The sequence below is a fragment of the Macaca fascicularis genome, chromosome 2 (assembly GCF_037993035.2).
Source record: "Macaca fascicularis isolate 582-1 chromosome 2, T2T-MFA8v1.1".
NCBI classification, from domain to species: Eukaryota; Metazoa; Chordata; class Mammalia; order Primates; family Cercopithecidae; genus Macaca; species Macaca fascicularis.
Window position 1 is genome coordinate 162,788,061 of NC_088376.1, and position 234,251 is coordinate 163,022,311.

The window sequence follows — 234,251 nt, forward strand, 5'->3', positions numbered from 1 at the left end:
GGCTGCTTCATGGTGTGACATAGGAAGTAAAATGTTGCTGTATGAATAGGAAGGAGGGTCTTCCTGTCAATGAGAATTAATGTTTTTCTAATGATTTAACTTTTTTACTGAAGAAATAATATGTATACGTGGTAAAAATCCAAATTGTATCAAGGAAAATACAGTGAATAAAACCATCCTCTTAGAGGGTATGTCCATTTATAAATTTGCCTATGATTGCCTATACAGTCAAAGAGGTTGCACCAGTATGCATGCCTGCCGAAAGTACATAAACTGAGCATATCTATTTCCCTACATTTTTGCAAACATTACACCTTCAAGTTTTTTGGCCTCTGATAGAGGAAAAATGGTAACTCCTTGTTTTATTTTTTATATTCATTATTCCTTTTGTAAGATTAAATCTCTTCCCATGAAAAATTGGTTCTTGTCCTTTTCTTTCATTTCCTTCGCTTGTTTTTCTAATGGTTGCTGGTCTTTTTCTTATTGGTTTGTCATAGTTCTCCATAAGTATATCGTTAGCCGTTTGTCGTGAATGTGACAAATACTTTCTCTCAGTTTGTTTTTCTTCTTTTGACTTTATGAGATGCTTTGCCTTGTAGAAAACTTCACTCTTTATATAACCCAATTTATACATCTTTTCCTTTCTGTCTTTAAGACAAAAGAACTTTAAAATCTGTGTCATTGCTGAAGCTTAAGGACAGAAAATGGCCAGCGTAAAACTCTGATGCCCTCAAAAAGAATGCAGAAATATCCACTTGGGAAGGACAGAACATTGCCAGTCTTGGAATATATAAGCTAAATCTAAGGTTGTAATTAAGGGAGTAAGAACAATATAGAAGGGGATCCAAACTGGGCCTCAACTGTCCTTTGATGCATTCTGTTCTATGATTGGTTAAGGGTGATTTTCAACTCTTTTGTAAGGAAAAAGTAGAGATGGAGATCAATATCATTTATTGTTCATTAACCAAATATTTGTTGTGTCTATACTATGTTCCAGGCATTTTCTAAGTGTTCTAAGTGTTTGGACTTACCTGTGACCAGTGAAAAGAGATAATGATCTCTGACTTTGTGGAGCTTAAATTCTAGCAGGGAGAGCTAGATAATAGATGTAATAAATAAGTAAAGCTTATGATATGTTAGAAGGTGATAAGGACCATGTATAGCAAGAGGAGGGGGGCTAGAAGAGTGAAGGGTAAGGGAGTGTCTCAGTTTGTCTCAGTTTCCCATTTTAAATATAGTGGTCAGGACAGGCCTCGTTGAGAAAGTGAAAAAGACTAAGCCAAGGGAATTCGATGTGTGATATCTGAACAAGAGCATTCCAGACAAGAGAGAGCCAGTGCAAGAGTGTCAGCTTGGCAGGCTGAAGTGAATGAGGGAGAGAGTAGCAGAATACAAGGGCAAAGAAGTGACAAGGCAGGGTAAGGGACTGAGGGGTGAGAAAGGTATATCTTGTGGTCCTAATAGGCCATGTAAGGAATCTGGCTTTTACTCTGAGTGAGATAGGAACCTTTATAAATTGTTATTTGAAAACAAGTAGGATAAACTACAGGTGATCTTGTTTTTGCATGTGTGCCCAATTATTCTCAAAAACTCATTTGATTGGGAGTTCGAGACCAGCCTGGCCAACATGGCGAAACCCTGTTTCTACTAAAAATACAAAAATTAGCTGGGCGTGGTGGCACACACCCATAATCCCAGCCACTTGTGAGGCTGAGGCAGGAGAATTGCTTGAGCAATCTACAGTGAGCTGAGATCGCACCACTGCACTCCAGCCTGGACAACAGAGCATGACTCTCTCAAAATAAACAAATACCTCATTAGATACCTTTATGAAAACCTGAACTATGCCATCACTTGTGCATTGGTGTACATAGCTACCCATCAAGTAGGTCCTTTCAAGATTCTGGTACAGAACGAGCAAAACCAGGAGTTGCTTACTATAATCCATGTTGTGGAAGAGCTTTAACATTTGAAACCCTTCTACTGTGCCTTCTAGAACTTGCTATTAATCACCAACAAATCCCTTCTACTCTTAGCTTCTGTTAACATTTCCCTCACCTTGTTTTCTAACTGAAACTTGGCTCCCCTCTGAGGACACTTCCTCCATAGCCCTTTCAAATGGCGTGGTTTTCTTTACAACATCTTTCATAAACTGGATCCTTTTTGCTCCTTCCTCTACAAATCTTCAGTTTAAAACATCAAGTCATTAGACTTTGCTATCCACTACACTTTCATCACAGTTTTCTGTTGTTCCTCTCCCCACCTCTACCATTCCTTGATTTTAGCTGCTGACTTTGTAAAACTCTGCATCACTGCTTCTGTCATAACTCTTGATGTCACTATCTCATAAATGATCTATCCCATGACCTCCTTTGGACCTTGACCTCCTCTCCCCCAAGGATTTTTTTTTTTTCCTCTATTTTATTTTAGCCACTTTCTTCTTGGTTAGAACTTAGATCATATCACTGGCAATAATCTCAATTTCAAGCATCCTACTCTTCAACAACTACCTTCTGTCCTTTCAACTCACTTTCTCTGATACCTCAACTCTAACAATTCTTTGGTTGCCATCAGGTCCTAAAATCCAATGATCCTATCACTTTTTCACTTTGCTTCTCCCATTTTGCATCCTTCATCCTCCCCATCCCAGCTTAGATTCCATGGTTGATCATTATAATCACTTTCTAGCATGCAGGTCTTCCTTTGTCATGCTTGCACAGCAAAACTTCAACATTCAATTAACCCAACTCTCCTCCCATTCTGTGTTTGTACTCAAGCAGCTAAATTAGGCTGCATAAAATACAACCACACAGAGTTTTCTCACTTTATTTTTTAATTTGTTTTATTTTATTTTTTTTTATTTATTTATTTATTTTTTTTTTTGAGACAGAGTTTTGCTCTGGTTGCCCAGGCTGGAGTGCAATGGCACAATCTTGGCTCACTGCAACCTCCACCACCCGGGTTCAAGAGATTCTTCTGCCTCAGCCTCCTGAGTAGCTGGGATTACAGGCATGTGCCACCACTCCCAGCTAATTTTGTATTTTTAGTAGAGACAGGGTCTCTCCATGTTGGTCAGGCTGGTCTCAAACTCCCAACCTCAGGTGATCCTCCCGCCTTGGCCTCCCAAAATGTTGGGTTTACAAGTGTGAGCCACCGTGCCTAGGCTTTCTCACTTTAAATTCATGGTCTTGAACCTCAAAAGTGCCTTTAGCACTACCCAGGATGCCTGGTATATTTCTTTAGTTATTATCTCCTACTCTCCTAGCTGACTGTTTTCATTCTTTTTCCTTAATACTGCCATATCCAGCCTCACACTCAGCTGATGAATTGCCTCTGGTTTCACTAAGAAAACTAGAAGCAATCAGAATTTCCAGAAGCTTTCCCTACCACAGTATCCACCTTTCTTCATCTATGCCCATATACTTTATATTACCTCCTTGTACATAATCTTACCTAAAGCAAACCTTGTACTTGTGCATTAGACCCTATCCCTCTGCCTCCTGAAAGGCATTGCTCAGCAATTCTCCCCCTTCTTTTGTAGCATCAAACTTACCCTCTCCATCTGTCCCTTATCACACTATTTCTCCCATTTTTTATATTATTATACTTTAAGTTCCAGGGTACATGTGCACAACGTGCAGGTTTGTTACATATGTATACATGTGCCATGTTGGTGTGCTGAACCCGTTAACTCATGATTTACATTAGGTATATCTCCTAATTCTATCCCTCCCCACTCCCCCCACCCCACAACAGGCCCTGGTGTGAGATGTTCCCCATCCTGTGTCCAAGTGTTCTCATTGTTCAATTCCCACCTATGAGTGAGAACATGTGGTGCTTGGTTTTCTGTTCTTGTAATAGTTTGCTCAGAATGATGGTTTCCAGCTTCATCCATGTCCCTAAAAAGGACATGAACTCATCCTTTTTTTATGGCTGCATAGTATTCCATGGTATATATGTGCCACATTTTCTTAATCCAGTCTACCATTGATGGACATTTGGGTTAGTTCCAAGTCTTTGCTATTGTGAATAGTGCCACAATAAACATACATGTGCATGTGTCTTTATAGCAGCATGATTTATAATCCTTTGGGTATATACCCAGTAATGGGATAGCTGGGTCAAATGGTATTTCTAGTTCTAGATCCTTGAGGAATCGCCACATTGTCTTCCACAATGGTTGAACTAGTTTACAGTCCCACCAACAGTGTAAAAGTGTTCCTATTTCTCCACATCCTCTCCAGCACCTGTTGTTTCCTGACTTTGTAATGATCACCATTCTAACTGGTGTGAGATGGTATCTCATTGTGGTTTTGATTTGAATTTCTCTGATGGCCAGTGATGATGAGCATTTTTTCATGTGTCTGTTGGCTGCATAAATGTCTTCTTTTGAGAACTGTCCATATCCTTTGCCCAGTTTTTGATGGGGTTGTTTGTTTTTTTCTTGTAAATTTGTATAAGTTCTTTGTAGATTCTGGGTATTAGCCCTTCGTCAGATGGGTAGATTGCAAAAATTTTCTCCCATTCTGTAGGTTGCCTGTTCACTCTGATGGTAGTTTCTTTTGCTGTGCAGAAGCTCTTTAGTTTAATGAGATCCCATTTGTCAATTTTGGCTTTTGTTGCCACTGCTTTTGGTGTTTTAGACATGAAGTCCTTGCCCATGCCTATGTCCTGAATGGTATTGCCTAGGTTTTCTTCTAGGGTTTTTATGGTTTTAGGTCTAACATTTAAGTCTTTAATCCATCTTGAATTAATTTTTGTATAAGGTGTAAGGAAGGGATCCAGTTTCAGCTTTCTACATACAGCTAGCCAGTTTTCCCAGCACCATTTATTAAATAGAGAATCCTTTCCCCATTTCTTGTTTTTGTCAGTCTGTCAAAGATCAGATGGTTGTAGATGTGTGGTATTATTTCTGAGGGCTCTGTTCTGTTCCATTGGTCTACATCTCTCTTTTGGTACCAGTACCATGCTGTTTTGGTTACTGTAGCCTTGTAGTATAGTTTGAAGTCAGGTAGCATGATGCCTCCAGCTTTGTTCTTTTGGCTTAGGATTGTCTTGGCAATGCGGGCTCTTTTTTGGTTCCATATGAACTTTAAAGTAGTTTTTTCCAATTCTGTGAAGAAACCCATTGGTAGCTTGATGGGGATGGCATTGAATCTATAAATTACCTTGGGCAGTATGGCCATTTTCACTATAGTGATTCTTCCTATCCATGAGCATGGAATGTTCTTCCAGTTATTTGTGTCCTTTTATTTCGTTGAGCAGTGGTTTGTAGTTCTCCTTCAAGAGGTCCTTCACATCCCTTGTAAGTTGGATTCCTAGATATTTTGTTCTCTTTGAAGCAATTGTGAATGGGAGTTCACTCATGATTTGGCTCTCTGTTTGTCTGTTATTGGTGTATAAGAATGCTTGTGATTTTTGCACATTGATTTTGTATCCTGAGACTTTGTTAAAGTTGCTTATCAGCTTAAGGAGATTTTGGGCTGAGATGATGCGGTTTTCTAAATATACAATCAGGTCATCTGCAAACAGGGACAATTTGACTTCCTCTTTTCCTAATTGAATACCCTTTCTTTCTTTCTCCTGCCTGATTGCCCTGGCCAGAACTTCCAACACTATGATGAATAGGAGTGGTGAGAGAGGGCATCCCTGTCTTGTGCCAGTTTTCAAAGGGAATACTTCCAGTTTTTGCCCATTCAGTATGATATTGGCTGTGAGTTTGTCATAAATAGCTCTTATTATTTTGAGATATATCCCATCAATACCTAATTTATTGAGCGTTTTCAGCACGAAGGGCTGTTGAATTTTGTCAAAGGCTTTTTCTGCGTCTGTTGAGATAATCATGTGGTTTTTGTCTTTGGTTCTGTTTATATGCTGGATTACGTTTATTGATTTGTGTATGTTGAACCAACGTTGCATCCCAGGGATGAAGCCCACTTGATCATGGTGGATAAGCTTTTTGATGTGCTGCTGGATTCGGTTTGCCAGTATTTTATTGAGGATTTTTGCATTGATGTTCATCAGGGATATTGGTCTAAAATTCTCTTTTTTTGTTGTGTCTCTGCTAGGCTTTGGTATCAGAATGATGCTGGCCTCATAAAATGAGTTAGGGAGGATTCCCTCTTTTTCTATTGATTGGAATAGTTTCAGAAGGAATGGTACCAGCTCCTCTTTGTACCTCTGGTAGAATTCGGCTGTGAATCCGTCTCGTCCTGGACTTTTTTTGGTTGGTAGGCCATTAATTATTACCTCAATTTCAGAGCCTATTATTAGTCTATTCAGGGTTTCAACTTCTTCCTGGTTTAGTCTTGGGAGGATGTATGTGTCCACGAATTTATCCATTTCTTCTACGTTTTCTAGTTTATTTGCATATAGATGTTTATAGTATTCTCTGATGGTAGTTTGTATTTCTGTGGGATTGGTGGTGATATCCCCTTTATCATTTTTTATTGTGTCTATTTGATTCTTCTCTCTTGTCTTCTTTTTTTTTTTTTTTTTTTTTTTTTTGAGACGGAGTCTCGCTCTGTCGCCCAGGCTGGAGTGCAGTGGCCGGATCTCAGCTCACTGCAACTCCGCCTCCTGGGTTTACGCCATTCTCCTGCCTCAGCCTCCCGAGTAGCTGGGACTACAGGTGCCCGCCACCTCCCACCCATCTCGGCCTCCCAAAGTGCTGGGATTACAGGCTTGAGCCACTGCGCCCGGCCCTCTCTTTTCTTCTTTATTAGTCTTGCTAGCGATCTATCAGTTTTGTTGATCTTTCAAAAAACCAACTCCTGGATTCATTGATTTTTTTGAAGGGTTTTTGCGTCTCTATCTCTTTCAGTTCTGCTCTGATCTTAGTTATTTCTTGCCTTCTGCTAGCTTTTGAATGTGTTTGCTCTTGCTTCTCTAGTTCTTTTACTTGTGATGTTAGAGTGTCAATTTTATACCTTTCCTGCTTTCTCTTGTGGGCATTCAGTGCTATAAATTTCCCTCTACACACTGCTTTAAATGTGTCCCAGAGATTCTGGTGTGTTGTGTCTTTGTTCTCATTGGTTTCAAAGAACATCTTTATTTCTGCCTTCATTTCGTTATGTATCCAGTATTCATTCAGGAGCAGGTTGTTCAGTTTCCATGTAGTTGAGCGGTTTTGAGTGAGTTTCTTAATCCTGAGTTCCAGTTTGATTGCACTGCGGTCTGAGAGACAATTTGTTATAATTTCTGTTCTTTTACATTTGCTGAGGAGTGCTTTACTTCCAACTATGTGGTCAATTTTGGAATAAGTGCGATGTGGTGCTGAGAAGAATGTATATTCTATTGATTTGGGGTGGAGAGTTCTGTAGATGTCTATTGGGTCTGCTTGGTGCAGAGCTGAATTCAATTCCTGGATATCCTTGTTAACTTTCTGTCTTGTTGATCTGTCTAATGTTGACAGTGTGGTTTTAAAGTCTCCCATATTATTGTGTGGGAGTCTAAGTCTCTTTATAGGTCTCTAAGGACTTGCTTTATGAATTTGGGTGCTCCTGTATTGGGTGCGTATATATTTAGGACAGTTAGCTCTTCTTGTTGAATTGATCCCTTTACCATTATGTAATGGCCTTCTTTGTGTCTTCTGATCTTTTTTGGTTTAAAGTCTGTTTTATCAGAGACTAGGATTGCAACCCCTGCTCTTTTTGTTTTCCATTTGCTTGGTAGATCTTCCTCCATCCCTTTATTTTGAGCCTCTGTGTGTCTCTGCACGTGAGATGGGCCTCCTGAATACAGCACACTGACGGGTCTTGACTCTTTATCCAATTTGCCAGTTTGTGTCTTTTAATTGGAACACTTAGCCCATTTACATTTAAGGTTAATATTGTTATATGTGAATTTGATCCTGTCATTATGATGTCAGCTGGTTATTTTGCTCATTAGTTGATGCAGTTTCTTCCTAGCATCGATGGTCTTTACAATTTGGCATGTTTTTGCAGTGGCTGGTACTGGTTGTTCCTTTCCATGTTTAGTTTCTCCTTCAGGAGCTCTTGTAAGGCAGGCCTGGTGGTGACAGAATCTCTCAGCATTTGCTTGTCTGTGAAGGATTTTATTTCTCCTTCACTTACGAAGCTTAGTTTGGCTGGATATGAAATTCTGGGTTGAAAATTCTTTTCTTTAAAAGAGAAGGAAAAATGACACACTATAACTTTTCCAGTTAATACACATTTCTGTGTGGCCCCTCTTGGAAGCAAACTGTCGTCAGTGTTAGCATTCCATTAATCTGTTCTCAGTGCCCAAAAGTTGCCTATATTCCTTCATTCAAATGATCTATTTTCAGTCTTCATCTTACTTGACCCATCAGTAGTCTTCAACACAGTCAAACACTCCTTCCTTTCTGAAATGCTTTCTTCATTTGCTTTCAGGTCATGACACTTCTCCTAGTTTTTCTTCTACTTTATGGTCAACTCCTCAATCTTCTTCACTGGTTTCTCTTTGTGTCTCTGACTATAAATGTTGAAGGGTTCCAGGGCTCAGTTCCTGAACCTCTACTCTTCTTCATCTATGTCTACTCTCTTGATAAGCCCATCTAGTCTCATAATTTGAAAAACCACCTATAGGTTGACATCTCCCAGGTTTATGTTTCAAGCTTAGACCTCTCTCCTAAACTCCAGTTTTATATCTAATTACCCACTCAGCATTTCCTCTCAAATGTTTCAAATGGGCATCTCTAATGTAATATGTCCCAAACCAAGTTCCAGGACTTCTTAATCAGAATAAATGGTGGTTCTATTCTTCCAGTGGCTCAGGGCAAAAGCTTTAGTCATCACTTGACTTCTCTCCCTTATACCCATCATCTAATTTGTCAGCAAATCATATTTGCTCTACCTTCAAAAATGTACACATAATCCAGTCTCTTCTCACTAATTCCACTACTAACACATTGAACCAAGACACTATCCTCTCAAACACACCCATTAAGATCCTTATAAAATATAAGTCACATCATTTCACTCCTCTGTTTAAAACCCTCCAATGGCTTTCTTCCATCTCTTCCCACAGTATGAGCAAAAGCCAAAACCCTTACAATGGCCTTTATGATGCCACGCAATCTAGCCTCCTGTTATCTTTCTGATCTGAACTCCTACACTGTCTCATGAACTCTCTTCATTGCAGCCACTGGCCTCCTGACTGTTCCTCAAATCCACCAGCCCTTGCCCAAAATCCACCAGCCATTGCCCACCTCAAGGCCCAGCTCCCTCACCTCCTTCAAATCTTTGTTAAAATTTAACCTCAATGAGCTTTCTCTGGACAGTCTATTTAAAATTACAACTCTCAGGCTAGGTGCAGTAGCTCATGCCTCTAATCCCAGCACTTTGGGAGGTCAATGTGGTGGATCACTTGAGGTCAGGAGTTCAAGACCAGCCCGTCCAACATGGTGAAACCGTGTCTCTACTGAAAATACAAAAATTAGCCAGGCATGGTAGCAGATACCTGTAATCCCAGCAACTCAGGAGGCTGAGGCACAAGAATCATTTAAATCCAGGAGGTGGACGTTGCAGTAAGCCAAGATCATGGCACCACACTCCAGCCTGGGTGACAGAGCAAGACTCTGTCTCAAAAATAAAATAAAATAAAATAAAATAAAATAAAATAAAAATTACAACCCTCCCTACCCCACTCCCCTCTTTCTATTCTGCCTTCTCTGCTTTATTTTCCTCTGTATGACTATTCATCATCTGATATATGAAATATGTTTTACTTTATAATATACATGCAGAAAAGTACATTTAAGTGTCCAGCCCAATTAATTTTCACAAACTGAATACAACCATGTAACCAGCATCCAGATCAAGAAACAGATTATTACCATCATCCCAGGAGTCTCTTCGTGCTATCTGCCAGTTTCTGTCCTCCTCCCATACTCCAAGGGTAACCACCATCCTGACTTCTAACAGCATAGATTAATTTTTTCTGTTTTTGTATTTCATGTAAATGGATGCATACAGTGACATACTGTATATTTTAATTATCTTTTGATTGGCTGCCTATTTCTCCCCACTACTAGGATGTAAGCTTCTTGAGGGCAGAAATTTGTTTTGTTCGCTGCTGCATCTCCAGTGCCTAAGAGAGTATCTAGCACAGTTTGAGTATCATAAAACAAGTATTTGATGAGTGAATGAATGAAATATTGAATAAATGGAAATGTGACAGAGACGGAGTTAAGACACAACCTGCCAAATAAATAGAAAGACATTACATGTTCATGGGTCAAAAGACTTAATATTGTTAGGATGACTAATATAGTTTGGATGTTTGTCCTCTCCAAATCTCACGCTGAACTGTAACCCCCAATGTTGAAGGTGGGGCCTAATGGGAGGTGTTGGATCATGGAGGCAGATGTCTCATGAATGACTTGGTGCCCTCATGGCTATAATGAATGAGTTCTTGTTCTATTCATTAATGTGAGAGCTGGTTTTTAAAAAGAGCATGGCACCCCTCCCTCTCTCTCATTCCTTCTCTCACCATGTGACATGCCTGCTCCCCCTTTGCCTTCTGCCACAAATAAAAGCTTCCTGAGGCCTCACCAGAGCTGAGCAAATGCTGGTGCCATGCTTGTACAGTCTGCAAAATCTTGAGCCAAATAAACCTCTTTTCTTTATAAGTAATCCACCCTCAGGTATTCCTTTATAACAATGCAAAACAGACTAACCCAATGACAGTACTATCTAAATTGGTCTGCAGATTCAGCATGATACCTATTAAAATCCCAGCTTGCTTTTGACCAGAAGTTGAAAAAGCTGACCATAAAATTCATATGAAAATGCAAAAGATACAGAATATTCAGAAAATTTTTGAGAAATAACAAAGTTGAAGAATTCACACTTCCAATTTTCAAAAATGAGATGAAATTTGAAGTTAATAACAGAATGAAATTTAGGAAATACACAGATATGTGGAAGTTAAATAATACACTCCTAAGTAACCAATGGGCTGAAGAAGAAATCTCAAAAGAAATTAGAAAATATTTTGCAATGATTGAAAATGAAAACACAACATACCAAAACTTATGGATATAACTAAACTAGTGCTCAGGGGGAAATTTACAGCTGGAAATGGCTATATTAAAAAAGAAGAAAGATCTCAAAGCAATAACCTAATCTTTCAAATGAAATTACTAGAAAAAGAAAATAAAACTAAACCGAAGGCAAGTAGAAGGAAGGAAATAACGAAGGCTAGAATGGAAATAAATGAAATGGAGAATAGAAAAATAGGAAAAATAAAACCAAAAGTTAAAGAATTAAAAGAAAAATTAACACCAATCCTGCACAACCTTTTCCAAAAAACAGAAGATAAGGGACATATTTCAACTCACCCTATGAAACCAATATTATCCTCATACCAAAACCAGACCAAGACATCACAAGAAAAGAAAACTACAGACCAATATCTCTTACAAATGAATACAGATGCAAAAAGCTTCAACAAAATACTACCAAACTGAATCTACCAACATAGAAAAAGGCTTACATACCATGACCAAGTAGGGCTTATCCCAGGAATACAAAGTTGGCTCAATATACAAAAATTAATTAGTGCAATATATCATATTAATAGAATAAAGGATAAAGCCCACACGATCATCTCAACAGACGCAGAAAATGCATTGGCAAAATCCTAAATTTATTCATGATAAAAACACTCAGAAAACAAGCAACAGAAGAGAACTTTCTCAACCCGATATTATCTATTTACAGTAACAACAACCTACAGCTAACATCATACTTAATGATGAAAGATGGAATTCTTTCTCCCAGAGATCTACTCTTACTTTTTCTATTCAGCATTGTACTGGAGGTTCTAGCCAGGGCAATTAGAAAGAAAATTAAATACAAGTAATCAAGATTGCAAAGGAAGAAGTAAAACTATTTCTATTCATAGATAACATGGTCATCTATATAGAAAATATGAAGGGATCCACAAAAATCTACTGTATTTCTTTATATTAGCATTAAACATTCTAAAATGAAATTAAGAAAACAATTACATTTCCAAAGCATGAAAAAGAATAAAATATTTAGGAATAAATTTAACAAAAGAATTATAAGACTTATACATCGAAAACTGCCAAACATCACTGAAGATAACTTAAAAAGACCTAAACAAATGGAAAAACATCTGTGTTCATAGATGGAAGACTTAAAATCATTAAAATGCCAATACTCCCAAAAGGAATCTACAGATTCCATACATTCCTTATTGAAACCCCAGGTGCCTTTTTGGCAGAAATTGACAAGTTCATCCTAAAATTCATATGAAAATGCCAAAATATGAATAGTCAAAGCAATCTTCAAAAAGAAGAACAAAGTTAAAAGAACACACTCCTCTGTGACAAAACTTACTAAAAAGCTATAGTAGTCAAGACAGTGTGGTACTGGCATAAGTACAGATACATAGATCAATGGAATACAATTGAAAGCCCAGAAATAAACCTTTACATTTATAGTAATTTGATTTTCAATAAGGCCATCAAGACAATTCCATGGAGGAAAGAATAGCCTTTTGAACAAATGGTCCTGGGATGTTGGACACCTATCTCATGCCACATAAAAAATTAATTTAAAGGGATCATATGCCTGAAGGTAGGAACTAACATTATAAAACTCTTGGAAGAAAACATACAAGTAAATTTTTGTGACCTTAGATTAGGCAATAATTTTTTAGATATAACACCAAAGGCACAAGTGACAAAAAAAAGATAAATTGGACTTCATCAAAATCAGAAAATTTACTGCTTCAAATGACATCATCAGGAAGTGAAAAGACAACTCAGAAGGGGAGAAAATTTCTGCAAGTCAAATATTTGATAAGGGAGTGGTATTCAAAATATATCAACTCTTAAACCTCAATAATAAAAAGATAAATAATCAATTTTTAATGGACAAAGAATTTGAATAGACATTTCTCAAAAGAAGATGTTACTGGGAGATCCAGGATTGCAACAGTAATCATATTAAAAGATGCACAAGATTAGCCACCAGAGAGATACAAATCAAAACCTCAAATGTCACTCACTAGAATGACTAGAATAAAAAAGATCACGAGTGCTGGCAAGGATGTTGACAAATCAGTAACCTCACACATTGCTGGTAGGAATGTAAAATTGTGCAGCCGCTTTGGAAAATAGTCTGGTGGTTCCTCAAAGGGTTAAAAAATAGTTACCATATGACCGAGCAATTCCACTTCTAGGTATATACCCAAGATAAATGAAATTTAACATAGATTTCCACATAAAAACGTATATGTGAATGTTCGCAGCAACATCATTCATCAGAGCCAAAAAGTGAAATCAACCCAAATCTTCATCAACTGATGAATAGATAAATAAAATGTGGTAATAGCCATACAATGGAATAAACTATTATCCAGAAATAAAAAGAAATGAAGTGCTGACATATGCTACAACATGGATGAACCTTTAAAACATTACGCCAAGTAAAAGAAGCCAGTTTAAAAAGACCACATATTGTATAATTTCAGTTATATGAAAGATGTAAAATAGGCAAATCAGAAAGTAGGTTAGTGGTTGCCTAGGACTGGGAGATATGGGGAATGACTGTGAATGAGCATGGGGTTTATTTTTAGGGCAATTAAAATGTTCTAAATGATATAGTGGTGATGATTTCACAATTTTATAAATATACAAAAACAATTAAATTGTACACTTCAAATGGGTGAATTTTATGGCATGTAAACCATTTTTCATAAAGACATTTTTTAAATATTTAAACATATAGCTTTTTTGGACTAAAAATAATGTATGTTCATTATAGAATGTTGCATAAAACACAAGTACAAAAGCGAAAACAAAAAATGCCTACAATCCTATCATGCAGAGGTTACCAGTAATTACTGTTCATATTATGATAATAATAATAATACATCCTATCATTTACATCTCCATATAGTTAAACAACTTGGGCTCATGCTACACATACAAGCTACTATTTTGCTTTTTAAAATTTTAACATGATAGTGTGGGTATTTTCCCAAGTCACTAAAAATTTAAATAAATACTCTTAATGGTTGTAAATATTTACGGCTAGTTACTGGGAGATCCAGGATTGCAATAGTGTTTTGAATGCTTTGATTAATTGCCAGGCCCATACAGACTAGACCTGAAAGGTAACTGCCCAACCTTTGCATGAAGTCAGACTCCCTTAATACTTCTTGTATAGAGGCTGTATTACCTTGGCCAATTATTCACCTCTCTGGACTTCTGTCTCCTCACCCCTACATGCTGTGATTGGTAGATGATGGCTAAAGTCCCTGCCAGAGCTAACCCTCCAAAGAAGTCTTAGTAAGGGTCTCTAAGTCAGAGATACAGGTAAGTAGACGGAATTAGCTCACCGTGCAAGTTTATTCATCACCATCCCTTCCTTCTTGATGGAGAGGCAGGTGAGGTCACACGTGGCAGAATAAATCAATGACCTCTGCCTGAAGCTACGGATACTTTAACATGAGGAACTTAGGGCCCAGGAGTCAACCACACAGTGGAATGTGCCCAAGCTTTTTTTAATAATTAGACAAGAGTTCAAGTCCTGGGTTCTAAGACTGCCAGCTGTGTAGCCTTTGGTAAATACTTTAACCTTCTCTCAGCCTTGGTTGCCTTCTCTGCTAAATAGTGTAATATTAGTATCTAACTCAGAGGTCATTGTGAGGTTAAATACCTTATGCAAAAGTACCTGGGTCCCCCCTAGCATATGGTATGTGTTCAGCAAGTACCTGTTCTTTTTTTAACATGCTTTTTTGTTGTTGTTGTTGTTCAAATTCCTGACTTGAAAAAGTTTAGATGGTTTAGAAGTAACAGAATAGCTACACGAAAATGTATCCATCAAATTTTCTCTGGAGGACTCTATTAAGATTCCCCAGAATGTAGACAGCCTTTGATATGGCAACTTAAAGACAGGCCAGGATTTATGAGTGGGAGCAGTGACTCCATTTCTTGCCTCCTTGCTTATTACACAAGGACTCCCTTTCTCTGAACTTATATGACTTAGATCTATTCATGCAGTCTATAGTCTTAGATCTGTAAGTGCAGTGTGGTATATGTATAAGAAAAATGAAGTGCATGAACTTTAGATTCAGAAAGAATGGGTTTGAATCCTGATACTTGTGCTTGTTATCTATGTCCTTAGCCAAATTATTTAATTTGTCGGTTTTCTCATATAGAAGTGGGACAGTAATAACAATTAAAATGCAGGTAAAGATTAAAATGACATGTGTAAAGTGCCAGGCACACAGTGAGAGGCTAATAAATGGGCACTATGACTACTCAGCCTGCCGTGTCATAAAGCTGATGCTCTGTGCAGAGGAAAAGAAGCCTCATCAATAGTAAGAGTCACATCTATCAGGAGAAAGCTGTCAGTCCCTGAAGCATGTTCTTTTTTCAAACCCAAAGAGACTCCACTTCACCATCTTATCTTGCCCAAGGCTCCAAGCATATGTTCCTGATGCTTCTTTAAATCCCCAAAGTGCCAAGGCATGCCTGATATATTTGACATTCAGTAAATATTAATGAATGGTGACTTTTTTTGTGGTGAAATGCACCCCACTTTCACTGTTCCTTTCAGATTTGCACTTACTTGGGTACTTGTGGATGATTCTGAAGAGCTGGTTGTTTACATCTGTCTCTGTTATGTGAAGACATATTTCTCATTTAACTTGACAAGGTATTTCAGGATGGGGAACACCCTGCAGAAGCCATTCATCTGCTCCTCCAGGATTTCCACGATGCTGTGGTTGCTCAGGTCCCTCCCTGCCCGGTCCAGCCATGTCACAATGGGCATGAGGTACTAGTCCTTTTGAGATGCATGTGGCTACATCCTCATCATCAATCCTGTCAAACTGCACCTGGGGCATTTCAGAGTCTGATTGGAAAAAATAACAAAACAATTAGTTCCTCTTTTATTTCAGCCCCAAGAGGCTCAGGCTAGCAGAAAACATGCTCTCGCTTTTTACATTAACCCCTTAAGTAGGCAACATACCTTGAGGTTCACTGTAGTTAAAATTTTGATCCAAGCATAGTAAGAGAAGAACAGGACACATGTATGCTCCTGCCTTTCAGTTCTTATCTATCACTGCTGTCTTTATTTTTTGGAAACTTCCCCTCTTTGAGTGGATTCATTCCAGTTTCTCCACTGAACTCCAGATACCCTGCTGAGAAACACAGAAGATAACGAATTATTCTTACCACCACCACCTTCTCATGTCTTCCAACTCTTATCCTGGAGGAATTCTGCCATGCCTTCCCCAGTCCCCGAAAGTCTCTGGTGGGGAAAAAGCTCTTCATGCAATCCTGTGAAGGGTATGGACCCCTGGATCACTACAGAGATCCACTGATCCAGTCCAACCTACATTTTAATAGTGAGAAAAAGTGAAGCCTAGAAATGCTAAATGAGTTGCCCAAAGTCATCCAAAATTAGAATATGGGCCTCCTGACTCCCAAGGCAGGGCTCTTCTCACTAAACCACATGTCATATCTCAGTGTTTCCATGTAAGACTGTTACGTTATATCATATTTTGATTTTTCACTGTTACAACTTGTTTGTAGAGTTTTTGATAGACCAGTGCTTGTTGTTGTTGTGGTTGTTGTTTTTGTTAATGTTTTGTTTGTTTGTGTGAATGAATGATGTACATAGGTATAGATACGGCATCTTTTGCTCAGGGCAATATTTTTAGCTAAGATGAATTGACATGATAGGAATAAGAAGAGTTTATAATAATTTGAGTAAAAGGGGAAAAGTGAGGGAACTAGATAAGTTGTTGCTGTTATAACTTATGAATAGAAACAGAGCTTGAAATCAAGTTCATTCAATAAATTTCCTTACCTTCTACCATTAGCTTAATCGTACTTTCACCTCTTCCATCTGGTGTGATGGCTGAGCACTTGTAGATAGCTTCATCCATGAAATCCACATTTATTAGGAAAAGTGATAGAGTCCCCTCAGAAATTTCAGCCTGATCCACAGATACTCTTCCCTCATACAAGGAGTTTTGATCTTCCAGTTGCTCTGTGTTATTGTGAAACTGGTAAACCACTTTGAGAAAACTTAAAAAAAAATCATAGTACTTGAAAAAGAGGTAATTTTCTTTATCATCCTCTACCTCATATTCCTCTTTGATGTCTTCTCTTTCCCAAGAAAACTCAAGATTTTCGGTGCCCTTCACAAAGGAGAAACGACAGGAGAGGGTAACATCAGTGAATGGATGGGCCTGCAGCTCCTCTGTAGACACTGAGAATGTCAAAGAAATGAAGTTAGTAAAGACCAATGAGCACTGCATCTGGTGAGATTTAGTAAGCGATAAAAGAAATCACTCTAGCTATTTCATGCAGAGGGGATTTAGTACAGAGAACTAGACATTTACAAAATCATTGGAAGGCTGAAGAAATGAGCCCAAAGAAGGGCATGGAAGGTGAGACGTGTAATACGTGTGTCTGTCCTCCCTCACATTATGCTAGACTCAATACTGCAGTAGTCTTCTGGAAGAACAGTTGCCTCTGCCTTAACAAGAAGCTGGTGATGCAGGCAGTCATCACCACAGGTGTTGCCTCCATAGCCAATCTGCACCTGCTAGATTGCACTGCAAAGAAAGGATGCCTCATGCACTATCACCTTTCTCCCCACTTCAATCAGTTGCCATTTAATTCTTGAGAAAATGTATCTGATTGGCACACTCTAAGTCATTCCCGGAACCCTAACTGCAAAGGAATCTTGGAAATACGTTTTACTCTCCAGTTTCAGCAATCCAGGAATGCACATCAGAAAGGCAGAAAAAGATGTTCAGTAAGTAAGTGTATTCTACCTGCCACAAATACCTGGGTAGAGCTATCAATAGCAGGACCTGAGGGCTACAGGGAATATAGCCATGCACTATGTATGTTCATAGAATAATGACATGGAATAGAATGCTGGTGTGTTATATTTGCAAGAAAGCTTACAAATTCTCTGATTCAATGTTTTTGAACTATTTTCCCCAAGCCCACCTCATAGGTTTCCACTGATGACCAGGTGAAGACCAAATCAGTGAGATCTCCACTGCCTTAACACTTCAATCAGAACAATCCCTCTCTAATTTACTTTATGAATTAGGCTTCCAAATCGAATTCTTCTGTAAAATGTCTCTGCTACTAAAAGACAAAACTGATTCCCAGGAAGCAAAATTGCTTAAGGTCACAAAGTAAGATACTAGTACCACTTCAGAAAGAAATAAGACCTCTCAGAGTTTAAAAAGGACCATTAGGGTCATGGTTACCAAACCTTTGAACATAAAAGACTAATCAAATTTTCAGCTTGAGTAAGAGAGAATAATGAGACTTAAACATTGTGAAAATAAGGACTCCAATAAGAAGGCAATTTTTTTCCTCCTAGAGACACTATGCAGGTAACAAACAAGCAGTGGAAAGACAGAAGAGTTGGTCAGTGTGAGCCTAAATAAGAATACTGTTTGATATTTCATCTCACCTCATTATATCAAATGATATAATGATATAATTTCATCAAGGTGAGATGAAATAGAAGACAAAATAGGTTATGCATCAAGAGCAAATTCAAATGGTAAGTTAGTAGACAAGGAAGCTTCCAAGCCATCAGCCCAGCAAAGAGTAGCCCAAGAGACATGTAGTAGGGAACATTCCAGGTGAATGATAGATATAATCTGCTCATTCCAGTAGTGACAACCACGTGGCTGTTGATGGAGGTGCCCAGATATTTGGTCAAACATTATTCTGAATGTGTCTGTGAGGGTGTTTCTGGATAAGATTAACATTTGAATGGACAGACTGAGTAAAGCAGATTGTCTTCCCTAATGTAGGTGCCCTCATCTAATCAGTTGAAGTCCTATATAGAACAAAAAAGCCAACCCTCCTTCAAGTAAGAGGGAACTCCTGCTTTTACTGCTTGACCAGTCTTTTCCTGCCTTCAGATTCAGACTAGAACTGTACCATAGGCTGTTCTGCACCTCCAGCTCGCTGCCTGCAGATCTTGGGACTTCTCAACCTCCACAGCAGAGCTGCATGATCCAATTCCTTAAAAAAAAATCAGACTTTCTCTCTCTCTTTCTCTCTCTCTCTCTCTCCCTGCCTCCCCAACCCCCCCCCCACCCCTTTCTCCAGTTTGTTCTGTTTCTCTGGAGAACTCTGACTATATCAGGTAACATTTATCAAGTATTTACAATGTTCTAAACATATTCTAGGAGCTTTTCTGGCATTAATTCATTTAATCTGATACTAACACTGAGGCAGGTAGTGTTATTATCCCCAATATACTACTGAAAAAACCAAGGCACAGTGGGTGAAGTAAGTTACTCAAAGATACACAGATAGTGAGTAGTAGAGCTATCATTCAATACCAGGCAGTCTGACTCCAAAGCTCTCCAATTGAAATGTGCTCTTTCGTCTCCTAATAGTAGGGACTGGTTCGAAGTTTGATGAATGGATCAGTGACGAATTAAATGAATGAATGACTACAAGACAGGATGGAAAGAAGGTAAAGAGAAACAACCTGCATAACCTTTAGAAGGATTGATTTGCAAGTAAAAACACGAAGTGCTTTCTTGCTCAAATTATTTTTCTGAAGTGGTAATCACCAAAAAGCAATGTTTAATTATAGTTTTTGAGGGATTTTTTTTTTTTGGTAAAATCCTGGTCTGACCAATTGTAAATCCAAGTTCTAGTTCTAAGTATCCCTTTACTAATCATTTGGCATCAGGAAAGGCACTTAATCTCTCTGAGTTATAGTTTCCTTGTGTATAATTAGAATGATAACACCTGCCCCAGGTGTTAATGAAATACCATGGGATCTTAGGGACTGTTTTTATATGACATGGCTCAGTCATTTTCCAGAGGGACAGGAGTACAGTAGATGAGTGGACACTTTAGTAAGCTGTTCCCCCACCCCAATGTCTCTCACAAGAATATGTAGTTTACCCGTGAGTGGTCCTTGATTCTAGCTTCTCCGGTTATACTCAGGAGTTCTTGCTACAGCTGTACCCTTTCTGGCCCAGGGGAAGAGGTCTCAAACTCAGGAATTCAAAGGCTCTGGCCAATGCATCATGAAACACAACTTCCTGCTGATGTGACTGGTATAAAAGACAATTTCTAACTGATATGTCTGCAGATGGCCCTGCTCGAATCTGAGTAACTCCTTTGTCAATTTCAATCTATGTTATTTCTAGCTTCCCAAGGCTTAAGAGGCCAAGGCAAAAGCTCAGGAAAAGGCTAATAATGTGGGGGAACACTTAGAAAAATGTAGAAAGATACTGTCTAAAGCACCTGCCATGGTACCTAGCACATAGTATTAAGTTCTTAATATTACTACAAAATGTGAGATTAGAACCAATAGATCGTTCCCTTTCTTGCCTACATACATACCTATTCCTTTATTTGGTTGAATTTTTCGTAACTATGAGTGGATTACCACCTTACTTTGCTTACTGCTCTCCCCTACCCACACACACACACACACACACACACACACACATCCAGGCACCCCTGCCCTTCTCCCCACCACATACACACACTCACACACACAGAATAATCAAACATCATGAGAAAAGAGCCAGCAAATGTAACCTGGGTTGACCAGGCCTTGTACTAACTCCTGAATTGAACTCTGGGGCCTGAGGATGCCTTCAAGTTGCTGCCACCTTTAAGGGACTGACAGAACTGCTGCAGGTCTCTGGAAGATGGCATAAGCCTGAAGACTGTAAATGTGTTTGATCACTTTACGGAGGAGTTATACAGCCAGGTTTGGAATACACGGTATTTTTTTAAAAAAACTTTTGTTTATGGACTTTTGGTTAGTTGAATCATATTAACATTTCCAACATCTGTATATTGTTTGTCACCAAGAGATTTGAAGATTTGAGTACAAAAAGAGTTACATAAACCCTTTGTTGGCTGCCCATCCAGATTTTTCAGGACAGACCTGATTTCAAGTATTTTGGATACTACACTTTATATAAATTGGCACTTGTCAGAGTCACTTGAAAGTGGGCGTCTAGTATTGTTTGGTTTGGTTTGGTTGGGAGGTTCGTACTATAGATATGAATGAGATTCAGATACAGCTTCAAATGGACAAACCAAATTGGGGGGTGGGATGGAAGTTTTTCTCACTAAAAAAAGAAAGCAGAGTAAACAATAATGATTTACAATATGCGTCTGTTATTTTCTCCCATCTGCTCTTAACCATTTCCTGTGAAGTAAATATAGATTTTTTAAATAAATATAATTTTTCCTATAAAAAATAAATTTATTTTCATTTAACAAATGAAAAGAATGAGGTTCAGAGAGATTATGTCGTTTATCTTCAAACAACTGTTTTCCTCACTATCCCCAAAGCTATTTCATAAAAGCCCACAAAGTTTTTTGAAAAATGACTCACCTGCACTGTGAAGAAGTATGTTAGCAGTCACCAAAAAGAAGGACATTCTGTAAGGAACAAAATGAAAGGCAGAAAATTTGCTTCAGCCAAGAAAGTGTGGGGCAGCATAACCATGGAGCCACCTGCTGCTGGGACCCAGGATGGCCCTCACAGACACCCCTTTAGATTCCACGCCCACCAGTGCAACTTTAGTAGACAGGCTTCCAGCACCTCAGTACCCCATGTGGGAATGTCTACTGAGTCAAGTTCACACAGGCTAATTCTGTGCAGGTTTGTTTGTTTTGCTGCATGAACCAGGAACTCTCTTTCTATAATATGAAAATCTGCCTCTCTAAGTGAGTCACAGTTGAAGTCATTTGGATCTGAAGTCAGCCCTGAAGATGTATGAGCGACAAAAGACAGTTTCCCATGCTTCCCAAGCCATGCTTACTGGCCTTTCTGGATGTTGCTGGTGCAAGTCCAAAGTGGAAGACATTTAACTAGCAGATTTTACAAGTGTATCTTAGAAATCCTGTTGCAATGCTTCCCAAATGGAGAAAAATAACCAAGAGACAGTACTAAATGAGTCTGCCCAGCCAGGGCCGCAGTTTAATAGGAATGGCATTAACAAGCTTAGGATAGCTTTGGAAGGGGTGTAATAAAGGAATTAGGAACATTCAGCCCTTTCGAGAAACTCTGACATAAATGCACATCTACATACAGGTAAAGTCACTGATTCTCACAGACAGAATCCAGCCTCCCTCTCTGACCTTATCTCTCACTATTCCCCTGTACTTTACGTTCCACCTACCATCCCAAAGTTATGGCGCTGTCCAAATCCTCCGTGCCTGGCATATCCCTTATCACCACTGCCCTCATCCACTCCCCAACTACTCACTTATTCAAAACTCTCTCTAAGGCTGGGCTCGGTGGCTCATGCTTGTAATCCCAGCATTTTGGAAGGCCAAAGCAGGCAGATCACTTGAGGCCAGGAATCTGAGACCAGTCTGGCCAACATAGCGAAACCCCATCTCTAATAAAAATACAAAAAATTAGCTGGGCCGTGGTGGTGCACGCCTGTAATCCCAGCTACTCAGGAGGCTGAAGCATGAAAATCGCTTGAACCCAGTAGGCAGAGGTTGCAGTAAGCTGAGATCGCACCACTGCACTCCAGCGTGGGTGACACAGCGAGACCTGTCTCAACAAAACAAAACAAAACAAAAAGCAACTCTGCCCAAGTAGCACTTCTCAAAGCCTTCCCGGACCCATATGCAGTTCATCATTTCTTCTTCTTTATTTTGAACATACTTTTATTGCTGCGTGATTCATACTGCATGGCAATTATTTCTTTACTTGTTCTTTGGCCCCTCACTATTTCCAAGAAAACAAAGATAACATAATTGTACTTGCTCAGCATATGTTAGTTTCTCCTCTTCTTCCTGTTATCTATTTAGGATAAAAAAAAAAAATTCTACCACAGTCCTTCAAGTCTATCTATGATACATCATCATCATCATAGCAACTTTACATCAAATGTTTACAAATGCCAAATTTAATCTATAAAATGAGCCTATAAAGTAGGTACTATTATTATCTTCATTTTATAAGTGAGAAACTAAGGCAGAGGGAAAATAAATAATTCATCCAGGTTACACAGAGACAAGACTCTCACTCTGTAAGTTAGCTGAGGCCTGTACATTCCACCTAAACTCTGACCTGACAAACCTCTGCTATGTCACCCGCACACCATGGGAAGCCACATCACCCAGGGCATCCACCAAAACAGGACGCTCATGGGCTGATGAAGCAGATGACTTGCAGAATATTTAGGAACTCTTTCTAGAGCCTATTAGACACTGAAAAATATGTGCTCTGTGGGTTGAACAGTAACAGATACAGAAATCTGAAATACAGAAGAAAAGGAGGACAAAGGAGTAGCCATTCCAGCCAATGACCAAATAAAGCATTTCTGGGTTCAGTGGAACAAGTGGTAAGATTATTTGCCAAGTCTATATACTCTATAAATCTGATTAGTGATTGACATCATCTTCTGATTTAGAAAATATCTCTTCATGGTACGTAGTAAAATATTTTAAAGACATATCTAAAATAATATAAATTTTAAAAGATACTATGGCAGATAGCACCTACTAGAGCTATAGGTTTTGTTGTTGTTGTTGTTGTTTTTTGAGACAGAGTCTTGCTCTGTTGCCCAGGCTGGAGTGCAGCGGCACAATTGTGGCTCACTGCAACCTCCATATCCAGGATTCAAGCGATTCTCCTGCCTTGGCCTCCCCAGTAGCTGGGATTACAGGTGTATGCCACCACGCCCAGCTAATTTTTGTAATTTTTAGTAGAGATGGGGTTTCATCATGTTGTCCAGGCTGGTCTTGAACTCCTGGCTCAAGTGATCTGCCCACCTCAGCCTCCCAAAGTGCTGGGATTATAGGCATGAACCACTACACCCAGCCTATCATTAATGGAGACAGAGACTATAGTCAAATGTCATGGGAAAAAAATTGTAGAAATATAATGTCTTTTCAATTCAGTAAAACTTTATTACTATTTCTAAGATATAGAAGCTTTTCGGCCAGGCGCAGTGACTCAAGCCTATCATCCCAACACTTCAGGAGGCCGAGGTGGGTGGAACACCTGAGGTCAGGAGTTCGAGACCAGCCTGGTCAACATGGCGGAACTGCGTCTCTAGTAAACATACAAAAAATTAGCCAGGCATGGTGGCGCATGCCTGTAATCCCAGCTACTCAGGAGGCTGAGAGAGGAGAATCACTTGAACCCAGGAGGCAGAGGTTGCAGTGAGCCAAGATCGTGCCATTGCACTTCTGCCTGGGCAACAAGAGCAAAACTCTGTCTCAAAAAAAGAAATCAAACAAGCGAAAAAATCCCAGCACTTTGGGAGGCCGAGGCAGGTGGATCACGAGGTCAAGAGATCGAGACCATCCTGGCCAACATGGTAAAACCCCATCTCTACTAAAAATACAAAAATCAGCTGGGAGTGGTGGCACGTGCCTGTAGTCCCAGCTACTTGGGAAGCTGAGGCAACAGAATCACTTGAACCAGGGAGGCGGAGGTTGCAGTGAGCTGAGATCGTGCCACTGCACTCCAAGCCTGGTGACAGAGGGAGATTAAAAAAAAAAAAAAAGTTTTTCATCATTATGAGACATAAATCCTAAAGCCTTTCTAATTCCCCCACCCCAGTCAGTTATAATCTTTGCTCCTCACCACTTGCACTACATTTTCTATTGTTGCATAACACTCTCACTTAGTAAAGCTTATTTTTAATTATCCTAATAGTAGCACAGTTTCCCTGTAAATAATTTTTTGAAAAAATAGAAAAGAATAAAGAACATTAAAATCACTTTTAATTCATCACCCAGACAGCCACTACTACCATTTTAGAGTATTTCAGTTTTTTGTATGTGTAGTTTTTCAGAAAACTCAATTTGTATATACAGTTTAGTGACTAGTTTAATTTTCCTCATGACACTATTTTGTGAGTATTTCTCCTTCATTAAATATTCTTATAGCCTGGTCTTCTTTGTCTTGCAGTTATTTATATGCCTATCTAATCAGCCCTGCTAGACTGTAAGTTTCCTAAGCGCATGGCTAGGTTCTCTTTGTCTTTCATATATCCATCATGGTGTTCTACAAGTTGTAGGCACCCAGTAAGTATTTGTTGAATTAACTGAATCGAATTGAATTTGGTGTAAGATTCTTACAAAGTTTCACTTTATAACAGGAACAAGAGGCCGGGCACAGTGGCTCACACCTGTAATCCCAGCACTTTGGGAGGCCGAGGCAGATGGATCTCCTGAGGTCAGGAGTTTGAGACCAGCCTGGCCAACATGGTGAAACCCCATCTCTACTAAAAATACAAAAAATTAGCCAGGCATGCATGGTGATGGGCACTTGTAATATCAACTACTCAGGAGGCTGAGGCAGGAGAATTGCTTGAACCCGGGAGGTGGAGGTTGCAGTGAGCCGAGATTGCACCATTGCACTCCAGCCGGGGCAACAAGAATGAAACTCCATCTAAAAAAACCAAACAAACAAATAAGACAAAATAAAACAAAACAAAAACCAGGAAGAAGAAGAAAGAAAAACAACAAAGACAGAAAAAAAAATCATATACTACTAAAGACAAGCATAAACTATCCCAAAACAGAAAATTCTAGCAGTGCACACAGATTTTGCATTGTACCCTTTTCACCTCTGGTTTGTAGAAGAACAATGAGAACTCTAATGAACCAGCTCTAGGTGTCAACAAAGTGTCAAGGGAATGTAGATACCTCAACACTTCAGTCACATTATCCATCATTTGACTCTGCAGTTTACAAACACAGTCAACAATTTCTCCCAAATAAATAGTCTCTTTATCAAAAGAGCTTACCTGTATTACAGCTGGTTCCTCTGATCAACCAGGTGAGAAGCAAGTGAGGTGGAGTCAGCATGTCTTTGAAGGGACACCTGTTGCTATCCCCAGGGAACGTGCTTGGTGATACTGTTATTACCAAACGTTGCTACAAAAGCTCAGCAAAGAGTTCCATGAGACTTAATATTTCAATGGCTGTATTTGTTAGCTAAAAAAAAAAGTGTTTGCAAGCTATTATGGTAGAAGAGTGGATCAAAAGGAACTCCATAATTTTTCAATGTTGGGGAATTATTCTGCAACCTATTTGTTCCAAGTAACATCTTTGAAGAATAATTAAATAACATGAGAATAATGCTTACTATTCAACTGTTGGTAAAAAAATAAAAATATAAAACTTAATATACATATACATATATGTATGATTTCAACTTTGTGGGAAGAAATATGTTCATATAGGAAAAGAAAGAAATACGCCAAAATGTAAACCATAGTTGTTTCTGGATGATGAGATTGTGTGTGATTTCAGTTGTTTTCCTTTCATATCTCTGAATTTTCTAAAGTGACCTTTTACATTTACATTACAATAAATACTTTATAATTGAAAAAATTAAGAAATGAAGAGACCACATACAATGTGGTACAGTGAGTGACAGTACAGGAAGGAGAGAGTGAGATTTGTTCTTTACTCTCCACCCCTTAGGCATAAGCATGGTTTGTATCTCCTGTTTGAAGCCTTTTCCATTACCCTTGAGGCTCAAGTTCAGTAGTGGCCAATTCTTTGTTAGGGAACCGTTCTCTCTCCAACCCCACAGCACATGGGTTACATCTGGGTCTGAGCTGGGTTGACCTAGTCCTGACATTCAGCACAGTCCAGGTAAACGATAGAGAAGGGTTTGAAGGAACACTTCCTTTGGTAAATATACTTATTACAACAGGGTAAATAAGAAGAAGACAAGAATAGGAGGCCTGTTGCTGGGAATGGGTGCAAAAGGGAGCTTTTCCCTAAGTTCCTCGCCCCATCAGACTATGAATGAAGCAGTTAGCTCCTGGTTTTGCGTCTCCAGAACCTCTCAGTTTCTCTCATCAGTGGCTGAGTGAAGGAAACACCTATGCAGTTTCAAAATAAAGCTATATCCATTAACACAACCTGTTGAGGAATTTTTGTTTCGGTTTTGTTTTTGTTTAGCCCCAACAGCATCTACTACAATTTTTTTTAACATAGTAGGCTCTCAAGACAACTGGAATGTAATGGAATGAAATAATTATGACCAGTTTGTGTCACTTCTCAAATTCATGCTATGGGGGCTGAGGCTTGACTTACATTTGACTTTCACCTGAAGCAGAGGAGGAATATCTTGATGCCAGCACAGTATTGAGAAACCATGAGGAATACTTTGTACTCAGATATAAGACTATTTCTACAGGTGCCACAATCCACAGACTCTCCCAAGACTGCAAGGCTAATAAGGAAACACGAGCTAATAAGGAAATGGGATCTGGAGCTTCCAGTGAGGGCAGAATCAGAGGTGATCTCCTACCTAGTACTCATACCTCTTTCTCCAAGGTCTAGACAAACCTATCATTTCAAAGTCTACTACTCTTCCTCTGTACTGTATCTTGACAACACACCTTAGATTTTGAGGGGCAAAGTTAAAATTTTAAATATTTTCTCCCATAATTATCTAAAGCATATCAATATTTGTCTATTCTAACCACCAGCACTAAGCATGCCAGCCAAATCAGACCCCGTACCATTTCCCAAATATATGCTGTAATTTTTTTCCTTCTTTTTGCTATGCTTTCTAAGAAATATTTTTCTTCATTCCTTCAATTTTGTATATCTCATCCCAGCTCCATCCAAATCCCATTGTCTTCTGAAGGCTACCCTAACTGTGGTAGCCTAAATGGTCTTTTTCCTCTGAACTTTGATAGCTTTTGGTTATGTTTCTGTATGAGTTACCAAATGCTACTTTATATTTTAGTTACTTTGGGTTCATGTTTTTAAAAATAACTTTATTGATATATACTTCATATATTTTCCTATCATTCAATTTACTGACTTAAAGTGTATAGTTCAATGGCTTTTTAGTATATTCATAGTTGTACAACCATCATCACAATGAATTTTAGAACAATTTCATCCTGCCAAAAAGAAACCCTGTACTCATTAGCAACCACTACCCATTCTCCCTTCCCTCTAGCTCTTGGCAACCACAAATCTACTTTCTATCTCTACAGATTTGCCTATTTTGGAGGATTTCATAGCAATAGAATCATACAGTAGGTGTTCTTTTATGACTGGTTTCTTTCACTTATGTGTCAGAATAACGTTTCCAAGATTCATCCATGTCGTAACATGTATCAGCACTTCATTTCTTTTTGTTGCTGAATAATGTTCTATTGTATGTAAATACCACATTTTATTTATCCTTTGTCAGTTGGTAGAGATTTGGTTTGATTCTACTTTTTGGTTATGATGAAAAATGCTTTTAAGAACAGTCATGTGTAAGTTTTTGTGAGGACGTATGTTTTCATTTCTCTTGGGTGTATACCTGGGAGTAGAACTGCTGGGTCATATGTTAACTATTTTTTTTAACCTTTTGAAGAACAGCCAGACTATTTTCCAAAGTGGCTGCACCACTTTTTCATCACCAGTATTGGTCTATAAGGGTTCCAATTTCTCTACATCTGCACCATCACTTATTAGTTGTCTTTTATATTTTAGCCATCTTAGTGGGTATGTCACAGTAGCTCACTGTGATTTTAATTTGTATTTCCCTGGATGGCTAATGATGTTGATCATCTTTTCATGTGCTTATCAGTGATTTTTATATCTTTTTTGGAGAAATGCCTACTCAGATCTTTTGCCCTTTTTAACTTAGGATTTTTTATAGGTTCATGTTTAATCTCTGTTACCATACAGTAAATCTCTTGAAGGCAGTGATTGTATGTGAACAAAATCATGAACATTCTACTATGTTGTTATCCAGCACACCATAAATACGTGATTTGGCAAGTTAATTTTCCCACATCTCAGTTTTCTTGTCTGAAGAATGATGATAATAATATGTACCTTATAGAAGGGATGTGAGGATTAAATAAAAATAATGACTACAGAGCCCCTAGGACAGTGCCTGGCACTTATAAAATAACCAATAAACATTACCTATTATTCTTACTAGTTTTTATGCCTTGCAATATATAGTACAGTTTCTTACATACAGTAGGGACTCAGTGTCTATATGTGAATGAATTAACTAGGGATTAAAATTATTTTAGCTCATTTATAGTTGTAGTTATGACTAGCTATCTATGAAAAGGTCAAACAAGCCAATATGGAATCAACATAGGCTGAGCAAGTGGGTAAAATTTAAAAGATAATCGCTCCAACTCCCAAAACAATCAATAAGGAAAACACCGCACCAGGTCTAAGATAAACCCCTAAACGGAGTGAATTCAATGGGAGTAGCCATGAAGATGCTTTTATAGCTCTAAAAATGCTTAGTCTAAGACTCCAAAGATATCCAAAGATGTCATGTTATTATTTGAATCTTCAAAATAAAAGGGCCTAAACTTCAATAAAGAAGCCTGGAGACATATTTAAGGAGGCATTTTAATCTATCAATTCTACAGCAAGAGCAAACTGTGACAGAGGAAGAACTGCTGAAAATCAAACTGCTGACCTTATACCACAAAACTGGCTGAAGACTTACTCTTGGCCCCTATAAATATAGAAGCCAACTCCTCCTCAGGATCGACTGAAAGACTATAGCTGCCCTAAACATACAGTAACTGGTTTTTTGAGATTTGGACAACTGGCAGGAAGATGGCAGAACTTTAAACCATCCTAGGCCAATATGGATAAACCAGATTGAGAGGGATTTAGCAGTGGAAATAAATCAAAACCTTGCATGCTAGCCTAAGCAACTGGCCTTCATCTGATAAGCAATGAGGAAACATGGGGTAAAGGCAGGAGGAGAAGAGATGGATTGAAATCATGAGAGCAGTGCTTTAGAAAGGATAGTATGAATCATAGGTGGCTAAAATAAAGGTAAGAGTGGGTTTAGGAGGCATGAAGTCCTGATATACCTTGAAGACAAAAAAGACAATAAGCATAAATCTCGGGCAATAGAGTTCAGACCAACCTCCCAAATCCTAATCTCTAAGACATGGAATGGCCCTGAGCAGAGGACCATGGTTTTTGTAGAAAATTGTGAAATCATGAGTAAAGACTGTTCTCAATTTTGTTTTTCTACCCTGATCATGATATTACAAGTGGCAGAGAGCAATAGTTATAACAATAACAACTATTACAGCTAATAATAATAATTGCCACTACTTACAGAGTATTGACTTTGTGCTAGGTACTATGCTAAGCACTTTAGATTTACACCTTACAATGACCCTATGAAACAGACCATATACTTTATAACGCAGATGATAAAATCAAGCCTTACAGAAATTAAGTAACAAAATCAAGATTAAGTAAGAGAAATCTGATTTCTAGAGGTGGGTTTTGAAACCTATATCTGATAAAAACCAAAGCCCACTCTTTTAACTGCATCAGTATGCTGCCTCCTAACTGGAATGGCTTATGAAAGGATTCTCTACTTAGACTATTTGTTTTTTTCTGCAGTCAGTAGGTCAACAGGGCCTATTTAAGTCAGGTATGTCAAAAACTATTCATGCATTTATTTCATTCACTCACTATTTACTACCTACGATGTCTTGGGGGATACCATGGTAAACAGATGCAGTTCCCGCCTTCAGGAAGCCTAGACAAGGAAGCTGAAGGAGGAGGACAAGTCATTTGGTCTCCTAAATGTCCAATACTATTCCAGTCAAGAGACTCATCCTGAAATGTATTCAATTTGACCAACCATGACACAATGGTGAAGTTCTGGTAAGTGGACAAACAGGCCATGTACTTTCCCAGTTCCCTGTAACCCATATTCCTTTCCCTATGTAACATATTCTGTTGTCTCCTCTGTCCTTTACCTTCTCCAGTGCCCCCACTCCCCTCTCGGGCATCTCTTTCAGCTAGCCACAGATGAACCCCATCACTGTGGGGGGCTCACAAGCCACCATAGCTCTTTTACCTCCCAGAAAGTTTTCAGTATTCTCCAGGCTGACTGGATGGTTTCAAGGGCCACTGTAGGATTGGGGGATGCTGCTTCATTTAAACCCATCTGGCTGCAGTGAAAAGAGATACATCCATATTATCTAAGATAGAGAAGGGTAATTATACTGGGCAGTAATGAGATGCTCACATTTAATCCAGCTGTTAACAAGTTGGCCTCAGTGAAGCTGCCCCTGGTGCGTTACTCTGGATATAAGGCAGTCCTAGATTTCAGCAGCAGTATTTTATGAATCTTTGCACTTATGTTCCACAATTGACAAAAAATTAGCGACACTCCTCATGTCTGCTTCTTTCCGATTCAACTGTGATTTCTTTCTCATCTGCCACCAACTGCAATTTCCCTCTGGGTTCTTTGGATTAAATTCCTGGGAGAGTGAGAAAAAAAAATCTTAACTGCTTCTGTTTGGGCAGTGCCTTATAAGTGATAGGCCACCAGGTAGTCTGTTGATGGGCTTACCTTGGTCAGATGTCCACTTTGGCTCTAATCAACATAGGTTCTGAAGCGAGGTCATATAATACAAGGATGGCAACCCAAATTATGTTTGGTTCAGGTGCTTCTGCTCCAGTTTTGTGTATGAAGCCCACTAAACCCCCAGTCCTTAAGACAAGTGCCGTATAATTTCAACAATCACAATATTTCAAAGTACCATCAATGGATAAATGCCACTTGTAATACTGACACTATTTGCAAGATCTTATTGCTTTGAATAATTAAAAAACAAAAAACAAAAAAAACTAAACTAAGCTCAAGAGAGCAGTGTAGTGTAATGGAAAGAATGTGGACTTTGGAGCCACACAGCCCTAAGGCTGAATTTCTAATTAGTCTTTCACTCTCTGTGATAGCAAACTTTACTCATCATTTTTGAGCTTGAGTTCCCTCATTTCTAAAATGAGGATAAACATTATTTTTTATAAATGTGGCCATAAGTAGAATTACATTTTTTAAGGTTTGTGATAAAAGTAGGTGTTTGATAAATAAAAGTTCCTTTTCAACTAAAACTTAATATTTACAAATATATTCAGTGTTTCAAAAGATATAGAGTACTTGTACTTCCTACGGACCAGGCACTGTTAGGGGATGAGTATATAATAATAAAATAGTTTTTTTCATGGACTTTACAATTTAATCTAATTATTCAAAAAATAAGTCCACTAACTAAGAGATATATCCAACTCAATCCAAATTATTTGCAAGAAATCATGCTAGGCAATGGGGGATGGTGGTGGTGTGAGGGAGAATCCAAAGATGAATAAAGATAGTCATTCTATGTAAGTAAGAACCTACTCTAATTGGACATGAGATATGTATTTTACACCGAAATTTACAGTTTCCTTGCCAATAGCTTCAAAGAGGCAGAAACACAATTTTCAACTTTTAGAAAGCAGTTTCTCAGTTATCTCAGCTGCTCGATGGTCTGGTTACATTTATCCTAAATTCAACAACGAAGTATTTGGAGACTTTATTAAATTAAAATAGCTCCCAGTACAGCATTGCAAGCAGGTTTTCAAAATTTGTCAGGTTACTCATTTCTTTACCTACACCACTGTTTTTCTACTTCCTTTCCTTTATTCTATACAATGTGGAGTTCCCATCCTAAGTATTTTTTTCCAAACTTTCTACTAGGAAGCCTCATTTGCTATTATTGAGGTTATCTTTTCCCTTTAATTCCACTGATTTGTAATCTTACCTCTTATTTTATTTTTCTTGAGACCAAAAAAAAAAAAAAAAAAAAAAAGGTTCAGGGCAGTGGCACAATCATGGCTCTCTGAAACGTCTACCGCTTAGGCTGCAACAATCCTCCCAGTAGCCTGTTGAGTAGTTGGGAACACAGGGGAGCGCCACTAGGCCCGGCTAATTTTTGTATTTTTTGTAGAGACGGGGTTTCCCCATGTTGGCCAGGCTGGTCTGGAACTCCGACCTCAGCGATCTGCTGATCTGGGCCAAAGCGCGGGAGATTACAGGCATGAGCCATGGCACCTGGCCAACTCATATTTCTGAATTATGTTTGAATCCTTTCTTTTTCCCATTTTACATTACATTCCTATCACTTTTTAAAATCTCAGATAAATATTTTAAAGCAAAAAAAACCTATTATTTTAAATATTTGTAATTTTCAGATATTAGGACTACTGTTAGAATGCTGGCTTGACCCAAACTAAAGTCTGTTCTTAAAAGGCCTCTTTCAAAACATATGACTCATCAGTTTTACAAAACATTCCACCATCAGGTTAAACATACAAAGTACATCCTTCTATAACTACAACTCAATCAGAAATTAAAGTTTGACTGCAGAGTAAAGGCATAGTTTCTCATACAGATAAATGGCAAGAAAAAAACGACTTTCCTCTTTTTCAAAGGAGGAAAGCAATTTAATGTCGTTGATTATACACAACCACTTAACTTTCTTATGTATAAGCTTTGTTAAAAAAAAAAAAAAAAGCTAAGCATTTTTTCTCATTTCTATTCATGACTTTTCAAAATCATAAAAAGTAATTTCAGAAAAGATTGAGTTTGGGACAAGGATGAAAAATATGTTAATTAGAATTACTAAATTAGTACCAGATCAGGATTTTCCCAAACTGTAGTTTTGACCTGCAGTACAAACTCAATGCTTTCTGAGTTTTTAAACTAACTCATTAATTTGAGCTATCTCAAGTCATGGAACTGCCTCCAAGACTTCCAAATTCACTCCTAGACACAACTTAGACCAAAAACCACGTATGTGCTTCTATAATTAAAACGGGCAAAACGTCCTTACTTGATATACATTTATGCTTTAAAAAAGAAAAAAATAATTCTGTGGGGCAAGTAGTGCGGGTATTACCCATATTTTATGCATGGGGCAACTGAAATCAAATCCCTGCCCTAGGCTATTTAACAGCGGAACCCCCAGTAAGGATCGGGGGTTCTGATGTCTAGTGCAGCTGCTTTCACACTTCGAAGTCGGTTTTGTTAATCCTCGGACTTTAAATTCCTGGGGTTTTCTGTCATGGAGATAAATCATCACTAAATTCCTGTGTGCTCACAGAGTCCTGCAGACACCGGCCCCACTTTTCAACTGAAAAACAAGCGGGGGGCGGGGAAGGGGCACGTGACGCGCGAACCCTCAAGGCCAGATAACCGAACATCCTTGGGCTGTTGCCGAGGCAGTCTTGGAGCCCTGGAATAGGTCACCAGGCTCCCCCGACTATAAAGCGCAGCCGCCGAAACCCGGCCCGGCTCTGATGACAATTTGGCAGCCTCTGGGTCTCGGCCTCAGCTCCGCGCAGCCCACGCTACGCTCTTTCCACTCCGCGCCCCGCGCCTCGTGAGGCAGAGCCCGCCCCGGAGCGGCGCGCGCAACCCAGGGCCTCGCGTCGCGTGACTCGGCCAAGGCGCGCAGGGTTAGCGCCCGCCCGCGCCACTTCCGACTCAGCTCTTGGTTCAGGTTCCGGGGCGCCGCGGAGCTCCCGGCCTGTGGACGCCGCGCGGCGCTCTGGGGAATCCAGCGCCAAGCGCCGTGCGGTGGCTAGGATGGAGGAGGCCGGAGCGGCGGTGGTCACGGCCGGGGAGGCCGAACTGAACTGGTCCCGCCTCAGCGTGTCCACTGAGACGCTGGAGTCTGAGCTGGAGGCGCGGGGCGAGGAGCGGCGCGGCGCGCGGGAGGCACTGCTGCGGCTGCTGCTGCCTCACAATCGTCTAGTGTCGCTGCCGCGGGCGCTGGGCAGCGGCTTTCCGCACCTCCAGCTGCTGGACGTGAGCGGCAACGCGTTGACCGCTCTCGGCCCGGAGCTGCTCGCGCTGCGCGGCCTGCGCACGCTGCTGGCCAAGAACAACCGGCTCGGCGGGCCCAGTGCGCTGCCCAAGGGCCTTGCTCAGTCGCCGCTCTGCCGCAGCCTCCAGGTACTCAACCTCAGCGGCAACTGTTTCCAGGAGGTGCCTGCCTCGCTCTTAGAGCTGCGTGCGCTGCAGACCCTGAGCCTGGGCGGCAACCAGCTGCAGAGCATCCCGGCTGAGATCGAGAACTTGCAGAGGTGAGCGGGTGTGTGCCGGAGGGTGGGGAGGCCTCGGGCGGTGTCCGGGAACCCTGGGGCGCCGGGCCTGGACGCCTCACATTTGTCACGTAACCATTTCCAAGCTTTGTCTTTAACTGTGCGGTAGTGAGTTCTGCCCAACCATCTCAGCAAGTTGTTGTAAATATCTAGTATGATCGTTTGTGTGGCCGTTTGGTATGTTGTGTTTGGCCTGTGCGGATTCTCGAGGCATTTTTTCTGTCTTCCTTATTGAATCTGGGGCGTAATCCGAACTGAGTGGGAACTCAAAACAGATGTAAATCAGAGTTTGTCACTTCTTTGCTCAAAAGTCTTCCGTGGTTTTCCATCTCTATAGATCAAAGTACATGCCTTTGAGCATGGCATACAAGGTGCTCTGACCTGACCCTTGCTTTCCACTACATTTGCAGCTTCGTCTTCTCTGTGGCAGTACCAACTACCATTTGTGGAGTTCAGTGACCTATCCATTTTCCCCGTAGAGAAAGCAGCTTGGAGTTGCTGGTAGGCACTCAGTATGTGTTGAATGGATGCAGTGCCTCTGTACACGTGCTGTTTCCCTTGCTTGGAATGTTTCCTTCACCTGGCAAACGCCTATCATCCTTCAAAAGCTATCTCAAGTTATCATCTCTGTAATTCCTTTTTTACTACTCCCTGCACAACAATTTTTTTCTTTACTACTCCCTGCACAAAAAAGTACAGCCTATACTGTACTTTCTCTGTGCTTCATTCATCCTGCCGTTGCATTTACCTTATTGGATATAATTCCTTGTTTACAGGAATTATCTGCTTCGCCTACTAGATTATGTAGTAAGTATGTTAAATTTAACTTTAGGAGGAAGCAGAGAAACAGGATAATAAAAGTGCCCGGTGGGGGAGTGGGAAATAGAGCAAAATGTATTGTACAAAATGAAAAAGAGGTATCTTCCATCTGTAAGATATTTTCACACTTTATTGTATTTTCAGAGATAATAGAATGTTAAAGGTAGAAGGGACCTCAGAGTTAAGTGTAGCAAAAGAATATTGGCCTGGGAAAAAAGAACTCTTGGTGCCTCAGCCTTAGGCAAGTCACTGGTATCCTAACTGTAGCTTTCTAATCTACAAAATGAAGCATTTGGTTAAGATGGCTCTTTGTTTACTCTTCAGTAGATATTTACTGAATACCTGCCCTGTGTCAGGCACTGTCCCAAGTATTGGGGATACAGTGGTGAACATGATCCAGGAGACAGACGTTCAACAACTAACTGTGAACCTCATTATTTAATTACAGTGGTTATGAGTTCTATGAAGACCTACAGAATGCCTTGAGACAAAATGACAGAGGCACATGGGAAAGCCCAGAGGCAAGGAGGGTAACTACTAAAATTCTGAAAGAAGGACATTGTACTGGGAAGTGAGTAAGAGGGAAAGTGGCAAAAATAAATTCGGGCAAGTCAGCCCATGTCAGGTCTTGAAGGCTACCATAAAGTTTGGATTTTATTCTGAGTGCACGTGAGAGAGTTTTAAGCATGTGTCTTGTTGCTGTGCAGGAATGGAGTGAGGAGAGGGTGAAGAGATGGAGATTTTGAGGGCTGGTTTGAAGGAGGTCATTGTAGTAGGACGAGAGATGATGGTAGCTTATACCAGGGTGATACTAGGGTAAATGATAAGAAATGGAAGATATGGAGAAAAGATTTAGAGGTAAAATTGACAGCCCTTGGTTCCTTCTAATTTTAATGTTACATAATTCCAGCTTTGGAATTTTCTTAATATACTAACAGGAACCTAGGGAAAGTATTATTTCCATCTTATGGAGAGAAAAGTAGGCAAAAATCCCATTTATTTAATACTTACAATGCAGTAGATCCTGTCATAGGTGCTAAATATGCTTTTTAATTCTCACAATGATCCCATGAGATAATGTGCTCCCATTTTTCAGAGGCAGAAACTGAGGCTCAGAGAAATTAAGTCACAAGATTACAAGGCTACTAAGGGTTGGAACTGTATTTGACCTCTGTGGTCTATGACTCCAGACCCTTGAATTCTGCACAGTGGCAGAGTACTAGAACCCGAATCTTTGTCGAGGGGTTGGAGGGTCGTGAGTTTTGTTTTGTTTTGTTTTGTTTTTTGTTTTTTTTTGAGGCGGAGTTTCAGTCTGTTGCCCAGGCTGGAGTGCAGTGGCATGATCTGGGCTCACTGTAATCTCTGCTTCCTGGGTTCAAGTGATTCTCTTGCCTCTGCCTCCCAAGTATCTGCGACTACAGGAGCATGCCATCACGCCAGCTAATTTTGTATTTTTAGTAGAGACAGTTTCACCATGTTGGCCAGGCTGTTCTCAAACTTCTGACTTCAAGTGATCCACCCTTCTGCATCTCAAAGTGTTGGGATTACAGGTGTGAGCCACTGCACCCACCCTAGAACTTGAATCTTTGGACTTCTGTACTGTTGGATTTGTGATCAGGAGGATTTGTCAAAGTCGTTCACGTAGTTGACTGATTTTCTGACTCAATTTTCTGGGCTAACAACTGTGCTATCTGTGTTTATTGTTCATTGTGTCTTTGACTCCAGTAATGTGTGATATCTTTAACGTCACTGTTTTCATTTTTCAGTTACATGCTTTATTTCTCTTTACTGCTAAGAATCGGTAAAGGTTTAGGCTATGCTCCAAATATAAACTCTGATTGAGTGTAAGTTAAAAGGGTTGTGTAGAAATATACTCTGAGCTCGAAAAAGCCTTGGCAATGAGCCGATTTTTAGCCTTCTATTTACAGATGAGGAGACTGAGATTTATTATCAGTGACTTTGCTTGAGGCCAGATAGTGACAAGTAAGAGTTATGTGGTTCAGCCCTCGAACACTGCTAACTCTTCACTACTAATATGATGCATTAAAGCTTCAAAAATGTAGAGGTGGAGGTTTAGTCTCTTAAACTACCTGTCCAAGAATACCATCTTCTCTTAGAAAATCTGTGGATTCTCTAGACTTCATTGGTTACTCTGATTTATATTGTATACTGTATGCCATGCTGCTTTTTAAACCAGATCTAGTGTTTTGGCACATTAAGAAGATACGTGTCCTCTGTAAGAGCAATTATTAAAATAGTACAGACTATATAATGCATGAAAACTCCCCCACTCCTTCCACTCTTCATCATTTAAGGAAAGAATTAACAAATGAATACTCATGGCTTAATTGGTGTCATTGACCTCTCCAGATTTAGCAGGGTATCTATGTTTTCTATACCCTATCGATTCTTTCCCCTAGTAGCAAAATCTTTTTTTTTTTTTTTAACATTTTCTGAAGGATCACTTTCAAAGTATAACAAATAAGTAGATGTTGAAAATCTTACTTACTTTTATGATTAACTTCATTCTCCTGGAGTAAATTAGGCTATCAGTGTGAACCGTGCAGTTGTGGATGTAGATACTTTCCATCAAAATGTGTTTAATCTTCAGCAAATAAATATAATTGTTTGGCTATAGTATATAGGCAAATTTGTTTTTGTTATATAATGCTGAAAAAGTAGGTATAATTCATATTCTGACTTATTTTTCTGAATCATACCTTTTATTCTTCTCAGCTTAGACATTAATTGAGGAAGAGCTTAATAGCTTATCACTCAATGGCCAATAGACTTTATTTAAGTAAACAAAACTTCAGGATTGTTTGGCAAATCCAGTATGCTAGATATTTGGAGAGTAGGTTTGAGCACAACTGAGTCTCATTAGTACTCTTCTACAATCTTTTCTTCTTAAGTAATGCCTTCCTTTTTCTGTTCATGATGCCTCTCACCATCTGTTTGATGTGGTTTTGAAAGATTGAAATAGGAGGGTGTGACAAAACGAAAGCTAAAAGTTAATGCTCTGGAATGTTTTGAAGTTAGTGTACAATAGGTTGATATCTTAGGAAAGAGATAGATGACTCAGCCAGATGATAGAATGCAGTAAAGTTTAAATGAAAACACTTTTCCACATTTAGGGTCACATACTGAGTTTTTCACTGGCTCTCAACATCATCCCTCTGACGTTTTTTATTGCCTTAATTTGGGGCAAGTATCAAGAGATGATGCATCTGGGAGGGGGGAGGGATAGCATTAGGAGATATACCTAATGTAAATGATGAGTTAATGGGTGCAGCACACCAACATGGCACATGTATACATATGTAACAAACCTGCATGTTGTGCACATGTACCCTAGAACTTAAAGTATCTATTTGTGTGTCTGCTTTTGAACATATAGGTACCTTAAAATCCTGTGGTGTTAGTATTTGAAAATCATTTAATACAAAGATGCTACTTCAAGAAAACATTCTTTATCTACAGATGTTCTTATCTTTCTGCTTCTTTTCCTTTCTGTTTTCTACCTCTTTGTACATTCCTATCTTACTTTAATTCCATCTCCCTTTAACCAACCATGTAAGATAGGATTAATGTATTTTTTTGTTTGTTTGTTTTTTGGGTTTTTTTGTTGTTGTTATTTGGTTGTTTTTTGTTGTTGTTGTTGTTTCTTTTTTTTTTTTTTTTAGAGTCAGAGTCTCACCCTGTCCACCAAGCTGGAGTGCAGTGGCGCGATCTCACCCACTGCAGCCTCTGCCTCCCAGGTTCAAGTGATTCTCCTTCCTCAGCCTCCCAAGTAGCTGGGATTACAGGCACCTGCCACTATACCCGGCTAATTTTGTTCTGTTTTGTTTTTAGTAGAAATGGGGTTTCACCATGTTGGCCAGGCTGGTCTCGAACTCCTGACCTCAAGAGATCCGCCTGCCTCAACTTCCAAAAGTACTGGGATTAGAGACGTGAACCATTGTGCCCAGCTTAATGTATATTTTTATGATGTTCGGTGTCATTTTTATTTGATTGGAGAAGCAGAAAGCATTTTCTAATTTTACCTGTGCTAGCCTGTTTTTTCAGTGGGTCATTGTACTTGATAGAGAAAAGGCATCCACTGCAGTATCCCTAAGGATTGGAAACGTGACTTATTTTTCAAGAGACAATTTTAAGGTCAATATATTAATGCTAAACAGGAAAGGAATAATTCGTTCCATAAATTCAGTGAGTACTTTTCTTGTTTTCTGTATTCCTCAAGTACTGAAAGAATAGAATTGTTCCAACCCTAATTAACAGAGTTGCAATGTTGATAACCATAAGAACTTAAACCCTACAGTTTTGCTACAAATTCAACAACAGTTTCCTTCTTACAGAAAAGTGTATTTGGAAACAGTAGAGTATGTTACAGAAATTTGATTCCCACAAATCATCAAAAGGTGTCAAGTCCCTAGCAATTTGGAAATTATTTGAGTTAGAAAGTAAAAAATAAGCCTGAAACTGTAAATTTAATATGATGGTTATGTAATTTGATTAGTGTTATTCATCAGTTGCAAAAGAGAATTTACGTAATTGCAAAATCATGGCCTTAGTTACATTTTAGAACATCAAATCCTTTTCTGCCAAAGTCAAGGTAACTACTAATGTTTGGCATCCTTTCCGTCTACCTTCCCCGTCCACTTCCAAAGCATTGAAAGAAGACATTGAGTAGCAAATGACCACCAGAGACTAGTTTTTCTTGGTTCCTGACTGTCTTAATAAGTTCAGGCTACTATAAGAAAACATAAACTAGTGACTTATAAACAATACAAATTTATGTATCACAGTTCTGGAGGCTGGGAGTTCCAAGATCAAGGTGGTGGCAGATTTGATGTCTGGTGAGGGCTTTCTTCCTGGTTCATAGACTGCAATCTTCTGACTGTGGCCTCACATTGTTATGGGATCTCTGGAGTGTTGATTTTTCTGGCCGGAAACCTCTGTGGCCATGGCACTTTTGCCCAAGTTCTTGTCCTGCATCCAGAAAGAATGAGATACGCAGACAAGTGAAGGGTGAAGAAGAAGAGTATTATTTAGTGTTAGAACAGCTCAGAGGAGTGAGTAGCTCCTCTCTGTAGGCAGGTCGTCCCTTCAAGTGTTCAGCTCTCAGTAGAGAAGAGGCGCGGGAGAGGGTGGCCCCTCTCCTCAGGCAAGTCATTTAAATGTCTCTGCAGGTCTCTGAAGCTCTTGGAGGTCTCTGAAGCTCTCAGCAGAGAGGGCAGTTCCTCTCTCCCGACAGGTCGTAGCTGAGAGGATACTTCTCTCTGCAGTTGGTCACCCCATCCCATCTTTTCTCTGTCCTCTTCCTCTTCTGCCCTGTTCTGGCTGAGCCCAGGGCTTTTGTGGACCTCAGAGGGGAGGAAGTACATGCTGATTAGTCCATGGGTAACCATGGGTGGGTGGGAAGAGGCACCAGGAGTCCATACTCCTGTCTGCCCAACTGGCAGCTTGGCCACCAGCCTTCAGGCCCTCCCTGACCCAAAGGTGGGGCCTTACTGGGGACCCACCTCTTCTGCCCAGGAATCAATCTGCCTCCTGCTGCCATTCATGGGACCCCTGGCTCAGCCCCAGCTCCCGCTCCCATCTTGGAGCAGGGGCTGGAGAGAGGCCAGGCAGCCGGAGAAGACACCCTTTAGCCTGCAGGGATGAGGGGGGGAATCCTTCCTGGGACCCCCAAGGGTGCAGGCTGCAGAGATACCCAGCTCCTGCACCTGGGAGGACAGCTGCAGCCGCTTGCAGGAAGGCAGATTCTGCCTGCTCCTAGCCCTCCCCCAAGAGCACAGGGAGGCTCGGATCCACAGCTGCAGTTTAGGTGGCTGTAGCCCCACCCAGGAGGGTGGGGCTTCTCCCTGCTCTGTAGAGCAGGAGGCCTGGGTCTGCAGCTGCAGGTTGCGCCACCACAGTTGCACCTGGGGAGCTCTGGTCCCTACACAGAAGGGGCAGGGCGCCCCCCAACTCCATGGAATGTGCAGCCCCAGCAGTGCCTCCCTGCTACATCAACATGATGGAGAGAGGAAGCAAGTTCCCTTGGGACTCTTCGAAGGACACTAATCCCATTAATGAGGGCTCCACCCTGTTGACCTTATCTAATCCTTTAGTTACCACCCAGAGACCCTACTTTTTAATACCCTAACATTAAGGAGTTAGGGTTTCAACATGAATTCTGGGAGGGCACAGGCATTCAATCCATAACACTGACCTAAGCAAATAGAAAGGATAACATTTACACTTGCCCTCAGACTCACTCTTCCTTTTTTTCACTTTTTTACCTCCCTCTCTAAACTATATTGCAAGTTATTATTTAGCTATCAAATCCTTTGTAAAAAGGACTTCGAAGTTTGCTTAGTTTTTTTCCCTCAGTCTTCTCATTGAAATAGTTCCTTTTCCAGGAACCTAGTAGTTTGTTATTTGAACTCCAAATATTCTGTTCCTTTCTGTTCCGTTCTATTCTATTCAAGTAACTATCATCATTGAAAAATAGGGATTTCTGAGTAACTGGGCGGTAAATTATGCCATACTTGGTAGAATTTTTAAAACCCTGCCTAGGAGCTTCTTTCACCAATGCTTAAGCACTTGCAGTAGGAGAATTCAATCTTGTAACCAGGTGACTTTTGCTGCAAGATAATCTTGGAAGAGAAAGAAAATAACATAAAATCAAAGTTATCAGCTTACTTTTTCTAAACATTTTAAGTCTAAAGAGGGAAATGGAATTTTGAAAAGCTTTTACACGATCAGAAATATGTTTTTTTAAAGTGTCATTAATACATATATTTGTTTGTTTGTTTGAGACACAGTCTCACTTTGTCACCCAGGCTGGAGTGCAGTGGTGCGACCTCAGCTCACTGCAACCTCTGCCTCCCAGGTTCAAGTGATTCTCCTGCCTCAGCCTCCTGAGTAGCTGGGATTACAGGTGCCTGCCACCTCGCCTGGCTAATTTGTTTTTTGTTTTTTGTTTTTTAAGTAGAGATGGTATTTTACCAGTTAGCCAAGCTGGTCTCGAACTCCTGACCTCAAGTAATCCGCCTGCCTCAGCCTCCCAAAGTGCTGGGATTAGGTGTAAGCCACCGTACCTGGCCTAATATATTTTTTAAAAAGACAAAATGTTTGATTCAAGTTGGCATTTTGAATAACCACACATCAAGGAAGACTGAGATTATGAAAGACAGAAAAATTATACTTGAGAAAATATCTGTAATAAGGCAATCTGCAACGAATTTTTAAGTACATTTACTAATTTCAGAGAGGTAAAGGAAGGAACTTCATCAATGAAGCAAGAATAGGGAGTTTTAAAACTGACAATTAGGAAAACCGCAATTGGAGTTTCTAGAAATGAAAAAATATAATTATTAACTAACTAACTAGACTAAAAGGTGAACAGAAGTCAGCTGAAGAATGAATCCATAAGCTGAATGATTTTACTGAGTTATTTTCCTGGAATTCAGCTTAAAGAGATAAAGAAATAAAAAGTATGAAAGAAATATTAAGACATAGAGGATAGATCCTGAAGTTAAAACTGCTAAGAGCAGCCGGGTGTGGTGGCCCATGCCTGTAATCCCAGCACTTTGGGAGGCCGAGGCAGGCAGATCATGAGGTCAGGAGTTTGAGACCAGCTTGGCCAACATGGTGAAACCCCGTCTCTACTAAAAATACAAAAATTAGCCAGGCCTGTTGGCGGGCGCCTGTAATCCCAACTACTCGGGAGGCTGAGGCAGGAGAATTGCTTGAACCCGGGAGGCAGAGATTGCAGTGAGTCGAGATCGTGCCACTGCACTCCAGCCTAGGTGACAGAGCAAGACTCTATCTCAAAAAATAAAAAATAAATAAAAAATAAACTGCTAAGAGCAATTCTAGAAAGACGATGAAAGAAAGACAATGTGTGAAGTGATAGTGGCTGAAATTTCCCACAAAGAAAGGGAGCTCTCTAAACTGATATCTTAACGTGTCATAGTAAAACTTTAGAACATTAAAGATGAATAAGAAAAAAATCCTTACTCCTATTGAAGAAAGAAAAAAAAAGATTACCTGCAAAGGAACAATAGTAATATTGGCTGTAATAAGATAATGGAGCAGCATCTTCGTAGTGCTGAGGAAAAGTAACTGCCGACCTAGAATTTTATGCCCAGCTAAACTATTGCTCAAGAGTGAGGGGGAAAAATTAAAATGCCAGAGACAAAGGACTCAAAGATTAACAATCATGAGTTCTTGCTGAAAGAACTTCTAAAGGATACACTCCAAGAAAAACCTTAAAAGAAATAAGCCTCAAAAAAAAAAGATGAACAAATTGGTAAAACATATTGATAAATCTGAATCAATTACTAATTGGAAATAAAATAAATTAGTAGAAAATCAGAGTAGAACTAATTCTAGAAGATCATACGAAGAGAAGGACAGAAGAGAGCATGGGTATGTGTTTGAGAGTGAGAGAGAGTACAAAGAAAATTGAAGGAGGTAACTCCTAGCAAAATAGAAATAGCATATACAGTTCAAAACAGTAGAAGTAGAGGGAAAAGAACAAAAAGAACCTTGAGGAGCACAATAAGAAGCAAAACTAAAGGGAAAAAGTATGTGGAGATACCATGATAATAGAAAACACAAGTCTGAACATCAATCATCAGTTATGCTCCATTTATAAAGATTTACACTTAAAATAAAATTACACCAATAAGTTACAAGGAAAGGGATAGGAAATGATGTACCAGGCAAATCTGTCATTTCTCGTCTGAAGTACTGGATTAGGCTCCAATCTGCTTTTCCTCCTCCTACTCCTGCTCACAGTGCTCCCCTAACCACTTCTCCAGTTGTTTGCCACTCAAAAGCCAAAGTGATCCTTCTAAAAAGTCAAGTTAAATGACTAGGCTTTGTTCAGAACTGTTTTTTCAAAATGCTCTTACAGAGGCCCAAAGGGCATTCAGTGATGTGGCCTTCCTAGGCTACCTCCCTGATCTCTTTGATGACCCTCCCACCTCAGTCACTCTAATCTACTCGTCTACTCAAACTGGCTGTGTTGCTGTTTCACAACACACCAATCACTTTTCCATTGGGGTTTGTACTCAGTCATTTCATTTAGATCTCGTTCAGATGTCATCTCCTAAGAGAAACTTTTTCTGACCACCCTCTCTAGAGTGTCACTTCTATCACTCTCTGATTGTTCCCCCTTTTTCTTTGTGACTCTGAAAACTATCTGGCATAATAGACATGTTATCAATTTATTGTCTGTCTTCTCACTAAAATGTAAACTTATTCAGGTCAAGAACTTGAACTTATTTGCATTCTATTCCCTAGAATGGTGCCTGGCACATTGTGGCACATTGTGGGTGTTAGTTCATATTTGTTAACTGGGCATTTTATATGATAGATAATATTATTCCATTTTTAAAAGAATAATATGCTGCAAGATTAAGTAACTGGTCCAAATTTTTATACTGGCAAGTTGTGGAGCTGGGATTAAATGAAATAATTGAATGAAATAAATACCAATAAAAATAAAACTGGTAAGCAGTGTTGATAATCAGAGGACATAGATTTCAGGGCAAAATGTATTTAAAAGAACATATAGAGGCCGGGCACAGTGACTCACGCCCGTAATCCCAGCACTTTGGGAGGCTGAGGTGAGCAGATCACCTGACGTCAGGAATTTGAGACCAGCCTGGCTAACATGGTGAAACCCCGTCTCTACTAAAAATACAAAAATTAGTCAGGCGTGGTGAAAATTAGTCAGGTGTGGTGGCAGGGACCTGTAATCCCAGCTCCTCGAGAGGCTGAGGCAGGAGAATTGCTTGACCTAACTTGGGAGACAGAGGTTGCAGTGAGCTGAGATCATGCCAGTGCACTCCAGCCTGGGCGACAGAGTGAGAGTCTGTCTCAAAAAAAAGAAAAAAAAAAAAGAACAAATAGAAATGCTTCATATGAATTAAGGCTCACTTCAGGAAGTTTTTAGCAGTAATGAGCTTGAATGTATCTGTAGTATAATTTCTGTATATTAATGGGAAAGAAAGCAAAGATTGACAGGACTCTAAGGGAAGAAGGAAAATCATGTTTATAGTAGGAGACTAACCACCAGAGCTAGAAGGCAAAATAATAAGAGAAAAAAATTTACTCAGTTAAGAGCTCAATCATAATAGCTACATGTTCTTTTTGTACATATAATACATGAATGAAAATAGACCATGCTCGAGGCCACAAAGGAACAAAGTTATGCAGAATATGTGTATTTAACAACAGCAGAGCTCCCAACAAATCAGTGAGATAAAGCTGTATAATTCGTGAGAAAAATAGGTAAATGATATGAATAGGTAATTCTCTAAAGATATACAAATGTCTAAAACTATAAAAAGATGCTAAACTTCACTAATAGTTAGGGACCTACAGATTTGCAGATTAAAAACACAGAATGGTACCATTTTTTATACCATCAAATAGTAAATAAATAAATAAATGCTGGTGATAATACTAGGTGTTGGCAAAGTTGTAGGTTAAGGAGTGCTCTTAAATGCCAGTTATGGATTTGTAAATAGCCATGACTGCACAAGGTAACTTGGCTTTATCTGTTAAAATTACACCTTATATTCTAAAATCTCCCACTTCACAGGCAATTCAAGGGAGGGAGACTCTGATTTAGTGCATCTGGATGGGATCAGGACTCCATAGCTTTAAAAATATCATAGGGAATTCTTACTGTGGAAGTTTAGGTAATACTTTAGTAGGCTGTTTTCTCCCACATTTAAAGGTGTTTTGAAAAAACAGTGGTTCTACTGAGTTAGCAGATTTAACAGGAAGATAAAAGTAATACAGTATTGGGAGAAGAAATCTGTATGTGTTTGTATACTATATATGTGTATGTATATGTGTGTGTGTGTGTATATATATATATACACACACACACACACACATATATATATAGAACTGATTGTGCTACCCCCTGCAAAAATCTTTTGAAGGAAGCCTTTCGACAGTAATCATCAAAGAGTACTCTCTTTTTTTCTATTTTGGTGCAATATATGCCATGTCTAAAATGTTAACCTATTGTTGGAAAACAGTATAATTACCTGGAACTTTGATTTTATAGTTGTGGGCAATTTACACAGCCTCTGAAGTATGTAATTGCTATAATAAGAGCAAAGAAGAAATGTAGAGACTTCATAGTTTTAAAGTCTGTTCAAAAACAAGGTAGTGGTTTTCCCGTTGCCTGTCAGGGCATCAATCAAATCCAAGCATACTAGCATAGAATTCAGGGTTCTTGTAATCTGGTCTCTCTACAACCTTAATCTTTGATTCCTCAAGATGAATTCTCTTCTATTAAAAGGTATATTCATTGTGCCTAACAAGCCCTCTGCTCCAACCTGAAGTGTACTCTCTCTTCTCATCTAAATGGGCTAAGTCCATAGCCCAGCTGAAGTCACAGCCCTTTGGGGAAGCCTATTCCATTCAGAACTACTGTGGCCTTTTAAAAACTTTTATCTTCCTTTTCATTCAACTCCTAATGCCATTTATGGTTTGTCCCTCTTATTTTGGTATTGTAATGCCTATTTTTGGCCTTGTTTTGTGTTTCATTGTAAAGTTATCTAACATTGGTCTGTCTTGTCTGCTTAGCTATAGTATAAGCTCCCTGAAAATTGCATTGTTTCTCTAGAGACTGGATAGAACATAGCAAATCTTAAGTAAAACATTTGCTGAATAAATAGATGAAACGTGTTTATTGTAGTAGACATAATGGGGTATCTTTTTCAACTTTATTTACTTTTTTGGTTTTGTTCATTTATTTTTGCAGTTTAGAGTGCTTATATCTTGGAGGAAATTTCATTAAAGAAATCCCACCAGAATTAGGAAATCTGCCTTCTCTGAATTACTTGGTATTATGTGACAACAAAATCCAAAGTGTACCTCCTCAGCTTTCACAGTGAGTAGTTCCAGGCATTTGTATATACACAGACATCTGTGCTTAGTAATTATTGTCTTGTATTCACTCACATGTTTTATATGTAGAGAAGAATTAGATATTCTCAAAGTAAGTGATACATGTTAATTATAGTTCTGAGGTTTGCTGCGAGCTGGGTTTTTAAAATTTCGCTTTTAAATGCTCTGGTTTATTCCTCAAAATATTATTCAATCTATTCTGTAATCAAAGAATTGAGCGTTAGCATTTATTTCCCTAGGTTTTATGGGACTTTTAGTGATTTTATATTTGATATGAAACATTTATATCCTAATTAGGCTTTATAATGTGAAGGATCTTAATTTCTGTTGCATTTGAAATCTTTCCTTTTTTAGTTATCTAAATGAAAAAGCATGCCCACTGCCCACCCCTAATCTTCAAATCTAGCTTTTATAGCAGTTAGCACATCAGAACACTCTCTAAGTATTCTAAATTCGCCAAGATTCTAAGGACAAAAGTCCATGACATTTACAAATCTGCACTTTGATCTAGTTTCAGCACCTTTTTGTTTTACTTCAGTTGACTCAAGTTCTGTATATACACATATATTCAATATTTTTGATAGTTATGTTGCTTACTGCCATTGGTTTTTATACTGCATTTATTCTAGGTTGCATTCACTTCGTTCCCTAAGTCTTCACAATAACTTGCTGACATATCTGCCGCGGGAGATCCTCAACCTTATTCATTTGGAAGAGTTGAGTTTACGAGGAAATCCATTGGTTGTTCGTTTTGTTAGAGATTTAACCTATGATCCTCCAACTCTCCTGGAATTAGCTGCACGGACCATTAAGATCCGAAATATTTCCTACACTCCCTATGATCTTCCTGGGAATCTTCTTAGATACTTGGGTTCAGCCAGCAATTGCCCAAACCCAAAATGTGGAGGTAAGTTAATTCAGTATTCATGTTTCCCACTCATTTAGCTCTTTTTAAAATTAATTAAGTCTAGAAGTCAGACAAAAGCTGTCTCTATTTCTGTTCCCTTTATTTTTTCACTCATTTATGAAAAAGACATTTCACTCTGGGTTTTTTTTAAGAATTATTTTTCATAATATTTTAGGATTCATACATAAGGAACATACCCGGGAAGTCTAATCCTGTCTTGTCACAAGATAATAAATCAAGATGGTAAAATGAGAGGAAACTCAAGGACGTATAAACAGTTCTAATTGTTTAAAAACTGTTCCTAAAATGTTTGGACACCTTTTATATTTATTTGAAGGATATTTTCTTAGACCCACCATTCCCTGTATCAGATTTAATAGGGTATGATTCAAGATGTATGAGAATGGGCTGAATGTGTGCCAGTTACAGATTGTACACAAAACTTTATGTTACTTTAAGTCCATGGTTCAAAATGTCTTGAGTTTAGAGCATTTGGAGAGAATTATGCAAATGATATAAGGCAGAGTCAGGTAAGTATCCCAAGGAATTCAAAATGCTTCTGGAAATCAAAGGAGGGGGAGAGTACATTTAATTAGATCTGGAAACAATGAGCTAATTATTGAGGTATGAATTAGATTTTGATAGGGTAAGATTGAGGATAGGAAATTTTTCAGATGGAGAATACAAAGTGGAGACGGAAGAGTATGGGGCAGACTGTTGGATGAGTAGTAATTTGCCCCAAATGTAAGGTTAGGGGAGTAATGAGAGTGGAAAGCTACGTTGAGTCCAGGTTGTGAAGAGCCTGAAGTGCCAGGGTGTGTGGGTGAGAATTACTGACTGATAGTAGGTCATTTTTTACTTTGGCTCCTTCATAAAAGACTACTTTTAAAAAATCCAGTAGGTACTGAGGAAATGCTGTGTAATGATGTTCAAAACCATGTGAGACTTTCTCTGGCAGTCCGATCTTGTCTTGAAGCTATTACAACATTAAAAGGGAGAAAATTATCAAATTATTCAAAGATTGTTAAAAGATAAAAAAGACACTTTGAGTTTAAAAAAGATAATGCTCTGGGTCATTTTTGGCCACCCACTCTTAGAAGTAGAGATTGCAGCACTGTGCCAAGTTCAAAGTGCTTACGCTTTTCTCTGTGATTCTCCATTCCTGAATTAGCTTTCACAGTGACAGAGGAAAACACATAGGGCAGCATTCACACCAGACCCTCAGGCCTGAAAGTCTAAATCTCTTCTTTGAATTCATGCTTTTCTGGAAATGGACCTCTACTGGAATTCTCTTTTCTCTCTTAAATATTTCCTTAATGACTTCTTTAGTATACTGGTGTGCCATTTATCTTAGGAACAAAAATGCTTTAAAAATTACCAGCTTAAGACCGAGTGTGGTGGCTCATGCCTGTCTGTAATTCCATCACTTTGGGAGGCTGAGGCAGGAGGATCTCCTAAGCCCAGGAGTTTGAGACCAGCCTAGGCAGCATAATGAGAGTCTCTACAAAAAATAAAAACATTAGTTGGGCATAGTGGCATGTACCTGTGGTCCCAGCTACTCAGGAGGCTAAGGTAAGAGGATGGCTTGGGTCCAGGAGTTCAAGGCTCCCATGAGCTGTGATCATGTCACTGCACTCTAGCCTGGGTGACAGAGTGAAACCCTGTCTCTTTAAAAAAAAATTATCTGTTTAAAATTTGAGATAATCTGTTAGACATTTTCCCCCTCAAATTTGTTAGTTATTAAACTAACTTAAAAGTACTTTTATATTCTCAGAGATATTTTTCTCTTTGTATAATCTGAAATCTTATAAATCACAAGATAGTATTATACTGCTTTAGTTCATCGTATCTCCCATAATGCTTTTTCTTTCATCTGTTTTCGAGAAGCTAACTCATTTTGGGGGATTTATTATCGGTTTTTGATTGACCAACTTATTGAATGTATCTACTTTTGGGGGATTTATTATCAGTTTTTGATTGACCAACTTACTGAATGTATCTACTTTCCTAAATCATTCCAAGTAATATACCACAAATTTCCCCTTTTTTATATTTACTACAAGATCAAAAAAACTACATGGTTAGTTGAGATATCAGGAAAAAAAAATAGAAGTAGAATTCATTGTTTTTCCTTTGCTTGGACCACATCTTTTAATTTTAGTCCCTTATGTGATAAACACACAGTATTTGATGCCAGAAGAAACTTAGGCAGAGTATACAGCTTGAGATTCCTCTCCAGAGAGGTGATTGGACCAAAATTCTAGATGTTCTGGTTATACTGCAACCATTGTGACAGTCTTTGTCTGTTAGAGATTTGCAGTGTCATTTTAAGGACCAACTAGAATCCAGAGGCACGGCAACATCTGCTTTCCTCTCGGCTCTAGCTCTGTTTTTACTTAACTAAAGGGCCACAGTCGAGGAGCACTAACCTAGGAATCAAAAGGGCCAGATATTACTTTCAGTTTACCTGAAGGTGTGTAATTGTATGAGAATCAAGTGAGATCATCAGTGAAACAGATCTGAGGCCTGAAGATTTACAGTCTTTGGAAATCTAAAATGACATTTTATTTTTTTCAATTTTGCCTTCCCGGTACATAAGAATAAGAGTACCAAAAGTCATCCCCTTTCTGAAAATTTTTTGTATACTAATTCTTTAAGATAATTATTAAAGGAGTTTTTATGTTGTTTTGTTTTAGTCTGTGACTGTAGGGTAGTACCAAGGGGGTGGCTTGGGTAATAGAGAAAAGGCACCTCAGGTATCCTAAAATCTCCATCAGCCATTGCCCCAAGTCTCCCAGAGAAAAGAAGCTAGGTACACAGTGTCCTTTCTGTACCTGCTCCCTTTAAGATAAATTTCCTGTTTACCTCTTTACACCCAGATTCTACCTTTAAGACCTTCCAGGAGGCTTGTAGACAGCTATACGAGCAAGTACTGTTTCTGCTTAAGATTCATAACAGAAAATGGTATGTGAGGTTTCTCCAGAACACTGGAGAAAGGGCTGAAAAAGAAATTGGTTCCTTGCTTTGTAATGATTACTTTGTATTCCTTCTTCTCTTTAGGAGTCTACTTTGACTGCTGTGTCAGACAAATTAAATTTGTGGACTTCTGTGGGAAGTATCGCCTCCCACTGATGCACTACTTGTGTTCCCCAGAATGCTCTTCCCCTTGCAGTTCTGCCTCTCACAGCTCCACATCCCAGAGTGAATCTGACTCAGAAGATGAAGCTAGTGTTGCTGCACGCAGAATGCAGAAAGTTCTTCTTGGTTGAATAGGAGTGCACACTGGTGTGAAATACTTAAAAAACTGAGCAAAGGCGGTTAGATAAGAAAACAGAGCTTGAAGTTCACTGTTCACTAGAAACCTTATCTTCATCTTAAGTGTTCATGAAAGAGTCTGGGATGATATAAAACATCTTGTGTTTCATCTACCCATTCAGCAGGAATGAGTCCAGTCCCATGTTTGGATTCTTTTAACATAATTTATTATGAATGATAGTTCCACATTTGGCTGATGGTTTGCAGTTTTCACTCAAGTTTTGCCTGAATCAGAAAGCAGAATGGTACCTTTTGAAGAGCAGTTCTACAATAAGCCATAAGTAGTATACCTTTTGGCAGTTGAGATGGAGAAAGTGAGAAATAATCAAAGCTATAATTGCCAGAGTTGCCCTTGGGTTTACGTAGAACACTATATACCATATATACTATATGTGCCATATATATATGTATTATATGCCATAAACAGGAATAACCCTCCCTTTTTTTATTGCCTGTATGTCTAGATTAGTTCAGAGAAGCTCACAGATGGTTACATAGGATGTAAACCTTTCTGACAAACTAACTGGTGAAGTAAGGCATATAACGGTTAAGTGGGATATTAAAACTTTTTCATTCTTTTCCTTTGTTCTATAGGATTGCTATTAACCTTATATAATCTAGCAATGATTGTTATAGTGCCTTAATCCAGCAAGGATATAAAAATGTATTCAAGAAATAATGCCAGAGCAACATATAACCTGACATACCATGCAGAACATTTAAAAATATTCTTTAGCAGAACTAGGTAAATAACTGTATATCTGATATCCATGGCCCTCTTAATACTTTGTGCACTCATCCCTTATAAGCACATTACTTTTACACTTAATGGTAGGCCATAGTCTTGATCAGTCTGGTCATCATAAGACAGAGTAAGAATTTTTAACAAAAAATTCTAAAAGAGATATAAGCTAGGAAAGCTTCTGTATATCTTGCATTAAATGGGTAGGGAAAAAATATGACTCTTGCCCATGTCACATACTGGACCATCTTTCTCTACTTTTTAAAGAAAAACTAATAAAACTAGAAAAACATCACAACAAGCCAAATAAAAATGGGGAAAAGTTGTCATTGTCCTTATACCTAATAAAACAGTTTCCAGAACTACTTTAACTATGGAAGCATTTTCAAAAATAAAGTAGTAATAAAATAGAAAAAACTTATTAATATATTATATCCTTAATGTATAGCAGGAAAATAGTTTCACAAATTAATTGCTATTAGAAATTACCAAATTTTTATTAACTAGTTTAATATGCAATACAAATTGAATTTTAAGTACAATTTAAGTACAATATAAGTTGATATAAAGTAAATGCTTACTGGTAATCATTAAATAACTAATAACATCACTTGTTAAATGTTAAACATGCAGTAAGAAATGTCAAATATACAGGTCAGATAGGCATTAGAACATCAGGTGATACCTTTTCTGATTTCTGGCATTCATGGCACACCATTTCTTAAAAGCAGATTGTTGTATAATAACATATACATGTATTAGGGTTTTTTTCATATATATATTTTTTATTTTAGAAGAAACTAGCATAATTTAGGATTTATGTGTTTATTTGTATATTAATTCATGAAACATGAGAGTTTCATGAACTGCAGATGTGAAACGCTGCTATAGAATGAATCCCTTTACCTTTACCCTGTTATAATGTAGTAAGATTTTGTTTTCCTTTTGATTCAGAAATTTTCTGTGTCTATAGAAGTAATCTAATATGTTCCTACTGGCTAGAAGAGTAATACATGGGTGATTATATCACAAAATAGAGGTATAAAGAATAGAGGTATAAAGTCTTTGCTTACTTCTCCATGTGAGCCACAGCAAACTGCAGAGTGTACAGTTATGAAAGGTAAAGATGACTTAGGCTGTGCCTAAGTGACAAATGTAAAATGTTTTGTAAATAAGTGACTTAGTTAAGATACATAAGATATTTTCATAGAAAATGATGTATTCATAGTAAAATACTCGAATTGATAGGACCAACTTTTTTTGGCCTGAATGCTTATGCCTACTTCCTAATCAATTACCAACTTGACTTGAGCAACTGCTTGAGTAGTCTTCTAAGAGTTAGTCTTCGTAAAATAAATGGATAGGTATGTAAATATATAATCTTACATAGCCTTTCCAACTTTCTAGAAAGAAGGTCTACTGCTTCATCTTTTACAGATGTAAATAGGTCCAACCAGAGAGTTTCTGGCCTTTGCATATAAGAATATAGATGTATATCACAGTATTATTTCAACAAAATGTTATGGTTCTATGTATAGTTGAAAAATCTATGATCAGTGTACCGTTGTCTTTTGGTAATTTTTAATGAAGTATATGTTTAGCTGTTGGTTTTATCTTTCGTAAATCTTTGACCTAACGTTTTGTAAGAGCAGCTAATAATTTCTAAGATTTTCCGTTTCTTTTTCCTACCTTTCCTTTTCTCGTAACTGATTAGGGAAATTAACCAGAAGTCAGATACAAGGGACTCAATAATCTAGAAACCAGATAATCAGCTCCCAAATCATATAGCTAACTATGTATTTAAAATAACAGTCTGTCACTTTAGTTCCTAAGTCATATACTTGTGTTTAATTACGGTAAATAATCTTTAATTGGGGTTTTTAAAAGACAGAATTAGCGAAGTCTAATTTTTATAATGAAATAAGTTTTTGATGTTGCTCTACTTGGACAATTTTAGTGACCAAAACTACAGATAAAACTGCTTAAGCATAACGTTAACATATTTAGAATGGCATTCTTCAATACTAGTATTTTAAATTGGAATTAGTACACTGTGCATTCTTAGTAGTCTTTATCCCTAGAATCAATTCTCTCAGCATCACCAAACTGAGTTGGTGAAATAAGTGCTAAGATTCTGGGCAATAGGAAGATTAGTGAATATGATACATGGATTCCAGGGTGCCAGGGATTGGCTGACTAATATTAAGGACCAGCTGGCCAGGGTCCTCAGTATTCTAGTATTTGAGTAGTGGAGGTAAATCCAAAGGCGACTGGTCATATTTTACTTCTGAATGTGTGCTGAAGTGTCTTTTGTTAAAAAATTCTTGATATTTAGAACTTCAGGTTACCACATTTAAAAGTAAAGACTTAGCTGGACACGGTGGCACACACCTGTAATCTTAGCACTTTGGGAGGCCGAAGTGGGTGGATCATATGCAGTCAGGAATTTGCAACCAGCCTGGCCAGCATGGTGAAACCTCATCTTTACTAAAAATACAAAAATTAGCTGGCATGGTGACGCATGCCCATAGTCCCAGCTAACTCTGGAGGCTAATACAAGAGAATCACTTGAACTTGGAAGACAGAGGTTGCAGTGATCTGAGATCACTGTGCTGCACTCCAGCCTGAGTGAGAGTGAGACTCTGTCTCAAACAAAAAAAAAAAGATTTGCATTGTAAATTGTACCTCAATTTGAGAAGTTTTTGTGTTTGTGTAAATAAAAGTAAAAAGCAATCCACAATAATGTTTTGTAATAGTGCACACCAGTTTTACCAGATTTTGTAACTATTAGATTTAAACAAGAAAAGAGAAGGAAGAGGCTGATTGCTGGAGTGTTTTAGAAGCCACAGGGCTAGAAGAGAAGTCACCAAACACCTAGGGACAGTCCTAGGCCAAGAAAGCCCTTTAAAGTAATAGTGAATTGTTTTAAAATGAAGTTATTGAGTGGCCTACTGACTACCATCCAAAAACCTTTATCACCAAATTTGTTCAGTGTTTGCTATTGGGAGATCATCCATATCCCTCCATAATTAAGGGCCAGCAAGTAATAGGATCTTCTTACAGCCAACCTTGCTGTTCCCAAAGGGAGAAAGTAATACGTCATTAACCTGGAATTGTGGTATAACAGGTAGCCTTGGTTAATGTTTTACCTTTTCACTATGTTAAAAAGAAAAAACAGTAAGCAAATAGTGCAAATAAAACTTGATCTTTTAAAGCATTTTAGCAGTTGCTATTTATGTAAAAAGTTAATGGTTATTATTCCTAAATTTTCATAAGACCCTTGGTAGACAAAACTATCAGTTATAGTATGTATATATAAGGTTAGTTAAGCTGCATTTAGTTAGGAACATTTATTTTTTACCTAAATGATTCTTTTTTTATCCAAAAGTAGAGATTTTATTATGTCATTATAAATATTACTCTCCATTTAGTCCAAAATAGTGGGCTTTTTAAGTTGTGCCAGGTACTTAACAATAGTAAAAGCTACTGTATAGATTTTTATGCAATGTGACCTATAAGGCATAGTTCTGATTCCTTCTATATTGAATGTCCCTGTTTCCATATTAAGTGTTATGCCCTGTATAACATTAATGAATTTAATAGTGTACAATTTGGGGCCAGGCGTGGTGGCTCACACCTGTAATCCTGGCGCTTTGGGAGGCAGAGGCAGGCAGATCACCTGAGGTCAGGAGTTTGAGATCCGCCTGGCCAACATGGCAAAATCATGTCTCTACTAAAAATACAAAAATTAGCCGGGTGTGGTGGCGTATGCCTGTAGTCACAGCTACTCAGGAGCCTGAGGCAGGAGAATCGCTTGAACCCAGGAGGCGGAGGTTGCAGTGAGCTGAGATTGCGCCATTGCACTCCAACCTGGGTGACAGAGCAAGACTCGATATCCCAAAAATAAAAATAAAAATAAAAGATTATGTGCAATTTTGTATTTTCATAGTCATATCTTTTTAAAGGTATCAGTGATTTCAGTTGTGGTCAGGAAGTATGTGCCTTAAATCCTCTACTCTAGACCCAAAGTTTGGAGATCTGTATTATTTAATAAGTTGTTTGTGACAACGTTGTTACCTTTTTCATTTGCTTGAGGGAAAAAGACTGTGATCCTGAAAGATTCCTTCTCATAAAATGGCCTAATGTGTATTAGTCTAGGACTTCTGGGGAGGGAACCTCTACCATGCATTCTGTCCCAGAATGTCAAAGCCATAAGAATCAGGGTCCCCTGAAATAAAATCACTGAAAAGATACGTTCTCTTATATATTATTTTAAAAATTTATCTGGTGCCACCAAAGAATGACAGCAGTTTCCAACCAACTTCATATTTATAGCATCATATGAAGATATGGTAAGGCTTAGCGTATTTTGCCACTGGTTTTCTTTGTAATATAGGTTGAAAGTGAGATGTTTGAATACTTTTATATGTGAATATCTCCCATTCTTTTTCTATCTCCCTTGGTCTATATTTACTAATAATTGTTATTAAAAAAAACAGTTCACTAATGAACTCTGCATATTATTGAACACTCATAGGGCAATATTGATTTGGGTGCTACCAGACTTTTACCTAACATTAGTCTTTCTCAGTAGTTGTTGTAAAGGACAGTATTCAGTCCAGTAAATATTAAAGTATATTATATTAGTTTAATGAAGGTTATTTATATACTGTCATACCACAAAACTATGGTGGAAAGAGCATCTGCATTCACCAGAATGTACTTGTTCCTTTGACTGTGAATAAATTGGATAAGACTTTTTAATTGTAAGTTCCAGCTATTGGAAGATGTGGGGATAAGATTGACATTACTGTTGCAGTATTGCAAAAACGACTAAATTGGTTAATTATGTCTACCACTTATGTTTAAGAGAATCCTTTCACTAACTTAAATTGTTAACATTGTGATATTGAGAAAGAGTATTAACCTAAACAGTCACTTTACAACAATCATGTAAAGATGTGTGTGCTTGCAGTTGAGGTTTTTTTTGCATTTCTGAGCCCACTTTGTATTCATGAGAAACAAAAACATAACGGGAGAAAAGTTTTAAATAACCAGCATTGTAAGTTTTTGTAAAGTTTGGGATGTCAAAGTATTAACGAAGGATACTGAAAACATACTTTTACTTTGGTCAAATTACTTTTTATGATCTGATTTCTTAATTTTCTGTATTTGAAATCTTGCGAATTTGGAGTATCTACATCTGTAGATAAATAGATAACTAAAACTTAATGGTAGAAATAAGTGTAATTCAGCAACATGATTCAACAGTTTTTATTTTTAGGATAAGTTACCATTTATTATATTAATATCAAATTTATATATTGCCTTGTAATGCTAGATGTTCTTAAAAGAATATTTGGGCTACTTCAATTCTACCACCTTCTTTCCCTTCCCCCAGGACATACAAAAGATCTTATATTAGCCAATCCTCTATGTGAATTTTGCCATATCAAGCATTGTGCCTTATTTTAATAAAACTGTTTTGTTGGAATCCATTTCTATATTAAAGTCTCTATAATGTTGATATTTGCCTGATTACTTGTTATATCATTGAATACATACATTAAGTATGTACTAACATTGACTCTCTGTTCTAGATGCAATGGATAAGATAAATTAGACTTGTCTACTAGTCTTCCTTCTGCTTCCACAGTCTCAATAGACTTACGGATGCATGCTCTAATAAGAAATTGGTGACATCATCCTGCTGACTAAGGCCAGTTATTTCTTGCATTTAGTACAGAATCACACAGTCTTAACCCAGAGTAATATAGTTCTAACTGAGCACATTGACATAGCACTTCATATCAATATTTTATAGTGCCATTAGTTTGGTGACATTAGAACACCTAACATTTTTCTAGATTCCAGGATATGGAAAAATGCTGTGGTTATGAGCTGGTTTAAATAGAGTGGATAGCAAGGACATGTACTTTGTAAAACAGCTAATGTTTCAAATGTGCTAAGATGGAAGAAACTCAGCATTTCCCTGGTTAATATATAGGATGGTTTGGCTGTGTCGCCACCCAAATCTCATCTTGAATTGTAGCTTCCATAATCCCACGTGTGGTGGGAGGGACCCAGTGGGAGGTAATTGAATCATGGGGTGGGTTTTCCCATGCTATTCTTGTGATGGTGAATAAGTCTCATGAGATCCGATGGTTGTGAAAAGGGCAGTTCTCCTGCACAAGCCTGCTGCCACATAAGACGTTCCTTTCCTCCTCCTTTGCTTTCCACCGTGATTGTGAGGCCTCCCCAGCCATGTGGAACTGTGAGTCCATTAAACCTCTTTTTCTTTATAAATGACTCAGTCTTGGGTATTTCTTCATAGCAGTATGAAAATGGACTAACACAGATGACTTCTTGGCAAAGACGGCCCAAGAAATTTGAGGGAGAAGAGAAAACACATAGAGTGTAATTCTGATCTCTTTCCTTTTTTTTTTGAGACGGAGTTTCGCTCTTGTTGCCCAGGCTGGAGTGCAATGGTCTGATCTTGGCTCACTGCAACCTCCGCCTCCCAGGTTCAAGTGATTCTTCTGCCTCAGCCTCCTGAGTAGCTGGGATTAGAGGCATGCACCACCACGTCCAGCTACTTTTGTATTTTTAGTAGAGACGGGGTTTCTCCAGGTTGGTCAGGCTGGTGTTGGACTCCCGACCTCAGGTGATCCACCCACCTCAGCCGCCAAGCTGAGTGCAGTGGTGCAATCTTGGCTCACTGCAACCTCCACCTCCCAGGTTCAAGCGATTCTCCTGCCTCAGCCTCCCAAGTAGCTGGGATTACAGGCATGTGCCACCAAGCCTGGCTAATTTTGTATTTTTAGTAGAGATGAGGTTACTCCACGTTGGTCAAGCTGGTCTCGAACTCCTGACCTCAGGTGATCTGCCCACCTCGGCCTCCCAAAGTGCTAGGATTACAGGCGTGAGCCACCGTGCACAGCTGAAGGAAGTATTTTCTAAGTTTCTGGTGATTTGTGCTAGCCATATTAGACGTGCAGATAACTTTTAAATTGTTTATGTCAGCAGAGAAGCATAGTGACATTAAGACGTGCGCTCATTACCCATTATATTATTTTTGTACCTTGGTCTGGCTCTAAAATCTTGCTGCTCTTACTTTCTCCCAATCCACAATTCTTCCCACGACTATAAACGTCAAGGCACACAGGAGTTGTTAGGGACAAACTTCCCCAAGAAAGCTTCTTGGTGCTGCCCACCCTTCGCCCAAGTCTCTCTACATTTCTAAGCCCTTGTCTAGGTGCCGCAGTGAAGCCAGCAGACTTCACTTATCAGACCTTGCTGCAATAAGCAAACCCCAATTACAAACCATCTGGACCGCACAGGGGGAAGTTGTGGGAAGCATAAACTACGTACACCCTCCTGTAATAAATGTCACAAGGTGATATGTGGCAAAATTAACCAGCAAACAACCCCGGGATGTGGCTGTACCAAAGAGCTCCCTCAAACTTCCCTCCACAATATAAACCCCTCATTCTATAAGCTTGGGGCTGCCTCCTCTGTCTGTGGTGGAGCAGCCGGCAGGTTAATAAACTTCCTTGCCTGACCTTGAGTCTCTCTCTCATCCTTTCTCTCGGCTAACCTTACAGGAGTCGCACTTCCAATAGTTCCTACCTTTTAAGTGTTTGTGCAACAACCATGAAGAGAAAGTGAGAGAACAACAGAATCAGCTTTATGTAATTGAAACATAAATCCAATAATATAAGGAATGGACATTAAGCTGTGATAAGTTGAGAAAATGAAATTCTTGACTTTCAACTTTGTGAAGCTTTCAACTTCAACACTAAGAAGCAGCCAGACTAGTGTAGTTGATGTATCCCAGAGGAGGAAAGAAAGACAGGGTACTTCCCAGCCATTCTTGCTGAGTGTACCATGGTTGCCCCAGCGAGGAAAGTTGGTGATTAATACCTGAACCACAGTGAAGTTATATATGCATATGATTGTAAATTGCCACATAAATGTATGCATACATGTTAATTATAAACTTATCCCAAAGAGAAGATTCACTCTTTTATTTATTCTTTGTGATCTTTATGAATTCTCAGGTAATATAATCTTTTCAAGGTACTACTAAGGAAAGGAACTTGAACTGGGTCAAATCAATATTTACATTAAGATAAAACAAAATCATTTATGCAGTCCCATGAGCACATACTACACACATACATACTACACACAGAAAGTATGACCAAAGATTGATGTGTGGTCATTGTACATAAAATTAATGAGCCTGTTACCCTGATGGGGTGATTTTCTGTACATGTCCTTTAGCCCCAGGTAGCCAGCATCTAATCTCTTTTGTTATGTAACAGTGAGAACCAAGACAAGATGAAGTAATCATATGCTAACAGATCCAGAAATACAAGCCCTACAGGTGCACAACCCAATAAAACTACGCTGTTAGAAAGGTTAGAAGGTCATGTTAGATGCAGATGTTGATTAAAGGAAATCCCTTGGTACTAAAAACCAATCTTTAAAAGATGGCAGCATCACTGAAGATTTTTGGTACTGTTATATTGATTTCCTGCATTTTCTTCTTCTTCTCTTATTTTCTGTCCCCTCTCACTCTGCCTTTTTTTAATCCTCTTTTCCTCTTTTTTATTATGATAATGATGTATAAGTGACAGAATTAAACATAGAGGACACAAGAAGCAGTCTTGTCTTCCAAGGGCTTAGTAAGTAGTTGAGAACTTGAACACTAAGAAGACAGCAATTTAAACATAGTTTCCTTCCCTCCAACTAGTGACTCCAATCTTTAATCAAAAGACAGCTAAGACCTGTGGATTTATGAATAAATATAAGGCTGTGGGCTTTCAATGAGTCGTAGAGGAAAGGGTACCAGGATCCCCCACCAAAGCCTACAACATACACCATCATTGGAAATCAGGGCAAGAACAAACCAGTAGATCCAGGGAAAACTTCGCTCTCTCAGATCTTACGGATCCTAAGGGTAAAGGTTGATTTCACCCCCACATGAATATGTGACTTCTGGTTCTAAAAAGACAAAAGGAACTGAATGGTGGCCCTTGTTCTCCCTACCTCTGAGAGGATTTACGAAGAGCAGGGAGCCGGGTGTCTTCCTCCCAGCTTCAGTAGAAGACTGAAGCTTATCTCTACACAATGAGTTCAAACAGAGGAGACCACTTTGCCTTCCATCACATCTATTGTAGTAGGACGAGCAGCAGATAAAACCCCTCAGACACCGAGTTGAGGAAGGAAAGGGCTTTATTCAGCTGGGAGCGTCAGCAGACTTACATCTCAAAAAACCAAGCTCCCCAAATGAGCAATTCCTGTCCCTTTTAAGGGCTTACAACTCTAAGGGGGTCTGAGTGAGAGGGTCGTGATCGATTGAGCAAGCAGAGGGTATGTGACTGGGGGCTACATGCACTGGGAATCAGAACGGAACAGAACAGGACAGGGATTTTCACGATGCTTTTCCATACAATGTCTGGAATCTGTAGATAACACAAGCAGTTAAGTCAGGAGTTGATTTTTAACTACTAGGTCCAGGGCGTGGTGCCGGGCTGTCTGCCTGTGGATTTCATTTCTGCCTTTTAGTTTTTATTTCTTTTTTCTTTGGAGGCAGAAATTAGGCATAAGACAATATGAGGGGTGGTCTCCTCCCTTACTATGACTCCTGCTTCTCAGGATACTCCACAACAAACCCTGAGCCCAACTGAGTCAACAAAAGAAAAAACAATATATTAATATCTAAAGGGAAAAAAAAGAAATAAAAGATTTTCCAACTTAAAATTCCTTACATCAGTGAAGGGAGATGATCACTGTTGAGACCCAAATCAGTGGGCTAGACGATCAAATGGGGAAAATAGCTTAGAACAAGGAGGAAAGATATAAAATATAAAAGGAAAATATCTTGGGCCCCCAAAATCACTAAGGAAAACTCAAGCTGGAAACTGCTTAGGGCAAACCTGGCTCCCATTTTATTCAAAGTCACTCATCTGCTCACTGAGATAGATGCATATCTGACTTACCTCCTTTGGAAAGGCTAATCAGAAACTCAGAAAAATGTAACTATTTGTGTATCACCTATCTGTGACCTGGAAGCTCCCTCCCTGCTTCCTGCCTTTATTTCAAGTTGTCCTGCCTTTCCAGACTGAACCAATGTATTTCTTACCTACATTGATTGATGTCTCATGTCTCCCCAAATGTATGAAAGCAACCTTTGCCCTGACCACTGTGGGCATGTGTCACCAGGACTTCCTGAGGCTGTGTCATGGCACATCCTCAACTTTGGCAAAATAAACTTTCTAAATTAACTGAGACCTGTCTCAGATTTTCTGGGCTCACATTTTGGTAACCACGGGGGGATTCTGAGTGAAGATGCCCCTGACCTTTGACATATCTGTCGGTGCTTGGTACCAGCATGAGCTAACTTTATGGCTCAAACCAATAGGAAAATTTGCTGAGGTCTGAGAGCACCCTTTCCAGAGAATCTCTGATCTCCCAAAATTTGGTAGAGATCTAAAGTTTATTTTGCTGTACAACTCCTCTTTTATTGGAGTTTTACTTTCTTCCAACAGGAAGGCAAGTTTTCCTGCTTCCATGATGATGGAAAGCAGGTAACTCCTTTATGGAATTTGAGTTCACTTCCAACAGAGATGGGTTTTGTTTTGTTTTGTTTTTTTCTGCTTCTAGGATGGTAGAGAGCAGCCTACAACCTGAGACCCATCGCTAGGTAAAAAGCTGGTTTGGAATTCTGTCTTGCAAATTCCTTTTAAAGGACTGTAGTTAGCATTTAACAACCAGCTGGTGTTAATTTCTGCTACTTAGAGCCCTCAGAAATTGTGTAATTTGTGTGATCATTGTTAGTTTAGCAGCATTTTGTCCTAGCTGAAATATGGTAGTAAGATTTAAAAAAAATTTTTTTTAAAGGAGCTCAATGGTTAAAAGCCAGCTTAATTAAAAGACTAACATCCAAGATGAGTGTGTGCATGTGTGCGTGTTTGTATTTGAAAGGCCTTCATGGTTTTGGGGTTTTTTTGTTTTTCTCTCCTAAGACCTTGTCTTTCTTTGGAGCCAAAGTTGTCTTTTTCGTTTTGTATTTTTCTCAGTTGACCGAATTCTGTTTTCACCTGATTTGTTTGTTTGTTTGTTTTCTAAAATAGTTATTGCAACAGACGCTACTCTTGGGTTTTTAAGAGAGTGTAGTTTAATTTTATGTTTAATTTGGCTCAAATTAAAATAAACGTGTCTTCTTCTAGCCCCACCAGACTTTTTCCTCTCTGTACTTTATGATGTATATTTTGCTGTTTAATTTTCACCTAAGTTGTTTCCTTTAATGTGCAAATTTAAGGCTATTTAGTTGACAACTGGCTAGGGTTGTGAAACAGGGTTTTAAGAATCTGAAAGTCTAAGATAGGAAAGAAAAGGCGGGGGGGTTGGGGTGTCTTTATAAATCTATAAAATGCACTTTCATCGGCATACCTAATATGTTTTTATATGTATTTATATGTTGTATACAGAATGTTTCACTACTAAAAATATATGAAAAGCTCTAACTAGCTTTAAAAAAAAGTGCTTAAATTAGGTACTAAAAAAAGACTAATCAAATGCTTTTTCAAGCTTATGTAACTTAAGTAAAATCTTTAATAAACAAGTTACCTTTAAAATTATTGGTAAAGTAATATTAGAAATGTCTTAAGAATTGCCCAGCATACATTTTTGTTTGCATTTATTAATCAAGCAATTTCATACTTACCCTGCCAAATACTGTAAGGTGTCAAAATTTGGCATAAGGGTTACAAAACTGTAAACCCAGCCCAAAACAGAATGATCTTCGCCTGTGTAATTTTTAATAAATAAGACATTGATAAGGGTTTAATGAAAATAGCTGCATCTTGAATTTAGTAAGATTACGATAACATCTAACCCTGTGGCTTTAGACAGTCTGGGTTCACAGACAATAAGATTTGTTTTGGGAAAGGACTGTTATCTTTGTTTCAAAGCTAAACTATAAACTAAGGTCTTCCCAAAGTTAGTTTGACCTATGCCCAGCAATAAACAAGAAAAACTTGGAGGTTAAGAGCAATATGGAGTCAGTTAGGTCAAATCTTTTCTTCACTGTCTCAGTTGTAATTTTGCAATGGTGGTTTAATAACTTTAAATCATGACTATCACAGTTTTCATAAATAATCCAGGTAAACAATTTAAACAATTAGGTAAATATATGGGGATAAATACTTATAGACAAACTAGTCGTAATTTAGGATATAAACTTAGAGAATAGATATTTCATTATTTGGCTATTTTCCAACATATATATATAGAGTAGGAAAACACTCTTGCTAAAGGAAAAGTATATCCTTTTTTTAAAAAAAAGGTGAAGAAGTTTTGTCTAATTCAAAGCTTATTAAAGGTTATGGATAAAACAAGAGGAAAGGAACCAGGAATTTAAAAAGATGTAAAGAAAGTTATAAAAATAAAGATGCTTTTTTTTTTATTTTTTTGAGATGGAGTCTCACTCTGTTGCCCAGGCTAGAGTGTGGTAGCATGATCTCAGCTCACTGCAACCTTCACCTCCCGGGTTCAAGCGATTCTCCTGCCTCATACTCCTGAGTAGCTGGGACTACAGGCATGTGCCACCACACCCAGCTAATTTTTGTAGTTTTAGTACCGACAGGGTTTCACCATGTTGGTCAGGCTCATCTCAAACTCCTGACCTCGTGATCCGCCCGCCTCGGCCTCCCAAAGTGCTGGGATTACAGGTGTGAGTCATCGTGCCCAGCTGTGGTATTTATTTATTTATTTATTTATTTTAGATAAAAATGCTTAAAGAGAAATAATTTTATATAACAAATAATCTTGTATGGTAAATTTAGTCCTAAAATAAAATAACTGGTTGTTTAAAAAGAAGGGATGTTCAGAACAAATCAGAAAGTCTGACCATGTCATGAACAGTCAGTGTAAGTCACAATAAGGGGATTTATATATTTAAAAAAAACACCAAAAACTTTTATATAATCAAGTTCTCATATTATTATTAAGTTTTGGTTGGCTTAGGGAAAAAAATTGAGATAAATTTTTTTTAAAACAAAGGTTATTATATCCATGTATTTTCCTGTATGTGCTTTTAAAGTCTTGTAACACTGAGTTACAGGGCTTTAACTCCTGGGTCTGAAAAAGGACACCAAGTCCTGCTAAATCTTAAACACTGACAGCAATTAAAGCCTCATCTTCAGGCCCCATAGAAGATGCCAGTCAAAACAAACTGCATTCCGGAGACACAGGGCAAGAAATTAAAGCTATTCAACTCCTCAAGGCCCAGGAACTATCACAGAAGAGGTGAGCAAGTAAGACTGTAAGGGCCAATTTTGAAAGATATAATAAGTTCAGTTTCTCTATAAATTAATGATTAATGTCAAAGGCACACTGATACAAAACCAGTATATGGACCCCTGTGTCAGATTAACAAGGTTTTTTTGAAGCATTAACCAACTTCTTAATAAAGGTTATAAAAAGCTTATTGAAGTTATATTTTATTTTATTTTTTATTTTTTATTTTTTATTTTTTTTGAGACGGAGTCTCGCTCTGCCGCCCAGGCTGGAGTGCAATGGCCGGATCTCAGCTCACTGCAAGCTCCGCCTCCCGCGTTCACGCCATTCTCCTGCCTCAGCCTCCCAAGTAGCTGGGACTACAGGCACCCGCCACCATACCCGGCTAGTTTTTTGTATTTTTTAGTAGAGACGGGGTTTCACCGTGTTAGCCAGGATGGTCTCGATCTCCTGACCTCGTGATCCGCCCGTCTCGGCCTCCCAAAGTGCTGGGATTACAGGCTTGAGCCACCGCACCCGGCCTGAAGTTATATTTTATAATCAAGATTAAATTTTATGGATTGTTTACAAAATTTTGAAAAACAAATGTAATTGGCTTCATGCTATTTTTATTAGGGCTTCTTATTTAGACAATTAAGTCTCCTCTCTCAAAGAATGAAGTTTTTCACTTTTTTAAAAATGCTTGAATTATCATGTTGGTTAAATAAATGACTTTACAGTGACCTGTAATCTTATTTTGTAATATCAAGAGTTTTAAACCTTTTATATTTGACAAACTTTCCAAAATCAAACTATAAATTATGTCTTTTTCTAACCTAATTAATCCTTTACAATATTAGTTTCTCTAAAGTCCAAAAATGACATAATTTGGCTTATTTGGTATAAAAATTATATAGGAAGCATTGTCAAATATGAAATGGCATTTGGTTTTCTTGGACTGTGTTTGTATAAATATGTTATTGGTATGTGTTCCAAAATTATGGGAAACTCCTGTAATTCTGATACAACTTAGTGTACATTATCAGTAATAATCATAATTGTTATGTAAAATTATTTTGTGCCACAGAGGTAACAAATTTCCTTGTCAATTGTGTCTTTTTTTTTTTTTTTTTGAGACAGAGTTTTGCTCTTGTTGCCGAGGCTGGAGTGCAACAGTGCGATCTCGACTCACTGCAACCTCCGCCTCCCAGGTTCAAGTGATTATCCTGCCTCAGCCTCCTGAGTAGCTGGGATTACAGGCATGTGCCACCATGCCTGGCTAATTTTGTGTTTTTAGTAGAGATGGGGTTTCTCCATGTTGGTGAGGCTGGTCTCGGACTCCCGACCTCAGGTGATCCGCCCACCTTGCCTTCCCAAAGTGCTGGGATTACAGGCATGAGCCACTGTGCCTGACCAATTGTGTCTTTTAACTATGGCTGCCTTAAAACATTTTTTTCATTCACAGACAATTGTCTTGTTTTGTCTTGTTTTAAATCTTCTTTAAAAGGTCGGTTTATAATCAGCTATAGGACTCTAACAGGTGCACTTAAATGCAAGTTTTCTGATGACTTTGGAAATTGTGACATTGGAATAAAGGAAAAAACTTTCAGAACTCTCATGGATAGCTGAAATGTTCATGACTATCAAACAGAAGAGGAGTTAACTGAATTAACTGAACCCATAGAAAACTGAAGTAATCTTTTTGGCCTTTTGCTTAAAACATTGCTGAAAGTTTGTTTTGCATAGTTAAAACTTTTCTTTTAAGCTATTTACAGCTTTTAACAATTGAGTATACTCCTGTGAACAAAATTTGGAGCATATTTGTTTCTCTCTACCTGATTTCTCCAGAATTTGGAAACTATTCTGTGAGTATTCTTAATTTATGGCATTATAGTTATTTGAATAAGTGCAATAAGAATCTGTTTTCTTTTGCAATAGGCCACAATTAGAGAAACTGGTTATTTTACTAAGGCTTTGACTGGAATGGTGTGCTTTCCTTTAAGGAATCAAACTTAACTTATGGAGCCAATAAAGCCCTTGGAAAAACTGTCCTCATATTTTGTGTACACAGTCCCTGTACGGAGTCTGACCTGTGGTAAGTAAAGAATGTCACTTTCTGACAGGTGCAGAATCCCAGGTTTATCTTGGAACCTCAGGAGGAGAGAAAATTCACCCAAATCATAGCTATTTTATGGCACAAATCCATGGCTAGGCTCAGCTTTAAAAAGTCTTATCTGAGATTCCTCCTATGGAAGAAAGTTCCATCAAAGCCAATTTAAAAGCCTATGTAAAAACTAATTATTCTTCCTGCACTGTATACAAATAATTAGCCAAGTATAATAATAATAAAAAAAAACCAGTCCTACCATGATTTGTCTTCAGTAAAAATGAGAAACTGGAGAGAGAAAAATTGTGTTTCAAAACTTCAGTAGACCTGTTGTTAGATTCTAGTCTTGCCTAATTTTTTTTCAATTTATAATATTCTCTACAGTTCAGACTGAATTCCAATTTTTCTTGGCTACAAGTCTTCAAAATAATGCTTTCAATTTTTTTCCTTCTTTTTTTCCGTTTTTCCTAATTCGGAGTCACTGAACACTAAGCTGTGCTTTCTTAAGACCCTGTGAACTGAAGCCAGACAACTTGAACTTCAGAAGAAAATAACAGCAAACTATTTACATACATAAGCCACTTTCATAGCTGCCTACTAATGTATGGACTTCAGAGTAATGTGGCTGATATCGATTTTTCTGGGATTATTCTTTTATTTTTTCTCTCTTCCTCCCTGCTATTTTCTCTTCACAGGACATGAGACTTCACACCCTGCTAAAAATGAGCTTTTGGGACTACCCAGCTAGGAATAAACTGTCCTAGCCATGAGAGATCAGATGAAACCTGAGACCAGAGACTCGTTTTCTTGTAAAATGCTTTCTCCAAAAGATTTTTAAAAAGGAAAAGGGGGAAATGTGAAAGGAAAATATCTTGGGCCCCCAAAATTACTAAGGAAAACTCAAGCTGGAAACCGCTTAGGGCAAACCTGCCTCCCATTTTACTCAAGGTCACTCCTCTGCTCACTGAGATAGATGCATATCTGACTTACCTCCTTTGGAAAGGCTGATCAGAAACTCAAAAGAGTGTAACTATTTGTGTGTCACCTATCTGTGACCTGGAAGCTCCCTCCCTGCTTCCTGCCTTTAGTTCAAGTTGTCCTGCTTTTTCAGACTGAACCAATGTACTTCTTAACTACATTGATTGATGTCTCATGTCTTCCCAAATGTATGAAACCAACCTTTACCCTGACCACTGTGGGCACGTGTCACCAGGACTTCCTGAGGCTGTGTCATGGCACATCCTCAACTTTGGCAAAATAAACTTTCTAAATTAACTGAGACCTGTCTCAGATTTTCTGGGTTCACAAAAGCAATTAAAATCGTGAGAGAAAGGATATGACATTTTGAGGATAGATCCAAGAAGTTTAGTATATTATATTGGGAGATCCAGATGGGGAAAAAGGCACATAGAAGGAAAGGCAACATAAGAAAGGAGAAAAATTTTTGGACCAAGAAATACTTGAATCTACAGATTGAATGGATTCACCAAGTTTCAGGCTTGATTGATAAATTCACACATACACACACCCTTAGCAATACCCTGGAAAGATTCTGGAACTCCAAGGAAAAAAAGAAGTCTTTACAAACTTTTCCACTCAGAAAAAATAAATTGCCTTATTAATTATAATGCAAACCGAATCAGACCTCTTGTGCATCAGCAGCAGCTGGAAGTTAGTGGAATATCTGCAGACTTCTGAAATGCATGGACTCCAACTCAAGAATTTATTGACCAACCAAAGAATCATTTAGTTGTCAGAGTGATAGGAAGAAATTATTTGTAGGTATGTAAGAAGTCAAAGACTAATGCCTACATTTTCCCACCTTAAGAAAATACTTAAGAAGTGACTCTAGCCAGGTGATAGATTAACCATAAGAGAAACTACAAGATGATAAAGAAGGGAAGAAATGGTAGTGATACAGGAGCTGAAAAGAAATTATTTAGGCAGTTAGTGAGGGTAAGAGAGTCCTCGGTGAGGCTTCACTCAAAACCATTTCTTTTCTAACAAACAGCAGCCAGTAAAATCGAGCTGCAGACATAGATAAACAAGCTGGAAGCTTGCACAGGTGAATGATGGCAGCTGTGTCAATAGGAAAAGGCTACCTGGGGGCCAGGCATGTTCAACATGGAAGCTCCATCTTCCATTTTCTTTGTCACCACATGTGCAGTAAAGAAACAGGGAACATGGTGCCAGCTAGGTAGAAAACTCATTTGCATAATAAAAGATTAGGGTGCAGTGGCCAGCCTCTTCGGATGCTATGCAAATGGCACACTGGTCCAACCAATTCTCTGCACCCTATGTACATCAGACACCACCTTCTCAAGCCCATCTGTAAAACCAGCCGCATCTTGCCAGGTACCAGGAGATCCGTTTAGAACCCCCTCCTGCTGCACAAGGGAGCTTTTCTCTTTTGCCTATTAAACTTTCACTCTTAAACTCACTCCTTGTTAGTCTGTTTCCTTGATTTCTTTGGTGTGAGGCAATGAACCTCGAGTATTACCCCAGACAAACAACACTGCTTCAGTAGTGAGCAACAAAATGTAGAACAAATAAGTCAATATAAAGACATATATAGACGAAATATGTCTAGATAATCACAGACTGAGAATGTATAAGTGCAGATATGAAACAACATAATAGCTAAATATATGAAGCAAAACCTGTAAGAAATACAAGAAAAATTTGATTAAATAAAATTATATTGGAAAACTTAAATTTTTTTTTCAGAATCGGATAAATTTGGTATATAGCAAATGTGGGATGGCATAGGAATTAAATAATACAATTAATAAATGATGTGGTATCTATGTGTAAGATCTAACATCCCTCGAACAACAAGAAAACATGTTTTCATACCGATAGAATATTTACAAAAGTCAGTCATATTTGACCAAGAAGAAAACCTTAACAGACTCTAAAAACCACATTCCTTGATTTCAAGCCAACAGATTGAAAACAAATAATGTAAAGATAGCAAGAAACCATACACAGAAAAAAATGTTTTAAGTTATAAAATATCTATAGAGCAACGAAAAAGAAGACTTTTTACCAAAATCCAAATGACACAGTGGAAATTACTCAGAAGAAAATGTGTACCTTAATGTTTTCATAAAATAATATAAAAATAATGTTAGATTTCATTTCAAGAAATTAAAAAAAAGAGCAACAAAATCAATTTTTAAAAATTAGAAAGACGGCCGGGCACAGTGGCTCATGCCTGTAATCCCAGCACTTTGAGAGGCCGAGGTGGGCAGATTACGAGGTGAAGAATTTGAGGCCACCCTGGCCAACATGGTGAAACCCCATCTCTACTAAAAAAAAAATACAAAAATTAGCTGGGCATGGTGGCGGGCGCCTGTAGTCCCAGCTACTCTGGAGGCTGAGGCAGAAGAATCACTTGAACCTGGGACGCGCAGGTTGCAGTGAGCCGAGATCGCGCCACTGCACTCCAGCCTGGGCGACAGTGAGACTCTGTCTCAAAAAAAAAATAAAAATAAAAATAAAAATTAGAAAGAGGATTTATAAAGACAAAAGCTAAAATTAATTTAATAGAAAACAGTAGAATGGACAAATAAATACAAAATCCTTTGCAAAAGATGAAAAAGATCTATTCTGATTAAGAAAAAAGACTGAGCAAAAGGAATAAAATTAAGAATTCTGTAGAAAACTACAAATGAGGAGAAATTAAAATTATAATAAGAGAAACCCATGGCAACAAACTGGAATCCTAAAGAAAATAGCTGATTTCCTAGTAAAAAAACAAATTACCAAAATTGACTCTGAAATAAGGATGGTATAAATAGATCAATTAGCACAGAAAAGTTTGGAATTGTCCTTAAAAGTCTTGCATTGGGAAAGATCCCACGATTACATGGGTTCACAGCTAAGTGTTAGTTGACTTTTTACTGAATTCTTTTTTTCTTGGTTTTTAAAAGGCTTTATCGGGGAAACGTACAGTGGTGAAGACTGTCCTTGGAGGCCTCAGGACGCCATCCTCCATGTTGCTGGGCAGTCGAAGTCCCCCGGGGCCCCTGCTCAGAAGCGTGTCACCAGTCTCTGCGGGGGCCTAGTCTGTGACTCCTGAAGGGGCCCATCCAGGGTAGCCACTACCCCCCATTCCTTGCTGCTGCTGCTCCTGTTCCAGGTTCCACTGCAGGACCTGCGCTGGTTGGCAATGACTTGCAGCATGCCATTGAGGAAGTTGCCCTGGGGGATGAGGCCGATGAAGATTTTCTTCTCAGAGGAGTACAGGAGCATGAGCACACGGATCTCGCACGACGCTTTGTACGAAAAGTGCACTCACCCGGCGAAGCCATTGTCCATGATCCGGCACAGGCTCTTCTTCAGCGTCTCCAGGTCCTTGGTGAAGTGGAAGTGCACCAGGCGCTAGTTCTGCAACAGCAGCACCAGGGTGGTCAGCAGCTGCTGCGGAATGAGCTGCATGTACAGCTTCCTCGGCCACTGCTCGGTCCTCAGGATCTCCCCTGGTTCACGTAGACATGGGACCGCAGCCACCTCTTGGACCGACTGTTGGGATCAGGCCTGGGTTCCTGCCACTCCATGACGCCGCTCCACGCCAGGAACTTGTTGTTGACTGGGCCTGAGTTGACACCACCAGGTCCCACTGCCTGCTTGTGGGTAGTGATGACCTGCCGGATGGCGCTGACGAAGCCGCTCTGGTCATAGGGGATGAAGCCCATGAAGATCTTCGTCCTGGAAGAGTACAGGAACATGAGCACGCACATCTTGCAGGGGGAGATGTGGGGAAACTGCATGCAGCCCGCGAAGCCGTTGCTCATGATGCGGCAGAGCCTGTTGAGCAAGCCGCAGTCTCTGTTGCTGAAGTGGAACTGTGCCAGCTGGGAGTTGCGGAACAGGGGTCTCAACGTGGCCATCAGCTGCTGCGGGATCAGCTGCATGATCAGCTTCAGCTGCCACTGGTTGGTCTCCAGGTTCACGTAGGCTTGGCAGAGCAGGGCGCGCTTCAACTTTACAGTGGAGTCGGAGTAGAGTCTGCGCTTCTCCTGTCACTCGAGGACGCCGCTCCAGGCCAGCAGCTTGTTGCACTCAGGGTCAGACCCCTGAGGGTGAGCCCAGGTGAGGAGGGACCGGTGGCACCCAGCGCCCCGAAGACCCGAGCACTTTTCATGGGAGGGGCCGAGCAGGCCCGGAGCTGCAGAGGCTGCGGGCCTCGGGGGCTGGCCGGCCAGGAACGCTAGCCGACAGCGCGCACTGCGAGGGGCCGCGCGGGGCGGCCGTGACCCCCTAGGGGGCCCCTGACTCCAGAGCGGTACGGGGCCCGGAGCGGACTGACCATGGCCGGCGCGGGCGAGGGGCGAGCGGGCGGGGAGCTGCCGCGGGCCACACAGGGGGCTGCGGGCTCCATCAACTGAGAGGCGCGGGCTCGCGGCTTCGGGGGAGACGGGCTGAGCTGTACCAAGCGCGGGAGACGCGCCGCCGGAGAGCGGTAGCCGCGACCCAACCACTGCAACTTTTACTGAATTATAATGTTATTTTAAATGGTCAAGGCCTAGAAAAAAAAAAAGGGGGACTTTCCTCGATTCATTTCATAGTTTAATATTAATATAGTTAACATAGTTCATCTAATCTGCCAATGATTATAAAATTCACATTATGTACCATTACACTTCTTAGCACTTAGAATATTTATTTTTAAGTTTACCGAAAGCACTGCTTTGGGCTTTTTTTGAGACAGAGTCGCTCTCTGTCGCCCAGGCTGGAGTGCAGTGGCGCAATCTCCGCTCACTGCAAGCTCCACCTCCCGGGTTCACGCCGTTCTCCTGCCTCAGCCTCCCGAGTAGCTGGACTACAGGCGCCTGCCACCACGCCCTGCTAATTTTTTGTATTTTTAGTGGAGACGGGATTTCACCGTGTTAGACAGGATGGTCTCGATCTCCTGACCTCATGATCCGCCTGCCTGGGATTACAGGCGTGAGCCACCACGCCCAGCCTGCTTTGGGCTTATTTTAAGAGATTTTTGAACATCTATCATTCCTCAGCATTTTTTATTTTTTTATTTTTTTGAAACAGAGTCTCACTCCCGTCATCCAGGCTGGAGTGCAGTGGCATGTTCTCAGCTTACTGCAACCTGTGCCTCCCAGTTCAAGCAATTCTCTTGCCTCAGCTGGGATTACAGGAATGTGCCACCACGTCTGGCTAATTTTTTTTTTTTTTTTTTTTTTTTTGTATTTTAAGCAGAGACGGGGTTTCATCATGTTGGCCAGGCTGGTCTCGAACCCCTGATCTCGGGTGATGCGCCCGCCTCGGCCTCCCAAAGTGCTGGGATTACAGGCGTGAGCCAAAACGCCCAACCTCATTCTTCTGCATTTATAAAAAAGGAAATAGCTTCATGCTCAGAGTTTTGTTCTTTTGGATCACTTTTCAAGTCAAAGCTGCTTATGTCAGCGTTTCTCTATGTAATACTGTCCTCTGCACCAAAAATCATGAATATGACCTTTTCCAAAAGAAGCATCCATTATTGTCTCTGTGATTTTTTCCAAACTTCTGACATTCAGTTGGCAAGTTTTGATGCCGTAGCTTTCTTGTTATTGCCAGCAGTTGTCAATGGAAGGTTCCAGGCAAGTTCACACAGGCATAGGTACAGGCACAGGTGATGATAACTGTCATGATGGCCCTGGCCAACGGCAATCATCCGCCTTATCCTGATTTCAGAGATGTTAAAATGTGAAAAAAATATGCATCATGGAATCAGTGAAATATAGTAGTACACTACCAGAAAATTATAGTTAACCTCACACATAGAGTACAGGCACAATCATCCTAGATAAGATATTAGCAACTGGAACCCTGCAATGTGTCTAAAGAATAATGACCAAATACCCAGACCTTGGTATTTGAGAAGCAGTTGGGCAGTTAACAGGAAGAGAAACTGAGTGAAGGTAATGAAGCCATGCCTTTTTTTTTTTTTTTTTCAGAAAAACAGTATTTGCCTGGAGACCCGAGTTACAATCCTGGCTTAGTCACGTACCATCCATGTGACTTGGACCAGTACAAGTCATTCCTTGGTCCTGTGTCTTCGAGTAAAAGGAGAACCTCCCCAAGGTTCTTTTCAGCTCTGATATTCAAGGAGTCCATGAGTCTAGGACAGTTCCTCAACTACCAAGAAGAATCCATCTCAGGTTTTATGTAGGATCTGTACAAGTCAAACCTTGGTTACTCAGGTAGAAAACTGGTCACACTGCCCAATAAATCCTCCTGCTCTCTAATTTCACACAGTGCAGAGTCTAATCAACAGCTTGAATAGAAATAAAACATTACCAGGTTCCCCTCCCCAACCTATTTCAGACAAATATGCATGTCCCTGGCTCCTTTCTGAACCCAAGCCTAGGTAGGCCTCCTACGCAAATCGCCTTCAGGGAGTCAACAGGCAGAGCCTTGAGCCTGTTTCTACTGCCACCCTGCAGCTTCTCACGCACTCAGACACTCTGTTCCCGTGACTTCTTGATTCCCCTCTTGATATTTCTTTTATTTAAAATAAATTTACATATATTTGTTTACTAAAAAAATTAAATGGAAAAATATACATAACCTCAAATTTACCATTTTAACCATTTTTAAGTGTCCGGTTCAGTGGCATTAAGCACATTCACATTGGTGTGCAACCTATTTACTTTTTCCATTAACAAAATTATATGCTCTTAGTAACAAATGCAAATATTTTCTAAAGGTATCAAATGAAAACTGAAGGTCTCCCAGTCATTCTTTCCTAAGGAAATTATTCAAGTTTCTTGTGGATCCTTCCAGCAATTAATATATATGTGTGTGCTGTTTTGTATTTACACAGGCAGTTTTCATTTTTAAAGATTTATACACATTGTGTTGCCTCTTGCTTTTTACATTTAATAAAACATTTTGGAGCTGTTTCTATGTCAACACACACAGCTCTATCTCATTCTTTTCATTGTTTTTAAATGCGTGATTATGAGATAATTTAACAGGTATCCTATTGTGTTATGTTTTTTTCAGTTTTTCTGTGGCTTTTTTTTTTTTTTTTTTTTTTTGCTACATTTGGTTTTTCTATTACAAATACCATCCTTGAAAATATAATTTGTCATATATTAGCTATTACATCTGCAGTCTCAATTCTTAACTGTGGGATTGCAAGAATAAAGGAGATGTGCATTTGTGTCCTTTTGCTATTATACAACTGTGATTGTAAGTAGAGTGCTTTCCTGAATTCTTTGTAGCCAACTGGTCAGAGGTGAGGGTTACCTGGGGACCTTAAACTAGCAGATACTGCCTGAAGTGAGGGCAGTTTGGCCTAACTCTGGTAGTTGGTGTTAGAACTCATAGGGAAGGAGAATCTCTAGGCAGAAGTTGGGACTGTGAGGTCCAGTCACCCCTACCTTTGGGGAGAGTCTAGTTCTATGACACAAAGGGTTAAGAAAATTAATTTCCATTCATGCTTATTACTAAAGACTTGAGCAACTCTGTGAATTAGCAAATGGACTGTCCTTCTGGAATGTTCTTTGATATCTCTGTTCTAAAGACTTGGCCTGATAGGCTACTTCTATAGGCCAAGGGAAGATAATAGTTTCATCAAGGGTTGTAAGTTATTCAACTTTTTGTCCCTCTCTGAGAACCTACAAGAGTGCTTCCCTATGATAGATAATTAAAATAATAATAGTAGTAATAGTAGTAGTAGTAATAATTATTTTATTTTATTTTTCTTACAGAGATGGTGTCTCACTTTGTCACCCAGCCTGGAGTGCAGTGGTGCAATCTCAGCTCTCTGCAGCAATGACCCCCCAGGCTCAAGTTATCCTCCTGCCTCAGCCCCCCAAGTAGCTGGGACTACAGGCATGCACCACCACACCCAGCTGTTTTTTTCGTTGTTGTTGTTTTTTGTTTTTTTTTCCAGAGATGGGTTTTGCCATGTTGCCCAGGCTGGTCTCAAACTCCTGAGCTCAGGCAATCTGCCCTCCTTGGCCTCCCAAAGTGTTGAGATTACAAGCATGAGCCACCACGCCTGGCCAGTAACAATAATTTAATAGAACTCAGGAAGGTCCACATATGGTCAAAGGGCTTGAGAATCACCTATCTTATGGGTTAAAAAAGAAAAGGTCAAGCCAAAACAATAAAGATGGAAAGGAAATGTGATGACAGTTTATGAAATCATGGAAAGTGTAACGGAGGCAACCCAGAGCTGGAAAATTTAACGCAAGCAGTATACACAGTGGATAACAGACTGTGAAATAGTGCAAACTGCAAATATCAAAAGGGTTTAAAGGAAATTCAAGAAATACAAACTAAAATAGACAATTTATTAACGAAAAATAAAGATTCAGGAAATTTATCATAACTTTCTGAGGTCATAGAGCAGAATCAAGCATTTGTACAATATGTGCTTAGGATTCACTCCAGAAGTAGAGGCCTCAGAGGAGATAAATGGCAATGACTCAGTCTCATCTCCTGAAAGGAGATTACACCAGACTTGGCTCAGCCTGCTTAGGATACGCTGAGGCTCATTCAGTTGCCCAGTCATGTTGGAACTCTTGGACCTGCCCTCAGTTGTCAGTTTACACACCCCAAAAGAAATCATTTTAGTCTTTTCTCTGGGATCCCTGACACATTTCCATTTCTACTGGCACTGTTGTGTACTCTGGTAGGGAGGGAGACTGAACAAGTCTTGGCAATTTGTTATTATTTATTAAGGAGTCCAGCTCCAGGTCAAAATCCTATGTGTGATCTTTCAGGCCTGATCATAAGCAATTACTGGGCTTTGTCTGGCAGGCCTGATTGAGGAGAAGCTGCCTCCCCATACCACACTTGCACTGTTAGTGCATTGTAGCTTTGTGAAGGGAGTTGCAGTCAAGAACTCAGCCCTTCTTCTCCCCACCCCAACCAGCCATGCATATTCACAATCCTGGCCCTGGTGCCTTCATTCACCGCCCTCCTTACTGGGGGCTTTGCTGAGGCACTTTTTCCCACTTTGACTCAGTACCTTTCTACTCCTAGACCTTCTCCCCCTGTCTCTCAGGTCTATAAAGAGGCAGGAGCCTTTTGTTCTGGGCTCCTTAACAGTGAGACGATTCCCTCCATGTGTACAGCACTCACCTGAAAAGTTCTCAAAGTACGTACATTAACAACCTGAGAAGTTTTCAAAGTACGTACATTAACAAACTAAATGCTCAGCAATAAGGACTGTGCAAATAAATTTTGGTACATTTATAAGATATAAGACTATGCAGATATTTTAAATGATAACAGATATAAAAATACACTGATTACAGGCAGTTTAAAGCAACATGTGTTCTGTATTTGCATTCATGTAAAAAAAGTATACAAACAGTATAGGTTATGAATGATGACCTCCACAATATTACCAGTGGTTATCTCTGGGTGGTAAAGTAATGCACGTTTCATTTTCTTGCCTATCTATATTTTCTAATCTAGGATTACCCAACCAGGTATTATTTCTGTAATAAGAAGAAAACAATAAAAGTTATTATTTTTAATATACATATTCCTTAAGGGGGCAATTTGATATCTAGGAATTCATCTTAAGGAAAAAATTGTAAGCATGCATGCAAGATTTAGCTATAGTCATGTTTATTGCAAGGTTGTTTCTAATAGTGAAAAATTTAGAAATAACTCAATTTCTAGTGTTAGGGGATTGGGAAAATAAATTTTAATATATTCATAGATTATACAACCAGCTAGCTAAATTAAATATTTAATGCTCTTGAAAATGTTCATAATATCTTAATAGGTCAAACAAAACAGGTTACACAACACTGTATTTTCATACCCTTTGACCCAGCAAATTCCACTTCTACGAAATACCAACACAAAGAATCAAGTGACACAATCTTGATTGTGTCATTTCAGTTAAAAAAAATAGAAGTTACACAAATTTTATCAATGGAGAATGCCAAAACAAACAATGGCAGATTCCTATAGTGGACTACTAACAACTGTTGGAAAGAATGAAATAGATCTCTACGAGTGAACATGGAAAATGTTCTGATATATTCTTAAGTGAAGACACATAGAAGGATTCTGAAGTACGTTCTATCCTAAATTTTACATTTCTATACTATTTTAATAGCCATTCACAAGCATCTATAACTTTTAAAATCAGGAAAAAATTTTAAATACATGTAGTATGATATATGTATGTGTGTGTGTTTATAATATGCCTAGCTCTGAAAGAATATTTACCAAAATGTTGACAGTGGTTATTTCTGGGTGGTGGGATTAGAACAAATTTTTATTTTATTATTTTTGTTAATTCTATATCCTTTGAGATTTTTGCAATACATATATTACTTTTATAATAAGAAAACTTAAAACTGCTATACATGGAAAAACTTTAAAATTTCTAAACCTGTAGGCTTGTTCAGAGCTACTGGGTTCCCACAGCTTCTCACAGGCAGAGGCAGCTTAGTTAAAAGCAAAACAGACAAAGAAGCCCAGTCACAAAACACCACGTATTTTATGATCCCATTTATATGAACAGGGAAATCTACAGAGATAGAAAGATTAGAGACTGCTTAGGGCTGAGAGTCTGAGGTGAGGGCGTGGTGGGGGGGGGCAAGATGGGGACTAGAAGTTGATAGCTAAATGGTGTGGGATTTATTTTTCCTTTTAAAAACGTATTTCCTTTATGCCTGTAATCCCAGCAGTTTGGGAGGCCAAGGCGGGCGGATCACCTGAGGTCAGGAGTTCAAGACCAGCCTGGTCAACATGGTGAAACTGGGTCTCTACTAAAAATACAAAAATTAGGCCGGGCATCTGTAATCTCAGCTCTTTGGGAGGCCAAGGCGGGCAGATTACCTGAGGTCAGAGGTTCAAGACCAGCCTCACCAACAAGGCGAAACACTGTCTCTACTAAAAATACAAAAATTAGCCAGGCATGGCGACGCATGCCTGTAATTCCAGCTACAAGGGAGGCTGAGGCAGGAGAATTGCTTGAACACAGGAACCGGAGGTTTTAGTGAGCTGAGATCGCGCCATTGCACTCCAGCCCACTTGGCAGTGCAAGACTCCGTCTCAAAAAAACAAAGAAACAAACAAACAAAAATTAGTCGGACGCGGTTCCAGCTACTCAAGAGGCTGAGGCTGAGGCAGGAGAATTGCTTGAACCCGGGAGCCGGAGGTTGCATCGAGCCAGGATTGCGCCACTGCTCTCCAGTCTGGGCAACACAGCGAGACTCCATCTCAAAAAAACAAAAAACAAACAAACAAAAAATTTATTTCCTTTTATGCTTTATGCCATTTTATATTGGCAAGTATATGCTACAGTGATCTAACAGAATTTTAGATTTCAAGAAAGCTCCACAGCATCAGAGCCATGCTGCTTTATTATTCCTATTGAGGAAACAGAGGTTAGAGAGAAGTAGAGTAGAGGGTGTTGGGTGGCATGGCTCACAAGTGGAGGCAAGAAGCTTGTCTGCCTCAGCAGTGCATGCCCATTCTGCACTGCTGCTATGACCATTAAGTGTAAGCCCATGGAGATGGGCTACAAACAATCTTTCCAAAGGCCTCATAATGTCCTGCTTTTTGGTAAATTGCGGTAAATATATATATTACCATTTTGACCATTTTTACAGTTCTGTGGCATTAAGTACATTCACATTGTTATGCAACCATCACCATCATCCACTAAGAAAATAACTATGTACATTAAGACAAGCAGGGTTGATCTGGGGATTTTAGTAGCTGAAATTAAATTCAATTCTTTTAAGACACTGGCATCCTAAAATTCAAGATTCAAATTCCTGGGACAGGAATTCTATTTGTTCTAGTGTGGGTTGTGCCCACTATTGTGGTCAGGAGAGTGGGGTTTCAAGATTGGCAGACCACTAGAATTGCATGGGAGTGACAGTGGGAGGCAGACATTTTCCAAAGGAGCGAATTTGGGGCAGAAAAAAAATACATGATGACCACTAAATGGTAACCATATTTAGTGGTTATAATGTATTTGTTAAGTAGAATTTTGTTTAATCAAAATAGTTTATATAAATTATGCCAGATAATAATATACAAAAAAATTGTACTACACTATAAACACAACTATGTTTGTGGATGCGGCAATGTGAACTAATATTAACTAAGCATGGAATTAGGGCATCAGATGATGTGTCATATTCCAGAATAAGTTGTGAAATACTGAAATAGAAGATTAGTTTCCCTAGGAAGTTTGAAACTGCAAAGCCTATTTTTCATTTCCTAAGTGCTATATTGATTCTAGTTACAAAATAAATGTTACATGAGCTTCATGTCAACCTATAAAAGTTGTAATGGCTTAAAAAAATTACAAGCATAGTTAAAAGATAAATGAGAGATTGGGGAAAGTACTTCCCATATATAACAACATATTAAAGAGTTACTATCTATAATACGCAAAAAATTCCTGCAGGTTGAACAGAAAAAGACCAGTAGCTCAAAAGAAAAATGAACTAAGTATATGAATAAGCAATTTACAGAACAAAAAGTCCTTAGGGAGAAAAAGACAAAACATGAGCAACTTCAGTAGTAAGTGAAATACAAATTAAAGGAACAACAAACTATCACTATTCACTTATCAGAATGGCTAAAATTATGCAGAGCACATTGTTACAGCTTTTTATTTTATATATATATTTATTTATTTATTTTTATTTTATGTATTTTTTTTTTGAGACGAAGTCTCACTCTGTTGCTCAGGCTAGAGTGCAGTGGCACAATCTCGGTTCACTGCAACATCTGCCTCCCGAGTTCAAGCGATTCTCTTGCCGCAGCCTCCTGAGTAGCTGAGATTACAGGTGTCTGCCACCACACCCAGGTAATTTTTTTTATTTTTAGTAGAGACAGGGTTTCACCATGTTGGCCAGGTTGGTCTTGAACTCCAGTCCTCAGATGATCAACCAGCCTCCGCCTTCCAAAGTGTTGGGATTACAGGCAGGAGCCACGGTGCCTGGCCTGTTACAGCCTTTTAGATGGCAATCTATTAACATTTTAAATAGTCCAGTCTCATATCTGGTCATCAATCCCTCAGAAATTAAAGTACCAGGGAATTTGGATATACATGTAAGAATGATTATTGAAACATTGATGGCAATAGCTATTTTTTTTTTTTTAAAAAGAAGTTGAATGTCATAGCTAGGGGATCTCTAGAATAAATTTTGGTACATCCATACCATGGAACATTGCACAAGGTCTAAAATAAAAGAATGAATTAGAACTTATACCAGTTGAATTGGAAAAATTGTTATGACTTTTTTTTAATGAGAAAAGCAAGAAGCAGAGAAGTGTATATACTATGATAAAACATTTTGTAAAATAAGCAAGAACAAAAAACTGATATAGATATTAGCATGGAAAAATTAAGAAAAGCTATACATTGCTTAGCCTGTTAACTACCTGTGAGTCGGGGAAAGCAGTGAGGGGGAGAGTCGGGTAAGGAAAGACTAGAAAAGAGGATGTCCAAAAGAAAACCAAGCACACACAAAATGATCCCATTTGTGCATATGTGCATGGACGTGCACATAAAGAGATGCATGAAAATATGATTACTGAAACATTACCTGTGATTAATGCAGGAGGTGGAGGTTTAATCCCTTTCTTATATGTTTATGTATTTGAATTTTTACAATAAGTACATGGTTTATATACAATCAAATCATGTTATTTATTTGTTTTATTTTGTTGTTGTTTTGTTTTTTGAGGTGGAGTCTCGCTCTTTCACCAGGCTGGAGTGCAGTGATACGATCTTGGCTCACTGCAACCTCCGCCTCCCAGGTTCAAGCGATCCTCCTGCCTCAGCTTCCCAAGTAGCTGAGACTACAGGTGTGTGCCACCACGCCCAACTAATTTTTGTAATTTTAGTAGAAACGGGGTTTCACCATGTTGGCCAGGACGGTCTCGATCTCTTGACCTCGTGATCTGCCCGCCTTGGCCTCCCAAAGTACTGGGATTTCAGGCATGAGCCACCGCGCCTGGCTGGATGTTATTTATTTTTAAAGGTATATGTGGCCAATTGCCTTGGGGGTTGAAGATGAAACAGAAACACACCCTGCCTTGCAGATCCTGTGGGGAGATAGGAGGACACAGCCGGCTGTAACATATATCTGTACTTAGTGAGGGCTAGAACTGAGGCACAGTGTTGGGAAGGAAACATGAACTGATACCACGGATCTGACTGGAAAGATCTAGAAGAACATCATTATAGGAGAAGGTATTGCAGCTGGATCTTGGAGGCTCAGGAGCAATTCAATGGGCAAAGATGGAAATAAAGAGAAATTCAGGACAGGATGAGCAAAATCATCAGAGGCGTTAAAAACACAGGGTGTATCCAAAGATTGGGAATTGGCCCAGCTTGGTACAAGTGGAACACAAGTGTTGAGTGGACAGAAGATTGGAAAAGTAAGCTGATTCCCAATTGTGAAAGGTTTTCTCTCTTTTTTTTTTTTAATTTTAAGTTATTTTTTGAATTTTTATTTTAGTTTTGGGGGTGCATGTGAAGGTTTGTTACATAGATAAACACGTCATGCGGGTCTGTTGTACATCACCCAGGTATTAAGCTCAGTACCCAATAGTTACCTTTTCTGCTCCTCTCCCTCCTCCCATCCTCCCTGCTGAAGTAAACTCCAGTGTTTGTTATTTCTTTCTTTATGTTCATAAATTCTTATCATTTAGCTCCCACTTATAAGTGAGAACATGTGGTATTTGGTTTTCTGTTCCTGTGCTAGTTTGCTAAGGATTGTAGACCCCAGCTCCATCACGTTCCTGCAAAAGACATGATCTCCTTCTTTCTTATGGCTGCATAAGATTCCATAGTGTATATGTACTACATTTTCTTTATCCAGTCTGTCATTGGTGGACATTTAGGTTCATTCTATGTCTTTGCTATTGTGAATAGTGCTGCAATGAACATTCACATACATGTATCTTTATGGTAAAATGCTTTATATTCCTCTGGTATATACCCAGTAATGGGATTGCTGGGTTGAATGGTAGTCCTGCTTTTAGCTCTTTGAGGGATCTCCAGACTGCTTTCCACAACGGTTGAACTAATTTACATTTCCACCAATAGTGTAAAGCGTTCCTATTTCTCCACAGCCTCACCAGCATCTTTTTCTTGACTTTTTAATAATCGCGTGAGATGGTATCTCATTGCGGTTTTGATTTGCATTTCTCTAATGATCCGTGATGTTGATCTTTTTTTCACGTTTTTTGGCCGCATAAATGTCTTCTTCTGAGAAGTGTTTGTTCATGTCCTTTGCCCGCTTTTTAATGGAGTTGCTTGTATTTTTCTTGCAAGTTTGTTTTAAGTTCCATGGAGATGCTGGATATTAGACCTTTATCAGAAGGATAGACTGCAAAAATGTTCTCCCAGTCTGCAGGTTGTTCACTCTGATGATTATTTCTTTTACTGTGCAGAAGCTCTTAAGTTTAATTAGATCCCATGTCAAATTTTGCTTTTGTTGCAGTTGCTTTGGTGTCTTTGTCATGGTATCTTTGTCCATCCCTAGGTCCAGGATGATATTGCCTAGGTTGTCTTCCAGGACTTTTATAGTTTTGGGCTTTACATTTAAGTCTTTAATCCATCTTTAAAAAATTATTATTATAAGTTCTAGGGTACATGTGCACAATGTGCAGGTTTGTTACCTATGTACCCATGTGCCATGTTGGTTCGCTGCACCCATTAACTCGTCATTTAATCCATCTTGAGTTGATTTTTGTATATGGTTTAAGGAAGGGGTCCAGCTTCAATCTTCTACATATGGCTAGTCAGTTATCCCAGCACCATTTATTAAATGGGGAGTCTTTTCCCCATTGCTGGTTTTTGTCAGCTTTGTAAAAGATCAGATGGGCAGCCTTATTTCTGGGCTCTCTTTTCTGTCCATTGGTCTACGTGGCCATTTTTGTACCAGTACCATGCTGTTTTGGTCACTGTAGCCTCGCAGTATAGTTTGAAGTTGGGTAGTATGATTCCTCCAGCTTTGCTCTTTTTGCTTAGGACTGCCTTGGCTATTTGGGCTCTTTTTGGTTCCACATACATTTTAAAATAATTTTTTCTAGTTCTGTGAAGAATGTCATTGGTAGCTTATAGGGATAGCATTGAATTTATAAGTTGCTTTGGGCATTACAGCCATTTTAATGATACTGATTCTTCCTATGCATGAGCATGGAATGTTTTTCTACTTGTTCATATCATCTCTGATTTCTTTGAGCAGTGTTTTATAATTCTCATTGTAGAGATGTTTCACCTCTCTGGTTAGCCATATTCCTAGGTATTTTATTTTTTTGTGTGAGGCAATTGTGAATGGAACTGCCTTTCTGATTTGGTTCTCAGTTTGGTTTTTGGTGGTGTATAGGAATGCTAGTAAGTTTTGTACATTGGTTTTATATCCTGCAACTTTTCTGAAGCTGTTTATCAGCTGAAGGAGCTTTTGGGTCAAGACTATGGGGTTTTCTAGATATAGAATCATGTCATCTGCAGATAGTTTGACTTCCTCTCTTCCTATTTGGGTGCTCTTTGCTTTGTTTTGCAATTTGTTGAGAGTTTTTAACATGAAGGGATGTTGAATTTTATTGAAAGATTTTTCTGCATCTATTGAGATGATCATGTGGTTTTTTTGTCTTTAGTTCTGTTTATGAGATGAATCACATTTATGGATTTTCTTGCATTGAACCAACCTTGCATCCTGGGGATGAAGCCTATTTGGTCATGGTGGATTAGCTTTTTGATGTGCTGCTGGATTCAGTTTGCCAGTATTTTATTGAGGATTTTTGCATTAATGTTCATCAGGGATACTGGCCTCAAGTTTTCTTTTTTTGTTGTATCTCTGACAGATTTTGGTAGCAAGATGATGCTAGCCTCACGGAATGAGTTGGGGAGAAGCCACTCCTCCTCACTTTTTTTGGAATAGTTTCTGTAGGAATGGTCTCAAATTCCTGACCTCAAATGATCCACCTTTCTTGGCTTCCTAAAGTACTGGCATCACAGGCATTAGCCACCGAGCTCTGCCTGATTTTTGTTATTTCTTGTTTTCTGCTAGCTTTGGGGCTGATTTGTTGTTGCTTCTCTAATTCTTTCTGTCATGAAGTTAAGTTGTTAATTTGATATCTTTCTAACTTTTTGATGTGGGTGCTATGAATTTCCCACTTAATACTGCCTTAGCTGTGTCCCAGAGGGTCTGGTATGTTGTATCTTTGTTTTCATTATTTTCAAAAAACTTCTTGATTTCTGCCTTAATTTAATTATTTACTCAAAAGTCATTCAGGAGCATGTTGTTTAATTTTTATGGGATTGTATGGTTTTTAGCAATTTTCATTGTGTTGACTTCTATTTTTTTTTCTTTCTTTGAGACGGAGTCTTGCTCTGTTGCTCAGGCTGGAGTGCAGTGGTACAATCTTGGCTCACTGCAACCTCCACCTCCTGGGTTCAAGCAATTTTCCTGCCTCAGCCTCCTGAGTAGCTGGGATTACAGTGGCGCGCCACCACGCCTGGCTAATTTTTGTATTTTTAGTAGAGACAATGTTTCACCATGTTGGTCAGGCTGGTCTCAATTTCCTGACCTCACGATCTGCCTGCCTTGGACTCCTGAAGTGCTGGGATTACAGGCATGAGTCACCACTCCCGGCCAACTTCTATTTTTATTGTGCTGTGAACCATGAGTGTGTTTGATATGATTTTGGTTCTTTTACATATGTTGAGGATTGTTTTATGTCCAATTATGTGGTCAGTTTGAGAGTATGTGCCATGTGGCAATGAGAAGAATGTATATTCTGCTGTTTTGGGGTGGAGACTTCTGTAAAGGTCTATCAGATCCATTTGGTCCAATGTTGAGTTTAGGTGCTGAATATCTTTGTTAATTTTCTGCCTCAATGATCTGTCTAATACTGTCAGTGGAGTGTAGAAGTCTCCCACTATTACTGTGTGACACTGTATCTCTTTGTAGGTCTTTAAGAGCTTGCTTTATGAATCTGTGTGCTCCTGTGTTGGGTGCACATATATTTAGGATAGTTAGGTTTTCTTGTTGAATCGAACCCTTTACCATTATGGAATGCTCTTCCTTGTCTTTTTAAATCTCTGTCAGTTTAAAATTTGTTTTGTCTGAAATTAGGATTGCAACCCCTGCTTATCTCTGTTTTCCATTTGTTTGGTAGATTTTTCTCCATCTGTTTATTATGAGCCCATGAGTGTCATTATATATGACATGGATCTCTTGAAGACAGCAGACCATTGGGTTTTGCTTTTTTATCCAGCTTGCTACTCTGTGCATTTTAAGCAGGGCATTTAAGTTTACATTCCAGGTTAGTACCGATATGTGTGGATTTGATCCTGTCATTGTGCTGTTAGCTGGTTACTATGTTGGCTTGTGTGTGTGGTTGCTTTACAGTTACCCTGGTCTGTGTAAGTGTGTTTTTGCATAAGCTGGTAGTGGTTTTTCCTTTCTGTATTTAGTCCTCCTTTCAAGATCTCTTGTAAGGCAGGTTCAGTGGTAATGAAGTCCCTCAACATTTGCTTATCTAAAAAGGATCTTATTTCTCTTTCACTTAGGAAGCTTAGTTTAGCTGGATATGAAATTCTTGGTGGAAGTTTTTTCTTTAAGGATGTTAAATATCCCAGCCTGGCAAACATGGTGAAACCCCATCTCTACTAAAAATACAAAAATTAGCTGGGCATGGTGGCGGGTGTCTGTAATCCCAGCTATTTGGGAAGCTGAGGCAGACACATCACTTGACTCTGGGAGGCGGAGGTTGCAGTGAGCTGGAATTGCACTCCAGCCTGGGTGACAGAGCGATACTCCATCTCAAAAAAAAAAAAAAAAATTGTTGAATATAGACCCCCCAATTTCTTCTGGCTTATAGGGCTTCAGCTGAGAGGCCCACTGTTAGCCTGATTGGGATCCCTTTGTAGGTAAACTGCCCTTTCTCTCTAGCTGCCTTTAACATTCTTTCTTTCATTTCAACCTGGGAAAATCTGATGATTATGTGTCTTGGGGATGATCTTCTTGTGTAGAATCTTGCAGAAGTTCTCTGTATTTCCTGAATTCAACTGTTGGCCTCTCTAGCAAGGTTGGGGAAGTTTTCATGGACGATATTTTGAAATATATTTTCCAAGCTGTTTGCTTTCTCCCCCTCCCTTTCAAGTAGGCCAATGATTCATAGATTTGGACTCTACATAATCCCATACTTCTCAGAGGTTTTGTTCACTCCTTTTTATTCTTTTTTTCTTGATTTTTGTCTGACTGTCTTATTTCAGAGAACCAGTCTTCAAGTTCTTAGATTCTTTCCTCAGCTTGGTTTATTCTCCTGTTAATATTTGTAATTGCATTGTGAAATTCTTGTTGTTTTTGTTTTTGTTTTGTTTTGAGATGGAGTCTTACTCTGTCACCCAGGCTGGAGTGCAATGGTGTAATCTTGGCTCACTGCAACCTCCACCTCCTGGATTCAAGCGATTCTCCTGCCTTAGCCTCCCAAGCAGCTGGGATTACAGGTGTGCACCACCACACTCAGCTAATTTCTTAGCTAATTTTTGTATTTTTAGTAGAGACGGTGTTTCACCATGTTGCCCAGGCTGGTCTCAAACTCCTGACCTCAGGTGATCCACCCGCCTCAGCCTCCCAAAGTGCTGGGATTACAGGCATGAGCCACCATGCCCAGCCTGTTTTTTTTGTTTGTTTGGAGACAGTGTCTTTCTCTGTCACCTAGACTGGAGTGCAAATGGCTCACTGCAACCTCCACCTCCCGGGTTCAAGTGATTCTCCTGTCTCAGCCTCCCAAGTAGCTAGGATTACAGGCACCTGCCATCATACCTGGCTAATTTTTGTATTTTTAGTAGGGATGGGGTTTCACCATATTAGCCAGTCTGGTCTTGAACTCCTGACCTCAGGTGATCTGCCCACCTCAGCCTCCCAAAATGCTGGGATTACAGGCTTGAGCCACTGTACCTGACCCACATTGTGAAATTCTTGTATTGTGTTATTCGGCTCTGTCAGACCCATTAGGTTCTTTTTCACACTGGCTATTTCATCCTTCAGCACCTGTATTACTTTATTGTAATTCTTATTTTCCTTGGATCGGGTTTTGCCATCTTGCTGAATCTTGATGATCTCTTTGTTCCTATCCATATTTTGAATTCTATTTCTGTTATTCTAGCCAGTTCAGCCTGGTTAAGAACTCTTGCTAGAGAACTGGTGTTATCGTTTGGAGAATGTCTGATCCTCTGGCCATTTGAGTAACTGGAGTTCTTGCATTGGTCCTTTCTCATCTCTGTGTGTGGGTGTTCATTTAACTGCAACACAGATTGACTACAGTCAATAGACTTCTTTTTTGGATGTTTTCACTGTGCTGAGGCTTTGTGTAGGATCTTTATTTGAAGCTGACTTCTTGTCTCTGGTTTTAGAAGTGGGTATGTTAGTGAGATATTTTTGGTGTTGAAGCTTTGGGGTGTGATCCTGCACGTGACACTTAGGCTTATTGGTCAGTTGGTAGACTTCTGCTCCTGTATGTTTCTTCACAGTTGCAGCTGTATTCCCTCTCAGTGCTCTGAAAGTGTGGGTTCCTCTCCCCCTTCAGTGCTGGCTGTAGTTCACAACTTAGCATTCCTGGACTGCCCACTACCGCTCTGGAGTGATCTCAGTGTTTATGTTCCTTCCCCGGCTTAGAAGTAGCAAAGGAAGAGATCTTAGTAGGTGTTGTGGCCAAGGGTCATTTGCTTGACTCCTGGGGGCTCTACCCCCAGAGAAATGCAGGTTACCAATTGCTCAGTGCAATCAGCCCAAGATGGAGGGTTCGTGCTTTGGATACAAGCCAGGGGTTCCCTGTCTGGTGAGTGATGTGGAATCCATGGGAGATGGACTGGCCTCCTTTCTTGGGTCTACTGCAGCTTGTTGGTATGGAGAAGGCACTTAGGGTCTTTGCTCCTTCTTTAGTGCAAGGAGTTCCATGGCAGAGGCAGTGGCTGAGAGGTTTTCAGTTGCCCCTGGAGGCACTGTCCTGGGAGTCGCTGAGTTGGTATTGGCTGGATAGCTCTGGTGGGGAGTAGCTGGAAGCCCAGGCCTGGAGGACCTGCCCAGTGAGGAGATATGGGAACGGGCACCTACAAAACAGTCTGGCCACTTTTCTATAGGGCTGCTCTGGTATGCTTAGGGCCTGCTCCAGTCCCTAGTCACCTCAGATTTTCCAGAACCTGGAGGTGTCCCCAGTGAAGGCTGTGACACGGCAAAGATGGCAGCCTGTCCCCCCCCGGGAGCTTTGTCCCAGGGAGGTATGGACCTGTTGCTGGCCCAAAGGCACCTGTAAGGAAGTGGCTGAAGACCCTGTTTGGGAGGTTCCACCCAATGAGGAGGAACAGGCTGGGGACCACTTAAAAAAGCAGTCTGGTCATGTTTCTGTATAGCAGCTGTGCTGTGCTGGGGGTCCACTTCAGCTCCTGGTCACCTCAGACACTCCACAACCCAAAGGCTGGAAGAGCTAAGTCACCCAGACAGCAAAGATGGCAACCTAGCCCTCCCTCTAAGATTGCCATCTCAGGGGGAATTCAGATCTCTGTCACAGCTGAAGAGCTCAGGCGGGGTGGCTGGAGGCTCTGATTGGGAGGTCACACCCAGTGAGTAGGAATGGGATTGGGCACCCACTTAAAGCAGCAGTCTGGCCACATTTTGGTGAGCATCTGTGCTGTGCTGGGGCATCCCTACTGCCCCAGGTCGTCTCAGACTCTCCAAACCCTGAAGGCTGGAACAGCTAAAGCTCCTGAACAGCAAAGATGTTGGCCTATCCCTCCCCTGGGAGCTCCTTCTTAGGCAGGTGCTATGTCGCTACTGGTAGCTGGCTGGAATTCCAAGCCAGTGGGTCTTATCTTGTGTGAGGTGTTGTGGAAGTCGGCCCTTTGGGCTGTTGCTGCTCAGCCCTCTGGATTCAGCCTCTTTCCTAGGAGTGTGAACGGGAATCTAAACTCCCTCTTTGTGGGAGATGCAGCTACTTTTGCCAAAAGCCCAAATATCTAAGGCTCCAGTGTGCCTGAGTGGCTGCTCTGCTGAGACTCCATGTAGCCCTGTCTGGCAGACTGAAGACTGAAGGCCCTGCTGCTGGTGGAGTGGATTCACAAGGAGATCTCCTGACAGGAGGGTTGCAAAGATCTGTGGCAGAAGCATGGTTTCTGGGGTCGCTCATTCACTTACCATTTCCCTGGGCAGGGGAAGATCCCCTGGCTCCCTGATGCTCCCAGATGGGATGTTGTCCTGTCTTGCTTTTCCTTGCTCTCTGCGGGTCAAGTTGTTTCCTTGATTAATCCCAATGCGAGTACCCGGATGTTTCAGTTGAAGGTGTTGTATCTACTTGTCCCTTCTGTTCCTCTCCGTGAGAGCCATGCACATTACCTGCTTCTGGTCATCCATCTTGGCCACTCCCCGTCCTTGTGAAAGTTTACACTGTATTACAATTGCACAGGAAAGTTACTGCAGATTTGGGAGTGGGACAGAGGATAGAGGATGTTGGCTTGTTTTGCCAAGAGAGTGACATTCTTAAGTCTGTGTTGGTAGTGGGGATAGGAGGCAAGAAAATCAGTTAGGAAATTATTGAAACAATTCAGTCTCAGATAATCAAAGCCTATCAAGAGCAGCAGTGTGAGAATGCTGAGAAGGGGACAGTTTCCAGAAACATCTCAGAGGTAAACATGGCAGGCCTGGAAGATGAAAACCTTCAGTGCCTGGCAACTGAGGGGTTGGAAATACTCCAATCTGAGAAAAGAGAACACTGGGATTGGAGGTGGGGGCCAAGCTGGGAGAAAGATTTCAATATCTTGCAGAATATAGAGAGGGGTTGATGAGAGTAACAGGTGAAGAGCCCAGGGGAATTCCCAGGTAAAATAAAAGCCCCATGGAGATCAGAAGGGCAAATCCTCAATCTAGAACCACAGACGTGAAGATTTGGCTCTAGACTCTGAAGTCACCTCTCCTAGGGAAAAAAGATGGACCCAGGCCTTTTTAACTCAGGGAGCCCCCAGGGAGGAGACAGATGGTCCTCCTCAGTTTCTGCAAGTTCCAAGTGAAAGGGTCTGGCTGCGTAGAATGAGAGATCTGGAGAGTCCTGGGTAAAATCTCAGATGTAATTCTTTCTCCTGAGAAACCAGCTTTTTGCTTACTGCCTTGAGGAAAACTTTGTCTATCGTTCTTTCTTCCTCTCGTTTTCTCCCTCAGTAGAATTCTGTGAAAAGAAGTTTTTGGGTATCACAGTGTGTAAAACAGCTAAGAACGTCGCCACTGTCTTGTCCCAGTGGGGTCTGCGGGCCTGGCCTCTATCTTCCCCTCCTCTACAACTAAAGATTTCCTCTGGGCAGTTGTAAAAATGTGGAATGTCCTAATGCACGTAGATACGTCCGAGATTTTAAAATAAATGAAACTTAAATATAATATGGAAAGTCTAAGTGGATTCCCAGGACCCTTTCCAGGTCTCCCCTCTATGTTTCTCCTTGAGGGTGTCTTAAACACAACACCTCACACATATTTTTAAGTGGAAGACAGTGGGCTGGGTGCGAACATCTTGTTTGTGGTCTCCTGTTAGCATTCTTGGAAAAAGAAATGTACTTGTCTGATTATAAAATAAGCAAAAACTCAACGTAAAGAATCTGGCAATCCCAGAGAGTATAAAATAAGAAAACTAATTGGTAACTCCGACCCTACTCCAGAAATAAAAATGAGCATTCGCGGAGAATTCTTCCAGTCTCCTTATCGAGGCCGGCTAGGGACCCGAACCTGAAGCTCCTCGCCCCGCGGCCAGCTCCTCCAGCAGCCTCTGGCTCGAGGCCCGGGAAGGGGCGCTGAGGGGAAGGTGCCCCCCAGGGAAGGTCTCCGAGGAGACGGCCGGAGGCGGGGCCTCCCCAGGGGACTCGGCGGCCAAGCCAGGAGAAAGAACCGAGGAGCTGGAGGAGCCGCGCGGCGCGTGTTGTTTGCAAGGTCTCGGAGCCCTCCCGGCCCTCGCGGGAGAGCGGGGTCTAGGCGCGCCACGCGGGCGGCGCCAGGGAGGGGCGGGCAGGCGTGGCTCAGCCAGTGCCCCGGCCAGAGGCGCCCAGCGCCCCCCGCTCACCTCAGAGGCAGGCGCCGCCGTCCCGCCGCCTCCACGCCCGGCTCCCGGCGCGGCGATGGGCGCAGGCCCCTGTCTCTGCCCCGGCCCGCCCCTTCCCGCCCCTTCCAGGCCCGCGAACCCGCGAGACGCTGGGGAACCGTGGGGTTCCTGCACATAGCAGCGGGCTTGGCGCTTCTCGGCGGTCCGACACCGATGAGGTGAGCACAGAGACCTTAAGGATCCACAGAACTTCCAACAGTTAATTATTAAGTGAAAGTGGAAAGAGGGAGGGGCTTTCTCTCCTTTCCAGAATCTGGGCAGTTTCTTTGGAACCGATAAAGAAATTCTCTTAGGGCCGGGCGCGGTGGCTCAAGCCTGTAATCCCAGCACTTTGGGAGGCCGAGATGGGCGGATCACGAGGTCAGGAGATCGAGATCATCCTGGCTAACACAGTGAAACCCCGTCTCTACTAAAAAATACAAAAAACTAGCCGGGCGAGGTGGCAGCGCCTGTAGTCCCAGCTACTCGGGAGGCTGAGGCAGGAGAATGGCGTGAACCCGGGAGGCGGAGCTTGCAGTGAGCTGAGATCCGGCCACTGCACTCCAGCCTGGGCTACAGAGCGAGACTCCGTCTCAAAAAAAAAAAAAAAAAAAAAAAAAAAAAAAAAAAAAGAAATTCTCTTAGGAACTTGAGGTGAGCACGGATCACTCATCAGGGATGCGAGTGGCAATTTCAGTGAAAGAGGCCGGAGAGTACTGTAATTTGGTGTGAAGATGGGGCAGTGGGTTTTCTGCTGAATAAGCGACAGCCTGTGCTGAAAATGAGAGATCCCGGAACAGTTTCCCACCGCCTGTAGACTTTCCAGAGTCTCCTCACGCCGAATCTGCTTTGCAGGGCATGTTCACCCCCAGGCTGCAGACTGGCGGGCACGATGGGCTCCCCCATGGGGATTGCAAAGTCCTGAAAAGGGACAATTTTATTGCACTGCGTCTGTTGAACTGCGTTGCTTCTGGGCATGAGAGAGTCACCTGTAAGCTGCAGCATCCTTGTACCCTGGCAAGCAGCCCTTTCCAAGTTAGCTCTGTCAGAAACTAGAGGCCTCTAGGGAGAACTCAAGGTATACATGTGCTTGTGAAGAATACAAACCTTGAGGTTTTTAAAATCGAATTTTGTTAAGATTTCAGGATAGAAATCTGGGAAGAGAAGTCATGGCACGGCATAACTTACCCCTTTGTTGGTTTTCTAGGTACATGCATGCTGGAATTAGAGGTAAATGATGTCCTAGCCTATCATGAAATGTCTTTCCTGGTGTAGTTCTTTAAACCAGGATATGGAGGATAACATTACATTTTTGCATCCTAGGTAAAAGGGAAAGATTTTCAGATGGGGGTTACACAGTGGGAGAAATTGTTGATATAGTTGTATTAGGCAGCAAGGCCTGCAAAGAAAAACTTATTTTTCTCCACCAGTGACTGAATTCTGCATAGAGTGTCTCCTCGCAGTCTGGGTAGCAGCCCGGCTTGCAAAAACAGTGCTTCTTTCATTGCTGCAGGTGGAGCAAATGGGCTTGTGGATAAATGGCTAAGGAAGCATTTGCTTACAGGTTAAGGCAATTTGAGTCTGGAGAATAAAGTGCTTTAGCAGGCTTTGCTTGAGTTGGGTGTCCCTTGGGAGGAATAGAGGTGGCTTTCTGTTCCCCATTTTGCCAGCCTAATTCCCCCTCAGGGACACCACTGTCTCTGGAATGTTCCCTCTATTTCCCTTTCTCTTCCACCCCCAGCTTTTAGCTTCTCCCCATTCCCCAGTAAAGTCTAGAATTGAGCCTAGTCAGAGTCAAAGTTCTGATAGCCTGGGGATATACAACTTCAAGCCTCGTGAAGGCAGAAATGAGACCTAGGAGAGACCCAAGATGGGTGAGATGAAACAACTTCCAGCCTAGAAGGCTCTCAAAAGAGTGGAAAAATAATGATTGAGGGAAACGTTATCTGGAAAGGAGAATAGGTGCTTAAGTGTTTGTTTCCAGCTGAGGGTTTTAATATTTCCATTTTTGTTGTTTAACCATAAGGGAATTTCCATATAGGGTAGGAGGAGGATGAGACCTCTGTAAACTGCATCCTTCTCCCTGAATTTGCATTTTATTACATTCTCCTGTAGGTTTCAGAGATTAATTGGGAGAAGGGGGAGAGAGGAAAGAAGCCAGAGGCTCTGACATGCTGCAGAAACAGTGCAACATGGACTGACTTGGGCTGCCAAGGTGGATTTGGACGTTGAAAGGAATGTTCTGCATTTAGTTAAAAAAAAAAAAAATCAGAGCCTTTATTTTGCAAAGGTCTTGGGAATCAGAACTTTCATGTTTAGTTGCTGATGAATTTTGCCTGATAAAGGATGCAAATCACTATCTCACCTTTTTTCTCCAGTACTTTATTATGAAAAATTTTAGACATACAAAGATGTTATCTACCTCTCATTTTATAAACTTATTACCTTAAAACAAACTTGTTAATAAAAATCAGTGTTTAGAATCCAGACATATGTGATCTGGTCCTGGACAGAGCTTGAATCAGAAGGTGTTTCAGATATAGATGTGTGAAGGATATTAACATTTTAAGAAAAAAATACGGATCTTATTCTTCTGACTTTCCCGTAAGAATCTTGAGCAGACCCCTTAACTGCCTTCTTTTTCCCATTCTTAAAATGTCAGTCAGTTGGATGATATCACTCCCCTGCTTAACACCCTCCAATGGCTTCCCCTCACACTGTGAATAACATTTAACTCTCCACCAGGGCTTGTGATCTGGTCGGGTGACCTTATATTCTATGCCCATCCTCTCACTTACCATTGTCCTTGCTCTTTCCTCTGCCTGAACACTCTTCCTTCAGACACTGCCACTGCTTCTTTTCTCAGCTCTTTCCAGTTTCTTTTCATACTCTCCAGAATGATGGCCACCCGATCTAAAACAGCCTGTGGTCACTCCCTGTCCTCTGACCCTGCTTTATCCTTCTTCACGGCACTTAACACTCCCTGACACTATATAGTATATGTGTTTCCTTATTAATTGGGCATATTCCCCACTCTAATGTAAACTCCATCAAGACAAGGAATTTTTTTGTCTTATTTGTGGCTGTGTTCCTGTTTGGTGTATTATGAGCAATTAATAAATAGCTGTTAGATTAATTAGGTAATTAAATTACACAAATAAAGCATTGACTCCCATAAGGGTGGCAGAACCCTTAGTAAAATACTAGAAGTCCTTTCAGGTAATTTGTAATTCAAGTTAATCAATATTTGATAGGTAAATGATGACCCTGGAGATCAGTGGCCTCTTTTATCCTCGCAGCACTTCTCAGCTGAATCCTTTGCTAATAGCTAGGCCAGTTTTGACAAACCCACATCCCAAACAAGACATAAAATATTTCAGTCACAGAACTTTTCCTCATGTCTCTTTCTAGTCACCCCCACCATAAAGAAGCAGCAAACCTTGTTCTGATTTCTAATATCATAGATTAGTGTTGCTGGTTCCTGAACTTCATATAAGTGCAATTACACAGTATGTACTCTGGTGTTTGGCTTCTTTTCTACACAATGTCTGTGATATTCATCTGTGCCATTGTGTGTATCAGTAGTTCATTTCTTTTTATTCCAAGGTAGTGTTCATTGTATGAATATTGACCATGTGTTTATTCGTTCTCTGGTTGATAGATACTTGGGTTGTTGCCAGTTTGTGACAATTTTGAACAAAGCTGCTGTGAACCTATAAGGGGTCTGCCTCATCTTGAGTCTTCTGTACTTTATATGAAAATCTTCCTTTGTGCCACCAGTGCGGAGAGAAGTATGGCGATGTAATGGGGGCTGTGACCGATATAGCAGCCTGCATGCACCCCAGCCAGTGCTCTCTGTAGACAGCTCTGCTGGGAGCTGACCTGCTTCCCACTTTAGAGGGAGAGCACTTGGAAAATGAGTGTCTAACAAATTAGCGAGCCCTCCAGTGCACTCTTAAGTGCTTTAAATCCTTGAAAGAGACACTGTAGAATGCCTGCTGCCATCGCTGTTGTATTTGCCTCCTCTTCTCAGGTTCCCCATCCCAGTACAAGTTGACTGTAATCAGCCTCTGAGTATTATGCTACTGAGGGGTTTAAACATTCATGAGCAAGAGTCTTGTTCAGAGCCTGATGAAATATTTATGTGTTTCCATGGGGCATTGGTTTCCATCTAGACTTCTCAAGGCGTTTTTCTGAGATGTGTGTCATAATTGTGAACTCAGACAGTGATCAATGATACGGCCCTGTGTTATTAAACCCCACCACACAGAGCACCTTGCTTTCTAGGGATGGAGAAGAATGAGCACACAGAAAAATGGACATGAATAGTGTCTAGATCAGGAGAAAGACTACATGTACTGATAAAAATGGCTTGAGTAAAGAGGGGTCTGTTAATATAGTACCAACAAAGGTATGAATCCAGAGAGGAGAGTGAAAAGAACTTGTTAAAATGAGAGGAATGCTGGGATGCATTCATTCCACGTGGAAGAATGGGAGACTCAGCATTGTAAAATGCATAGTTCCTTTGACACTCATGTGGATGAGGCTCATATGAGACTACTGTGCTCAGTGCTATAATTATCACAACCTGCTATGAGAGGATGAGAATAGAAGTGGAGGCTAGGCAGCGTTTCCAGGTAGAGCCAGAGAGCTATTCCAGGAGAAGTCAACATTTCCCTTCAAGGAAGAAGTGGCTTTGAGTCAGGTTCTGAAGGAGGTGTGCTTTTTGACTGGCAGCTGCGGTGTGGAAGGGCCTTTCCAGAGAGACAGAATAACATGATTGAGTGAGGGCCAAAGTGCCAGTGTGGTGTGAGTAAGGAGAGAAGGTGGGTGGATGGGGGTCAGGGCAGGGTTGCAACAAGAGATAAAGCAGGAGAGCTAAAGGCTAGCTTATGAAGGCCACAGGAGGATGGACTTTGGTCTGTTTGCTGGAGGGCCATGTAACTTTCGGCCAGAGATTGGCTTATATTTTGAGCAGTTCTTGGGAAGTATATCCACCCTAGGCAAGGCCTTGAGGTACCTTTATGTCCAAGGCACTTCCAGAATATTCAGCTGTGTCTAAAACAGTATGAATACTCTGTGTGGTCTACTCTAAGAGAGGTAAACCAGAGGTGGTCAGATACACTCAGTATACTCCTAGGACTGACCAGAAACAGGCCTCACCAGGCACCTTTCTGCCCCCAGCCCACAAACACTAGAATATTCTGAGTCAGATTGAATCCACAGCATCCTTTAGGCTTCCTCATGACTACTTTGCCTCAGCTTGGGGAGTTGCAATGATCTAAGTATCCCCTTATCACCTGAACACAAATCTGGGCCAGTATACCTCAGACATGGGTTGCCAGGCAACTGAGGGCTAAGTGATGAGGCTGGCCAGTCATCCCCACAAAGCCCAGGTCTGCTTTGACCAGGCCATCAGGCTCTGACCAGAGAGGCAACTCGGGGGTTGAGGTCATGCAGACTGATGACCTGGAGACAAAACTGCCAGGCCCCTTCCATATGTCTTCTTTCTTTGGGTTGCAGATTCCTATTCAAAAATGCCTCAGGATGTTTATTTTTTAACTCATAATAAAAATAGTGAAGTAGGGAGGAGTGTTGAACATGTCAATCATCTATACCTTATGTTGTCATTGGGAAGAAATAACTGTGGAAATGATTGTCCCCCGGGAAAGTCAGTCCTCAGTCTTGCAATGAGGAGCTTTGCGTGTGTAGAGATTAGCTAGAAAGCTCTGGAGTTCTGATGGTGAGAAGGGATTTCTTGGGTCAAGGATAGGAAAGGGCAAGGGAGGACCTTCATGATTCTGCCCAGAGCTTTGCTGGTTGGAATTGCTCTTCTGCTGCTATGGGTAGCATGGGGTTTCAGTGACTGAAAACACCCAGGAAAGTATGCTGTGAGTCTTCATGTTGCCATCTGCCTACACTGGAATGTCAGACCATCAGTCAGCACTGCCACCTCTCCATCTTGAGTTTCTAAGAGTTATTGAGAAAACCTTGAAAGGGAAGGCAGAAGTAGATGTCTTAATTAGGGCAATGGCAAGGTCCTAAAGGTGTGGTCTAGGTTGAAGGTGTGGTAAGGGCCTGAAGGCATTGGTCTGGCAGTACTTCAGACCAACAAAGTCTTTCTTGGCTCTTATCTAAAATATTCCTGATTTTCTGCCTGAGGTGGAATCTCTCAAGTGCTGCGTTAATCAGTCTTTTGGCTGAACAGGTAAATAGGGTTCATGCTTAATTGAGTGCCTTTTCTTTTTTTAAAGTTTCAGCTTTTATTTTACATTAAGAGGATACATGTGTAGGATTGTTACATGGGTACATTGGACCCAGGTCATAAACACAGTACCCAATAGGTAGTTTTTCAGCCCACGCCTCCTCCCTCCCTTCCCCTTCTAGTAGTCTGCAGTATCTGTCATTCCTGCATTTATGTCCTCGTGAGAACATGTGGTATTTTGTTTTCTGTTCCTGCATTAATTCACTTAGGATAGGCCTCCGACTGCATCCACGTTGCTGCAAAGGACATGATTTCATTCTTTTTTATTCTTGGTGTTTATGTAGCACATTTTCTTCATCCAGTACACTGTTGATGAGCACCTAGGTTGATTCCATGTCTTTGCTATTGTGAATAGTGCTGTGATGCACATATGCATGCATGTGTATTTATGGTGGAATGATTTATATTTCTTTGAATATATACCCAGTAATGGGATTGCTGGGTCGAAGGTAGTTCTGTGTTTAAGATTTTTGAGAGATCTCCAAACTCCCTTCCACAGTGGTTGAACTAATTTACATTCCCACCAACAACGTATGTGTTCCCTTTTCTTCACAGCCTTGCCAGGATCTGTTGTTTTTTTGACTTTTTAATAATAGCCATTCTGACTGGTGTGAGATGGTATCTTATTGTGGTTTTATTTGCATTTCTCTGATGATTAGTGATGCTGAGCATGTTTTCATGTTTGTTGGCCACACTTGTATGCCTTCTTTTAAGAAGTGTCTTTTCATGTCTTCTGCCTGCTTTTTAATGGAGTTGTTTTTTGCTTGTTGATTTGTTTAAATTTCTTATGTATTCTGGATATTAGACCTTTGTCAGATGCATAGTTTGTGAATATTTTCTCTCATTCTGTAGGTTGTTTACTCTTTTGATGGTTTCTTTTGCTGTGCAGAAGATCTTTAGTTTAATTAGGTCCCACTTGTCAATTTTTGTTTTTGTTGCAATTCTTTGTGGGAACTTGGCCATAAATTCTTTGCCAAGGCCAATGTTGATAAGGGTATTTCCTAGGTTTTCTTCTATGATTTTTATAGTTTGAGGTCTTACGTTTAAATCTTTAATCCATTTTTAGTTAGTTTTTGTATACCGTGAAAGGTAAGGGTCTAGTTTCATTCTTCTGCATATGGCCACCAGTTATCCCAGCACCATTTATTGAAAAGGGAGTCCTGTCTCCATTGCTTGTTTTTGTCAGCCATGTTGAAGATCAGATGGTTATAGGTGTGCAGCCTTATTTCTGAATTTTGTATTCTGTTCCATTAGTCTATGTGTCTATTTTTGTACCAGTACCATGCTGTTTTGGCTATACTCTAGCAAATTCTTTGGAATTAGTGAAAATAGGGACACAATTTATGAAGACCTCTGGGATGTAGCCAAAGCAACGTTAAGAGGAAAGTTTATAGCCATAAATGCCTTCCTCAAGAAGCTAGAAAGATCTCACATTAACAATATAACTTTGAATTTAAAGGAACTACAAAAAGGACAAACCAACCCCAACTCTAGCAGAAGAAAAGAAATAACTAAAATTGAAGAAAAACTTAATGAAATTAAGATGCAAAAATCTATATGAAAGATCAATGAAACAGAGAATAGGCTATTTGAAAAAATAAATAAGCCTGATAGACTGCTAGCTGGGTTAATAAAGCGGGAGGAGAGAGAGAGAGAGAGAGAGAGAGAGAGGATCCAAATAAGTACAATAGAAATAACAAAGATGACATTACAACTGATCCTACAGAAATACAAAAGACCCTTGGAGAAAACTATGAACAATTCTATGCACACAAATTAGAAAATCTAGAAGAAATCAATCAATTCCTGGAAACAATCTCCCAAGATTGAATCAGGAAGAGATTGAAGTCCTGACTAGATCAACATCAAACTCTGAAATTGAATCAGTAATAATAATAATAATAATAATAATAATAATAAACCCAACCAACCATAAAAAGCCCTGGACCAGATGGATTCACAGCCACATTCTATGAGACATACAAAGAAGAACTAATACCAATCCTACTAAAACTTACAGAAAATAGAGGAGCAGGGGCTCCTCCCTAATTCATCCCATGAAGCCAGCATCAGCCTAACATCCACATCTGGCAGAGATACGATGAAGAGATCTGATTTTTGTGCCTATGTTCAGACCAATATCCCTGATATTGACACAAAAATCCTCAACAAAATACTAGCAAACCAAATTCAGCAGAACATCAAAAAGTTAATTCACCATGATCAAGCAGGCATTATTCCTGGGATGCATGGTTGGTTCTGTAATAAATGTGAGTCACCATATAAACAGAATTAAAAGCAAAAACCATATGATCATCTGTGTCATCTCAATAGACACAGAAAAAACTTTTGATAAAATCCAACATCTCTTCATGATAAAAACTCTCAACAAACTAGGCATTGAAGGAACATACCTCAAAATAATAAGGGCCATCCCTGATAAACCTACTGCTGACATCATACTGAATGAGCAAAAGCTGGAACCATTCCCCTCGAGAACTGGAATGAGGCAAGGATGCCCACTCTCACCACTCCTATTCAAGGTAGTGCTAGAAGTCGCAGCCAGCACAGTCTGGCAAGATAAAGAAATAAAAGGCATCCAAATAAGAAAAGAAGAAGTTGAACTATCTCCCTTTGCTGATGATATAATTCTATACTTAGAAAACCCCAAAGACTTTTCCAAAAGGCTACTAGAACTAAAAAGGATTTTTAGCAAAGTTTCAGGATACAAAATCAATGTACAAAAATCAGTAGCATTTCTAAACACCAATAGCATCCAGTCTGAGAGTCGAATCAAGAACATGATCCCATTTACAACAGCTGCAAAGAAAATGAAATACCCAGGAATACAGCAAACCAAAGAGGTGAAAGAGCTCTACAAGGAGAACTACAATACACTACTGAAAAAATTAGAAACAATACAAATAAATGGAAAAATATACCATGCTCATGGATTAGAAGAATCAATATCATTAAAATGATCATACTGCCCAAAGCAATGTATACATTCAATGCTATTCCTATCAAACTACTAACATCATTCTCTACAGAATTAGAAAAAAAATTCTAAAACTCATATGGAACCCAAAAAGAGCCTGAATAGCCAAAGCAAGCCTAAGCAAAAGAACAAAGCTAGAGCATCACACTACCTGAGTGCTTTTTCTGAACAGATGTTTCAATGATTCTGTGATTGTTCATGAGCCAGTGATGGCTGCCTGCTTTTGGATGCTGCTAGGATAAATGCAGAAGATCAGAGTAAAGAGGGAGAGGGAAACATAACAGCAGGAGAGAGGAAAAGGGAAGAGAGTAGTGATGTGCTGAGATCGCAGAGGTTGTGGGTACCCAGTTATCTGCAAGTGAGAAACAGGGATAAAAGAAGATCAAATAACTACCCATGGGAATTTTACATGTGAATATTGCTGACTTCCAAGGCAGCTGTGAGGAGAAAGGAAGGGAGGAGACACAAAGGCAGCTGTCATAGTCAGTCTGAGGAATATTAATAAAAACTTGACACACGAAAACACATGGCCATATCACAACGGCCTGGGTCCCAGCAAGGATGTCTGTTCAGACCCCTCTTTCACATTTCCATATATTCATTCATAGTATTAGGTATTCTGCAAGACATTCATTTGCACTTGCAAAGATACACAAATGCAAAGCACTTAAAAGGGTAAACTATCCTAAAATATTAGTGGTGAGATTATAAATGATTATTTGTATTTTTTCAATTTATCTATATTTTTCATGATTGTTTTAAGAAGTGTGAATTTCTATGATAATCAGAAAAACATTAAGGAGAAAAGGGGTTAAGTAGAGAGACAGAGAAAGAGGCATGGGGTAGGGAGAGAGGATTGCAGAAAAGAAAAATATGTTGGAAGATGAATGAAAAGTTAAATGTTTCACAGACTGCTAACTTGTGCATATCTTTTCTTTATTATTGAATATCATATGTTTATCACCCTCGGAAGAACTGTAAGTACCGACTGGCATGAAACTGAATTGCAAATACTGAGCTAAGTATCACACCTCAAACACCATTGCCTTGGCCAATGCCTTTCTGTGTGTGACATGGTGGCTTCCAGTGGTGCTCAAAGTATTTTCCACCAAAGGCTAATACAGAACACTTCAAACCTGGGCAGCAGCCTCTCTCCCACAGAGTTTAATATTTATGCTTGTAGCCACTGGGCCGGCTTTGTGCTTCTCATCTCTGAAGTATGAAACAGGAGCCAACAAAGGCTGTCAATAGTTGGAGTAGTGGGATTTTCCAAGACAAAAGCATGAGTTATTCTCGTCCATGTGTTTGCTGGCTGCTCACTGGCTCAGGCAGCCCCTTGGGAAGCTCTGTGGCTGAGGCTTCAGATAAATAGATATAGTTTTTGTTTCACAACCACTGACGTTTTCCAGAGGCACTGTTGATTCTGGGCTTTCACTGGCTTCTGTTGAGTGACAGAAGGTGAACCCTCTCTCCAGGAGCAGAAGCTCCTATCTGCTATTAACCACCACGATCAATTCAAAGCAAATGCCAGAGGACCACATACCTCACTGAACTCTGGGGACTAGAGTTACTTGTAGTTATAAGTCTCAATAAATACTTTTTATATTTTAACTTTTGCATTTTTAAGTTATAAAAGTTATACACACTCATTGTAACAAGTCTAGTAAGACAGCAGTATATAAAGAAAATATGGCTGGGTGCAGTGGCTCACCCTATAGTCCCAGCACTTTGGGAGGCCGAAATGGGTGGATCATTTGAGGTCAGGAGTTCAAGACCAGCCTGGCCAACGTGGTGAAACCCCATCTCTACCAAAAATTAGGCCAGGCACAGTGGCTCACTCCTGTAATCCCAGCACTTTGGGAAGCTGAAGCGGGTGGATCTCGAGATCAGGAGTTCAAGACCAGCCTGGCCAAGATGGTGAAACCCTGTCTCTACTAAAAATACAAAAATTAGCTGGGCGTGGTGGCAGGCACCTGTAATCCCAGCCACTTGGGAGTCTGAGGCCGGAGAATCACTTGAACCCGGGGGGCAGAGGTTCCAGTGAGCTGAGATCCCGCCACTGCACTCCAGCCTGGGTGACAGAGTGAGACTCCGTCTCAAAAAAAAAAAAAAAAAAAAAAAATTGAGCAGGTATGGTAGCTCATGCCTGTAATCCTGGCACTTTGGGAGGCCAAGGCGGGTGGATCACCTGAGGTCAGGAGTTCGAGACCAGCCTGACCAACAAGGTGAAATCCAATCTCTACTGAAAACACAAAAATTAGCTGGACGTGGTGGCAGGCACCTGTAGTCCCAGCTACTCTGGAGGCTGAGACAGGAGAATTGCTTGAACCCAGGAGACGGAGGTTGCAGTGAGCTGAGATTGTGCCACTGCGCTCCAGCTTGGGCTACCGAGGAAGACTCCATCTCAAAGAAAAGAAAAAAAAAGAAAGAAAATATAACTAATCTCCACCTTCCCTCACTCCCATCTTTCTGACAAAACCACTATGTAAAGTGCCCAGGCTGGGCGTGCTGGCTGACATCTGTAATCCAAGCACTTTAGGAGGCAGAGGCAGGAGGATAGCTTGAGTCCAGGAGTTCAAAACCAGCATGGACAACATAGTGAAACTCCATCTCTATGGGAAAAAAAAAAAAAAAAAAAAAGTAGCCAGGTGTGGTAGTGTGCGCCTGTCATCCTAGCTACTTGGAAGGATGAGGTGGGAGGATCGCTTGAACCCAGGAGGTTGAGGCTGCAGTGAGCTGTGATCATGGCACTGTACTCCAGATTGAGTAACAGAGTGAGACCCTGTCTCAAAAAAAAAAGTTTCATATGTATTCACATGTCATGATCACAGCTCACTGTAGCCTCAACATCTCCAGCTCAAGGGATCCTCCCACCTCAGCCTGCCAAGTAACTGGGACCACAGGCACATGCTACCACACCCATCTAATTTTTAAACATTTTTTATAGAAATGAGGCCTCACTGTGTTGTCCAGGCTAATCTTGAATTCCTAGGCTCAAGTGATCCTCCCACCTCAGCCTCCCAAAGTGCTGGGATTATAGGCATGAGCCACTGCACTCAGCCCCTTCACTCCTTTTCTATGTTTGAACAAACATATGAGTATGTAGACTTATTTTCTATTGTATGTGAAAATGGAATCATATAATATGTTATTGTTATTTCTTTCATTTTATTTAGTATATATTGTGTAAATTATTCTAGATTAATACATATAATTGATCCAACTTATTATTTTTAATAGCTATCTAATATTCCATTATAGGAAGTTCCATAATTTCTTCCCATTCATTACTTCCCCATTGATAGATATTCATGTTTTTCTTCCAGCTTTTTTTACACAACAAATTATGCCACAATAAACATTCCTGTACTTTGGGTTTTATTTTCATAGGAGGGATTCCCAAAATTGGCATTTTTGGGTCAAAGGGAATACATAATTTTAATTCTCACTGTAGGTCTCCTTTACAGCAGTTGTTTCTTTCCTCCTTTTGTCTTTCTCTCCCCTCTCCCACCACATTTCGCCAGGAGGGCCTGTGTATTTAAGAAGGAAAGCCTGCAGTGAGAACTCCTTTGTGCCAAGTGTGGATTATATCAGCTCAGTGGGGAACGGAGTCTGCAGTATCTCAGTTGCATTGTGTCTCTCTTGCTTTTGGTTGATCAGACTGTTTCCAATTCCCCTTGCTCATTTATCCCATGCTGTGGAATTATACATGGTCTTCAGCTGTGGCAGGAGCATCTGAGGGGTGGGTTTTTGGGAGGGGTGTCCTTTCAGAGAGAATACGCTCAGTTACTGTACGTTCTCACAAAGCTATATCTGGTGTGTTTTTTTCTTATGCCCTTTCTTTAATAGTTGGATTGAAAAAGGTTCTTCAATTCCAATCCCGGTCTTCTGTCTTCATTTTGAGGACTTGGGATTTGGGGAGTTTTATGAGTATATAATCAATCAACTGTAACTGATTATTTGATATGAGGATAATTAGTTAAGAAGGTAGGGGTCTTGGAGCTTAAGGATCAGTGCCAAGCAACAGATGTGAACATTTTTAAACAAATGATTTTAACAAACCTAGTATTAGGAGCAAGCTTCCCAGAAGTACTTGGCTTTCCTTTTTAATTTTGCCCTTGCTGGGATGTAAAACTTCAATCTAGTCCACCAGACTAGAGAGGAGTTGGATTCTCCACCACACCAGGGCTGAAGAGGAGGAAATGTCAGAGAAGCATTAAGGGAAGCTGGTAAGTACAAATAAGTGAAATAAATATAAACAGTGAACTGACAAAATAGCAAAAAGTGAAAGAAATTTGAAAGTCCTCAGCTGAAGATTATTGTGTAACCAGTGGTCCTGTGAGCTAGTGGACACTTTATACAAATCTGTGATCTCTAAAACATATCAGAAACCCCAATGTGAATCTGTGTTTAGAATGCAACCATTAGCTAAGCAAGAGAAAGAAATCATCAAGTCCTGTTGACAGTTATTTTGCCATTGGCTTCTATAACACATGCTGCAATTTGTACTCAGCAGCTTTGGAATGGATTTCTATGTCCTAGGTTGAAAACTAAACTGAAAGAAAAACAGAATAGAAGTTACTGCAATTAATTTCTAAGGAAAAACTTTTAAGTTTAGTTTGTGCATGTATATGCCTGCAAAATAAGCATTACCCTTTATGTTAATACAAACTTTACATGAATGTTTAATTTTCAAATATGCACTGACCAGTGATAATGATGGCAAACTTAGACTCTACAGTAGGTTTATGTTTTATAACTTAGGGATTCTATAATGTATCTTCATTGGTCTCATAGTTAATAGTAAGGATAGTTATATCTTATATAGTTTGCACTGTCATCTGAGTAAAGATTATCTTTAAACAGTTTGTTCTTGTCAGAAAAATTTTAAGGCTAAACCTATTATAAGACATTACGCATCTGATTTTGGCTATAATGGACTATCTGATAGTAGATTTTTACTCCTTTACAGGACATCTAGAAAAGCTGGGGCTTAAACATCTATTCGAAGGCATAGAAGACCTAATAAGGCAGGTAGGACTTGAGAGCTAAGACCTCAGAAAGAAGAGAAACTCATTGAGTGTTCCATATTCTAGGCTACTTTTTCCCTGTAGACACTTAACTATTTATTAAGTAGCACATGAGGAGAACCTAAACAATAAGCAGCTGCTAAAATCAGAGAAGCCAGGCAGGTTATTCTGCAGTCTGATAGGGCTGGGGAGGAAAAAAAAAAATTGAATTCAAGGAAACCAAATGATTCAGGACATGAGAAACCATGATCATGAACAGAAAAGAGGACCAGAAAAATCAACTGAATAGTCTAAGCAATTTTCTTGATTTATAAATAGCACAGACCAAGAGAGTGTAAAAATCCAAACACAAAGAAGGTGCTAAAAAGCTGAGAAGCTACTCAGAACTACTTGCATTCTTATTACACTAGGAAGATAAAAATTATTATAGAATGTAAAGCCCACCAATGTGGAATGGCCTGAAAAACACCCTCAGCTTTCAATTGGGACCGCTGATGGATTATGCCTGACCAGTTAAAGGAAACCAGAAATAGACCTGGTCAAATAAAATATTGAAGTCCATTTCCCAATCAACTTAGTCACTGATTAGATTAAAGTAATCTGTTCTTATTTTAACACCCTAAGAGAAGTCTTCTCCATATTCTTTGGAGAAGAAAAAATGATCCAGAACCTGTTTGTTTTTCATACGTGGTTTCTGGTATTCAGCAAAGCAAAACAAAACAAAAACAGGCATACCAAGATATAGTTTCCAGAATATGGTACAAACAGAGAGAACCCAGATTTCCTGAGTTGAGAAGACAGAGCTCCCTATGTATGGGGAGACCAAGGCAACTAGAGTTTGTAGGACAGAGTATTGGAGAGGAGAGAGCTGCAGAGAGAGCTCCAGAGTTCCTCACAGGGTATACCTGAAGGATTAAGCTGAGTACTGAGCAGCACATGCATGTAAGGAAACTACCTGGGATAAAGAAAGAACTGCCCCAAAGGATTAGAAGAAATAGTGCTCATTGCTCACACAGGACTGGGAATTGTGCCTCTTCCCACCAGCTAGACTTGAAAAGCTCATAATTCGTGGAGGGTTGGATAGTATACTCTGAAAGACCATGCCTTAGTAGTGAGAAATAGCCCTAGATTGAGCACTGGACTGATCCTAACAAATCTTTTAAAAAGACCCAAAAGGAACAAATTGTTCCAGTTAATTTGACTGCATCCCAGAACAAAGCTCAAAACTATTTAGAGGTATTTGGAATAGCAATGTTAGTAATATTGCAGAGGAAAGAATATTGCCAGGGATAAAGAAAATCATTTCATAATGATAAAGAAGTTGATTCATCAGAAAAACGTAACAGTACTAAACATTTATGCATATAATAACAGAACTTCAAAATGCATAAATGAGAAATTGATAGAGTTCTAAGGAGAAATAGACAAATCCATAATTGTAGTCCAAAATTTCATTAACCTTCTCTCAGTAATTGATAAAATGACAGAAAATAATTAAGCATATAAAAGAAGATAAAAATACAATCAACTAACTTGACCTCATCGATCTTTATAAGACACTCTACCCAGCTACAGCAAATACATATTCCTCTCAAGTGTACATGGAACATTTATCCAGTTAGACCATATTCTGAACCATAAAACAAATCTCAATAAATTTAAAAGGATTTTAGTTATATAAGGTGTGTTCTTGATCACAGTGGAATTAATTAAGAACTCAGTAACAAAAATTCTCAAATATTTGGTAACTAAATAACATCCTTCAGAATAACTCATGAGTGAAAGGAGAAATCAAAAGGAAAATTAGGGCCAAGTGGCATGACTCACATACTCACATCTGTATTCCTAACACTTTGGGAAGCTGAGGCAGGAGGATTGCTTGAGGCCAGGAGTTCAAGATCAGCCTGGGCAACAGAGTAAGATCCTGTCTTTACAAAAAATAGAAAAAAAAATTAGCTAGGCATGGTGGTGTGCTACTCAGTGGGAGGATTGCTTTAGCCTAGGAATTTGAGGTTGCTGTGAGCTATGATCATGCCACTGCACTCCAGCCTGGGCAGTAGAGTGAGACCCTGTCTCTAAAAAAATTATTTTTAATAAAAAATAAAGGGAAATGAGAAAATATTTGGGGCTGAAAGTAAAAACTAATGTATTAAAAGCAGTACTTAGGTGGAATTTTATAGTATTATATATTATAAAGTGGGGCACAGTGGCTCACGCCGGTAATGCCAACACTGTAGGAAGTCAAGACAGGCAGATTGCTTGAGATCAGGAGTTCGAGACCAGCCTTGATAACATGGCAAAACGCTGTTTCTATAAAAAATACAAAAAATTAGCTGGACATGGTGGCATGTGCCTGTAGTCCCAGCTACTTGATGGGGGCTGAGGCAGGAGGATCACTTGAGCCCAGGAGTTCGAGGCTACAGTAAGCCGAGATCGCACCACTGCATTCCAGCCTGGGTGACAAAGTGAGACCCTGTCCCCACCCCCCTCGCAAAAAAAAAAAAAAAAAGCTTATAAGAAGAAAGGCCTCAGATCAGTGTCCTCAGCTTTCATCTTGAGAAACCAAAACAGAAAAAGAGCAAATGAAATTCAAAATAAACAGAAGAAAGAAAATAAGAAATATTAAAGCAGAAATAAATAAACTAGATTTTGAAAAGTAGAGAAAGTCAATGAAAGCAAATAATGTTTCACCGAGAATATTAATAAAATTGATTAACCTCTTGACAGAAAACAAAGAAGAAGAGGAAAAAGAGAGGAGATACAATTTACCAATATTAGAATGAGAGATGTGACATCACTACAAATTGTACAGATATTAAAGGATAATAAGGAAACATTATAGCTTTTCTCCAATAATTCCATCAACTTATTAATAGATGAAACGAACAAATTCCTTGAAAGACACAAGCTACCAAAGTTCACTCAAGAGGTAGTAGAGAATGTAAAAGCCCAGATCTATTATAGACAGTCTCAAAAGTTAGAAATAGAAGAGAACTTCCCTAGCCTGATAAAGGGAATCTATGCAAAACATGCATCTAACTTTATATTTAGTGGTAAAGCAAATAGTAATATAATAAAAAAAATTTTTTTTTTTGAGACAGAGTCTTGCTCTTTCACCCAGGTTGGAGTGCAGTGGTGCAATCTCGGCCCACTGCAACCTCCGCCTTCCAGGTCCAAGCAGTCCTCCTGCCTCAGCCTCCTGAGTAGCTGGGATTACAGGCACATGCCACCACACCCTGCTAATTTTTATATTTTTAGTAGAGACGGGGTTTCACCATGTTGGTCAGGCTGGTCTTGATCTCCTGACCTCATGATCCACCCACCTCAGCCTCCCAAAGTACTGGGATTACAGGCATGAGCCACTGCACCCGGCTTTTTTTTTTTTTTTTTTTTTTGACATGGAGTCTTGCTCTGTCGCCCAGGCTGGAGTGCTGTGGCATGATCTCGGCTCACTGCAACCTCCAACTCCCGGTTCAAGCAATTCTCCTGCCTCAGCCTCCTGAGTAGCTGGGATTACAGGTGCCCACCACCACGCTCGGCTAATTTTTGTATTTTTAGTAGAGACGGGATTTCACCACGTTGGACCAGGCTAGTCTCGAACTCCTGGCCTCAGGTGATCCACCCGCCTCAGCCTCCCAAAGTGTTGGGATTACAGGCGTGAGCCACTGTGCCCGGCCTAGATTTTTAACTTATTTGTGTAATTACTTCAAGTATAGATTACTCCAATTTAAACACAAAGATTGTGAAACTAGATAAATAATAAACATATTCAAAATGATTATTAAATGTTTTAATTGGTGACATAGTTTTTCATAGCCTTTTATCATCTCAGTGCATCATGTTTTATTTGTAGGTAGTCACAGAGAAACAGTTACACTTATAAGAACACCATGAAGAATAATTTAATTAAAATGTTCTTTTTTTTTTTTGAGACAAGTCTCGCTTTGTCACCCAGGCTAGAGATCTTGACTCACTGCAACCTCTGCCTCCTGGGTTCAAGTGATTCTCCTGCCTTAGCCTCCCTAGTAGCTGAGATTACAGGCGAGGACCAGTACACCTGGCTAATTTTTGGTATTTTTAGTAGAGATGGGTTTCACCATGTTGGCCAGGCTCGTCTTGAACTCCTGACCTCAGGTGATCCATCCACCTTGGCCTCCCAAAGTGTTGGGATTACAGGCGTGAGCAACCGTGCCTGGCTAAGACATTCTTTTATCCTTGACTTCAGCTGAGTTTAGTTTGAAATGCGGCTCTTTATTTGGGGTGATTGGGCTTTGCAGGAGGGTTGGTGGGTGGCCTATAATTTCCCCAAATATTTTATGTAAGATATTACATGTTTGTATATGGTTTTTCAGGAGAGAGTCCGTAGCTTTCATCAGTCTATCATGACCAAAAACTATTTAAGAATCATGGCTTGAAGAATGAAAGAATCGACTGCCATGCTAAGTGTCTAATTTCTCAATAATACTTCCCTAAAACTAATTTCTAGAGCATAATTCAAATGACTCGATCTATGTATGTGTGCATGAGTCATCAAAGCCTGGAGTAACATATCAAAAGTTATCCCAAGGGTTTGGTTCAAACTCGGATAAAAGCCCTGTATTTCTTATCTTGAACTGGGTTTCTCATAGTGTGATTCCCAGATCAGCAGCAGCATCAGCATCACCTAGGAACTTGTTAGAAATACAAATTCTCAGGCCCCAGGCCATACCTACTGAATTACAAATTGGAGATGGGACCAGCAGTGTTTTCTAAGGAGCTTTCCAGATGATTCTGGTGTGCACTAAAGTTTGATAACCACTGGGTTAGACTATAATTAGAAAATCCTGTTCTCCGCCCCTGCTCCCAAGCCAGGTTTAGAACAGTTTGTTAAGCAAATATCTGCAGAAAGACCAGTCTAATGTTGACAGCTTCTGTTTTCCATCTTTATGGAAAAATTGTAAAGCCTCAAAAAGCCCAAGTCACCCTCACACAAGTGTCTTGGGTTGCACAGCAACACCAAACAAGAGTTTAGAGTAATCCAGTGTCCAGCTGAAATTGGAATTTAGAGACACAGCATGTGAGTTCACTCACAAAAATTCTTACCAGGAGGCTTTTTAGGGATGAGCCCAGTAATTCCAAGGGACTTGGCTCTTGGCCTCCTTTGAGGCCTATAACACAGTCTCTTGAACAGACTGACCCTCAGGAATGAGGTTTCATTACCGTCTTCCAGCCGTGTGGCACCCTCACAAACATCCTTTAACAGAGTGCTCAGTATCACCATGCTTCGTTTGCAAAGTAACTTAATGAATTCACTCAGCCTATATTCTTAGTACCCAGCGGTAGGGATCTCAGCTGTAGCAGCATAAAACTTGAACTGTCCAAAACCAGTCTCTGAAACCTTCAAGTGTTTATTCTGTCTACTCCTGCTGTTGCCTGAAGCTTGATTTGTTGTTATACCTTACTGTTTTGCTGATGAGAAATAGCACAGGGTACTTCTCAGCGGTTCTCATTAAAGGAGGGCAGCCAAGTGGAATTCATTCTTGCCTCTTAATAGTTTTCAAATGAGAATTTTATTGCATATTAATGAGCACTAATTGACATTTGTGACTGGTTTTTATGGAAATCATGCATGTGTAATTTGCATAATAGTACCTAAGTGCTTTTAGGTAACAGTGCAACTCTGGGAAGTTGGTAAAGGTTTTTGTATGGTGCTTTTTTAAAAAGTTCCCAAACCCCAGCCCCTAGAATAGTATAGAATATTAACAGGTCTCTGGGATCCAAATATAAGGCAGTAGTGACTCAGTTCATGTAGTTGTACCAGCTTGTACCTGAGAGTCAGAAAATGCATCAGGGCAGGTCTCTAAAAGCAGGAAGCGCCCCCACAGTAGCCAGGGAGGATATTCCAGCCCTCCCTCTACCTTCATGTGTCAACCCTCCTGCTTCTTCTGAGTCATAAGTATCTAGACAGTGCTGAGGATTGTTCCAAGGACTCCTACACTATAAAATGTTTTCTAAACATCACTTGGTTTATATCATCAAGCATGGATTGATCACCTACTATGTGCCAGGCACTGTGCTAGGTGCCAGAGTAAGCCCATGTTGACTTGCTGCATGCTGCATCCCTACCTCTTAACACAATGAGGCAACAGTTGTCCATCAATGTTTATTGAATTAATGAACATGCTCTCTGCCCTCAGGGATCTGAGGATTCATTATTCTTACAAAATCTGATGTTAAATACAGTATAAAATTTGTTGCTCTTCATTTTAGAAATATTAATTATTCAGAACTTGGAATTATGTTAGGAAATTTAGAGAAACAAGATAATCTTGGTTTTATGTGCCCCAAGTTTTCTGTATATCAAATGACCTTTTTAAATTTTGTGAAAATGAAAGAAGCCAATGTTTACTGAAGATCTAGTATGTATCAGTTACTTTTGCACACATCCTATACATCCTATGATTTAAGCATCAACAAAACCTATGAGGTGTAGATAGTATTATCTGTGTTTAATTGAGCAAGCAGCTAAGAACTGGAGAAGTGACTAACCTAAGGCATCACAGATAGAAAATTGTGGAACTGGGACTTAAATTCAGCCTAGGCTTTGTCTGTTGCATTGCTGTTTATTACATTAAATGATCCTAGGATATGTGAAGCAAAGCCAAACTCTTAAGTATTGTACTAGTGATACGGCTCCGATGACTGGAGGAACACCCGGGTTCTTGGTCTCATGCCAGTTTGGATAAAATGACATGGACACACGTGGAGTGGTTTTAGGGAAGGAAAAGTTTAATAGGCAGGAAAGCAGGAAGGAAGAAGAAAACAGCTCCCTGGTATGGGGAGAGAAGCGGGGGGATTCAAACAAAGAGAAAACCCCGTGTGCAGCAGAAAAGTGGCTGCTTATATGAGGATGCTGGAGGAGGTGGTGTCTGATCTGCACAGGGCTCAGGGGATTGGTTTGACCAGTCATGTCATTCATGCAGCCTGTGAAAAAACTGACCCTCCCACCCTAGCCTTTTAATATGCAAATGCAGGGCGCCATTATGTTTTACACACATGGGGACATATAGGGGTGGCCATGTTGCCAGGCACATGTAGGGGCAAGGGCAAGAAGATGACGGGAATAGCCATGTTTGGATGGACCCAGTTTCTAATGGCTGGCATTTGTATATCAAAGCTTGCTGGCCTGGCTCAGAGCCGGGGCTTTCCTGTTAGACAAGAAATGTTTCTGGAGCTGCTTTAAAAGAAATAAAAACTCCCAAGGACCCTTTTCCTCTCTATCTGCCTAAAAGAATTTCTTAATAACTCCTATAACACTAGGATGGAGGGATGAATTGGTCCAGGGTTTTTGATGTGTGCCCTGCATTCAATTGACCTACTGTTTATGACACTATTTTCTAGATCCTGTGGGGAACCCAAAGCAGGAGCCGGTCTGGCTCACCTGTAATTCCACCAAGCAGCCAGAAAAGTATAAACGCTGTATAGCAAAGGGATAAATCAAGGTTTAGTAGAAGAAAAACTTTATAAGTAATGTGGAACTAAAAGGTTGAATATAGTGTTCTATAATGTTGAGCATAAATATTCTCCAGATTGTGGAAAGATTGCTAACTGTTGGCTGGGAAGGGTAGGAGACGAGACAGTTTGAAACACAGAGAATAGGAAGGAGTGGTAATGTAGTCCAATAACTCACCCAGATCCCATGGACGTGAAAGTTTTGTTCATTCTCAGATCCATACTAGACTGAAGGAGTGAATCAGGTCTGCTCCCCTGCATCCCACCCTGCTTACCTTCCACGCCTGCCAAGGGCCACCCAGCAATTCCATTCTGCTTGTCAAATCCCCTAAGGAGGATGTGTCTGGAACAGTCACCACTCCTCCCCCTGCTCTTCCCTCTGGTATGTCAGGATTCTCTGCACAACCCTGCTACAGGGTCCTTGGGATGATTACTCAGAAACCAGAAGGGTATGTAGAAAATCAGAGGCACTTAAAGGCTTTAAAAGGGAATTTTAAAAACCACCTTTCCCTCTTTTATAAGGCAGTCTGAGTGTTTGAGAAGAAAATTAATTGAGTCCACTTTACAGTGTTGGGGCAAAAGCATACAAGTTCCAACATTTACACACTCCTAAGAGAATATTCTTTTCCCTTCTGCTGTGCTCCTTTTCTTTCTTGGGCCTGCACAAACTTCTAACCACAGTCCTAAATTGTTACCCCATGACCCTGCCTGCTCTGATTGCCTCCACTGGTCCCAGACCCACTCTGTGGATTCAAATCAAACCTGCCTTTCTCCCTGTTACTATGTCCACCCAGCACCCTCTCTGCACACACAATCTTTCTCTTCTTTCTCCCATGTGGAGGCCTTTACCACAGCTGTCCCAAATGTGTTAAAGGCCAACCATACCTCTTCCTTTAAAGGTCCGATAGAGCAGTATGGAAAGAGCGCTGAACTCGGAAGACCTAGATTCTCTTTCTATACTCATTATGTGATCCTGAGCCCCTCACTTAACCTTGTAGGGCACTTACAAAATAAAGAGATGGACTTCATGATATCTTAAGGTCATTTTCCATCTCCAACATTCTGTGATTCTTCATCTTTCCCTGACTCAACAATCTGTTTGTATGTAGTCAACACGTTCCCACCTTAGTCTCATGCTCATGCCCTCTTAGAAAGTCTTTACAACTGTTGAGGGTGCAGTGGCTCTTGCCTGTAATCCCAGTACTTTGGGAGGCCAAAGCGGGCAGATCGCTTGAGCTCAGGAGTTTGGGACCAGCCTGCGCAACATGGTGAAACCCTGTCTTTACTAAAAATATAAAAAAAAAAAAAGCCGGGTGTGGTGGTGTGTGCCTGTGGTCCCAGCTACTCAGGAGGCTGAAATGGGAGGATGACTTGAGCCCAGGAGGCGGAGGTGGCAGTGAGCTGAGATCATGTCACTGCATTCCAGCCTGGGTGACAGAGAGAGACCCTGTCTCAATTTAAAAAATAAAAGAAAGAAAGAAAAAAAAGAAAGAAAGAGGCAGGGCACAGTGGCTTACGCCTGTAATCCCAGCACTTTGGGAGGCTGAGGCGGGTGGATCATCTGAGGTCAGGGGTTCGAGACCATTGTGGCCAAAATGAAGAAACTCTCTGTCTACTAAAAATACAAAAATTGGTTGGGCGTGGTGGTGGACGCCTGTAATTCCAGCTACTTAGGAGGCTGAGGAAGGAGAATTGCTTGAACCCAGGAGATGGAGGTTGCAGTGAGCTGAGATCGTGCCATTGCACTCTAGCCTGGGCGACAAGAATGAAACTCCATCTCAAAAAAAAAAAAAGAAAGTATTTGCATCTGTGAACTATCTTCTGTGTTGAGGATGTTTGTGGCAGAAGGATATAGACACAGACTCTGCCTATGTCTGCCTGGTGCCTCCACAAGGAGCAGTGTATGCTCAGAGAATAGAAGTGAATTTTACTATTAGTATATGTGACCCATATTCAAAATGTTTGTAAATCTGCTACCAGAACAGCACAATGCATTCAAAGACAATTAAAAATGCATTTTACACTTCCTGCTATTTATAATTATTCACGGATCTGCTACCTACACTCAGGTAGTAAAAGGAGAGTCAGAAGGAATCGTAGTGAACATCTCATACAATGCTATCCTTGTTGTTGGTTTGAATATATGCATTTTTGCATGAATTTGCATGTAGGTCTCTTTTATTTCTCTTAGTGGATAACCTGAGGCTGAAATACTTCAAGTAATGTATCTATTTGCTCATATTGGGTAGAAACATCCCTATTATTCCAATTGTCCCTTCTCCTGCTTAAAACACGTAGTGAAATGAAAGATGCAGAGATAAGGAAATCAGGAAAAAGAAAAATAGTCGTAGTATACTAAAATGAGCCACAGATACCTTCAACTGCATAGTTGCTATAAATGGGCCACAAATTTGATTCCGAGTTTTCCAGTGGCCCCCAAAAGATAAACATAATAGTATTTATTCCATGCCATAAAAATGTATTTGTATTTCTCTGTGTTCGAGAAGAAGAGAAATTTATACTATGGGTCCTCATGAAGGAGCCACTAAGTCAGTGTTGTAGACCACACACTCAACGATATCCTGTTAATACCCATGATGATAAATTCATTTATTCAATAAGCATTCATTGAGTCCTTACTTTGTGCTGTATATGTTTCAGTGTATTGCAGTAATTATTCTTCTTGATGCTCAAATTATCCTATTGTGGGTCAGTAGGAGCCCGTTGACTTGTGTCCTTTCGACATGATTCTGAAGTTTTTGATACTTTTTTTTTCCTAGTATGATGAGATGTTCCAGGCTCATGTCATATGTTTCTTGCTCCATAACTCAAATTGACCATTTTGTTAATGAAACTTGATTTTTTTTTCAGTGAAAAGTGGTTTTATAGAACACAATCTGGGCACTTGAAGTGTTTATTGTTACTGGGTTGTCATTACTTACAAGACACAGTTAACAGATTAGGAAATAAGAGTGTTTTAGAAAGAAAAATAAATTCTGAGTTCATATTGTTATTTTTAATTTAAAGATTAAAGGGTTTTCACATAACTTCTTTTGTATGTGTATGCCTTTTCTCTTACTTTGAAATCTTTGTTTTCAATAACATTAACATAATTACTTCCTTTATCCTATAGGTACATATATGTGTGTATGTCTGTGTATGTAGGTATGTATGTTTCTATCTATCTATAAAACAGGAAAAATACCTACCTAATGGAGCTTAAGATTTCTTTATGAGTATTTTTTGTCCTTAGGGTATTTAATCAAGTTACTGTTACTTAAAATAATTTTTCTCTATGTGGTTATGCCATCAACTTCATATACAATTATTTTATTTCAAGTTGTCTTCAATTTTTAAAGATGGTTTCTTCTTTTGATTTAATTTTGTTTTTAAATTATGTAAAATATTTTCATGGTTTCAGAGTCAAATCTATGAAAATTGAGTGGTCTATTTTGCCTCCCCGTCCCCTCCCCCTTATTATTTTACTCCCCTTATAGATAATGCTTTTATTTTTCTGTTCCTTTTTTTTTTTTTTTTTTTTTGGAGACAGGAGTCTCGTTCTGTCACACAGGTGGGAGTGCAATGGTGTAATCTCGGCTCACTGTAACCTCCACCTCCCAGGTTCAAGCAGTTCTCCTGCCTCGGCCTCCTGAGTAGCTGGGACTACAGACACTCACCCACCATGCCTGGCTAATATTTGTATTTTTAGCAGAGACAAGGGTTTCACCATGTTGATCAGGCTGGTCGCAAACTCCTGACCTCAAGTGATCTACCTGCCCTGGCTTCCCAAAGTGCTGGGATTACAGGCATGAGCCACCGTCCCCAGCCTCCATTACTTTTTGAAAATAAGCCAATGACCTATATGTATCCTATCTCCTTTCTTACACAAAAGGTAGCAGGCCAGAGTTCAAGATTACAGTGAGCTGTCATCATGCCACTGCACTTTAGCCTGGGCAACAGAGTGAGACCATATCTCCAAAGAAAAACAAACAATAAAAAATTTTAAAAATAATTTCTATGAATTAAAAATAATTTAAACACAACTGCATATGAAGACAACAAAGGAAAACTCTCAGGAATCACTGAAATATGAAAATCAAGTGAGATTAGAGCAAATGAGATGTGTATGGGAAGGTTCTGTGGAAGATGGATTGAGGCCCAAACAGAGAGCTCTAAATACATCATGAAGGTTACCAGAAATGTGAGAAATTACTGAAGAAGAGGGAAGAAGCAAATCCTCTCCAAATTTAGTCTGCTTAGTTCATAATCATTAGTTGACTCCCATTAGAGTCAGTCTTTTATCATCAGTGCCACCACTGTTGTTCTCTGCATTAACAAAAGAGATATTAATCTGGAAAGCTGCAATCATTTTCACTGTAGAATCAGCCTTTAATTTTTTACGGTTTTTATTTTTTAGGACACCTTCATTTAAAATCACTTCATATCTCCTCTGGCTTTTGCAAATGCTGTTTGTCTGATCTACCATTTCTACCACTGTCCACAACATTTTTTAGTATATTATTTAATTTATGTATGTATTGGTGTCCACTGATTATTGTTTGCCTTCCCCCATTGGAACACAGATTCTATAAAAGTGGGAATCTTTATTTTGTTTACCACTGTATTCTAGGTGCCTAGAACAGCTCCTTTCACATTGTTGGTGCTCAAAAAGAAAAAAGTTAAATGAATGAATATCAGCAGCAAGAGCATTTTGGGGAGAAAGCAAAGGTGTAACTGTGGGGGTCTCCATTAATGTATATATATCATCCTCTTATACATTCGTCCCATCACCCTGTAGCCCTGGAACTCTCATTATTTATTTTTTTTCTGGTAATGCAGGCTCCAACTCAACTGGCAATGAGAATATGAACTAGGGCAACTATATTTGAAAAATGAAAGAATGTAGGTGATATGGGTTTAAAGAATTCAGTATATGTGTATTTTTCCAATAAGTACATGCTTATGAGCATAGCCTTACAAAATAACAAAAATAATTTTTTATATTTACTCACACATTTATCATTTCCAGCACTCTTCATTCCTTTGTATAAATCCAAATTTGTATCTGGCATCATTTTACTTCTGCCTGAAGAACTAACTCTAACATTTTTTTTATAGTGCATGTCTCTCAGATTTTCTTTGTCTGAAAATGACTTTATTTTAACTCCATTTCTGAAATACATTTTCAGTGGGTATTGTATTCTGAGCTGAATTTTTTTTTTCCAGTGCTTTAGAGATGCCATTCCATTCTCTTCTGGCTTTCATTATTTTTTATGAAAAATCAGTTGTAAGTCTTACTCTTGTTCCTCTGTACATAATCTGACTGCTGCTTCTAAAATTTTGTCTTTATTGCTGGTTTTTAGCAATTTCTGTGCCTTGTTTTGTTTTTGTTATTTAGTGTTCGTTCTGCTTGGGATTGGTTAAGCCTGGATCTGTAGGTTTATACTTTTCATCAAATGTGAAAAATTTTGGTCATTATTTTTCAAATATTTTTTCTACTCCTCTCTCCTCACTTTTTCTCCCTCAAACAGCAATTACATGTATGTTAGACAGCTTGCTATTCTATAGGTCATTGAGACCATGTTCATTCTTTTTTATTTTTAATTTATGTGAGTAAATAGGTGAATATATTTAGGGGTACATGAGATGTTTTGATATAGGCATACAATGTAAAATAAGCACATCATGGAGAATGGGGTATCTATTCCCTCAAGCATTTATTCTTTGAATTAAAAACAATCCATTTACACTCTTATTGCTTCTCAGCCTTTTGGGATAAGATCATGTGTAAAAACAATCTACTTACACTCTTCATTTTAAAATGTACAATTAAGTTATTATTGACTATAGTCACCCTGTTGTACTGTCAAATAGTAAGTCTTATTCATTCTAACTAATTTTTTATATACTTTAACCATACCCACTTCTCCCCCCACCTCCCACTTCCTTTCCAGCCTATGGTAACCATCCTTCTGTATTCTGTTCATGAGTTTACTTGTTTTGATTTTTAGATCCCACAAATAAATGAGAAGATGTGATGTTTGTCTTTCTGTGCCTGGCTTATTTCACTTAACATAATGATCTCCAGTGCCATCCATCTTGTTGCTAATTACTAGACCTAATTCTTATATATGGATGAATAGTATGTCATTGTGTAGATGTACCACATTTTCTTTATTCATTCATCTGTTGATGGACATTTAGGTTGCTTCCAAATCTTAGCTATAATAAACAATGCTGCAACAAACACAGGAGTGCAGACATCGCTTTAATACTGCTTTTCTTTCTTTTGAGTATATACCCAGCAATGGGATTGCCAGATCATACGGTAGCTCTATTTTTAGGTTTTTGAGGAACCTCCAAACTGTTCTCCATAATGGTTGCACTAATGTATATTCCCACTAACAGTGTACAAAGGTCCCTTTTTCTCCACATCCTTACCAGCATTTGTTGTTGCCTGTTGTTTGGATATAAGCCATTTTAACTGGGGCGAAAAGATATCTTATTTTAGTTTTCATCTGCGTTTCTCTAATGATAAATGACATTGAGCATCTATTCATATACCTGTTTGCCATTTGTCTGTCTTTGTTGGAAAAATTTGTTAGCTCTTTTGCCCATTTTTTAAATCGGATTATTAAATTTTTTCCTATAGAGTTGTTTGAGCTCCTTATATATTCTGGTGATTAATCCTTTGTCAGATGGGTAGTTGGCAAATATTTTTTCTCATTCTGTGAGTTGTCTCTTGACTTTGTTGATTGTATCCTTTGATGTACAGAGGCTTTGTAACTTGATGTGATCCTATTTTTCCATTTTTGCTTTGGTCGCCTGTGCTTGTGGCGTATTGCTCAAGAAATGTTTGCCCAGACCAATGTCCTAGAGACTTTCTTCAATGTTTTATGTAGTATTTTGATAGTTTGAGGTCTTAGATTTACATCTTTAATCCATTTTGTTTTGATTTTTGTATATGGTGAGAGATGGGTGTCCAGTTTCATTCTTATGCATGTGGATATCCAGTTTTCCCAGCACCATTTATTGAAGAGACCCTCTTTACCCCAGTGAATGTTCTTGGCACCTTTGCCAAAAATGAGTTCACTGTAGTTTCTGGGTTCTCTACTCTGTTCGAATGGTCTATGAGTCTGTTTTTATGCCAGTACCATCCTGTTTCAGTTACAATAGTTCTGTAGCATAATTTGAAGTCAGGTAATGTGATTCCTCCAGTTTTGTTCTTTTCACTTAGGATAGCTTTAACTATCCTGGGTCTTTTGTGGTTCCACATAAATTTTAGGTTGTGTTTTCTATTTCTGTGAAGAATGTCATTGGTATTTTGATAGGGATTGCATTGAATCTGTAGATTGCTTTGGGTAGTATGGACATTTTAACAACATTGATTCTTCTAATCCATGAATATGGGATATTTTTCCATTTTTGGTGTCTTCTTCAATTTTTGTAATCTGTGTTTTATAGTTTTCATTATACAGATCTTTCACTTCTTTGGTCAGGTTAATTCCTAGATATTTAATTTTATATGTGGCTATTGTAAATGGGATTACATTTTTATTTCTTTTTCACATAGTTCACTATTGGCATATAGAAATGCTACTGATTTTTTATAAACTTTTATTTTAAGTTCAGGTGTATATGTACAGGTTTGTTATATAGATAAACTGTTGTACAGACTATTTCATCACCCAGGTACTAAGCTAGTACCCATTAGTTGTTTTTTCTGATCCTCTCCCTCCTCCCACTCTTCACCCTCAGTAGGCTCCAGTGTCTGTTGTTCCCCTCTATGTGTCCATGTGTTCTAATCGTTTAGCTCCCACTTGTAAGTGAGAACATGCAGTATTTGGTTTTCTGTTCCTGCGTTACTTTGCTGAGGATAATGGCCTCCATCTCCATCCATGTTCCTGCAAAGGATATAATCTCATTCTTTTTGTGGCTGCATAGTATTCCATGATGTATATGTACCATATTTTCTTTTTTTTCTTCAATTTTTATTTTAAGTTCAAGAGTACATGTGCAAGATGTGCAAGTTTGTTACATAGGTAAACGTGTGCCATGGTGGTTTACTACACAGATCATCAAATCACCTAGGCATTAAGGCCAGCATGAATTAGCTATTCTTCCTGATGCTCTCCCTCCCTCACCACACCAGTGTATGTTGCTTCCCCCCAACATGTGTCCATATGTTCTCATCATTCAGCTCCTACTTATAAGTGAGAACATGAAGTGTTTGGGTTTCTGTTCCTGCATTAGTTTGCTGAGGATAATGGCTTCCAGCTCCATTCATGTCCCTGCAAAGGACATGATCTCGTTCCTTTTTATGGCTGCATAGTATTCCATGGTGTATATGTACCACATTTTCTTTATCCAGTGTATCATTGATGGACCTTTAGGTTGATTCCATGTCTTTGCTATTATGAATAGTGCTGCAGTGAACATATGTGTGCATGTATCTTTATAACAGAATGATTTATATTCCTTTGGATATAGACCCAGTAATGGGATTGCTGGGTCAAATGGTATTTCTGCTTCTGGATCTTTGAGGAATTGCCATACTATCTTCCACAATGATTGAACTAATTCACACTCACACCAATAGTTCCTTTTTCTCCACAACATTGGCAGCTTGTGTTGTTTTTTGACTTTTTAATAATAGCCATTCTGACTGGCATGAGATGGTATCTCATTGTGGTTTTGATTTGCATTTCTCTAATGATCAGTGACGTTGAGCTTTATTTCATATGTTTGTTGGCCAGATGTATATCTTCTTTTGAGAAGTGTCTGTTCATGTCCTTTGCCCACTTTTTAATGGTGTTGTTTGTTTTTCTTGTAAATTGGTTTAAATTCCTTGTAGACTCTGGTTATTAAACGTTTGTCAGATAGATAGATTGTAGAAATTTTTCTCCCATTCTTTAGGTTGTCTGTTTGTTCTAATAATAGTTTCTTTTGCTGTGCAGAAGCTTTTAAGTTTAATTAGATTCCATTTGTCATTTTTGCTTTCATTGCAATCACTTTTGGCATTTTTGTCATGAAATCTTTGCCTGTGCTTATGTCCTGAATGGTTTTGCCTAGACTTTCTTCTAGAGTTTTTTTTTATAGCTTTGGGTTTTACATTTAAGTCTTTAATCCATCTTCAGTTAATTTTTGTATATGGTGTAAGGAAGGGGTCCAGTGTCAATTTTCTGCATAGGCTAGCCAGTTCCCCCAGTGCCATTTATTAAATAGGGAATCCTTTCCCTATTGCTTGTTTTTGTCACGCTTGTCAACAGTCAGATGGCAGTAGTTATGCGGTCTTATTTCTGAGCTCTCTATTTTGTTTCATTGGTTTATGTGTCTGCTTTTGTACAACTACCATGCTGTTTGGGTTACTGTAGCCTTGTACTATAGTTTGAAGTTGGGTAGTGTGATGCCCCAAGCTTTGTTCTTTTTGCTTAGTATTGCCTTGGCTCTTTGGGCTCTTTTTTGGTTCCATATGAATTTTAAAATGGTTTTCTTCTAATTCTGTGAAGAATGTTAATGGTAGTTTAATGGGAATAGCATTGAATCTATAAAATACTTTGGGCAATATGGCCATTTTCACAATATTGATTCTTCCTATCCATGAGGATGAAATCTTTTTCCATTTGTTTGTGTCTTCTCTGATTTCTTTGAACAGTGGTTTGTAGTTCTCTTTGAAGAGGTCTTTCACTTCCCTTATTAGCTCAATTTCTAGGTATTTTATTCTTTTTGTAGCAATTACGAATGGGAGTTCATTCATGATTTGGCTCTCTGCTTGCCTGTTGTTGGTGTATAGGAATGTTAGCAATTTTTGCACATTGATTTTTATATCCTGAGACTTTGCTGAAGTTGCTTATCAGCTTAAGAAGCTTTTGGGCTGAGACAATGGAGTTTTCTAGATATAGGATCGTGTCATCTGCAAACAAAGATAATTTGACTTCTTCTCTTCCTATTTGAATACCATTTATTTTTCTCTTGCCTGATTGCCCTGGCCAGAACTTCCGATACTATGTTGGATAGAAATAGTGAGATAGGGCATCCTTGTCTTGTGCCAGTTTTCAAGGGGAATGCTTCCAGCTTTTGCCCATTCAATATGATACTGGCTGTGGGTTTGTCATAGATGGCTTTTATTATTTTGAAGTATGTTCATTCAGTACCTAGTTTATTGAGAGTTTTTAACATGAAGCGATGTTTAATTTTATCAAAGACCTTTTTCTGGGCCTATTGAGATAATCATGTAGTTTTTGTCTTTGATTCTGTTTATGTGATGAATCACATTTATTGATTTGCGTATGTTGAACCAAGCTCAAATCTCAGGGAAGAAGCCAACTTGATAGTAGTGGATAGTCTTTTTGATGTGCTGCTGGATTTGGTTTGCTAGTATTTTGTTGAGGATTTTTGCCTCAATATTCATCAAGGATATTGGCCTGAAGTTTTCTTTTTTTGTTGTTGTATCTCTGCCAGGTTTGTTATGAGGATGATAGTGGCCTCAAGAATGAGTTAGGGAGAAGTCCTTCCTTTTCAATTTTTTGGGAAAGTTTCAGTAGAAATGGTGCCAGCTTTTCTTTGTACTGCTGTGAATCTGTCTGATCCTGGGCTTTTTTTGGTTGGTAGGCTATTTGTTACTGCCTCAATTTCAGAGCTTGTTATTGATATATTCAGGGATTCAATTTCTTCCTGCTTCAGTCTTGAGAAGGTGTTTGTGTCCAGGAATTCATCCATTTCTCCTAGATTCTCTAGCATACAGGTGTTTATAGTATTCTCTGATAGTTGTTTGTATTTCTGTGGGGTCAGTGATGATATCCTACTTAACATTTCTGATTGTGTCTGTTTGATTCTTCTCTCTTTTGTTCTTTATTAGTCTAATTAGTTGCCTATCTTATTAATTTTTTTTTTTTTTTTTTAAGAAAAACAGCTCCTGGATTCATTGATTTTTTTGAAAGGTTTTTTGTGTCTATATCTTCATTTCAGCTCTGATCTGATTTTGGTTATTTCTTGTCTTCTTCTAACTTTGAAATTTGTTTGCTCTTGGTTCTGTCATTCTTTTAGTTGTGATATTAGGTTGTTAACTTGAGATCTTTCTAGCTTTTTGATGTGGGCATTTAGTGCTGTAGATTTTCCTCTTAACACTGCTTCAGCTGCACCCCAGAGACTCTGGTATGTTGTCTCTTTGTTGTCATTAGTTTCAAGGAACTTCTTGATTTCTGCCTTAATTTTGTTATTTACCCAGGAGTCATTCGGGAGCAGATTGTTCAGTTTCCATGTAGTTGTGTGGTTTTGAGTGAATTTCTTAATCTTGAGTTCTAATTTGATTGTGCTGTGGTCAGAAAGACTGTTATGATTTCAGTTCTTTTGCTTTTGCTGAGAAAGTGCCATGTGGTGATGAGAAGAATGTATATTCTGTTGTTTTGGGGTGGAGAGTTCTGTAGATATCTATCAGGTCTTCTTGATCCAGAGCTTAGTTCAGGTCCTGAATATCTTTGTTAATTTTCTGTCTGAATGATTTGTCTAATATTTTCAGTGGAGTGTCAAAGTATTTCACTATTATTGTATGGGAGTCTAAGTCTCTTTGTAGGTCTCTAAGAACTTGCTTTATGAATCTGGGTGCTCCTGTATTGGGTACATATATATTTAGGATAGTTAGCTCTGCTTGTTGAATTGAACCTTTTACCATTATGGAATGCCCTTCTTTGTCTTTTTTTTTTTTTTAATCTTTGTTGGTTTAAAGTCTGTTTTGTCAGAAACTAGGACTGCAACCCTTGCTTTCTTGTGTTTTCCATTTGCTTTGTAAATTTTTCTCCATTCCCTGATTTTGAGCCTATGTGTGTCTTTGCACTTGAGATGAGTCTCTTGAAGACTGCATACTGATGATGGGCCTTGGCTGTTTATCCAGCTTGCCATTCTGTGTCTTTTAGTTGGGGGCATTTAGCCCATTTATATTTAAGGTTAGTATGTTATGTATGAATTTGATTCTGTCATCATGATGCTAGCTGGTTATTTTGCTGACTTGTTTTTGTGGTAACTTCATAGCGTCACTGGTCTGTGTACTTTAGTATGTTCTTCTATTAACTGGTAACAGTTTTTCCTTTCCATATTTAGTGCTTCCTTCAGGAGTGCTTGCAGGGCAGCCTGGTTGTGACAAATTCCCTCAGCATTTGCTTATCTGAAAAGGATCTTATTTCTCCTTCACTTATGAAGCTTAGTTTGGCCAGATATGAAATTCTGGATTGGAAATATTTTTCTTTAAGAATGTTGAATATTGGTTTCCAGTCTCTTCTGGCTTGTAGGGTTTCTGCTGAGGGGTCCACTGTTTTCTACTGGGCTTCTCTTTATAGGTGACCTGGACTTTCTCATTGGCTACCTTTAGCATTTTTTTTTTTTTTTCATTTTCACCTTGGAGAATCTGATGATTATGTGTCTTGGAGGGATCTTCTTGTGGATTATCTTACTGGGGTTCTCTGCATTTCCTGAATTTGAATTTTGGCCCACCTTGCTAGGTTGGAGAAGTTCTCCTGGATGCTATCCTGATGTATGTTTTCCAACTTGGTTCCATTCTGCCCTCTCTTTCAGGTACCCCAGTCAGGTAATAGGTTTGGTCTCTTTACATAATCTCTTATTTATCTGAGGTTTTGTTCATTCCTTTTCTTTTTCTTTTTTTCTGTATTCTTGTCTGCCTGTCTATATGCAGAAAAATAGTGTCCAAGCTCTGAGATTCTTTCCACTGCTTGGTTTATCCTATGGATACTTCTGATTGCATTGTAAAGTTCTTTTGTGTCACAAGAACTTTATTTTTTTATCTTTATCCAGTCTACCGTTGATGGGCATTTAGTTTGATTCTATGTCTTTGTTATTGTGACTAGTGCTGCAATGAACATACATGTGCATGTGTCTTTATAATAGAATGATTCATATTTATTTGAGTAAATGTATGTTGATTTTGTACCATGCAGTTTTATTGAATTTATCAGTTCTAATTGTTTTCTTGTAGAGTCTTTCCAAATATAAGATCATATTGTCTGCAAACAATGATAATTTGAGTTATTCCTTTCCAATTTGGATGCTTTTTATATCTTTATCTTATCCAATTGCTCTAGCTAGGACTTCCAGTAGTATGTTGAATAACAGTGATGTTGTGTTCCAGATTTTAGAGGAAAGGCTTTGTCCTTCTCCCATGCCCCAGGTAGGTCCAGGAGTCAAGGACTAGAGTCCAAAACCTTAGAAGTCTACCTGGTGTTCTGTCATATTGTGGCTGAGCTGGCCCTCAGACCACAAGACACAGTCCTTCCCACTCTTCCCTCCCCTTTCCAAAGGCAGAGGAACCTCATCCTGTAGCCACTGCCAACCCAGGCCATGAGGAGGACTGCCAGACTACTGCTGATGTTCCCTTAAGGCCCAAGGTCCCTTAAATCAGCTTGTCCTGAATGCTACCTAGCCTGATACTCACCCTTCAGGACAGTGGGCTCCCCTCTGGCCCAGGGAAGGTCCAGAAATGCTGCCCAAAGGTCAAGTCTTATATTCAGGGGTTCCAAGAGCCCTCTTGGTATTCTAATCTCCTGTATCTGTGCTGGTACCTAAAGTGCAAGACAAAGTCCCTTTGACATTTCCTTCTGCTTTTGTCAAGCAGAAGGAGTTTTGTCCTGCAGCCACCATAGCTGGTAATGTACTGAGTCCCACCTGAAGCAAGCAAGTCTCAGAAGCTCACCCAAGGCCCTCAACATAGTCCCTGTTTATTGCTGCTGGTTATTCAGGGCCCAAGGGCTCTTCACTTAGCAGGTGATAAATGCTGGCAGGGCTGGGTCCTTTCCTTCAATGCAGTGGGTTCCCTCTGGCCCAGGGTGTGTCTAGATATGTCGCCTGGTTGCTAGGGCCTAGAATGGGGGCCTCATGACTCTGACCAGTGCCCTATCCTGCTGTGGATGAGCTGGTATCCTAGATGCAAGACAGAGTTCTCCCCTACTTCTCCCTCTCCTATTCTCAAGTGGAAGGAAGGGGTCTCTTTTGGAGCTGTAAGCTGTGTAGCCTGGGGTAAGGGGAGGGGTGATGCCAGTACTCTCTTGACTGCCCCAGCTGGTGTCTCAGTAGGTTGCATGCACTCCCAATCTGCTGTCTCTGGGCTTAGTTCAGCACTAGGACTCACCTAAGAGTTGTAGTCCTTATGGCCTAGACTGCTTTTAAAGTTTACTTGTAAACAAAGAACACTGTGGCCCTCCCTGGTGAGATTTGCAGGCACTCAAGTTTAGACCACTGGGATTGATGATTCCTCTCTGGCTAGTGCTGTTTTAAATCCTCCCTCCGTTTGTACATGTCAGCTGAGTTTGGTCCAGTTTTCCTTTCTGCTCTGATTTCTGGTTCTTATGAAGGTTTTTTTTTCTGTGTAGATAGCTGTTAACTTGGTGTCCTTGCAGAAGGAATGATCAGTGGAGACTTCTATTTTGCCCTCTTGATCCTCTGCCATATATCATTCTTATCAATCATTTTTCTCTTTATGCACCTGGAAATACACTGGTATACAAAATTAAGATCCTTACTTTCATAGAATTTATGTTCTAATGGGGGAAGTCAAACAATAATCAGTGGACACCAATGCATAAATAAATAACACATTAAAAAGTGTTGAGGACAGGCTGGGCATGGTGGCTCATACCTGTAATCCCAGCACTTTGGGAGGCCAAGGCAGGCAAATCACTTGAGGTCAGGAGTTTGAGACCAACCTGGCCAACATGGTGAAACCTGGTCTCTACTAAAAATACAAAAATTAGCTGGGTATGGTGGCAGGTGCCTGTAATTCTAGCTACTAGGGAGGCTGAGGCACGGGAATCACTTGAAGCTGGGAGGCAGAGGTTGCAGTGAGCTGAGATCCCACCACTGCACTCCAGACTGGAGAACAGAGTGAGACTCTGTCTCAAAAAAATAAATACATAAAAATACAAGCTGTTGAGGACAATGGAGGAAAAGGCAGATCAGAGAAAGAACATTTACAAAAGCTAGAGGGAGTGTGAAGCAATTTTAAATGAGGTCAGATTTTTGGATAATTTCTATTGCTATGTTTTTAAGTTAACCAGTGTTTCTTTTTGCAGTGTCTGATCTGTTATATTTTTATTTCAGATATTATTGTTATCTCTAGAAGTTCCATTTGGATTATCTTTCAATTCTCTCCTCATTTTGTTCATATTTTGCTTTATATCCTAGAGCATATTTATAATAGTTGTTTTAAGGTTCTTGTGTGACAGTTGTATCATTTTTGTTATTTCTCTGATATTATTTATCTATTTTTTAAAACTTTATGGTTATAGGTCGTATTTTTTCATTTCTTTGAATGCCTGGTGATTATTTTGAATTTTACATTGTTGAACACTGGATCTTGTTATATTCCTTTTAAGACCACTGAGTTGTGTTCTGGAATGCAATTGAGTTTTTACAGATCACTTTGATCCATTTGAGACTTTCCTTTAGGGTATATCCAGAGTAACATCTAGTTTAGGGTTAATTTATTTTTACTACTAAGATGTAGCTTTTCTGAGGATTCTATCCAATGTCCTGCGTGTTATGGGGTCTCTCCACACTGGCTGATGGAAACACAGGGTAGTCTCAGCCCTGTGTGAGCTCCAGGAATTACTCAGCTATTGCCTATCAATGTTTTTTCTTCAACTTCAAGTAGTTTCTTCCTGCTCATATTCAAATCAGTACTCAGAAAAAGACTCGGGGGGATCCTCTGCAGATTTCCAAAGTGCTCTCCCCACTCTTCTTCATTACTCTGCCCCACAAATTCTAACCACCTCAACATCCTCAAATTCCAATCCATTCCACTTACCTCAGGTAGAATTCTAGGTTCTGATTGGTTTTCCCTCCACATGCTGTGACCTGGAAATGACCTTTGGCAGTATCTCTTAGGAATCCCGGTTGTGTGGCATCTGTTGTACAATGTCTGAAAATAGTTGTTTTATGTGTTTTGTCTGGTGTTCAACTTGTTCACAGAAAAAAGCAATTTTCACAGCAGTTAATTCTTCACAGACAGAAGCAGAAGTTCTACCAATTGCAAAACAACCAAAACAACTTGTTAAAAGACAGTATTTGTATGACTGTTTTTAAATGGTCGTAAATAGTGTATAGAAGAATAGAGATTTTGTGAGAAAGATACGGGCCTATACAGAGGGGTGAACTTGCAAATGACCATCTTGCACTTGGGAATAGTGTCTGTTTTCCTGATCCTAATCACTGGGAAGGATTCTGTAATCTCTGTCAAATAAATTGCAAACACTACCACGCATGGCCTTGGGTCTACTACTGTCTGTGACATAAACAGTTTCTCCCTAGAGACTTTGGTGTGAGGGTACAGGGGGAAGGTAGCTTTTGGAGGGGCTTGCAAGACCCTTCCCTTTGTGCCTTCGATTCTGTATATATGTTGTGGTCAGATGTCTTACCATTACCATCTCTGATAACTCCCCACCCACTTTCCCAATCACTAAACACTTTTTGAAACCATTTAACTCTTTCCTTTCAATGATTGAGCCCTTCATTGTTTCATCAGCTCCTCTTGTGTGAATCTCTGTGAATGTGTGCCAAGTTTGCAGTTTAATGCCTGTCCCATGTAGGAGCCCAATATCACAGTATATAAAGTTTCTACACTGGATATCCATGGACTAAAGAGGGGTCTAGCATTCGGAGTTCGACGTCAGTGAGTTTAGCTTATCCAAGGGTACGTCTAGAATGTGCTGATAAATTTATCCCAAGTCAGAGTTGCATCCCCCAGGACTTTAGGCTCAGATGGACAACCCCATCATATTCACAGAATCCCTCAAAGATAATTGAAGTTTAAGATTGTCAGCCCACCTGGGGTGTACAGTGTTGACCAGGGTTTCTCAACCTTAGCACTATTGACATTTGAGGCCAGATAATTATTTGTTGTTCGGACCATCCTGTGAATTATAGTATGTTTAGCAGCATCCGTGGCATCTACCTACTAGATGTGAATAGCACCCTTCTCTTAATTTTGACAACCACGAGTGTCTCCAGAATTGCCAGATGTCCCCTAAAGGTGCAAAATTGCATCATTGAGAACTACTAGTAAAGAGGCACTGTGGCATGCCGTGCTCTAGGGAGCCCACAGAAGTGCAGCTCTGGGAACTGGAGCTGAAGAAACCCAAGAGGCCCATTGGTGTCTTCTTGGAAGAGGTTAGTCCAGAGTGTCTGTACCATGTGGAGTGTATACTGGGATGACATTGACCTTGGAATGTAAACTCCTGGGATTCTTGCTTCTGCAGATTTGGAGCAGGGTTTTCCTCTTATCTGTTTTTCAGTTTACTTATTTGAAAATGAGGAATGGTGTTTACGTCACAAAACACTATAGTGAGGATAAAATGAGGTTTTATATATATATACACCCATACATACACATACACACTTCTTCCAAATGATATAATAATATATAAACATTGAATGAATAATGGTTCAAATATAAGTGTACTTAGTTGCCACTATGATTAAAAGGGCAATATAGGAAAAGTACATTTTCTTCTAATCCATCATGTCGTAATAGCCCTCCCTGTGGTTTGCAGTATGGCTCTATGCTAGAAGGCACAATAGGAAAATGTCCAACTTTAAAAAACAAAAGAAAAGAAAAAATATCTTTCTAGCAATCAAAATCTCAACTAAATTAGAATGCAAATAGGTTTTTATATTTGCTTCATAATTTTCCATTAAATAATCTGACCAGACTATGCAAGAATTGAAATGCCTTGATGGGAGATACTGGCTTTTAGTTCTCTTGGGATTTCATTGTAATAAACCTGGTAAATAATTCAGGAACATATGAGAGGCCAATGCATGGCCAGCACCTGGTGCTATATTGTTTGTGCATAAGCACACAGACTCAAAAGATGGCACTCTCCACCTGTCACTGTTGTTCTGGCTTAAACGTGGGCCCTGTGTTCAGTGGCAATTGAAATAATAGTAACTGATATTTTTGCCTTTCCAATTTTCCTTCACAATGAAAGAAAACTGTGCTAAGCTGTTTAAAAAACACAAAGCAGAAGTGGCAGCCTCTTTTAGATTACCATTGGTAAAATTTCAAATCTATTTTCTCTATTAAGGGATTGATTGCTTTAAAGAATTAGGGATATGGCTATCTTTTCTACTGGTGCTAATTTGAGCCTTTTCGCCTTTCTATCTTCGTTCCGCAAGGCTGAGCTTCTCTTTAGATCACATTATTCATATTGCAAGGATCTTCTGAGAGAAATAACACCATCCTCTGGCCAGCCACTCACTCTGCAGGAGTTCCTAGAGCTCCCCAGTTTCTTTCCCTATTGTCTGAGTAGTCTGTCTCACTCCTGTTAGTCTCACAGTTTAAATATAAACAAAGGCTCTTGCAGGCAGCTTGGGTACCTTTCTGTGACCCCAACTGACTGGACATAGAATGTTCCTCACTGAGAGAACAAGAGCTAGAGTGACCGACAGATCATGTGAGGAGACAGCATGGGGCACCTGAGCCCAGCACCATCCAGGATCAGACAGAACTTAAGCCATGAGCTGCATAGAAAGATCCTGGGAGGGCACTGGGTTTTCCAGTATGGAAAAAAGAAAGATGTGGCTCACAAGTCTAAGCTAAGGTCTTTACAGTACTGGGCCATAAAAAGGATCTGAAAAGAAACTGCAGAAAATGTTAGATATGTTTTATCTTTGTTTTAAAAATACTATTTATTATAATGGCTTAAAATATGTTTAAGTATATTTGATACCTTTATAATATATATAATAAAGTGTATAATAAAATATAACTATGTAATTAAAATAGATGATATTTTAAAACCTCTGTAATAAACCATTTATGTGTTTGTGTGCACACGCGCATGCCTTTTGTTTAACAGGTTTGATTGCTTTCCTTTCTTCAGGAACCAGAGTGAGGGTACTCAAGCAGTGACTGCCATCTGGTGGTTAACCAGAATCATCACTTTGTGTAGCCTGATGGTTACTAAGATGTCCACTCTTGACTCACATGGCATGCACTGGCAGCCCGCGAAGGATGTCTGATTTTGGAGGGTAACCAGTTGAAGGATGTCTGATGAAGGAGCCTAGTGAAATAACCCTTTGCTTCTACCTGAATGTGTTGTTCACTGTGGATTCTGAGCCTGCAGCCAGCTCCAAAATGGGACCTCTGAAGAAAAGATTTGAGTTGCTCTTGTGTTTTAGTCAAAGATCTGCATCCCTACCAGTGGGTAACCAAGACTGTGAATAAGCACACACCAACAGGGGCATGTGGTGACATGGAGCCTGAAATAAACTGCTCTGAATTGTGTGACGGCTTTCCTGGCCAGGAGCTGGATCGGAGACCCCTTCATGATCTCTGCAAGACAACAATTGTAAGTGAGCAGCCACGGGGTACCAGGGCTGCTCAGATATATGTGTTGGTGGTGGTGTTGGGGAGGAGGAGGTAGAAGGAAAGGAGGATGAGGAAGGGGAGGAGGGGGAGGAGGAACTGCTCATGCAGGATACATATTTCCCAGCATTGGTGACGATGGGGCAGTTTGGTTTTGACCTATAGAAAATCCTTCATTCCTAACAGCTTCTCCTTATTCTGTCCTCAGACATCTTCCCACCACAGCAGTAAGACCATCTCTTCATTATCTCCTGTCCTCTTGGGTATTGTTTGGACTTTTCTCAGCTGTGGACTTCTGCTGATACTTTTCTTTCTTGCCTTTACAATTCGCTGCAGGAAGAACAGGTAAGCAGCCCAGTTTCTCCTCACACATAGCTGAATCATGAAACCCAGAATGTTAGTATTATTTTGGCAGCACAAGCCGCTAGCTGGTCTCCCACCACAGGATTAAGCCACATGAGAAGTTCCCTCTGAAATAGTCTACCTGTTGAGAAAGGGAAAGATGTAGGTCAGTATTGTGCTAACTACTGCAAGGGTATGCAAAGAAGAGAATGAAGAGTCTCTCTCTATAATGGAGGTACAATCCTTCTGAGAAGATGAGGTATTTATATTTAAAATGAAGACCATGTAGAGGATTCCAAAGCAACACACAACTTGAGGACAACACAGCAGAACCAGTCTGGGTGAGTTAGGGTTTCTGCAAAAGCAGTGAAGCGCTACTACCTGGCTATTTGCTAGATAATTCTGCCTGACTGGAAAGTCACAGACTCATTGAGGTAAGTATGGCTCCCAGGATTCGCAAAAGAAGCAAAATGGTGATGTTTTTCTTTTTTTTTTTTTTTTTTTTGAGACGGAGTCTCACGCTGTTGCCCAGGCTGGAGTGCAGTGGCGCGATCTCGGCTCACTGCAAGCTCCGCCTCCCGGGTTCCCGCCATTCTCCTGCCTCAGCCTCCTGAGTAGCTGGGACTACAGGCGCCCGCCACCGCGCCCGGCTAATTTTTTGTATTTTTTTAGTAGAGACGGGGTTTCACTGTGGTCTCGATCTCCTGACCTTGTGATCCGCCCGCCTCGGCCTCCCAAAGTGCTGGGATTACAGGCTTGAGCCACCGCGCCCGGCCCAATGGTGATGTTTTTCTAAAGGAACTTGTAGCACCTTGGCTTGGATGCAATTTCATCCTTCCTCAGGGCCCATCCCATCTCTCCCACCCCAACACTGTACCCTCATCCTACCACAGCTGTCCCAGGGTACCTCATGAGAAGCCCTGCCCCAACCTTCTCCTTAGCCCACAGCTGACTTCTAGATGGAGCCCACAATCAGAAATTAACAGCTTCCTCAAACCAGCCAAACTCGTCCGGCCCCACTCCAGCCTTACCCTGTGTGGTGACCAATCATGTTGTGTTCCATTGCATGTGGATTTGACACTCAGATGAGAATCGGTCAGTTGCATTTTGGGACGCTGTTTTGCCATGTTAGGCATGGAGGATATGGAATTGTTAAGCAGCAGTGACTTGGTCGTTGGGTCACCCTCAGCATGGTGGTGATATGTGGCACTCCAACTAGAGTATACCCCAGAGACTGCCTCATCCACTTTTCATTCTGTTCCTCAAGCACACTACACTGACTCCCATCTCAAGGCTTTTGTACTTACTGTTCCTGAACTGTTCCCTCTGCCTGGAAGTCCTCCTCAGATCTTCCCATGACTAATTCCTTCTCATCTTGTAGGTCTTGGCTCCAATGTCACCTCTTCAGAGACACTTTCCCTGATCATCCTATCTAAAATAGCATCTCTACCCATGATCACCCGCTCATCTCATTCCATATCCTATCAGCCTGTTTTATGTTCCTTATAGCAAGCATAGTCTGCTATACCATATTTATCGATTTACCTCTTGATTGTCTGTATCCCCTACCAGAATGGAAGTCTGTGAACACAGGGACTTTGCCTGTCCTGTTGTGCTCACCACTGTGTCTCCAGCATTTAGAACAGACTCTGGGACATAATAGGTGCTCAGTAAATATGCACCCAGTGATCCTGGAAGGAAAGAGATTTAAATCTCAGCGGTGGCTACTGCCAACAAAATGACTGGGAAAATCATGCATTTCAAGGTTAGAGAACTATGGAGTAGCCTTTTCAGCTATAGCATGTTTCTATAATGCAAAGTAATACTTAATTGGTATTACCCAGTTGGTAATAAGAAAATTATGTCATTGATTCATATGTTACTTTTCCCCCAGCAAATCAATAGTTTAAACATTCAGGGGCAAGCTTTCTTACAGCTAGTAAAGGAAGCTTTAAGCTTGGCAGTTCCATCCCTTAGGGCAAGTAGTGGCTGGCTTAATGGCTAAAGAACTTGTGTCTTCCCTACAACATGAGGCTGTAGGAGTAGATGAAGAAGCAGAGAAGACATTTGCCTTATGTTTAAAAACTTCAGTTGATTGTTAAAGAAAGCACAGATCCAGAGCAGATTTTTAATTTTTTGACAATGTTATCTATTGGAGATGAATGCCCCTGAGGACCTGTGTCTTGAGATTTAAGACTGTAGAAGTTGACTTTGATCCTGAGTACAAATGATAGTGGACATTTACTGGGTGGTAGTGTTTTAGTTGGAAGATTTAATATTTTATTAATACTCGTGTTACAAAGTTAACTGTTTTGAGTGTTATGACCCCATCCTATTTTCCCCACAAACTATTATTTTTACATATAATTTTGCAGAATACAAGGTTTATCAAGCATTTACATATCCTGTTAAAACAGGAACACCTGTAAACAGCATTATACTAGAAACCCTTATATTTCTTTCACTCTGTTAAAGATTTTGCTGCCTGTTTTGTTTGCAATGGGAGCATGACTTGGCATAAAGAATACAATATTAAGAGGTACTCTGAATAGAAACACATTTTACAATTAAGTGGCTTACAAAGTCAGACAAGGAAAGATAAAATAACCCAGTTTCAAAAGTGTTTTATTGAACAATGCATTTATTAAAAGATGCAGCATCACAATCAGATTTCGTTATAATTCTGTGGTCTCTAAATTTGTGACTGTGTATGTGAGTATTCATGTGTGTGTACATGCAAGAAAGAAGAGGAAGAAAGATATTTTAACACAATAAAAATAATACAAAAATGTTTAAATCCAGTTGCAGATATTGAATTTTTGATTAAAAAAAAAAAATTCAAAAACCAGTAAGGATAAAGAAAACTTGAACACTATAAACCAACTTGACCCAATTGACATTTATATTACCTTTCACCCAACAACAGCAGAATACATATTCTTTTGAAGTATACATGGAACATTTACTAAGATACATCATATTCTGGGCCATAGAAAAAGTCTCATTAAATTTAAAAGGATTCAAGCCGGGTGCAGTGGCTCATGCCTGTAATCCCAGCACTTTGGGATGCTGAGGCAGATAGATCACCAGAGGTCAGGAGTTTGAGACCAGCCTAGCCAACATGTGAAAACCCATCTCTACTAAAAATACAAAAATTAGATGGGTGTGGTGGCACGCACCTGTAGTCCCAGCTACTTGGGAGACTGAGGCAGGAGAACCCAGGAGGCAGAGATTGCAGTGAGCCAAGATCATGCCACTGCACTCCAGCCTGGGTGACACAGCAAGACTCTGTCTCAAAAAAAAAAAAAAAAAAAAAAAAAAAAAAAAATTTAAAGGATTCAAGTCATAAAAAGTATGTTTTCTGACAATCAAATTAAAATGGAAATCAACAGCGGAAAGATCTCTGGAAAATCCTGAAATATGTAGAAACTACATAGAACACTTTAAATAATCCATGGTCAAAAAAGAAAGCAAAAGGAAAGCTAGAAAATGTTGACCAGAATTAAAATGAAAAATACAACCTAAGATTTGTTGGATGCCACTAAAGCAGTATTAGGGGGAAATTTAGAGCACTAAACTCCATATTAGAAAAGAAGAAATGTCTCAAATCCATGACCTTAGCTTCCACCCTACAAACAGAAAAAAAGAGCAAATGAGACCCAAAGTAAGTAGAAGAAAGGAAATAATAAAGATCAGGTTAGAAAATAAAATAGAAAACAGAAGAACAATAGGAAAAAGTCAGTAAAGCCAAAAGCTATGAAGATAAGTAAAACTGATCAAACTCTAGCCAAAGTGATCAGAATAAAAAGAAGTAAGATACAATTACCCAAATAAGGAATGGGAGAGGTGACATCACTATAGATTCTACAGATATGAGGGATAAGGTAATGTTGTAAACAACTATGGTAGGCAGCCTCTAAGATGTTCTTCAATGATTCCCAACTCCTTGTAGTCACACTCCTATGAAATCCTCTCTCCTTGAGTATGGGGTGAACTTACTGAGTTGCTTATTAATGAGATGCCACTTTTGGCATTAAGTCACAAAAACTGTGACTTCCATCTTGGATCTCTCTCATTGTCCCACTAACTCACTCTGTGGGAGGCCAGCTGTTGTGTTATGAGCTTTCCTGTAAAGAGGCCCACACTGGCAAGGAACTGATGTTTCCAGCCTGCTGCCAGCAAGTACCTGGGGCTTACTAACAGCCATGTCAGTGAACTTTGAAACAGGTGACACCTTGATTGTATTCTTATGTGAAAACCTGAACCACAGGCACCGAACTAAGCTGTGCCTTAGAAATATTACCAGTTCAACTCAAACTCTTCAAAAAAAAACTGAAAATAAGGAAGTAATTCCCAACTCATTCTATGAGGACAGCATTACCCTGATACCAAAATTGAATAGACAGAATAAGAGGAAGAGGAAGAGGAAGAGGAAGAAGAAGAAGAAGAAGAAGAAGAAGAAGAAGAAGAAGAGGAGGAGGAGGAGGGAGAGGGGGAGGAGGAGGAAGAGGAAGGGGAAAGCTATAGGCTAATATGTCTTATAACATAGATTCAAAATTTTAAACAAAATTTTAACAAATTGAGTATGACTAAATGGTAAAAAGAGAATGCATCATTGTGACAATGTGAGGTTTGTCCCTGGAATGCAAAGTTTGTTTAATATCCAAAGATTTATCAATAACTCATGACATTTACCAACTAAAAAAGAAAACTATGTAATCATCTCAGTAGATACAGAAAAATTTTTTGACAAACTTCAACATCAATTTCTGATAAAGTCTCAACAAACTAAGCATAGAAGAGAACTTCCTCCCCATTGCACAGCACAGCTGCTGTGGCAGATCATGGCCAGACTGCTTCTTTAAGTGGGACCCTGATCCATCCCTCCTCACTCGGCAGGACCTCCCTGTGAGAATTTCAGCAACTCCAGCCAGGATTTTATGGACAGAACTCTGATCTCTCTGGGACAGAGTCCCTGGAGGGAGGGGTGGCCAGTCTCTGTGGTTCAGCCAACTTAGCCTTTCCTGCCTGCTGGCTCTGGAGAGTCTGGACAGTCTGGACAAAAGCGGATCCCCCCAGTGCAGTGCACCCAATCCCCAAAGGGCAGCCATACTGCTTCTTTAAGCAGGTCCCTGATCCCATTAGGAGGTGAGACCTCCTAATGGGATCCCCAGACACCTCTTACAGGAGTGTTCAGGTCAGTATCAGGTTGGTGTTCCCCTGGGACAGAGCTCCCAGAGGAAGGAGCAGGCAGCCATTTTTGCTGTTTTGCACCCTTCACTGTTAATACCTCCAGGTGCTGGAGGGACCCAGGTGGTTAGGGTCTAGAGTGGACCCCCAGCAAACCACAACAGCCCTGCAGAAGAGGGGCCTGACTATTAAAAGAAAAATAGAAAGCAGCAACAACAACCTAAACAAAAAAGACCCCACAAAAACCGCATTCAAAGGTCAACAACCTCAAAGATTGAAGGTAGATAAGCCCACAAAGATGAGAAAGAATCAATGCAAAAATGCTGAAAACTCAAAAAGCCAGAGTACCTCTTCTCCTCCAAATGATTGCAATACCTCTCCAGCAAGGGCACAGAACTGGGCTGAGACTGAGATGGCTGAATTGACAGAAGTAGCCTTCAGAATGAGGGTAATAACGAACTTTGCTGAGCTAAAGGAGCATATTCTAACCCAATGCAAGAATCTAAGAATCATGATAAAACATTACAGAAGCTGATAACCAGAATAGCCAGTTCAGAGGGGAACATAAAACACCTAATGGAGTTGAGAAACACAACGTGAGAACTTCACAATCCAATCACTAGTGTCTATAGCCGAGTAGACCAAGCAACAGAAAGAATCTCAGAGCTTGAAGACTGTCTTTCTGAAATAAGACAGGCAGGCAAGAATAGAGGAAAAAAGAACGAAAACAAACAAAGAAACAAAACCTCCAACAAATACGGGATTGTGTAAAAAGACCAAACCTACAACTGATTGAGGTACCTGAAAGAGACGGACAGAAAGGAACCAAGTTGGAAAACATACTTCACGATGTCATCCAGGAGAACCTCGCCAACCTAGCAAGACAGGCCAACATTCAAATTCAGGAAATGTGGAGAACCCCAGTAAGATACCCCACAAGAAGATCAACCCCAAAACACGTAATCATCAGATTATCCAAGGTCAAAATGAAAGAAAAAATGTTAAGGGCAGCCAGAGAGAGAGGCCAGGTCATGTACAAAGTGAAGCCCATCAGACTAACAGTGGATCTCTCAGCAGAAATCCTACAAGCCAAAGAGACTGGAGGCCAATATTCAAAATTCTTAAAAGAAAAGAATTTCCAACCCAGAATTTCCTATCAGGCCAAATTAAGCTTCATAAGTGAAGGAGAAATAAGATCCTTTTCAGACAAGCAGATGCTGAGGGAATTTGTTACAACCAGGACTGCCCTGCAAGTGCTCCTGAAGGAAGCACTAAAAATGGAAAGGAAAAACTTACCAGCCACTACAAAAACACACTGAAGTACACAGACCAGTGACACTATGAAGGAACCACATAAACAACTTGGCAAAATAAACAGCTAGCATCATGATGACAGGATCACATTCACACATAACAATACTAACCTTCAATGTAAATGGGCTAAATGCCCCAATTAAAAGACACAGAATGGCAAGCTCGCTAAAGAGCAAAGACCCATCAGCATCAGCAAATACCCAGATGCTGTCTTCCAGAGACCCATCTCAGGTGCAGAGACACACATAGGTTCAAAATAAAGGAATGGAGGAAAATTTACCAAGCAAATGGAAAAAAAGGCAAGGGTTGCAATCCTAGTTTCTGACAAAACAGACTTTAAACCAACAAAGATAAAAAAGACAAGGGCGTTCCATAATGGTAAAGGGCTCAATTCAACGAGAAGAGCTAACTATCCTAAATACATATGCACCTAATGTAGGAACAACCAGACTCATAAAGCAAGTTCTTAGAGACCTACAAAGAGACTTAGACTCCCACTCAATAATAGTGAAAGACTTTTAACACTCCACTGACAATATTAGATCATTGAGACAGAAAATTAACAAAGATATGCAGGACCTGAACTAAACTCTGGATCAAATGGACCTGATAGATATCTACAGAACTCTCCACCCAAAAACAACACAATATACATTCTTCTCATAGCCACATGGCAGTCTAAAGTTGATCATATAATCAGAAGTAAAATACTCCTCAGCAAATGCAAAAGAACTGAACATAGCAAACAGTCTCTCCAACCACAACACAATCAAATTAGAACTCAAGATTAAGAAATTCACTCAAAACCATACAACTACATGGAAATGAACAACCTGCTCCTGAATGACTCCTGGGTAAATAATGAAATTAAGGCAGAAATCAAGAAGTTCCTTGAAACTAATGACAACAAAGAGACAATGTACCAGAATCTCCGGGACACAGCTAAAGCTGTGTTGAGATAAATTTGTAGCACTAAATGCCCATATCAAAAAGCTAGAAAGATCTTAAGTCAACAATCTAACATCACAACTAAGCAAACTAGACAACCAAGAGCAAACAAATCCCAAAGCTAGCAGAAGACAAGAAATAACCAAGATCAGACTGGAACTGAAGGAGATAGAGACACAAAAAAATTTCAAAAACCAACAAATCCAGGACCTGTTTTTTTGAAAAATAAAATAAAATAGACTGCTACCTAAACTAATAAGAAAAGAGAGAAAAATCAAATAGACACAATGAGAAATGATAGGGGGAATATCACCACTGACCTCACAGAAATGCAAACAACCATCAGAGAATGCTATAAACACCTCTATGCACATGAACTAGAAAATCTAGAAGGAATGGGTAAATTCCTGGGCACAAACACTTTCCCAAGACTGAACCAGGAAGTAATTGAATCCCTGAATAGACCAATAATGAGTTCTGAAATTCAGGCAGTAACAAATAGCCTAGCAACCAAAAGAAAGCCCAGGAACAGATGAATTTACAGCTGAATTCTACCAGAGGTACAAAGAGGAGCTGGTACCATTTCTTCTGAAACTATTTCAAACAATTGAAAAGGAGAGACTCCTCCCTAACTCATTCTATGAGACCAGCATCGTCCTGATACCAAAACCTGGCAGAGACACAATTAAAAAAAAAGAAAACTTCAGACACATATCCCTGATGAACATCAATACAAAAATCCTCAGTAAAAACTGGCAAACCAAATCCAGCAGCACATCAAAAAACTTATCCACCACGATCAAGTTGGCTTCATCCCTGAGATTCAAGGTTGGTTTAACATATGTAAATCAGTAAATGTAACTCATCACATAAACCACATGATTTTCTCAATAGACACAGAAAAGGCCTTTGATAAACTTCAACATCTCTTCAATAAACTCTCAATAAACTAAGTATTGAGGAATATACCTCAAAATAACAAGAACCATCTATGGCAAACCCACAGCCAGTATCATACTAAATGGGCAAAAGCTGGAAGCATTCCCCCTGAAAACTGGCACAAGACAAGGGTGCCTTCTCTCACCACTCTTATTCAACCTAGTATTAGAAGTTCTGGCCAGGGCAATCAGGCAAGAGAAAGAAATAAAGCATATTTAAGCCCAAAATCTCCTTAAGCTGATAAGCAACTTCAGCAAAGTCTCAGGATACAAAATTAATGTGCAAAAATCACAAGCATTCTTATACACCAGTAACAGACAAACAGAGAGCCAAATCAGGAATGAACTTCCATTCACAATTGCTTCAAAGAGAATAAAATACCTAGGAATCCAACTTACAAGGGATGTAAAGGACCTCTTCAAGGAGAACTACAAACCACTGCTCAGTGAAATCAAAGAGGACACAAACAAATGGAAGAACATACCATGCTCATGGATAGGAAGAATCAATATTGTGAAAATGGCCATACTGCCCAAGGTAATTTATAGATTCAATGCCATCCCCATCAAGCTACCAATGAGTTTCTTCACAGAATTGGAAAAAACTGCTTTAAAGTTCATATGGAACCAAAAAAGAGCCCGCATCTCCAAGACAATCCTAAGTCAAAAGAACAAAGCTGGAGGCATCACGCTACCTGACTTCAAACTATACTACAAGGCTACAGTAACCAAAACAGCATGGTACTGGTACCAAAACAGAGATATAGACCAATGGAACAGAACAGAGTCCTCAGAAATAATACCACACATCTACAGCCATTTGATCTTTGACAAACCTGAGAGAAACAAGAAATGGGGAAAGGATTCCCTATTTAATAAATGGTGCTGGGAAAATTGGCTAGCCATAAGTAGAAAGCTGAAACTGGATCCTTTCCTTACTCCTTATACGAAAATTAATTCAAGATGGATTAGAGACTTAAATGTTAGACCTAGTACCATAAAAATCCTAGAGGAAAACCTAGGTAGTACCATTCAGGACATAGGCATGGGCAAAGATTTCATGTCTAAAACACCAAAAGCAACGGCAGCAAAAGCCAAAATTGACAAATGGGATCTCATTAAACTAAAGAGCTTCTGCACAGCAAAAGACACTACCATCAGAGTGAACAGGCAACCTACAGAATGGGAGAAAATTTTTGCAATCTACTCATCTGACAAAGGGCTAATATCCAGAACCTACAAAGAACTCAAACAAATTTACAAGAAAAAAACAAACAACCCCATCAAAAAGTGGGCAAAGGACATGAACAGACATTTCTCAAAAGAAGACATTCATACAGCCAACAGACACATGAAAAAATGCTCATCATCACTGGCCATCAGAGAAATGCAAATCAAAACCACAATGAGATACCATCTCACACCAGTTAGAATGGCAATCATTAAAAAGTCAGGAAACAACAGGTGCTGGAGAGGATGTGGAGAAACAGGAACACTTTTACACTGTTGGTGGGATTGTAAACTAGTTCAACCATTATGGAAAACAGTATGGCGATTCCTCAAGGATCTAGAACTAGATGTACCGTATGACCCAGCCATCCCATTACTGGGTATATACCCAAAGGATTATAAATTATGCTGCTATAAAGACACATGCACACGTATGTTTATTGCAGCACTATTCACAATAGCAAAGACTTGGAATCAACCCAAATGTCCATCAGTGACAGATTGGATTAAGAAAATGTGGCACATATACACCATGGAATACTATGCAGCCATAAAAAAGGATGAGTTTGAGTCCTTTGTAGGGACTTGGATGCAGCTGGAATCCATCATTCTTAGCAAACTATCACAAGAACAGAAAACCAAACACCGCATGTTCTCACTCATAGGTGGGAACTGAACAATGAGATCACTCGGACTCAGGAAGGGGAACATCACACACCGGGGCCTATCATGGGGAGGGGGAGGGGGGAGGGATTGCATTGGGAGTTATACCTGATGTAAATGACGAGTTGATGGGTGCAGCACAGCAACATGGCACAAGTATACATATGTAACAAACCTGCACGTTATGCACATGTACCCTACAACTTAAAGTATAATAATAATAAATAAATTTAAAAAAAAAAAAAAAAAAAAAAAAAAAAAAAAAAAAAAGAAATGTGGCCCGGCGCAGTGGTGGCTCACGCCTGTAATTCCAGTACTTTGGGAGGCCGAGGTGGGTAGATCACGAGGTCGAGAGATCGAGACCATCCTGGCTAACACGGTGAAACCCCGTCTCTACTGAAAATACAAAAAAAAAAAAAAAAAAATTAGCCGGGCGAGGTGGGAAAAAAAAAAAAAAAAAAAAAAAAAAAAAAAAAAAAAAAAAAGAAATAAAGCATATTTAAATAGGAAGAAAAGAAGTGAAACCGTCTTTGTTAGCAGATGACATGATCCTATGTCTAGAAAACCTCATTGCCTTAGCCCAAAAGCTTCTTAAGCTGATAAGCAACTTCATCAAAGCCTCAGGATACAAAATCAGCACGCAAAAATTGCTAGCATTCCTATAAACCAACAACAGGCAAGCAGAGAGCCAAATAATGAATGAATTCCTATTCACAGTTGCTACAAAAAGAATAAAATACCTAGGAATACAGCTAACAAGGGAAGTACAGAGCCTCTTCAAGGAGAATGACAAACCACTGCTTAAGGAAATCAGAGAGGACACAAGCAAATAGAAAAAACATTTCATGCTTATGGATAGGTAGAATCAATATTGTGAAAATGGCCATATTGCCCAAAGTAATTTATAGATTGAATGCTATTCACATTAAACTACCATTGACATTCTTCACAGAATTAGAAAAAAACTATTTTAAAATTCATGTGGAACCAAAAAAGAGCCCCAATAACCAAGGCAATCCTAAGCAAAAATAATAAAGCTGGAGGCATCATGCTACCTGACATCAAACTATAATACAAGGCTACAGTAACCAAAACATAATGGTATTGGTACAAAAACAGATGCATAGACCAATGGCACAGAATAAAGAACTCAGAAATAAGACCACACACCTACAAACATCTGATATTCATCAAACCTGACAAAAACGAGCAATGGGGAAAGGACTCCCTATTTAATAAATGTTGCTGTGAAAACTGGCTAGCCATATGCAGAAAATTGAAACTGGACCCCCTTCCTTATACCATATACAAAAATTGACTGAAGATGGATTAAAGACTTAAATGTAAAACCCAAAACTAAAATCCCTAGATGAAAATCTAGATGGTACCGTTCAGGACATAGGCACAGGCAAAGATTTCATGACAAAAATGCCAAAAGCAATTGCAACAAAACCAAACAGTGACAAATGGGATCTAATTAAACAGCTTCTGCACAGCAAAAGAAACTGTCATCAGAGTGAACAGACAACCTGCGGAATGGGAAAAAATTTTTGCAATCTATCCATCTGACAAAGGTATAATATCCAGAATCTACAAGGAACTTCAACAAATTTACAAGAAAAAAACCCCATTAAAAAGTGGGCAAAGGACATACATGAACAGTCACTTATCAAAAGAAGACATACATGCAGCCAACAAACATGAAAAAAAGCTCAACATCACAGATCATAAGAGAAATGCAAATCAAACCCCAATGAGAGGTGGGTGGATCACTTGAGGTAAGGAGTTCAAGACTAGCCTGGCCAACATGGCAAACCTTGTCTCTACTAAACATATAAAAGTTAGCCAAGTGTGGTGGTGCCTACCTATAATTCCAGCTACTCAGGAGGCTGAGGCACAAGAATTGCTTGGACCGAGGTATTGCATGAACCCAGGAGGCAGAGGTTACAGTGAGCCGAGATCTACACTCCAACCTGGGTGACAGAGTGAGACAATGTCTTAAAAAAAAAAAAAAAAAAAAAAAAAAAAAAGGCCCACGATGAGATACCATCTCTTGCCAGTCAGAATGGTGATTATTAAAAAGTCAAGAAACAACAGATGCTGGCGAGGTTGTGGAGAAAAAGGAATGCTTTTACACTGTTGATGGGAATGTAAATTAGTTCAACTATTATAGAAGGCAGTGTGGCAATTCCTCAAAGATCTAAAATCAGAAATACCATTTGACCCAGCAATCTCATTACAGGATATATACCCAAAGGAATATAAATCATTATATTATAAAGATACATGCATGCATAAGTTCACTGCAGCACTTTTCACAACAACAAAGACATGGAATCAACCCAAATGCCCATCAATGATAGACTGGATAAAGAAAATGTGGTACATATATACCATGGAATAGTATACAACCATAAAAAGGAATAAGATCATGTCCTTTGCAGGGACCTGGATGGAGCTGGAAGCCATTATCCTTAGCAAACTAATGCAGGAACAGAAAACCAAACACTGCATGTTCTCACTTTTAAGTGGGAGCTGAACTATGAGAACACATAGACACATAGCGGGGGAACAACAAACACTGGGGCCTGTCGGGGAAGGTTGGGGGAGGGAGAGCATAAGGAAGAATAGCTAATAGATGCTGGGCTTAATACCTAGGTGATGGGTTGATCTGTGCAGCAAACCACCATGGCACATGTTTACCTACGTAACAAACCTGCACAGGTACCCCAGAACTTAAAAGTTAAAAATAAAAAAACCTTAAAATAAAAGTTAAAAAAAATTAAAAACATGTTCAAAAAGAAGAGAACTTCCTCAGCTTGATAATGTGCATCTATAAAAAACTATACCTAACATCATTTTTAATGGTAAAAGACCAAATGCTTTCCTATTAGGATCAGAAAGAAGACAAGATGTCCAGTCTCACGACTTCTATTCAACATTGGAGGTTTTAGCCAGTGAAATAAGGTAAGAAAAATAAATAAAAGTCACCTACTTTTTTAAAAAGGTAAGAATGAAAATATTTTTACCCTCAGATGACCTGATCATCTATGTAGAAAATCCAGTGAAACATTTAAAAAGAAGAAACAGGGCAGACATGGTGGCTCATCCACCCAAAGTGTAATCCCACCACTTTGGGAGGCTGACATAGAAGGATCACTTGAGATCAGGAGTTCAAGACCAGCCTGGGCACAGAGTGAGACCTTGTCTCTACAAAAAAATTAAAAAATTAGCTGGGCATGGTGGTGCCTACCTTTAGTCCCAGATACTTAGAAGGCTGAGGTGGGAGGATTGCTTGGGCCCAGGAGTTTGAGGCTGCATTGAGCGGAGATTGCGCCACTGCACTCCAAACTGGGTGACAGAGCCAGACCCTATCTCAAAACAAAACTACTAGAACTAATACATGAGTTTAGCAAGGTTGCAGGATACAAGATCAATGTACAATACTCAACTGTATTTCCGTATACTAACAACAAACAATTGAAAAAGTACATGAAATAGATGAAATATTTAGGGATAACCTAACAAACAATGTGAAATGCCTGTACACTGAAAACTTTAAAACATTCCTAAGAGAATTAAACAAAATATAAATAAATGGAGATACATTGTGTTGCTGGGTTGGAAGACCCAATATTGTTTAAATGTCAGTTCTTCCCTAGTTGATTTGTAGACTCGATCCAATAACAGTCACATTTCCTTTTTTTGTATAGATTGACAAACTGATTCTAAAATTCATATGAAAATATGAAGGACCTAGAATAGCCAAAACAACTTTTAAAAGAATGAAGTTGGAAGGCTAGGACCACCTGATTTCAAGACATATTACAAAACTAACAGTAATGCAGATAGTTTGATATTGGGCAAAGATAGACATATTCATCAACAGAACAGAATAGACTCCAGAAATCCACATGTATATGGTCAACTGATTTTCAATAAAGGTACAAAGGCAATTCAGTGGAGAAGGGACAGTCTTTTCAGCAAATAGTGCTGGAACAACTGGATATCCATATGCAAAAATCAACTTTGATCTATCTACATGTTACACCATATTAACTCAAAATGGATCACAGACCTAATTATAAAACCTAAAACTGTAAAATTTATAAAAGAAAACATATAAGAAAAATTTTGTGACCTTGGAATAAGCAAATATTTCTTAGGTATAATACCAAAAGCATGGTCCATAAAAGAAAGCACTGATGAATTAGACTTTGTAATAATTAAGAACATCTTCTCTTTCAAAGAGAATCTTTTTTTTTTTTTTTTTTTTGAGACGGAGTCTCGCTGTGTCGCCCAGGCTGGAGTGCAGTGGCCGGATCTCAGCTGACTACAAGCTCTGCCTCCCGGGTTTTTACGCCATTCTCCTGCCTCAGCCTCCCGAGTAGCCGGGACTACAGGCGCCCGCCACCTCGCCCGGCTAGTTTTTTGTATTTTTTAGTAGAGACGGGGTTTCACCGTGTTAGCCAGGATGGTCTCGAACTCCTGACCTCGTGATCCGCCCGTCTCGGCCTCCCAAAGTGCTGGGATTACAGGCTTGAGCCACCGCGCCCAGCCTCAAAGAGAATCTTAAGAGAATGAGAAAAAAGCCACAGACTAGAATAAAATATTTGAAATCATATTTCTGGCTGGGCGTGGTGACTCACGCCTATAATCTCAGCACTTTAGGAGGTTGAGGTGGGTGGATCACCTGGGGTCAGGAGTTCGAGACCAGCCTAGCCAACATGGTGAAACCCCGTCTCTACTAAAAATTAAAAAAAAAAATGAGCTGCGTGTGGTGGCAGGTGCCTGTAATCCTACCTACTCAGGAGGCTGAGGCAGGAGAATCACTTGAATCCAGGAGGCGGAGGTTGCAGTGAGCCAAAAATTCACCATTGCACTCCAACCTGGGTGACAACAGTGAAACTCTGTCTCAAAAAAAAAAAAAAAAAAAACTCTAGAAACGCAGTACAGTAGTGCTTCCTTATCTGGTTTTGCTTTCCATGGTTTCAGCTACCTGTGGTCATCTGTGGCCTGAAAATATTAAATGGAATATTCCAGAATTAACCAATTAATAGGTTTTAAATTGCACACCTTTCTGAGGAGCATGGTGAAATCTCACGCTGTTCCACTCTGGCCCATCCTGGACACGAATCCTCCTTTTGTCCAGCATATCCACACCATATACACTACCTGCCTGTTAGTCTCTTAACAGTCATCTTGGTTATCAGATTGTCTGTCATGGTATTGAAGTGCTTTGTGTCCAAATAACCCTTATTTTGCTGTGGCCCCAAAGTTCAAAGTTCAAGATGCTGACATATTGTTATAATTTGATATGGTTTGGTTCTGTGTCCCCACCCAAATCTCATCTCGAATTGTAATCCTCACACGTCAAGGGAGGGACCTCGTGGGAGGTGATTGGATGATGGGGACAGTTTCCCTCATACTGTTCTCGTGATAGTGAGGGAGTTCTCACAAGATCTGGTTCTTTGATAAGTGTCTGGCCCTTTCCCCTGCACACTCTCTCTCTCCTGCCACCTTGTGAATATGTGTCTTGCTTCCCCTTTGCCTTCCGCCATGATTGTAAGTTTCCTGAGGCTTCCCCAGCCATGCAGAACTGTGAGTCAATTAAACCTGTTTTTCTTTATAAATTATTCAGTCTCAGGTAGTACCTTTATTGCAGTGTGAGAACAGACTAATACATAATTGTTTTATTATTGGTTATGGTTGCCAATCCCTTACTGTGCCTAATTTATAAATTAAACTTTGTTATAGGTATGTATGTATAGGACAAAACAGTATATATAGGGCTCAGTACTATCCATGGTTTCAGGCATCCACTGGGGGTCTTGGAACGTATCCCCCTCAGATAAGGGGGACTACTGTAATAAGAAAACAAACAATTCAATATTTTAAAATGGGTAAAAGATTTCAACAGATCCTTCACCAAAGAAGATATGTGGATGACAGATAAGCATATGAGAAGATATCCAATACCATTAGTCATTAATGAAATGCAAATTAAAACTGCATTAAAATACCACACACACTTATTAGAATGGCTAAAATTTAAAAAACTGAGTAAATCACATGTTGGCACACACTGCTGATGAGAACATAATTTGGTCCACTTCACTTTGGAAGACAGTCTGGGAGTTTCTTTCTTTCTTTATTCCATTCCTGGCTAATGTTTTTTTATAGAAATAGAGTTTCATTATGTTGCTCAGGTTGGTCTCAAACTCCTGGGTTCAAGCAATCTGCCTGCCTTGGCCTCTCAAAGTGCTAGCATTGCAGGCATGAGCCACTGCACCCAGCCATGGCAGTTTCTTTAAAAGTTCAGCATACATCTATGATGTGATCTAGCTGTGCCACTCTTAGGTTTTTACCAAAGGGAAATGAAATGAAACTGCATGTCCATACTAAGACTTGTACACCAGTGTTTATAGCAGCGTTCTTTGTAATAGCCAAAAACTGGAAATAGCACAAGTATCCATTAGCAAGTGAATGGCTAAACAAATTGTAATATATCCATACAATAGAATCCTACTCAGCAATTTAAAACATGAATTACTGATACTTGGAAGAGCAAAGATGAATCTCAGAATAATTGTACTGAGTGAAAAAGCCAGGCAAAATGACTACATGCTATGTAAATCCAATTCCACAAAGTTCTAAAAAAACTAGACTAACCTATTGTTAACTAATCCATAGTGACAGAAGCAGATCAGTGGTTGCCTGTGGATGAGTAGAGTTAGCAAAGAGTCAGGAAAGGAGGATTACAAAGGGACATGTGGAAGTTTTTTGGAGTGATCGATATGTTTATAGCTTGATTATAGTATTTCACAGGTGCATACATGTATCAAAACTTATCAAATCATGTACTTTAAATATGTATGTCATGCACTTTAAATTGTATGATTGTATGCCAGTTATACCTCAATAAAGCTAGTAAAACTATTATACATTCTTATTTTTCTGAGCAGGTTCTCATGGAAAACAAAACACACCATACCTAGTGTTCATTTTCAGAGGGCCTTGCTAGGTGTCCTAAAACCTATCTGATGACTTTGCCTGATACTAATGATTTTATTATTATTTTAAAAAATATTTTTATTAGAGACGGGTTTTCACCATGTTGGGCAGGCTGGTCTCAAACTCCTGACCTCAAGTGATCCGCCCACCTCAGCCTCCCAAAGTGCTGGGATTACAGGCATGAGCCACCATGCTCAGCCAATACTAATGATTGATATGGGAGAATGTTTTCTTTTTCCTAGATTCCTCATTATGGGCCTTAATAAGGCCCATAATAACTTAACTCTTAGAACTAAGGAGATATTTCAAGCCTAAAGGGAAGCACATCTGGTGCCTCCTCTGAAATGCACAAAATAAGGGTGTTGTAAGTTCTGCATAAAGCTAAGCTTGTTCAGTTAAAGGACTATCTTTTATTCTGAGACCTTATTTCACTATCACTTGTGATAATGATTGTTGATGGTAGCTGTTCTTTACATATTGCCACTTCTTAGGATTAAAGGTGGCATTTCCACAGCAGTATCTGGGATTTTACTCCTGTGAAATCAAGAAGGTAGAGTAACAAGAATTGTATGGGGTATGAGCTTTTACCTTACATGCAAGTTAACAAGTTAGCCTGGTAATGTTTGATGGATGTTAGCTAAAGACATGAGACTCATGGGTCAGAGAAAAAACACTTGATTACTCATGGTGAAAGCAGTAATCAGAACTTAATATTGGGCTTTTACTGGTTTCCATGCCCCACGTACCATGAGGGCAATGAAAGTCCCATAATGGAAGTTTATGGATGCTTGTACACACACAGTGGGCTACCATTTAATGAGAGGAATCCTGAGCCTGGTAAATCCACCGCTTTTATAGTGAGTTGTAACAAGCCTGTTCTTTGTCTAGGGGAAGATGTTACCTGATCCCTCAAGGTTGCTCACTGCAAACACAACCCTGAGAAATGACCTGGATAAAGAGAGGTCAGAGCCTTGCTTCTTGGTATACCTAGCAAGAATGCACAGAGCTGCTCAGAGCCCCTGGTAGGTTTGCCTCCAACACTAGGGACTGTGCATGGAGGCACCTGCCACTTCTGCCTGCATCCTGAGCTAGCGTGGCAGTCAGAGACATAGACTCTGGTGAATGGCTGAAATATGTCCCCGTAGTCTCCTCACTCCACCACAACTTCCTTCCCAGTAAGTGTCCTCAGGCAGATCCTTTGGGCTGCACCGGGCAGAGTTACATACTTTCCTGTATCCTGCTGAGTTTATCTTCTTTGCCTTCAGAAATTCCAACATACTACATGAGTCATGGTTCTCAGTATATTATTGTTATACCCTTCTCAGAATCTCTCTGACTCCCCAGGTTTCACATTGTTTTCCATTATTGTAAAAGGCCTCAAGATCTCCATGCTTTGGAGAAGAGTTACACTCATCTTTTCTTTATTCTTGCATTCCTGAAAGCCTTACATTAGCATCCAAGTGAGGTTTCTTTATCAATATCAACAGTAAATATTTAGTGAACTAAACACCTACTGTGCTCAGCATACTGTATAAAATATGATTTAAGGGTTCCTGGGAGCTTCAAATGCATCACCTGGGTGCAAAAACATGAGGAATCCAAAAAGTACATTCTGAGTTTTTTTTTAATAGCGTTTGAAAAATAATGCCTTGCTGCAGGGATAGGAGCTGTGCTGCTTTCATATCGATTCTGTTCTCTTTGTGGTTTGAGTAATTGGAGCTGAAGGGAAGGTGATTGGGAATAAAGGAAAGCAGTACTGATTTTTTTTTGTTGTTAAAAGAAAGTTTGCACACTGTCATTGCACTATTAGAATTTCTGGGATCTTCTTTATAATCCCTGGTTTGATGGTTATTGGCCAAGAAGGAAGAAGGGAAGCTAGTCAGGCCTAGAATAATTAGCAGCCATTCAGCATAATCTGGGTCTAGTGTTGCAGGGCCAAGGACTGAATGAGGCAGAGTGACCAGGAGCAGATCCTGCAAGGCCTTATCCAAAAAGGAAGCTAAGATTCGTAGAAGGAAAATACTGTATTGATCACCAATTCCAGAGGACTGGGCATAGAGCCAAAAATAGGAGGTGTATCATGAGGTCAAAAGCCATTGGTGGCCAAGTGCGATGGCTCACACCTGTAATCCTAGCACTTTGGGAGGCCAAGGCGGGCAGATCACTTGAGGCCAGGAGTTCAAGACCAGCCTGGTCAACATGGCAAAACCCTGTCTCTACCAAACATATAAAAATTAGCTGGCGGTGGTGGCACATGCTTATAATCCCAGTAACTTGGGAGGCTGAGGCAGGAGAATCACTTGAACCTGGGAGGCGGAGGTTGCAGTGAGCCGAGATCATGCCACTGCACTCCAACCTGAGTGACAGAGTGAGACCCTGTCTCAGAAAGGAAAAAAAAGAAAAGACATTGGTATGTAGGAATGGTGCAGGAAAAAAAGTACAAAGCAGAAATGAGGTGAAAAGATCTAGAACTATGAACAGGAATGAGGTCTTTCTTGGGTACTGGCTGCCAGATGGAATATGAGTGGGTCAGCAAAAGTTAATGAGGTAGGTTAAAGGTTAATGCATAGGAATAGTTTCTGCACAGTCTTCTGAGGCTGTCTGTCCATCCTGCAGTCAGGCCTATATCAATATCAGCCCTAGATGAAGTGGTCACACCCTCCTTTGTGCACCTACTGTTACAAATAGTCATGGCTGTCATTACCCCATCACAGCTGATGGCACTTACTAGGTTGAGAGAAACGGGGCTCTGTCTCCCTTACCAGACAATAAGCTCCTTGAGTTTATTCATCTTTTTTGTTTCCACTGTGCCTGGACTGCACACTGTTTCCCGAATGAACAAATTAACTGGCCTAGAATGTAGACTATGATGATAAAGGTCAGTTCTTAGAAGATCATTGTTTTCATTCTTTAACTGTTTAAGATAGTGTCAGTTCTATGTAAAAATTGTGCCCTAGGTAAGCAGTTGCTTTCCATTATTCTTCTCTCTGTTTCTTGGTGGTTACTCCCTCTGGGAGCCCAAAGCATGATGTCCAGAGCTCCAGATTCCCAGCCTTCCTGGTTGTGGCCCTTCATTCTCAACTTTACTTTCAATCTTAGTATGCCATGAAAAGCTGTCTGCTTTTGATGCACTATTAGCCACATAGTTCCGTACTTTCAGAAGGCCTTCTCATAGTCAGATTCTTACAAATGTACCTATTGTTTCAATAAATGTTTATTAGACTGGCCAGCAATGTTTCAGATACTGTTCTAGGTGCTGGGGTTATATCAAAGAACAAAGTAGGCAAAATCTCTTCCCTCGTGGTCTTTGCTTTCTTGAAGGGAGAATAGGCAGGACATAAAATAAATTGTAAAATATTTGGGATGTTAGTGATCAGAGAAGAAAAGTAAAACAGGGACAGTGAGTGGAGACTGTCAGAGTGGTAGTTGCTATTCAATATAGTTTGACCAAGGAAGGCCTCACTGAGGAGATAACATTTGAGAATAGACTTGAAAGGCATAAGAAACAAGTCATTGGGTAAAAACCATTCCAGGCAGAAGGAACAAATAATGCAAAGGACCAGGGATGGGAACATCTGTAGTATTCAAGGGAAAGCAAGGAGGCCAGTGTGACTAGAGCAGAGTAGATTAGGTGGAGAATAAGAGTAGATAAAGTCAGCAAGGTAATGGGGCCCAGATCATGTAAGGTCGCGTAGGACAGTGTAATGACTTTAGCTTTTACTCTGTTATGGGGAGCCACTGCAGGACTGGGAGCTGTGAATGGCACACCTTGACTTACATCTAACAGGAAATCTGCTGCTGCGATGAGAATAGACCTTTAAATTTTAAAAGAGATACCTATGGCACTACCTTAAATAAAGTCATGCTCCTTGGAGTGCCTCAATTCATGTACATAAATGGGTAAAAGTGGAATTTAAGAAACCTTGGAAATGTGTGGGGGTGTCCTCTTTGTTTCTCCTCTGCTCATGCCTGGTGGGTGAGCACCAACGCCATCTCTTCCTAAGCTAGGGCTCCCTAGCAGAGCACCGTGCACATGGATTCTTCCTATGTTCTGCATTCTTTGCCACAGGGATGCCATAAGTTGGCAATATGCAGTAGAGGCTACCTCAATGGGCAGTGCCCTTCTTTATCTAAGCCAAGAGAATTTGGTTCTGCAAGTAACAAGTCATTACTGCTGATGACACTCCTTGTACACACTTGAAGAGAGCGTGGACCACAAAATAAAAACTGGAGCAAAAAAGGACTATCAGATATTACTGATTAAAGATTGGAAAGGAGGAAAACACATTATTTACACATACGACTCTTGATTGTATGAGTAGAGAACACAACTTACGTGCATGTATGTTGTACACTTGATTGTGTAGAGAATTCAAAAGTGTTCAGATAAATTATTTAGACTTAAAAAGAGACAAATAATTTTGGGAAGGTGATAGTGGCAGTAGTAGCATAGGTTTTAGATATTCCTGAATCTCCACATAAAAACAGAGCAACTAGGTAGAAGACATAAAACTCATGGGCAACAAAATGAAATCCATTTATAAGAAAATTCGATGATGAGGTATTCTTATGAGCCTCAAAATATAACCAGTTGGGGAAAGACCACCCACAGTCACAAGAACTGTGTTACTTGTGTCTATGTAGGAGAAATAAGAGAGGCAATGGACATCTGACAGACCTGGGAACAGAGAACCCAAAATAGCCCAAAGGTATTCACTGGAAAGCATGGGTAGGGCAATTTGAGATCAGCAGCTGAAACTTAATAAGGGGTGAGTACAAGGGATCCACCTCTGGAAGGTCTAAAAGGAACGGAGCAGTCTAGCTGCTGCAAAATTTCTAGACTGATCTGGTGGGGCTCCCTTCCAAGATAGGATCTCATGAAGAGGAGAAACTGTGGGGAGTAGAATCAAAATTGAGCAGGATGAAGACAATACAGATGAAGAAGGAAGAGAAAGATCCAGAGGAAAGCATATTAGAGTCAGGAAATCTTGGAAAGCAAGCCAGAGTATTTTTTAACACCATATTAGTATAATATAGTGAGGGAACCACTATAGAACCACTTCTAACACATGTGAAGTTAGAAAAGCTATCGGAACTAAATGTCTTTTTAAAATCACATAAAAACCAAATTCACACCCACAAAAATCTAGCAGCAGGAAAATATCAAGGCCAAATCCAACACAACATTAACCTAAGAAAGAGAATAAGGGGAATATCTGCAGACAATGAAAGCATGCCAAAAAAGATGATTGAAAATAGATTGAAACCCTAATGTACTATTTTAAGTACATTCAAAGACATTAAAGAAGTCACGTAAGACAGAAAAGCAACGTAAATCAAATTAGGAAGCTCAGAAATGAGACAGGACAATTCAAGGAAAAATTAGAAATAAACATCTAAAAATGAAGCCTGAACTAGGAGGAACTCAACAACAAATGAATACAACATAATTCTTTAAGATAAATAAAAGGTAGAAAGCAAGAAACATTTTTTAAATGGAATAAAAAAAGATTTTTTTTAAAGTTTTGAAAGAAAGCAACAAATGTTGAAAATAGGCAAAGAAGATCAATCTATCAATAATAAGAGTTCCTGAAAAAGAAAATAAAAGCAAGGAAAAAAAACAAGTATAAAACAAACAAAACCCTCTAATTTAAGAAAACTGAAAATTTGAAACTATGTCTGGAAAGAACACACTGTGTACTTGAGTATATCATAATGACTAAGTTCAGCAAAGTTGTTGGATAAAAGGTCTATACATAAGCACCAATTTTATGTAACATTTAAACAAATTTTTTAGATCATTTAAAACAGCATAAAAAATATAAAATTCTATTTGTGATGGCTTTCTAGTGTGTCAACTTGACTAGGCCAAACTACATTTCCTAGAATTCTCTTTCTTGTATGTTTTCTGACCACAAAGGAGATTCTTTCTAGATTTGGAAAGCTAAGGGAAGTTCTCGCCATCTTGTAGCACACACATTGTTGCGAACCTACTGATCCACCTAATGGGGTGAAGCAGAGCTGGACATGCAATTGCTCTACCTTCCCCTGGACCCTCCATTAACTTGTCAGACCCCTGGGCCAGATGTGTGTGATTAGCTCCATGACAAAGGGCCATAGCTTCTGCAGGATATTCTCATTACCTAGATCAGAGGCAGCAATAACTGACATGGGTTTCAGTCTGTTCGCAGGAGTGTGAGCATGCTCTAATCTCTTGATTTTCCCTCCTGACTGCCTGCCTTGTAGACTTCAAGCTCTAGCATCAGGTGTGGAAACAACCACCTTACAGAGACTGCTTAAACAGCTCCCAAAATTGTGTAACTCAACTGCCTGTGATATATCCATATATCTCTTTTTGAACCCTGGCTAATACAGTAGGAAAAGATATGCATTATCTCAATATAGAAAATCATAAAACATTTTTGAGAGGAATTAAATTCTATATTCATTGACCAGAAGACTTAATATTGTAAAAATATCATTTCTCCCCAGATTGATGTATAGATTCAATGCAATAGAAATTCCAACAATTTGCGTGTGTGTGTGTGAAACTTGACAAGCTAAATCTCAAATTTATATGGAAATTCAAAGGGCTAAAAATAAGTTGGAAAGAAAAGGCAAGCTGGGCGTGGTGGCTCACACCTGTAATCCCAGCACTTTTGGAGGCCGAGGCAGGCGGATCACATGAGGTCAGGAGTTCGGGACCAGCCTGGCCAACATGGTGAAACCCCCTCTCTACTAAAAATACAAAAATTAGCCAGGTATGGTGGTGGGCGCCTGTAATCCTAACTACTCAGGAGGCTGAGGCAGGAGAATCACTTGAACCGGGAGGCAGAGGTTGCAGTGAGCCAAGATGGTGCCATTGCACTCCAGCCTGGATGATAAGAGTGAAACGCTAAAAAAAAAAAAAAAAAAAAAAAAAAAAAAAAAAAAAAGGACAATGTGAGAGGATTTCTTCTTCTGGATATCAATATTTACTATAAAGCTAGTAATTAAAACCTACTAAATATGGTACTGGAGCAAGGAGAGACAAATAGATCAATAGAACAGAATAGAGAGAATCCAGAAAGAGTCAAGGATATATAGACGTTTTTCAATAAATGGTGCAGAGTCAGTTAGCTATCCACATGGAGAAAAAAGTGCAACCTGAATCCTGCCTCAACAAAATTACTTCCAGGTGAACAACTAAAATGGAAAACAAAAAAAACTTCAGGAAACTAATAGAAGAGAATATCTTTATGAACTAGGGACATGAAAACATGTCAAATAGAACACAACAAGTATTATTCATGAGGGAAAATATTGTTAAATTGCTCAACATTTGTTCAGGACAAGCCTGGGCAACATGGCAAAACCCTGTCTCTGTTAAAAATACAAAAATAGCCGGGCGCGGTGGCTCAAGCCTGTAATCCCAGCACTTTGGGAGGCCGAAACGGGCGGATCACGAGGTCAGGAGATCGAGACCATCCTGGCTAACACGGTGAAACTCCGTCTCTACTAAAAAATACAAAAAACTAGCCGGGCGCAGTGGCAGGCACCTGTAGTCCCAACTACTCGGGAGGCTGAGGCAGGAGAATGGCGTGAACCCAGGAGGCGGAGCTTGCAGTGAGCTGAGATCCGGCCACTGCACTCCAGCCTGGGCGGCAGAGCAAGACTCCGTCTCAAAAACAAAACAAAACAAAACAAAAAAAATACAGTCAGGCATGGTGGTGCATGCCTGTGGTCCCAGCTACTCTAGAGGCTGAGGTGGGAGGATCACTGGAGCCAGGGAGGCAGAGGTCACAGTGAGCTGAGATCATGCCATTGCAGTCCAGACTGGGTGACAGAGAAAGACCCTGTCTAAATTGAAAAAAAAAAAAAAAAAGAGCTCTACATTAGAAATTGAGAACTTCTGTTCATTAAGGACATCACTAAGGAAAAAGACAAGCCATAGACTGGGAGAATGTATTCACAATGCATATATCATCAAAGAATCTTTATTCAGAATAAAAAAGTGGTAATCAATATAAAAAACATAGAAAATCCACTGTTTTAAAAATTTGCACTCATGTTTATCACAGCACTGTTCACAATAGTAAAGTCATAGAATCCATCTAAGTGTCTATCAACAGATGATTGGATTAAAATGTGGTATATTTTTGCCATGGAATACTACACACCTATAAAAATAAATGAAGTTACGTCTTTTGCAGCAGTGTGGATGGAACTGGAAGCCATTATGCTTAGTGAAATGACTCAGAAACAGAAAATTGAAAACCACGTTCTGATTGATAAGTGGGAGCGAAACAATGGGTATAAATGGACATATGGGGGCATAATAGACACTGGAGACTCCAAATGGTCGGAGGATGGGAGTGGGTGAGGGATGAAATACCACTTTTCAAATACAATTCAGGTGATGGGTACACTCAAAGCCCAGATTTCACCACTGCGTGATATATCCATGTAACAGAACTACATTTGTATCCCTAAATCCCTAAAAATAAAAAAAAAATTAATTTCAAAAAATAAAAAGTGTGCAAAATATATGAACAGGTACATCACAAAAGAACATATCCAGATAGCTAATAAACAAATGAAAAAGGGCTCAACTTCATTAGTCATTAGAGAAATGCAAATTAAAGCCACAGTGTGATAACACTACATACTCACTTGAATGTTTGCAATTTTAAAAAAAGACTAACAAAACCAAGTGTTGAGAAAGATGTAGAGCAACTGGAATTCTCATGCATAGTGTGGGAGTGTGCACTGATACAATCACTTTTGAAAACTGTTTAGCAGTATCTACTAAACTTGAACATATTCATACCCTGTGTCCTAGCAATTCCAGCAAAATTGTATACGTATGTTCACCAAAATAATGCACTAGAATATTCTTAGCAACACTATTTGTAATAGGTTCAAACTGTAAACTGTTTGAATGTCCATCAACAGTTATAATATCTATTTATAATGTCTAATATATCACAGTATACTCAATGATTGGACACTACACAACAAAAATTAAACTATCTACAACTACATGCCACAATATAGATGACTCTCACAAAAATAAGAAATAATGTTGAGCAAAGGAAACCAAATAAAGAGATTATACCCTATGTTACTCTTTTTACATGATGCACAATAACAGGCAAAGCTAATTTAAGATGTTAGAAGTCAAGTTGGGTGGATGGAGAAAAGGGAGAATAGAGCAAGAGGAAGACTTCTGATGTGTTTTGGCTTGCATGCTCGTTGCCCAGGTGTGTCAGTTTTTGAAAATTCTGTGAATTAGAAATTTATATATATGCATTTTTGTTTATGCATATTTTTCTTCAGCAAAAGTTTAAAAAATGATCTTTGGGCTTCCTGAAAAGACAGAAAGGAAACATTTAAAGGATACATGTCAATTTTTTAGCAGAGACAACATTTTTAAATACTATTTTCTGAAAAAAAATTCTCCCTCACAGCTTTATATTTATTATTGATATTGAAGGATATGATAAATAGTTTTACAGTAAATATAGAAGTAAATTTTATAAGACTTGTTTATGGCACCATTAGAAATAGTTTTTAAAAATTAGAACTTGTGTTTACCAAAAGACATGAGTAAATCACACCAAAAACACAAGTAACAAAAGAAAAATGTATTCAATATCATCAAAATTAAAAATTTCTGGCCAGGCACATTGGTTCATGCTTGTAATCCCAGTACTTTGGGAGGCCGAGGCAGGCAGATCACGAGGTCAGGAGTTTGAGACTAGCCTGACCAATATGGTGAAACCCCGTCTCTACTAAAAATACAACAAATTAGCTGGGCATTGTGGTGCGCACCTGTAATCCCAGCTACTTGGGAGGCTGAGGCAGGAGAATTGCTTGAACCCGGGAGGCGGAGGTTGTAGTGAGTGAGTTCTCGCCACTGCACTCCAGCCTGGGCAACAGAGTGAGACTCAGTATCAACAAAAAAAAAAAAAAAAAAAAAAAAAGTCTGTGCTTCAGATACACCATGAAGAAAGTGAAAAGAACCTACAGAATGAAGAAAATGTTTTCAAATTATATAATATACCTGATAAGGGACTTACATCTAGATACATAAAGAATACTTACAACTCAATAATAAAAAGGCAAAACAATTTTTAAGTAGGCAAAGAATCTGAATAGAAATATCTCAAAAAAGATATATGAATGGCCAACAGGCACATCATTACCCCTAAGGGAAATCAAAATCACAATGAGATACCACTTTGCATCCCCTGAGATGGCTATAATACAAAAATTAAGTGTTTGTGAGGCTGTGGAGAGATTAGAACCCTCATCTGCTTCTCCTAGGGATGTAAAATAGTGCCTCAGCTAGCGAAATAGTTTGGCAGTTTCCCAAAATGTTAAATATAGGGTTACCATATGACTCAGCAATTAAGCTCCTAGGTATATACTCAAGAAAATCAAAACATATGTCCATGTAAAAACTTGTACATGAATGTTGATAGCAGCATTGTTTATAATATCCCTAAAATGGAAACAACCCAAGCATGTATCAACTATTGAATGGATAAGTGAAATGTGTTATATCCATACAGTGAAATATTATTCAGCAATTAAAGTGACATACTGACTCATGCTAGGACATGGATGAAACTTGAAAACATTATGTTAGGTGAAAGAAGCTAGTTGCAAAAGACCACATTTGATTCCATTTATGTGAAATGACCAAAATAGACAAATCTATAGGGACAGAAAGGAGATTCGTGGTTATATGTGCTGGGGAAATGCAAATTAAAACTACTAGGAGATACATACCAATGGTATGTATGTTTATCTTTAAATTATCTTTAAATTTTTTAAGATAATAAGATAAAGATGTTAAACTATGAAACTCTCATTTACTTATTGGGAGAGTATAAATTGGTACAACCACATTAGAAAAGAAATTGGCATATCTTTTAAGATTAACAGCACATATACTTTGAGAGCCAGCAAATCCATTTCTAAATTCTACTCTGTAGAAATTTATGCATATTTGTATCAAGAGGTATATAAAAATATTCATAGTAGCGTTATTGTAATCACCCAAATGTTCATCAGAAGTAGAAGGAATAAATAAATTGTGGTATATTCCTACAATGAGATATTATATACCAGCTACAGATACACCCAGCAACCTGTATAAATCTCACAAACAACATCAAATAAAAAAGCCAACCACAAAGTAGCATCCACTATGATTCCCACTTATAAAGTTGAAAAACAGGCATAACTCAGCTATAGTATTAAAAGCCAATATAGTAGTTCTCCCTTAGGGAGAAGGGAAAAAGTAAAAAGTATAATATGGGGTAGAATTTTGAGGTATTGTAATGTTCTCTGTCTTGACTTGGGTTATAGTTTTCTATATGACATTTTCTTTGTTACAATTTACTGAGCTATACATTTTTAATTTGTACACTTAAAAATATATTTTCTGGCCAGACGCGGTGGCTCACGCCTGTAATCCCAGGGCTTTGGGAGGCCGAGGCAGGCGGATAAGGAGATTGAGACCATCCTGGCTAACACAGTGAAACCCTGTCTCTACTAAAAATACAAAAAAAAAAAAAAAAAAAAAAAAACTTAGGCGGGCATGATGGCAGGTGCCTGTAGTCCCAGCTACTCCAGAGGCTGAGGCAGGAGAATGGCATGAACCCAGGAGGCAAAGCTTGCAGTGAGCTGAGATCATGCCACTGCACTCCAGCCTGGGCAACAGAGCAAGACTCCATGGCAAAAACAGAAAAGAAAAAAAGAAAAAATATATATATGTGTGTGTGTGTGTGTGTATGTGTGTTTGTGTGTGTATATATATATATATTCTGGCCCCAGATTATAGTTTTTTTGAAGGCAGTCTGTCAGGGGTCTACAATTGTATGAGTTATAAATAAGAAGTGACAATATCTTCAGTGGACTCTTGAACATGAAAACAAAGAGTCAACTGCAAATACCTTATTTACATACAACCAGACATTATGGAATGAATTTGTTCCCCCCCAAATTCATATGTTGAAGCTCTAGCCCCCAATGTGTCTGTATTTGGAGATAGGGTCTTTGGGGAAGTAATTAAATTAGGTCATACAACATACAGAATTGGAGAAAATATTTGCAAACTGTACATCTGATAAAAAAACATCTATAAGAAACTTAAACAAATTTACAAGAAAAAACTAACAATCCCATGAGAAAGTGGACAAAGTTAACTTGTTCATCAGCAATGGAAAAAAATTTAAAAAGTTTGAAAGTAGTCAAAGAACATGAACAGACGTTTTTCAAAAGAAGACATACATGCAGCCAACAGGCACATGAAAAAAAGCTCAATATCACTGATCATTAGAGAAATACAAATCAAAACCACAATGAGATACCATCTCACACCAATCGGAATGGCTATTACTAAAAAGTCAAAAAATAACATGCTGGCAAGGTTGCAGAGAAAAATGAACACTTATACACTGTTGGTGGAGTGTAAATTAGTTCATCCATTGTGGAAAGCAGTGTGGCAACTCCTTGAAGAGCTAAAAACAGAACTACCATTCAACCCAGCAATTCCATTTGTGGTTGTATGCCCAAAAGAATATAAATCATTCTACCATAAAGACACAGGCACATGAATGTACATTGCAGCGCTATTCACAATAGTAAAGGCATGGAATCAACCTAAATACCCATCAATGGCAGATTGGATAAAAAAATGTGGTACATATATACCATGGAATACTATGCAGCCTTAAAAAAGAATGAGATCATATCTTTTGTTTAATCATGGATGAAGCTAGAGGCCATTATCCTTAGCAAACTAACACAGGAACAGAAAACCAAATACTGCATGTTCTCACTTATAAGTAGGAACTAAATGATGAGAACACATGGACACAGAGAGAGGAACAACACACACTGCGCACTACCTGAGGGTGGAAGATGGGAGGAGGGAGATAATTAGAAAAAATAACTATTAAGTCCTAGGCTTGGAACCTGGGTGACAAAGTATTCTGAACAACAAACCCCCCTGACGTTAGTTTACCTGTGTAACAAACCTGCACATGTACCCATGAACTTCAAATAAAAGCTTGTTTTTTAAGGCAGAAGTCAGACCCTACCTTGAAAGAACTTTCTACATAGATGGCTATGGTGTTACTGAGCTTTTTTTTTTTTTTTTTTTTGGTCCATCCTGAATGTCATGGGAAAACTTTTAAACCACTCTGGATCAAGATTACTGCCTGTGGTATTTCATTTCTCACTCAACTGGTGCAGTTACATGATCTTAGAAATTCTTTTTGGCATATTGATGACTGTTACTCAAGTTACATCAAGAGACTTCTTTCTATAAGGAGCTATTAAGGCCCTCTTTTGGACACATACACAACTTCAATTTACATCTAAGACAACTTATTTTAAAGAAATTGCTTATTTGCTTTAGTCCTTAGATTATATGATCCTTTGGGCAGGGACTATTCTTTGAATACTTCCTGGCACGTTTTTGTCTCTCAATAAAGAGGAAGGTGAAGGAAGAAGGAAAGGAAAGGAGGAAGGGAGGGAGGAAGGCATTCTTGTTTTCTATATCCTAAACGTATTGTAGCAGGATGAGCCACAGACAAAACTCTTCAGACACCGAGTTAAAGAAGGAAGGGGTTTATTCAGCGGGGGGCATCAGCAAGACTCCTGTCTCAAGAGCCGAGCTCTCTGAGTGAACAATTCCTTTCCCTTTTAAGGGCTCACAACTCTAAGGGGGTGCATGTGAGAGGGTCGTGACCAATTGAGCAAGCAGGAGGTACATAACTGGGGGCTGCATACACCGGTAATTAGATCGGAACAAAACAGGATAGGGATTTTCACAGTGCTTTTCTATACAATGTCTGTAATCTATAGATAACATAACCGATTAGGTCAGGGGTCAACCTTTAACTACCAGGCCCAGGGTGTGGCACTGGGCTGTCTGCTTGTGGATTTCATTTCTGCATTTTAGTTTTTACTTTTTCTTTCTTTGGAGGCAGAAATTGGGCATAAGACAATATGAGGGGTGGTCTCCTCCTTTATTCCCCCACTTTGAGACTCTCACTCAATAGTGGGAGTTCTCACTTTCATTTTTACTACCTATGTCTTGCAAGACAGATTGATAGTGATTCATATAGTACACTTGTGCTGAAGCATTTTGGTGGATTAAGTTAATGATGAAGCTTTTTATCATTTGAAGAAGTACAGGTAGCAAACAAGGGAGCAGTAAGCAGGTTCTTATTACTATTATAACTCTTATTGTAAGAGTTTTAAATCATCTTAGCACTGGGAACCATTTTCTAAACATGGCCCCAGGATCAAATCCATGCCACACTTTCACGGGCACATGTGCCAGTTTTGTCATATCTCTATGTCTTTAACTACTTGCCCTTGATTATCTGTGTGTAGGCAGCAATTAGTAAGGTTAAATTTCCTACAGACCTCTCCTTCAGCTGCTAGCAAGTAGTCGAGAGCTAATCTATTTTGATAGATAGCATTTCTCATCTGAGTTTCTTGCCAGGCCAGAATAGTCAAGGCTCTACCGGTTTTGTTAGTGATTACTTTTAAGACAGCTTGTAACCATATGATTCAGTTGATCATGTAAATGGGAGTCCAGTATCCCCACGAGCCGTCTCATGCCTAAGTAGCAGGCCTATAATATTGTATGATTCTCTCAGGGGGCCATTTATAATTTTCTCAATTTCCTATAGCTATGCTTCTCTTTTCGCGGGAAGCATAGGCAGGGAAGCCCAGGAGTTTGCGTGTTTTTCTGGGCAGTAGGAAGAAAGATGGTTTAATAGTGCCAGTAACACAACTACTTGTCTGCTGGTCAGGCAGCTTAGTGTAGGCTCTATGTCCACATATCCAGTATAGCCCAGTGGGGGCCATCCAGTCCCGATGGGATTCTGGGTGGGTCTAAATGATCTACAACTTTGGAAATTTACGGAATGGATTTTTCTCTGTGTGGTTTGAACTCCACCATGTAGTCTTCCTACAGGAAGGGTGAAGTCCTTCTCCACTTTTGCTATACAGTATTATCTAATGATTGAGGCTTTTAGGACCTAGAAGTGATCAGGGTGATTCTTTTGGGCCAGGAATTCATCAGGAACTGGGTCTGTAGGTACTAATTCTTGGGCTTCCCATGGACATTGATCTCCTATTACAGTTCCTCCACATACATAACATGAAGTGACACTGAGAGACTGGGCTACATGCTCGGCTAATTGCAAAAACAATTTCTTCTTTTTCCTGGAATTTCTGGTACTGACACATTTAGTTTGTCATAGAAAGTTTGAAACACTGACTCAGGAGAGCGTTTGTAAACTTCTCCTTGAAGCAAGATATTTACTCAAGGATCCAGTCTAGCCCCATCAATTCCTAAGGTCACACGCTCCTCTTTTTTCCAGCGAGGATCAAGGGGATTGGTTATTACTAGCTCTAAGGAGTTACATTGTCCCTTAGTACAGGAAGGGCCATTTTTTCCTTTCTGAAGGTGGACTGGATCCTTTTCATTTTTTTTTTTTAATCCAAGTGGCCTAAATGACACAAGACCAGTATTTACATTTATTTCCACACAGTCCTAATTTATGACAGATGTACTTACTTTCTGCCATATAGCCCCTTTTCTAATTAAGAGAACCACACCTTATTCCCAACTTATTACTATTAATGACAGCACAGGCATCAAATTTTAAGGTGATTTGTTTGAGCACCCCTTTTTCTTCTGTTTTGGCTAACACTTTACTCATATCGTTTATAAGCCCTCACCAGTCCTCAGTCCTTAATCTTATTTTAAAAAATGTGTTCATGGGAGGCTCAGATGGGTCATAACACACATCAGGTTGGTCATTTTCTGGGCTACATACCTTGTATAGAATAACATTATACAAACAAGTTCTTTTTAGAGTTCCAGTACACTTATAATAACCATAAAATAATAAGACCATAGCAACCTTTTGTCCTACCTCAGTGACTTGATGTATATACTGGGAACAGTCCTCAATCTGAGGAAGGTCAGTTGACGTTCTTACTGTAAAAGTCCAAATTTTAAGGAAAATGAGTCCTGTGATGAGTTTCCTCATGCTTCGGGCGTGTGTGGACCAGTCAGCTTCTGGGTGTGACTGGAGCAGGGCTTGTCGTCGTCTTCAGAGTCACTTTGCTGGGGTTGGCAAAGATGCTCCCATCCATGTACCGCTCACAGTCTACTGATGTTTAAGGATGGTCTCGGAGGTTGGGTCTGCTAGAATAAACTGAGTCCAACACCTCTACACAGTTATGTTCAACTGGGCTCTCTGATAGTGGGAGCAAAGTGGTGGGGTTTAGGGTGTTACAGACTTCAGTGGTTATGTGGGGATTTTCAAACAGCAAGCTTTGGTACTTGGTTAATCTAGCATTTGTTAACCAATGATGTCCTTTGGTAGTCATTAAAGTTACCACAGCATGGGGGGGCTTTATATTCAGGGTTTGCCAAAGGGTTAGTTTATCTGTTTCTTGTGCTAACAGGGCCATTGCTGCTAGGGCCCTTAGACCTGGAAGCCAGCCTTTGGAAACCCTGTCTAGTTGTTTTGAGAGACAGGCCACTGGCCTTGGCCAGGGCCCCACAGTCTGGGTTAAAACTCCAACTGCCATTTTTTCTCTTTCTGACACATGGAGTGTAAGGAGTTTTGTCAGGTCAGGTAGCCTCAGTGCTGGGGCTGACCTGAGTTTTTCTTTTAACTCATGAAAGGATCGTTGCTGTTGGTTGTAATAGATGTAGTTTATCTAATCTACATTTTTATTAACTGTCTCCCACAAAAATATTGACTCAAATCCTGCAGCCATTTGATTTCAAGCTTTAAATTGATCTGGTATTCCTCATGGGACTCCAATTGCGTCTAAATAGACATGAGCGTCGAAAGACTCATAAGGGGCTTCTCTCGCTTTACGATGTCTTATTTTTTTCCTTCTGGTTGATGAAATGCCAGGGTGAAAGGGATAGCCAATTGGACTAAAGTACAAATGCCACTCCAGTTATTCGGCAGAGTGCCCAGTAAAGGTCCACCACAATACCACCACACGTCTGCTTGGGGAAGAACAAGGGCTGACTGATTGATAAGCTCTTGAAAATTCTTAGCTCACTGCATCCTTTCAGGTCTCCAAGAAACGCTAGGTTTCCTACCTGTCGTGAGAGACACAAAGTGAACTTAGTGTTGGGAGACGGAGGCTGGATGGCCCTCGGGGACTGACCCACAGGGTGCCGGACTTTGGGATATAGCAGAGAGCTTGGCATGACTTATTACTCCAGGCTGTAGAATCCTGGAAAAGAGCTACCATGCAGCCCACACCTGGTCGACTGGAGGACCACCTTAGTGGAAAGGGGACAATCTGGGCTTCTGGCCTGCCATGTGCACATGCATAACAATTGCTTTTGTTTAACGTGCAGATGGAATATTTGATCCATTTTAACCAGGCATTTGCATCTTGGTATCCTATCTTAATTGCTGAAGTTTGTTTTAAGTCTTTAACTTCTATGATCCTCTAGTAAAATGAATGTATGGTTTTAGGAAATTACAAAAACTGGTTGGGGCGGTCCATCCTTGCTCGTTAGTGGTCCACAGAATGTTGGACCAACTATGGCATGAAAGCTGTACATCAGGGGGCAACACTCCTGGTTAGCACTGGGGTCTTTATCGAAATCTCCCCGGATTAAATGGTCCTAGTTTACTAATGCCCAGTCTGAGGAGAGTCAGGAGGGACAGAAGTACTTTTCTGAAGTAGAAAGTTGTCTTTGACTTGGCAAGTCTCTACAGGGTATAACAAGACAAGCATTAAATGCAATAGTTTGAGGAGAAATTGACTTGGTTATGTTAATAACTAGATAGTCATCAATAGAACGAGGAAAGAAGAAAGTAATAGAATATATGAAAGAGTTAAATTTTTCTTAGCTTCAGTTTGGTAGGGTTGTCCCCTGGGACAGAGCCCACGACGCTGGAGGGGGTGGCACTTTCTTGACTCGGGTGTGATGAGTCCATCCTTTTTTTTGCTGTACGAACAGCAGTCTCGGTAGTTAGCAGCACAAGGTAGGGTCCTTCCCAGGCTGGCTCGAGTTTTTCTTCTTTCCACTGAGAACGTGATCTTCAGGCTGGTGCTGGTTTACCAGAAATTCTAGGGGTGGTACATGTGCTAAAAGACTTTTAGGTTTTTTTGCAAGAAAGGAAAGTAGAAGATAAACCAAGTATGTAATTTTTAAGAAATTGACCTTTTGTTTTAAATGTGGGGACCTTGGCAGTGGACTTTATAGTCCTTAGTGCCTTTTTACTGAGAAATTTCCTTTAGCACCTATTTTTATTAGTTTTTAAACCAAAGAAAGTCAAATATCATTTTACATTTAATAGTGCTTCTCGTATGATTTTTATACCAGATAAGCTAAATTTTATCTTTATATTAGTGTGTTATTGATGTTAAACCTAATTTTAATAAAACCTTGTAGAAATATTTATTTAATTTTTTAGGTTTGACCATAAGGTAAGATTTTATAGATTCTTTTTATCCTTTTATAATTTTTGCTAAAGAGCAGGTTGGTGCTTTAAGAAAAACCTGTTATGCTTTTTACTTTAATGTCCAGTTCACAGAAAAACTGGATGATACTTCTTTAACTAGCTAATATGTTTACACACAGAATTTTCTTTAGAATTAATGTTTTAAAACTTTCTTAAACCTTCAAAACAATAATTTTTTTAACTTTCTAATGTAGGTAAAAATGTACATTCTTATGCTTCCTTATAATCCTTTTACCAAAGGTATATTTTACTTTTCTTATATACCTTGCACATAAACTTTTTTTTTTCTTCTCAGTAGTTTTACCTTCGGGAGGCCTAGTTATTTTTACATTTTTTGCATAAATTCTTTTTTATAACATTTTTCTCTTTCATGACTTTTGCAGACAATTCTTCAACATGCCTCAACTTTCTGACTTATTACAAATATTTATTTCTTTAAACAACCAGTTAATTTATTTCAGGACAAGAATTTACCATATAATACTCTTTTTATATAAATTCCGCCCCCCACTCTTTTTTTTCCTTAGGATACTTCTGAACTGGTAAGGTGTGCTCACAATGAGGTTTCCTCTAGAAGTTATTATTTTTTACTTTTTGTTGTTGTTGTTGTTGTTAGCAAAGCAGTTGCCGCTACAGATTGAATGCATTTGGGCCATCCGCCGGTTACTGGGTTAAGGATTTTTGATAGGAAGGCCTCAGTGCTTTCGGGATACACCCTTGTTTACACTGACAACAAAGTGGTATTGGAGCGTTATAGGATTATGGAGAATACCTTCAATTATCAGTTATAGGTTTTAAGTTTACCTTGGCTTTTAAAGGAATAGGGTATACTTTTTTTTTCTTAACTACTTGTATATCTCTCTCTTTCTCTCTTTCTTTCTCTCTTTGATTTTGTCTGTCTCTCTTTGACTTTCCTTTTGCCTCTGTCTCTTCCTCTCTCTCTCTGCCTCTCTCTCTCTCTCTCTCTCTCTCTCTCTCGTTATCTGTCTCTTCCTCTCTCTCTTTGCCTCTTTTCCTCGCTGTCTCTTTCCTTTATCTCTTTCTGCTGGTCTTTCCTTGCCCTTGTCAGCCACTTATGCTGCTGTTCTCTCAACCACTGTGTGTTGGGGGTGAGGGGTCTAAAACCAGCTGTAACCAAGTGTCTATGTACGGGAACTGGTCTGGGTTCCCTGGCTTACAGGTTACTTTGTGCCATACCTTTGAAACAAGGGACCTGCCCAGGCTTCCTTCTAATGGCCAACCTACCTCTAATGTTGGCCAGTCTATCTTACACAAAGTTTTAAGTTTTCCTAGTGTCATAGTACTCCATAGTCTCCCTTAAATTCTTTTTTGAAATTTTTCAACATAGTTCCTAGTGGGGTGGGCTTATTTGTGCCTGAACTATGCTTCTTTGAGACAAAACACCATGCTCATACCACAGGCACACCACAAAACAAAGAATGGGTAAAAAAGGGGAAACACACTTTTGCAGTTTGCACCAAACCAAAATCAAAACCAAAATCAGAGTATCCAGAAATCCTAGCCAGGTCAAAACCAAAACCAAAGTATCAAGTGATCCAAGTCAAGTCAAAACAAAAACCAAAGTGCTGGTACAGGCACACCATGGGTGATCAGGCCATGCTTCCACTCAAATGGAGTAGGCAAGTTCCCAAGACCAATCCTGTCAAGCAGTTCAAACCAAGTCAAAACCAAAACCAAAGTGCCGATAAAGGCATGCCGTGGGTGATCCGGCCACGCTTCCACTCAAAAGGAGTGGGCAAGTTCCCAAGACCAGTCCTGTCAAGCAATTCAAACCAAGTCAAAACCAAAACCAAAACCAAAGTGCCAACAAAGGCATGCCATGGGTGATCAGGCCATGCTTCCACTCAAACGGAGTAGGCAAGTTTCAAAGACTAGTCTTACCGAGTTTTAGATGTCCAGACTCCAAGTGCCCGTTCTTTCCCAGTGTTCGGCCACTGCATTGATCCTCGACTGGGGCTTGCCACACACTGCTGTGGCGAGGTGTCCCACTGGGGCAAATGCCTACCTGGGAGCGCTCTTAGGATCCGCCTCGCTCAGGCTAGTTGGAGTCCCCCGCAGGGATGTTTCACAGGGCAGGCTTAAGCCACCTAAGGCGCTGCCTCAACCATCCACCAATCACCTCTCTTCCCAGTCAGGGAACCAAGAAATGTAGCAAGATGAGCCACAGACAAAACTCCTCAGACACCAAGTTAAAGAAGGAAGGGGTTTATTTGGCCAGGGGCATCGGTAAGACTCCTGTCTCAAGAGCCAAGATCTCTGAGCAATTCCTGTCCCTTTTAAGGGCTCACAACTCTAAGGGGGTGCGCATAAGAGGGTCGTGATCAATTGAGCAAGCAGGGGGTACGTAACTGGGGGCTGCATGCACTGGTAATTAGATCGGAACAAAACAGGATAGGGATTTTCACAGTGCATTTCTATACAATGTCTGTAATCTATAGATAACATAGCCAATTAGGTCAGGGGTCGATCTTTAACTACCAGGCCCAAGGTGTGGCGCCGGGCTGTCTGCTTGTGGATTTCATTTCTGCCTTTTAGTTTTTACTTTTTCTTTCTTTGGAGGCAGAAATTGGGTGTAAGACAATATGAGGGGTGGTCTCCCCCTTTACTATAATTTTGTCAAAAAAGAATATTAAATTTGCCTAAAATGTAAAAAAAAAAAAAAAGAAAGAAAAGAAAAGAAAAAGGTCGTAATGGTGGGGCCCTAATTCAGTAGGGCTGGTGTCCCTATAAGAGGAAGAGACATTGACGTTTGCTCTCCCGGCATGCACAAAGAGGCTATGTAAGGACACAGCAAAAGGACAGCTTTCTACAAACCAGGAAGAGACCTCGCCAGAAATCAGCCCTTGATAAAACCTGGATCTTGGATTTTTTTGCCTCCAGAACTGTGAGAAAATAAATTTCTGTTGTTTTAGCCACCCAGCCTGTGGTGTTTTGTTATGGCAGCCCGAGCACACTGATACACCAGACATTCACATGTATCCAACTGTTTCACTATAATAGCCTTTCTTACTTTGATCAAATTACTGCATCAGGATTTGATCTTAAATTTCCTGTTTCCTTTGCTGTTGTAAATGTAGCTGAGCATCCAAATTTCACTCAATTTGGATGCTAACAAGATTAGACAGTTATCTGACAGTAATCAGTGCCTGATCCTATTCTGTGTCTTCTTCCATCACCATCCCACTAAAGAGCTTGCATGTTTTGTTTCTTTTAGCCAGATAGTAAACATTTTTCAGGCATTTTGTATTTTGCCATTGTAAATGGTGATTCTCTCTCTGTGTGTGTGTGTGTGTGTGTGTGTGTGTGTGTGTGTGTGTGTGTGTGTGTGTATTAGGAGCGGGTAGTGATCGGGATGCTAATCTATGCACAGTGACCTTTGTTTCTATCTGGCTGAGCAGATGTAGGAATTAATCATTGTCACTCCTGGATGGTGCTGCTGCAGCTGTCCCCCACTGCCTTTCTGCCCCTGATAGATTTATTAGTGTGTTTTGTTTGCTGAAAAGCATGCCTCAGCACAGAAGAACTGGCAAATTAGAGAAGCTTATCTGTGAGTATAATTTTTTAGAAACCTGGTTTTTTCCTGCATATCTGTACCTATCTCTGAGTTCTTTAAATAAAAGAAGGAGGAGAAAGAGAGGAAAGAGAGAAAAGGAAAACAAACAGGTAATATTGTTTCTGTAACATCAGAATGATTATTTCCCAGCTGAGAATGTTCGTACCATTGTCATGGCCATCCAGCTTAGGATTGCAAAGAACCGATTGTTTTCTAACCTCTGTATTTCTTTTTGCAACTGCCCACCCCCTCTCCCAATTAACTGCCAAGTATCAGCCAGAATTTGGGCATACTTTGGTTCTAGGCACAAGAAAATAAGTGGTCTGGGTTACTTAGTGCTAAATTTATTTTATAATAAGCATCACTACAACCTTGAGACTATAACTAACACTTTCTAGGCTCCAAGCAACCCCTCTACATAGATATCCCTGCAACCTCATCAAATCCAACCCATGGGGATATTGATACCGGCCTGGATGGAAATCAAAGTAGCCACATCCCTTTCAATGTTGGAAATCTGCCAAACAATTCAGTATAAATTTCCTGGGCCTGGGCTGTGTATTTTCATTCCGCCCCACCCCCCAAATCAGTCAGCATGCCCTGGGGCAGAGACTAAAGAGCTGCCAGTGCCTATTCAGAGTTGGCTTATTCCTTTCTGATGGCCCATCCCCTCCCGCAAATTCAAGACCTTGGCCTTAGATATCTTGGCTAGCCTGGGCCTTTCTGGTACCACCCTTCACTCTCTAGGAGCTCTGAGAATTCTGTACTCCCCGACGCTGCTTGATAGAGTAACTCACAGCTCACTCTTTCATTGACTCTTTCTGTATTTCTCTTCTTCAGAATTTCTCTTCTGCTGCTGCTTTTAGACATCCTTGCATGTTCAGTCCCTAAATCACCACTGCTTGTTATTACTTTCATGTTCCCAACATCTGACATATGGGTCTTAATCCCATGGGTCCACCCAGACTCATGAATTTAAACTCTTCTGGTCTAAACTCTTCCACCACCATTCGAGCCTCAATTCTGTGAACACCTTTGTCTCTAAATGCCAAGTACCTTAGTATAAGAAGGCAGATTAATCCTCTGAATGTCAACTTAATAGTTAGGCCTATCTCCCAAGAAAGAGCAATGAAAACTCCTAGTTAGTAGTAACTCATTTTGATCAAATAATCAATTTTGGGACCATTTTCTTAAAACTGTATTATATTGCCTGTAACTATTTCCTGGAGGATAATGATCATCCTTAAATCACTATGTGTTTTGTGAAGTTGGTGCTTTACTTTTCGTGTCCTAAATTTGCATATCTGAATCTTTAAATTGTAACTGCTCTTTCAAGTATTCTAGGATTTCATTTGCCATGGTTGGGATCTCTTTGTGATTTGATAGGTTTCGATCACATCCTCACTAGCCTTCTTTCCAAGCCACAGAACGGTCTGTCTTCATTCAGTAGAGACCCTGCCGTTCTAGTTTTCTTGCTGGAATTTGTTTTCCCATATCCTTCTTGAGCAAAGGTCACTAAAGCCAAATGTTTCATTCTGGCACTTTGTGAGACATGGGCTTTAAACTCTCAGAAGAAGAGAAAATCTCATAGTTTTGTATGAGATATACAATGAACAACAGTAAAATAGAAATGTTATTGGCAAGAGGAGTCTTTCTCCAATATCCATGAGTAAGAATTCCTTGGACACATAAGATAACAAGAGGAATATACTTACTCTGCTTTCCTTTTGAGATATTCTTCACATACCATGAAGTTCTCCTTTTTAAAGTTTGCAATTTAATACTTTTTAGTATTTTCACAAGCTTGGGTAACCACCATCACTATCTAATTCTGGAACATTTTTATCACCTGCAAACAAAACTTTGTACCTGTTAGCAGTCTCTCCTCATTGCTCTCTTCCTCCCACACCTGGAAACCACTAGTCTACTATCTATCTCTATAGATTTGCCTATTCTGGACATTTCATATAAATGGAAGTATTGAACATGGGGCCCTTTGTATCTGGCTTTTCTCATTTAGCATAATCTTAGCATAATGTTTATAAGGTTTCCCCGTGTTGTAGCATAAAGCATTACTTCATTCCTTTTTATGGCTGAACATCCCATTATAAGGATATTCCACATTTTATTTATCCATTCATCAGTTGATGCTATCTGTTGTTTCCACTTTGAGGCTTTTATGAATAATATAGTGCTGTGAACATTTGTGTGCAAGTTTTTTCATGAATATATGTTTTTACTTATCTGGGTATATACCTAGGAGTGGAGTTCCTGGGTTATATGGTGACTTTGTGTTTAACATAAGTGTAGAACTGTTTTTCAAAGTGACTATACCATTTCACAATCCCACTAACAATGTATGAGGGTTCCAGTTTCCCTACATCATCACTAACACTTGTTTTATTATCTGCCTTTTTAATTCTAGCCATCCTAGTGGGTATCTCATTGTGGTTTCTAGTCATATTTCTCTTATGACCAATGATGCTGAGTATCTTTTTATGTGCTTATTATCCATTTGTTTATCTTCCCTGGAGAACTGTCTATTCAAATCATTTGACATTTAAAAAAAGTACATTGTCTTGGGGCCGGGTGCCATGGCTCACGCCTGTAATCCCAGCACTTTGGGAGGCCGAGGCAGGCAGATCACCTGAGGTCCGGAGTTTGAGACTAGCCTGGCTAACATAGTGAAACCCCATATCTACTGAAAATACAAACATTAGCTGGGTATTGGCGGCACATGCCTGTAATCCCAGCTACTCTGGAGGCTGAAGCAGGAGAATCACTTGAACCCAGGAGGCGGAGGTTTCAGTGAGCCAACATGGTGCCACTGCACTCCAGCCTGGGTGACAAAGTGAGACTCTGTCTCAGAAAAATAATAAATAAATAAATATTGTCTTGGAAATATACTTAAATCAATTGGCCTATAGTTGCAGCTACTCAAGAAGCTGAGGTGGGAGGATTGCTTGAGGCCAGGAGTTTGATGTTTCAGTGAGCTATGATTATGTCACTGCTCTCCAGCCTGGGTAACAGAGTGAGCCCCATCTCTGAAAAAAAAAAAATGGAGAAAGAGGAAGAAGAAGAAGGGGGGGGTAGGAGGGAGGAGAAGGAAGAGGAGGAGGAAGAAGAAGGAGGAGGAGGAGAAGGAGAAGGAGAGAAGGAGGAGGAGGAGAAGGAGAGAAGGAGGAGGAGGAGAAGGAGAGAAAGAGGAGGAGAAAGAAGGAGGAGGAGGAGGAAAAAGAGGAGGATGAGAAGGAGAAGAAATGCTCTTAAATCAATAGTTCTCAAACTTGGTTCACATTAAAGTTTCCTAAAATCCTGATGCGCAGGCTTTAGCCTAGGCCAGTTAAATGGTGTAGGACCCAGGCAACAGTTTTAAAAACAAATCTCCAGTTGATTCTAATGTTTGAGGGCCGTTGCTACAGACTACATGACTAAGCTGATGATACCAACATAAAAATGTTAAAGATTTGATAATTTATAAATTATGCCAAGTATTAAAGATGGGAGAATTGACTCAAATGTGAATTGTAAAATACCTAACCAGGTCAAAAGATAGAGTCGAGATTTTTAATAAAGATTGATGAACTTTCCTATAACAGAAAGTTTCAAACCACCTATTGCTAGAGAAAATGTCCTGGCTGTGGTTCTTGCCTAGTGAGCAGGAGTTGGTTTCATGAGGTAACCATGGGAGAGCCAGTAAATGTGAGTGATCATGACAATTAAATCTTTAAGCCCAGATAATTTATGTCAATTATTCAATGTTCATTAAGGAAAGTGAAAAAAATGAGTATTATTAGTAGAAAATGGAAAAGCAGGCTTTTGAAAGGCATAAAAAGATTGGAGGCTATTTTAAGAGACTTTATTGGAAGCATAGGAAAAGAGTATCTGAGAATTTTTAAAAATCCAGTCACATAAAAATGTGACAGTCACAGTGGTTATATTGTGGAGGGAAAATGACATCTCTCAAAGAATGTAAAAAGCTCCCCAAAGGAGAGCAGGGAGCCCACAGAGTGTATTAGGTTAGGTACAAAATAGGAAAAAAGACTTTGAGAAACACTTTTGAAGAGAGTCCAAAACACATAAAGGGATTATTTAAAATCTGTTAAAAGGAAGAAGCTAGAATAACAGTGGGATCTTTTGCTGAGAATAAGGGGGCACAGGGAGTGCTGAGGTACCAAAAGACAATAGACCAAACTAATTATATGCCTCTGAATGTATTGAGAAAGATACCAGAGTGATAGCACGTTCAAATTGCCTACTATGAATGGATCAGTAATAGTTAATTAAATAGTTTCCTGTGTTCTGCATATTTCAAGTCAGGTAGGTGGAACTGAGTAATCACTGGAAACTCTTGGTGTTTATCTTGAGATTTCTGAAGGCCTCCAGAAGAAATTTTTCTCGTCTTGCCTCTCCCTAAAGCCACTGCCCTTGTCCTCATGCTCCTATTACCACCAAGGCTCCTAAGTGTATAGTCTACCCTAGTCACCTCACTTTCTCATTTCCAATTCATTCTTCAACCCATTCTTCTAACTCCATTGAAAGGTCATTAAATCTGGCTCATTGCTAAAGTCATTAAATCAACAGATCTTTTTTTAGACTAAATTCTTTTTAGCCTTTAGATACATAAACCATTAACTGTCTCTTCTGTTTTTCCTTTCTGAAACTTCTTTTCTTAACTTTTATTATACGTGAATGTCCTGGTTTTATCTCTCCGCTTTTTACCAGCTACCTTCACTGGCTCCAGAATTACTTAGGTATTTTTTTTGTTAAGGCTAGTCAAGTGAAGCAGTGGGAATGGAAAAGGAACAAAGAAATCTGTAACTGGTTGTGATCAATTAATTGTAAACACTACTGCATTCAGACAAGCCTTACCTATTTAATTTTGATAACACTCTGGGTTCCAGTCTCGATTCACTTCTTATACTATATCCTTCACCTTGTTTTAACCTCTTCTGTGACATCTCCTAGTGCTGCTTCTCATCCCATTTTCTAACTTCATGGTTGATATAGTCATAGAGATGTTCCATAGTTGATTCTGATCCAGTAACCAAAACCAGATTAATATCTTACCAGCAATCTTACTCTTCCTCTGTGTAACTCCTGTCGTGGTTAATAGCACTACATCCACCCATTCTCATTCTGGATTCCTTTGTCTCCCTACACATCCAGCTAGTTACCAGGTTTTAGATGTTTAACCTCTGAAATGTCTTTCAAATCTGTCTCCTATTGTCTGTCTCCATTGCCCAACCATAGTCTTCATTTGTTTTTCATCTGGACTATTCCAATAGTCTCCTAACACATCTTGCCCACTTTTTCAGCTACTGATCTCTTGCCAGTATTTTTTTTTCCCGAACACAACCTAGTTTTAAAACACAGACTTCTACTGCCTACATAACTCCTTAGGTAAGTATTTAAGGTCTTTTGTAGTCTGGCCCCAACATAAAATTTCCACTTTTCCCCTTGAGATTAAGTTGTGCTCTGGTCATGTATGAGAATGGCCATTCCTTGAGCACACCATGCACATTCCTCACCATGCCTTTGTTCATGCTCTTCCTTGTTTCACAACTCCTCATTTTTCACCTGACAAACTCCTATCTATCCTTTAAGACAAATTTCTATCTCAAAATGTGGGTCCTGGGCCAGCAGCAGCAGTATCACCTGGGAACTTGTTTGAATACAACTTCCTGGGGCCCCACTTCAGACTCTGTTTCATCCAAAACTGTGTGTGATGAGGACCAGCAATGTGAATTTTAACAGGCTCATGAGGTGATTCTGATGCATTCTAAAATTTAAGAACCATTGTTCTAGGGAACAATTTTTTTTTTTATCAATAGCCATAGCACTTTACACATACCTGTATTACTTACTGCATTATTTAATAACCATGTTTACTTATTCACTTATTTATCTGGTCTGCTAAGTTGTGAGTCCTCAAAGTCAAATACAATGGTTTTGTTTTCTGACACCTGCCATAGTATCTGGCACATAACAAGTGCTTGATAAGAATTCAGCATACTAAAATATACCCCCTTCCCTCCAGGCTTCAGTCTAGCTAGAGTAAACAGAGAGGGCTAAGATCAAATGGTGTCCAAGGCATCTACACTTAAAGGTTGATATACGTCACACAAACCAAAAGCTTACACACTGACAATAACCAATGTCATCAAGGTAATAACCAATGGGTACTAGGCTTAATACCTGGGTGATAAAATAATCTGTACAGCAAACTCCAATGATACTAATTTACCTATGTAACAAATCTACACTTGTACCCCTGAACTTAAAATAAAAGTTTTTTAAAAAACAACAAAAAACAAATAAAGCAAATGTCAGCAAGGATGCAGAGAAGCTGAATCTCTCATACACTGCTGATATACCTACTCTGGAAAACACTTTAGAAGTTTCTTATAAAATTATTCCTTCACTGTGTGATTCAGCAGTCGCACTCCTATGTATTTACCCTAGAGAAGTAACTATATATGTTCACACAAAAAGCTGTATGCAAATGTTTTTAGCAGCTTTGTTTGTAATAGTCAAAAACTGGAAGCATTAACAATCAAAAAAGAAATCAAGAAAACAATTCCATTTATAATAGCATCAAAAAATGAAAACTTGGGAAAAAATTTTACCTGAAAGTTGAAAGACCTGTACACTGAAAACTGTAAAACACTGATGAAATAAATGAGGAAGGCACAAATCAATGGAAAGATATCCATATTCGTGGATTGAAAAAATGTATATTGTTAAAATAGCCATACTACCAAAGCAATCTACAAATGCAATGCAATCCTACCAAAATACCAAAATTCACAGAAATATGAAAAAAAACCTAAAATTCTTATGGAACCACAAAAGACCCTAATAGCCAAAACAATCTTCACCAATAAGAACAAAGCTGGAGGTATCACCCTAGCCTATCTAATTACAAAATCTACTAAAAAGCTATAGTAATCCAAACAGCAAGATGCTGGCATAAAAACAGACAAATCAATGGAACAGAATAGAGAGCCCAAAAATAAATCCATGCACTTACAGTCAGTTGATTTTTGACAAAAGTACCAAGACAACACAAAAGATAAAGGACAGCCTCTTCAATAAATGGTGTTGGGACAACTGTATATGAACATGCAAAAGAATGAAATTACACCTGTAACCCCAGCACTTTGGAAGGCCAAGTTGGGCCGATCATTTGAGGTCAAGAGTTCGAGACCAGCCTGGCCAACATGGTGAAACCCTGTCTGTATTAAAAATACAAAAATTAGCCAGGTGTGGTGGCATGCGCCTGTAATCCCAGCTACTCAGGAGGCTGAAGCAGGAGAATCACTTGAACCTGGGAGGCAGAGGTTGCAGTGAGCTGAGATCACGCCACTGCACTCCAGCCTAGGCAACAGAGCGAGACCCTGTCTCAAAAAAAAAAAAAAAGAAAAAAAGAAATTGGACACTGGACCAATTGTATATGGTATAATGGTATACCATATACAAAAAATCAACTCAAAAATGGATTAAAAGCTTAAATGTATGACCTGATACTGTAAAAACTATCAGAAGAAAACATAGGAGAAAAGCTCCTGCCATTGGTCTGGGCAATGATTTTTTGGTTATGGCCCCAAAAGCGCATGCAACAAAATAAAAAATAAACAAATGGGATTAAACTAAAAGGTTTTTGCACAGCAATGGAAACAATAAACAGAGTGAAGAGACAACCTACAGAATGGGAGAAAATATTTGCAAACCATACATCTGATAAGGGGTAAATATTCAAAGAATATAAAGAACTCAAATCAATAGCAAGAAAACAAATAATCCAATAAAAAGTGGACAAAGGACCTGAATAGACACTTCTCAAAAGAAAACATACAGATGTCCAGCAGGTATATGAAAAAAATGCTCACATCACTGATCATCAAGAAATGCAAATTAAAACCATGAGTTATTAGCTCATACCTGTTAGAATGGCTATTATGAAAAAGATGAGAGATAACAAGTGTTGGGGAGGATATGGAGAAAAGGAGACCCTGTACACTATTTATGAGAATGTAAATTAGTACAACTATTATGGAAAACAGTATGGAGGTTCCTTAAAAAATTAAAAATAGAACTGTCATGTAATCAAGCAATTCTACTTCTGGGTGTATATCTAAGGGAAATGAAATCAGTGTATGAAAGAGATACCTGCACTCCCATATTCACTGCAACATTATTCCCAATAGCCAAGATATGGAACCAACCTAAGTGTTCATTTACGAATGAATGGATAAAGAAAATGTGAGATATATGTATGTGCACATACACACACACAGTTGAGTACTATTCAGTCTCAAAGAAATCCTGGCATTTGTAAAAACATGGATGAACCTGGAAGACATTATGCTAAGTGAAATAAGCAAGACATAGAAAAACAAATACTACATGATCTTACTTATATATGGAATCTAAAAAAGTTGAACTCATAGAAGTAAAGAGTAGAATGGTGGTTGTCACAGATTGGGATGGAGGTGGTTGACAGAAATAGAGAGATGTTGGTCAGATCAAAGGGCACAAAGTTCCAGGTAGGATGAATAAGTTGTGGAGAGCTATACAACATAGTGTCTATAGTTAGTAATAACGTATTGTATACTTGAAGAATTCCAAGAGAGTATGTCTTAAAAAAAGATAAGTATGTGCAGTGATGGATGTTGATTAAATTAATTTAATAATTTTAATTATATCACAATGTATACAAATATCAAAATACCATGTTGTATACCATAAATATGCAATATTTGTCAATTATACCTTAATAAAGCTGGGAGGAAAAAACTGGAAACCCAAATATCCTTCAACAGGTGAATGGATAAACAGTGGGGCATCTTACAATGGAATACTAGCTAGCAATAAACATGGGACAAAGTATTGATACATGCAACAACTTGGATGGAGCTCAAGGGCATATGCTGCATGACAAATGTCAGTCTCACAGGCTTACACACTGTAAGAGTCCAGTTCTATACAACGTTCTCAAAAGACAAATTTATAGTGACGGAGAATGGATTAGTGGTTGCTAGGAGTTAGGTTGGGGAAGTGTGTCACTATGAAGGATAGCATGAGAGAGTTGTGTTTGTAAGTGTGTATGTGTGATAGAACAGTTCACTATCCTGATTATGACGGTGGTTTCATGTGAATTTCATAGAAATCTATATAGGTGATAAATTTCATAGGACTACACACACACACACAGAGTGCACATAAAAATGGATGAAATTTCAATAGAGTCTGTAGTTTTTATAATAGTATTGCACTAATGTCAATTTCCTGATTTTGATCATGAACTCTGGTTATGTACGATGTTATTGGGGAAAGCTGGGCTAAGGATACACAGGAGCTCTCTGTACTGTTTTTACAACCTCTTGTGAGTCTTAAATAATTTCAAACTGAAAAGTTTTTGAGAAAAATAAAGCACAGGGATTTCTGATGAAAGCTAAATTAGAAAGCGCTGCTTGACATAATGCTAAAACAGGACCCAGGAAGTGGAGAGCTCATTGCCTGGTGGAGGTGGGAAAGGGGTAAAGGGAAGTGGAGATTCCTGCCTTGAAGAACATTTGGTAGAGCACAGGCCAGGCCTCTCAAACTGGTCACTCCTGGCTTGGGGAGTAACTAATATTAAGGTGGAAAGGGAAATGAAAGCTTCCTTCTCATCAGCTTCCCACATGGGGAAGGGGGCTAGAATCTCTCCTCAATAGGCCTCCATTTTCTCAATAGGGAAAACGGAGAGAAGGGGAAAAGGGTTCCTCCTTAACAATGGTCACAAAAGGTTACGTGTGCAAATAGTGAAAGATTAGGTGGCGTAAGAACTCAGGCTCTGGAATCAAACCCAGCCTCAAATCCAGTGGCTTGATTGTTCTATTGAACTTTGCTATATACCCTGTTTCTCTATTTAAAAACAGGGGTAATGATACTACTTATCTCTGACAGCTGATTACATTAGATTGTCTATGTAAAGCACTTAGCAACCACCTAGCACATAGATAATCACTGTTGGCTACTCTTTTTAATACTATTCTATGCCATTACCAATTTTCTAAGAAGTAACAATAATAACTCAGATGATTCTGACCATAATGTAATTTTTGATGAAAGTTTCTTCAGGATCCTTCAATGCTTCCAACTCATAAATTATATCAGCCCTCAGTCAGTCCCTATATATGTAAATACAATTTAAATTAAAATTAATAGTTGCTACTTTCTATTACGTGTCTTCTGTGTGCTTTGCACTTTAAATACAGCAGGATAATTACTATTTTCCCCATTTTCAGATGAGGAAACTGCTTCAGAGTAGTTAGGCAAATCTCCAACATCCATAAACAACACAGTAAACCCAGGCAGTCTGATGGCAAAGCCCAAGCTCTTTCCACTACACTGTTACCTCAGTAGTAATCCATAAAAGATGCTTAAACACATACACATTGTCTGTTAGTTGTTCTTTTTACATCACATTACATGGGCAGACTCTACAACTCCTGCCACAGCCTGGCACAGACACTTCCAGGCCATTGCCGGAGCCAGTGGAAACACTAGACGACAGAAACCAAGAACCCAAAGCTAATTGTAGCAAGAATTCAGTCTGGAGTTCAGTCAGTAGATAAATCCAAGAGGCATCATGGAAATTGTGCCAAGGTCCAAGATCCAAGCCAGCAGTCAGAATCTAAAGGGGCAGGCAAAACCCAGCAGGAGGCTCTGCAGGCTCTGTGCCCCCCAGGGGATATATGACTTCCTCTCTGTCTCCTCTTGTTGACACTGCCGGCTATAAATGGGGGCTTTGTGGATCCTCAGTCAAGAAGGCAGGTAAAAATTCTTGACCTACCAGCACTACCACAGGACGTTAGAAACCAGGGCAGGAAGACCCTGGGTCTTCATTAGTCAGTATGATGAAAACCCAGGCAGTTGGGTCTACTAGTGGGAAGTGAAAGAACACTGAAGGAAACCAGGAGTCAGGACATCATCTGGATTTGCTGTCCCAACATGGTCCCTGTCTGGCGATTAAACACCATGCAAATTTCTTCATCTGAAAATGAAGGAATCAGGTCAGATCACTGATTTTCAAACTGTGTTCCTCAGAGCCCAGGGACTCCAGTCCTGCCGTGGAGAGATAGATGGGCAAGCAAGTCCTTCCTGTACAGCACGTGTCCTTTCATCTCTTCCAAGTACTGAACCTTCTAATTCTAATGATTTATGCAGTGTAACAAGCTTTTAGTAAGTTTCTACTAGGCTCGGGGCCTTGTGGAAGGTGCTGATGGGGACAAAGCTGAGTGAAACCCAGTCCCAACATCCTGAATTCCTAGATTCTGGCTTAATGGGGAACCATTCCAGCAGCTGTCATTGTTCAGGATTCCGCTCAGATTCCAAGATACACACAGGCCCAGAGTTCTGCCACAGAATCGAAGATAAGAAAGAAGGGAAAGAGGCTGAGTGCAGTGGCTCGCGCCTGTAATCCCAGCACTTCCAGAGGCTGAGGCAGGCGGATCACCCTGGGGACAGGAGTTTGAAACCAACCTGACCAACATGGAGAAACCCCGTCTCTACTAAAAATACAAAATAAGTTGGGCATGGTGGCGCACACCTGTAATCCCAGCTACTCGGGAGACTGAGGCAGGAGAATTGCTTGAACCTGGGAGGTGGAGGTTGCTGCAAGCCGAGATTACACCACTGCACTCCAGCCTGGGCAACAAGAGTTAAACGCCATCTCAAAAAAAAAAAAAAAAAAAAAAAAAAGAGGAAAGCGGAATCTTCCCCAGTATGGCAGGCAATCTTTCCTGCCTCAAAGAGATCAATTTGCATGTCACCTGGTAGCCCATAATATTCTGCTTTAGCAGTGACTCCTTGTGATTGGATGTTTCCTAGGGCCAATTGTGCTTGTGCTTCATGCCCTACTTAAAATCAGGACATCTGCTCTGCCCTTTTGGAAGAGCTACAAGTCACCTGCCAGGAATTGCTCAAGGCCTTTTCCTGCAGCTAAACAGAGAAAGGAAGTTGAAATCACTGCCTCATAAATTACAACACATGCCAGGGTCGTAACCCTAGAGTCTGAGGTTCTAGGCGAAAAGAGGATTTTGCGTGTGTGTCTAGTGTTTTCCCGTGGCATTTAAAAGCACATCTAAAATATAATTGCATGAGATATGGCAAAAATACATTCAGAAACTATTTTTTTGAAGACAAACAAACAAAGTAGAATGTGCCCATAATATTCCTAAGTAAAGCCACACAAACTTCCTTTCCAGTAGAGGTATCCTTTGGGGCTTTTTACCCCTCCTCATCACCAACTTATCTTGAATTTATCACTATGCTTTTTCACTACTGTTCCTAAACTTCAAGGCATTTAGTCTTATATCCAAATTTCCATATTTCAGCTTTTAAAATAGTTTCAAGGATACTTTTAAAGTTGATCCTAGCCAGGAGAGGTGGCTCATGCCTGTAATCCCAACCCTTCAGGAGGCCAAGGTGGGAGGACTGCTTGACTCCAGGAGTTCAAGACCAGCCTGGGTAACAAAGTGAGACCTTGTCTCTACAAAAAAATAAAAACTAACTGGGTGTGATGGCATGCACCTGTAGTCCCAGCTACTTGGGAAGCTAAGGTGGGAGGATCACTTAAACCCAGTAGATCGATGCTGCAGTGAGCCAAGATCATGCCACTGCACTCCAACCTGGACGAGAGAGTGAAACTCTGTCTCAAAATTAAATTAAATTAAAAAGTTGATCCCAGCAAACTAACACTGGAACAGAAAACCCAATACCGCATGCTCTCACTCATAAGTGGGAAGTGAACAATGAGAACACATGGACACAGGGAGGGGTACATCTCACACTGGGGCCTCTTGAGGGGTGGGGGGCAAGGGGAGGGAGGGCATTAGGACAAATACCTAATGCATGTGGGGCTTAAAACCTTCATGACTGGTTGATAGGTGCAGCAAACCACCATGGCACATGTATACTTGTGTAACATACCTGCACATTCTGGACACATATCCCAGAACTTAAAGTAAAATTAAAAAAGAAAGAAAAAAAAAGTTGATCCTTAGGCCTGTTTATAGTCCAAGGGAGCTATGAATGCTGAAATTTGTATACTATCAATTTATATGTATATTCACATATTAATATCTATAATACACAGATTCAGGAATATAGATTTTTGTCAAATGGCCAAGTGGATACTGATAAAACAACTTCTAATATTCAATTAAAATTTTATTCTATTTTAAAGAAAAAGAACAAATAGGAAAATCGTCTTTGCAATGAAAAGGTCAGAAACCAAGGAGGTGGTGTCCTAATACGCTGATAGCAGAGATTATATCTCCTTTGCCTTCCTATCTCTGGTTCTTAATACATTGGCAAGTTGGTATTTAGGAATTGTTGAATTAATATTTGGCACATGAAGATCATTAAAGTAAGAACTCATAAAGCATGGGAAAAACAAGGTCATTTGCTAAAGGGGAATTTGGGGGCACGATACTTAGCAAGTCTTCTTTTACACTTATAGCTAAATATTTTGTTTGTTTGACCATTTGATTTGGATGTAAATTCTGTTGCACCTCTGGTAAACCAAGTCAGCCTGCTCTTCCTGGTTAAGAAAGAGAGGCAGAAATGCAAAGTGTAACCAGCTTATTAATAAGCTAAGGATAGAGAAAAGAAATTTGTCTCTGGGCTGGGAGCAGTGGCCCACGCCTGTAATCCCAGCACTTTGGGAGGCTGAGGCGGACAGATCATTTGAGCCCAGGAGTTTGAGACCAGCCTGGCCAACATGGCAAAACCCCATCTCTACTAAAATTACAAAAATTAGGGAGGGATGGTGGCGCATGCGTGTAATCCCAGCTACTTGGGGTGGCTGAGACACGAGAATTGCTTGAACCCAGGAGGCGGAGGTTGAAGTGAGCTGAGTGTGCCTCACTGCACTCCAGCCTGGGCAACAGAATGAGACTTTGTCTAAAAAAAAAAAAAAAAAAAAAAAAGGAAAAAATAAAAAACTGTCTCTGGCATAACTTGAGAAGGGAGAAGCTAGAAGAGACCTTTGATTTCATCAGGTCCAAGCACTGCTAACCATTCAGCTATTCTGTGGGCAGAATGTCTCTGTTCTTCCAGATGCAATTTCAGCAGCTGTGGGCCTGAACTGACAGTGCAGGGTAAGGAGCTCCCTCTCTCCATGTGAAACGAAGCAGGACTACAGGAAAGCAGGCTGATTTGGAAAGGCCAGGTCCACCCAGGACAAGAGGCGGTGCTGAATGTTTGGCTCATGACAAAACATAATTTACAAATTTACTGGCTTCAAGGATGTAAAAAGATATAATTTACTGACTTCAAGGGTGTAAAAATGCATGCTTCCTAGCCCAGCTGCAAGCAGCAACTCAGTCCAAGATCAGCAGATTTTCTGAAGCCTGGGGGTGGGATGCATGTTGTTAACTTCTGATGCAGATGTCTACTGAGAGTCTGTAATCTGTGTGGTCGTGAAGATGAGATCTCATCCATCAATTGCTTGACAAGGGCTATCATCATATCTCTGGGCCTACGTGGCCCTCAAAACACGATGTGAGAAACATATTGGACAAAAGCATTTCCTGGGAGAATCCTCCAGCAAGAATTCAGCCATTGGCAAAGAATCTTTCAAGTGGCCCTATCTCATTGGAGACAAGTAAACATATATACACATGGGCATATGTGAATATACACACTCCTCCAAGGTGCTACACTTTCCTAGAAACAAAAAGATTGAGAGAGGAAAAAGCTTTACAGGCATCCTGTTAGGATGCTTTCTCTCATTTATTTTTAGACTCCTTTCAGCTCTATGCTGAGAGGGAAAGCAAAGGAAGGGCTTACCCAGAATGTGAAGCTTTTTAGTGAGGGTTTGGGGTGTGCAGATTTGGTAACGTGGTGAAAACCCAGTGTCTATGGAAGTTCACGGCATCCACAGCACTCAGAGCCCCCCAAATATATCTGGCCCTTGTGTTCACTAATTCCAAGGAATTATCAGCGGTTCCAGGGGACCGTGGGGATCACCCTGAAACCACTACAATTACCCAAAATGTGCCCCTCCTAACACATAGGCATTGAACAAGTTCCTAACTCGCCCCCAACTCTCACAGATCTCTGGTACTTTAAAAGCCTTATGGCACACGTGCCTAGCCCTCAGCCTTCTGCCTAACAGGGGAGTGCTTTGCCAGTGAAAAATAAGATTAGGGAAGAGGACAAAGAAAGGAAGAAGAGAAGGGGTTTCCATATCCATTAATGAATTCATTCAACAGATGGTTATGGAACACTTACCATTTTCCAAAGACCGTGCTATGGTGTGAGTTATAGAACAAGAAACAGCCTGGGTTTTAAGGAGTAGAAACTGTCCAGTGGAACTAACATTAAAAGGCAGTAATATAACATGACAATTGTACTGATGCACATAGACCCTGGGGTGTTGTAGGGACATAGAGGATGGCACCAAACCTAGACTGAGGGCATCATCTATACAGATACATACTCTTATTTCTTTGAGTCCTGTGAGGTGAGTCACTCACAAAGAAAATGTACAGAAATAACTCAGAATAAATAAAAAGATGGATGGCATAGTAAGCTTGGCAGATCGATGTTGGAGAACATCAGTTTTGGTGGCAACAATCTGCAAGGTTGTCTAATTTTCTCCTGCACCTCTCAGCTGCCTGGATGCAAAAGCAGACAATGGATTATGGCTCTGATCTGAGTTTACTGGGCAGATGCTACAGAAGGTCTTGTTTGAAAAGGGAATTGGGTGTTATTGAGAGAACAGTTCAGATGACCAACCAGGGATCTGAAATTGGGTTGAGATAGGAAGAGAGACTGATAGACTATGAGGAAGCAAAAGAACCAAGTGACTGGAGGTCTGTAGGCTGTCAATGTACAAATGTGGTAGGAGTAAGCACATGAGAGGGCTGGAGGGTAGGACCCTCATTCATTTATTCCTCAAATGTTTATTGAGTGCCTTCAGTGTCCAGGTAGTTTTCTAGTTCTGGGAGTACATCATGCACAATTCTATTGGGAGGAGAAAGCAATAAACAAAATCATAATAATAAGTAAATTATGTAATACGTTAAAAGGTAATAAGTACTATGGTTGGATGGGGGCAGGGGAAGAGAATAGAGCAGGATGAGGATTCAGAATTCCGTGGATAGGGTGTAATTTTAAATAGGGTTGTCATCATACCATGAGAAGGTAACATATGAACACGCAGTCAGGAGAGAAAGAGGATGAGCTATGCAGATCCATGTATTGAAATATTCCAGGCAGAGAGAACAGCCACTTCAAAGCCTCGCAGTGTGTGAGTGCCTGGTGTTTTCAAGGAACAGCAAGGAGGCGTGTGGCTGGAGTGGGATGGGCCTGGAGAAGATGTAAGAAATGAGGTTGAGAAACAACAGGGATCAAATGTGTAGGCTTTGTAAACTCTGGTAAAGACTGACTTTCCCTCTGGGAAATAGAGAGTCATTGTGGGGTTTTGAGCAGAGAAGTGACATGATCTTATTTCTCTTTAATGGATTACTCTAGCAGCTATGTTGAAAATAGACTTGAGGGAAGTGCCAGGGTAGAAGCAGGGAGACCAGTTAGGAGGCTATTGCAATAATCTAAATAAGAAATGCAAAGTAAGACTTTGATCAGGTGGTGGCAGCAGAGGTGGTGAGAAGGAGTTAGATTCTGGATGTATTTCGAGGATAGAGCCAACAAGATTTATGACAGATTGGATGTGGGTGATGAGCAAGAGTCAGGATGACTCCCAGGTTTTTGGTCCAGGCAAATTGAAAGGTGGAGTTGCCATTATCTGAAATGGGGAAGAATGTGAGCGATTGAGGGGGAGGCTTGGAGTTAAATTTTGAACAGATTGTAGTCAAATTGGTGTTGGGATATTGGTATTTAAAATTCCTGAAGGGGAACCATTCTGAATGACCCTAAGACCCAGAGTGTAACCTGGGGATGGGTGTCTGAAGAGGAATAAAGTGAAATCATTATGATTGAATAATTTAGAACTCTGGAGGCTGAAAGGCTAATGAAATCTCCTAGGATGTTCTACTAGGATGGGGCCCAGGCACGAGAGTAAGGAATAGGGTCAGGCCTTATGATAGACACTTTAAATACAAATGGTTAGAGGTCCCACTAATATTAGCTTGAGGTGTGCAGAATTTTAATTGGGTGCAGATTAGTGTATACATTAGAAATAAGCAAGATATTAAAAGATCAAATTTGCTGAAACACATCAGATAACATTATGATAAAGCTGTTTGGAGTTTTATTTGAGATAGATTTATAATCCCACTGTAGCATGGATCCAAAATAGTAAGTTAATAAAGAAATTGGATAAATTTTCACAATTTAAATCTTAATTGCTTTATTAGAAAGCATTTTGGAAAGACATTCATATTTGGTTTTGGATAGGTTAAAGCTCAGTGATATGATTTACATCAATTTTTGTAGCATTTTAGAAAGCATGGTCTTGTGACATCTTAGGGAAGTTTTCTGTTAGTCACAGCATGCCAACAAGTACCTTGTGCTCCATTCTCTGGCCATGTTTTCAGACTCAGTAACTCCAAATAAAATGAACTGCCAAGTTCAGAAAGTAACATTTGATAAAGTTTTGCAACATCATACCGTTGAGCTGGTGGATGCCACTTAAGTATCTGAATTCATTAGACACTATTGAAATGATAATGCAGAATTATACAGGTTTTGCAGATGTAGTTCGATATTTACCTATACGTGTTGAAACCTCACTTGAGGATAGAAAAATCAAGAAAGTTCTTGTCTTACATTTCCACTCAATAAATGAAGAGGAAGAGATAATGAGATAGCTATATAATCCTTTAAAAAAAAAAAAAAAAAAAACAAAAAACTTCACCTTGTTTCTGACTGACAGTAACCCAATTCAGGCATTTTACTCTTCATAAATGGAAGACAAGTAATCTAGATAGTACTGGCTATCTGTAATTAAGTATACAATATTGAAATCTATTTGCTTTGTGGAAATTATGTGTTTGTGACTGATTAAAATATTCAACTATGTAGGTTTCATCTTTTAGCTCAATAGAAAAATATAAATGACATTGGTGGCTGAATTCCTACCAACGTGGCAAAGACATTCCCCAGACATACATAATTCACCTGCTGAATTGGAGATGATTCACCTTTCAGTGACTTCACAGGTGTTAACTTGGCCAAACAAAAAAGGGAAATCATCTTGTATTCATCTTTTGTTCCCTGAGGCAAGTTTTCAGTAAGATTGCTCAGGAAAAATGTCACAACATGCATATATAAGTCCATAGTATATCTATTTGAATAATGAATTAGCATCACTGTCTGAGAGGTGAAAACTATTCAATGTATATTTTGTGGAAAATGACTAAATTGAGTTCCTTTTAGCTAAATCAGAAAGAGAAGGAATCCTCAATCAGGATTTCATGCAGTACTGTATCACTCAAAGGAAAACTGATTGTATAGTGATACTCAAATAAAATGGGTCCAAAGAAAAATTATGAGAGAAACTTACCGATCAGTGATCTAGACCAAACAGACATGTGGCTGTGAAATCCAGGCAGTTGCTTGGTGACGAGGTCACCGTCAGATAGTCATGGCTTATGTGCAGGAACATGAGAATGGCCATGGGGAGGAATAGCCGGGTTATGGGTCTTGCAGGAGTCCACCCACTGCTTGTGCCATTGCTCAAACTTCTGACTGCACCAAGCGGCTGATGCCAGGTCAGCAGTACTCTCTGCTCTGAATCAGTGTCAGCACTGGTCTCTCTAATGGAGTACTTTTCTTTAAAAAATGCTTTGTGAAGCTGCTGGTTAGCACTGTTCTTACTTCTGTAGTTAATATTCACCACATATTTCCCCTTCTTTTGTGGAGAGATAAAGAAATTAAGGAAAATCACTCTCCATAAGTCCACAATCTGAAGACATGGAGGCTGAGGAGGCAGACCTGAATGAATAAGTAGATCATATAATAGGGCTAGATCTTAAATTTGGATATAGGAGACTTAAGGTAAACCATAGAAGATTGTTCTTTATACATGTAGCTCTTTTGCTAAATGATAAAGGTGGTATGTTAAGATTAATGATTCTGAATGTAATGTACAGAACATACCAGAACAGGGAAAAATTGGTGTTTACTGAGAGCTGAAGATTACATCAAAAATCTAAAAAGTAGTATTTTTTCATCATCTTAAAGTTTGCAAAAGTTTTGGCACATACATCATCTCATCTTTGCAATAACCTGTGGGGTAGATACAAAAGATGATGTTATTTTCATTTTACAGATGAGGAAATAGGAGCCTGTTTCCTGGTCAGACAGGCTTAGTCAGCTGTGAGTGGCAGAGCTGGTATACCCACCTGTTACCCTCAACTCCAGTTCCATTGCTCCTAACATGATTGTATCCTGGATAAATATGGTATCAAGAATGGAGAGGCCGGGCGCGGTGGCTCACACCTGTAATCCCAACACTTTGGGAGGCTGAGGTGGGCGGATCACCTGAGGTCAGGAGTTCAAGACCAGCCTGGCCAACATGGTGAAACCCTGTCTCTACTAAAAATGCAAAAATTAGATGGGTGTGGTGGCGCATGCCTGTAAACCCAGCTACTGGGGAGACCAAGGCATGAGAATCGCTTAAACCTAGAGAGATGGAGGTTGCAGTGAGCCAAGATTGCCCCACTGCATTCCATCCTGTGCAACAGAACAAGACTCTGTCTCAAAAAAAAAAAAAAGAAAAAGAAGAGTGAACTTTGGGAGGCTGAGGCAGGCAGATCACTTGAGGTCAGGCGTTTGAGACCAGCTTGTCCATCATGGCAAAACCCTCTCTCTACTAAAAACACAAAAATTAGCCTGGTGTGGTGGTGGGCACCTGTAATCCCAGCTGCTCAGGGGGCTGAAGCAGAAGAATTGCTTGAACCTAGGAGGCAGAGGTTGTAGTGAGCCAAGATCACACCATTACACTCCAACCTGGGCAACAGAGCAAGACTCTGTCTCAAAAAAAAAAAAAAAGATGGAGAGCGAGAGAAAGCTCAGAGACTTTGAAATAAGAAGTGAAAGAGGCCTGGCACAGTGGCTCACACCTGTAATCCCAGCACCTTGATAGACCGAGGCGGGCAGATCACTTGAGGTCAGGAGTAGAAGACCAGCCTGACCAACATGGTGAAACCCGTCTCTACTAAAAATACAAAAATTAGCTGGGCGTGGTGGCGGGCGCCTGTAATCCCATTTACTCGGGAGGCTGAGGCAGGAGAATCACTTGAACCAGGGAGGGGGAGGTTGCGGTGAGCCGAGATTGTGCCACTGCACTCCAGCCTGGGCAACAGAGTGAGACTCTGTCTCAAAAAAATTTTTTAAAAAAAGAAGAAGTGAAAGAAACCTGGCAATTGATTGGGTATTTCTGATAAAGAAACAGAAGGAAAAGGTGATTCCTAGGTTTCTAAAACCTGGAAGAGGAGGACAGTGAGATTATAATATAAACAGCTGACGTTGGCAGCATGCCTATTATGTGCCAGGCCGTGTGCCAAGCATTTTGCCATATTGCCTCATGAAATCCTCACAACTCTTTGAAGGTAGATCATATAATTATTATTCTCATTTTAGAAAGGGTATGCATGAAAGTTGCTCTCACTTTTAGAAAAATAAGAAAATCTTCCCTCCAAAACAAGGTTCAGCTCATCTGGACTCACTGGCCTATGGTGACAGTACCTGGGGCCTGGGACAGTGGTTTGGTGTTCTTGTGTGTATGGATGTATCACAATGTCAGACACAAAGTAACTAAGCTGTGCTCATGGCAGTTATGATGTTTGCAAATCCAGCACTGCCAAACTGTTTAGTGCCTCCTAGGTGCTTTGCCTGTGGCTAGAACAAGCTTCACTAAGTGGATAGTTTTGCCTTGGCCCTAGCCTTTAAGGTGGCCTGCCAGGTCACCAAGAGACATAGGTAAGAATGCTTTCCTCCTTAGTTATGATTTAAAAATAAAAGTATAGCAAAGTATAATTATCAAATGACTTTTAGTAGAAATGTTGCATTTATATACACTATTTAGATTACAATTCTTAAATACAATGGCTTTCCTTCTTGTTACTTGTAATTAATTAGTATCAGTCACTGTCCAGTGTGAGACTGGCGTTGCCCTTAGGTTAACCAGTTCACATCCTGAACCTCTGTTGGTGCCCGGGGTATTTGTCTGAACCCCTGATTATTCACATCTCCCTCTCACTTTCAAATTTGTCTCTAATCTCATCTAAAACTGTTAATACTTGAGAAAAGGCCCTTCCCCAATTTCTTGCTTCTAATCCCTTTATCTTCTTTCTTTCTTGGTCAAGTAGAGGAAAACGGTTTACATATCAAATAAAGCAAATAGTATATGAAAAAAAAAAAACATTGTTTCCAAATAGTTTACCTTACAGCTCATTTCTAAGGGCTCCAAACTGTGGGTATCTACCTGCTGGTTATTAATTCACTAAGCTGCACATGGCAGTCCCCTAGCAACCATAAACTTCATGGATAAAATCCCAGCTCTTCTCCAGTACTACCTGTTTGTAGGTAGTCAGCCTTCTTTTAAAAGACTTGGAGTTATACAAGCAATAAGTGCCAGAGTTTAGTTCTTTTTGAAAATAAATTTAAAGAAATCATAAGTTTTCACAGGGCTATAAAGTGGTTTCTTCCCAGTGGTCCTTCACTCCGAGGCTGCACTGGAGATTATGCTGGTGAGGAAGCTTTGATCTCATAGGTCTTTGGCCTCAAGGCAAAAGGTCATGGCTGTAAGTGTCTTTCTTCCTGATGCCCTCTAGGATTGTGAAGATGTCCAGTCCCAATCTGAACATTGTGACCTTATTGGGCAGTTGTCTGACTTACAGTAGCGCTTACCTCTTTGGGATTCAAGATGTTTTAGTGGGGAGCTCAATGGAAACTCTCATTCAGGTAGGTGAAGTATTAAAATTTGGTTTTGACTAAAATTTTAAAGTTGTGATGATTTTTTTAAACCAGCTGCTCCCATGGGTGGTGGTTACCTTTATCCTTGGTGTGGGCACTTTTCGAGGCAATCCAAGAACACTTGGTGAGGTTCACTCTGTACCCCATGCCCTTTGTGGGACCCAGACCCTGCAAATCAGAGTGTGTGGAGAACTGACAAAGGTTCCTCTTGTGACTCTTCTGTCCCCTTCCACCTGTAGATAAGACTGTCCATGCTGTGCATTGGGACCTCCCTTGTGTTTGGCCCCATTCTGGGAAAGAGCTGGCGACTCTACAAGGTGTTTACCCAAAGGGTGCCGGACAAGAGAGTGGTAAGTAGACAGCAAGTACACAATACTTGATTGTAGATGGCAGATTCAGCATTAGTTAACAGCTAGAGAAACTCATGCAGATTACTGAGCCTAGCCCCTTTCAGGACATCCGAAGTTCTTGTTTCTCATTCCAAACCCTGAAATCATGCGGCCTCATAAGGCCTCAGGCCTGGAAGGCTGTGGATCACTGCTGTTGAAGAGAGGGCTTCAAACGTGGGCTCTGGTTCCTATGTACCCCAGGCCCTGTGGGGACATGTGAGCTGGCCAATACCTGGCACCAGTGTGAGGCCGAACAAGATGTCCAGAGACTGTTGTTTGGCACAGGTGTGAGCTGGAAGTGAAGGGAGGAAGAGTGATTACAGAGAAACTATAGCAAGTAAGTAGTTATTTCCTTCCCTGGAGCTCAGTTCTTTTCTATATAGAAGGCAGAGAAGGATGTGTCCAGAGAAGTGAGCAAAGAAGAGCAGGAAGAATCAACCCTAAGTTATGTAGCAGCCAGATCACCGACATGTCCCTGAGATCAGTCATCAACTTAACCACATTTCCCCATTTTCTCAGGTTGTCTGATGAGACTGCTCAAACCTCAATTCCTGACCAGTACCCTCATTGGGTATAGGCCCTGCCCAGACCCAATATATCATTCAGTTGGTGTTTACTTCTCTGGAATGATGGGAATTTTTTTTTAGCAAATGTTATTGAATCATGGTGCATACTTACCAAAAGCTCAGCTGTGAGCAACCATACCTGTGAAGAAGATTGCCTGAAAGGACAAAAACTGCATTCATCCCTCAAGAACACTAATTTCTTTTTTAAACATAGCTTTATTGAAGTATAACTGACATGCAGTGAACTGCACATATTTAAAGCATATGATTTGATAAATCGTGACATGGATATACAACCAAGAAACATGGTGCATAATGAACATATCCCTCATCTTCAAAAACTTCCTTGCAACCCTTTGTTATCTCCCTCTCCTGTCCAATCCTTATATCCCTTGTTCCTATCCTCAGGAAATCATTGATGTGCTTTCTGTCACTGTAGATGAGTTTGCATTTTCCAGAGTTTTCTATAAATGTAACCATACAGTATGGACTCTTTTTTCTCTGGCTTATTTTACTCACATAATTGTTTTTATGAATATTATAGTTATTTATGTTGTGTGCATCAATAGTTCTTTCTTTGTTATTGCTGAGTAATATTACAATGCATAGATACACATTTGCTTATCTGTAGATGGATGTTTGGGTTATTGCCAGTTGTGGCGATTAAAAATAAAGCTGCTATGAACATTCATGTACAAACTCTTTGTTTAGACATAGGCTTTTATTTCTCTTGGGTGAAAACCTAATTTTTTTTTTTAGAAAAAAATATTTTAAGAGTAGGATGGTTAGATCATATGGTAAGTGTATATTTAACTTTTTAAGAAACTGTCAGACTGTTTTTCAAAGTGGTTGTACCATTCTGCATTTCCACCAGCAATGTATGAGAGTCCATTTCCTCCACCTTCTTGGCAGCATTTGATTTGATCAGTCTTTTTCACTTTAGGCATTCTAATAGGTATGTGTGGTAATATCTCATTATGGTTTCAAATTTGCATTTCTCTAATGCAATATTAAGTATTTCTTTACATGCTTACTTGCCATCCATACACCTTCTTTGGCAGACTGTTCAAATCTTTCACCCCCTTTTTTTTTTTTTTTTTTTTTTTTTTTTTTGAGACAGAGTTTCACTCTTTCACCCAGGCTGGAGTGCAGTGGTGTGATCTTGGCTCACTGTAACCTCCGCCTTACGGTTTCAAGTGATTCTCCTGCCTCAGCCTCCGAAGTAGCTGGGATTACAGGCACCTGCCACCGTGCCTGGCTGATTTTTGTATTTTTAGTAGAGACACCGTTTCATCATGTTGGCCAGGCTGATCTCGAACTCCTGACCTCATGATCTGCCTGCCTTGGCCTCCCAAAGTGCTGGGATTACAGGCATGAGCTACTGTGCCCAACGTCACCCATTTTTAAATTGGATTTTTTGTTGTCTTATTATTGAGTTTTGTGAGTTCTTTTTATATTCTGGATATAAACCCTTTATCAGATGTATGATTTGCAAAGATTTTCTTCCAGTTTATTCTTTTGTTCCTTTTACTTTCATTTACTTCAGAGTGTCTTTCAAAGGCATTTCTAATTCTGATGAAGTCGAATTTACCAATATGTTCTTTGTTTTTAGGTTTTTGTTTGTTTGTTTGTTTGTTTTTTGTATTTTTAGTAGAGACTTCACCATGTTGGCCAGGCTGGTCTCAAACTCCTGGCCTCAAGTGATTCACCAGCCTCAGCCTCCCAAAGTTCCAGGATTACAGGCATGACCCACCACACCCGGCTCCAATGTGTTCTTTTATGGATCATGTTTTTGGTATTATATTTAAGAAATTTTTGCCTAACTTAAGGCCCCAAAAGGTTTTCTCATGTGTTTACTTCTAGAAATTTTAGAGTATTAGCTTTTACATTTAAGCCTATGATCCATCCATTTTGAGTTAATTGTGGTATATGGTATGATGTATTGATTGAATTTTATTTTTTTACATACAGACATTTGATTGTTCCAACACCATTTGTTGAAAACATTGTCCTTTCTTCACTGAATTACCTTTGTGCCTTTGTTGAAAATCAGTTGTCCATAGGTGTGTAGATCTATTTCTAGACCCTCCATTCTGTCTCACTGATGTGTCTGTCTCAACAGCAATACCATATTACCTTGATTACTGTAGCTTTATACTAAATCTTGAAATCAGGGAGTATTGGTTCTTTGACTTTCTTCTTCTCTTTCAATGTTGTTTTGGCTAATCTGGGTCCTCTGAATGCTCATGTGAATTTTTGAATCAGTTTACTGATTTCTACAAAAATTCTTTTGAGATTATGTTGAATCTAATATAGATGAAATTGTGGAGAATTGGCTTCTTACTAATGTGTGTCTTTTTTCCCATGAACCCATTTATTTAGCTCTTTAATTTTTCCCATCTTTTTTTGTACTTTTCAATATTGTTCTTTCACATCTTTCATCAAAGTTATTTCTAGGTATTTTATATTTTATGCTGTTTTGTATGTTATTATTTTTCAAATTTCACTTTCCAGTTGTTTGTTGCTAATATATAGAAATATAATTACTTTTTTTTTTTTTTTGAGATGGAGTCTGGCTCTGTTATCTAGGCTGGAGTGCAATGGTGCGATCTTGGCTCACTGCAACCTCCGCCTCCCAGGTTCAAGCGATTTTCCTGCCTCGGCCTCCCAAGTAGCTGGGATTACAGGTGCCTGCTACCACACCCGGCTAATTTTTATATTTTTAATAGAGACGAGATTTCACCATGTTGGCCAGGTTGGTCTCAAACTCCCAACCTCAGATGATTTGCCTTCCTCGGCCTCCTGAAGTGCTGGGATTACAGGCATTAGCCACCGTGCCTGGCCACATAAATATAATTAATGTTTATATGCTTAGCTTGTATACTGCAACCTTTCTAAAGTAAGTACGTGTTAGTTCTAGCAGCTTTCTTTTTTAGACAGAGTCTCGCTCTGTTGCCCAGGCTGGAGTGCAGTGGCGAAATCTCAGCTCACTGCAAGCTCCGCCTCCCAGGTTCACGCCATTCTCCTACCTCAGTCTCTCGAGTAGCTGGAACTACAGGCACCCGCCACCGCGCCCAGCTAATTTTTTGTGTTTTTAGTAGAGACAAAGTTTCACCATTCACGGGATGGTTTCGATTTCTGACCTTGTGATCCACCCACCTCGGCCTCCCAAAGTGCTGGGATTACAGGCGTGAGCCACCGCGCCCGGCCTCTAGCAGCTTTTTATAGAGTCTGTCAGATTTTCTACGTAGATGACCATATCATCAGTTAATAAAGATAATTGATTTTCAATCTCTTGTTTGATTGCACTGGCTAGAAACAATAGTACAATCTGAATGGAAGTGGTGAGAGCAGATACCTTTATTATTCTTGATCCTATGGGGAAAACAGTCTTTCAAAACTAAGAATGATGTTAGCAGTAGTTTTATTGTAGATGCCATTTATCCAGCTGGGGAGGTACTATTCTACTCTTATTTTGCTGAGAGTTTTAATCAAGAATTGATGTTGGGTTTTGTCAAAAACTTTTTCTGGGTCTATTGAGATGATCATATGGTTTTTCTTTTTTTAGTTCATTCACGTGGTGGATTATGTTAAATGGTTTTTTTTTTTAAACCCTTATACAATACTTTATTTTTTAGAGTGGTTTTAAGTTAACATAAGAATTGAGCAGAAGGTACAGAGGTTTTACATATACACTCTTTCCCCACACATGCATAGCCTCTTCCATTATCAATATTCCCCATCAGAGTGTATATTTATTACAATTGATGAACCTACATTAATACATCATTATCACCCAGAGTCTGTACTTTACATTAAGTTTCACTTTTGGTGTTGTACATTTTATGGGTCTGGACAAATGTATAATGATATATATCTACCGTTACAGTATCATACAGAGTAGTTTTACTGCTCTAAAAATCCTCTACGCTCCTGCTCTTTATCTCTTTATCTGCCCATATGTTAAGTGATTTAGGGTGTCAAACCAACCTCCATCCCTGGGATAAACTCCACTTGGTCATGATACATTATCCTCTTCATAATTGTTGGACTCATTTTTATAAAAACTTTGTTTAGAATTTGTACATTCATGTTTTTAATACATATTGCTCTGTAGTTGTCTTGTAATGTATTTTTCTCGTTTTGGTATCAGAGTAATGTTGGCTTTATAAAATGAGTTGGGAACTATTCCCTTCTTTTCAATTTCAAGAAGAATTTCTATAAAATTGCATAATTGGCACTCATGTATAAGTATCTTACAATAGTATGCTTCCTTTTATCCCTATTCCTATCTTTGGTGTTACGTTATAAGCCCCATACAATTATTTTGTTTAATAAATCAATTATCTTTTAAAATATTTTATTTTTTATTTTTAAGACCCAGGACAACATGCTGAATTTTGTTATTTTCTTTAATGATATTTAAGTAATGAAAACGAATCTTGTATTTTTTTGTTTAGTTACCTTTTCCAGTGTTGTTAATTTCCTGTATAGATCCACATTTTTGTCTCATATTATTTTCCTTTGCCTGAAGGATATCTAACATTCCAGTGTGGGTGTGCTACTACTGAATTCTTTCAGCTTTTGATTATCTGAAAAAGTCTTTATTTTGCCTTTGTTTCTGAAAGATATATTACTAAGTATAGAATTCTAGACTGAAATTTTCTTTTCTTCTTCCAGTACTTTCAAGATGTTCCTGCACTGTCTTCTCACTTGGCCTTCTATTTGATGAGAAGTCTCATGTTTATGTCTACACAAAATGTGTCTTTCGTCACTGCTTGCTTTGAGTAGTTTCCCTTTATCACTAGTTTTGAACAGTTTGATTAGGCAATTGGTTTGTTTTTAATTTTACAAACACTTTGAATCATATAACTGGTTGCGCTTCTTTCTTTTCATTGGTTGTCAAAAGCTCAGATCCACATTTCTTCTGCTCCTATTAGTAAATGCTATTATATATACACTCTTCATCTGAGCCTTCATCATAATTCCCTTTATTTTCTCTCTTCCCTGATGTTTAATGTTTTAATCCTATCACAGTGTATATTTTTCTCCATTTATTTTTGTAGTCACAAACTAACACATTCTCTTCATCCTAAGTCAAATACGGATGGTCCCTGACATACAACGGTTCAACTTAACAGTTTTTCTGTTTTACAATGGTGTGAAAGCAATCCACATTCAGTAGAAACCATACTTAAAATACCCATACAACCACTCTGTTTTTCACTTTCAGCACAGTAGTCAATACATTTCATGAGATATTCAACACTTCATTATAAATTAAGCTTTGTTTTAGACGATTTTGCCCAGGTGTAGGCTAATATAAGTGTCCTGAGCACATTAAAGGTAGGCTCGGTTAAGCTGCAACGTTTGGTAGGCTAAGCATATGAAATGCATTTTTGACTTATTATATTTTCAACTTATGATGAAAATAGTTTTATTTTTGATGGTTTTATCAGGACATAACCCCATCATAAGTCAAGATATTAAGTCAATCTGTAGTTCATGTGCATATAATGAAAATGCTAATGATTCCTTCTGCATCTCTGAATCTCACCCTCTCAGTTAATAGTTATTAACAGTGTGGTATGACATCCATGTCTATGTGCTCATATAAACATATAGAAATAATAGTTTATTTCTTTTATAAAACACTTTGAGTCCTTTGTGGGAAAAGGTAGGATATGAAGAAGTTAAACAAATGGAAATATGTAATGCTAATAATGATATCAGCATAGAAGTCATTGTAAATGTTTGGTGTCTGTTTCATTTTTGATAGCTACATTTGAAGCTCCTTGGGAGGGCTGACCTTGGAGCATATAGCTGAGAGCACTTGGGATACTCTAGCCCGTGTGTCATATAGCCAGTCAACAAGGAGGAGTTTTGACCTTGACTCTTTTGCAGATTATCAAAGACCTGCAGTTGCTGGGGTTGGTGGCAGCCCTGTTGATGGCTGATGTGATCCTGCTCGTGACATGGGTGCTGACTGATCCTATCCAGTGCCTCCAGATTCTCAGTGTCAGTATGACGGTGAGGGGCCAAATCCCTAGGGAATCTCATCCCCAAACTGGACTGACCTCTGTGGATACACAGGAGTCATCCTTGCAACAAGAAGATAAAGGACTCCAAGAGGAGGGAGAGTCAGGAGCTGTGGCTTCCATGAAATCCTTGCCCTTGTCTGCTACCACTCCCACTGCTCCTCCTGCCCTAGTGTCTCTTTGTGGGCATACAGTGAGATATCAGCATGCTGGAATCTGCCTGGCAGTTACCACCACTTCCACGTCATCAATAATTAAAACTTTCAGCTATCAGCAGTTACCTTCCCCTAATTGTAGAGGTGGAGGTGGTAGTTTAAGGTGGTCTTTGGAATCAGTCAACCCTGGTTCAAATCCTAGCCCTACCAAGCTCACTAGCTGTGTGACCTAAAGTCACCTCTCTGAGTCTGTTTCCTAATAGGTAAAATTGAAATAATACTACTACCTATTGCATAGGGTTGTGGCAATTTAACCTCTCTAAGTCTGTTTCCTAATAGGTAAAATTGAGATACTACTACTACCTATTGCATAGGGTTGTGGCAAAAATTAAATGAAACAACGTAGGTAAAAGACTTAACCATGTCCAGTACATAGTATTCAATTAATAAGAAGTATGGCCAGGCATGGTGGCTCATGCCTGTAATCCCAGCACTTTGGGAGGCTGAGGCAGGCAGATCACTAGAGGTAAGGAGTTCGAGACCAGCCTGGCCAACATGGTGAAACCATGTCTCTACCAAAAATACAAAAATTAGCCAGGCATGGTGGCACATGCCTGTAATCCCAGCTACTTGGGAAGCTGAGGCAGGAGACTCTCTTGAACCCAGGAAGCAGAGGTTGCAGTGAGCTGAGATTGCACCACTACACTCCAGCTTGGGCGACAGAGTGAGACTCTGCCACAAAAAAAAAAAAAAAAAAAAAAAAAAGTATTATGTATCTCCAGCCTCACAAGGGGCTTAGGAATACAGTAGAATCATGGAATTGTGACACTGCAAGATTAATGTTTAAGGATTCAATGATTTGCAGAAAGCAGGTGTATAATGAAATAGTTTATAATTTTGTTGAGGCACTAATCTGATTGGGGTAGCAAAGCACATAACTGAGGGGTAAGCCCTGTTGTCACCAAGCACACAGCTGTTAGCCCAACTTTATCATCTCTTCTCCTAACATGTAGTCACTCTCATTTAGGTTCTAGTGGAGTCACTTAAATGCTACAGTTTTTACATACTGAGGGGGAAATCATGTGCTGTAGAAAAATTAACACTCCAGGATGTTCACAAAGATCTGCTGTGTGTTCCTGGTAATTGTGGGCACCTCCAGTTCTGACTCTGTGTCCCTTCTAGGTGACAGGGAGAGACGTGTCCTGCACTTTGACCAGCACCCACTTCTGTGCTTCCCAGTATTCTGATGTTTGGATTGCTCTTGTTTGGGGATGCAAGGTTGGTAACCACATCTGATATGGTCTCTGTCACCAACAAAATGGATATGAAGAGGGAATTACAGGAATTAACAAGGTGATGTCTGCAAATAATCTTGAACTCAGAGGAGACCTCTGTTGATGCATAAACCTCAAAGCCATGACCGTTTTTACTTTTCTATTTTTATTTGTTTGGGGGAGACTCTCCCAACTCTTTAGACTCCCTCATTCAGTCTTCCCCCAAATCATCTGGAATTCCCACACTGTTTCTCCTATTTATTGGTCTGGTTTCTTAATTGATTTGACAATACCAGTTTTCCCTTCAGCTTCCTTGCAAGGGGAATTGTGAGGAGACATTTGACCCAGCTTTATTTGTTCTCTAAGTGCCTTTATTATGCCTTCAAGATTTGGGCCAAGGTGTCCTGCTGCCTTTCACCCGCCTGACTTTCTCGCTCTGCTTGGAAGTAAGGCTGGCTCTGAGACAGATGGCAGCATTCATGGGGCCCTTTGAGGGGTTCCAGCCGTCTCACAGTGTCTCCCATACTGCCCCAAATCTCTCACCATTAGACTCATTTGTCTCTGTTAGATGGGCAAAAGTAGGATATTATTTCCAGAAGGTAGAGGATACCTGCATGGAGCACTGAGGACGATCCTTAGAACAGAACAGCTGGTTTTCAGCTTAGAGAGACAGAGAACTGGTACTGAGGGGTACAGGGCAGTGCTGATTCCACAAACAAGCAAGCTCTGCCTGACAGCAGACTACCTGTTGACTATCAGGGCAGAGAGGTCTGGTTGACTGATTACTGGCAGAGGAAAAGGAGGAGTTTTTGTAGAAATAAGTGTCCTTTAAGGGTAAACTCTGGCCGGGCACAGTGGCTTACACCTGTAATCCCTGCACTTTGGGAGGCTAAGGTGGGTGGATCACTTGAGGTCAGGAGTTCGAGACCAGCCTGGCCAACATGGTGAAACTCTGTCTCTACTAAAAATACAGAAATTAGCTGGGTGTGGTGGTGTGCACCTATAATCCCAGCTACTCAGGAGGAGAATCCAGTAGGCTGAGGCAGGAGAATCGCTTGAACCTGGGAGGCGGAGGTTGCAGTGAGCTGGTATTGCGCCACTGCACTCCAGCCTGGGCAAGAGAGCGAGACTCCATCTCAATTAAAAAAAAAAAAAAAAGTAAACTTTACCCACTCCACCACTAAGAAAGTATTAGAAGTTGTTGCTTCTGAGGAACAGGTTTAGGGGTGGGCCAAAGTGGGGCAGGGAAACATTCCTTTTTAACTATGTACAAATATTACTTTGACAGAAATATTTTTTAAAAGAAGACTCTAGGAAGTGAACAGCTCTTGATCTCCAGAATCTTGCTAATGGTTAAAAAAGGAGCTTCAGTTGTGACAGATCAGGATTTGAATTCTGACTCCGCCCCTGCCTAGCTGACCCTGAGCCTCATTTAACCTCTCTGAGCCTCAGTTGCCTCATTTTAAAATGGGGATGATGATAATATCCCCTCAGAACTGTTCTGTTTCTAAAGAGTTAATGCATGTTAAGAGTTTTCAGCCACTTCTGGTCCATAGCAAGAGCTCAATAAATGTTAGATATTGTTATTACTGTTCTTCCACTGCCCCCTAGACACTTCTGGAAAATACATTGCCTCTGTTGGTTCCTTGAGTCCCTGTAGAAGAGTGTGTCCTCCCTAGCCCAGAAAGCCAGCACTTCCCCCATAGCTACTTACTTTGTGACTCAACTTGATTTATTTTCTCCATTGCCTTTTTTGTACTGCCATTTCCATTTTATTTTACTGTAGTATCTTTCCATAGGAAAAAGAAGGAAAAGGAAGGAGCATCAGGAAACTTACTGAGCCAGACCCCATAGACTCCTTGGTCAGTGAGAAGCTCCTCAGGAGGACCTCAATCTCCACATTAAGTTCTAGGACCCCCCACCTGAGTCTGTCAACTGCCTCTTACCCCACACTTCTCTAGCACACTAGCAGTTAAGGCCAGTGATATGCAAGGTTCAGATATGACTCACTCAAACACCAGCCAAGAATGTATAGACACTTGATTCACACCCATTTCCCCCTTAACAAGAATTTTAATGGAATTAAAATCTTTTAGTGGAATCATATCTGAACATTTCAAAATCGCAGAATTAATTTCATTTCCCTTTGATTAAATTAGCAATGATCCAACTCTGCTGAATACCACCTGATGGCGTTAGTTACCCAAAAGTCGGGCTTCCCTGGTCTGACTTATGTGTCCTCTAGTCATTGAAGATCTCAGGGTGGCCACATTTGGCCCTCAGGCCCCATTTGGGACTCGGGCATTAGTGGAACCTGGAAGGTATCTCTTCCATGCTGACTCCTTCCCTCCTGGCACAGCCAGTTCTCCAAAATATATTCTTTAGGGCCACCCATGAAGGTGGAGTTGACCATGTCGTATGATTTCAGGGTCACCAGCAGGTGCCCTGCTGATACCTGCCCTTACTTTCATTATTAGTTCTCCCTCTGAATCCCACAGTCCCACCCCCACCTCGTCTCCCATGGCATCTTCACATTCTGATGTTCACATGAACATTTTTAGGCCGGCGCAGTGGCTCACGCCTGTAATCCCAGCACTTTGGGAGGCTAAGGCGGGTGGATCACCTGAGGTCAGGAGTTCGAGACCAGCCTGACCAACATGGTGAAACCCCATCTCTGCTAAAAATACAGAATTAGCCCAGCATGGTGGCACATGCCTGTAATCCCAGCTCCTGGGAGGCTGAGACAAGAGAATCACTTGAACCTGGGAGACGGAGGTTGCAGTGAGCTGAGATCATGCCATTGCACTTCAGCCTGGGCAATAAGAGCGAAACTCCATCTCAAAAAAAAAAAAAAAAAGATTTTTGTGCTTACTTTAAATCTACCTACCAGACCAAGTGCCTTAAAAGCCAGGACCATGACTTCTTTGTGTCACTATTTTCTGCCCTACACCTACTATGGCACTGTGCACATACTCAGAAAGGTGAACCTAATTGAATCTACATGTTATGTATTATTGACTAAAGCTTTGATTTCTGTATGAATGCAGCTTCTATGGAGGGGGCAGCACTTTAAGATGCTATGAGTTATATTCTCCTTAGTACAAGTGACAACTCAGAGCAGGTTTATATTCATAGGAAAGAGAAAAGAATAGGGCCCTGGGTTCCTTGTAGGGGAGCAAGAAATGTCACAAAAAGGGTGAGAACTATAGATGGAGCTTTTGCTGCCTATGCCTGCCCCACAGTCTTGCCTGGGCCCCAGCCTGCCTTTGTTCTCCCCTTTTTTTTACCCTTCATCTCCCATAAACACTCACTGGCCCAGACCCGCTGCTAGCCTGTGGAGATCCTTTGTGTAAATTTTTAAGAGGCCCATCCCTTCTCATCAGATGCAGTCTTGCAGGTGTGAGGCTTGACAAGCAGATGGTGCCTTTGGGCAAATTAGAGAAAAGAGCCCCTTCCTCTGGGCAATGCCCCGGCTGTGGCACGTGACTTGACAAGCAGATCACAGGTCACTTTCAGCTTCCCTGTGTACCCTGAGCTTTGAGCAGGGCAACACTGGACAATGGCTGTGGAAGCACTCACTACCAGAGGTTCTGTGGGCCCACTGTCCTACTAGTGCCCAACAGCTCTTTCTGTAGGGATACTAACCCACCCACATGATCCTGTCCTGTGCCTTGTCTCAGAAGAGTCCTATGTAATGGCTGACTTGCTGACTTCTGATAAACTAATTCTCAGCGAAGCAGAGGAACAATAACATTTATTAAGTACCTAGTAGGTATAAGGGGCTGCCCCGAGGGTTTTCCTATGTGATATCTTAATAAATCCTAATAGCTGTCCTTAAGGTAGGTATTATTATCCTAATTTTACAGATGAGGAAATTGGTTGCAAACCTACTGCTCATTGACCTCTTGTTTCACTTCTCTGAGCCTCCATCACCTCTTCACCCCCCAGGGCCTGCTCCTGCTGTATGGTGCCTACCTGGCTGGCCTGACTGGCCATGTCAGCTCCCCTCCTGTGAATCAGTCCTTAACCATCATGGTGGGGGTCAACCTCCTTGTACTGGCTGCTGGACTGCTTTTTGTAGTCACTAGATACTTGCACTCCTGGCCCAACCTGGTCTTTGGACTCACATCTGGAGGGATCTTTGTTTGTACAACTACAATCAACTGCTTCATCTTCATTCCCCAGGTATGGATTTTGCAGGGCTGGTCCTCTTGGTCACTCCAGAGTTTTTCACTGATAAAGTGCTCTTTTTTTCCTACTGATACCTTTCCATGCCACTTATTGGAGAGTCAGAAAGCAGACAGGGGATCCTAGTGAGCTGGTTGCCTTTGTCCTTCCTCACTATCCTGGTCAGCAAGGGGGACAGGCCACAGTGGTCCAAGCAGTGGTGGCAGCCCCTGTTTGCACTCTTCACACCTGTGGTGCCTGTCCCCTTGCGGGGGCTGCCTCACAGTCCTGCTTTTCCACCCACCCTCCGGCCTGCTGCACTCATTCCCCATCCTCCCCTCATTCCCATCATGTTATTAATATTTCTTTCACTAGCCTGGGAGCAAGGAACCTTTATATTTTTCCATTTGGGGATTGCAGACTCACAGGGAAAAATCCATTTGGATAGAACTTTATGATTTAAAATGCTTTTCCTTTCTTTTTATTGGAGGAAAATATAGAACATTTCTCTGCTTTTTACAATAAGGAGAGGTAGAAACTAAATAAAAATATGTTTCACATTATGGGAATTTTAAAAAATCAAATAAGGGAGGAAGACAGAAGCAGAAATAGCCAGATAGCAAAGAAGAAAGGGAGTCAGAGGGAACAGAGAAGGAATCTTAGGCTCAGAAAAGAAAGGGGTGTGTAATTGTTCATGCTACACCCTGGGGACCACCGAGCCACATATATCTAGGTTAATGCACTTGGCACTAGACACCTTGTTTCCCTCCTAGTTCTCCTTTCCTTCCTTCTGAGTCCTCCCTCGTCCCACTCCTCCCTCAAGACCCTGTCCTGATTCCCACTGCAGCTTCCAGTTGACTGTAAACTAATTCCTCATGAGGGAGCTAACTGATCATTTAAGTGTTGGCTGATGACAGGTTACAGTGTATTTGTGAAAGGGACGAGTGCACTTTGGGGCATGATGGTGTGACACAGGCATGGCCCTGTTACTATTCTTCTCTGTCACAGATCCTCATTACAGTACTCAACAGAATACATAAATATGGAAAAATCTGCAGCAGCAGCACTAGAAACGATGGATGGATATTGCCTCTGTGCCAGAAACTGGAGGAATTTTTGCCAAATCTTAATGCTGTAAAAACTGGAATGAAGGAAGCCATTTAGAGCTGAGGCTTGTTTGTCTGGGATGAGGCAGAAATGGGCTCTGAGAAGCAAGGAGTGTTTCTCCCTGGGAGACAGGGGGAAGGGAGTAGGCAGGGACCTTTTGGAAAGCCCACCCCTTAGGCCCTGCGGCCAACATTGTTGACTGGTAGCAATCAACGATGCAGAGAACTGGTGCTGAGGGATAGAGGGCAGTCCTGATTCCATAAACAAGCAAGCCCTGCCTGACAGCAGGCTACCTGTTGACTATCAGGGCAGAGAGGTCTGGTTGACTGATTACTGGCAGAAGAAAAGGAGTTTTTTTGTTGATATAAGTACCCTTTAAGGGTAAACTCTGACCGGGCACAATGGCTAACACTTGTAATCCTTGAACTTGGTGAGGCTGAGGTAGGCAGATCACTTGAGGTTAGGAGTTCGAGACCAGCCTGGCCAACATGGTGAAACTCTATCTCTACTAAAAATATAAAAATTAGCTGGGCATGGTGGTACGTGCCTATCATCCCAGCTACTCGGGAGGCTGAGGCAGGAGAATTGCTTGAACCTGGGAGGCAGAGGTTGCAGTGAGCCAAGATTGTGCCACTGCACTCCAGCCTGGGCAACAGAGCTGCTAACCCCTTTCTTCCTTGCTTGCCTGCACTATAGAGACTGTAACAGCTAAACTCTTCTTTTGCCATCTTCCCATATAGATAGGAGTGCCTGTATGACACCATTTTGAACACGAGAGGTTTTCTCAGAAGCTTCCTTTTTTTTTTTTTTTTTTTGAGACGGAGTCTTGCTCTGCTGCCCAGGCTGGAGTGCAGTGGCCAGATCTCAGCTCGCTGCAAGCTCCGCCTCCCAGGTTTACGCCATTCTCCTGCCTCAGCCTCCTGAGTAGCTGGGACTACAGGCACCCGCCACCTCGCCCGGCTAGTTTTTTGTATTTTTTAGTAGAGACGGGGTTTCACCGTGTTAGCCAGGATGGTCTCGATCTCCTGACCTCGTGATCCGCCCGTCTCGGCCTCCCAAAGTGCTGGGATTACAGGCTTAAGCCACCGTGCCCGGCCTCAGAAGCTTCTGAGAAAGCTTTTGCTTTCCTGAAAAAGGTGATAAGCATGGCTAATATCACCCCTTTTACCTTCTTCCTGCCTTGAATGTATGTGATTCCTAGAGCTATGGCAGCCCTCTTGTGACCATGAGGAAAAGACTAAGAGAATATAGTTATAATACTAGGAAAATACAGCTCTTTCCATGTAAGACCATAAATTCTGGAGGAAATGATCTATGAAGGGAATCTGCAGTTCACAAGAAGAGGACTACAAATGTCTAAAGATTTAGAGAAGCTGCCTTCCTCTGAAGTAGAAGTGTTTAGAAGATACTGGACTTGTCAATAAAATTCAAAGGATATTGTCTCTTTTTGACTAAAGCAAACCATCATGAAAAAACCCTAATCTTAATAAAATATTGAATAAGAATTAAAAATATGGTATTAAATTTAAAATCCCAATAGAAGCATTAACTGGGCAATTAGACACTACAAAATATTGAATTAGTGAATTACTTTAAGGAAACAGAAAATAAGGAAACAAATGAGAGACTAGATAAGAAAATATGGAAAATGTCCAGGCACGGTGGCTCATGCCTGTGATCCCAGCACTTTGGGAGGCCAAGGCAAGCGGATCACCTGAGATCAGGAGTTCAAAACCAGCCTGACCAACATGGTGAAACCCCATCTTTACTAAAAATACAAAAATTATCTGGGTGTCATGGCATCCACCTGTAATCCCAGCTACTAGGGAGACTGAGGCAGGAGAATCGCCTGAACCCAGGAGGCAGAGGTTACAGTGAACCAAGATCATGCCATTGCACTCCAGCCTGGGCAACAAGAGTGAAAATCTGTGTCGAAAAACAAACAAACAAACAAAACACGAAAAAGAAAAAAAGAAAATATGGAAAACATCTAGGAATACAATTGAGAGCTGATAGGAGTCTCTGAAAGAGAAGAAAATAATTTGGGGCAGAAGTCATTATCAAGGAGCTATCAGAGGAAAGCGTTTCTGAACAAAAAAGGCCTTGCTCAGAAAACGGAATGAATTGGCAATCTCCATGATGACGCCCTGCTTACGGCTCCTCTCTCCACCCTCACTTCTCACCACTGCCCCACTTACATCCTAAGCCTCAGCCACATCACTTCCGCTTTGCCTGGTGTTTGAGTCCTCAGCAGCTAGGACAGTTGTGACATCTGGGTACTCTAATCTACACACAAAAATGCAGGATGAAGTACTGCTTGAAATCTGCCTCCCAGGTTTTCACTAAGCAACAAGCACTTGATTTGTTGAATTGGGAAGGGAAATGGAATGATTATGAGGTACAGGAATTGGGTGGATGGACAGCGCTGGGCTTGCTTTCCTTCTCTCTCTGTCTTTCCCTCCTAGCTTTCTTAAGCTTCCTTTCTCTTATTCTGTCTTTCCTCTTCCATTTTCTCCCTTGTGTTTTTTTTTCTCCTCTGGAACTAACTGACCATGATGTGAAACTAAAAACTGTATTTTGTAGTCTGTTGTATTTTAGGTTTAGAAGGTAAGTAGTTCTTTTTCAAAATATAAAAGTAACTGAGGTTTGTTAGGTTTCTGTGTGTTCCCCTCTGGCTCAGAGGTCTTTGGTAGAACGATTCTCCCTATGATACTTGCACTGTGTATTCCTAGAAGAGAATTTGGGAAAGTAATTTGAGTAATTTGAGTAAATTTGGGAAAGTGTGTGAGGGGAGCTATCTGGGTAGGGGTTGGGGGTTGCAGCAAGACTGGGTTCCTTCTTGCCAGTGAGTTTTCATATGGGACTGTGATGGGAGGGATTTGTGAAAACAAAGGCACAGATACCCCCAGGGCAGTGAGGCAGCGCCAGAGAGCAAGTGAAATGGATGACATTACTTAGGAGACAAGGGGCCCAAGAAGCCTTCTTTACACAGGCACTCAGGAAATGCCTGAGTGTTTATGCCAAGCACTGAGGTCATCACTAGAAGTCAGCCAGCCACTGCTGTTCTGACCCGAATATGACCCATCCCCCAGCCCTCTGCTCCCTCAGAGAGGCAGGCAGGTCCTGAGGTAGGAGATTGTTTTCTCTCTCCTCTAACCCCCAAAGCATTTCATCTGCTCCTCCCTGAAGATGCGCAGGCCTTTCTAATCTGCCTTGTAATTATCTGTATATGTCCCAGCACCCCTACTAGACCAGTGAGCATTTTAAAGAAAGCTTCTTTCATTTGTTCATGCATCCGTCCATCCATCCATTTATTAACTGCTGGGAACATGCACTTAAACACAGGGCCCGCCTCTAGGTCTAGTGAGGAGCAAACATGAAAGGAATTATAATACATGCGTTAAGAGCCTTGAGAAAGGCCTTTCCCAGCCCATGTGGGAACTCGGTGACACCTTCTCAGAAAATGAGGCTGGGCATGGTAGCTCATGCCTATAATCCCAGCACTTTTCAAGGCTGAGGTGGGTGGATCGCTTGAGCCCAAGAGTTCGAGACCAACCTGGTCAACACAGTGAAACCTGGTCTCTACAAAAAATGCAAAAATTGGCCGGACATGGTGGCTCACGCCTGTAATCCCAGCACTTTGGGAGGCCAAGGCGGGCAGATCACCTGAGGTCAGGAGTTCAAGACCAGCCTGGTCAACATGGTAAAACCCTGTCTCTACTAAAAATACAAAAAATTAGCTGGGCATGGTGGCGGGTGCCTGTAATCCCAGCTACTTGGGAGGCTGAGGCAGGAGAATTGCTTGAACTGGGAGACAGAGGTTGCAGTGAGCCGAGATCGTGCCATTGCACTCCAGCCAGAGACAGAGTGAGACTCTATCTCAAAAAAAAAAAAAAAAAAAAAAAAGGAAAAATTAGCCAGGCGTGGTGGTGTTTGCCTCTGGTCCCAGCTACCCAGGAGGCTGAAGTGGGAGGATCACCTGAGCCCAGGAGGTTGAGGCTGCAGTGAGCTGTGATTGTGCCACTGCATTCCAGACAGAGTGAGACCCTGTCTCAAAAAAAAAAAAAAAAAAAGAAGAAGAGAGGGTGGGAGGGAGGGAGGAAGGAAGGAAGGTGAGGTGTTCGAGCTCAGTCTTGAAGGAAACGTAAGAGTTCATTGAAGAGATGGGGGAAAGTAGGTGGCATTTCTGATGGAATAACATGACCAGAGGCAGGGAGGTGAGAGAGAGAGTAGGGTATGTTTGGAGCACCACAGTCTTTGTTATTTTTGAAGCACAAATGGAAACCAGGGGGAGAATGACAAGACTAGGGAGATGCACACCTGGGGAGCTTCTGAGGCCCTGCTGGACCCTGTTAAAGAGTTGACATTTAGTCGCACCGTATTAGTTTCCCATTGCTACTGTAACAAATTACCATAAGCTTAGTGGCTTAAAATAATACAAATTTATTATCTTAAAATTTTGGAGGTCAGAAATCTGAAATAGGTCTTATTTGGCTAAACTTGAGGTGTCAGGAGGTCTGTATTCCTTCCAGAGACATGAGGGGAGAATCTGTTTCCTTATCTTTTTCAGCTTCTAGAGGCCGCCTGCATTCTTGTGCTTATTGTCCCCTCCTCCACCTTATAAGCCAGCCGGGTTCAAATCTGCCAGAAGAGATTCAGATCTCTCTCTCTCTCGCCCCTGTTTCCATTGTCACATCTCCTTTTCCAACTCTAGCTCTCCTCCCTCCTTCCTATAAGAATTCTTGCAATTACATTGGGCCCACCTGGATAATCCAGAATAATCACGCCTCTTGAAATCCTTAATCACATTTGCAAAGTCCCTTTTGCCACATAAGGTCACATATTCACAGGCTCCAGGAATTAGGATGAGAGTGAACATCTTTGAGACACCACTGTTCACTCTGCCACAGCCCTATAGCCCAGAGGCTCAGAAAACCAGAATCTGCCTGTCCTTCTGGAGGAAGGCAGAGGAGAGGCCCTGAATTGTGAAATTCATAGCTGGATTCCAGAAACCCTGAAGGGTTGAGCCTCAAGGACCAGTATCTTCACAAATGAGGAATGGAGGGCTAGAGTAATCAAGGGGGATCTTGGCTCCACTTGGCCAGTTTAGGGAAAGACCAAAAGCCCTGGGAGGGCCCTTACGCCAGTGCTGAGCTGCTCTTCTGCCAGCCCTGCAGAGAGGCCTCAGGCTGGGAGTGCTGGGGGAGATGAAGGAAAAGCTGTACTGCAGCACTGCCAGGGTCAGTGCAAGGAGAATAACCCTAGGAGGTCTGATTCATCCACCCAAGGCCACAGATGACCTTGTGGTATTGGCTCCAGTAGCTCCCAAGTAGGGTGGTGAGCTGAGAGCATCCTTTTGTGGGGAGGGAGCCTTCAAGAAGGGCATCTGAGAGGGGAAGTACCAGGCCTGACCCAACACAAGTCACACAAACTCCTGGTGCCATGATGGACTCATGATGAATCAGCAGAGGACCCAAGAGGACTTGGGTGATAATATCAATTTCAATGGCATTGAAATTGATGGCAGAATTCAGAATCCTATCTGAGATTTACAAAATTTGGTTTACACTCCATGGTCAGAGCTTAATAAATGTTTGATGGATGAGTAAAGAAATCCCAGGTTCCCTTTGAGGCTCCCCATAGACACCACAGCATCATTTCTAGAACCAAGGTCCCAGGGTCCCTAGTGTCCATCACTAAGACACTTAGTTATGGGGAGTCCTGAGGGGAAAACAGAGGCCTTCCCCACCGTGGCTTCCTGTGTCACTCACATTACTGGCATTCGGTGGGTCAGCAGTGCCCCACAGACTCAGGCAGAGGCTGCTGTTTCTATGTTCAGCTTCATCCCTGTTCAACTAAACCAGCCCATGCCTCTGCAGAGTGTTCCTCGAGACCTGAAGAGCTTTCTCTGGACTGCCACCGTTAATAGTTTCTCTCTTCATCAACTGAGTGAGGACGTGGGCATGGCACGGTGTCCTGCTAACAGCTGTAGTTGTGCTGCTAAGTGGCTGTGTAAGCTTAGACAGCCACACTCCTGAGCCTTTCCTAGTTTGTCAAAGAAACTAGATGATGAGCTAGAGCATCCTGACGTGACGAGGGGGCCGCCCTCAAAGGCCCTCCGAGCCTTGATTATTGACTGGGGTTAGAAGTTCACTCAAAGGAACTGAATTTTCAATAGCAGCAAGCACACCATTACTGAACAAATGAAAAATAATTAAATAGCTGCATGCTATTTTGAAAAAGTTTCATTTGAAACATATAGTGTTCAGATTGCTTAACCCCAGGATAGCTGCTAACTCTGGCTTTAGAATGTGCCGGTAGAAGAAACTTCAGCTCTGGTTTTCTTTGATCAGTTTGGCAATGGATAGGCAGATGGGCTAAGGCTGTTCTATTTTATCTACCTGTCCTATTCTTCCTTTGGAGGTTTTTGTTTGTGTTTGTTTTGAGGGTGTTTGGGGTTTTTTGTTTATTTGTTTGCTTGCCTGTTTGTTTTTAAGATTGGGTCTCAGTCTGCCACCCAGGCTGGAGTACAGTAGCACAACAGTAGCTCACTGTAGCCTCAAACTCTTGAGCTCAAGTGATCCTCCCACTTCAGCCTCCTGAGTAGCTGGGATTACAGGAGTGAGCCACTGCACCCAGCCCTTTGGCATTTTAAAAATTATATAACCTTAACATTCCCTATACCTTTTGTCACTACGATCTATGAGCCCTCCAGAGCACAGTGCATTTTAAGGAGAGAATAGCCTGTGCATGTGTGTATCTATGATAGTGTCATTCCTTCGTGTTTATGAGAAAGAGTGAGAGAATGTGTTTCTGGATGTGTAATTAAATAAATAACATGTGTTCTTTTACCTAACAGCTGAAGCAATGGAAGGCATTTGAAGAGGAAAACCAAACAATCAGGCGCATGGCCAAATATTTCAGCACTCCCAGCAAAAACTTCCATACCCAGTATGGTGAGGAAGAGAACTGCCACCTGAAGGGAGGGAAAAGCTCCATGGAGAGGCTCCTCACAGAAGTAAGCTCCGCCCCTGCCTGGAAGATTCCCTGTAAAGGATCCAATCATGTATCGGTGGCCCCTGAGGCTCTTATTGCTAATGTTTTCTTTTCCTTTGATTCTCCCACTTCCCTTAACAGCAAAAGCAAAACCTGACATGCAGCTACTTCATTCAATGGACAGATGTTTAATGAGTCACTCCTATGTGCCAGGCATTGTGCCAATGAACAATGAACAAAAGCATGGTTCCTACCCTCCCAGAGCTCACAGTCTAGTGGAGGAAATAGAGATTCATTCATCAAGCAAACATGTAATTATAAATTGTCATAAGAATTATGAAAGAAAAATCAGAGAGATAAGACAGAATAATGTGCGGTAAGGGCAAGAAAACATAACTTAGACCAGTCAGAAAAGACTCATTGAGCTGAGGGCTGAAGGTTAAGTACAAATTAGCCAGGCAAAGACTACAGGGAAAAGTATTCCAAGCAGAGGGAACAGCATTGTAAAGACCCTGAAATGTGATGGACACTAGCTTCTCTGTGATACATTTTCTCTTTTTTTCTTTTTTCTTTTTCTTTTTTTTTTTTTTTTGAGATGAGGTCTCACTCTGTCGCCCACCCTGGAGTGCACTGGTGCCATATTGGCTCACTGAAACCTCCGCCTCCCAGGTTCAAGCAATTCTCATGCCTCAGCCTCCTAAGTAGCTGGGACTACAGGCATGCACCACCATGCTCAGATAATTTTTGTATTTTTAGTAGAGACGGGGTTTCACCATGTTGCCCAGGTTAGTCTCAAACTCCTGACCTCAAGTGATCCACCTGCCCTGGCCTCCCAGAGTGTTGGGATTACAGGCATGAGCCACCGTGCCTGGCCTAATTTTCTCTTTTTACATAGAGTAGTGTCTTCATGTCCAAGATCTCATGGGATCCTTATTGTCTTTCCTAGGTACTGGCTGCAGATCTCAATCAGCCCATCATCCCAGAAAGTCCAGGCATGTCTACAGACAGGGAAGGGGACTAAACAAGGGCTTCTGAATGTGATTGTAGCAGCAAGGGAGAACTAGGCAGCCCCCCGGGCTTCTTTCTTCTATGTTTGAGCCAGAGTTGGCCCCTCTCCCAGACTTAGGCAGTGTGGTGTGGGCTTGAAGAAAGCACGTGGAAAAGCTTGAGGGCTTCGTTGACTCAGGAAGAAGGCACAGGGCCCAGGGGAATTAGTCAGTATTTTGACACTAACTGAATTACATTCCATATTTTTTTCAGTTTAGAACCTATCTCAGTAGGTGTTATTTGGGAAACTGGGCTTTTTTTTTTTTAGGACTGCTACCTAGGTATTAATAGTCACTGATGAGAGGACAGTGTGGTGGGGACCTAAAAAACACAACAGATGAAGGGACTCAGTGCCTCCAGGCACCCACTGTTCATGACCCTCTATGGTTCTGGACCATTTTTGTCCATCAGAGTAACACCTCTCCACTTCTTTACTATTTAGTATTTCAAAGCCAGATTTCTTTCCACCTGGCAAGGGAGTAATATTGCCTTTGATACTCTGTGAAATATTCAAATAAGCATTTTTTTTTTTCCTGGCTACACAGAAGGCCAGAAACTTGGCTAGAACAGCCAGGATAGTTTTCATTCACAGTCAGCTGATGCTGGAACAGCCAAGTGGACTGACTCTTTAGCCTTATGGTAATTTGCAACGTGCTGCTTGTACTTCTCCTGTGCTACCCTGTTTCCCACGCAGGGACTCAGTCTGATCTGCTATATCCAAAAAGATGCATTGAGTCTGCAGAGGAAGCCCTTCAGTGGGCACAGGTGCACAAGTGATAAGAAAATGGCCTCCCCAGCGCATGCTACACCTGGAATGTCTTTCCCAGAACAGGCCTGAGAACCAGCAGCCAGTCCTAGGGCCCGGTGGCAGGTGTCAAGAGGTTCCAGCATCTGCATCCCCAGCTCCAGCACTGCCCGTTAGATAAACATGAGTATCTTTCCTGCCTCAACATGGGCACAGACCTTGACTCTGGCTCACGGTGTGCAGTGCCCTCCTGTGCAGGCCCCCCTCCCCCACTCAGGCCTTCCTCTTACTTTCCCGTGATCTGGGCAACCCATCTTCTCACACTTTCCCCTCTTGCCCCTATAGCCAGGGGTCCCCCCCGAAGCTGTTTTGGGCAGCATCTATCACTGACTTCCCTGTCTAAGAGAAGGCCAGCAGATAGAACCTTCCACAAGGCTGAAGTGCTTTCCTCATACACTCTGCAGCCAAGTAAACAAACCGATTACTTTTCTCCCCAAACCATAGAAACAAGAGGCTGATTCCGTGTCTCCTTAAGACCTGCCCCCTGTGAAATATGCAGGTGGATGTTTTGCTTCCCTCAATGTGCCAAAAATAATAATTAATAAGCTCATTGAAGTGCAGCTGCCATGGTAGGTCAGATTTCAGTCTCATAATGGCAGTGCCTCACACCACACCTCTAATTAGTATGCAGCCTTGGTAAAAACAGAGTCCCACTTCTTTTTCTGGAAGAAGGAAATTTTCTGTTTAGGTTGACGTTTCTAAATCTGTCACCAGCCAGCTTCAGATGTTTGGCTTGCTGGGAGAAGAGTATTCTTCCCAACTCCATATTTATAGTATCTTTCGATACTCAAAGGAGTTTATAGATAAGGCACAAAAAGGCGGCACTCAGATTTCACCCGCAGGAGTAGTTGCCATTAGCCAATGGGTCCTTCCTAACTCTGTGAGGCTGTAGAGGCCTCCAGAAGCCCACATGAGAATGCGCACAATGGGCTTCGGGAGGAGAGGCTGGTGGAGGAGGAAGAGAGTTGAGGTCCCCCCATGAGATCCTCAGAGAGATACCTGGCACAGCCCAGGATCACAAACACCTGAGTGTTCCCCTGTTACTCATCCATTCTGCCTCTGGCAAGTCCTTGAGTCATCCGCACTCACCCAGCAACACCCAGACCTCACCACTCTGCCGATAGAGGGAAGGGAGGAAGGACAGGCACGCATGTGCTCAGCTGGAAGTCCCTTCCACCTTACTCACCAGTCCCTCACTGGCCCTGGACTCTCTTCCGATGGTAAAAGAAGTAGACTCAACCAGGGTGAAACTAGCAATACCAACTATCAGAAAAATCACCTTCCCACTTCTACAAGGGGAGCAGTGCATCTGCTTGGAGAGTTGCTAGTCAGAATATTGGACTATTTTACTTAAGCTACTGCTCCCTTAAAGGATCACTTCTAGGCAACTCTCGCATGTAAACCTGAGATGAAACCACAGGTTCACTCCATAACTAGTAGTCCTAATTAGCAGTTATGGACTGGTATAACTAGGCAATTTGTATTAGTTATCCTAACACAGGGAACATCCTTTTGTGTCTAGTGCATAATAAATGGAGGTCCAAATGCTCATGCCCAGCTCCTAAAGATGATAGTAACAAACAGGCAGCATTTTGGTGTTCAGACAAGCACCTTCTAGAACATTTGCTTACATTATTGCCTTCCCAGAACCCTCGACCCCATGGCATCTGCCCCAAGTCCAGACGTTCCCTGTGAACATCTCCTTCCTGCTCTGCCTTTGAGGATCAGAAGTTTCTAGAGGTGGACACATAGTCTGAGCTCGAGAATCAGCTGCTGCACCACAGAAAGATGTCTGGGCTGCAGTCGCTCCCTGCAACCCACTGCCAATACTCCTCCTCCTGCTTCATGCCCCACAGTCTCGCAGTTAGGATAGGCACACCTCTGCAGCTCTCACCTGCCAGTCCTCTCCGGCACAACTTGTTTACCAGCTAACACCCACGCAGCGAGTAGGCAAGTCAGTAGCAGAACTGCTCCAGCCTCGTTCATCTCCTGGGCTCCATTCTAGGGCTGGTGAATCAAGCTAGCAGGGGCTTAGGCCCAACAGTCCTTTCATTTCTTTGTGATTCTTCAATAGTTATGATGCTTGCACTCCTTTAGGTCAGTGGTTCCCAACATTTTTGGCACCAAGGACCAGTTCCGTGGAAGACAGTTTTCCACAGACAGTGGCAGGGGGATGGTTTCGGGATGAAACTGTTCCACCTCAGATCATCAGACTTTAGCTTCTCATAGGGAGTGTGCAGCCTAGACCCCTCGCATGTGCAGTTCACAATAGGGTTTGCGCTCCTGTGAGAATCTAATGGCGCAGCTGATCTGACGGAAGCTCAGGTGGTAATGCTTCCTCGCCCCCCCGCTCACCTCCTGCTGTGCGGCCTGGTTCCTAACAGCCCATGGACCACTACCGGTCCATGGCCCAGGAGTTGGGGACCCCTACTTTAGGTGAAATCGACAGCTGATACTGCCACATGGCAGCTTTGGCCACTGACTCCCAGGGGTCCAGCCTAGGGAGGTAATAACACCAACCTGAGATTCTCTTTGGCCCTTCTCAGCTCCAATCTTATTTTATCGTCACAGGAATCTCCACCCTTCTCCTTATTCTTCCCATTTTCTAAGCTGTTTAGTAAGAGGCAAAATACTTGTTCCCCTACTTCTTCATCCCCTGGAGATATGCTTCACATTTATCTAAATTTTTGCAAAAGTGTGATAAACTCCGTGGGGCCATTCCAAACATTATTCAGCTCATACCTGCAAAGTGGCCTGACCCTCTCAGTTCTGGGAAAGGTGATAGGGTGCTGCAGTGGCCAGCAGGCACTCAGGCTGTGCCTCCTTGCTCTTCATAAGCAATGTCACACAGTGTGGGGATGTAAGGAGGAGACCAAGATAATGACAATAAATCATGGTTGGCCTTTATTGAGCACCTTTTATGTCAGTTATTGTGCTAAGCACTTTACATGCATCAACTCATTTCACTGGAGGGAGGAACCTCCTCAGAACCTGAGGTCACCAGCCAATACACTGGAAGAACTGAGATTTCAGCCAAGGTTCCTCGAAAGCCACACCTTCTCCACCATGGTGGGCACTATGGAACCCTCGGCGGCATTTTTGTTGATGGTTTTGCTTTTATTTTACAGAAAAATGCTGTGATTGAAAGCCTACAGGAACAAGTAAACAATGCCAAAGAGAAGCTTGTGAGGCTGATGTCAGCTGAGTGCACCTATGACCTCCCAGAGCAGGCTGCCCCACCTGCCTCTTCCCCGAGCAAGGATGTCCAGGCCGCAGCCTCGGTCCACACCCTGGCAGCTGCTCAGGGGCCTTCGGGTCACCTCTCTGACTTTCGGAATGATCCTGGCATGGCTACCCAGGATTCCCAGTGCACTACAGGGCCCTCCTCACATGCACAAAGCCTTGAGGGGCCTGGGAAGGACACCAGCCTCTCCCCAGGGAAAGAGAAGAAGATATCTGACTCGAAAGACTTTTCTGATCATTTAGACTCAGGTTGTAGCCAGAAGCCATGGACTGAGCAAAGCCTGGGTCCAGAAAGAGATCAAGTCCCCATGGCCCCCAGCCAGAGTCTCCTACCAGGTAGAGGAGGCTCAGATCCCCAGAGACAGAGGCATCTGGAGAACTCAGAGGAGCCCCAGGAGCGGCGGTCACGGGTCAGTTCAGTAATCAGGGAGAAACTTCAGGAGGTCTTACAAGATCTGGGCCTGGGCCCTGAGGCTTCCCTCCCCACCACCCCGTCTTGTCACCAACAAACCTGGAAGAACAGTGCTGCCTTCAGCCCCCAAAAGATGCCCCTCTCCAAGGAGCTGGGCTTTAGCCCTTACATGGTGAGGAGAAGGCGGGCAACTCAGCAGGCCCGCTCACACTTTCCTGGCTCTGCCTCCTCATCTGTGGGGCATCGGGCAAACAGGACTGTTTCTGGCACACACAGCAGGCTACATGTGCAGAATGGGGACAGCCCCAGCCTGGCCCCACAAACTGCTGATTGCAGAACACGAAGACCTTCTTCCAGGAAGCCTTCACTACCTTCAGATCCTCAAGACAGACGAGGTACCCTGGAGCGCAGCAGACAAAGCCAGACAGAGCCCGAGGGGGCTAGAGGGAGCGAAGCAGCCTTTCTTCCCCAGCCTTCTGGTTCTGGCCTGGCCCCAAGTCCTGCTGCCCCATGCCTCTCCAAAGCCTCACCTGACTTGCCTGAACAGTGGCATCTGTGGCCCCCAGTGCCCTCGGGCTGTCCCTCCCTGTCTTCTCGACACAGCTGTTTTGACACTGAGTCCAGCAGCTCAGATGAGTTCTTCTGCCACTGCCACCGGCCCTACTGTGAAATCTGCTTCCAGAGCTCTTCTGACTCTAGTGACAGTGGCACATCAGACACTGACCCTGAGCCTACGGCGGGGCTGGCTTCCTGGGAAAAGCTGTGGGCCCGCTCCAAGCCTATTGTGAACTTCAAAGATGACTTGAAACCCACACTGGTGTGAAAAGCAACAGAGCTGGTCTAGACACAGAGGTCAGTCCAGGAGAAGCTGTACCAAGGCCCACAGGAGGAGAGCCAATTTCTGGTCTTTGGGGAACAGATTAGTGCCCTGCATTTGACCAGCCCATACCATGTTTCAGCTGGGCTCACTGCGTTACTTTGAGCACTTCTTGATCTATAAAAAGAGGGGCATTGCCCGTCCTATTACTACCTCGCAGCCTTACTATAAAAGACTCCAGTTGAATGACTATGAAAGATACTGACTCCTTGGATAAAAGGTGCTGAATGAACACAGGATTTTCTGTCCAGGTCAGCCTATATTCTATAAAACTCTTCATATATTCAGATGGATGGCTGAATGGACAGGCAGATGGAGAGATGCATGGGAAATTTCTACAGAACCTGAGGTGTGGACTGTGATCCATCAAACTGGCCTTTTGGTGGACAGACCTACGAGGAAGATAAGCCTCCTACATCCTTGGGTCTCCCACTTCTGGAAGGCAGTGGTTTTATTTCTGCTGAATGTTGTGAACAGCACCTCCCTAGATTCCAGCTTCTGGCCAGACCCAGCTCAGAGCGACCCCTACACCACTATTTCTTGTTTGTGTCTTTCCACCATTATGGCACCTTGCCCTTCTCTCTGAGACAGATCTCCACGCGCCCACAGGCTTCCCAGATCTCTCCCCTGGGCTCGGATGTACCTGAGGTCCTGACTGTCCCCACTGTCCCCTTGTCCTGTGGCTCATCCTCTTGATTCACCCAGTGATGCAGTTTTGTACTGTGGGGAGGCACACACCAGCAATTTCTGTTGGGGTATGGGAGAACCTATTGGTCAAGAGGTGCTTTTGGTTCCATTGGGGTTACATGACTACCAACAGACGCATAAACCAAGAAACCAAATGGAGAAATAAAAAGGAAGACATGAGGGACACAAAGACAGGAAAGAAAATAGGATTTGAACATTTCACTTGAGTCCAGCATAGTACTTGGCAATATCATATTTTTGTGATTCCTTTTGATAACCCTGTGAAGTAGACACTCATTTTTACAGACAGGGATTATGAGGCTTAGAGAAATGAGGTAACTTCCCCCAACATCACACTGCTGGACAGAGATGTACATGCAGCTCCTGGGACTCAAGTAGGTGGGTTTTCCCAGGGACACATGGCTTCACTTGTTCTTCTGGGAGTGGCAGGTGACTCTTGGCAGATGAGACAACAAAGCAAGGCTCGTGTAAGAAAGCTGGGATGTGCTCCCCTGCAGTCCAGAATAACAGACCTGAGTCCTCACCTCGGGAAAACGGGCCTCCACTTCCCCACTGCCACACGCCACACTGGCATCTCTCAAGGGAGCTGGGGAGCTGGTGAGGGATGAGTGCCAGGAACTCAGCCACCACCAGAGCCACAGGGAGAGCACAGCTGGGTCCACTGTGCTTGTTGCTGAGCTGGCTGTCATGTCCAGGCTGTCCCGTGCCCCGAGTCCTGTGTGTACATCTGTGGGTGTGCACGTTTGCATGAAGGAGTTCAGGCCTTATTAAATATGCTTAGAGGGGGGCATTTGGCTCTAAATATATCATCAATTTATCATAGAGTCTTGGGGGCTGCTGACACCCCAGGACTCTCCAGGCACTGAACCATGAGGCCCTCCTGGAAGCACAGCTTCTTCTATCATCTACTTTTAAATAGGAATTTCCTAATTCATTCTGTGTGTGGGTTTGCAGTTTCTTGTGCTGTGTGTGTGCTGTCCAAGTGGTACCGTAATAAAAGAGAAATGACTCCCAAGAGGAGTCTTTTCAGAAATTGTAATCTGGGGCTGGCCAGGAGGGGCCTGGAGAAGGCTGAACCACCCAAAGAAGGGGAACCGGAGAAGCCATCAGAGCTGCTGCCGGGCTACCCTGGGTCCCAAGGTACCTTCTACCAAAGTTCCACTTGAACAGATTCTTCTGTGCTCTCCTTAAGAAGCCTCTTATCCCAGAAACACTCCCTCAATGGACAGAGGAAACCCTGGAGACCCTGGACTCTTTCTGCCCCTGGGAGTCCTGTGGCTGGGCTCACCCTCCTGCAGCTCCCTTCCTCCCAGCATGTCACCACTAACAGCCCACCATTCATTCATGTGGACTCTAAGTCTGGCAGTCCTTCTAGCCTTCTTACTCTGTCTGCTTTTAGACCCTTAGTTCCACCATCCCAGCCCTTCTACATCTCCATCCTTCTGTTTAGAAATTTTTCCCCACTTTGTGCCCTTGTGAATTATTCACCCTTTAAGGCTCAGGTGGAGCATACATTCTTTCTTCAGCCTTTCCCAGCCATCCCCAAAGAAAGTTGATTGATCCCCTAGTTAAATAAGGAAGGATGGGCTGGACACGTTGGCTTACGTCTGTAATCCCAGCACTTTGGGAGGCCGAGGCAGCCGGATAACAAGGTCAGGATTTCAAGACCAGCCTGGCCAACATGGTGAAACCCTGTCTCTACTAAAAATACAAAAATTAGCCGGGCATGGTGGCACGTACCTGTAATCCCAGCTACTCAGGAGTCTGAGGGAGGAGAATTGCTTGAACCAGGAGACAGAGGTTGTAGTAAGCCGAGATTGTGCCACTGCACTCAAGCCTGGATGACAGAGCAAGACTCCGTTTCGAGAAGAAAGAAAGAAGAGAGAGAGAGAAAAAGAAGGAAGGCTGTCTCAGGGTCTGTATTTTGGACTCAACTGTATAGAGGCTTCTGTTATCCATTTGACCTAGAATGACTTTGTAACCCTTGCAAGACCTGATTGAAATTTATCATTTTGTTCAAAAGCAATGTGCAAACACCATAACTTTGCTCAACAAAATGTTGCCACCAAATGTATCATTTACTCTGCATCACCCTTACCTTTCCCCACCTCCTTTCCTAAATCTTTTACCCAAGATCAGCTAATCCAGTGATGGAGTCCTTAAAAGGGCTGAATGTGCCATGACTTTTGGCATACTCTTGGTTGTTCTGCTCTTGAAGAAAGGGCAGTAAATTGTGCAAAGGAATCCTGGAGAAGTAAACACTGCCTCTGCTACTGTCATCTGGGCTATACATGTCTCTGTTGGTCCTAAGGCATACCATGGAGCCAGGCCTGATTCTAACCCCAGCATATGTCCTCTGCTGTTGAAAATCTTGGAATTGGAGGTCTCCATCCTGATCCCAATGTCTTTCCCTGTCCTGGCCTGCCCCAGACTCTCTCCTTAAGAATCAACTTGGCCTTTTTAGAGTTTGTAGAGGAGAAAAAAAGCATCAGAGGCAGGAGGCCTGTTTTTAAAGAACGATATCACTTTGAAAAAGGAAAAGAGAAAAGTCAATGCAAGTTCTATAAAATCTCTTCTGTATCTATGTTTATCGTATTGTCTTTACATGTGTCTCCTCCACAGATTCCAAGCTCTTGAAAGCATTGAGCATGTCTTCTCCATCTTCGTTCTCCTCTAGAGTAGCCATTAGAGATCTTTGCACAAAGTATACACTCAACAAATGCTTGATGGGTGGATTTCTGGGTAGATAAATGGGTGAAACAAAGGAAGGCAAAGCTTCTGTTTTGGGGCCAGAGCGGAGGAGCAGGAAGAGAAACAGGCATCTGGTCCGCTGGCTTCCAGTGAGTTAACAGCATGAAACTACATCGTATAGACCCAGGAGTAACTGAATTCTGAAAATGACAGTACTTTAAGTTTGTTGGGTGGTAGGGGAACAGGGCAATGAAGTTTATGGAAGAGAAGCGCAAAGTTCTTGATAAAGTTCTTATCTTAAAGACCTTTTCTTTGTAGGCTTGTTAATGGGTAACAAGCAGTATTAGCAGGAGAAAGATCTGTTTGTCTCTATCACCAACAGCTTCCTGAGTCCCCTTTCTCAGAACTCCAGACAAAACAGTTTCTCTATTCCCTCTGGCCGCTGCACTTTTACCAGTAACACAATCTGGGCTCTGTTAAGGAAGGGTTTGTTTATTTATTTATTTATTTTTATTTTTTGAGATGAAGTCTCACTCTATTGCCTTGGCTGGAGTGCAGTGGTGCGGTCTCGGCTCACTGCAATCTCCTCCTCCCAAGTTCAAGCAATTCTCCTGCCTCAGCCTCCCGAGTAGCTGGGATTACAGGTGCCTGCCACCACGCCTGGCTAATTTTTGTATTTTTAATAGAGATGCGGTTTCACCATGTTGACCACGCTGGTCTTGAACTCCTGACCTCTTGATCTGCCTGCCTCAGTCTCCCAAGAAGGAGGGTTTGATGCAGGCAGTGGTGTTTAGGAGGCTGAAAGCAGGAGAGAGCTTATCACTTTGCCCTCAGAGTTTGCTCTCCCTATCCCTGGCACCCCCTCTGATGTCTTGCTCCTTGAAACATTCTTGATCTTAGCATTCCCCGGTCAAACCACATTTGAATAAGAGAACATCTTGAGATGTTTTGTTCACCACTTAAGTCACAAGGAGACAGGAAATGCCAATGTCACAAATCAAAACCTGTTGTGAACTTGACAAGGTCTGTGTCAAGGTTTCCCAAGACACATAAGGCTCAGAGAATAAGTGCCTGGGAGACGCCCTGGAAAGGTCTGTGGGTGACTAAGAAGAAAGCAAAAGGCTAGGAGAAAAAAAGGGAAGATGGACAAGAAGTTCAGGCAGGGTCCCATGGCTCACGCCTATAATCCCAGTGCCTTGGGAGGACATGGCGGGAGGATTGCTTGATTCCAGGAATCCAAGACCAGCCTGGGTAACATAGTGAGAACCTGTCTCTACAGAAAACAAAAATTAGCTCTGTGTGTGTGTGTGTGGTGGCTCGTGCCTGTGGTCCCAGCTACTCGGGAGGCTGAGGCAGGAAGATCTCTTGAGCTTGGGAGGTTGAGACTGCACTGAGTTATGATTGCTACACTGCACTCCAGCCTGGGTGACCCAGTGACACTTAACAACAACAAAAATAAGAAGAAGGAGGAAGGAGGAGGAAGAAGAAGGAGGAGGAGGAAAGAGGAGAAGAAGAAAAGAAAAAGAAGTCCAAACGAGAGAGAGAGAGAAGAGAGAGGTGGTGAGGAGGAAGCCACTCAGAGAACAAAAGGCATACTATGTGGACAGTTTGTGGCAATTGCCTCTTATGTAAATAAATGTACTGACTCCAGTTCTAAGTTGAGAGGTGAGGCTTGCTTCTGCGAAGAATGGCAGAGGTATTCTTGCAGAGTCCTTTCTTTAGCCATGTGTGACTGTTCATTTCTCCACTTCTCCCATTAGACTGTGAGCTCTTTGAGCTTAGAACTTGTTATAATTATCTTGGAATCCAGTACCTAGCACTGTGCCTTGCACGTGGTCAATGCCCAGCAAATGTTTGTCAGAAGAAAAGTCAATCAAGGGAGGAAGAATGGCCTCACCAGAACTGTCTTAAGGGGCACCCCAGGGAGGCACAGCTCACAAAAGTTCAAGTGGAAACCAGGCTTAGATATATCTTCAGCTTATGTGATGGATGGCAGTGTTGCTGCTTCACCTAAATTTAAATCCCCCATGATAACATCTTGAACCCTTTGTGGAAAGAAGGCATTTTAGATGGGCTCTCTTCATTAATTTTTGTACAATAGTTTTCTATCCCCACTGCAATACCTGGGCTTTAAGTCACCTGCATGACCATGTTGCTTTCAGCAAGTTCAGAACCTCTTGCAGCTCAGAGGCTCCCAACTGCCACTTGGGGTAACAGCACCTACCTCATGAAGTTGTTATGAGGGCTAAATGAATGAATATTTATAAAATGGTTTGTGCCTGGCATGTAGCAAGATTCATATGTTTGTTGAATAAAAATAAGTAGATAAAAAGTCTTAGCAAGGGAAACACAGATTTATTTGCAGAAATCCTCTTTATGTTTTCTTGCATTACACCAAAATTCCTCGTCTTGGTCTTCAATTTGTTTCTGAGGGAAGAGATCTGGAAAAGCAAGGATAGACTTTTGGCTCAGCCCACTTTTGGGGCAATAGAATTTTCTGCCTGAACCCATTAGAGCCAGGTGCATTTACTATAGGGAACACATCCACCTGCAGAACTCAAATATCAGGGTGAGGCCAGAAGGAAAGGTGTAGTTGGAAAGCCAGGAAATTCAATTTTTTTTTTTAACATGGAGCCAAGAGACTAATTTCCTTAGTAGAAATGTTATGCACTTTGGCCGGATGCAGTGGCTCATGCCTGTAATCCCAGCACTTTGAGAGGCCGAGGTGAGTGGATCACCTGAGGTCAGGAGTTTGAGACCAGTCTGGCCAATATGGTGAAACCCCTTCTCTACTAAAAATACAAAAATTAGCCAGGCATGGTGGCTTGTGCCTGTAATCCTAGCTACTCAGGAGGCTGAGGCGGGAGAATCACTTGAACCCAGGAGGTGGAGTTTGCAGAGAGCTGAGATCGCACCACTGCACTCCAGCTTGGGTAACAGAGCAACGCTCTGTCTCAAAAAAACAAAAACAGAAAGGAAAAGAAATATGCACTTTGTAATAGAAGAAAATACATGTAAGATATCTGCTATGCACTACTTAATACTCATCTTATTTAATATTTATAACCACCTAGCAAAGTAGTTATTGACTCTGTTTCACAGATGAGGAAACTTTAACCGGGAGAGGTTAGGTCACTTGCCAAAAATCACACAACTGGTTAGAGGCAGATACTGAGTTTTCACTGAAATTTGACTTCATTCCAAAGCCTTTTGTGGACTCCCTAAAGCTGGTTACAGAGCATGTGCTACAGGCATGCTACCAGAAGACAGAAGGAATTTCAACCCGGCAGGGCAGGGACCCAGCCTGAGGTTTTCTTAGGACACCAAGGTTTCCTTAGGAAAAGCAAGCTGGTCTGGTTCTGTAAGCATATTGCAAAACTCTCCATTGCTGAGTCATTGCATCAGCGTCCTGGAGGCTGGAAGGGAGCTCCCTAAAGCTACCTGGTCCTCCCCAGCTTCAGAAAGCCCAATGCCAAATAGAGGTGATACTGACAGCAAGCAGTCTCCCTGTTTAAAAAGACCACAGTCAGTCCTGCAAACTGAAAAACTTTTCTCAAGGATTGTGCTTTGTAAGTGGCACAAAAAGATGATTCTGGGCAAGAGACCCAGAAGACCCTGTGACAAATGGAAACAATGCCACTCTCAGATCTTCTACTGAGCTGAGGGACGAGCCACAGAATCTCTTTTCCTTTTTTTTTTTTTTGTTTTTTTTTTTTTGGAGATGGAGTCTCGCTCTGTCACCTAGGCTGGAGTGCAGTGGTGCAATCTTGGCTCACTGCAACCCCCGCCTCTCAGGTTCAAGTGATTCTCCTGCCTCAGCCTCCCAAGTAGCTGGGATTACAGGTGCCCACCACACCCCCAGCTAATTTTTCTATTTTTAGTAGAGATGGGGTTTCGCCATGTTGGCCAGACTGGTTTTCAACTCCTTAACTCAGGTGATCCACCCACCTTGGCCTCCCAAAGTACTGGGATTACACACGTGAGCCACTGAGCCCAGCCCACAATCCCTTTTCAATTCAAATCCACTTTGCTAGAAAATCTTCATTCCTCCCTACTTCCTGCAGGATGAAATCTCACCTTGGTTTGGGGTTTGAAATCTCATTTTCCCCACTAGACTGTGAGCTCTTTGAGCCTAGAACTTGTCATAATTATCTTGGAATCCCCCACATCTATCACTGTGCCTGGCACATGATCAATGCCCAGCAAATGCTTGGCAAAAGAAGAATTAATCAAGGGAGGAAGACTAGTCTCACCAGAACTGTCTTAAGGGGGACCCCCGTGAGGCACAGCTCACCCTCCCACTAAACTTAGCTAAAACTCTCCTTGTTCCTGCCAGCTGGGTTTGCTGTCTGTATCTGGGGCATACCTAGGCCCAGATCAGGCTCAACACTTTTGTTCACACCAGCCCCTTTCTCCTTCATTCTAACTACCCCAACCTGAAGTAGTTTTTCCTCTTTCTGACCAGTTCCAGCTGTCCTCAGATTTATTAGGCAATAAATCGTATACTCCCGATATGCCCTCTGACAGCAATTCTACTGTTGTCTCGGGCTGTTCTATAAATCCTTTATTGTTAAGGTTTCACATGCTCACATCTTGCCTGTTCAAATAGATTATCAGATACTAGAGGGCAAGTGCCCTGTATAATCTATCACTGCATTTCCACACTAGCCTCTGCAGTGCCTGACACCTAGTAGATCTCAACCAACATTTCTAGGTTTATTTTGAAGATGGACCAACTCTCTTTGCTCCCATCTTTCTGTTTTTACCAAGAGTGTCCTGAACAGACGAAAAATAATTTGGTGGCAATTTTCTGTCAGAACATATTTGAAATTTAACATTTCTGAGAATCTCTGCTGTCACATTGGAAATGAAGGAAACAAACATTTGCTGAGGGCCCACTATGTGCCAGGCACTGTGATAGGCGCTTACATACACAGCTAGAAGAAATTGAGCCAACAAGACCCGAGGAGGAAGGTTCCTGTCTCAGCCCGTTTTCTGCTGCTATAACACAATACCACAGACTGGGAAATTTATAAAGAACAGAAATGTATTTCTTACAGTTCCAGAGGCTGAGAACTCCAAGATCAAGGCGCTGGCTGGTTCAGTTGCCTGGTGAGGGCTGCGTCCTCCAGAGGGGAGGAACATTGAGTCCTCACATGGTGGAAGGCAGAAGGGTCAATCAGACAAATGCTATATGAAGTCTCTTTTATAAGGGTCTTAGTCCCATACAACTGGGAGGAGCCCTCATGACCTAATTACCTCTTAAAGGCCCCACCTCTTTTTTTTTCTTGAGGCGGAGTATCGCTCTGTCGCCCAGGCTGGAGTGCAGTGGAGCTATCTTGGCTCACTGCAAGCTCCGCCTCCTGGGTTCACACCATTCTCCTGCCTCAGCCTCCCGAGTAGCTGGGACCACAAGGGCCAGCCACCATGCCCGGCTAATTTTTTTGTATTTTTTTAGTAGAGACGGGGTTTCACCATGTTAGCCAGGATGGTCTCGATCTCCTGACTTTGTGATCCACCCACCTTGGCCTCCCAAAGTGCTGGGATTACAGGTGTGAGCCACTGCACCTGGCCAAAGGGCCCCATCTCTTAATCCTATCACCTGAATTTTGGGGCGGTCACATTCAATCCATAACAATCCCTAAAACCCTGGACCCAATGTCTCCAATATCCTCAAAAAACAAAAATAACAACAAAACACCTTTCTTGATGGTTTCTATCCATGAACAGCTGCAGAAAGCTGATGGGGACAAAAAAAAAAAAAAAAAAAAAAGAGGGAAACCAGCTTAATTAATCCTGCTGCTGTTGCTGCTGCTCCCACCATAAGATATAGTAAAAATTGGAAGCGGGACACAGATCTGTCAACACATTCTTCTGATGTCACAAGTAGGCACTTTTATGCTCAGGACAAGCAGGCCATCCCAATGGAATGCAGCCTGGTGCCTTATTTCCAGCAGTTACCCTCATCACTGCAGAACTGCGGGTATTCCATGACTGGGCCAGGAAGGCCTAGGTCTTGCGGTCAGGAGCCACTGCTGTCAATCCACATCCTAAAAGGATTTCTTCTCTCTCAGGTCCTGCCTGCAGATCCCAGGATGTACCGGGTCAAGGTAGGATTTTAACATTAGCCTTTTTTAAGTTTCCAAGATGATTTTAATGTGTGGCCAGAGTTTTTGCCTCTGAGCTTTGTTTCTGACCTCCTGGAATGCCAGAATGAAGATTCTTGGTTCTGTCCATCACCCCATCCCTGAGCCTTGATCAACCCTGGCCCGAAGCAACCCCACTCCTCCCTGAACATAACCCCCAGGCATCAGGGAAGGCAATGGATTACTAACATTCTGCTCCTCTATACTCCTTCCTGTTCACCTCTTTTATCTGAAGTGCAGGCCCCTCCTCTCCAGGAGCCTTTTCCTGCACACCCTCAGTCCCCTGCACCTTCCCTGTTGGCAACAGTTATGGTCCAGCACCTGACCAGCACACGCTCACCCATTACCTGGTGGTGGAATACAGCCACTCACATGGTCATACTTTGTCTCCTCCCAGAAATCACAGACTCCTTGGAGACAAGAACCATTCTTTGTACCTCTTTATGCTTTAACAGTGACGAGCATGGAATGCTGTGCACACAGTAGACATAAGAGGCGCTTAAATGTTGATGGGAGGAAGAGAGGGAAGGAAACAAGGAAGGATAAATTCTTATTCAACATCTCTCATGAAGCTAGTGGTGAAACAATGAACAAGTAAATAAAAGATAAAGTAATTTCCAGAGAGTGGTATGTGTATTTAAAAATTAATAAATCAGCATAAGGAAATGGGCAATGGATGAATGAATGTATGAACTTATCAAATTTCTGGTAAATGCAAACAACACAAATATTTAAGTTATGCCCACCCAGGATTTTTCCCACCAGATGTATAGAGCTAGAGGGAGCCACTAAATGTTTAAATTAGTTTGTGAGAGCTGTCATAACAAAATACCACAGACTGGGTGGCTTAAACAACAGAAATTTACAGTCTTACAGTTCAGGAGGTTAGAATTCTGATATCAAAAATGTCAGCAGTGTTGCTTCCTTCTAAGGATTGACGGAAGTATTTGTTCCAGATCTCTCTTCTTGGCTTGTAGATGTCCATCTCTTCCCTGTCTTTTTACATTGTCTCCCTTCTATGTGTGTCTCTGTATTCAAATTTCCCCTTTTTAAATAAGGACACCAGTCATATTGGATTAGGGCTCTGATATGGTTTGGCTCTGTGTCCCCACTCAAATCTCATCCCCGGTTGTAATCCCCATAATCCCCATGTGTTGAGGGAGGGACCTGGTGGGAGGTGATTCTATCATGGGGGTGGTTTTCCCCATGCTGTTCTCATGATAGTGAGTGAGTTCTCATGAGATTGATGGTTTTATAAGTGTTTGACAGTTCCTCCTTCAGATTTGCTTTCTCTCACACACACACACACCTGCTGCCATGTAAGACATGCCTGCTGCTTCTTCCGCCATGACTATAAGTTTCCTGAGGCCTCCCCAACCATGTAGAACTGTGAGCCAATTAAACCTCCTTTGTTTAAAATTGCCTAGTCTCAGGTATTTCTTAAAGCGCAGTATTGGGGTGGGAGTTACCCGATTTTCCAGGTGTTGTGTGTCTCAGTTCCCCTGGCTAGGAAAAGGGATTCCCTTCCCCCTTGCGCTTCCCAGGTGAGGCTATGCCTCGCCCTGCTTCAGCTCTCGCTGGTCGGGCTGCAACAGCTGACCAGCACCGATTGTCAGGCACTCCCTAGTGAGATGAACCCAGTACCTCAGTCGAAAATGCAGAAATCACCGGTCTTCTGTGTCG

At 40.6% G+C, this 234,251-nt stretch overlaps 2 protein-coding genes and 1 pseudogene across 8 annotated transcripts; 2 read left to right on the forward strand and 1 right to left on the reverse strand.

The window, feature by feature from the left end:
• Positions 1-34,334: 34,334 nt before the first annotated feature.
• Positions 34,335-52,916, forward strand: LRRC58 (leucine rich repeat containing 58). Of its 2 annotated transcripts, XR_012431671.1 has the most exons (5): positions 34,335-34,915; positions 35,344-35,434; positions 47,535-47,663; positions 48,310-48,587; positions 51,648-52,916. XR_012431671.1 is itself a non-coding variant. In XM_005548049.5 (4 exons), exons 1-4 carry the CDS (start codon positions 34,416-34,418, stop codon positions 51,854-51,856), a joined length of 1,116 nt encoding a protein of 371 aa, XP_005548106.3. In that variant the 5' UTR covers positions 34,335-34,415; the 3' UTR covers positions 51,857-52,916. The 2 variants fall into 2 exon arrangements, 1 of the variants encoding a protein (XP_005548106.3); XM_005548049.5 differs by lacking the exon at positions 35,344-35,434.
• A 19,188-nt stretch (positions 52,917-72,104) lies between these two features.
• Positions 72,105-73,520, reverse strand: LOC102132611 (prostate tumor-overexpressed gene 1 protein pseudogene; annotated as a pseudogene).
• A 19,376-nt stretch (positions 73,521-92,896) lies between these two features.
• GPR156 (G protein-coupled receptor 156) lies at positions 92,897-225,788 on the forward strand. Of its 6 annotated transcripts, none has more exons than XM_074033377.1 (11): positions 92,897-93,297; positions 133,787-134,254; positions 134,480-134,616; positions 147,791-147,863; positions 195,806-195,935; positions 196,187-196,297; positions 202,807-202,932; positions 204,278-204,373; positions 208,318-208,554; positions 216,503-216,661; positions 221,620-225,788. In XM_074033377.1, exons 5-11 carry the CDS (start codon positions 195,816-195,818, stop codon positions 222,967-222,969), a joined length of 2,199 nt encoding a protein of 732 aa, XP_073889478.1. In that variant the 5' UTR covers positions 92,897-93,297; positions 133,787-134,254; positions 134,480-134,616; positions 147,791-147,863; positions 195,806-195,815; the 3' UTR covers positions 222,970-225,788. The 6 variants fall into 6 exon arrangements, with proteins under 6 accessions (XP_073889478.1, XP_005548107.3, XP_045240623.2 ...); XM_074033378.1 differs by having other exon boundaries at positions 93,231-93,297; positions 202,807-202,920; XM_005548050.5 differs by lacking the exon at positions 147,791-147,863.
• Positions 225,789-234,251: the final 8,463 nt, after the last annotated feature.

Bases quoted from the DNA above. Each gene is read 5' to 3' on its own strand.
- LRRC58 (XM_005548049.5), top strand. From the start codon at position 34,416: ATGGAGGAGGCCGGAGCGGCGGTGGTCACGGCCGGGGAGGCCGAACTG. The intron at 34,916-47,534 runs GTGAGCGGGTGT...TTATTTTTGCAG, and splicing joins GAGATCGAGAACTTGCAGAG to TTTAGAGTGCTTATATCTTG. The intron at 47,664-48,309 runs GTGAGTAGTTCC...CATTTATTCTAG, and splicing joins GTACCTCCTCAGCTTTCACA to GTTGCATTCACTTCGTTCCC.
- GPR156 (XM_005548050.5), top strand. From the start codon at position 134,159: ATGGAGCCTGAAATAAACTGCTCTGAATTGTGTGACGGCTTTCCTGGC. The intron at 134,255-134,479 runs GTAAGTGAGCAG...TTCTGTCCTCAG, and splicing joins ATCTCTGCAAGACAACAATT to ACATCTTCCCACCACAGCAG. The intron at 202,933-204,277 runs GTGAGGGGCCAA...TGTCCCTTCTAG, and splicing joins TTCTCAGTGTCAGTATGACG to GTGACAGGGAGAGACGTGTC.